Source organism: Podarcis vaucheri, assembly GCF_965113315.1.
Source record: "Podarcis vaucheri genome assembly, chromosome: 5".
Lineage (NCBI taxonomy): Eukaryota > Metazoa > Chordata > Lepidosauria > Squamata > Lacertidae > Podarcis > Podarcis vaucheri.
This window is the reverse complement of record NC_138763.1, coordinates 20731149-20980974: the sequence shown is the minus strand read 5'-3', so window position 1 is coordinate 20980974 and position 249826 is coordinate 20731149. Positions and strand designations below refer to the sequence as shown.

The 249826-nt window shown below is 43.9% G+C and overlaps 3 protein-coding genes and 1 long non-coding RNA gene across 7 annotated transcripts; 2 read left to right on the top strand and 2 right to left on the bottom strand.

The window, feature by feature from the left end:
* Positions 1-8209: 8209 nt before the first annotated feature.
* ARL14 (ARF like GTPase 14) lies at positions 8210-8992 on the bottom strand (the record flags this gene model as incomplete). The annotated part of the gene is made up of 1 exon (XM_082224676.1): positions 8210-8992. One exon carries the CDS (start codon positions 8990-8992, stop codon positions 8420-8422), a length of 573 nt encoding a protein of 190 aa, XP_082080802.1. The 3' UTR covers positions 8210-8419.
* Positions 8993-9124: 132 nt separating this feature from the next.
* Positions 9125-51864, top strand: LOC309533361. Its single transcript, XR_014220167.1, has 2 exons — positions 9125-10980; positions 51619-51864. It is a non-coding gene; the product is annotated as an uncharacterized lncRNA (long non-coding RNA).
* Positions 20328-35005, top strand: B3GALNT1 (beta-1,3-N-acetylgalactosaminyltransferase 1 (Globoside blood group)). 3 transcript variants are annotated; one of them, XM_082224404.1, is made up of 2 exons: positions 20328-20876; positions 31843-35005. In XM_082224404.1, the coding sequence occupies exons 1-2, from the start codon at positions 20446-20448 to the stop codon at positions 32867-32869; spliced, it is 1458 nt and encodes a 485-aa protein (XP_082080530.1). In that variant the 5' UTR covers positions 20328-20445; the 3' UTR covers positions 32870-35005. The 3 variants fall into 3 exon arrangements, with proteins under 3 accessions (XP_082080530.1, XP_082080532.1, XP_082080531.1); XM_082224406.1 differs by having other exon boundaries at positions 20342-20876; positions 31809-35005; XM_082224405.1 differs by lacking the exon at positions 20328-20876 and adding an exon at positions 21335-21377 and having other exon boundaries at positions 31809-35005.
* Positions 46700-216535, bottom strand: PPM1L (protein phosphatase, Mg2+/Mn2+ dependent 1L). Of its 2 annotated transcripts, none has more exons than XM_082224564.1 (5): positions 216452-216535; positions 214281-215036; positions 88140-88310; positions 52076-52237; positions 46700-47061 (listed from the first exon to the last, which is right to left on the bottom strand). In XM_082224564.1, the coding sequence occupies exons 2-5, from the start codon at positions 214681-214683 to the stop codon at positions 46715-46717; spliced, it is 1083 nt and encodes a 360-aa protein (XP_082080690.1). In that variant the 5' UTR covers positions 214684-215036; positions 216452-216535; the 3' UTR covers positions 46700-46714. The 2 variants fall into 2 exon arrangements, with proteins under 2 accessions (XP_082080690.1, XP_082080691.1); XM_082224565.1 differs by lacking the exon at positions 216452-216535 and adding an exon at positions 215674-215831.
* Between the last annotated feature and the right edge of the window lie 33291 nt (positions 216536-249826).

Genomic DNA, 249826 nt, shown 5'->3' with positions numbered 1-249826 from the left:
GCCCTGAGTGCTCACTGGAATGACAGATCGTGAAGCTGAGGCTCCAATACTTTGGCCACCTCATGAGAAGAGAAGACTCCCTGGAAAAGACCCTGATGTTGGGAAAGACTGACGGCACAAGGAGAAGGGGACGACAGAGGGCGAGATGGTTGGACAGTGTTGTTGAAGCTACTAACATGAGTTTGAAAAAACTGTGAGAGGCAGTGGAAGACAGGAGTGCCTGGCGTGCTCTGGTCAATGGGGTCACGAAGAGTCGGACCGGACTAAACAACAACACACGGATCACTCCAAATTCACTCTGCGGACCACATGGTGAATTGTCTGTGTGGCATGAAGGTTGCAGGTGTCACCTAAATAGCTTGGTAGATAGTGCTGGAGAGGAGTCAGTTGTCATGGTGCATGCTGGCACCAATGGCAGATGTGAGGTAATCGGAGCAAAATTTAGGTTGCCAGGTAGAATACTGAAAGCCAGAACCTCCAAGCCAGCGTTCCCTGAAATGCTACCGGTTTCACGCAAAGGGCCAGCTAGACAGGCACAGCTCTGTAGTCTCAATGAGCCAATGTGAGGATGGCTTTGGATTAGTTAAGCTCCACTTAAACTGGCATGAAACCAGACAGTTGGTCCTTAAATTTAGAAGAAGAAAGGTGTCTTAGCAGCTGAGAAGGGTCCAGTTCAGAACAATCCCCATAGGGGACAAAACATTATAGGTCAAACAACAAGCTGTTCTGAGAGTCTTTTTGGCTAAAGGGCTGGGTATAAAACGCTGTAAGTAAATACGTGACAGCCCTCAAATAATTGAATCAGAATTGGAATCTATGATTATCTACATATATTTAAAATTGAAGATTTAAGTGGTATGTATCCATGCTACATAGGAAGAAAATGCAAAATGTTCAAACTAGAACCTACAAAAAGGCTTTCCTAAATAACCAATGAACTTTGCTGTTTGTTTTGAAAGAATCAAGCCTGTCTGGATTAATAGAGACAATTTCTCAGTGTTTGTTTTGCAAGATCCTAGCTAAATCTTAATTTTACATGAAGTTACAGCATTTCACACTGGCTCCTTCTGTACTTCTAATTGCAATGAGTGTAACAAACCAACAGATGGCTCACTTTTGAAAAGCTCTTATCGAAAGGTCGGCGGTTCGAATCCCCGTGGCGGGGTGCGCTCCCGCTGCTCGGTCCCAGCGCCTGCCAACCTAGCAGTTCGAAAGCACCCCCGGGGGCAAGTAGATAAATAGGTACCGCTTACCAGCGGGAAGGTAAACGGCGTTCCGTGTGCGGCTCTGGCTCGCCAGAGCAGCGTTGTCACGCTGGCCACGTGACCCGGAAGTGTCTCCGGACAGCGCTGGCCCCCGGCCAATAAATGTGAGATGGGCGCACAAACCCCAGAGTCTGGCAAGACTGGCCCGTTTGGGCAGGGGTACCTTTACCTTTACCTTTACAGGTACAACAGAGTGCCTCCTTGTGGTATCCTATGCTAATAAGGAACTCATTCCTTGAATGAGGATCCTTGTGTAGCCAAAATGGCACCATCCATGCCCAAGAGGAAGGCGTAAGCAGGTTTGGGAAAACCGCAAGGTTTGCAGTACATAAAAATCTTCAGGAACATAAATATTAAAGGGTGCTGGGGGTGGGGAGTGGAGACAGACCCAAAAGAGCCTAGTAAGGGTTATGCATGATCAGCTGGCCTGGGAATTCTGACTGCTGGGTGGGCGGGGAGGAAATGGAATGGAGTTCCTAGAAAAGGGCAAGGCTGGTTGAAACACTCTCTACTGGAATATTTTGTTGCCGGTCCCACTTGTGTCAGCTTTTTTCTAATGCAGCTTTGCAATGCCTGTTTCTTTGGAGTCAGGTGAGGATCCCAAGGAGGTGATGGTGCCTTACTTAACTTGAGAGAAGGCCACCTTCCCCCACGGATTTTGATTTTTTTAAAGGATGGACCTTTTGAATTGACTTTCTCTTTTCCACTTTCAGTTACAGTGCCGATTGCACTGTCTAGTTCCTAATTGCGCCACTTCTGTCTAAGTCTCAGGAGCACTTATGCCTATTCACAAGGATCACAGACTGACATTACCTGAAGTCATTTGTATGATCAGGCGCTTCCACACAGCATTTTATCAGCAACTGCCCCAGTTCCCATTCTGGCCATGACATTTTTTGAAAGGTCCTGCATAAAGATGGTCCCTGCAGAGGTGCCGATTCATACAACCTGCTTCCATGAAGTCCTGGCCAGGTTGTGAAGCTGGCGATAATAGCTCTGTGTGCTCCCAGATACAATTATACAGTGCCTACTACATGCAGGAACCCCTCAAGCCCTATGTGATATCTTAAGCTTTTACTGTACATTTTCAGTCATTTTTAATAAAAAAAATCAGGAAGCTAGATGATATGTATATGTCCATGCTATTTTTTATTTTATTTTTTAGGAGATAACACATATAGGATTAAGCAACCAGGTATCTATGAGTCATTTGCAGCCCACGATTTTGATTTCAGTACTGTACTGGACCTGTGCTCGTATTCCCTTTCATAGGAAGATCTACTCCAGGTTTTCCTCAAAGCTACCTGTGCTGGTCCCGGGGGGTTACAGTGCGGCGAGGTCCGAGTCCAGTCCGAGGTCGAGGGTGCGGTATGGAGGCTGTCCGTCGAAGCTGAAGCGGGGACCAAGACAGGGAGTCAGGCGAGGTCAGGAACTCTGACAGAAGAGCAGGACAGGGTACAGACAGGTACCAGTTATCAACAGGGCAGGCTGACTTTTATCTGCCCCGAGGCATAGGGCGGTCCCAGTCCACAGGTGACTTGCCTCTCCTAGCCTGGAGGCGAGCACTCCTCCTGCGAGAACTTAGTTTCCTCCACCTCTCTGCCCTGAGCCTCTGCAGCTCAGGAGAGGCTGGAGGGTTACCAGACCCAGAGGCAACCTCACCTTCCCCTGACGGGGCTAAGAGTGGAGCACCTGCAGGCAATGGGTCCTCCATCACCTCAGGAGTCAGAGCAGACTCAGCTGGTGTCTGCTCCTGAGGATCCAGCACAGGTGAGGACCCTTTCAGGCTCAAGCCCCAGCCCCGGCTCAGCTGGTCCTGGAGGCAGGGACTCCTGTGCAGGCTAGGATTCCTCAGGTTCAGCCTCTGAATCTGATTTCCAGGCCATCACACTACCTTTGTTTCAGCAGTGTAACGTAGGATGTAAAAAGTATTTTAGCTGTCACGATTAAACAACGAAGAGTTAGAAACCTTTGCTGATTTACTGTGTATCACCCAGAGACCTGCCAGCGTATCAAGCTCTACCATCGGTTATGGTTGGGGATGATGGGAGTTGCAGTCTTAATGTCGAATGAAGAGCACCATATTGACCATCCCTAGGCAGTGGCGCTGGAGATGGGAGTGTTCAGTACCCTTTTATGTGCTCCTTTTCCTAGGATGTGCATGAACTGCTCAGCAAACATTGGCATTGTATTCCAGAGCTTGCTGCTACAGGACAGATGTGACTCATTCCACAAAGATGTTTCCAAGCAAGCCACTGTGTTACTGTGCACCAGTTGGAGCGACAGGGCAGGGCGGAGGTACCTAGGTTTTGGGAATCAAGGAACAATGGCCTTTTAACTTCAACAACAGTATAGAGATGTTGTCTTTAATAAGCTATGGACAAAATGAATGTAACAAAGGAAGTTGGTTTTGTTTTGTTTCGATGAAACGAAATGAAGTTTTGTGCTAAAATGCGAGGTCCTCCTTGCTTCAACAGAACTCTGCCATTGCCCTCTCTGGGCAGGGTTTTTTGTTTCAGGGTTGGGGAGGTGCTGTGTGTGGTAGGAATTTTGAGGTCTTAGATATATGTTAAATGCTCATAAGTGTACCAACCAAGCACGTACATAGATCAGCACAGGAAGACCGATCTGAAACCATTTTTGATTCCCAAACTGATCAAATGTTTTCTCTGCAAGGTCAAAGGAAAATGGAAAACCCTCCTCATTGTCTTTTCCTTAAGGGCACATTTAAGATATGAATAGGGTGTGAGCCTGTGACCTGGCTCAGGAAGGAAGTATTTATCATTACAAAAGACTGGCCAGGCTCCCCAGGCAATTCAATCAAGTGACCATTAAACAGGTAACCTGTCAGAAGAGATAAACATTCAAATTTCTGTTTTAGACCACCTTTTCTGTGATGTAGGTATGATGTATGGAGGGGTGGTCTTGAGCTCCAGGGCAGGGAATTTATTTATTTATTTATTTATTTATCTTTTTGAGGGGAAAGCACGAACGCAGTCCCCCACTACCACAAATTATGCAGTCGAGTTTCCCGCATTTGGGGAAATCGCAGGGGTCAGCACACCCGCAGTGCAATGGATGAGCCTCACCCTGGGAAAACCTCCTTCATGATCAAGGTGTGTCCCCTGCCAGGTAAGTATGAGGGGGCAGGGAATTTAAAATGTCTATATAAGGGCAGGCACACCTTGGTTCTGGGTTCCTCCTCCCTCCTGCATGTGGTGAGTGAGGACCCTATTGCAACAGATCAATAAAGATCAGGCTAGTAAGCTGCTTTGCTTCTCAATATTCTTTGGTTGGCCTCTGTTATTTTCTCCTACCAATAGAGAACCTATGTAAGGACACTATATGGGCTCTTGGATACCCCATAAGGGAAGAAAGGGCAGATTTTTGTTTACAACATGTGTCACATCAGAATTCCTTTCACCCCTCTGCCTTGGCTTCCCACCAAGAGTTAAAATTCCTGAGCTCTCAGTTAATCTCTTCCTCCTAGCATCTGCTGGCAGCTTTCCCGGTCCAGTATGAGAAGAGAGGGATTGGCCCCCTTGAATGAGGAATTCCAACTCTGCCTCTCTCTGGGCCCAACCTTCTGTGTACTTCCCAGATTTATTCTCTTGGCGGGAGTGTGGGGCAGGCGGCCAGGTTGAAGAGAAGAAACGTGGGCCTCTTTTTGCCCTGTGGGGAACCTTCTGTGTAAGAATACCAAATCTACGGCGGACTGGATTGAGCCCAGTGTGATTAACTCAAGGACCTGAAACAAAAGCTTCCAACAAACCATTTCATGACTCTCCAAGTAATAAAACTGTTCTAATGGGATGTGCAAATATTCCCAATCCATTTAAGAGAACAAACATATATACATGATGCAAATTACACAAGAGTTTGAAAATCGACTCTCAAAATCTAGTTTCTGTGGACTGCTTTCTTAAGCAAGAAATGTTTTTCCCCCAGTCTTCGAAAGTCTGCTTCTTGGAATGGATCCCTTCTTCTAAATATGGATGCAGCAGATTCGCCAGTTTGGAAGAGGGTTCAGTTGCAAACAAGCAGGATTTATCCCAGCCAAGGGAACTGATAATCCGTGAAATGGCCTGTTTATTCACCCTCATTTGTTTGCACAAAGTTTGTGTGGAGATTATAAGATGTTGACTTTTTACTTGGCATCATTTCAGATTTGTTTCTTAACACAATTCTAATTTGGGGCTAGAGGGCAGGGAAATGGGTTTGTTGCACAACAGTGCTGAAATTGCATTAATTGTGCACGCTTGAATCCCACCCACAAACTTGCGGCAGTCTGGAAGTGCCTGCGGCTAAAAGTGAGCTCCTCTTTAATAAATAATAATAATAATAATAATAATAATAATAATAATAATAATAATAATAATAATACATTTTTATTTATACCCTGCCCTTCCCGGTTCAAAAACCGGGCTCAGGGCGGCTAACAACAAATTTAAAACACTTTAAAACAATTATAAAATTTAACAAGCCACTTACATTGCATGGAACAAAACTGAAAGTGGAGCAAGCTGCTAGATGTCATTGGTTTGGCCATGTTAGCTGCCCCCTTTTTCTGCAGAATATTGTCGTACAACTATAAAATCACAGGGTTTAAGGGGACCCCCCCCTCAAATAATTTAGTCTAACCCCAAACCATTATAGAAATATAATTCAGCTAGAAATATAATTCAGCTCCTTTTGCCCACTTGTCAAATCTTTGTTTCCAATCAGATGCCACAAAATGTAAACTCATAGTGAAAGACCAACTCACAGCCAAATTCACAGCAATAATTGTAATTCAGTTTTTATGAGCTTGTGATAAAAAGCCCATGATTGTATGTTTTCAAAGAGCAAGCAAAAAAACCAATTAAATTGTTTTCATCAGAAGCCGTTTATTTTATAGCTTCAGGAAGGCTTCAGTTACTCTTAATTGTGCTCCAAATCAGAAAATGACTAAAGTTAAGTCTTGCTTAATTGCTTTGTTCATTTGGGGATTTAGGCCTCAGTGGTGTTTTTTTTTTAATGTTTATTATGTGCATGTTGTCTCAAAGGATGGCAATCAACAAAGGATGAAATCAATAGGCGTACATGCACAGAATATGTCTATAAATATGTAGGTAATCTAGAATCCAATTTAAAATTAAGTAAATGGGGGAATTTCTATAGTTCTAGGCAATGCGTATTGCTTTCTCAACCTGTCTCGATAACATTTATTTTTTTTTAAATCTGTTGTGATTTACCTTCACCCATCCAGCATCCTTGCTTTTGTTATATTCATCCATAATGCCTTAAAACGTGGCTGTATTCCATAATCTTAGAGGGGGAAATATGAAGCAGCGAGTTAAGATTTCAACCTTAAAGGCACAGCCTAGAACCGTTGACATCAGTGGGAAACTTGAAATACAGATTGTTAATAAGATGCATTGAAGCCATACATATGTTTCATAAAGATAAATATAATTTTAAGACAGAGCAGGCTTTTTTCCAGCGATACAAATCAAGGAGCATGAGTAATTAATATACTTCAATATTTCTCTCCACCTCTAATAACAGGTGAATGGGGCATTCTTACAACTGTCAATGAGGCAACGTTTTTGTAAGCCCTTTTGAACATTATCTAGATTCATATATGAGGTGGGATGGGAAAGGCGGAGGCTGCTAGAGACCCAAATCTATTGTCCTTCACTCCCAGTTCACTGTGACTGGGAGTGATAGGTCTAGTAGGCAAATAATGTATACAGTGGTACCTTGGGTTAAGAACTTAATTTGTTCTGGAGGTCCGTTCTTAACCTGAAACTGTTCTTAACCTGAGGTACCACTTTAGCTAATGAGGCCTCCCGCTGCCGTCGTGTGATTTCTGTTCTCAACCCGAGGTACTATTTCTGGGTTAGCGGAGTAAGGCAACACACAACATATTTAAATTATAATTATAACAACTGATAAATTGTCACAAGAAAGAAATTTATTTTAAAAATAGGCATTAAGTAACAAGTCTCAAATGTTTATAAATTTATATTGACTCCTCAAACATCTTAAGAGGATAAGTCACCATCTTCGTCTCCACTGGTAACAGAGCTTTCAGTTTCACACTGATCATCTGTCAATCTCTGGAAAATGGCACCTTGTACTATTTAATGGCACTGCAAAAAACAGTTACTGGCACTAAATAAAAATACAGAAACATCAACTGTTTAAATCAAGGCTACCTCACATGCTGTTACACATAATTGTATAGGCCTAGGTACTTTAAGTATACAAAGCATTAAAACTACTTTCTGTATTAAAAAAAAAATCACACTGTATGGCCAAGGGTATAAAATTGCTAAGAATAAGGTCACACTAAATTAGAAAAAGGCTATTACATATAGCTGAAATACATATGACTTCAAATGTTCATCAAATTAAATGAATGGTGGTTTTAAAACTATATTAAAAAAATGTTTTCTGTAGCTCACATTTCAGAACTGCCAATGGTGAATGACACAATACCCAGTAATTTAACTAGATTTTAAAAAATCATTACTCATTACACTGGCAGTATCACAGCTTGACTTATTATTTACTAGATTTTTTTAAAATGTGGGTTGTAAAACTGGTTCTTACATTAGAATTTAGTTTGTGGAGAATATTCTCTGGAGAATATTCTCACCTCACATCACTACTCTTCATCCACCCTTCACACTTGAAGGCTATCCCTTCCCAATATAACCCTTTCATATATATGAAAGTGAATATATTAAGGATTTATTTAAGAGAAGAGTTTGACTGGGAAGCAGACTAGGTTAACTATATACACTTTGAAACAAGGCTAAAAACATGCGGGTACAGGAACTCGGACCGCATTCAAACTTTCTCCAGTCAACTGTTGCATAGTTTTCTTTGGCAGTTATACCACTTTTGTTATGGGTACCAAATATTTAAAATTTCAAGAACATTCCAGTCCACTTTTATGCAGTTTCGTAAGCAATGAAGTTGGGAATTGCATTTATTCATTAAAATGCAGCAAAACAGTATCTCTGAAAACAGTAAACTGGCTTGGGATAAATCTGTTCTGTCTTAGAAAAGTCCGAAAAGCAGCACCAGATATTCCATTAAATAACTGACTTTCTGTCCCAGTCAGCTTTGCATGGCTGTTCTCTCTCGCATCACAATAGAGTATGTTAATCTTGCTTGAAAAGAGCAAAAGCTTCTTGTTTAGATTTCATGCAGGATTTTGCAAAGGACGTCACTTTTCGAAACCCTTCTGATAAGCCCTCACCTGTAATTGCACAACAGGGTTGTACGTACCAGTTTCGGTCGTGGCAGTGCTTTTTCATGTTCAGCCTCCTGGTTATTTCCTCAGCACTTAGAGCTCCAGGAAGATCCTGTTTGTTTGCTAGCACAACCACAGGCACGTTCTTAATCCTCTCATTCCTCAAAAGAAGCTCCAATTCTTTCTTTGACTCTTCCAACCGCTGGTTGTCTGTGCTGTCCACAACATAGACCAGGCTATCCACGTTCTCCAAGTAGTTGCTCCAAGAAGGCCTCATTTGGTGTTGGCCCCCAACATCCCAGATGGTTAAGGCAATGTCTTTCCCTGTTTCAAGCATCTCCACGTTGAAACCGATGGTTGGCAAAGTTTGGAAGACATCATTAAATTTCAGCTTATACAAGAGGGTGGATTTCCCTGCTGAATCAAGCCCAAGCATTAGAACCTGGGCTTGTTTAAACTGCTTGGAGTTTGCAAGGCCCATTCTCTCTACAGTACCTTGTTGCTTCTTCTTTCTCAAAAGTTGTTTCGTTCAGTTGACGATTATCATTTTTGCCGCGTCTGCCTTTCTTCGTTTCTCCAGAGAGCAAAGGAAGAAGAAACAGAAGGCCAGGCTTGCGCTATGTGAAAAGAATAAGAGCATTTATGCATTGGTTCTCCGACTTTATCGCTGTTTCCACTGTGCAAACAGAATGTGATTAAAATATAACCTAGGCTGCCTAGCTGGAGGGTGGAGTTTAATTGAACAGTCACATAAGCCAAAGGTTGACCAGTGTCACAACTCAGGTGCACATAATGACCACATTCTTGTGTTCTGGGGTATTCGTCTCTCTTACTGTGTAGGTGGGTGTAGTTTTGTAATGCATGCTCTTAATCAGCCACTAACCCTGTAACTTTCTTAGACTTTGCTCATGCCACTCAAACCAGGGATGGTGAACCTTAGGCCCGGAGGCCAAAGGTTCTCGCTTTGGGACAGAGGTAACTTGGCTGCTGTATTCCATTCACTGGTAACCTCCAGACTGGATTATTGCGATGTGCTCTACACGTGGGATGTGATGGAAAAGTTTGGTTTTGCTGGGCAGGTTGAGTCCCCAAGTGTTTTCCTTTTCCCTGCCAGCAAATGGTTAATGTAATAATAATATTATTATAATAATTTATTATTTATACCCCACCCATCTGGCTGGGTTTCCCCAGCCATTCTGGGCGGCTTCCAACCAAATTAAAAAAGAACATAGTGTCAGACATTAAAAACTTCCCTAAACAGTTGTCTTTTAAAACTAAAATAATTCTTCATTGCCTTGACATCTGCTGGGAGGGCGTTCCACAGGGCAGGTGCCACTACCGAGAATTGGCCAAGGTTCCAGAGGAGGGTGGGGTTTAAAAAGGAGAGGATTTGGAGAGACAGTTAGATTTGGAGAGACAGAGAGGAGAGAGAGAGTTGGTTCTGGGTCGAAACATCCACTATGAGGAAAATATCACAAGCTAGAGAAAGGAGTCTCTGAGTTTAGTGTGAAGGACAGTGTGTGGTGTCCTGTAAGAGTAATTCGGCCGGGAATTAACTGGGAGGCTGAGGCTGAGCCAGGAGAAGTAGAAGCTGGAAAGAGACAGTCTACTTAGGTCTCATTCCAGTCAGGAGGGGAGAGATTCTGCTACAAAAAGAGAAGACTCCCAAACCAGTTAAGAGGGGTGTGGTGATCCCTTGGGTCTGTTACTTGGAGTACCTCAGGAGTAGGGCTGTCTAAGGGGTGTGTAACTGACAGAAAATACCACTGTGTTTAAGAACCAAAGTATTGTTTAAGAACCAAAGTATTAAGCGGCAACAGCTGTGCAACATCTGAGAAAGCATTGAAGTGAAATAACATCATAATCTGAAGTATCCTGTTTCACCCACTTGTGTCATAAACTTCCTTTGTTAAATAAATTCTTTATTGGTTTTTTTGAACAAATCCTGCCTGAGACTCCAAATTATTAAGTTTTCCCTCACGTAAGTCCCCCAAAAGATAATATGAGGTAGTTTGTGGGAATTCGTGGAGGAGGTGGGTGCACTATATTTCGGTGAAGTAAGGGCCCAATGGCGCCATTGAGTCGTCCCATGGGGCTCCCCTGAAAATGACTCAGAAGGTGCAACTGGTCTGAAACACAGCAGCCAGATTACTGATCTTCCTCAGCACTAACATGTGGCCCCCAGAAGAGAATGTGGCCCTCGAGTTGAAAAAGCCGGACCCCCCCACACCTTAAACAGCTGCAGTTATCAGGCATGTTTAAACAGTTAAACAGAATAACCTATCACTGCCCTTTGCCCCTTGTTCTCCAAGAGATCTGCGAGAGATGAGGACTGATACCCAAGTGGTCATAGGTCAGGAAGCTATCGGAAAGCAGGGTGAAGCAAGACAGCGGCAAATAACCAAAACAAGATAGTTCACTTGGAAGAGCTGGAGGGCTTTGCTGAGGATCTGTCACCTCTATCAAGGGGTAAGCAAACCAAGAGCTTCCTGACTTTTGCAGACCGGCTTAGAATTACCCAGTTTTAAAACTATTCCTACAACATCTGTTTTTAGAGATGTAAGGACTAAAAGCTAAAACTGGCAGACTTCAGCCTGCAGATGCAAAATCTGTAGAAGCAACGCCACCAGGTTTTGCTTAAAGTTACTTATTGTTTCCCAGCTTGAGCTCAAGGTAACCATTCCTGCGAATTTGTAGTTGGTTGTGCACAGCTCTGACTGGCTAGAACCAGTATCGTCATTAAGCCAGCTCCCCAGATGCATTTCCCCACTATTTTAGAATTTGTTATAGTTTACTATCAGTAAGCTAGACTATTATAATAATTGTACACTTAGCCTCTAAAAATACAGGGGATACAGGACAGTGGTTAGAGGGTTGGGCTAGGACCTGGAAGACCAGGGTTCGAATCCCCATTGGGCCATGAAGCTCACTGGGTGACTTTGGGTCAGTCACTCCCTTTCAGCCTCACCTACCTCAAAGGGTTGTTGTGGGGATTAAATGAGGAGGAGAGAGCACCCTGAGCTCCCGGGGGTGAGGATATTAAATAAATACATACATACATATGCACATACTTAGAACACTTGAAGTATGGAGGGAGGGGGGAAACAACTGATTGGTTCTGCATTCAGTTCACTCATTAGTACTTCTGTCACTTGTATTCCAAACTCAGGAGGAAACCATGGTGGGGGTGGAAAGTAGGGATCCATTGTGACTACTTTTCTTGTTCTTCAAATATTTCTATGTGCCCTTAAGAGGCCAGACTGTCTCCACAGTCTCGTTGCTGAGCAACAAAGTGCAGAGCTCAATGGAGTGGGAAGCCAGCCAAACTAGAAGAGTCTTTGAGATCTACTTGCCTGGGTACATCTGAAGTCAGATATAATAATAATAATTTATTATTTATACCCCGCCCATCTGGCTGGGTTTCCCCAGCCACTCTGGGCGGCTTCCAATTTTTTTAAAAAATACTGTAATACATCAAACATTAAAAACTTCCCAAAACAGGGCTGCCTTCAGATGTCTTCTAAAAGTCTGGTAGTTGTTGTTCTCTTTGACATCTGGTGGGAGGGCATTCTACAGGGAGGGCGCCACTACCGAGAAGGCCCTCTGCCTGGTTCCTTGTAACTTGGCTTCTCGCAGTGAGGGAACCGCCAGAAGGCCCTCGGTGCTGGACCGCAGTGTCCGGGTAGAACAATGGGGGTGGAGACGCTCCTTCAGATATACTGGACCGAGGCCGTTTAGGGCTTTAAAGGTCAGCACCAACACTTTAAATTGTGCTCGGAAGCGTACTGGGAGCCAATGTAGGTCTTTCAAGACCGGTGTTATATGGTCTCGGCGGCTGCTCCCAGTCACCAGTCTAGCTGCCGCATTCTGAATTAGTTGTAGTTTCCGGGTCACCTTCAAAGGTAGCCCCACGTAGAGCACATTGCGGTAGTCCAAGCGGGAGATAACCAGAGCATGCACCACTCTGGCGAGGCAGTCCGCAGGCAGATAGGGTCTCAGCCTATGTACCAAATGGAGCTGGTAAACAGCTGCCCTGGACACAGATTTAACCTGTGCCTCCATGGACAGGTGGGAGTCCAAAATGACTCCCAGGCTGCGCACCTGGTCCTTCAGGACCAGGGAATCCTCCACACCTGCCCGCCTCCTGTCCCCCAAAAACAGTACTTCAGTCTTGTCAGGATTCAACCTCAATCTGTTAGCCGCCATCCATCCTCCAACTGCCTCCAGACACTCACACAGGACCTTCACCGCCTTCACTGGTTCTGATTTAAAAGAGAGGTAGAGCTGGGTATCATCCACATACTGATGAACACCCAGCCCAAACCCCCTGATGATCTCTCCCAGCGGCTGCATGTAGATGTTGAAAAGCATGGGGGAGAGGACAGAACCCTGAGGCACCCCACAAGTGAGAGCCCAGGGGTCTGAACACTCATCCCCCCCCCACTTTCTGAACACGGCCCATGAGGAAGGAGCAGAACCACTGTATGACAGTGCCCCCAGCTCCCAGCCCCTCAAGACGGTCCAGAAGGATGTGATGGTTGATGGTATCAAACGCCGCTGAGAGATCCAGCAGAACTAAGTAACAGCTCTCACCTTTGTCCCTAGCCCGCCGGAGATCATCAACCAGTGCAACCAAGGCAGTTTCAGTCGCATGATGAGGCCTGAATCCCGACTGGAAGGGATCCAAATGGTCCGCTTCTTCCAGGCGTGCCTGGAGTTGTTCAGCAACCACTCCCTTAATCACCTTGCCCAAGAATGGAAGATTTGAGACTGGGCAATAGTTGGCCATCGTGGCCACATCTAAAGATGTTTTTTTAAGAAGCGGTTTAATAACCGCCTCTTTCAGCGGGTCTGGGAAGGCTCCCTCATGGAGGGAAGCATTCACCACCCCACGAAGCCCATCGCCCAGCCCTTCCCGGCTAGCTTTTATAAGCCAGGATGGGCAAGGATCAAGGAGACAGGTGGTTGGTTTCACTCGTCCAAGCAGCCTGTCCACATCCTCGGAGGTAACAGATTGGAATTGATCCCACGCAACTTGACTAGACCGGACTCTAGCACTCTCCCACCCCAGCCCTGCTCCCACGGTGGAGTCTACCTCTTCCCGAATCTGAGCGACTTTATCTGCAAAAAACTTTGCAAAATCATTGCAGGAGATCATGTGGCCCGTACTGGGCTCTGATGTAGCAGGTGGTTCCGCTAAATTGCGAACCACCTCAAAAAGTCTCCTGCTGCTGTTTTCTGCAGATGCAATAGAGGCAGTGAAGAAAGTCTTCTTCACCGTCGCTACCGCCACTTGGTAGGCTCGACATTGAGCTCTAACCCGTGTCCGGTCAGCTTCAGAATGAGTTATCCGCCACCGGCGCTCTAGCTGTCTCAATGATTGTTTCATTGCCCTCAGATCCGTGGAAAACCACGGGGCTGTCCTGGGGTTGGGCGAACAGCAATCTGCGTGGTCAGATGGTCCAGGGGGTCAGGGAATCTGATGATCAGGGGGTCAAGACCAGCAGGAAGCAGAAAGGTATGGCCAGGAACTACAAGCGTTGTCACCAGCGTCTGACTGCTGCTAGAAGCTCTGCTTAAGAAGGTTGATGCCGGCTGGTTATCATCAGAGCCTTCTCCTCCGTATCCCTAAAGGCTGATCAGCTGCAGGTGGAGTCACTCCCCCCTCAGGCTGTTGTGCACAGGTGAAGCTGATTCCTGGCCCACAACAAAAACTCTGAATCAACATCTTAGCTGGGCACAGTATTACCCATAACTAAACTGCATGCCTGCATCCATCTAGCTCTAAACCAGACAGGAGATTTGCTGAGGCAGCTTTGAAAATAAGAAAGGAGGACCTAATGGTAGGAGGAGCCATTGCTAAGTTGCTAAGCTCTGGACTAGAAGTTCGGCTATACAGTGGTTTAAGAACATTCTTGTTGAAGAACGATTCAGTTTACAAACCTCACAAAACCGGAAATAGTGTCCCGGTTTGAGAACTTTACCTCGGTCTAAGAACAGAATCTGAATGGTAGAAGGGCACCGCCAGCGGGAGGCCTCATTAGAGAAAGCGCACCTTGGTTTAAGAACAGTTTTGGTTTAAGAACGGACTTCCAGAATGGATTAAGTTCATAAACCAAGGTACAACTGTAATATTATTTCTAAAGTTGGCACGCAGCCATACATACATACAAGTGATTTGTTAAACCAACAATAAAGCGCCTCCATAATCAAATGGAAGAAAGGTAAAACAGCTAGTAAAGAAGAATAGCTGCAAGTAATAGTGCTATTTCTTAACACTGAGGCTCAAGAAGAGTAATAACACTTCCTAATCTCAGTATCCTGTGAGGCCTCAACCAGCATTCCTCTATGGACTGTTCCAGATGACCAGTTTACTGAGCATTCATCCTGATTTGCTTGTACAAATCTATGCAGTGGTTAGACTATGTCTGATCTTGAGAATTTTCCTTCCTGATTTGTTTATGAGGCAATTAAATGACAATGAGCATCGATACCGATCTGTTTCGGTACTCCTCCTAAAAGTCCTATTTCAGATAAAGAAAACTTTATAGGCTGAAGTATTTGTTCAAGGCCATCTTGGCAAGCAAGCTATCAACTGAATCATGTTCTTATGTAGTTTTTCAGTTTCATTGTTCTGCATGGGACAATGACAATAAAGATATTGTATGTCTCTCAGATCAAAGTCCAAAATTACATTTTGTGATCTGTCGCTTACAAACTCTGCTACTTGTATTCTCCTTGAACAAACCTGTGGCACGAGGTGATCTTGTAAAATTATAAATGCAACTTGTCCCATCAGGCCAGAATTATGATGAGACATAGGCCCCCAACAAATGAAAATAAGGCATTAAGATTTAAAATTCGGCTACACAATAATCTAATCAAGTTTGCAACATGCACCGTGCCTGATTTTTAAATATGTGAATGAATACAACTCCCATTAAGTCAATAACCACCGCAGACCTGATAAACATAATTTTTAATACTGTAGCCCACTCTTTGCCCGATAAAGGTTCCCGGAATTTATTATTGTTTTAATTTTATTTTAGACTACCTCTGTACTGCTGAATATACAAAATAAATCTTAAGCAGTGTACAGCAAATTTTAAAAAACAAGTACTACAGAAATATACAAAAAATGAGTAGAAATCAATACAAGGGTAATAAATACAAACTGATTTGATTAAGTTGGCAAAATATTTTGGTGAAAATATCCAACTATCAGCATGGGAAAGATTATGGAATAAAGAATGGAAATTTACGGCCTGTTATACACTAAAAGAAAATCTTTTGAAGGTGTTTTACAGGGGGTATATAACTCCCAGCAAACTATCCAAAATGTATAAAATGAGATGTAATATGTGCTGGAGGTGTAAACAGGCAGAGGGGACACTGTTCATATGTGGTGGGGTTGCAAAAAAATTAAGAACTTTTGGGATGTTATATATGAGGAATTGAAAAAAAAATGTTTAAGCAAACTTTCATAAAGAAACTAGAAGCCCTCCTCCTAGTCATTTTAGATTCAGATATTCCAAATGAAAAAAGAGAATATTCTTATATGCTACAACAGCAGCAAGAATAGTAATTGCCAGAAATTGGAATGGAGAATTAGTACCAACAAAAGAGGAATGGCAGGATAAATTATTTGAATATCTTGAACTGGCAAAAATGATGGAGACAATTAGGAGACAACCAAACCTAAAGTTCAAAAAGGAGCGGGAAATTTATAAATAATATTTAAAAAACAGTGCCCTCAAGTTAAAACCTGGACATGCTTTGATTAATCTTCGCAAACCACAATATGGATAATAAGTATAGTATTCAGATAACAGAATAAATGACGAAATGATTAAAGAAGCAGTTTATTGAACAGATAAGACAGACCCGCTTTGAGGAAGACGGAAGTCTATTGGGGAAGATAAAGAATTGGGAATTAAGAACATGGTGGCATTAAGTTCTTTTGTAAGAACGTATGGATTTATGGATGCATGGATGTTTTTGTTGTTATTATTTTATCATTTTTGTTAATTTCTTCTGTGTGTTTGTTAACTAAGAAAAAGCATATTTTTAAAAAGAACATGAAAAAACACATACATACATACTGATATCAATACCGTAATAGAGTATGGATGCTACTATCTTCTAGCTCCCCTTCCCACTCAATATCTTGCTCATCCTCCTGGCTTTTACTCAGGAATCTACCTAACCATCCTGGCTCCAACACAGGGCTCAAAAGCTCACCCCAAAATATGTCACACTTACAAAATTCAGTAATAAGACAGTCCCTGCCCCATGGCAGACCCAGTACATTTTGTCATTTGAGGCAAAACAATAAACCACACACACCCTGCCACCATCGCCTCCTCCTTCAGAGACCTACCCTTTGTGCTGAAGGAGGAAAGGGAACAAAAAGAGCTCAAATCTGCAGCCAGAGTTGCCTGCCTCACCATGTCTCATAAGCAGGCAGGCCCTGCCATGCCCTTTGACTTACAACCTACAACAGATGATGTACAGGAAAAAGGGATTGAGAGGGAGGAGCACACTGGAATATAACTGGACTTAGAATGTCTGTCCAAGAGCCCGTTTGGATGTTCCCTAAAGGTCTCTTCCCTATTCATAGGTTGTGCTTCTTCTTACACAGTGAGAATACCCTCCAACATTTCGCTCATGAAAACAGGGACATCATATTCAATAATATTAATAATATTATTTATACATTGCACATCTGACTGAGTTGCCCCAGCCACTCTGGGCAGCTTCCGACATATATAAAAACATAATAAAACATTTAAAAAACTTACCTATACAGAGCTGCCTCCAGATGTCTTCTGAAAGTTGCTCAGTTACTTATCTCCTTGGCTTGGGGATTGCATAACTCCATACCCTCCAACATTTCTCTGATGAAACTAGGGAAATTCTAAGGAAAAGATGACACAACTTTGATAATAATAATAATAATAATAATAAGAGTTTGGATTTGATATCCCGCTTTTTACTCCCTTTTAAGGAGTCTCAAAGCAGCTAACATTCTCCTTTCCCTTCCTCCCCCACAACAAACACTCTGGGCGGCTCCCAATAAAGTATTAAAAACAATACAGCGTTAAATATTAAAAACTTCCCTGAACAGGGCTGCCTACAGATGTCTTTTAAAGATAGGAGAGCTACTTATTTCCTTCACATCTTGGCAGAAAGTGAGGAGGAAGTAAAGAACCTCTAAATGAGGGTGAAAGAGGAGAGTGCAAAATATGGTTTGAAGCTCAACATAAAAGAAACACAAACTAAGATCATGGCCACTTGTCCCATCACCTCCTGGCAAATAGAAGGGGAAGAAATGGAGGCAGTGATATATTTTACTTTCTTGGGCTCCATGATCACTGCAGATGGTGACAGCAGTCACGAAATTAAAAGACGCCTGCCTCTTGGGAGAAAAGCAATGACAAACCTAGACAGCATCTTAAAAAGCAGAGACATCACCTTGTCAACAAAGGTCCGTATAGTTAAAGTAGTGATTTATGGAAGTGAGAGCTGGACCATAAAGAAGTCTGATCACTGAAGAACTGATGCTTTTGAATTATGGTGCTGGAGGAGACTCTCGAGAGTCGCATGGACTGCAAGAAGGTCAAACCTATCCATTCTTTAGGAAACCAGCCCTGAGTGCTCACTGGAAGGACAGATCCTGAAGCTGAGGCTCCAATACTTTGGCCACCTCATGAGAAGAGAAGACTCCCTGGAAAAGACCTTGATGTTGGGAAAGATTGAGGGCACAAGGAGAAGGGCACGACAGAGGACGAGATGGTTGGACAATATTCTCGAAGCTACTAACATGAGTTTGACCAAACTGCGGGAGGCAGTGGAAGACAGGAGTCCCTGGCGTGCTCTGGTCCATAGGGTCACGAAGAGTCGGACACGACTAAACAACAACAAGGAAAAGAGGGACATTCCGTGATCACATCAGAAACCGTGACGGTTTGTTCCATGGCCTGATGATTATCAGTGTGTAACAGAGAGGTGGCACCAGTTAGGAGGACAAAACCACAGTTTAGATTTGACTTGCAGCGATGTGGGCCAGAAGTAAAGCAGCAAGTTGGGGAGCGATTACTGACTTCTAATTAAATCCAAGGCTGAGGCTATGGGAGAAACAAGACCCCTTTGGCAGGTCAGTACTGTGAACCCTCTATTGCAGGCTCAGGCTGTATATATGTGTAAATAAACCCTATATCATACAGACACCAGAGACTCTGCTGTGCCTCATTCCAAAAGGAAACATAAACCCCGGGTCTGCGTCTGAAACCCCTGGAATCTTGCACCGCTTGGAGAGGCATGCAACAGTATGTTCTGATTAAAGGATGTTTAAATGTTCCTGTTCAAATTCTTATTGTGTTATCTTATAGCTGCAAATGGCTTAGAAGCCGTTTTGGCACATTAGTGGTACATATCAAAATACTGTATTTTTCGCTCTATAACACGCACCAGACCATAACACGCACGTAGTTTTTAGAGGAGGAAAACAAGAAAAAAAATATTCTAAACGAAATAGTGGATATATGATTTTTGTGGTTCATGCTGTGGCCACAGACATGTGATCTGACAGTGAGTTTGGAGTAGCCCAATGCAAAAATCCTGAGGATCCATGTGGATCCATGCTTTGTAACCATGGAGGAGGGAAGGAAGGGGAACCATGGAACCTCTGCTCACAACTGCAGCAGATCCCCCCCGCCACCCGCAGGCATTCGCTCCATAACACGCACAGACATTTCCCCTTACTTTCTAGGAGGAAAAAAGTGAGTGTTATGGTGCAAAAAATACGGTAAATACAATCTGATAGGGTGCAGCAGAAGGAGAGAAAAAAAAAAACAGCTCCCTGGAAAAAGGGGGGTGGGAAGTCAACAAAAATAAGAGAAAAGACGAAATTGTGTTAATAGGAATGGAGAGTTGGAAGGGACCCAAGGGTCATCTAGTCCAGGCTTCCTCAACCTCGGCCTTTCAGATGTTTTTGGCCTACAACTCCCATGATCCCTAGCTAGCAGGACCACTGGTCAGGGATGATGGGAATTGTAGTCTCAAAACATCTGGAGGGCCGAGTCGAGGAACCTTGATCTAGTCCAACCCCCTGCAATGCAGGAATATCAGTTAAAGCATCCATGGCAGATCGAACCTGGATGTTGTAAATACAGTACAGTGTTTTGGCTGTATATGTTAAAAACGTTGAAACATAATTGAAAAATAAATACATAAAACCTAATATTTAGGAATCAGTTATGTGCTAAACTGTCCTCCTACTCTTACTGAGTTCGTCTTCATCCTATACAGTGGTACCTCAGGTTACATACGCTTCAGATTGCATACACTTCAGGTTACAGACTCCGCTAACCCAGAAATAGTGCTTCAGCTTAAGAACTTTGCTTCAGGATGAGAACAGAAATCGGGCCCCAGCGGCGCGGCAGCAGCAGCAGGAGGCCCCATCAGCTAAAGTGGTGTTTTAGGTTAAGAACAGTTTCAGGTTAAGTACAGACCTCCGGAACGAATTGAGTACTTAACCTGAGGTACCACTGTATTCTGATTCAGTTCTCTGAGTGCTGTTGCTTATGTAGCCACAATGACGCCAGCCAAAGGGAGGCACTGGAGTAACCAACTCGTTAAAGTACAAAAAAAAATCCCAACCCCAACCTAAAAGTTCTAAATAAAACATAACACACCTTGCACTTTCTAACAAGCCTAGATAAGGAATTAGCATCTTCTGTATCCACGCAAAGAATGCTGACAGGGAGAGACCCGTAAATTAAGTGGGAGGGATAAAAAATGGAGGAGCCGGGAGAGAAACACCCAGTTATATAAAAGGCTGCCGGGAAGGACTTTGCTTTCCTTGCTAGCTCAGCTTCTGGCACGACTTGAGCCTCGCCGTTATTTCTCCCCTCCTAGCGCAAGAAGCATTTGATGCGCAATTTTTTAAAGAGTCGCACAGCGATTGCATTTGATTCCGCCACCCCACCCCCACCCCGTCTCCACTTCCCATTGCCTACGAAAGAAAGCACGAGTTTGAACGATCACGAACTTCTCCCTTTCCCCTTTAAAAAACAACCAGAACAAAGAAACTTTCCCCGATTCACTTGCCGAGAAACTTGCGGCTGCTACGCGAAGCAGCGCAAAGCGATCAGGAAATCCGGCCTGCAAGCACAGGGGTCGCTCGCCGGGAACTTGCACATGTCTGACTCGCTTGCGTCTCTTTCTTCTTTCTCCGGGAAGCCATCGCCGGCCGGAAAGGAGGCGCGATTGCCATCTGGGTTTTGCTGCAGACCGGCTGGAGTGAGCGGGATCCGGGCCCGGAAAGCAGAAGCGAGCCGGCGGAACTTTCGGAGAGGTTGGCGGTAAGAAAGGAGACGTGGGTGGGGGAAAGATGGGGGGAGGGCGTTTTATGCTGCTTTCAATCGTCTTTCGGAGTGGGGGTAGGGTAGCTCATGAAATCCGCATTTTTCTGTTATCCCGAGCGATTGGAAACAAGGACAAGGCTCCTTGCCTTTGGCTCCCGCTCTCTGAAACCTAAACAAGCATCGAAACAACAGGGGGAGTCTTGCGGCAGCGCCTTAAAGACATAACGGGATTTTGTGTACGCGCCGTCGGATGCCTGGGTGAGCGGCAGCCTACCAGTCAGATTTATAGACAGGGGAACATCGAGTGGCACTGGGAGGCAAGGCGATGGATTTCCAGAGCATAAGAAGTTCATTAAACAAGCATTTGCAGGAGTGGGTTGGTGATCCGCGGTCACCAAAGCTCAACCACGCCCTACGATCTGCCCTGCGCAGATAAGAGGAAAAATCGGGACAAGGAGAGCCCCCGGAGGATGGACGGGGCTGCGCTGCAGTCTGTGGGTTTGTAGATTTGTAGGGCGACCGTCCAACCACGTGCAATGCAGGATTCTCAACGGACGCCTCCATGACAGATGGCCACGTGGAGATAAGGGATGGCTCATCAGTGGAAGATGGGAAGTGGCTCAAAATGGTTAAGGGTCGGGATGAGTATGCAAATAGAGTTTGAAACTGAAAGTGTGTACAGTATATAGTACTGAGGTCAAGCTGCCTCTTAAAATGGTAAACAAACAAACAAACAGTACAACATCCACACAAAACCTTTGGCAATATTTCACAATATGGGGCTCTCTGAGTGGCAAAATGGATCTTCTCAATAATGGGCCTTCTCTATTTTGCACCCCCTCGGCTCGATTGGCACCCTGTGTGGGAAAACCGCCTACACCAACCTAAATCGGAACAAAACATTCCCCATCTTGGAAAGCATTTGCAGATACTGTACTGTATTAGATTTCAGGATCTGAACTGTGGTGCAATGCTCCAGAGAGTCAAGCTGTGCTGGCTCTATTTCTGCAGGAATAGTGTAGCGCAGGAATGGGGATCTGTTGGCCTCCAGATGGTGGACTGCAACTCTCCTCAGCCCCAGCCAGCACGCCCAAGGGTCAGGGATGATGGGAGTAGTCCAATTACTTCTTGATGAACTCCAATGTCATCAGTCCCATCCAGAAGGAAGTCACTGTGCTGTCTACTTTTTCTTAGTTTGATAAGAAACACCCACCTATTTTAAGGTGTGCTGTCCTGCCTTCAGTTATTTCATGAGTCATTCCAGCACTTTAACTTGGCAGGGATGAAATCTTAGATGGTGTGGTGTGGAAAACAGTGCAAAGCTTTTGCTGCTGTCTAGTTTCCTCCATGCCCAAGGATCACATTTCCTCTCATGCCACGGACAGATAATAGATTCAGATGTCATTCATTATAGTCCTAACAATGCAGTTGGTTCAGGTTCTATAGCCTGTGCTTTGGGGAAAAGCTTAGCGTGACTCATTCTAAATTAACTACCGTATTTTTCGCCCTATAGGACGCACTTTTTCTCCTCCAAAAATGAAGGGGAAATGTGTGTGCGTCCTATGGGGCGAATGCAGGCTTTCGCTGAAGCCTGGAGAGCAAGAGGGGTCGGTGCGCACCGACCCCTCTTGCTCTCCAGGCTTCAGGAGAGCCCCGTCACCAGCCCCGCAAACTCGGGGGACAGCGGGAGGCGCAGCGCGCCTTTCCCACTGTCCCCCGACTTGGCTAGAAGGCTGGCGGGGGGAGAAGCCTGCTCCTCCCCGTCGCCAGCCCCGCAAACTCGGGGGACGGCGGGAGGCACAGCGCGCCTTTCCTGCTGTCCCCTGACTTGGCTAGAAGGCTGACGGGGGGGGGGGAGAAGCCTGCTCCTCCCCTTCGCCAGCCCCGCAAACTTGGGGGACAGCGGGAGGCGCAGCGCGCCTTTCCCACTGTCCCCCGACTTGGCTAGAAGGCTGGCGGGGGGAGAAGCCTGCTCCTCCCCTTCGCCAGCCCCGCAAACTCGGGGGACAGCGGGAGGTGCAGCGCGCCTTTCCCACTGTCCCCCGACTTGGCTAGAAGGCTGGCGGGGGGAGAAGCCTGCTCCTCCCCGTCGCCAGCCCCGCAAACTCGGGGGACAGCGGGAGGCGCAGCACGCCTTTCCTGCTGTCCCCCGACTTGGCTAGAAGGCTGGCGGAGGGCTTTCCCCTCCTCCAGCCCCGCAAGCTCCCAGAGCGATGGCAGAGCTGCACGCAGCTTCGGCATCACTCTGGGTCCCGTTCTGGGGGCTGGGGGAGGGGGAAGCTCCGCTTTCTCCTCCTCCAGCCCCGCAAGCTCCCAGAGCAATGCCAGAGCTGCACGCAGCTTCGGCATCGCTCTGGGTCCTGTTCTGAGGGCTGGGGGAGGGGGAAGCTCCGCTTTCTCCTCCTCCAGCCCTGCAAGCTCCCAGAGCAATGCCGAAACCCAAGCTTCCCCAGCCCCGCACCTGGCGGGGGAATAAATTTTCCCCCTTTATTTCCCCCCAAAAAATCTAGGTGCGTCCTATGGGCTGGTGCGTCCTATAGGGCGAAAAATACGGTACTTTGGATGCATGTGATGAAGATTTGTTGCGGTTCATATCCAAGATTTGCCCCAGCTTGGCTTCACTTGTATCTTCAAGTTAAAACATTATTGCTTTCTGTCCTCCATTATCTGCAGGCATTTCTGCACAGACTTGGAAGAAACTCATCTCTTTCTTTCTCTCAACCAAATTCACCCCACCCCATTTCCTTTAATATCTCCTTCTGTTCAATGCACCAAACAGAATTTTCTGCATATGACATACTTTGGTAGCAAGCATTAGCCCTTTCCCTGTGCTTTTATGAGCATCTTGTTCTTGCAGAGGTTACCAGGTCTTAGGGTTTGTCTGCATGCCACAAACTTGCAGATTTTTGCAGATCAAGTTGCTATTACAGGCACAGGAACAGGCAATGCTGACGTTTCTCTAGACACCTGGTAACCTATTACCTAAATTAATCAATCTCCTTTTATTTGTTTGAGAACAGGAACTCCATGCTCTTCTCTAGCTTACTAACAATGGGCTTCCTGAACCAGAAGTCCTATAATATTCAACTTTTTATGTCATTTATTGCATTTGTATACAGTGGTACCTTGGTTTACAACCATAATCCGCTCCGGAGGTCCGTTTGTAAACCAAAACAGGTTGTAGCCCAAGGCGCGCTTTCGCCAATGGGGCCTCCAAAAGAATTTTGTTTGTAATCCCCAAAAAATGGGTTGTAATCCAAAAAAAGGTTGCAAACCCAGACACGCACTTCCGGGTTTGACGTGTTTGTAATCTAACACGTATGCAAACCAAGACATATGCAAATCAAGGTACCACTGTACTGCCTTTCTGCCAAGGCACCCAAGGCAGTTAACAATTTAAAAATACTAAAACAAATAAATTATATAAAGTATAGAGTGACAGAGTCCTCTCAGACTGGCTGGGGCCAATGGGGCATGCTCCCTGGCCAGGTCTCCCTCACTTCTGAAGGTGGGAAAGGGCTGCTCTGAAAGTTAGCTTAGGATATTGGTTCTTATTAGGAGACAATGTTCTTTGCTTCCTGGCCTGGCCTTCCTGATTCCTCCTCTCCCCCACCTGCACCCCCAATCACAGACTCACTTTGAGGGCAGAACTGGATAGTGAACCTCAAACAACAGCCTTTTCGTGTGTGTGAAAGTTGATCAGGCCTGAAATATACAGGGCAGGATCTATCCTTTGCAAAAGGGAATGCGTAGATACCAGGGTAAAAAACTATGCCACATATGAAAATTAAAAACTTAATTTGCTAAACTAATGTTGCTGCAAGGGCATATTCAACTTAATGAAGAGTCACTTTGGAAATGGGGAGTAGAAATTGGAGTGAAATAATTAGCCTGCCTTGGCAGACTAGTCGTTAATTCACACCCACACACCAAGGACTCAGGCTAAGGATTCTGTAACAAGCACAAATAGAAAAAAAGGTGAGTGCTGGAGACACATGTTGCTTCTTTAGATTTTGCTCTTCTGCCAGTTGAAATCCTTTTTTCAGACTTCAGTGAATCTTCTTGGTCTTCTCTTTGTGGGATAAGCAGCCTCATATAACCTGTTGGTTGGGTCTCATTATTGCATGAAGGGGTTAATACCATAGAGCAGGCATAGGCAAACTCTGGCCCTCCAGATGTTTGGGACTACAATTCCCACCATCCCTAGCTAATAGGACTAGTGGTCAGGGATGATGGGAATTGTAGTCCTAAACATCTGGAGGGCTGGAGTTTGCCTATGCCTGCCGTAGAGTAAGCTGTCCTACCAGGCACTCTCCTTATCTTGGGAGGAAATAGGTAATCAAGCCTATGTTCCCCCGCAGTCTACCTAAGAAGTTCAATGTGTGAAGAGGTTTGAACTGGTTGCTCCAGCTTAGACCACATGGCTCCCGCCAGCCTCTCTTGAGTTCCTATACCAATAATTTAGGAACCTACCCTGATTGTAGCTAAGCCAAGGTTTACTGCCTGTGCAATTTTGTGAAGCACATGAATATGACCTTTGAAGCATTGGTAAGTAAACAATTTTTAAACTTACCAAACGTGTGGTATTTTTCGTATGCTGAGGGAAGAGGGAAACTTTAGAAAGAAACTTACCATATTTTCGAAACTAGGCATCTGCTGTGCATCTTTTTCCAGGGGTTTCATCACTTGAAAAGAAAGCACTGGGTCATTTTCCATTTTGGAAAATGTTCCACTTTACATCACAGCTTGAAAGGGGGTGGGGTGGGGAAGCATTTCTGTGATATTTATTCTGTCCTATCAGTGCGCATCACATGTTCAGAGTAATATAAGAAAAGAAAAAGAGGTCCTATCCCCAGGGAGCTTACAGTCTAACGTCTAACTGTGGGAGACAGCAGGAGAAGGGAATGGAGAGGAAAGAATAAAGGGATGAGTGCAGTTATGCAGATTCAAGTTTTATTAAGGAATGTATATGCTGCCTTTGGGGGGGGAAAGCTCTCTAAAGGCAGCTTTTAAAACATAATGAAAACAATATAAAACAACTTTTTAAAAATGCATATTAAAAAATCAATTAGGAAGCTAAAACAGCTGCAGTTTAAAAACTAGCACAACACTTTTTAGTAAAATGCAAATTGAAACCAAAACAGTTTAAAAAGTCCTTTTTAAGAGCTAGCGAAAGTGGGGGGCCACCATGTACATTTCCTTCAATAGAGCGTTCCAGAGATACGGGGCCAGAACTGAAAAAGTTCTTTCCAGCCTGCTGGAACTTGATGGGAGGCCTCTGAGGGTGCTGCTCCTAAGGCAAATAGATTCAACCAGCAAAGAGAACTACAAACAAGTCTCCAACAATGAGGAGGATAAATAAACAGAAGCAAAAGCTAACATTTTGTTGCCGCCCTCCAGACTTCTTGTCGAAGAAGCACACGAAGAAGGGCCTCAGATGATGATCGCAGGGTCTGGGTCGGTTCATATTCAGCGAGAAATGATCCTTGAGTTATTGCGGTCCTGAGCCATTTAAGGCTTTATAGGGTCAAAACCAGCACTTTGAATTGGGCCCATAAATTAATTGGCAGCCAAGCAGTCAGGCCAAGATTGGCATTATATGCTCAAGGAGCTTCTTGCCCTAGTGAGCAACTTGGCCACTGAATTCTGCACCAGCTGAAGTTTCCAGACTGTCTTCAGAGGCAGCCCCACATGTAATGCATTGTAGTAATCTAACATAGAGATTACCAGAGTGTAGATGATAGAAGTTAGGCTATCCATGTCCAGATAGGGGCGTGGCTGGCTCCCCAGCCAAAGCTGATGGAAGGCATTCTGTGCCACTGAGAACACCTGAGCCTCAGCCAACAGCATTGGATCCAAATGAACCCCCAAGCTGTGTACCCATCAAGGGCAGTGGCGTAGCGTGGGTTGTCAGCACCCGGGGCAAGTAATTTGCGCCCCCTAACCCTAACCCCCAGATGTTGTGCCCAGTGCGGCCGGCTCCCCCTGCACCCCCCACGCTACGCCACTGATCAAGGGCAGGAAGAACTACTGCAAATTTAAAAAATCTGTGATTTCCCCCCCTGCATCAAGAGTGCTCCCACCACTGGTTTGTTAAGCCATCACACACGATATTAGCCACAGTCTACAACTATCCTGTATTTTCTTAAGAAATACTGCTTTTTGAGGTATTTCTCCTCAAAACAGCTTTGCTCTGATTTGAGAACAGAAGCCACATGTGAATTGAAACACAGCGGGGGAGAACTACCTTACCGTGTTTTAAGTTGGTAATGTGTACGCAGCTGTAGTTAAAAACAAGTTGAATCGGCAACAAAATGTTGCAGTGTGGAGTGCTTCACTCCCTGTACTCCATTCCTCCCATATCTAGTTGTGCATTCCCCGCCCCCATACACCTGCAAAAAGCAGTGTTTTGTGACCCTCAGCATGCTCAGTCCTCAGTGGGGCATTTTTTGGGGTTTCCCCTTAAAGGGTTTTTGTTTTGGTCACCCTAACTCTTCTTTGTACAGTGGTACCCCAGGTTACATACACTTCAAGTTACATACGCTTCAGGTTACAGACTCTGCTAACCCGGTAGTACCTTGGGTTAAGAACTTTACCTCAGGATGAGAACAAAAATCCTGCGGTGGCGGCGGGAGGCCCCATTAGCTAAAGTGGTGCTTCAGGTTAAGAACAGTTTCAGGTTAAGAACATACCTCCAGAACGAATTAAGTTCTTAACCCGAGGTACCACTACTCCCCAACCCTTCTTTTGCACCGCCTGACCCTTCTTTTGTACTCCCTAACCCTTCTCCTACAAACCTGCTGTTTCCCTCAGGGGATGTTCATTTGCCTATGTAAGCACTAGCACTGAAAGCCTGAACATCAGGGAAGGAATGGTTGACTCAAGAACCTTGTAAAACAACTCTCTGATTTTAGAACTGCGGCTGCTTCCCTACCGTTTAGTGTAACTTCAGCAGAGGGCAGCAAATTCCTTCTTCTGAAAGTAGGCAGTGCTGGTGGTTGTTTTACTTTCTGAGAGAGGCACAGGATGTGAAGCGTGAACGCCTGCAAACTGATTGCCAAATAATATTCATGCTTTTCAAAAAAGAGAGAGTAGAAAGTGGGGGTTGTAGGTGGTTGATGGAGAACCCTGGGTGAGAGTCAGAGAAACGTCATTCTCCCAGAGTGAGAAGCTGTGAGGAGAAAGGTGAGCGTTGGGATGAGTGACTTTAGTCTGTGGGTGTTAAGGGCTAAGAATTATTTTTTAAGAGAGGACTCCGTATCCTACTTATTCTGTTCGTATTTTTTGTAGCTGCTATTTTATTGTAAAGTGGTACCTCAGGTTACATACGCTTCAGGTTACAGACTCCGCTAACCCAGAAATATTACCTTGGGTTAAGAACTTTGCTTCAGGATGAGAACAGAAATCGTGCTCCGGCGGCGCAGCAGCAGGAGGCCCCATTAGCTAAAGTGGTGCTTCAGGTTAAGAACAGTTTCAGGTTAAAAACGGACCTCCGGAACGAATTAAGTACTTAACCCGAGGTACCACTGTATTCTGAAAAACTTTAATAAAAACCTCATACCTGAAAGAGAGAGAGGTGAAAATTTTGGATTGAGAGCTGAAAATTTTGAATTGGAGTTTGGGGGAGAGACACAAAACATTCCACTAAAACAACTGTAAATTTGCTCTCTGCTTGACTTTGTCCCATCTTTGATTTGTACACCACACTGTGAATTTAAAATGCCACTCTGTATTCATTTACTTCAGATTTCCCCCAGTTAAATGCCTTTAATGCCTGGTATGGAATTCAGTGGGGTTATAACCATTTTAAGATTGTAGATGTGGAAGGTTCCCCCCCCCCCCCGATGAATTTTCATCGCCCATCATTCCCTTGTTCTTCAAGTATGATTGTACATGACTGGAACAAAGGACCAGTGACACATTGATCCCAGCGCAGTATTGCAACCAGCCACAAAGACTGTTCACATGTTCCATTCGCCAGCAGTAGCATCTGTTCACTTTGTAATGTTTGTGTAGTAATCCCACAGCTCTGTAAGGCAGATTATACACAGGAACATAGGAGGCTGCTTTAATGAGAGTCAGGCAGTTTGCCCATCTAGATCAGTGTTTCCCAGACTTGGGTCTTCAGCTGTTTTTGGACTACAGTTCCCATCATCCCTGGTCCTGCTAGCTAGGGGTGTTGGGATTTGTAGTACAAAAAAAGCAGCTGGAGACCCAAGGCTGCTTGCACCAGGGATGAGGAACATGGGACCCTCCAGATGTTGCCATACCACAACTCCTATCCCCCCTGCCATTATTTATTATTATTATTATTATTTATTTATTATTATTATTAATAATAATAATAATAATAATATAACACCCTATACCCGGAGGTCTCAGGGCAGTTCACAGAATAAAATCAAAATATAAAACCACAAAATACACAATCAAAATAAAAACAACAACCCAATACCCCCTCCCAACCCCCACATTTTAAAAGGGCATAGGATGTCAGGAAGAACTTCAGTTTCTTAGGGCAAGACTAGCTTAGTTAGTTAGAGCACGATGCTAATAATGCCAAGGTTGCTGGTTCGGTCCTTGTATGTGACAGCTGCATATTCCTGCATTGCAGGGTTTGGTTTTGTTTTTACTAGCTAATCCTCCCAGTTCTACAAATCTTTGATCCTATGACTATATGTTACGGAGTTGTTGCAGCTCTGTAGTTTTCATCTCTTCCCCTTGTTGTTTCGCATTGCTAGATTACAGCACATTGTGTCATGAAGCCGTACCAACGCTGCCTCCTGTTACTGGCTGCTGGTGGTTGGACAGATAAATACACAGTGTATAATGATGCCATGTTGCGCCTTGTGCATGGAACTAGGCATTCAGAGAAAAGAAGGGAAGAGAGAGATAGTGGAGCTGTAGTCTGTTAAGGCGGTGAGAGTTTTAGGAGACTCCTGTTCCCTTCACACTTCCCTCTTCCCTCTTCCCTCTTCTACACTTTCCCTCTTCTTGGAGCCAAGGCACTAACTCCTTGGTAGAGGTTGAGCAACCAGTGAGTTGCTCAAGACATCCCTAAATATATTGAAATCTTGAATTTGCAAGAAATCCTTTTCATCCCTGCTCCACTGCACATGCTAAGCAGTGAACAACATATTTAGTTCTGCTTTCTGCATTTATTTGTCTCTGTGGTGTACCTCAGCTAATAAGAGTTCCCTCTAGTGGCCAAAGGAGGGGGGCGAGGAATCTTCTTGGTCTCACAGACTTTAGAGCTAATTATCTCACGTAAAAATTGTTTGTGTGTTTTTAGGGAAAAGCATTTGAACTACTGTGGGTTTTTTTAATTTTTCGAAAAAGGAATTCACACTTTTGTCCCAATAAGCATCAGCTCCAATGAGTTAACACTTTTGAAATAGAAAATAAGGCACGCAGACCCAGGCAAAAACCCATATTGTGCAAAATGAGCTGAAGGGGAGCTTTATTTCACAAGGGCTGTCACATTGAAGACAGAACAAGCTTGTTTTCTCCTGCTCTGGAGGGTAGGACTCGAACCAATGACTTCAAGTTACAAGAAAGGAGATTCCGATCAAACATACAGGAAAAAACTTTCTGACAGTAAGAGCTGTTCGACAGTGGGTTGTGGACTCTTCTTCCTTGGAGGTTTTTAAGCAGAGGTTGGGTGGTCATCTATCATGGATGCTTTAGCTGAGATTTCTGCATTGCAGGGGGGTTGGACTAGATGACCCTGGGGTCCCTTCTAACTCTTAAGATTCTATTTTGATCTGCAGGGCAGCAAACATCAAAGTTTTAAAACAATACAATTTAAAATGAAATAAAAGCATATCTCAAACATTTAAAGACAATTAGAAGTGTTTAGCATATCTAAAAACCATCATGCACTCTCACTAATTCCAAGGCTGCTGTGGCCAGTACAATGGTACCTCAGGTTAAGAACTTAATTCGTTCCGGAGGTATGTTCTTAACCTGAAACTGTTCTTAACCTGAGATACACGTTAGCTAATGGGGCCGTCGCACGATTTCTGTTCTCATCCTGAGGTAAAGTTCTTAACCCGAGGTACTACTTCAGGTTAACGGAGTCTGTAACCTGAAGCGTCTGTAACCTTAAGCGTCTGTAACCCGAGGTACCACTGTATATTTCAGCCATCAAAGGCCTGGGTATTTAAATTTTAAAACAGGAATGTTTTAACATTTATCCTGAAAGTCGATAAAGACGGAGACATCATATGCTCAGTCACTGTAGATACATTTATAGTCCCAGAATTTTATTATTGAATCTTGAGATGATGTATGCATTTGTTTTATATGCAGCAGGATAAATGTGCTTATGCCGGGCCTCACCACTTACATGGACCACACTCATCAAAAGACATGTGAACTTGCCCAAGTTGCAATTTTTGTGCATTCCTAATAAGCCATAAGGGACGCGGGTGGTGCTGTGGGCTAAAGCCTCAGCGCCTAGGGCTTGCCGATCGAAAGGTCGGCGGTTCGAATCCCCGCGGCGGGGTGCGCTCCCGCTGCTCGGTCCCAGCGCCTGCCCACCTAGCAGTTCGAAAGCACCCCCGGGGGCAAGTAGATAAATAGGTACCGCTTACCAGCGGGAAGGTAAACGGCGTTCCGTGTGCGGCTCTGGCTCGCCAGAGCAGCGTTGTCACGCTGGCCACGTGACCCGGAAGTGTCTCCGGACAGCGCTGGCCCCCGGCCAATAGATGTGAGATGGGCGCACAAACCCCAGAGTCTGTCAAGACTGGCCCGCTCGGGCAGGGGTACCTTTACCTTTACCTTTACCTAATAAGCCATAAAACAAATGGAGAGCAACTGTTTTCCTTTGATAGCATCACTTCTGGTATGAAGGTTCAGGTATACAGAATGCGAACGCCTGTGTTCTCCACGTAGTAATTTTCTTCTTCACTGGTTTTTCTTTTTCAGCAAAGTGTTTATTGCCCAGCTCTTCTCTCCATAGCTCCACAATCCTTTGGAAACGCAATCAAAAACTCCCGCTTCTCTTTCTTCAGATTCAAGGACCGATGCCTTTGCTATCCTTGAGAAAAGTTTTTTTTGGTCTGTCCCTTGCCTCAGTCATATTCACAGCATGGTACATGGTCGTCCCCTCCAACAATGTGGTGGAATATAACAACTGGATGTATTTCTATGACTACGAACCCATCCATAAGCAGGACTTCCGCTTTACGCTACGCGAGCGATCGAAATGTGAAGACAACAATCCGTTCCTCGTCATCTTGGTGACATCACAGCCTACGGATGTGCGGGTAAGGCAGGCCATTCGAGTAACCTGGGGGTCTCAAAGATCCTGGTGGGGGAACCAGGTGTTGACACTGTTTCTGTTGGGCAAAGGAGCAGAAAGCGACGACTTCGCAAGCTTATCTATAGAAGATGAAAGCATTCTTTATGGTGACATCATCCAACAAGACTTCCTTGACACTTACAACAACCTTTCCTTGAAAACCATCATGGCTTTCAGATGGGTGACTGAGTTTTGTTCCAGTGCTAAATACGTTATGAAGGCAGATTCAGACGTTTTCATCAACACGGGCAACTTAGTGAAATTCCTTCTCAATTTGAATGCCTCGGAAAACTTCATTACCGGCTACCCTTTAGTGAATAGCTTCTCTTACAGAGGATTTTATAAGAAAACCTATATTTCTTACACGGAATATCCCTTTAGGAGGTATCCTCCATACCTCAGTGGACTTGGTTATGTCTTCGACACCAGACTGGCTGCAAAGGTTTATAAAATGATGGGTCATGTTAAGCCTATTAAGTTTGAAGATGTCTATGTTGGGATCTGTTTAAATATACTTGGTGTGAACATCTCCATTGCAGAAGATAAAGAACTCTTCTACTTGTACAAAATTGGCTTTGATGTTTGCAAGTTCAAGCACTTGATTGCCGTACATGATGTATCGCCCCAGGAAATGGTTTTCTTCTGGCAAGAAATAACAAGAGAGACTTCACTTCTGTGCCAGTGATTCCATCCTGTTTTAAAACCCTGTTACTTTAAGCCTGTTTGCTCCCCAGCAGAGCAGGGGTGGGCAGATTTTAGGCTGTGTGTCCCCCCCCCCGAACCAAGAACTACTGTCAAGAGCCAGGAACAAAATCTGTAAGCACCTTCCAAGTCTACAAAATCTCTTTTCCCAAATGTGGTTCTCCAGCTGTTTGTTGGACTACAACTCCCATCATCCCCAGTCACTGGTCCTTGCAAGCTAGGGATGATGGGAGTTGTAGTCCAACAACAGCTGGAGACCCAAGTTTGGGAAACGCTGCTTTTAGAGATTGAGGTGTTTGATGCTCTCGCAGCTTCTGCAGTTTATGCGACATAAATTTGTGAGGACTTTTGTGAAGCTAAGAAATGATTATAAGGAAAGTCTTATCCACCAGTGGACATGCACATATCGGACACTCAGCGGGGCCCATTATAGTTGCAATGTTCTGACCTTCTGCTTCTGCTTCTAGCCACCGTTAGAAGGGGGAGGCAAGACATTTGGGTGATTCAGCAGGAATGTCCTTTGCACAGCCTCTCCCAACCTGGTGCGCTCTAGAGGTTGTTGCGCTCATAGCGCGAACCATCTGTGCCCACCGGCCATGCTGGCTATGGCTGATGGGAATCCATAACATTTGAAGGTCACTTTCAGAAATGTAAATATTAGTTGAGTAGTTGTGCTTAGTGCAATACTGACAGAGGCCTGCTTTGTGCACCACGGTAAGCCAGAGCAGGGCATACCATGACTCCATGAACATTCTGGTTGCCAGTGAGGACGTCGCACTCGTTTTCCTCCTCCCTGGACTTCTTAGCTCACCGCAGGATGTGCTTTGGCTCAGCGTGTCATCCAAACCAGGGATCATGGTTAAGGTCTTTCAGTCGTGACCTGTAACCATAGATGGTTGTTAAGGAGGGAGGAACCTAACCAGGTTCAGGCAACATGCTAAACCAATCCATGGCTCCACTGCCATTTTGTGCTGTCCTAAAAAGCACAGGGAGGAACAAAAATGCCTACGGCCTCCTCCTCACAAGCCATTGTTTTGGTGCTAAACCATGGTTTGAACTGGGCGCGTGGTGTGCAAACGTGGTCAGTGTGATAGCCTGTTACCACATAATGAAAGATACGCTTTCTGCAAATGGGTTTGTGCATTCTGTTCCTCCTTTAAATAAATTTAGGGGAGGTATGTATTACAGCTCCAGAGAAGCGAAAAGCACTGAAATATAACAGTGGCTAGATAGTTATCCACTGCCGGTCATATCTTGACATATCTAAACCTCTTGTTTAGGTTTACTGCAGTACTTTTTTATTTTAATAAGTTTTTACCGGTGGTCTGATAGCTTTCAAATCACGGAACTTCCATCCATGGGAAACTCACTTGATTCCCTCATTAAAGGAAACCTCAGACAATAGGTCAACACTCAGAGGCGTACCTAGGCATTGGAGAGACTGACTCTCACTGGTGAAACTTCCTGTCCTTCTCACATCACAGTACAAATGTGTGCGTCCCCCCCCTTACCCTTATTCCAGATGCTTATTGAGACAAGTAGAATGGAGCGATTTCTAATGTGGCAATTGTGGTAACGTGATTGGGGGCGCATGCCGATACAGCTTCTTGCCAAGGGATCCTAGGAATGCCATTGTCGACGCTTCACTGCTTCAAGGCACATTTGGGATAAGATTCATTTATTTCTATAATTTACACACTGCCTTTCTGCTCTTAATCTGCACAAGCATCTAAAATGCAAAACAGCACAGTAGCCGAACCACTGCCATTCCTTTGAGAGCAGCAGCGATTTAAAAATGCACTGAGAGCCAGAACTAAATAAGTAAATGCCCACTGAACCATTCCGGAATCCTCTGCTCAATCTGGAAAAAGTTGTTCCTCCTGTGTGTTTTGGTAAAACACTTATTGATACCCAACTACGGCGTGGTCCAAAACTCTTCCCAAGCTGCAAACCAGTGGCTTCAAATGTCATATGATAGGTCATTTAGCTGTTGTTCTTAGGGTTATGTTTTGTTTTCTATAGTTCCTATAATGTTGCTGCTGTATTGTTTTTATATTATATCACTACTTTGTGGATTTTGAATAACGGGAAAGTGAAATAAAAATGAATGTTGGCTCTGCCCTTGCCTCCGGTCATGGGGGGTGGGTTGTCTTCAGAACTCCAACTGGTCTTACATTCTCAGGAGATCCCAAATGGGCGGGATCATACACAAAGAGGTAGGTTGATCACCTTTCATTACTGGACTCCAGTCTGTTTTGGTTTTGCATACAATTTTCTCTCCTATCTTTTCTCCCCTCTTACTCTTTCCCAGTCACTTGTCTCCCTGCTCCCCAGTGGCTTCCTCTCGTCTCCCTTTCTATAGATCCCTCCCCTTCCTGCTTTTTCATCTCTCTCCAGCTTTCCTGCTCACTTCTAGGACTAACAGCTCCCGCTCCTGCTATCCCATTGCACCCTTTCTGACACAGCACCCACTCCCTTTGTAGCTTGCTTCATCTCTCGACTTCCATCTCTCTTCTTGCGCCCAAACCATCCCGGTTCCTTTGCCTCCTCTGTGTTATTCCTCTGTCACTCCTGTCCTCCCGCAACCCACCGCCTTGCAAGGACCTGACTCAGACACTTTTAACCACTGCATCCTTTGGCTGCTGGCTGTTCCCACCCTCCAGGATCCCCTCACAATCTGTATTCAAATAAACACATTAATTAAGATGTTCTTGATTTTATTTTTACTTTTGGAGCGATATTTATTAGTGTTAGGACTTGGTATAAACTTATGTGGCTCGTGACCTCTCCTGGAAAGTTTCCCCAGGAAGAATGCAGTCCTTCGAGCTGAAAAAAGTTCCTCATCGTTGCCCCAGCAATTCCACTTACGACTCTTAAAACCAATTGTCTGTCCTTAGCGACATTAGCATAGGCGCCGACTCCATGGGGCCTGAGGGGGCCCGAGCCCCCTCAAAAATTCGTTTGGGGGGGCTTTGCCCCCCCAATAATCTCGGGCGCCCCTCCAGCAGAGCGCTATCGCCGCCCCTCCCCCAGCCCAAAATGCACAGGGTCGGGCTGCATGCCTCCTGCCCTCCCTCCCGAGCAAAAGCTCCACCCAATTTCCTTCGGAGCTGATTAATAGGCGCAGCACGCTCTCCCCTATTCGCTCACGAGGAGGCGGCGCCACTTTATTTGCATATTCATGAGCTTATTTATTATTCATGAGCTTTCATTTATTATTCCTTATTTATTATTCATGGGCTCCCCCAATATTTTTTATAAGTCGGCGCCCCTGGACATTAGCTTAGGATGCTGTTCCTTTTTTTGAAGGGACAGGAAACTCCTCCAACTTAATGTCACTTCAGAAAAAAAGCACATGGCCGTAGCTCATGACTAGTGGGAACTGCAACATACTTGCAGTGGATTAGCTGGAGAACTTGCAGTGGATTAGCTGGAGAAGTTCTCCACCGCACACCCCAAGTTTGTGCATGTGTGTCTCCTTGGACCTTTCCGCCGATTCCCTTGGTTATGTGCTGGCTCATTCGCCAACTGCCTTTTTCTCCTGCGCACCCCATCCTTTGTGTGGGGGCAGTGCATACCAATTGTTGCTTTCCCTATTTCCCTCCTCACCTTCCTGTTTCCCACCATCCCTGGGCGGTGTGAGGATAATCCATACGCACCTTTCAGAGCTGTTACCTAGCTAAGGCTGAGGTAACTTCCCTTCTGTTTTCTGTGTGTGCGTTCATGGGTGTTATTTGTGTGTTTCCTTGCTCTCCCCACCCTCTGAGGCAAATGTGTGTGCTGTGTCTTGTGTTTCTTGGAAGAGATAGCTCATTCCACTTTGTGAAGCCACGTTGTAGAAGTGTATTCTCCATGGGGTGCTCAGTTTTGCTGACAAACTGGAATGGCCAGGGTAGGAGATCAATCCAGTTTGCTGCTGGAGGGAATGACCATTTCTGGTGTGGGCTGTTTGCTTTCCTGATGCAGAACTCAAGCAGGGATCATAATCGTTTATTCCTGCATAGGATGAGGACGTGTGTGTATCAAAAGAAACAGCAAGACACCATAACCCCAAAGAGAAAAGAGGCTTGTTATTTATTTAAATATGCTCCTTTTATAGCCTTTATTTTTTATTTTAACCATACAACCAAAGCCTTCCCCCACCCCCAAATCAGTAGTTTACACTTCCTGTAGACATTAACATAGAATCTGCAGTTGCATGAAACATATATTCCTCACACATTTAAAAGGAAGGGGGGGGGGGAAGCTACTTCTAACGCACACACTGAAAGATACAATGGTTGCCCACATCTTGAAGTGACAGAGCACCGCCACTTTTAGGTTATACTACAGCTAATGTTATATTTACATTTCGTTTGACCGTGTTTCAGATTGTCTCTTAGAGACAGATGTAGATTAAGTACAAAAGAAACCTACTAGTACCAAGAATTATGAGGTTTCACCAGTTCCTTCCTTTCTTGCGCATTATGGTCAAAAGTGCTGGGTTTGGATAGGTTAAAATGAGTTCAAATCATGATTTCAGTGTGCAGTTGTAGATGCCGCACTGGGTTCGTTTTTAAAACCAGCAAGAATTGCTTCCAGAATTCTTTCTGAAGTCTACCTTAAGATGTGCACAAATGTGATGTGACAACAGCATCTATGTGCCGAGAAAGGTGTCTGTTCTCTGGCTTGGCTTACAACTCTTCAGCCTCATCTGGAAGAACCGATGGGCACAGTGTGCTTTCCTACATTAACATCTGCATACATCTCATGATGCAGTTATGCGCTTGTGTTTTTAAAATAACCGATGCCGAAAGATTAGCAAAGTAGAAAGCAGCTCTGTAGCTCTTCCAGATTTGGCTCCCTTATTTCACATTAAAAAGGCCTTGAGCGCCTATTGATTGGCTTTGGCGAAAATGGCATCAGACACCCTTGTGCTCTCAATTCAGCAATGTAAGAAACGTGTTCCGATAGGGTGCCTTGCAGAGAGAGAGAGAGAGAAGCATTGCTGTTAAACCAGAGTAAGTGGTCTCTTAGGTCCTACTGCATGGAGAATGAGTTGGTACACCAGGACTGTAGCTCACTGGTCAAGCATCTACCTTACTTCGGAAGGTCTCAGGTTTGATTCCCAGACTCTCCAAACAGGGCTAGGAAAATACTTTGCTGGAAACCCCGCAGAAGCTGCGGCCAGCCAGTGTAGACAATATGGGCCAATGGCTTGACTCAGTAGAAGGTAGCATCCTATGTTTCTGTGTAGTAGCTGAGACTCTCTCACCCATTCCATTTGCTTCTGAGTCACCTCAGTGGCTCTGAGAATCTAGTGGTGCATTATTCACCAACCCTTTCCTGAGTCCAAGTTAGTGTAGACCCATTATTATTTTTTTCCAGAAGAAGGGAGTAGGGACTGTGACTTAAACTGCAGCCGTAGTAAATAATTTAAGACTGCAGCAGTGCTAGGTTTTATGAAGTGCCAGGGCAAAGAGGTTTACTTTTGGCCTGGGTATCTTTTAAGTATTAATTGTTCTGATTGTGGATAAGTGCCAGACTTTTTGCTGAAAACCTGCCAGAACCTTTTACTTACTTAAAGAGTGACTGGGTCATACGTAACCCTAGGACTACGGAAAGAGGCTTGGCAGCAGCTAATGTTGCTTTTAAACAATACTCTGCAATTAGGGGCAATTTCTTCTGAGAAATTATTTAAGGCAGACACATTTATGGCTGGGAAAATTAAGATATGGCCACAACGTTAAGAGAAACAGCTCCAGCAAAAGCCACTTTCCCCAGCCATGATACTCATTTTTTAATGAAGTGTTGCGTTCTGGAAGCTAAAAACATGTTGGGCTGATGCCCCTGTTTAGTAACACTGAAATTAAAGTGACAGTATTGCTTTACTGAATATTAAGAACAAGTTTAAATTCTAGAAAATCAGCTGTGTGAAGAAATCAAGAGTATGATGTTTTCAACAATTCTACATGATGAATACACCTGTCTACCTTTGCAGATGCCTTTTGTTCTACATGAGAGAACATGCTTCTTCTAAGGTGGTGCCTTGGTGGTGGCTGTTTTTAAAATCACCTTTTGAATCGACTAGAAGGTTTTCAACTGAATAATCTAAAAATTAGCTAAACTTTACAGTCTTGTCCTATCTAGATCCTACTTTCTTGCTGCATTTCTATATTGTCTTAAATGTTCTACTCCACATGTTTATCTCAAATGGAAGAACAATTACTCTACAGCAATTCCTTCCAGTAGCACCTTAAAGACCAACTAAGTTAGTTCTTGGTATGAGCTTTCGTGTGCATGCACACTTCTTCAGATACACTGAAACAGAAGTTGCCAGATCCTTCTATATACACGGCTACCTATCTTCTACAGCAATTGCAATGTCACATTAATAGCAATCTGCTGGGGCAGATGCATATGGACTCTGCTACTTAAAATAAATTATAGGGTGTGTGTAGATATATGCACATATGTATGTTTTTGTGGAATCATTTTCAGTATCTCGTTCCACAATTTAAACACACCTGCCTTTCAAAAGACAAATCCACTTATAGTACCAGAGCAAACGTTTGTCATAAAAAAAAGCATCCACAAAAATGCCTCAGAACCACAAGTTATGGTTAGCTGAGCTTTTAGAACAGGGCATGGTTTACATTCCAGAGCTGCAGCAGGGGTGCCAACATGAATAAAATATTGTGGGGGCCCAGATATGCCCCACCCCACATAAACGATCATATGGTGCGGTGCGCACACACCATTTGAATGGCAATGCCCATCAACTTTGGGAGGGGGGGGTCCTACTCAAATGTTTTACTGCGGGGGCTGAAGCCCCCACAGCCCCTGGGAGTTGGTTCCTATGAACCCCTAAGAATTTTGGTTGGATCATGTAAGTTATGTGAGGGGGACTATGGGAACTCATTAGGTCAGCTTTGCACCCTAAATGTTGGAAGCCCATTGTCCATGCTGAATGTGCATCCATGTGCTCATGTCTAGGGGAATCATAGAATTGGAAGGTACCCCAGGAGTAATCTACTCCAACCCCCTGCAATACCCAGGACTGCGTGGAGTATGCACAGGGTAAACAGGAAGTACACCATGCACTAGTATATGCAATTGCCACAAAGAGAGATCCAAAATTTATAGCCATAATTATATGTACCACTGTACTTTACATCTTGCACTATGCCCTTTCTAGGTGCACACGGAACCAATAACTGAAGCAACTATGTACAGTGGTACCCCGGGTTACAGACGCTTCAGGTTACAGACTCTGCTAACCCAGAAATAGTACCTTGGGTTAAAGATGAGAACAGAAATTGCGCAGTGGCGGCACGGCGGCAGTGGGAGGCCCCATTAGCTAAAGTGGTGCTTCAGGTTAAGAACAGTTTCAGATTAAGAACGGCCCTCCAGAACGAATTAAGTTCTTAACCCGAGGTACCTCTGTACTACCATGTGAGCCACCCTGATTTTAACCTTGTAAATCCCAGCCAAAGTGAACACTTTAATAGCCCATTGATTTCAATAGGAGAAATGAAACATGTTCAACTCTATTAAAATCAATGCGGCTAATAAAAAAAAAGTTTAATTTTGGCTGATCATGACCATAGATTTCAATGGGGCTGAATCACATCTGTGTTTCTATAGGTTGTGCACCCAAAGCATCGTCTTCTACATATTGTGCCACCACTTTTAAGAACATTTCTGGATCTAGATGCTTTCAGTGATTACACAATAAATGCTGATGGACTATCCCTACAATCCAGGGAATGATGTGCACATTGTATATACCATAATGCTCTAAATCAAGGCTGGGGAAACTGTGGTCCTCTAGACGTTGGGACGTCCATCAGTCCCAATCAGCATGGCCAACCGCCTGAGTTGACAGGAGCTGCAGTCCAACATACGGAGGGCCAGAGCTTCCCCACCCATTTTCCAAACCATGTCATTCCCGGGGAAATGCATGCCCAACAGGCTTAGATACACATAGCTGCATTCCTCTTTCCTAATAAACTAGATTGGTTAAATACCTTGCATGATTCCAGTCTACAATTGGATGCACTTCTCTTTACAGAATACTTGTAGTTTCCTAGATCTCACCCCTGTGCAAACCCACTATTTAAATCCATTTTCACATCAAACACATTTATTATTTTCACATCAACTGTAAATGGTCATATTTCCTACCGTTTCTTAATTCAGTATGAAAACATTGTTCGCTTTCTCAGGTCCCACATAGCCATAAAGCTAAACTATATTTGTCCCTACACATTGATTCTTTAACTCCATGGTTAAAGACTGATGAAGAATAAGGAAGTGGAAACATAAACTGAAGAGGATTTACAAGTCATTGTTGGCACTAATCATGGTTATATATTAACACGTGCAGTGGGCATAGCATGGTTAGGCTTGTGTTATACTAATTCCACTAATCTTTCCAAACAAGACCCATTGTTTGGGTCCCAATATGCCTGCTCCCCTAGAAGTCTTTACCATGGTTAAGGCAACTTATTTGCCTCTTCAGCCTTTCTGCTTGCAAGATAACAACAAGGTTATCCTGCCTCCTTAGATCTCATCTTACAACAGAGCTTCATTCAGCAAACTAAATCATGGTTTCACTGTATGATTGTGATCTTCACTATGGTTAAGGCAACGATCTATAGTTGATTATTATGTTTGTACTGCGCTAAAATGGAATTAGAAAATAACTGAGATAGCTCTCAATAAGTCAATGCAGCGAATTCCTGACACATGTAACAGGTATGAGTTGTAAACTTGGGTCTAAAAGCACCATTTAGTAATCTGGTATAACTCTTTGAACTCATGTCCCATTTCCCCTCTTTTCTTTTTTAAAACTAAGAAGGCATTTTTCCTATTATTGAGTGTGTGGCAATGAACTATCTCAAAACGTCTTTGCATATATGATAGGAATTAGTTTCAAATTCTCCAGATGTGGTTATGCAAGTCATGTTTCTGTAGAAGTATTATTTCTCAAGTCAAGCAATTTCTGCTCTTCCATTAAGCCATGCTTGTTGGGTGCTTATTTCCTTATGTAGGAGTCTTTCCTACAAGAAGAAAACTGTAAACAAGTCTATAAATATTCGTTTGAAGCCATTAATTCCTAATATACGGTGTGAGACAATTTTTCTTTATGCCTAGCTGGCTGGGCAAACGAGGCCTTTTTAAACACTTGACTGAATCTAACCTGTGTTCTGTAATTGTTTGCAGACTATTGCCTTTTCACAATGAGCTTTCCCCTCCTTAGATGTTTAAAAAATGGCTTTGAACAGAATGCAAATTAACAAACATGCAGGTTTCCGTGATAACCCAATTATCTTACACACTGATGATAAATCACCATTTCCTCTTGCTCATTTTGATCTATGCTATGTATAATATCTTCTGGACTTGTAACAAAAATTAATACCTGCTAGCTATCAAGTTTTGTAAAGATCCCACATACTTCAATTTTCTGATCAATAATCAAGATGGGGATGAGAAATACATTTCAGTTACAGTGGCGCCTCACAAGACGAAAAGAATCCGTTCTGAGAGTCTCTTCGTCTAGCGGTTTTTTTGTCTTGCGAAGCAAGCCCATTGACAGATTAGCAGATTAGCGCTATTAGCGGCTTTTAGCGGCTTATCGGATCAGCTGATAAGCGGCTTAGCATCTTAGAAAAAGGGGGGGGAGGAAAAAAACCCTGCAGGAACTCGCAAGACATTTTCGTCTTGCGAAGCAAGCCCATAGGAGATTTGTTTTGCGAAGCACCTCCAAAACGGAAAACTCTTTCGTCTAGCGAGTTTTCCGTCTTGCGAGGCATTCGTCTTGCGGGGCACCACTGTATTTCTTCCTCTAATACATTTAATGGTTTGTAAAGCTCGTATCAATGACCTAAATTTCCTACATTTTTAAAATGTCACAGTTCCAAGAATTCAGCTGCACCGAAAGTAGTAAGCTACTGACTAGTTTTGTTTCTTACTAATGTTTTTCCCCACTTTTATTATATATTTTTTCTTGAATTGTACCCCCCTCTCTCCCTACTTTCATTGCACCTTTATCCTGCTTATGAATGGAAGTCTTACTGGACTCACATCAAGGCTGCTGAGCAAATCTGCACCTACTTGGGTTTTCCATAGCAATACACTGCCAGCTGCTTCCACATCACTAAACTGGGCCCCCTCTTCCTATTTCAAAGCAACAAGTGAGTATCACATATCACAGTTTTTACTCACCTTACCTCACACAGCAACTAAGTGAAAACCAGCATTACAGGAGCCTAAAATATTTAAGCGCCTCTTGAAAATAAAACCAAGTAGTGAAATTACCGGGAACCTGGCACAGGGCCTTCTCGGCAGTGGCACCCACCCTGTGGAATGCCTTTCCATCAGACGTCAAGGAGACAAACAACGATACAACTTTTAAAAGGCATCTGAATGTATGATGTTTTATTATGTTTTTATATGTGTTGGAAGCTGACCAGAGTGGCTGGGGCAACCCTATAAGATGTGTGGGGTATAAATAGTAAAAATATTATTATTAGGAAGGCAGGCCTTGGAAAGCTGTTTTCAATGCCATGGTCAGTTGTGCTTGTGAAAAGCAATGGATCACAAAAGCCAATGTGATCTCTAGTTAGGGAAGGGGCAGGTAGGGGATGCCAGCAGATATTGGCAGAGGCAGAGAACACCCATGAAGTATGCCATGCATCAAAGGATTACAACAAAGGAAGAATTGGCCATGGCTGAAAAAGATGCCAAGTGTGACAATGGGAAGGTTAAAAAGGCCATTAAAAGAGTGAGGTTATGGATGGTCCCTCGCCAACATCTATCAATGTTTTACAACAGCATCTCGTTCTTTTGCCACTGCATAGAATAAGGATTAGCCCAAGGTTAAGTGAGATTATTGAAAACAGTTCTTTGCAGGAAGTGAATAGCACTTCTAGTTTTGATTCTGCTCCCACAGAAATGTGAGACCAACCCTTTCAATGACCTCCACTGAATCTGGTTGCTTATATCCTTTATCTACTCTTACAACAAATGTGCCAGCCCAATTAATCCTCCAAAACAATCTGGCCTGATCACCATGTGGGCTGGCACCCCGAACCCAAGCTCAGTGGTAGAGCAACGGCTTTTCACGCAGAACATCAGATCCAATTCCCTGCATCTCCAGGAACAGCAGGGAAAAAAGCCCGGGAGAGCAGCTGCTGATCAGTGCAGACAGTGCTGAGCTACATGGACTGATGGTCTGACTCAAGTCTAAGGCAGCTCCTATGTTCCAATCTAAAAGATCCTGGGCAGAGCTGGTATTCTTGGGCACTGATTTGATGCATGCTGTTAACCTCCAGAGCCCTCCGCCTCTATCTCTTATTGCAAGGAGAATGCATTAAGAATCAATTGTACTTTGCTAAAAGCATTGGAGCCATTCATTAAGTCATTCAGTTAAAGGAGCTATTATTCCACATTAATATAGGAGGGCAGCAAAATAGGGGCAGGGATAAGGACTTTGTTTGTATTTACCTGCCCAAGTGGTCTGACACCGGAGTTCATTTGTTTTGAGAGTGCACACAATATACCATAATTGAAGACAAGGGCAAGAAATAAGAGACCAGAAGGGTGAAATACACACTTTGCGTATCTTAATCCCTTGGTGTGTTATTTGCAAGACACTCCTATGTTTCAGGGACAGTAAAGGACACCTTCCTTGCTGCCACTGAGGGGCATGGGTTATCTGTCCTATGTATACCTCCGGGAGGGATGAGGAGGAACCTATAACCTTCCAGGTGTTACTACTTTCCTGCTCCCATCATCTGGCCAGCATGGTCATGATGGGCATTTGAGTTCAACAACACCTGGACAGCAACAGGCTCTCCAGATCTATAGCAAATGAAGAGAGAGAGAGACTGCGCAAATGGCACTTCCAGAAGTGCTAAAGTCTAGCAATAGCCCACCTACTAATGCACATTCACTAGAACCTAGTGGCCATGCTCTAGTATGTGAATGGAGGCCTTCTGCTTCACTTCCATCAGAAGCAAAATGGCTCCTAACATGGCGTTCTCCACTATATGTACTCAAGTTTCCCTCTTCATAGAAGAGAATGGGAATCCCTTGCATGCATATGGCTTTGAATTATAGCTTGCTAACCAGACCCAGCAGCCCACATGTCTATGGTCCATCCTTCCTTCCTTCCTTCCTTTTTTTTAAGAGGGCAGCAACGCTACACAGGTGAACCAGGGTAGCACCCACCCACCTTTCTTCAGCTCACGGAAACATACAGTTTGCTCTGCACATGCACATCAGAGCCAGCAGAAACAGGCAGGAGTTCATTGACCGCCAAGTGCGTTTAAAGCAGTTCAATGGGTAGCCCGGAATCAGAACCCTGCTGAACAACAACGTGTCTCTTGTTAAGCTATGGCATAAAATTGTGCAGCCTCTGCAAGTGACGTTTATGAAGGCAGCACCGCTCCACTGGGCCACCTGCCCATTTTCTCGACCATGGAGCTATCAGGTGATGAGCATTATGGGGGATTAAGTAGCCAGGTCACACCTACATTATTAATCAATACTGGGATTGGAAAGGTCCGTTTTCTATGGCAAAGCATATGATATTCAGAGGCTCCAAAATACAGTATACATAATCAACACTTTTGATTCCTTAGGCTGGCTTTTGATTATTTACATAATTAAATACCCAGGCCACCAGAATTATTTTACCGTTGTCCATCTTTTTTCTTTCTTTTTTTGGAATTAAGCTTCCATTCTACTGAAAAGCTGCTGGTGATGCGTGTGTGTGCACGTATGTGTGTGAACTAGGCAGCAAGTTCACATTTCAGCTTGTTCGCTTCATCAACAACCCTGCCTTGTATCTGAACACACGTTGATAACAGAATGAAAATAATATTCTGTGCTAAACACTCAGCTGACTTCCACAGGATACCTCCAGCCCTTACAACAATCTGTGAGATATATATATATATATTTCTGCAGGCATAGCCTAGTCCTGTTATCCACCATGTCTAGAAGGAAGAGTCAATGAATGCTGTTTGTGCAATTTTTCCCAAGGAGCATGGACCTCAAAAGCTACCTGCTGGATGGAATTGAAAACAAGGCAAAGCACCATTAAAGGCATGCACACAGACAGTAGAAACAGACAGCTGGAGAAGCTCAAGAGCTTGTCCTTACTTATGTGGCAGGAAGGATGTTTACCTATGAAATGAGGGAGAAGGATGGCCTGTTGTGTGCCCAGCAGGCTCCCTCCTTCACCTCCTCCTATGAAAAGACAGATCAACAGTTACAAATTTGTTTGCTACCCACCCTCCTACTTCTGCAGTTTAGCAGGGCTTGGGGACAGAGAGCAATAGCATTAAAACAGAGCGCATGCCGGGGTGGAGATAGTTACAATGGTGAAAGTCCTGTGTCGCTTCCATCAATTGCTCACAAGCCATTCTTGTCTTGCCCCGGCCGTGCCACTCCCAAGTTGAGCTCCTGGACGGATGACTAAGAAATCACAGCTGTTCAAAATAGCCGAAGCAGGAGTTGATTAGCCTTTGAGAATGGGAGAATTTATCCTTAAAAGAGCTGGAGAAAAGAAAGCAAGCATGAGCTTTTTTTTTTTTTTTTAAACCCCCACACAATGGTTTTAAATGCGTTTGCCACATAGCTCTGCTTTTAAAAAAAGAAAGAAAGAAAAGGAAAAAATGTGATTTCTTTTTCCTCTTTTCTTTTTGGATGTACAGTCTTAATGCTAATATACTTGCTACAGCTGTCTACCATGTTGAAGTGTAAAGGTTTGATGAAGGAGTTCGCTGAGAGAGAGAGAGAGAGGCAGAAAGATAGGAGAATTATTATTATTTTTTTACTGGTCTTCTGTTTTACTGCTACTCTTGAACTTCACCACCATGACTGTGATGTTGTCAGGGCAGCCTCTGTAAAATGACTGCAGGACTATACTCTTGGCTCCAAAGTGTGGCTCATCCAAGCGTTCTTTGATGAACCGTACGGCCTCCTCGTTGCTGAAAGCATCCCACAGCCCATCAGATGCTAAGATCATGAATTCTGGCTGAAGTTTGTCCAGGTCAAAGGTTAGGATATCTGGGTCAGGGATGACAACGTTCAGATTTTTCAGTGGGTAATCTCCAAGGGAGCGGGACATTGCCAGGATCCCCTGAACACGCCAGGAACCATTAAAACTGATGAAGCCACCTGGAGGGAAGAAAAACAAAGAAACAAACACACATATTGTATTAAATTGCTTCTGCATGAGGTTGTTCTCAGATGCTTCTGTGCCTCTGGGCTGTAAAACTAGTTAGAAAACAGAGAAATTGTTTTGCTTTGCATTTCTTATTGCGATTTTTCTTTCCCAAGCACTCCTCACATTTCAATGCCCCCTTCCTTCCTTCCTTCCATTCCCCATAATACACCAGTGTCTCTGCTGCTAAGACGTAAGGAAGGAAAAACTCCTCAGGGAAACCATTTAGGAAACGTGAAGCTAAGAGCGAAGTTTCCTTCTTTGGAGAACCATTCCATTATAACTATACTTCCTGTGCTTCGATTCAATGAAAACTTTAAAGAAAGGAAAACACGCCACCATTGCAAGGTACTATTATAGGATGTGTGTATGTGTGTGTTAGCTTGAATGTGATATTAGAAATCACCCCTAAGCTTGTCGTTTTGTATCCACAAGATGGGATTCTGCTAAAGTGGTAAAGCCAGTCTTTCCGTCAAGCTGTTGGCTGTAGGCTGTTGTGTTATCTCTTTGCATGACTAAAGAGTACAAGTGACTGGTTGCCATAGAAATTAATAGCTGGAGATGTTTTCAGAAGATGGGCTAAAGAGGGCAGGCCTTCTTCCTGTTCCCTGGCTGGTCTTGTCCATCTATGCTGAATGCAAAGTTATGACTTTATCAACCCCAAGAAAGAAAAGAAGGAAGGAAGGAAGGAAGGAAGGAAGGAAGGAAGGAAGGACCCTAATTGTGGGACAAGATTTGTTGGGATGTAAACAGATCCTAACCATCTTACGTTCAGTCTGTATATATGTTTATATAAAAACTTTATATTACAAAGACGCCACAGTCTCTAGTGACTCTCATTCTAAAGAAACCAAATGCACGGTATGTGTTGGCACCCTGAACTGTGCATGTTGGGTGTGCATAACAATGCCTGTAAGGTCGAAATTACAGCTTCCTCCTGATTTGAAGATGCTCTCAGAAATGAAACTCATGAGTTGAAGTTCTCTCTCGCTTCCAGCTCATGATGTCACTATATGGCATTTCTGCTCTTCCTCACTTGATTTCACTGGCTGCTGCTGCTGGCAAGGTAACACACCTGCTGGTGCTGCAAATATTCCTAAATATCAGTAGGAGGGGAAGACAGGGAGGAGGAGGAGAACTTAACATCTGCATCATTGATGCTACCATTGTCTCATGGGTAACACCCCAAGGCTGGACTCCTATGCACATTGTTTCTTAGATCCATTGGATTAGTCCATTAAAAAAGAAAGGAAGATGTACTGTGAGAAGAAAAACATATATATATATATTGAGTAGCATGGTTAACAGAACCTGCATGAATGGACTGTGAAGATGATCTCCTTGGAGTTATTTCCTCCATTTTATGCTATGTATTTTGAAATCCATTTTGCAATACCCAAACATTGCTACAAGGAGTTGGGTTGTGTCAGTATCCAAGCCAATGCTATTGAAATGGTTGTCACATAAATTCCTGGAGGCAAGTACATCCTTACAGGTTTTGTATTTTTTGTTGTTGTTCGCCAAATAGATACGACAAATTGCTGAACAGCAAGAAAATATCAGCCTTTGTTTCTGACGTTTGCCATACAGTGATGTGCTCAGGCAGCCTGTCTCCTAGCTCTAACCAAGCCCTCTTTCTCCCTTCGGTACAATTCAAGAAGAGGTTCGCACTCATTTAAAAAGATTTATGAAGGCGGTGCCACATCAGATACACACTTGTAAAGACCAAAATCTCACCCTGGGGCAAAAAGGAAAGGAAATAACACAAATGAAGTTGATCCTCCTTCTCCTCAAGGGTCCTTGGTGGAGCTGTAATGCAATGATCCAGAAAAGTCTTTTGAAAATAATCACCTCACACTTCGGAGTTCTAGGAAGGAAAAGGGGGGAACGTTCTGGGTACAAACAGCAGGCATCTTCCTTGAAGCAAAGGATATGGCAGGGGAGGGGAGTAGAGGGGAAGGACTCCAGCCATTTGCAAAATTCCATTACCGTATTTTTCGCTCTATAAGACGCACCAGACCACAAGACGCACCTAGTTTTTGGAGGAGGAAAACAAGGGAAAAAAATATTCTGAATCTCAGAAGCCAGAACAGCAAGAGGGATCACTGCGCAGTGAAAGCAGCAATCCCTCTTGCTGTTCTGGTTTCTGGGATAGCTGCGCAGCCTGCATTCGCTCCATAGGACGCACACACATTTCCCCTTACTTTTTAGGAGGGAAAAAGTGAGTCTTCTAGAGCAAAAAATACGGTACATTCTGTGACTGCCTTCAAACAGGATCCGCAGGATTCCCATGGCTCTGCATGTGTTTAAGACAAAACTTTTTTTGTTTGTTAACTTTGCTGCATTAAATGTTGACTCTGTAGCTGGCCTCCTTTTGCAATGTCTTGTTTTGAAATCTTCAGATAATATTTTAGTTTCCTGTTGCTTTGAATTGTATACTTTATATTTGACTTCCTTCTCTAATGTTTTATTCTGGATTGTTTTATTTGACGTTTTAATGTAGGTTGTAAACTGCTTTGAGATTCCGCCCCCCCTTAAAAATTTAAAGCGGAATAGAAATGAAATTAACAACAATGCATGTAGCTCCCTTTGCCCGCAGCAAACAGTTGATATTCATTGGTTTCCCCTCCTCCCTGACCCATCTTTGCAGGATTGCTTTTGCTTTTCCAAGCCTCGACAGCCACCTCTTATGCACGGAAAGTGGCTTTCTGCTGCCTCTGTGAAGCAAAGGCTGAAATCTCAACAAAAAACATGTGGTGTTTGCCTGCGGCTGGATGAGAAGCATTTCCTTTTAGAAAAAAAGTTCAGGTTTCTGCCTTTGAAAGAGCACTTCGAAATCCTCATTACAAAACCAAACATTGTGCACTTCAAGCTTCTGCTTAAGAGGGAGGTTTTTTTAAAAAAATGTTTTTGGCACTGCTGCATGTTGAGCTCACGTCAAAACGACCCGAAAATTCAACATGAATAAAAAGTATATTCATATCAGGAATATTCAGTTTTTGCAAACTGGAGCTCCACACCTCAGCACACCTTTTACAGCTCCATGTGGCCTACGTGCATGGCATCAGTCTACATGGATTCCCAAAGGAAACAAAAAACCAGTTCCCTTGTATATGTGCGATCACAAAGTACGTCAATGAACAAAGCCTACCCCCTATTCTAATTTCATAAAACTTAAATTGGTACAGGAAGCCCTTTGTTCTTCTGGTCCAGCAGAATCCAGTGGCCAAGCTGTGGAAGATGAGCAGCCAAACCTAACAAATGCATATTTTTGCTAGTGAGCATGAGAAGGAGCTAACACCACAGAGCTGCATTGCTATTAAGCAGATACTCAAACCACAGAAATACAATTGATAGAGAGGGCTCTGTGTGATGTCATTTCCCCTCCTTTCCTGGAGAAAGAGCATATAGTACTTCCTGTTCCTCCTTCTCCCTTTGACGGGTGCTGGAGGCAAACATACCTCTGCTTGCCCCAGTTTTAGGCACATGCCTGAAGCTGGTTATACTGTAAATACAGTGGTGCCTCGCAAGACAAAATTAATTCGTTCCGCGAGTTTTTTCGTCTAGCTAATTTTTTGTCTTGCGAAGCACAGTGTCGGAAAAGTTTTGGAAAAGCTTCAAAAATCGCCAAAAACCTCAAAAAAGGCTACCACACCGCGTTCTATGAGTTGCTCCTCGAAGTCAAGTCGCAACTGTATTAAGGGTGTTAAGAAAAAGGAAACAAACTTGCAAAAAACGCAAGACGCTTTCGTCTTGCGAAGCAAGCCCATAGGGAAATTCGTCTTGCGAAGCAGCTCAAAAACCGCAAAACCCTTTCGTCTAGCGAGTTTTTCGTCTTGCGAGGCATTCGTCTTGCGGGGCACCACTGTATAAGAATTTTGCCTGCATAGATTTGCTGCTGTCTTTTCTGTGAACCAATGTAAATAAATCTTGTTTTTAAACTTACTTCACAAGTTGTTAAGCTGGGATAGAAGGGGGAAGCCCACTAACTTCATTAGTTGGACTTGAGCAAAACAAGGTTTTACAGTCTAATTCCTATACCTGTTACTGCTTGCACATACAGGAAGGCACTGCTCAAAGCAGGCAAATAAGCAGTAGCTGTTAAGGAAAAATAAGGGCGGGGCCAAGGGGCACCGTGGATTGACAGTGAGGACCCTGTCAAGGTATTGATCTCAGCAGCTGCCTGGTGATGTCTGGCACCATTGCTGCCTATAAAAATAAATTTAAAAAGGAACAACTCCCTCGCCTACCCCCCACTTCCCAAACAAGGCCAATACAGCATACAGAGAGAAAAATAACATAAAAGTTGCATTTCCAAAGCAGCAGGAGTTCTTTCAGCTGATTATTTAAGTGAAAATTTTAGAATATTCATCTCTTTAATGAAGCCTCCTCTTCTGGATTACAATAATCAGGTTCAAATGTTAATTGCTAATAGGTGCTCTGCTGTTAAAAGACTACTTTGTGCTCTCTCACCAGTGTATGGAATCTACATTTTCTTCTCTTTCCCACAGAGAACTATTGCCTGCTCTAAATGAATCGTTATTGCAGGACATAACGCAGCATTAGCCAGAAGAGGCACTGGTTTTTATCCATTCTGAACTGGAAGCTTCAAGTTGTTTTTCTCTCTCCAATCAAGCTACCAGAGTTATTGTGTGTGCATCTTTCTATGTTGTGTGAATTTCTATGTTGTGTACCACCCTGTGATCTCTGGATGAAGGGCGGTATACAAATTTAATAAAGAATAAAAGAATAAGCAACCTCTGGTCCTGGCTTCTCCAACCTAGACTACAAGTCCTATTAGCTACAGGCCATACTGGCTGGCTCCAGCCTCTCCACTCCCTGAGGAGAAGCTCCAGACAGCCGTATTTCCAAAAATCCAAACAACATCTTCCCGCCGAGTTTATTACAGTATATAAACCCACAGTATATAAGGCCCACAGAAGTAAACACCAAACTTTATAAGCTTACCGGCTCTTTTAATCCTCTTCCTCTCCTTGAGCTGGTAGGGCTTGTGATCGTGCGACAAAGGGATAGCATTGCCATCCTTATCGCACAAGACGCCCCTCGAATCCCCAACGTTGGCCACCGTGAGCTCCTTATCTGACAGCAACGCAATCAAACACGTTGTACCTGAAAGGGGCAGAGGAGCAGGGACGGAGAGAGATGAAGAGAGCATCAAGACAATGGAGCGGAAATCACTACTGCTCACGTCAACACTTTCTCCCCCTCCCCCCAAAAAAACTGTGTTATCTGCATTCAGCAGCCATCAGAAACAGCAGCTGTGCTTGTATCTGAACAAAACATCTAGTACTCCGATGACAGCCTATTTAATGACACTGATCAAATCTGACAGTCAATTTCTTCCCTGCACAATATTTCTAGTATATCTGATTTTGGGTTGGCATTACAGGGGTCAGTCCTCCGGCACAGCACTTCTCACCTGGCTTATCATTCAGGTGTAATTTTAAATGGCAGGAAATCACATTATATATATATATATATACACACACACCTTTTCACGGTATATAAAGACTGCCCCTTGTTTTTGGGGGACACAAATGCATGGGAGACTTGCAAAAACGCGAACGGCACCTTGCTGCGTGTGGTAAAGGACACGAGGAAACAGCCTCTAAATTACGAAAGGCAGAGGGAAATATATTCCCGGTGATAACCTGACAGGTGTCTTCTCTCACTGGGCAAGGAGAGTAATAAGAGAGAAAACTCCTATTGACATATCAGCCTGCTTGTTGCCGTTCATGACTGACAGCGACTTACATTTACAAGATGTAGGAATCAAGTATATCTGGGGCAGCTGCAACCTGCTTGACCCCCCCTGTCAAATTGAGTGCCGTCAGCAAAGGCAACTTCTGGGCATGTGACCACGAGAAGCCTCGTTATCCAGAAAAGGTCGATTTTACATCCTCAGAGCATATGCTGCTGCCTCATACCTGCCCGGACCATCTAGCCCAATTCAGTTGTCCAATGCAACGGCAAACCTGCAATCTCCTACATGCAATGCACTTGCTTTTAGCTGAGGGTTTAGGCGCTGGTCATTCCTCCTGCAAAGACACCATGAATGTGCCCTTCTGGAGGAGGAGGTTTGAGTCGCAAAATCATCTAGCATGAATTGATTCAGAAGAGTTCATCAAGAAAAGCTACCCAGTCTCTTTAAAACCCCGTAGTTGTTTTTTTTTGGGGGGGGGTATGTATGATGCACTTCCTATAAAGTTACAACTTCCTTGTAGAAAACTGAAAACAAGGAGAGCCCTGTGGATCAGGCCAAGGTAAGGCAGGTATAGGTCAAGGACCCCTGGACAGTTAAGTCTTGTCAAAGGTGTCTATGGGGTGCGGTGCTCATCTTGCTTTCAGGCCAAGGGAGCTGGCGTTTGTCCACAGACAGCTTTCCATGTCATGTGGCCAGCATGACTAAACTGCTTCTGGTGCAACGGAACACCGTGACAGAAACCACAGCACACGGAAACACCGTTTACCTTCCCTACTTGCACTGGTGTGCTTTCGAACTGCTAGGTTGGCAGGAGCTGGGACAGAGCAATGGGAGCTCACTCCATCACAGGGATTCAAACCGCCAACCTTCCGACTGGCAAACCCAAGAGGCTCAGTGGTTTAGACCACAGTGCCACCCGCGTCCCTATCAGGTCAAAGGCCCTTCCAGTCCAGCATTCTGGTGGCAAAGCAGATGCCTGTGGGAAGCTTGAAAGAAGAACATGAGTGCAAAATCACCCTTCCCACTTGTGATTCTCAGCAACTGTTATTCAGAGGCGTATGCTTCCTCCAAAAATGGAAGTAGGCCATAGCCACCATATCTAGCAATCTGATTACCGCCATGTGTGGTGATACACACTTAATGTCTCATTTTCTATACGTAGTTGCTACCAAAAAGAGTCCAACAGCGATTGAGTTTCAGCTGTCCTTAACAGGCAAGCCTATCCATATACTGCCGCAGACATCAAAAAGCATGTCCTCCCCCCCACCGTCAAGCAGAACTAAGTCTTTCTGAACAAGATGGGATCTAGTTTTGCACATACTTTTTGTGTGCTAAGACCAGTCCCATGGTTTTGGAACGTTTGACTTAATTGCCAAGAAACGCCTGCATATCTGCCACAGAATCCCTACGCACCATGTGGAATTCTGGATTGTGTTTAGGGAACATGTTTCTTGTGGCACATTGGCCAGGCCTGCTGGGCCTCACCACCACGCTTAAGGGACAGCCTAGAAGAAATGCAACACTCCAGGGTGTTGATCTGCCACTGATGGAAGCTTTCTGCCCTTTGCTGGTCTTCTCACTGAAAAACTAGCTAACAACCATCAGGGGCACGACAGAGCTTCCTAGGCCATTACCTGGATTTTAAAAGGGGTTGAATGCTAAATTCAAGTTCACAAGTATTTTCAGAAAGATTCCTGATGGCTCAAAGGGGGAACAGCATCCATGGAGGGGTTAATTAAGGAACTTAAGAACATACATGTTAAATAAATGATAATGAAATGCAACAGCCGTTTTTTGTCCTTCATCCCTCACTCCCTTCCATCCATCCATTCCAGTATTAAAGGTAAAGGGACCCCTGACCATTAGGTCCAGTTGTGGCCGACTCTGGGGTTGCATGCGCATCTCGCTCTATAGGCTAAGGGAGCCGGCGTTTGTCTGCAGACAGCTTCTGGGTCATGTGGCCAGCATGACTAAGCCGCTTCTGGCGAACCAGAGCAGCGCACGGAAACGCCGTTTACCTTCCCGCCGGAGCGGTACCTATTTATCTACTTGCACTTTGACGTGCTTTTGAACTGCTAGGTTGACAGGAGCTGGGACCGAGCAACGGGAGCTCACCCCATCGTGGGGATTCGAACCGCTGACCTTCTGATCGGCAAGTCCTAGGCTCTGTGGTTTAACCCACAGCGCCACCCATGTCCCTTCCATTCCAGTATTGCATCTGAACAAACTAGATGGGTCTGCACAGTTAGAAATCTTGAAGGACTAGAATCTGTCTTATGCTAACTCTGGGTTTCCTTCATGAAGTTGCAAGGAAAATCAGCTATTAAATATTTCCGGGGTACACACCTGACATTTAACTTGACTTACTTGAAGACTGCTGAAATTAATTTATTTTCGCATCATCACAATTCATGTTCTGGTTTATCATTTACCGGTAAATAAAATTAATTTCATGCTTGCTTTCTTTTTCCTTTTATGTGGGCCAGAGGAGTGCGAGGTGAATTTTCACCTCAGTTAATCTACATCTGATTATTCATAAGACTGAGACATCTGTCTCTGCATATAATGGAGCCCTGGAAGATGGTGTGTGGTTGTGTGGGAATTATCAGCTATGCTGGAGAAGGAGGAAGTTATGAAAACCCATTGTTAATGTATGCATGAGAAGGAAAGAAGCATAAAGCAGCAACATAGGCACACATTTTGGAATCCTGATCCTGAAAAACTGTGATGCTGTTGCAGCCCAGAACACAGAAGTGATGTCGTTACAAGTTGGTGCAACAAGATGATTTCTGTAATGTTGCAACTGTGCTAGTTTTACCCCTTCTAAACAGTCACCTGCTGTTGGCTCAAATCAAAGGACTGGGCTGTGAAGGTTGTGTTGTACCTTCAAACGACTGGTTTACACCAGGTGGATTCAGTAGCTTTATAGGGAAGTTATGCATCACAGTTTCCAGTAATGCAGGAAAGTGGGAAGGGAGCCAGGAATAATGATCCCACCTCCAGTGTCGCTTTTCAGACAGGCTACACCCCCAAACATTTGCATGTTGGGTGGGAAAGGCCTGAAGGAGGAGTCAGTGCATGTGCAGCTGAATACACACACCGTCCTCCATGCAACCCTGTGTAATCTGGGTTCCCAACAGCATGGAAAAGTCTGCACATGTTCAGCTGAATGCACATGGGTTTCCCTTTCAGACTTCCGCTCAATGTACAAAGATCTGAGGATTGAGCCAGCAGGGACTGGGATGTTGGAGTGTGCATGGAGTGTGCATGTCTCATTTGTGTAAAGATCTTGGGCATGACCTCTCCTTTCTACTTTCTCTGGGGGTGGCTAAAGGAGGAAAGGTGAAAAAAATCACACAAACAGAGCATGTGCAGAGCACTGAGGTTGCATCTTACACTGTGCATGCCATGGAACAGATTGTGTATGTCCACTTCTCCATCCTAGAATTGCTGGCTGATTAGACTTCCCACATGTGAGTCAGCCCAAAGAGGTAGATGTAACTCTTTAGTACATTACAGAAAAAGCCATTACGGCATAAGGCGAATGCTGAACAGCTTCACAGTGGTACCTTGGTTCTCAAACGCCTTGATACTCAAACAACTTGGAACCCAAACACTGCAAACCCGGAAGTAAGTGTTTCGGTTTGCAAACCTTTTTCGGAAGCCGAACATGAGTGTTACGCTGACAGTTTGAATGCCACATTTCCGATTTGTTACGCTGACTATCTGAGTGTTACACTGAGGTCTGTCTGTTTTTGCTATTTGTTTTGCGTTTTTGTTTTTGCAACTATTTTTGTTTTGTTTTTGTGACTGCGTGGAACCCAGTTCAGCTACTGATTGATTGTGTGACTGCAGTACATTGTTTATTGCTTTCATTTTATGGATCAATGGTCTCGTTAGATAGTAAAACTCATGTTAAATTGCTGTTTTAGAGGTTGTTTTTAAAAGTCTGGAATGGATTAATCCATTTTGCATTACTTTCTATGGTTTTGGAACAAACTTCCGGAACGGATTAAGTTTGAGAACCAAGGTGCCGCTGTACTCTACCACTGTTCTGATTCTGTTCATTGGCTTTGGCAGACAATCTAGACACAATTGGAGTTTTTAGGACAAAAAGTTATACATCTGAAAACAGCAACTCTTAAGAACACCATCTCAGATACTTGTCTGCAGCACCTGACTTTGACTTGACATTTTCAACTTCTGCACTAATTCCCATGTGACTGGAGAAGGAATAGATGCAAGCAATTGGGGGGATGGGCGGACGGACAGGTAATTGCATTAAATACCAGGCCATTGTCTGTCCCACAGCTTTGGGAATAGGGAGATTTTGATCAGCCGAGCTGTATGGAAGGAGGCAGGATTAAACAATGCTTTCTTGCAGAAAATTCAAGTACTTTACCCCACTGCCTTTAAGTTTGTTTTTAAAAATAAAGATAAAAATTGGGAGATCCAGTTACAGATTGCTTGCATCTCATCTGTTTTGGCCCTGAGAGATGTCAGCTAGTATGTGTCCGTCTCCTGGGTTTATGACAAATGTGATATCTAATCCTGCTTTACTCTCACGATGCTGCAGCAACACTGCAATCCTATCCCTGTTTATTTAGGAGTAAATCCCACTGAGTTAAATGGGGGGCAGTCTAGGGTAACTGTGCACTGGACTGCCGTTTAGCCCTCTTATATGAACTATTTCTCAGCCTCTCTCTCCTTTCTGAAGCGATACATTTGCATGAGCAGCTGCAAGACAATGTCACCGGACAATAGGAAACCATTGTAGGCAATGATGTCTTCAAAACGTATCATGAGAAACATTTAATGTGGTTTTCATTTCATGCTTTATTTTGGGGCAGAATGAGTTTCTTATTGTTTCTAACATGTGTGTGCAAAAGAAGAAGAACCCCCCCTACACGTACGAGGAGCAGGATGATAATTTCCAGTGTGATTTATGAAACCTCACTTTTCATCTTTTGCTGCAAGAGTCAACTGACAGCGGGGTTAGCATTAAGTCCCTGACCCCATGTGGGCAGCCTGCCATCACGGGAGAAGAATTCCTATTTGAACTTTGTTTTCCTTTCCAGCTATTGTTATTTCATTCGTGTAACCTTGCATTGTGTGTGTGTGTGTGTGTGTGTGTGTGTGTGTGTGTGTGTGTGTTGTTGCCGGGGTGAAGGTGCACTTCTCAGGCGCCTCCAAATTTAACGTAATTGCACAGTGGAAAATTCCTAACATAAAAGGCCCAAAATTGAGAACACATGTTGTGTCTTGGTCCCCAGACAGCCCACTGAACACCAACCTGCTGTGCGGTTTGAAAAGAAGTCACCAGAAAACATGAAGGCCCCTGTACGCTAACTGGAAGAGAAAGGCTATGCTTTCCCCCGCATAACCAACAAGCTAGAATCAGAAAATTAAAATGAAACAAGGTAGGGTTTGCCGTATTTTTCGCTCCATAAGGCGCACCGGACCATAAGGCGCACCTAGTTTTTAGAGGGAGAAATCAAGAAAAAAAAAACTTATTCCCCCCCCCAGCCCCAAAGAGCATCTGGGGCTGCCGGGGGAAGCCTGGGTCCCCCCCCCCCAGCCCCAAAGAGCAAAGAAGCCAAGACATGGCCGCGCGCAGCCTCTCCTGGCCAGAGGGGCTGCACGCGGCTATGGCAATACCCCCACAAAAGCCCACAGGAGCCGCACACCCTTTAAGGAGCACGCGGCTCCTGCGGGCTTTTCTACGAGGAGGGAGAAGGGACTGACTGGCCATGTCAGTCCCTTCTCCCTCCTTGGGAAAAGCCCGCAAGAGCCGTGCGGAGCTTGTGTGTGGCTCTTGGGGGCTTTCCCTACCTGCCTGCAGCCTGCATTCGCGCCATAAGACGCACACACATTTCCCCTTACTTTTTAGGAGGGAAAAAGTGCGCCTTATGGAGCGAAAAATGCGGTAGATCTCTTGGAGTTGCACAGATTTACAAAGCACACAACCATACACAAACTTCCTATCCCAACATTAGGGACATTGGAGAATTCTGCTGGAAATGGGAAAGGAAACTGCCACCATCTGCATGTTCTTCTGAGGTCGGATACAGACATCACGCAAGTGTGTAAAAGCAGTATTTGTGGTGATTCTTTTTTGGTCCTCAAATGTTATGTAAATAAGTTAAGTAGTTTTCTGCATTGTTGCAGGCATTTCCCTTCCACTGAAATGCACTGAAATGGATTACGTCGTTGATTGCTTAATTGATTACATTAGTTAAAGCCACAAAGGAAAGAATGTAGTAACGTAAGAAAAGCCTGGTGGATCAGGCCCATCGCCCAACCCAATGCCTGTGGGAAACTGGCAAGCGGGATCTGTGCACAAGAGCAGTTCCCAGCAAATGTATTCAGAAGCATTAAATGCCTCTGACTCTGGAGGCAAAGCATAAGCCATTGTGACTAGCAGCCATTGGTAACCTTGTCCTCCACAAGAGACAAATAATATTGGTTTCAGTGGAAGCCGAACCGTAACAGAAGAGAAACAGTGCTGAATCCAACGATCCCAGTTATAGGATGGAAATCACTGCCTCTTTACATCCCTAGTATCATCTGATGCTCATCCCCACCCCCAAGAGTTGTCATTCACATCCTATCACTTTTTGACCATGATTAGATAGACGGTTACAGACTGCCAAGTTCATTTTTGGCAAGATAGCATGAGAGCGCTAGGAGGTGTCATGTAATTCCTGCGATTAAGCCAAGCCCTCCAGTTTGCAGAGATTACGCTGCTGTTTTTCCCCTGCCTCCCTCCTCTCACTAGACGCTAAATTCACCTTACAAAGGAAAATACTGACACCCTAAAAGCTGTTTTTGGTTGTTATGGCAACTAATGCTCCATAAATTACTATGATCAAGAAAATGCCACTGGCCTTGAATTAAGAGGAGGGTTCTTCCACTGCGGGTTCTATTTTCTATATCACTGCTCTGAACTCTCTTTTAAATTAAGAAGACGAGGAAAGGTGCTGCAGTGTTGCTCAGTAGAAGCGAAGAGAAAAAACAGGGACAAAGAGTTGCCATCAAATGATGGCGTGTGTTCAGCCCAGCATTTGTTTGGGGTTGTTGTTTTGCATCCTGTGCGAGCTGTCCCTGATTCTGAAACCAAATGAGTATGCAAAGCTAGAAGGCATACACAGCCAAAGAGTGTGAGCTTGGAAATGCCACTTTCAAATTTCATCTTAGCTACATATTCTGGGCCTTTTCAGATGCCAGACTAAACTGTGATTTAGTGCTATATCTCTGAGCACCTCAGGCCTATATTCTCCCCACTTCCTCTTCCTCAGATACCAGGAAGACTAAAGAAGTTTCTGCAATGAAGAACTTAGGGACTTCTAGTTAGTTTAAACTAGTGTTGGTTCAAATAAAGCAGGAACAAACCATGGTTTATGTTCCTGACCTGCTCATTAACCAGAGTTCCAGTCAACTTACAGGTTGATGCCAGAAAGGCATGATGACATCATCTAAAATCAGACTCCTGCCCCTTATGCCAACAGAAATGCTCAGACCAACACCAACAGGTAAAGGGGAAAGCAACAAGGAGAAGGGGCCCTTGAAGTAGCTTATCAGCAGTTAGAATATGGACAGCAGGTGGAACAACCTCCCAGGTCATCTGAGCTCAGTCAATCTTGCTATGGTGTAATGCACTGATTTCGAATCATCATAATCATTTCTAAAAATTACATACATATATACATACAACTTAGCATTTGTGAATTTTAAGCCCAACTGTTGTTTGTTGTTGTCTTTTTAGGTATTGTATTTCTCTCTCTTTTTGGCAATACAGAAATAGCCACTCTATCTGTGAGTTCTGGGGTATTTAATATATATAAAAAATCTGCTCTGATAATCGGACTCTGAACAGTCATGCATCATGTGTGTCAAGATCCAAATGTGTTTAAAAGAACAAGCCCTTAGTTCTCCTGGCCTTATTCATTCTGAGATCTGTTTGTTAAATATTATTTTAGATACTACTTTTCTGCTCATATGCCCTTTACTGCCCCTCTTATTCCCGCAGGCTGGGAGAGATAATATGGTAATTACTTTCATTCCATTGGTTGCTAAATGTGAGAATTAATTATATCTGTTAACGATAGCGATACCTCTAGCTATGCTGCCACTTCATATCCTTATACTACAGTGCAGCCAAACACCCAAGGTGATATTTCATAATTCATTCCCCCACCTTCTCATTTGACTACCCCAAAACCCTGCAAATTAGAAGCTAATAAAGAAAAATTAAATCTGTATGGCGCTGCAGGAAGGGAGAATTGCTTGACTTTGTAATTCTGCTCCTTTGAAGATATCATCATGGACATTTTAATATTTGCAGTGGAATGCTAATTGGGCTTGATGTTTCCGGCTCAGAGATGATCAAAAAGGCCAGACTGGAAGCCCTGGCACAGCCTGTAGGTTCTTCCCTGCTGGGCTTGCCACAGGTCACAGTGGATCTCCAGAAGGCAAAGGAATTTGGGTTGAGGCCCATCCAAACAGAAGACAAGAGAGGATTCATCTTGCAATGCTAATCTGAAGATTAGAAAGAGACCATTGGAGATCAAGAGGACAGGGACCCACAGTACAGGTTGTAAGAGCAAAAACATGATGGTTAGCATTCTATTTGGTGGCCTAACCAAGACACATCCTGGGAAGCCATTGTGAAGGAGGGCCTGACAGAGGCAAAGATTCACAAGACCATCAAGGCTAGATGGACGCTTCTGGGCAGCTCACAACCAGGCCATAAAAGCAGTAACCCTTCGCTGTTGTTTATCCCTCAGTAACTAGAATTCAGAAAAATACAGCTTCTGGACCTAGAGATCCCCTTTAGAAATAGCTATCAACATACCTACCCACCCCCTGAATGGGCCTGGACAATCAGGCAGAGACAGACTTTTTAAAAATTGAGGCCCTTGGGTTGTGGGCAGAGAAGCAACTGAACAGAGACGGCAGGGAATTTGTTTGAGGGCAATCCCTGAAACAGAAGACGGGGGAGAGACCCCGCAAAATCTCTAAAGGACTGGTTTAAGAGACTAAACATGGGAATTGCTGTCACTGCTGAGGGTACTAAAAGAGCACACAGAGTAGCAGGCCCACGATCTTGCAATGAAGAAGTGGCTAGAGATATCACTGTGTGCTTTGAACTGTACTGCAAAGAAAGAGCAGGTGTAAAAAGCATTGCAAAACAATGATGAACAAAAAGAGATATTTCAAGACATATACATCCTGAGATGTTAAAGTGATTCTGAGCTTTCAAGCCCTTTACAGCAGCACTCAGAATCTTCTCTGTTAAATTGGTAGTGCAGCACAAGGGGAAATTGCTAAACCCTGGGGATGAAAGGCCAAGCTATTTCTGAAAGATCTCAAAATATCTCCTGTTGAACCTGGCCGAGGAGTGAAGCCAAGATGACCCAAAGTGGTTTGGGATGTCGCCCTATCAGAGCATTTAACACACCACAGGATAGTCAAGGGAATGTTCAAGCAAAATCATTTTGATGTAATATGTTTTCCATTTCTTTGCTTTGTCAACGTGCAACGTTATGGCATGGATATCTCTATACAATAGACTTTTGCATTATTGTAACATTCCTAACTTACCTGCCACTAGACCAAAACTGCTATGATTGTTTATGATTTGTTTTGTATTCTGGGAAATTAATAAAACATTTCTAAAGAAGGGTGAATATAGTGTTTTGATACTTTTAAATTCTATGGTTCCATGATTTCTAGCATTTTTAAATTAAAATATACAATACCTGCCATAATGCAATTAATACATTTTTTTTCTTAACAATATAGCGTGAATAATATCCTTCAAACAATGAGGGTCAATAGTATATTATTTTGCCCCAATTATTAATAAAGTGCTGTTTACTAACTCAACAATTCTGGAATCAAAATGATCTCCTTAAATCCGTTTGAAATATTGTAAAATCTGAACTTGTACATGGCACAAGATCTCTATTAATTTATGAAACTCTTCTTACACAGGCCATGGGCTTGTGCAATATTGGGTAACCCCATGCTTGGCTTTCTCATTTTAAAGCTGGCAATAGATTTGAAGCTGGAAATGGTTTCAGTGCCAGATTAAGCAGCATGGAGAAAAACAGATGCTTACCTGAACAATGAAGAGTGTACCAAGGCAAAGAGATTATTACAACTCATGCAGACTAAACCAGAGATTATTAGAAACTGTGGTGGGAGGTGGGGGAGGAGAGAGGCCTGCTGGCAGACAGTGAGGAAGTTGTTTGTGCAATCACGAAACAATGGAGGCAAAGCAATCTAGGTAGCAAATCTGCTAAAGATGGATTAGGACGAGGGATACAGGAACAAAATGCACACCTGTGCCAGCTCAAATGATGTATTGCTGTGGGGGGAAATGCAGTATGCTTTGGCAAAGACTAGGCTTGCCACCTCCATCAGAAAGAGAGAGGGGGGAAACTCCACAAATACACAGCTGCATACACTTAAATATACGCACATCGGATGGCTGCTTATCGACCAATATATAGAGGGGAAGTGGCAGAGCTATGGGTTGAATGCATACCAGATGTGGAATTGCACTGCAAACAGGTACAACTTTAGTATTATACTAAATATTTCAGTGAGGAATACTCTTATCCAGTTTTTCAATTTGTTGTGTTCTGCTGGCAGGCTATTCCATTACACATTCCTGTTTCCATCCCTCCCCCTTTAAGCAGGGACACGAGAGAGCAGCAATTTCCATTCTGGCCTATATTGATCACAATCAGCCCGTTTCTGTTCTACTGCAGTTCAGCTTCTGCCAAATACTATGTTATTTATCTCGCTTTCTGCTATTTAACTGAAGTTATGTAACTTACATTCATTTCAGTGTAAATACTGAAAGTATGTTCTTTTTTAAAAACAACAACAAATCCTACCACTAATTATTATTCGTAAATGATACAAATAAATACTGACTGCATTCTCTTTTGATCCTTGCCACAGACGAACACACAAACTGCAGCAATTTCTACTTCCTTTTCCATTTTCATTAGAATTTTCTGACATCCATACCTTGGAGCCAGGATTACTTCCCTTAAAACCTGCACATTCTGGAATAGGGCAGTACATTCTGAAAAACTATCATGGCTGCAGGCACCAGCCACATCACTAAGAAACCTGGACATTTACAGGTTACAACTCTAATCGGCATAACTAAAAAACTAGGTTTGATTATTCCATATTCTCCACCCAGTGACGGAACATTTAGAAAGGAACAATGTGGCTTGAGTTACCCTGTTATAGATGCTGCTCCTGACGTATTATGGACCCAGGCAACATCTTTGCACTTTTCTGCACTTTTCTGCAGTTTAGCTCAGTAAGTGTGGTGTAGTAGAGAGACCCAGTTGGGTGTAATGGTTAGAGAGTGTTGATCCCCGCACTTGGCTCCAAAGCTCACCGGGTGACCTTGGGCCAATCACTGCCTCTCAGGCTAACTTACTTTACAGCAGCTGCACCAACTCCTAGGGGCTAAGGAAGCCCCCCCCCCATATTTTCTGAGGGGACCTAGTCCCCTCAATATTCAGGGGGCATTTGCCCCCTGCCATTGGGCATGTGATGTCAGGGCGTTGAGCAGCACCACACACAGGCCCCCTCAATCCCCTTGAGAAGATGGGGCCTCTCGCCTCACAGGGTTGTTATGAAGTTTAAATGATGAGGCTAACCATGTACGTCCCCTTGAGTTCCTTGGAGAGAACGGTGGAATAGAAATTATATATTTCCTCCTATTTCCTCTCAGTTCCAGGTTATTCCAACAAACAACCATTTGCCTTTACAGTTGAATTTTGAAGGCGGTGATTTATTTTGAAGGGTGGTGAATACAGCACAAGATATTATGGGCTGCCCCGTGAATCCACTGGATGCCATTGCGGAAGAACGTAGCCTCAGGTGAGTGAGGAAAATTCTCAGGGATGATTCACACCCTGGCCTACACTTTTTTGATCTCCTGCCCTTGGGCAGAAGATATAGAAGCATGATTAGTCGCACCAACAGGGTAAAGAACAGCTTCTATCCGTGGGCTGCTAGGCTGCTGAATGAAAAGATAACAACAGGGCAACTGACTTTTGGGTTTGGTGTGTGTGTGTGAGTAAACGAGGGGAATTAAGATTAAGAGAGCTGAGTGAGAGGCGCTTGTGTAATCTCACTGTATACAAGTTGTACAAGTGACAATAAAGTATTTCATTTATTTAAGCCATACCTTGCTCACAACTCAGAATGGGAAACTATAACCAGTTTCCATGTCAGGCTTGGAGGTTTGCCCCATGTGGTTGTAATGCAAGCACAGTTTGCTGGAATTAGGAAGTGAGGGAGGGATGACAGTGTACAACAGGAAGCGGAAGTATGTGAGCCTGAGGGCCAAAGTAAAACTCATGTGGCTATTAAGTTCAGCTGAGCCAGAGTACTGGAGCTGGGCCAGGAAGTCCAGGTACAAGTCCCTGATGTGCACAGGTAGGGCAGCCATGGGCAAGTCATGGGACATAGATAATAGGAATTTGCCTTATTATACCAAGCGAGACCACTGGTCCATCTATCTTGGTACTGTATATACTGACTGGAAGCAGGTCTTCCAGATTTCAGAACTTTTCCATGCACAGCAAATGAACTACTACTGAGCCAAGACCCTCTCTCAAATCTCTCTCAGTCAAATCACCCTCAAGAGTTGTTGTGATGATTAGATGCAGAAACATACACTGCAGTCATATGTACTCTTTGAAGTAAGGGTGGGGCACAAATGTAATACTTAAAAAGCAGGCAAAGGCAAGGGCATCTATAATAATACCAACATAAATAAATATGTTACAATGACTAGCCAAAATCCCTTCAGCCAAAATAAAAATGTGTAGCTCGTAATTATGGGAAGGAATATTACCACTACTAAGACTAATAAATACTAATAAATCTGCCTCCATCTCCCCCCTGTTCTCTTGGGTTGTTGTGAATAATTGCATGATCTTTAGACTACTGAAGCTTGCAAATATTGGGTCTTGCTTAATTATGGTGTGAATTCAAGCTTGAACACCAGTATGTGTATATGTGTGTGTGTACGTCAAGTCTGCTTTAATAAAAAACCACCACATCTCACGTTTCCAACTTTAAGTTGCATTTACTCCCTCATGCTATAGTGGGTTTCCATTCTGAAAGGGGCAAGGACTGAAAATGGGGTAAAAATGCAAACCCATGGGTTTATCAGCATGTGATGTCCACTTCTGGAAAAATGGTTTTCGGTTTTTAGCAGGGCTTTTATTTCCTTCCAACAGTGGGCCAGATCTATAGATGAGCTACTACAGAGAATGGGCTATAGCTCAGGGGCAGAGCCCATGCGCGGCATGTGGAAGCTACTGGATTCAGTCCCCCCATTTCCAATTCTTTCTCTACAAAGGAAGTCACTGCTGCTTACTGGGACCATGACGGAATGGGAAGGTCAGTGTGGTGCTAATCTAGGGGTCCTGCTGTTGCGTGGCAATTCCCGCCCCCTCCCACAGATGGAGTAAATAAAGACACCGGACACCAGAATTTAGGTTAATGGGCGAAAAATGGCCACAACTTTATTGATTACAGGTAAGAGCGGTATTGGCTTTAGGCATTGGCCCTAACAGACTATCCAGTCTAACCGGGAAGGGTTAAGCACCAACAGGGGGAGCCCCCGAGATGCACACCCCTAGGCGCTCCCCAAGGGGTTACCGCTCGGGAGCGCACTTTAGGCCCTAGCCTCCGTAGGTTTCGGACAAGGCGACGGCCCCCGGAGTCTTTTAACGAACTACCCTTCAAGATTTGGGGGAGGTGATGGCGTTCCTCCCCCCCCGACTTCATTTGCATAACAATACCCCTGCCAATGCCTAACCGCCAAAACCAAGGAGTTGTGACGTTTTGCTATGAGGTAGGCGAAAAAACCAAGTGGCTTCTAAAATACAGCCAATTAGCCAAATGGAAAAACTCCTACCAGGCCCCTTGCGGCGACCAGCCGAAGCCCATAGCAAAGTCTGAATGCCCACCTAGAGGGCGGGTGGGTGGGAAACCGCAGCTGCTGCAAAGAAGGAAAAGGGGCGAGCTAGGGCTGCCCCGACCTTAAGTGCCCCTTAGTAAGCCCGCCCCTACCGCCAGCCGATTGGCTGTCGCTATAGGTGATGAATATTAATGAGACTGGGAATCCCTGAGTCTTGCGGGGCTGGCGCCAGCCCCGCGAGAATGTAGACGGGGCGTGAGCCCGCAACCCCCCCCTTAGGTCGGGAGTGGCTTTGTGTTTGCACCTCATCAACCTTCCTGCGGTCTGGCCTCGTTTCGCTTTCTAGTGTTCTGGGAATCTTCAGATTATAAAATATATATGTGGGAATCTGTGGCCCTCCAGATTCTCCTGAACTACATATCCCTGGGCATCGGCCATGCTGCCTGAGGCTCATGGGAGTTGTAGTCCCCAGCAGCACCTAGAGAGCCACAAGTTCCCCACCTTGATTAATACGCTGACAGAAAATACTTCAGTAGCTGTGCACTTGGTAAAACAGTTATGGATAGGAGCTCCTTCTTCTCCCTGCCTAACCCAAGACAAGTAGAAAAGAATAGCTGGCGACTAAGAAATCTTTGGGGTGACATTACATTTTATGTATCAAAGCACGGAAAGTTAATCACTGAGAAATGGAACCGCTATTGTGCAGCCTCTCCATCTTCTGGACTGCCTCATGAATATCATGCTGGCCTCTGCACAATAACGGTTGGAGACACAGCACCAACGTCTTCACACAAGACAAAAGGAGGGTGATTAATTACTCTTCCTTTTGCTTTCTTTATTTTTTATTTTTTCAGTAAAAAATAATACAAGAGAGAAACTGTAATCTCAAAGCTGCTGCTCTGTGCACTGCTCATGACACACAGAAAATCTCCCATTAAATACCACATAGATGAGAGCTTTCTAAACTTCGCATGTTGTTGACACACTTTTCAGACATGCATCATTTCACGACACACTAATTCAGTTTTACTTGCAAACCGGCATTCAGGCATTTATTCTAACTGTGGGTGTTTCCTGTTGAGCTTTCGTCTTGATTTGTTTGCAAGGAGATCCCACAAAGTTGGCTATTTAATGAAGGTTCCTTCTGATTTGTTTGAAGGATTAGGTGATGGTGTGTCAAAGCATCTGTGACTCCACAGATTCCTGTGCATTTTCCTGCCACTTTCCTTACTGCAAAAAGCCCGAACTTTTGGGGAAGCAGGACTGTTGCACAAGACCTCCCGCTCTGCTAGAATTGCACAACTTGAATTTGTCAGTACGTGGCTGAATCTCAACCAGACCCCTCCTGCCTGCCTTCTTACTTACAATGAGTCCAACAGGTTGCTCTGGCTGCGAGTTTCCTCCTCATTATTCTCAGTTTTGCCCCTGTAGAACTCAGCAGGGAGGAGGATGGGGAGAACAGTACAATTAGCTGGCTCTGCCTGCCATTGGCACTGACTCCAACTGCTGTTGGGCTCCTTGCCTTCCCAATGGGCACTAGGAACCACTGCTCTCAATCTGTCCCTCACCTACCTAGCATATGGTCCCAGACTCATAAGGAATAGGGAAGATCATGATTCAGTTATTAGGCAATGTCTTCACATCCTACCACCCCCCACCCCCACCCCAGTCATTCTCCCCTATTATTTGAAGAAGCAGAAATGTTGGCCTTGGCCTTGCTTCATTAACCACCTCTAAGAGAAAAGCAGTAGCAAGAGCAGCTTAGGCGTTGGGTGTTGATGGTAAACATATATTGAGGGTGGTCATTTTTTATTCAGTCTGTCCCCCTTAGGTACTTCCTGTCTGCAACAATCTGCACATTGTTTAAATTATTCCAATTAATTTTTTTGCTCCATAATGTTCAAATTATTCCAATTAATTTTGTTTTCAGAATCACCGACTACAAGGATGGCTGCAGGCAATATGGCAAAGTACTGATTGCTTTCCGTACTGCGAATACGCCTCATTTCCGCTTAGAAGTTCATGCTCATAATGATCTGCAGTTGATTGTTACAATAAACCCAGTCTCAAAGAATGGAAAAGTGCTTCCAACTAATTTTATAACTAAGGCGATATTCTGACTTCTGATAAATCAAAAAGCAAACCTTCCATCAGCTGGTAAGCAAGGAGGTTCTTTCCCCGAGGACGTACAATTCTCAACCCAAATTAATTCAGCCAAATTGGGGGAAACTTCTTCACTGTTCCAGTTTCTACTTTTACTCTCATTTGTTTAATTCCCCCCCTCCCCAATTTCTATACAAGCAAATATAAAACAGCAAATTCAGATCTAAAGCCAACAATTTAACTGGGTAAAAATAGCCTAAGAGCAACAATACAAGAATATACTCGGGTGCTAAGCTGCCTCCAGAAGCCAGCTTTATCTTTCTTTCTTTCTTTCTTTCTTTCTTTCTTTCTTTCTTTCTTTCTTTCTTTCTCCATCCATACCCCGCCCATCTGGCTGGGTTTCCCCAGCCACTCTGGGTGGCTTCCAACAGAATATTAAAAATACGATACATCATCAAACATTAAAAACTTCCCTAAACAGCATTGCCTTCAGGTGTGTTCTAAAAGTCAGATAATTGTTTATTTCTTTGACATCTGATGGGAGGATGTTCCACAGGGCGGACGCCACTACCGAGAAGGCCCTCTGCCTGGTTCCCTGTAACCTCACTTCTCGCAGTGAGGGAACCACCAGAAGGCCCTCAGCGCTTGACCCCAGTGTCCACGCTGAACGATGGGGGTGGAGACGCTCCTTCAGGTATACTGGGCTGAGGCCATTTAGGGCTTTAAAGGTCAGCACCAACAATTTGAATTGTGCTTGGAAATGTACTGGGGCAGGGCTGGGCAGCAGAGAAGTTGGGGCTGTGTGATACACTGGTGGCACCAATCTAGCATTCCCACTGGTGCATCTGGGCCCACTGGTGCATCTGACCTTGACAGCACCATGGTCATCTCAGTCAGGTAGCATTGTTGGTGCTGGGAGGATGGCTCTGCCCTACCACACCGGTTTCTACTGGAGGCAAGCATGTTTTCTTGTGGGCTTCCTCCCACATAGCCTTTACGGAAAAGATGATGGGAGCATACTAGTGGGTCAGAGGGCACTTTCATTCAATTGAGGCTAAGACGGGAGTTTGGGCTAGGGTGGGGATGCAAACTGAAGGGCTATCTGTTGCAAGTCCAACTTATAGATAAATAATTTTAAGAAGAGGCTTTGCAACAGCAGACCTCTTGATCAGCAAGAAGAAACTCTGGGCACATCAAGAACAGAGTGTGGGAAACCAATTTTTAGGGAAAATTTAATTTGCCTTAATTTGTGGCTGTCTTGGAAAATGAATAAGAAAGATTTGGCAAAAAAGAAGAGAGAATTCTTCACTCTGATGAGATGTATTGAGAGTAGAATGTTTATTTCTAATTTCACATCTGTAATGTATAAGTAAGTCTATATCTATGTCCCCTCCTGTCCTTTTGTGTGTGGGGTTGGGAATCAGTGGCCTTCCTCCAGATGTTTCTAGGAATCGAACTTCCACCATGAGCCTCAGACAGCACAGCCACTGGTAAGGTATGTTGGGAGTTGTAGTCCGGCAGCACTCAGTGGGCCAGATTCCCCACTCTTGATGAAGGAGTTATAAAAGACGCTGCAATGAGCTGCCTGTTTGTGTTGACATAGAACCATCTCACTGTAATACTGGTTGAAATTAATTGGGCTGGGAATGGCAGCCAACATACTGGGACACCGCTGTAAACCCTGAAAAACACACCAACTTTGCCTTTTAAGGTATCGTACAAACAGATGAATTGAGCAATTGAGAAAACAGGTTCCAGGTTTTCTTAACCACGAAATAATTTGGGATTCTTCAATTACTTAAATGCTGAACAGGAGTCAGGCACTGGAGACTGGCTGAGAAAATTAGGAACATATAATTGGAAAGTTTTGTCTTGGGTAGTTGGCAGCAGGCTTGGGAATAGGGTCCAGGAGTCTGTCACTAGTCCTGTATATAGCAGCAATATGAAATGCTTGCAGAGATAATGGATTAAGGGTGGGATGCGAACCTAAACCAGTAAATCGGCTTACAATAAAATCTGCAGAGTGCCATGCAATTCATGCAAAGCTGTAGAGAGCAAGGAAGCTTGGAAAGAGGGTCTCCATTTAAAGCCTAGCCTTTTATTAGCCATACCACATCGTGTTGCTTTATTAGCCATACCACATTGTGTTGGCATAAGAGTAAGATGACAACAAAAGGGTGAAATTACGTTACAGGTGTATATCAGTTTTAGATCATTTGAACTGTTAGCACCCTCAAAGGATTCTGGGAATTGCAGTCTGAGGGTCCTGAGAATTTTGTTAGAGAACTGGAGACCGTTCACAGAACTGCAGTTTCTAGGATTCCCTGGGATGAGAGAGCAATATTATATGAGTTTAACAAATACTACCAAGACATTCATGGCCAAATGCCTGTTGCAGACCACATCACGTACATATTTCTGCATTTCTGGCCATGTGAACTTGCTCTCAGATGGCCAAATAAGCACCCCATGTACACTGTAGGTTCTTTCCCAAGTTATATTCATTTTCTCCGCCACCCAGGAGGCAAATTTATGTCAAGTTTGTTTTGTTGAGTGGCTAAAGTATTGTACTTGCAGACTTGGCAGGAAAAGGAGATCTAGGCTTAGACTTTTGTATTTCCACTGACACTTTTGCAAGACAGGATTATTATGAATCATAAGAATGATACCATAAAAAGTAACTTTCTGCATTACAATCATGTGCAGAGGAGGTTTCAAAACACAACATCAACATAAAGTATTATTAGTTCATGACAGTGCACCTCCTTAGTCTGTCATATATATTTTTTAAAGTGCGGGAACCGAATTAATATTTATTGTTTTAAAGAACACAAACACGCAGCAAATGAACTCCTCCTTAACTCAGATGTTTCAGTCGTAAACATCAAGCATAAATGCTATGAAGAGTTACAGGTGCTACAAGCAGCATGAGTTGAGTGACAAGATTGATGAACATTTATCACAAATTGTTGTTCCTTGAGCACTTCAGCTTTCGAAGCCAAAATATCCCCAACCATCTAAAGTGACTTATAGCAATGCTTTTCTCTTTTAAAAATCTGATTTAATAAAATCCATATGCCTTGATAACTGTACTTAAAACCAACACCTGTCTAAAAATATGGCTGCAAAGAAATTAATGCAACAATAAATATGAATCATATTTTATATAGGCTTCTATGGATTCAAAGCGAAAGCTCACACCAACCTCCCAAAAACAGAAAGTAGAGATCAACATCTTGTTGCATTATATAGCAGGGATAGACAACATAGCACCCTCTAAATATTGCTGAACTACAACTCCCATCATCCCAAATGGCTATGCTGGGGATGATGGGAGATGTAGTCTGACAACATCTAGAGGATACCATATTACAGACCTCTGGGTTACAGCTTCAAAAAATGCACATTCTCATGTCTGTAACGCAACACACCTATTCTGCAACAAGCTATTCTGTCCTGATATTGTGTTTTTGTTAATTCGACTAAACTCAAAGGCGAGGAGAAATTTAGGTTGTAGTACTATACTCACTGGGGAATGAGTGTATGAGTGCATTCCCAGGATTGTGCTGTTAGTGTCATTATCCTAGTGTCATTATCCTATTTTGCAATCTGAAACATTCTTAAAAATGTATCAGCTGGATTTTAAGTGTCAATAGGATATACCGGTATGTGCTTCTTAGATTATTCATTAAAGCTGCCAGTTTTAAATTTTGCATCCTGATGTTGCATTTCAAGTCCATCAAAACCAGATGTGGAATTGGAATTACAATAGCAATAACTCTTTTCTGCCCAGGGAAAAACTTCCATGATTCAAATAGCACTGATTATGACTGAGAAGAACCTTCTGCCCCCCAAATATGCATTTAAATCCCACAGAAATCACCCACTCAAAATATGAGGAGGAGGAAATGTTCCCGATGTATATACAAATGTTGAAATGTAAGTACCCAACATTTCCATAGAAAGCTCCTATGCACCGTATTGACGATTTGGCACGTGCATTAAGAATTACAAAAATACGGCCTGTGCATCAGATTCACAGCAGCAGTGTGAACAGCTCCTGAAAAAAATGGGTTATTTATACCAACTTGCTAAAGGTGAGTAAAACAAGGGTGAAAGTAAATGGATCTGCCTTTTTAAGTGACTTGCAACCAAATCCCACCTTGCATCTGTAGTTAAAAGGAGAGGTTATCTTTCTTCCAAATTACTTTCCGTCTCCTCTACTACAGAAATAGGATGGTCCAAGTTTTGTGAAAATAAATCAAGTCAACGCACACCACAGCAACAACTCAATGAAGCAACATTAATTTCTACACCAAGTTGCAAAGGTACTGGGCGAATATGGTACATAAAGATGGCAGTTGACCACAAGAGGAAAGGAAAGGCTAGATAGCAAGGCTGGAAGTAATGCTTCATTTATAAATTACAGGAACATAAGAAGCTGACTTGCATACCAAATTAGGCCAATGGTCCATCTAGTTCAGTACTGTTGGCACTGACTGGCAATACCCTCTGCTGTTTTCAGGCAGCAGACATTCCCAGTCTTACCTGGAGATTCTGGAAATGAAACATGAGATCTTCTGCATGAAAAGCAGATGCTCTACCACTGAGATACTATTCATCCCCATATCAGTAAGTTAGTGTGAGAAAAGCATTATCCCCTTTTCCAGTTATGGGCAGTTTTTTTTTTAAAGTGATAGCACAATCCAAATCACTGGTGCAACCCTTGTTAATTCTGATGCACCAAATCAGCCTGCAAATTACTAATAACAATGAGTTAAACTAAGTCATTGTTTCTCAGTAAAAGGTAAAAAGGTAAAGGACCCCTGGACGGCTAAGTCCAGTGAAAGGTAACTATGGGGTTGCGGCACTCATCTCGCTTTCAGGCCGAGGGAGCCGGTGTTTGTCCACAGTCAGCTTTCCAGGTCATGTGGCCAGCATGACCAAACTGCTTCTGGTGCAATGGAATACCATGACAGAAGCCAGCATGCACAGAAATGCTGTTTACCTTCCTGCCACAGTGGTACCTATTTATCTACTGGCACTGGTGTGCTTTCAAACTGCTAGGTTGGCAGGAGTTGGGACAGAGTAACGGGAGCTCACTCCGTCATGGGGATCTGAACTACCGACCCTCCAATTGGCAAGCCCAAGAGACTCAGTGATTTAGACCACAGTGCCATCCGTGTTTCTCAGTAAGTCGGTCCATTCCACAGACCATTTAAGCATTAGGCTAATTGCTACCACTTTTCTGTATAATAACACAGACGCCATCGCATTCATAAGATTCCTGATGAAGAATATTCCAAAAGCAACAGATTAAACTCTTAATATCTTGTGAAATAAAGCAGCCATGCATTATGGTAATCATTAAAGTAAAAAAGTAAATAGATCACAGATTTGGGTAGAAAAATTGAGATTAACTCTCCCGCCCCCAAAAATTCTTCTTAGGAATCTCGGTAGGCAGCCAACTATGGAACCACCCCAGACTTAGAAAAGGAGGACTGCCTGAGGTTATAGTTATCCATTGGAATTTCCATTATCTTACTGTTTTCAGACAAATAACAGATCCCCTAACCCCCAGTGCCAAGAACATTTCAGGGTTTGTATCTACAGTACTCCTTTGCTTTGAAGACGCCAGCAAAACAATCATTTAAAGGAAAACATGTTTGTGTTTCGGCAGCACTAATAAATGCCAGAGATAGAGAACCAACACCTTACTTATTCTGGACACTGATGCAAAGGCCTACGATTTCCAAGGTAGAGGAAAAGGTGGGTTCACAAGAATCTTTGTTACACTATGTGCCTTTCCCCCTTAAAACACGGGGGTTTGATGCCCTCTCTCTTTATGACTATAAGACTAAAGAAGAAATAGTTGACATGGTGCCCTACAGATGTTTTGGGACTTACATTTTTTAGAAAGGGAAGTACCAGACACTCTAGATTTTGGAAACAACACTGAGGACCAAACAACATATTATAAGCGAATCTATGTAACTATAGCCCAACATGTGTTTGTTTGAAAAGATGCTGGTGACTCTCTGTCACTTCTCTGCTCTCAATTACTCTGTCCTAAAGTGACTTTCCAAGCAAAAAGACCAGGAGTCTATGGACCAGAGTTACTTTATTTGATGTGTAAGAAATACTTTGGCCCAGCTGCTTTCTAAAACTAGAGACTATGTGGATCTAACAGCCTCTCCAAAACTACAAAAGTAGACTGACACAAACAAACAGTCTTTGTGTTTCTTGAAGAGCTGTCTTCTCCATGCCACATAGCAAAGCATTTCTTAAACTGGAGGGAATTTCAAAATACAGTGGTACCTTGCAAAACAAATGCCTCGCAAGACGAAAAACTCGCTAGATGAAAGGGTCTTTTGTTTTTTGAGCTGCTTCGCAAGACGATTTTCCCTATGGGCTTGCTTCGCAAGACGGAAACGTCTTGCAAGTTTGTTTCCTTTTTCTTAACACCGTTAATACAGTTGCGACTTGACTTCGAGGAGCAACTCATAGAATGTGGTGTGGTAGCCTTTTTTGAGGTTTTTAAAGACTTTGGTGATTTTTGAAGCTTTTCCAAAACTTTCCCGACACCGTGCTTCGCAAGACAAAAAAAAACGCAAGACGACAAAACTCACGGAACGAATTAATTTCGTCTTGCGAGGCACCACTGTACATTTTGCCACGTGTCATGGGAGAGGACTCAAAAAGACAAACTGGGTTTATGTATGCATCCCAGTGATTCTAAGATCAATCTTTAGAGCCCGGCCTTTATTAATTAAATCCATGTGAGGAATCTATCAGATTGCATTTCAAGATAGCAGCAGAGTTCAATGCGGTTCAGTACAGAAGAGAGAGAAAGGGGGAATTCAAATAAGGTCCTGACATTACTAATAAGAAGTGCATGATAATATCCTTGTTCTGAAGCTCATAGTACCTTATAAGTGGAGACCAATCTCTAACTTTCATGCTTGGTCTCAATTTAATAGAGAAGGTTGTCTTCATTTTGATACTCTTCCTAGTTGTTAATTGAGAGAGTTACGGTTCCTCAACATCAGCTGGCTATGGTTGTGTTTGCAGCAATACTTAGCGAGTCTTTTCCCCCCAGATTGTTTGAAAAGATGTCATCCTGAAGCACTTGGAGATGTGTTCCATAATACAATATACATATAAGTGGAGAAGTTCTTTCCCCCTAGAGAGGGGGAGTGAGAGAGAGAGAGATTTGGGCACACCCACCACCTATTGAAGAGCTCTTAGCATCCTACAGTTTCACCAGCAGATGGTGTCCATACCTGGACAAATTAAGTACCATCTAGCCAGCAATTTACGGCCACGCTGGATCTAATGTAATGTCGGAGTTCCATCACTGGAGCTCTTGGAAATCTTGATAAAGCCAAATTCTTGACTGTGGAAGTGTCTAACAGGCTTTGATTGAATGTGTTAAATATGCCTCCTCTAAACCTTCACACCCAATGCACAAAGGTCTGGAAGAAACACGAAATTTGCACACAGGGGACAGGATACTGGGAGAAGGACTTGTGTGCATCAAGTTGGCATCCCTGATATACACATTGTATTCTCTCAACATAAATTATGTTGCTAATTTGAATGCAGAATGGTTGATTTCCCCCACATTTACAGATGGGAAGGGGAAGCTAAAGCTCAGATATATGAAACAATTTCATATATGGTTGCAGCAAGTTATTTAAGCAAAGTATTGGAGATGGGAAGATTTACAAGAATGTAGGAATATGCTGCAACGGCTGACTTGACTAATTATGTATGTGTAAAGGAAGAAAGGCAGAGAACACATGTATCTGTGGAAAACTGGACCCTCTACTGAAGGTTTTGGAAGAACTGCTTTTAATGTATTCAAGATGTGACAGTGTGTCGGATTCAAAGTAGTGCAAGTGTTTTTTTCCAAAGCACACAAAATGGGCTTCCTTCACATTTTATACAGAGGGAGCCACGCTGTCTAGCCCATGTGAACTGCCCCTTAACCCAGAGATCTGGGGATAAGCTGTGGCTATTCAAGGGTAAGGAAATGGCACCAGCCAAGATTCAGAAGCAGCCGCCTCTGCATTCCTTTGTATATTCCTGGATTAATTCCTGGCACTGAGAAGAGGTCGCAGGCAGAAAGCCACTGAACTCTTGGCTCAATTTTTTTGCTGTAACCAAGTGGAGGGGACAAGATTGAAAAGGGGGGCAGCTCTCCTGAGAATACTGCAGATCCCCTTTCTGAATTCCAGGTCTCTACCTGAATTTGCATGGAATTTTTAGTAGCCCCTTTATTACTACAGGGTATAAAGAAAATCATATATTCCATCTATAAGCCAGCTCTCACCGACCTGCTGAAGATGTTTAGGACTACAGCTGCTACCATCCTCTGCCAGCATGACTTGTGACCTAGTCCAATACCACTGCAATCATGCTGGCCAGAAACTGAATTCTGGCTGTTCTGCAATGATTTCCCACATCCTTATGTCTATTTACCACAATTCTAGCTGTAAAAGGTAAAGGACCCCTGACAGTTAAGTCCAGTTGCAAACGACTCTGGGGTTGCGGTGCTCATCTTGCTTTACTGGCCGAGGGAGCTGATGTTTGTCCGCAGACAGATTTTCCGGGTCATGTGGCCAGCACAAAATACGGAAACGCCATTTACCTTCCCACCGGAGCAGTACCTATTTATCTACTTGCACTTTGCCATGCTTTCAAACTGCTAGGTTGGCATGAGCTGGGACCGAGCAACACTGGGAGCTCACCCCGTCGCGGGGATTTGAACCGCCGACCTTCCGATCGGCAAGCCCTAGGCTAAGTGGTTTAGACCACAGCGCCACCCATGTCCCTATACTCTGGCTGTAGGCTTCCTCAAATTAAGCTCTGCAATGTTTGAAGGAAAACACACAAACACACATGCACACACAAATGTTAGATGGACCAGGACACGGCAAACACATCTTCTCCCCCAGCTTCCAACTAGCATCAGTCTTAAGCAAAGTCCCATCTGGTAAGTTCTTGAGTCACCTCAAGGGATTTAATTAGCAGATCCATCACAAGCGGTATAAATAATGACTAGTTTGTAGATGCTGCAGACATCTCTTGATCGCTTAGTGAGCAGAAGCATTAACAGGGCCCATCTGCTAGAAAAACCCCTTCAGGATTGGATATTGTATTTGACAAATTGTTTCAACCACAGCCATATTATCCCTAGGCTCCAGCAATCAGGTTTTATGAAGGACTAACACACATCAGTAGCAAAGCCATATATCAGATAAGCAGCTAATTTCATCAGGGTAGCCATAAATAACTGTCCACTCTCCTGCTGGCTGCAGGGCACCTCAATATAAAGATTGCTTACATTAAGTCCTTTAACGTGTAGGAGAATACAAGAGGCAGCTTTTTAAAATGTCGCTTTCTGAGCTTCCAAAGTTATGTTTAAGGAGCAAAGGAAAACAATCTGGATTGTGTAATTTAATTTAGAGGAGCAGTAGACCTGGACACAGGTGTCAACGAAAGCAGTGCCACCCCTTTGTGCTTTATATTTTATTCTTAGGCTGTGTCTACACTGGGGATTTTGCTTTGGTTGGTTCAATAATGGTTTTGTGCCACGTCACAACTGGTCAGTGTTCAAATGTTAGTTTTGACCAATAATTGTGATTTTTAACCATGTTTCTGCCTTTTTAATGTACTGTATTTTAACACTGTATTTTAATGTACTCCTACTATTATTTTGACTGGTAAGTAAACAAGACCGTGCATGTAGTGTTCTTCAGGCATCCTATATGTATTGAATAGGGACAGCTCATTAAACTGGAGGAGAAATCAGGCAGGTATTGCCCTACCCAAAAGCCTAATTTCATTGGGTTGTAACCAATGGTGGCTTTGGTTTGAGGGGGAAACCTATTTCACCCCCCAAAATCAGGGTGCTTGAGGTCTGCCAATTCCCATTATGTACTGCAGTTCTCAGTGCTGTAGCCCATTCTGTTTTGGAGAGTCTCCCTACCTCCAGATCAGCTTTCTGTCATGGCCCTGGAGTCAATTTCCCCTTCTTCCAGGGGATGAGGGGAAGGACTTGAGTCAGAAGGAGAACTGCATGAAGGGCCAGCTCAAGACATTTTGCCGCCTGAGGCGAAGGACAAGGCGGTGCCCTCCCCCAAGGCACATACAGAAGCCTATTGGTAGTTGAATCTCTCTCCAATACTGTTGAAAGGACAGCATATTCCACTGCACTTAAGGGCAGCAGGAGAGCACAGAGAGTACAGGGCAGGCCACATGGCACTCACAGCTCTGGCCATTCCCTGCATCTTCAGCACCAGCCACCTGAGGCAGTTGTCTCACTCTGCCTCATCACTGACTGCATGCAAGGCCACACCCAGCAGCACTTCTGCAAGGTGAGACTCTGGTGCCAGTGCCCTAGGACTGCCATATCTCAGACTCAAAGGACCCCATCCCAGAAGCCCCAGAGGCACCTTTCAGTGAAGGTGCAGTTTGCAACTGAGATCCTGCTGCTGCTCCTATACTGGGCTCAACGTTGTCCGTTTCTGAAGCAACAGTGGATCTCTTGCTCTCTGTTGGTATTCAGCCTGAACCCTGCACGGAGCAGCCTAGCTGCAGGTGACCTCTCATGGAGGGCATAAAGGATTAATTGAATTGGTGGGACTGGTGAGAACCAAGTGCCCTAACTTGTGGAAGCAAAAGCGATTCCCGCTAACCACCATTAGATAAGAACTGTTGATTTTGAATTTCTGGATGCTGATCAGCGCAGCTCTGAACAAACAAAGTCACAGTGACATCTTGTGTTTTGACAGTGAAGTAAGACTGTCCAATGCACTCTACGTGTCGCAATCTCACCCTTGGACGTCACTGTCTAATATTAGGCATGTCGATTTGGGTTGGCATAGCTGGGTGCTCTGGCAAACAAAATGTCATGTCAGTGACTCATAACCTCTCCTGAGCTATTATCAAGCATCACTGGCTGCCAAGCGGGGTCAGCACACACCACCAATGAAATTCCACAGGTCGTGACATCACAGTCAGTATGTTCCAACCCAAAAATACTTCCTTTTCCAGGGTAGCAGCTCACAGGATTGAATCACAAGGCTACAGGTTACGGCGTCTATCCTTCAAAGATCAAAACGAACTTGCCGGGAACAAGAGGAACATAATGCAACACAGCTGGTTGTCTTGTGATGTACTTTAACACAAAGGAACAACATTTCACAATGCGATAAGTGTTAGGTGCATTCATTTGTTAGTTTGAAAATCACAAATTAAAGCTGTCATCAGATATGACCCGATTAAAGCAGTCATACTTGATAATATTTTTGCTTCTAATTTCTACATGAATACTTTCATTTTGGGGCTCATCTGCAACTGTTAAATCATCATCTTTTTTGGTCCTGCAAACATACATCATAGAATAATTCCTTTATGAATTATGAAAAATCACATCCATTTTCTCGGGGGGGGGAGGGGGAATTCTTCTGAGAAATTTCAACTCAGGTCTACATCGATTAAGTCATCACAAGGATATATGTATATGTGGCTACAAAGCAGACTTTGTTTTGATGCATGCAAACATTTACTTGTAGTTTCCATCTAGAGAGGAATAGGAACTGGTGGTGAGGTAGCTGACCAGGAGGTAAATTTAGCAGGGATAAATAGCAGCAGAGGGCATCTTTCAGCAGCTGCAATAGTCCAGCAGAAAAAGATCAGGACTTTGAAGAGGGAAATCTGATTTCAATTTTGCACTTACAAAGCCACACAGATAGTGTTCAGCTCAGTTACTATCTAATGGTTTTTTTGTGAGACGAATAACATGAAAATTACATACCTCAAATATGTTCATAAACCTCAACAATTAATTTAAAGTATGCTCATTAAAGAATTATTGAAAGTTGATTATTGATGTACGCATTTCATTACAATGAACCTAAGAACCCCATTGCTAAGTGATGCACAAGCCAATCAGAGTGTGGCTCTGGCTGCAAATACACAAACACCGATGCAAAGCGGACCTATCCAAATCATGGCACAGGCTGAGTGCAGATGCCTTGTGCACCAAACACACAAAAGGTCTGTGGGGACCAAATGACAGGCCAGACGAAGGGCTTGTGTAGTTGCTCTACCGATCCGCACAACTTCTGGAAAGATAGCCAAATGAAAATTTATATGTGATTTATTATCGTGTTTTTCATACCACTGCCACCCTGTTTCAGGTTTCTTCCAGTTTGGGATATTTATTATGGTTGGTTTGCCCAAGTGACATCTCAATGAGCTGGTCTCAACGCAGCTGTTTCAACAAAAGAAAGCCAGATGTACTGCCTCATCCCTTGCTGATAGAAAAAGCTCATTTTCCCTCAGTGACCCCATTCCCAATGTCCCTTCTTGAAAGGGTGAGGGAGGGAGAGAGAGAGAGGGAGGGAGGGAGGGAGGGAGGGAGGGAGGGAGGGAGGGAGGAAGGGGGAAGATGAATTTATTGACCTACAAGGCTGACATTTAATCTTGCTTGTTTTCTTCTCATGTTATTTTAGCCACAGTCTTGTAGTGGCTTCATAAATACCCAAGTCACGTTGCCATCAATCTCTAAGGCTACAGCCAGTAAAATTCTGTCATTCTAAATTTGGGCTTGAAACTGGTTTAGTAGCTGGAGATATGGGTGAAAGAAGGAATCAATTTTTGGAGTATAAAAACCAGAACATCCAACTTGCTTTCCCATTCTCCACAAAAAATAAATGAATATCACTGATGATCTAGAATAGCAATCTGAAGCCTTGCTGGACCTAGAGTCTGATAGCCAGAAACGATAACAAACCTTTCATCTGTTTATGAACTTTGTAGCATAATTACACATTTCTCTTTCTCTCTCTGGGGTGACCACACATAAAAGGGCAAAACAAAAGGATGAGTACAAGTAATTCCCCTGCAAACCCAAAAGATTCCTAAAATAGAGGAATCACCTCAACTGAAAAACACACACAGAATAATTTTAGTGCATTAGGTTATGTTATAAATGCATCTTATGTTTCACAGTGATACAAGAGATACCAGAGATATAAAATGTTGGAAGTGACTTAGTCAGGTAGCTGGTTAAATGAATCAAGTGAGATCATGTGGCTTACAAAATATGTTATGATTGCATAAAACAATTATAAAAAGACAGGGTCTGCATTTATTATTTTAATGAAGGCTTTGGTTGGTCTAATAAAGGTACCAACAATTATATTAGGAAACACTTCCTTTTTTTCTTCAAAACTCGTTTGTCAAATATAAATGGCTGCAGATATAATTGATTAATGAATGAACCAACACCCATTTTCTTTACTTGACTAAGAATTGTTTGCTTGGGTATCAGCCCTAAATAAAAGCATGAAGCTATGTTGTTATGCTGTTAATATATTTTGCATCATTATGCAGTCCACAATTTGATCCATTTGGCTGGCCTGCATGTATGGTCTCTCTCCCCTCCCTCCCACACCAATGGCCCACTCGCCTTTCGGGGGCCCTGTTGTCCGATGTGACTGGAAATGGAAAGATGACTTACAACCTAGTTTATTTGTTTTCTTCCCTTGGGTGAAGAAGGATTTCCCTGACATCTTGTTGAAAATGATTTTTTCCCATTGCTTTGTCCCTGGGGATTGTGCCATCTTTTATCAAGACCAGACAGTTTCTATTTCAACACTTGTTTAAACACCTTTTTTTTCCTTTTGGTCTCTTGTCCTAAACAGCTCTTTGCAACCAGCCAGCCAAGATGCCTTCCATCTTCCAACTGGAAGAGAAGCATTCTTAGTGTACATGTTATGCCAGTTTGGGTATCCCTCCCCCCAGCTCTCTTGGCTGAGCTGACATTTTGCCAGCCTCTGCCGGCAGAGTGGGGCAGAATGATGCAGCTTCCACCTGCCAAACACTGGAGGAAGCCAGCAGAAAGTCCTCAAATGGAATATTCCAAGGGTGGGGAGCGGGCAAGGTTGAGCCAGTCCAAGATCGACTGGATCCCAAGCTAACCTCACTGGGTTCGATTGTTTCTCTCTTCCAGCTTCCACTGTGTCAGCCATGGCCAACACAACCAGGGAAGCTGCAAAGACCCACCAGCGGGGTGGCAGTGAGTATTTGGATTGCACCTCAATCTCCTTCTTGATTGTTACCCTCTCTTCTGACACCACTAAACCAAAATATCCCACGTGCGGCTTACTAAAAAATGCATTGACACATACATACAGGACAGAAAAATAATGTTATGATTACAGAGTCCACCTATTACATTGCGCAGGGCTTCTTTTTGGAATGCTTCCTTAGTTAAAACTTCACTGGAAATCTTGTCAACTCACACGGTTATTTTTAGCTGAGCTCATCTTGTTTGGTGGCTTTGATGTGCTGACTTACTAATGAGAAAGATTTACACACAGAGAGGATATTAAGAATGCAGAGTCCACTGATGACATGGTACAGTTGGAAGGACAGATTAACATATAAAATTGCATCAAAGATGGAGAAACAGAGTACAGTGGTACCTTGGGTTAAGAACTTAATTCGTTCTGGAGGTCTGTTCTTAACCTGAAACTGTACTTAACCTGAAGCACCACTTTAGCTAATGGGGCTTCCTGCTGCCGCCGCGCCGCCGCTGCACGATTTCTGTTCTCATCCTGAAGCAAAGTTCTTAACCCTAGGTAATATTTCTGGGTTAGCAGAGTCTGTAACCTGAAGTGTATGTAACCTGAAGCGTATGTAACCCGAGGTACCACTGTACCTGACTTGAAACTCCTTATTCTGCAAGTTCTAAATTTAAATTAAATTATTTAATTTGGTCTTTTTTATTTCAGTTTTTTTATTTTAATTGGATTATGATTGGATATATTAATTGGATGTTTTGTATTCTGCTTGAAGGTTCCATAAAATGGGCGGAACCTGATATTAAAAATTTGGAACTTGACTATGTGCTATGGGCAGGGAAAGGAGGGGTCAGCCCTATGAGGCAGAGTGAGCAAGATCATGAATGTCATGGGGGGGTGTCATGAGAGGGCAGAAAATGGTTAGGTTACTTAAATTGTTGTTTTTATTGTTCTTTTATTCCCAGAGAGAGACATTTCTGGAGAGTCTCTGTTTCAGATGCCAAAAAAACTTGGCCAGCATTGCACATTTTGCACACTGACTTGTGAGGGAGGAGGAAACCATTTGCCATTTCGCCTCAGGTGGCAAAATGTACTGGGACTGCCCTGTGGAAACAACCCCTCCTCATTATTCTCTGAAACATCTGGACCTTTGGGTCAAAAAAGTTAGTCATACCTTTCTTGCTACTTGAGTATATAAATATACCCTGTAGATAAAAACAACTTGTTGACACTGGCTATCAACCATCTAATTTTGACCTTCTAGAAAATTACAAAAATGAATACCTGTAGGTGAAATAGTATAAATGGTGAGAAAGCCTGATCAATCTTCAATCTAGCCTGATCCACATACACAAAGGTGGTCAGTTGGGCTATTAAAACAATTTAGCAGTCATAGTTTGGCCATAGTTTGAAATCTAAGCTAAGTAAATGGATATCTAGTGAGGGGTGGGTAGTTAATTCCTGCAGATAAACAACCCTTTATGGTGTTTAACGCACATGAAGTCATAAGTATTTTGAGGCATGAGGCAAGTAAAAATAGAGTCTTAAAACTTAAGGCCTTGGTTTTAAATGGCTTACTTTAGGTGCAAGTTGGGCATACCTAGTGGGAATTTTGAGTAGCAGATTCATATGCTATATAATATCTGAAAATCACCTCAGGTTCAAAAGCAGTTTGCCATATGATAGAGGGGGATAACTAAATCCCAAAGCACCTTGAACATACCAATGATTCCTCAGTAAAAATTGGCAATGTGAGGTATGCCAATTTAGATTGCCTCATGATGAGGTTAGCCCTATACTGTCAAAAACCCATGCAACCTTTCCTTAATTAAACTTATTTAAGCAGAAAGGCCACATGACCCGGAAAAACTGTCTGCGGACAAATGTCGGCTCCCTCGGCCAGTAAAGCGAGATGAGCGCTGCAACCCCAGAGTCGTTCACGACCGTAGTGATCAGGTGGGATTGCTATGAGGAATTATAGCAAATATAGACTAAGCCATCTGTGTCAGCAATGAAAGCATTGCGTTGACTGGGTTTAAACTATTTTTATATGATTCTTGATCAATCTACACCCCTGCATCCCCGTTCCATTCCTCTCTTCCCCACATGTCACGTACACAGCAGTTGCTTTGCCAGGCAGGCATCCTGTGCCATAAGGATAGTGGGCAGGTTCTTTGATGTAGTTTCTTATATATAATCTTAGATGTTAATCTTGGAGCCAGGAAACAGATTTCACATTAAGGTGATAATGGTCACTGTCCTCCTGGCCATCCTTCTTATCATGTGTACTGATTTTTTATGACCTCCGGGGTTGCTGTATTCGCCCCTTTGTAGTATTCATTCATTTACCCCAAAAGTATGCATGGATAACTAGTGTTTATAGTTGAACTTTGTCCCCACTTGAGGTTTGTTTGAATGCTCAGAAGAAATCTGATTGGTTCTTACGAACACTCTGTGAAAAGCTTTTTTGTGAATAAAAACGGCCTAGGCCAGGGGGCTGCAGACACGGACAAGCATAAAGAGACACGATTATATGTACCCTTCCCAGAGTCTTGCTGGTTCAAGCCTCTGTGTGTATTCTTATTAATCAGAGTTCAGTCCTTCCTTTACTTTGCAAACGCAACACACGACTGGACTTAACTGTCAGGGGTCCTTTACCTTTACCTTTTTTAAGCAGAAAGGCCACAGCTCAGTGGTAGAGTATTTGGCTTTACTTGCAGAAGCTCTCAGGTTCAATACCCAGTATATCCTGGCATGGCTGGGAACGTCCCCAGTCTGAAACCCTGGAGAGTTTCTGCCAGTCAGTGTAGACAATACTGCACTAGCTGGGCTGGTGGTCTGACTGAGAATAAGTCCACTTCCTATGTTCCTTGTAGTAACACAGACAAGAAGCTGAAGGAAGTGTGAAACGTTTTCAAAAGGCCAAACTTTGCAACCAGGAGGGCTAAACCTTCCTTTGATTTAGAATTAAACTGGCATTTTGAAGTCTTCACCATCGCTCACACATTACGTTTTCTGTTGTGAGCCTAAGAAGTCTTAAGTGTGCATGAATGTGACAACACATGCATCATAGACACAGCTACTGGCCCGTGAGAACTGGGCTGCAGCTCCCCACAGGAACCTGGGTTGCATCACTGAGCCAGCCTCTTTAAGCCATAGTTAAGTTAATTTATGGTTTAATGGTGAAATTGCGGCATGCTTCTGCATAATGCTGAAATCAGAGGTGTTTTCTTCCTGCTGTGCTGCCAGACGTTAAGCTGCGGTTCCCACTTATCACTACGTCTGAACCTGGGCTTGTGATGGTGCAGCAGGGTCAGGGGAGGAGCGAGGTGCCTGCGATTTCAGTGGCATGAACCAGGAAGCCACACCGTGTCACCTTTAAACCATAGTTTAGTTTAACTATGGTTTAAAATGGAATGCCGACATACGACCCAAGGCTACACCAAAGAAGCTTGCAGGCTGAACTCAAGAACTATGTGAACTAGTACAATGCCTAACCCTTCTGCTGTTGCACAATTTCAGCTCAATCGTGAAGCAGGCCCTGCGATCGGCTGTGTCTACGGCAGAAGTTTCAGGATGCCAGATGCCTCAAAGATTTAATTCCACGTTAGATTTCTGACTGGCACTTAGGAGAACTCCAGCTGCTTCTGATTATAGATGTTAAGCACTTGAGAGGCAGCCAGAGGATAAGTTCTGATGCCATCCTGCTGATGTATATGAAGACAGTTATACTTTCACCTGAAGTGCTTATAATTTCCTCACTTTAAAACTACTGCCTCTCTTCTTCCCTTTTGCAAACCCAGCCTCCGCCAGCACTCCACCTATTGCACGCCATGTAGAGCTGAGAAGCAGTTTGACCTTCTCATTAAAATGAAAGAAGTTTGACAAAGCACTGAAGTCTATCGTCGCAGGAGGAAACGTTATGCTTAGAATTGTCATGCAGCTGAAAGGCTGAAGGATTTGGAATTGCGAACATCTGCTTCGAGTATTATTATTTTGTGGGCTTTTCTTTTCCTTTTTTTTCTTCTTCAAAAAAAGGAAAACCACACATATTTCGCAGAGCAGTCATAATCAGGCTTCGCTTCAGAACAGGTAGCACCATTACTCCTCTTGTACCAAACAAGAGACTTGATTAGAATACTAAAGCAGCCTATCTTCCTCATTATGGGCATAAATACAGGACTCATATTTGCAGTGTGTGCCATTCGGAGGGTACATATATTTAAAAAATCGCTTTTCACAAAAGACTTTTATTCCAGACTTGCTTATGCAGCTCTTAAATCTGACATGATTGCCTCATTTCAGCATTAAAAACCCCAATTTAAAAAGGAAAAACAAATGGGGGAGATGCTTCACACTTCTTTCCTATTGTTCAAACATATTTTCCAGTGGGGATAAAAAGTTGTGTTTTCCCTCCCTTTTTAGATGCATTAATTTTCTGCCATCTACTTTTCCTCCCTGTGCCTAAAGTTGAAAAGAGATGGGTGGATCATCTGACGAGCACACAATATAAAAAAACATATATCTTTCTCACTTTACAATCACAAAAAGATATGAAATATAGATGCATCTGAAGTGTTTGCCAAGTCACTGATTTCTGCTTTGCTCTACAGATTATATAAAACTGAATTACTGTCCTTTATTGTGTTGTGTATATAAACCAGATGGGTTTTTTAAAAAGTGGTGATTAAAGGAACAGATGCAGTAGGATTGATGGTAAGAAAAACAACAGGGTTCAGCCATATAAGTCAAGCAAAACAAGAGACAAATTGTGGTATAAAATCTAGAGATTTGTGCAATCAGGGACAGGGATGTTTTAACCCTTACTGTGTGATGTGATGTGGATAGTTATTCATCTTTAAAAATTCTTTGTAGTGGAAAATTTCTTTATTTCATCATTCTGTCTACCAGATGAACAGAACAAGCAATTTTCTTTTCAGATCGTAGTCTGGAGGATGCCAAACAAAAAAGAAATGAAAGATACTGCTGTCCATAGTATGTGTGTAAGAAGTGAGAGTTCTGCAGAAGCGAATGTGCTGTAACAAATCATGTCACTAGGATGGCTGCAGTTTCAAAGATCCTCCACCACGAGAAAGACCACAGGTGGACATTCCACCTGAATTGTCAACATACCTGCTTCATCATAAGAGACCGTCAACTTTTCCAGCATTTCTCGGTCAATGGACAGAATTTGTTGTTCCAGGATGGTCTGGTAAGACAAAACACTATTCTCTTTGTCCTTTTCATAGTCTTGAAGGTGCTGTTTTAAGACTTCAGGTAAACGGGATTTCACATATTCTGCTGCTGACTATAGAAACAAAGAAAGAAAGAAAGAGAAAACCCAGTTAGTTTTGTTTGGGTAAAGCTTAGTTACTTGATTTATCTGTTTTGCCACATTTCTCCTTGTACAGGCATATTTAGACACATGCAAAAATATTAACGTTTTCAAAAAATGCAGTAACATCAGAATTGTGAAATGATAAATAAATAAATAAAAGGATGTACTTCTTCACATGGCACACAGTTAAATTCCAAAATCCATGACCACAGAATGAAGATGTACATCCATTCTAGATGGCTAGAATGGGAGGGCTTTAAAATAGATTTAGACAAATTCATGGAGGATAGGATATCAATGGCAACTAGCCATAATGGCTATATATTGCTTCCAATATCAGAAGGGGTATGTCTCTGAATACCAGCTGCTGGGAACAACAAACGCAGAGAGTGCTATCGTACCCAGGTCCTGCCTGCAGACTTATTGCAAGACATCTGATTAGAACAGGGTGGACTATTATGTTCTTACCCAAGGCCAGTCAAGGTATTTTGGCACCTGAGGCAGAATATTCCACAAGTGCCTCTCCCACTCCCTGGCAGTACAGTGGTGCCCCGCAAGACGAATGCCTCGCAAGACGGAAAACTCGCTAGACGAAAGAGTTTTCCGTTTTGGAGGTGCTTCGCAAAACGAATTTCCTATGGGCTTGCTTCGCAAGACGACAATGTCTTGCGAGTTCCTGCTGCTCTCCCCCCTTTTTCTAAGCCGCTAAGCCGCTTATCAGCTGATCCGATCAGCAGATAAGCCGCTAAAAGCCGCTAATAGCGCTAATCCGTCAATGGGCTTGCTTCGCAAGACGAAAAAACCGCTAGACGAAGAGAATCACAGAACGGATTCTTTTCGTCTTGTGAGGCACCACTGTATAAACACACACACACACAAATAAAAATTAAAGAGGAAAACATTTGCTGCCCTTGATGACTCCCAAAGTCAGCCACTCGGGTGGTTGTCCCCCCATGCCTAATGGGAGGTCTGGCCCTGTTCTTCATATGGTTCTTGATTTCTGAATTAGCTTCCCCTCCCCTTGAAAAATCACGTTGCAGTAATAAGGTGTTGTGAGCATTTGCCTCCCCTGAGACATAACAACGACAACAACAACCACCACTTAGTATTTATCCCCCACCCATCTGGCTGGGTTTCCCCAGCCACTCTGGGCGGCTTCCAACAAAATATTAAAATACAGTTTTAATTTCTGGATTTCTTTGGATCTGGTTATCACAGATCTCTACCTTATTTACTTCTGGTTTCATGGTAACCACGTCTGTGGGCTCCACATCATTTTTAAAAAAGAAATATTATCTTCTAGATGACTACAAGAAACTAGATATGAATCCCCCAATATATCACTGGAGTAATATTTACTGTTGCAATCTTTGTAAAGTGATATCACAAGGGACTAAGTGAGGAATGAACTAACCTTACTTAACACTGTGAGATTCTTAAAACGTATATAAATATGGCTATTGCCTTAGGTACCTCCCCCCCCCCCAGGTACCAACTCACAGAACACTTTGGTTCCTACTATCATTTCAGCTGGTATTCAAGAATGGAGAATACATTCTCTGACGTTACAAAGGAATTAATATACTGAGGAAATCTTTTTTTTTGACAAATCCGCTTATTGCCATCTCAATATTATATGAGACACTGGGCACTTTATGTGGCAGCTATTATTTGCCACTTATATGTGCAAACGTGCTTAACAGAGATGCATGGCTCCAAGCAAACTGTGGACAAAGAGCAGGGAGTTGTGGCCAGTTGTGGCTTTTCTAACATGTCCATGTTTCAAGAAATGCATCTCCTCTCCACTAATATGGTTGCTATATGTCCTCTTTTTCCAGGACATGTCCTCTTTTTCAAGGTTATGTAAAATGAGAATAGTCATAGCGATCCATTGTTAAATATAGAACTTGGAAAATGTGCCCTCTTTTTCACTCTTCAAAAAAAATTAAAATGCAACTGTCACGTAAAATGTGAATTGTTCATCAAGGAAAGCCTGAATTACAGTGAATGAATGGAAGGCGCAACTGGAAGCCCAATGGCTACGATGTAAACAATGGCTGTGGTGTAAACAGTCATATGTTCATTGTTTACATTGCTAGATTCTTGCTGCTGAACAGCCACCACATGCCCAACTTGTTAAAGATGCTTGGCAAATCACCAATATACTGGGCTGACTCAAAGTTTTTCTAGCTGAAGGATCATTTAACGCCTCAGCAGGATGGCTGAAGAGCAATGCTTGCTTTTGGTAATTTAAGAACAGTTCCCTCAATTAGTCATTGTTTGATTAAATTATTCAGAACATTTAGCTATAGCTAAATTTGGCACTCAACCACCAATGAACTGTTGTTAAATAGCACAGATTGCCAATAAACAATATAACACATCATTATTTGAGCCAATGGCCTGGAAGATATCCAAAATATGCAGGGTTGTTCAGCAGGAGAGCAAAGTACACAATGTTGAATTTGCATTTTAAAGAATACACAACATCTTGGCAACATTAAGCCAAATATATGGCAATGCATAAACTGATAGTAGTAAGCTTCTAACCCGAATAGTAAAAGGTAAAAAATGGTTAGCAAAGGTAAACAACAACAATAACCCACCAATAATGAGCTAAGAGACCCTGGATAGTCAACATGGTGCCCTAAAGATGCTGCTAAACTACAATTCCCATCATTCCTGGCTATTGGCTTTGCTGGCTGAGGCTGAATGGTTTTGGAGTCCAACACCTTCTGGAGATTAATGACTTATAAATTATTTTATAAAGAGCATTCTAAGACAAGAAAACAACTCTTGAATTTTGTCCCATTGTAACCAATATAAGATGAAAAGTTTACCAATAATTTGCTACCCTTTTAACCTTTACCCTTTTATGGTACTCAAAAGCTGCTGCCTGAAGCTGCCACCTCACTTTGCCTAATGATAGAGCCAGCTCTGATAATGCCACGGTGCATCAAGGTTGAAGTAAATGTTAACAAGTGGTGCACTTCTTTAATACTGGACAAAACTTATAAACGTTGCCACCTGGAATGTATTCCTGAGATCACTTTTGCTTCTGAACTGAAGAACTACATCCAGGAAATTTTGCCCAGATGTGTGTGTAAATACCGACAATGCAAACTCATTCCCAGATCAACCCAGAATGTCCTTTGACCTCTTGTGACCAAGCACAGTCCACATGGTTGGTGGAAGCTGAAATGGCTCTACTTGAGCACACTTGGGGAGATGCAACCTTGGAAAACATGCGCTGCTGCCCCAGTTGTATGCTAGTCGTGAGCCACAGTGCAGGCAGAACATAACCAACATGGCTGATAGTCTTCTCCTTCATGAACTTGTCTAATCCCAAAGGCTTCCAAGTTGGTGGCTGGGAGCAAGTTCCATAGCTTAAGTACTTTATTTTGCCTGTCCTGAAACTTTCAAAACTTAACTGCATTATCCATGAGTTCGAGAGTTGCGAAAGAGGGATAAAAACTTTTCTCTATCCCCATTCTCTGTCCCATGCATCATTTTTATACACTTCCATTCTTGCTTGCCTTTTCTCTAATGCTCCACATGCCTTTCCTCACAAAGAAGTTGCTTCATCCCCTTGATAACTTTGGTTGCCCTTTTCATAAACTTCCCAGCCTTAGCAATCTGAGTGCAGAGGAAGAAATGGGGGGGGGCAGTCCTGTTTTCATCTACTGAATATATCTAAAGCTTTTTCTATACCGCCCTCCAATTCTATACTTCCCAGGCAGTTCACAATAAACACACAAAAAGGCACTGTTAAAAACCCTAACAATTCTTTGTATCTTCCCTATCCCTATCAAGAAAGCGGTTTGTGTTCCTGAAGCAGAAAAAGTTCATGCATCACTCCATGACCCCCATTTTGGATGTCAGAAACAAGCAGGACTTGATATGCTTTTTGTTCCCTCTGGGAGTTCAAGCATCTGAGTCTGCTCTAAGTCTTAAGGCGGCAAAGGCAGAGCCTGCTGATAAAATATGTTGAGGTTATGTCTAGAGACGCCGCCCTTTCCACTTTTAGGAGGAAGCCTCGCTGAGTCTTTGTGCTGTGATTAAAAATAGGGCAGAGTGACAAGTCACAAAACAATGTAGGGTCTTCCATTTTACTCTCTTTTGGGTGAAGAGATGCAAGATGAAACTTTGTCCACCACTGATTCTGGCTTTCCTGTCTATGACACTAAACTACAAACAGAGAAGGAGGGAAAAAAATCCCTCCGATCTCCTTCTCTTGGCTGCAAACAAAGTACAATCAAAGACGACATGCAATGGGAAAGGACTCAGTGAAACTTTTGTGCTTCCTTTCCAGTTTCCAAGGAAAATGGGCTCCGGCACAGGAAATGCTAGATTCTGCTTGTGAGATTTGGCTATAAATTGTCCCCTGCAATCCAAGTCTCGTTTGTTTCTGCAGGTTTATATTTAGTCTCCCTAACTCTACAGCTAATTGTGTTAGGAAGCCCTCACGTATCACTGAAGTTATATTCAATTTGTCTAGAAGCCTGGCAGTGCAGAACGAATGAAATTATTCCATCAAATGCAAATTAACTTGCAACATGAGCACAAGATATTTAATGCTAGGTTTTAAATAGTCATTTGCTTCCAGCACTAGGAAGCGAAAAGAAGACACGCCATACAGTAATTGTTTTAGTTCATCGGCACACTGGTGTCAAGCTCAGCAAGTGCCTGAGATGTGCATGTGCATTTTTGAATGGCTCACATCGTATAGCATTCTGATCTCAACACATTTGCAACAATGTGGGCTAGAAAATATGTTGCACTTTTCCTGATTTTCAGTTATCACAGCATAGGCAATTAGCCCCTGGGGCCATTGTGGAATTGTGAAAGAGCAGCATAGGAATGCATGAAGCTGCTGTCCTTGCTAACTAGAAGCAGCTGGTCTATTCTGCTACCGTCAAACAGGGATGCAGGACAACTTTAGACAATAGACACCTTCAGACAACTTAAGTTTACACTGACTTGACTCAGGGTGATGCGAAAGTAGTAAATATTTGCAAAGCACTTGGGATTACTTTAGTACGTGCAACAGAAATATGAGTTGGATCCAGATGAGGTTCCAACTCAACTGTTGAAGGAAGAGTCTCTGCGTTCAACCCAGTGTGTGCAATATTTCTTTTCATTGAATCAATGTAATTTGTCTTAATGCTGGACTTCAGAATGTTGCAAAGGGCCTCTGCACATCTGGAAATCTCCAGATGTATCAGTCCTCTTTGTATCAGTTCAGCACAGTTCAAGGATTTGGGGGGCAAATCAGCATTTTCACTAAAGCAAATGGTGGCGCGCGCGCGCGCACGTGCACACACACACACACACACAAAAACGAAGCCGCTGCAACAGGAAACGCTTTTGAAAAATGGAGAAATTAGAAACATCTCAAAGTTGTTCTAAAATGCATCTAAGTATTTCCTACGAGGGAGATTTATGGTGCTCTCATATACTCTCTCTACCTCCTCCAACTTTCCCATTGCATGACGAGATATTACAGAGATTTCATATCCCATCATCCTTTGGGGACAGACAAGGTCCTGCTGCCCTTGAAGGATGCTTAGGCACACATGTATTTGGCAGCAATGATATAAACAGTTTTTGCAGCACACATTTCAACTTTCTTAGGTCTACCTTTAAATTCCTCTTGCTTCCAGTTAACTTCTGGCATCTGGTTTTTTTTTTTTGTGTGAAAAACAACAGCAGAATGGATATACTGACCCAGCAGAGAGGGATGGTAAAGTATTTGAATGTGGAGCATTAAGACTTCTACTAGGCTTGTTGTTTATCATCACTGGGATGAAAAATCTTTTGGGGATTTTTATTATTATTTAATGGGTGTGTGTGTTATTTTATAGTTTAATAACAACATTTTTATAGTCCATATATCTTCAATTTCCATGGTAACCAAAAAATGCTCCAAAAGAAACACGGAATTTTTACAAGCTTTTTCCCTTTTTTTGGCAGAAGGACTTGGTTGACACATGGTGTTTGCGTGTTTGCAACTGGCAATTGAGCCTTATTAAAAGAAAGATAGGCCGTTTTATTTTATTTTTTCTTCTTGGGACTTTTAAAAAGAAACATTTGTGAAATTGATGAGAAACAGAGGGGATATGAATATTGTCTGGAACTCATTGAAATGCCATAATATGGTTCTGCAAACATGCTGAGCTTTAAACAGTGGAAATCAAAGTAACAGGTTAAACTTTTAAAAAGCCATTGACAATATCGAAATACCTCGGAGAGTTATTATCTAGTCACCTTATGCAATCTAACTGTAAATGGCTACATTTTATCACTCCAATCAATAATAATAATAAAAATTTCTGAGTATAATTTCTTTCAGGTAAGGCATGAGTTTATTCTCTAGTTAGAAAGATCTTCTTTAGATTCAGAGGAGAACTGTATGCACTTGAAAATATTCTTTATCCAAAATGGCAGTAAGGGATTAGTCAGGTATTTATGAGATCTAATCTCTACTGAAATATCAGCTTTCCTTAAAAAAAACAAGTAGGAAGATCCAGACCTTCTGATTATTTGGAAAAATGAATCATAACAATGAATCCGTTAATTTAATAGATTAATTGCAAAAATCAAATAGCAATTGTACATAGCTCCATTTGGATGAAGCAGGTGCATAATTTAGATCACAATGCATGTTAGAGGGGAGGGGAAAGTCACGCTGGCTTTTTACATGCATTTTCCAAGTTCAAAATGGTTACGACCATTTGGAACATAATACTGAAACAGGCAAGTGCCTATCAATTCCAGCTGACATTTTAATAGGTTATCTCGAAAGCAATGTGGAAGAAGACAGATTTGCTATCCACAGCTAAAATGGCAATTTTAATTTCTGGAAGAAAAATATTCTTCATCAAGTATCTCAATGATTTTATTGGATATGGGACATAGCATTCTGTGAAAACTCAGGAAGGGCAGGTCAACTGAGAATTGTAATGAAGTTCAGTGATGTTCTGGAACGACACATTCAGCAGCACTGCATGACTGCTCACTCTGTTTGCATTGATTTGACTCAAGACACTCCTTTAAGTTTGCTGTAATTGTTTCCCCATCTCCAACATTATTGGATCTACATTGATGCCTACCTTGTTTCTGAGCTCAATCAGCTTTAAAGGCCTACATGTTTTGAGGTCAGAGTACATAAAGAACCCCTCACTTGCTCCCACATAATCCCTCCCTCCCACTGAGATCTTTGAGGAAATATCTGCTATGTGTCTCACCACTGTTGGAAGTAAGGGCTGGTGGGGACATGGGCATTGGCATAGCGTGGGGGGTGCAGGGGGGGCCGTCCGCACTGGGCGCAACATCTGGGGGGCGCGCGCTCGCACTTGCAGCTCTCTGCCCCCTGCTAAAATCCACGGGTTAGGGGGCGCAAATTACTTGCCTTGCCCCGGGTGCTGACAACCCACGCTACGCCACTGGACATGGGACAGAGACTTCTTGATTGCAGCACCATGGAACTCTTTCTCATCGAAGAGTTGTACAACTCATTGCTAACCTTCAGAAAGCTGGTGAAGAACATCTTGTTCCAATGATGCTTCAGTGGTGACCTGCCGTTCTGATTAGATTCACACCTGTTCTGTAGTTGATGGTGCTTTTCTATTTCTATGGTGCTGCTTTTTTAAAAATTAGGCTGAGTCTGTATGAAATTTTATGGTTGATGTATGCCCCATAAAACATAGGGAAGCCTGCTTGAAACATGGGGTGGGTTTGGAGGGCAAGACCAATGGCTAATCTTGCCATTTGATTTTGAATTGATTTTAGAATATTGATTTTAGAATGCTGTGTTACTTTTATTGCTGTTAGCCGCTCTGAGCCCGGCTTCAGCTGGGGAGGGCAGGATATAAATACAATTATTATTATTATTATTAATCTGCCATGCAAATTGTTACATCTGGAGGAAGTTAAGGCATTTGGCTGGCTACTGTGAGAACCGGCTATGGGACTAGATGAGCCTCTGGTTTGATCCAGCAGGTCTTTTCTTAAGATAGGCTCATATGTCAGGTGAAGAACGTATTGTGACCTCTTTCCAACATTATGTCTGCCATCACCCTCAGTCTCCTCATGTTCTATGTCCTGTACAGTGGTACCTCAGGTTACATACGCATAAGTTTACATACGCTTCAGGTTACAGACTCCGCTAACCCAGAAATATTACCTCGGGTTAAGAACTTTGCTTCAGAATGAGAACAGAAATCGTGCAGCAGCGGCGCATATAACCACATATAAACATTTATCCCTCTTAGGCAAGATCATAATTAACCAAACATTTTGAATTCCCTCAGGCCATTAAATTAATGAGGCCTTACTGTGGATATTTAGAAGTTGAGGCATTCCTTGCCAATCATAGCTAAGAAATAAGAAATAATTCATCAAATATTGTTTCTAGTCGCACCTGTGGTTTATCCTTGAATGAACCTTCCACTCTTTTAAAAATTGTTTTCTTTTAATCTGATTATATGTCCGATTATGTGCCTGTAATTTGTCGAGCAAAGATTTACACCACCTATTACTACAACTGCACTTTTAAACTAGGTGCTATTGCAACAGTAAATGTGTGCATCCCAGAACTCAAATGTGGAGTGACATGGAATATACAATATAATCACTACTTCAAATCCAGTAATTCTGGTTTTTAAAGAGAAATATTTTATGTATCTAATTTGCCTTTGGCCACAGTATCTTCACTAAAAGCAAACACTTCTCTCCTCATCCCGTTTCAATTCACACTACAGTGGTGTCCCGCAAGACAAATGCCTCGCAAGATGCAAAACTCGCTAGACGAAAGAGTTTTCCGTTTTGGAGGTGCTTCGCAAAACGAATCTCCTATGGGCTTGCTTCGCAAGACGACAATGTCTTGTGAGTTCCTGCTGGTTCCCCCCTTCCCCCCCTTTAAAGCCGCTAAGCCGCTTATCAGCTGATCCGATCAGCAGATAAGCCGCTAAAAGCAGCTAAAAGCCACTAATAGCGTTAAGCCGCTTATCAGCTGATCCGATCAGCAGATAAGCCTCTAAAAGCCTCTAATAGCGCTAATCCTTCAATGGGCTTGCTTCGCAAGACGAAAAAAACCGCTAGACGAAGAGAATCACAGAACGGATTCTTTTCGTCTTGCGAGGCACCACTGTATTACAGTTGAGAAATGTAGCAGGTGAAATTATACATGAACAGCAATTTTATACATGGGGGCTCCCTCCAGGTATTCAGTGGTCTGGTTTGCAAATTCTTAACAACAACACTTTGGAACTACGGCTTGTTTAGTTTGTTTGGATGTCTGAAACCAGCCCAGCAGGCTAACCATGGTCTGCTTTTTCAAACAAACTATGAGATGAAGACATAGTTTGTTTGGCCACTCTACCCCAGAAATGCACCAAGTTTCAAAGGCAAGAGCAACTGGAAAACAAGTCAAGCTTTGGAGAAGCAAACCATGGCATGTTTGCTTGCATGGGAGATTACTCATGATTTGTTGAGCAAACCATGGTCAAAATCAAATATGATTGATTCTTATATGCAAACACAGGCAACGAATACATGTGGAGAGGAGCCTGCTCATCTCCCATGTAAATTTGTTGCATATTCTCCCATTAAACACTCCCAATGTGACATCAGATAAGACATGCACAAGGCAAGATAATCTTTTGATCTGAGGGCATGACTTCTCTTTTTTTTTTATAATAATTTTTATTGCATTTTTTCCAAATTACAGAAAGAACAAAAGAATGAACAAAATAGAAAAAAGAAAGGAAAAAAAGAACAGAAAATCACAACCATTTCAGGAACTTATTTCAAATTTCCATTGGACTTCCCCACATCTCCCGCATAATGCATTCTTAATAATAAAGTTGTCAGCAAATTATACCCTTATTTCGTGTGTTTCTTTATATTTTCAATTGCAATTTAAGTTTAAATCTCTTATTCTCCATTTACTCTAAAAATATAACATAATGTCGTTTTTACCCATTTAAACTTTGATTCTTTCATAGATGTTGTCCAATTTCATAGATAATTAAATTTCGTTGCTGGGGCTAACGTTCCAAATCATACGGCATCTTATGATTCATACAACTTATAATACTTTTGCAGATAGTCTTTAAATTTTTTCCAGTCCTCCTCCATTGCCTCTTCTCCCAGGTCTCGGATCCTTGCAGTCATCTCGGCCAGTTCCATGTAGTTCATCAATTGCGTCTGCCAATCCTCCAGTGTGGGCAAATCTTGGGTCTTCCAATGCTTGGCGATAAGAATTCTTGCTGCTGTTGTGGCATACATAAAAAAAGTTCTATCCTGTTTTAACACCTTCTGGCCGACTATGCCCAGAAGGAAGGCCTCTGGTTTCTTGGGAAAGGTGTACTTAAACACCTTTTTTAACTCATTATAGATCATTTCCCAGAAGGCCTTCAATCTTGGACAAGTCCACCAGAGGTGAAAGAATGTCCCCTCAGCTTCCTTACATTTCCAACATTTATTATCGGACAAATGGTATATCTTAGCCAGTTTGACCGGGGTCATGTACCACCTGTATACCATTTTCATAATATTTTCTTTCAGAGCATTACATGCAGTAAATTTCATACCGGTGGTCCATAACCTCTCCCAATTGAGGGCATGACTTCTCAATGGACTAACCACTAGCTTAAAGGTAAAGGTAAAGGTAAAGGGACCCCTGACCATTAGGTCCAGTCGTGACTGACTCTGGGGTTGCAGCGCTCATCTCACTTTACTGGCTGAGGGAGCCGGCGTACAGCTTCCAGGTCATGTGGCCAGCATGACTAAGCGACTTCTGGTGAACCAGAGCAGGACATGGAAACGCCGTTTACCTTCCCGCCGGAGCAGTACCTATTTATCTACTTGCACTTTGACAAGCTTTCGAACTGCTAGGTTGGCAGGGACCGAACAACAGGAGCTCACGGGGATTTGAACCGCCGACCTTCCGATCGGCAATTCCTAGGCTCTGTGCTTTAACCCACAGCGCCACCCGCATCCCTAACCACTAGCTTAAGTGTGCTTTAAAAAATTATTATTAGTAGTAGTAGTTTATTAAATCTGTATACTGTCCTTCATCTGGAGATCTTAGAGAAATTCACAGCATTAAATACAAAATAAAACCACAAAGTACATAATAAAAACATTAACAATAGCAAAACAAACCAATGACCCTGAGCATGAGACTCTTAATCGCAGGATTGTGGGTTCAAGCCCCACGTTGGGCAAAAGATTCCTGCATTGCAGGGGATTGGACAAGAATTACCCCTCTACAGGTTGGGGACCTTCCAACTCTACAGTTCTATGATTCTGGGACTAGATGGATCACTGGTTTAACAATGTAGAAGTCTGGTGGATCAAGCCACTGGCCCATTTAGCGCAGCATCTTCTTCTCACATTGCCCAACCATAGGTTTATGAAGCCCGCAAGCAAGACCTGAGTGCAACAGCCCTCTCCCCCACTATGGTTTCCAGCCAACCAGTATTCAGAAACCTGACAGCCAGGTGGTGAAGTTTGACCCAACAGGGCAAATCTTAGATTTTTATTAAAAACTACCATTAAATATCACCATGGAAAAACCCAAAACTGACCAATACAGATTTCCACATAAATAGATATGTATAGGATGTACATATTTTTCAGAGACATCTTTCTATATACTCTGAGATATGATCTACTGGAATACGTTACTATATTAAGAGCAAAACTGAGGAACTGTTATCTGGAATAGGTTATGTCTTGGGAAATATCTGAGGCATGCGAGACATATAATACTGGGCGTTCTCTGCTCCACTACTGCCTGTAAAACACTGATTTTTCAACTGAAGCTGGAAGCCATTAAGACTTTTATAAATGTGTACAATGAAGTGTGAAGAATGTGGACTTCTCCTTTTTTCATTCCCTTTCCAACTGTACAACGATCCAAGCTGAGCTTTAATGAAGTTCTGGAAAAATTGGAAGCATCGTGGCTTAGACTGATTATCAAAAGAAGCAATTCTGTTCGGCCTTGATGAAACTCACACCCTGCTTTAAGACAGTTCAAGGAAATGTGCCCGTAGCTCAAAAGCTCTCCACCAGCTAGACAAAATGCACTTCGTATTTTGAACACCTAAGTCTTAATTCTTTGGGTTGATCTAATGTTATTCAGACAATTAAGGTTATTGCTTCTGTAAGCCTTATAGACACACTTATGAAGGTCTCACTGCTTGCCATTTGACAACTGAAGAGTTCTAGTAATCTCAATTTGTTCCAGAACAGATGTTCCCAAACTGTGGCTCGTGAACTTCATTCGAGTGCAGTGGTTGAAGAAGGGAGACAGCACATCCATCGCATTAAATACTATTGCTTTTTAATTGCATTTTTAATTTCTTACATTTCTTATTTGCTGTCTATGGAATTTGAAAGGAATTCCTGGAAGGATCAAGTCCATAATGCAGGGATGCTAAACCAAACAGAGGCACCAAGTGGGTGGGAGACTTAGATATGACTCCACTTGGACAAAGACAACCTTGCATCTGTTATACATGCCTTCACAGAATCACAGAGTTGGATCCTGGGAGTAACCCAGTCCAACCCCATGGGATGCAGGAATCTCAGCTAAAGCATCCATGTCAGATGGCCATCCAATCTCTGTATTATGTGTGCCGGCATGGTTGCTCGAGAGCAAACAGGCAAGACCCCCACTAGTCTTTTCAAAGGCTTTATTATTGGTGCAAAACCATTCACAGCACAGAACGTCTCAATTCCATGTCTTGCTCAGTCACTAGCAGAATTTGGGAGTGGGCAGTCCTTAAACTTTCCGCAGCAGAGTACAGTGGTGCCCCGCAAGACGAATGCCTCGCAAGACGGAAAACTTGCTAGACGATAGAGTTTTCCGTTTTGGAGGTGCTTCACAAAATGAATTTCCTATGGGCTTGCTTCGCAAGACGACAATGTCTTGTGAGTTCCTGCTGGTTTTTCCCCCTTCCCCCCTTTTTCTAAGCTGCTAAGCCGCTTATCAGCTGATCCGATCAGCAGATAAGCCGCTAAAAGCTGCTAATAGCGCTAATCCGCTAATCCTTCAATGGGCTTGCTTCGCAAGACGAAAAAACCGCTAGACGAAGAGAATCACAGAACGGATTCTTTTCGTCTTGCGAGGCACCACTGTAGTCTCTTGACCCCCATCCTACTGACTGCGCAGAGAGGGCGTGGGCAAAGGGGGACCTGCTTCCTCCCCGCTTTGTTCATGCTCGGTGCTGTGGCTCTCCCTTGCATCCTCCCAGCCCTGCATCCCTTCCCCATTGGAGGCGTGGCTTCCCTCCTCTGCGGAGGAAGTGCTGCTTCTCACAATCTTTGGAGGCTCCCTGTAATCCAACTGCCCTTCCACCTCTCGCCTCTGAGCTGATGGCAGTTCCCTGACACTCTGCTTCATAGTCTCCTGTCTGGAATAGCACAGTGAATCGTATGCAGTGCCAGAAACGTCAGTTTAGTTCAGAATGTGGCTGCCAGTATGAACACATTATATGCCAGTGATATATAATCTTCCCTGGTTCCCACTCCATTTATGGGACCAATTCAAACGACTGTTTTTTGATATTTAAGGCCCTTCATAGCTTGGGATCCACATATACAAAGACAGTTTCTTTTTACATGTACCTATGCAGACTCTGAGATCTTTTAGAGGCAAATGCCCCTGCCAGGTGAGGTATGACTATCAATAAAAGGGCCTTTTCAGTGGTAGCACCTCAGTTGTAGAATCCACTTCCCAGACCGTGTTGCCTGGCACTTACTCTGCTGACAGGCAAAAGCCTTGTTATTTTCCCAGGCCTCCAAAATCTGTTTTGGTCTATGCTGTTTTATTCTGCTCTCTTGAGTCTTATTTAAGCTTTATACTACATCTTTTGAGGATTTTTAGCCCCATAAAGGTAAAGGTAAAGGTACCCCTGCCCGGACGGGCCAGTCTTGACAGACTCTGGGGTTTGTGCGCCCATCTCACATCTAGAGGCCGGGGGCCAGCGCTGTCCGGAGACACTTCCGGGTCACGTGGCCAGCGTGACAACGCTGCTCTGGCGAGCCAGAGCCGCACACGGAACGCCGTTTACCTTCCCGCTGGTAAGCGGTACCTATTTATCTACTTGCCCCCGGGGGTGCTTTCGAACTGCTAGGTTGGCAGGCGCTGGGACCGAGCAGCGGGAGCGCACCCCGCCGCGGGGATTCGAACCGCCGACCTTTCGATCGGCAAGCCCTAGGCGCTGAGGCTTTAGCCCACAGCGCCACCCGCGTCCCAATTTTAGCCCCATAGTATATGTTAATTAGTTTACCAATGCCACGTTTTCTGTGTGATCAAGAACTCTGGGCAATTACCACAGTTAGTTCATTAAATATCACTGTCTGTCACTTTCTTCATTTCATTTCCCTCTAACCTCACCGTTTACAATCCCCCTCTTCCAAAACACACTCCTGTAACTCAGGATAACACTTTATGCACCTGGTAAAGCAGATGATAGCCCGCACAAGCGCATGCCGTAATAAATGTGTTAGTATTTTCAGTTGCATGTACATGATCCCAACTTGATGCAGGCATAAGGAAACTAGAAAGAAATCGCAATTTAAGATTGTTTTGGTAAGCAAAGTATCTTCCTCTGCTGTTCAGGATCCCCTATATTTCAATCAGCCAAGATAAATAATAAATCCTTGCTGGCTCTAGTGAGAGGCTGAAAAGCTCATGCTATGTAATCTTCCGTTAGTCAAAGAGAGTATTAATGGCTATGGTGAAAGTACCCAGTTGAGCTAACAGATGTCAGTTGCTTCCTCAGGGATGAACAAGGTAAAAAAGAAGCAATGCTCACCAAATTACATATTTCCTCTTAGTCATTTCAAATGAACCTGTTTTAAAAAAACCCCTCACAGGGACAACCTGCAGTATGTGCACTGTGTAACGGCCTCAGTCTGAAAGGTAATTAAGTGTCCTTCAGCTACAGTCTATTTTCCTACATCATGTCTTTTTTGCTTAATGAAAAATCTATAGTCAAACTAAAGGAGTTTTAAAAATCCATACTAATTCATTGCTGAAGACTGCTATGTTCTGCGCAGGGAAAAGCAAAGGCGAGTCTGAAAGCGAATCACACTTCCCCCATAAATCTATTCAAGAAGACTAATGGGGGTGAGGGTTAGTGGCACATCCTTGTTAATGATGTGTGTTTTTGGAGCTTTCAATGTGGGCAGCATGGATTTAAAGAGCAGTATTTTTTTTAAAAAAAAATCAAAAATAAATATTAGTAATAATTTATATAGCCATCAGCATGTGCAAAGTGCTATATGGCCTTTAAGAACACATTAAAAGATTATTAAAAAACCGTGGAGATTTCGCCAGATGATCCAGTGGCTGCATAGCCTATGTAATGCCAAGCTACACACCCAAACGGGCTCACCCAGCCACCATCTTTCTCTTCCTCCTGCCTCCATGGCCAAGAGGCGAACGCTTGCATTCACTTTTCATTTCGCACAGGCTCCTGTCTTAGCATTGCTTACGGTAACACAAACTCTGGTTAGTTAAAGAAGCCAGATTCATAACCCATGATTTGAAGTCAGCTTGTTTAGAAACTGTCAGGGAACTCCCATCGGCTCAGAGGCGAGAAATAGAAGGGCAGTTGTGTTACAGGGAGCCTCTGAAAATCTTGCAAAGCAGTTCCTCTTCCGGGGAGGAGGAAAGCCCCACCTCCAGTGGAGAAGAGGTGCAAGGACCAGAGGATGCCAGAAAGAGCCTTAACACCGAGCCTGAGCATGCCCTTGCCATCGCCCATCCTGCGCAGTAGCCTGAGGCGCAAAGAGGGGAGGAGAAGGTTGGGGGTAACGAAACTTTTATGTTGGGGGAGGTCCAAAAAAAGACCACTCCCGGATTCTGCTAGCGATTGAGCCAGACATGAGCTTTGGGGCTCTTCACTGTAAATAGTTTGCACCAAAACAACGCCTGTAAAACACAGGTTGGAGTCCTGCCTGGTTACTCTCGAGCAACCGCAACAGGCACCTGACAGAAACTGACCAGAGTTTTGTTTTGAGGCACAATCTGACCTGGAAACAGCAGGGTACAAATGGCCACGCTCCGGCTGAACTTTCCTGATGTGTGTTGCATAGAACGCTCAGAGTGCTTCTGACCAGCGTAACACAACCAGTAGTGGAAGAGTGGCTAGAGGTGCACTTATCATTTAAGAGCAAGCACAACACAACACAACACAAAGTTTTTCTTTACTTTTCCCTTTTATGCAACTGAAGAGATTTGCTTACGGGGGACTCTGCATTACCAAAAACGAGTGGAGGGGGTCCCTTGTCAAGGACTCTTAAGGCAACAGTATCATGGCTGGGGCGGGTGTCTTTACATTTTTAACTCTTTCCCACTAGCAGTTTTTTGGGGTGCTACCTTCTTCCTCCACACCCCATACAATCAATGGAGACACCACTGTTTCTTTCCATGGAGGGGCGGGGGGAGAATGAACAGCTGCACCCCCCCAAAAAAAGTGGCTAGGGGTGGAGAAAGCCCACCCCCTCCAAGGAACCCTGTGGCAGCAATGGGGTTCCTTGCTGGGAGGAAAGGGAGTGGCTTTTTAGGACTCGACAGCAGAAGCAGAAAGGGGAGGGGAGGAAACAAAATGTAAATACTGTATAAAATTATTCTCTACAGCAAAACCTTTTGGGGTTTTCATCATGCAAAATGGAAGCGCATCTCCTTTTGCTGATTTTGTTGCCATGAAATGGCTGTTAAGAAAACACCAAAACAAGATTATAGGCATTTTTCAGATATTGGAATTTTGGGAAACACTTGTTTGAAATTACATATGCTCTAATAGAATCTGGCTTGCCTAAAACAACCATTAACTGCACACAATATAGGGATCCATAACACAAAAAACAAACTCATTCTTAATTGCTCCACATTTTTACTGGGTAACAGCAGCAGCTGGTGAGTAACACTGAAGCCTGAAAACTGAAAACTAATGCTAAGTAATTAGAAAGGAGGGAGTGTATCATTAATGTCACCTACAAAAATGTTCTCTGTGTGGTTGAGAAGAATCCCCATCGAAATATCCTGGCTTTCCTCAGATATGAAAAGCAGAAAAAATAGATATGACTGTAAGAAATATTTTATGGGCATACTTCTAAATGGCCTTATTCCCTCCACAACCCCCCCCCCCGCAAAAAATGCATTAAGGCTACATAGAAATAAGCAGGTCTACTAAGACCTTGAAAAATATGCACAGAGTTTTCATTTAAAAAAAAACAACACAGAAGAAAACCTTTATGGTAAGATAAGCATGGTCTTACATAATGCCGCTGAAGAAACTAATTAGCTGGAAGGTAGGTTATCATTTATAAAACAGATTTTCCTGCATCAGAAACTGGCAGTATGAAGGCTCCCTTCCCCACAGCCTTCACCAGAAATTTATGGCCGCTATTGTTAAAGGGGTTTACAACTCACCCTGCCTGCCCAGCAACTGTGTCCCGCTACCAAGTAAATTAATTACACATGGTTAATCCTGTTGCTAAAAATAAATCAGGTTTTCCTGTGCTGAAAGCCACTTTTCCTTCCCATCTGCTTCATTCCCAACCCCCTTTCCCGTCTTTTTTGGAAGATGTTTCTTGCAGTTGATTCCGACACCTGCTCAATAGGACATCAGCCTGCTTCATGACTTGCCTCTTACCTGAGTGAGCCCTTGTTGGAACCACTGCTTGCCTGGAATTGCACCGTGGATTGGCCCTGAATGTTGCTGTTGTCTGTGCCCATAACAGCCTTGGTGGAAGGTTTGCTGCAACCTGGGACCCAGCTAGGGCAAGAAAGTGTGCTCAGGGCCAGTGAAGGAGAAGCCTCGTTTTGCACAGACAGAGCATGTGGCCCAAAGCAGGTATTCCTGAGGGCACAACTCTGGCAACCCTGGCCTTAAAAAAACAAGACTGGCCATTTTTAGAATGTTCACATCTGACCATCCTTGGACTTCTCCCATGTATCACTGGAGTTTGCTTGGTTACGTAACGCACAGTATCTTGGGGTGTTAATAGACCACATGCTTAATATGAGTCAACACTGTGATGCGGTAGCAAAAACACACACACCCTAATGTAGCATCAAGAGAAGATTCATGTCCTGATCAAGGGAAGTAATAGTCTATTCTGCAATGGTCAGACCACACCTGGAGTACTGTGTCCAGTTCTGGGCACCACAATTTAAGAAGGATATCAACAAGCTGGAATGCGTGAAGAGGAAGGCCACCAAGATGATCAAGGGTCTGGAAACGAAGCCTTATGAGGGGGTTGGGTATGCTTAGCCTGGAAAAGAGGAGACCGAGGAGATATGATGGCCATTTTCAAGTATCTCAAGGGCTGTCACATGGAGGATGGAGCAAGCTTATTTTCTCCTGCTCTGGAGGCTAAGACTCAAACCAATGGCTTCAAGTTACAAGAAAGGAGATTCCGACTCAAAATCTGGAAGAACTTTCTGGTGGTAAGAGCTGACAATGGAACAGACTCCCTCAGGAGGTTGTGTAGAGGGTTTTAAACCTTGAAGGGTTTTAAACCGAGGTTGGATGGTCATCTGTCATGGATGATCTAATTGTGATTTCTGCACTGCAGGTGGTTGGACTAGATGACCCTCGGGATCCCTTCCAATTCCACAATTCAATGAATTCCCACTTATGACACACTTAAACCCAGGAAATATCTGAAAAGAAATGTGTCTCAACTTCAGAAATATGTATGCAACTTGAAATGCTTTCTGAGAAAGCTGAACATAAAGATTCGCAGTCAGAATATGTCTTGAGATGTTTAGGGACTCCTTCTGATCCCTCAACAGGAATAAGTCAAGTGATGTTAATGGAATCACACTGGGGCAAACCTCATGTGCATTCAAAAGAATAGCAGCCTCTTGGTAATAATTCTGAAGTCAAAACCTAGAATATTAAAAGCAGCACAGACTGTGGAAGATAATAAGCACGCTTGGGAAGTGCAAGAAACATTTACTCTTCAAAGGAAAGGAATAGGTTTAAAAATAGTTATGGGGGACTCAGAAATAGCACTCCCTTGGTGCAACACATTTTTAGAATATTTGGTACACTGCTACGGTTCAGCAAGAAAGAAGTCATTTCCATGTGGATCTCTTGCATTTTTCTATGAAAGTATCACCATAAACCTGCTGGTTGAGACGTCTTTTCCTACCAATCTCCAGAACTTAAAACAAAAACCAGAACCTATGACCTAGAAGCCAAAGGCGGCAGAAATGATCTCTCCAGATTCTCCAAAGACACAACAACAACAACAACACCACAAAGTCAATGCGACCATTTCTGAAAAACACTGCTTTTGTAGGAGCCAAAAATCACTGCACCCTCAAAGTCCTTTTTCAAATCAGAAATCATATAGCCATGAGAAAATTAATCTGGTAGTTCCAAGGAGATGTGCTAAGTTTGAATTAGTATTCACACTGAAGTGTCAAGGATATATTAAATCCATAATTACAGTAATCCACAGCTGCTTCAGTTGTAGAAAATAATGAATTGCCCAGTGAGAACTGGTGTCCATGAAATGGAAAGAAAAGGCCATCTGCTGTAGGACATGGCTCCAGCTTAATGCTTTGAACACAAGAGGGCTTGATCCTCCTTGACATCATCCATTTATGGATTTATGGCTATTAGTATTTCCAGATAACAGCATGGCAAAATTGAAAGACGGTCGAAATAAAGGAGGAAATGGAGGTTTTCAAATACTTATGGTATGTTCAAAATACACTTGTCAATCTTTTTCCTTTTAATGCTTGTTTGTTTAAAATAAGGGATCTGTATAATTGGGTCTACCAACATTAGCTACTCTGCTTAATGCTATGTGTTAGTTATACAGAAGCCTGTTTAGATAATGAAGTTTATAGCACAGAATGTACATGCTTATTTGTGAGGACAATGTGTGCATCTGCTTCAGGAAGATTAAATAGAACCGGCATTTGAAAATATAACACGAGAAATGTTGAACTGGGCTTCCGACAGCATAATTCATCTGAAGACCTTAGAGTATAGTAATAGAAGACACAAAACCCACACAGAGCAGTTGATATTATTAAAATGATATAACACTTGGCAGAAGGGAAGGGAAGAGATTTAGGAGCCATGCCAAGGTCGCTGCAAATTGGCAGCATGATCAGGTCCTACAATTCTGGTTTGCGTGTTTCAGCATTTATGCTCTGCTTTCCCATTCAACAAATCGCAACATCAACAGTTAAATGAGAAACAAGCACAACAACAAAAACCATAGCAAAGATTGAGCAGAGAAAGTAGATTATTAAAATTCCGAGGTGGAACCATCCAAAATGCACCCACCTCAAATAAAATCCGAGTGATTATTAAATAACAAACAAGATGATAATGGAATATAAATAACGTCACCACTTGCCTCTCAACACTGTCAGTGGACCACTGGCAACTTTTGTTGGTCGCTTCCTGGCATGTACAGCGGTGCCTCGCAAGACGAAATTAATTCGTTCCGCGAATTTTTTCGTCTAGCGAATTTTTCGTCTTGCGAACCACGGTTTCCCATAGGAATACATTGAAAATCAATTAATGCGTTCCTATGGTCAAAAAAAGGCCAAACAAAGCCAAATTTGGTACAACAAGAGTTTATTAAGTGCTCTTTAAAGTCACACATACTGTAAAGAGCATTTCAAAATTCAAACCCAGATTTTTTTTAAAAAAAACAGCAGAGTGGCCCAATGGTCACAGAAAATCATAAAAATGCAGAAAAAAACAAGCTTCCAGATTCTTGCAAACCCCTCCCCAACTGTTCCCCCAGCCACCCAGCACACAGAAATTCAAATCCAGAATTTTTTTTAAAAAAACAGCAGAGTGGCCCAATGGTCACAGAAAATCATAAAAATGCAGGGGGAAAAAACAAGCTTCCAGATTCTTACAAACCCCTTCCCAACACCAAGTCCTTGAATTCCAAACACCCCAACCCAAAATCCAACCCCCCCAAAAAAAAAGTTTTAAAAGCTTAACTTACCAAATGGCTGCAAAAGAAGTTTTGGAAAAGCTTCAAAAATCACCAAAGTCTTTAAAAACCTCAAAAAAGGCTACTATGTACACTGCGTTCTATGAGTTGCTCCTCGAAGTCAAGTCGCAACTGTATTAACAGTGTTAAGAAAAAGGAAACAAACTTGCAAGACGTTTTCATCTTGCGAAGCAAGCCCATAGGGAAATTCGTCTTGCGAAGCAGCTCAAAAACGGAAAAGCCTTTCGTCTAGCGAGTTTTCCGTCTTGCGAGGCATTCGTCTTGCGGGGCACCACTGTAGTTAATTTGCCCCAGGGGCCAGGGCTATTTTTCTAGGAAAAAGAGATGCCAGATCTCACAATGAACACCTCCCTAGTTCTCTTATAATGACAATGGTGCCCACCTGAAAGGCCGACTAGATCTTGCCTCTCCCAATGATCATCTGTTTGTCAAGGGGAAAGGGAGAGAATCCATAAGTTCAATTGTGGAATGTGTCAGGGCATTTAGGATTCATGTATCTGTTTTACCCACACTTCCAGTCTGTTCCCTAATGAAAAACCTTCTCAAAATATTTATTATGTCAGTCTTTTACTTGCAAAATACATTGAGATCAAAATACATTTCTGAGAACAGAGTCACAACATTCAGAAATCTGCAGGTTAAAATATAGAGAAGTTCCAATCCAATCGTGAGTCTGAAAGGTTTCATAATAGTAATTTAAAACACTGGATTCTGCAAGCATCCTTAATTAGAGCTATGGTGTTTTAAGCCTTTAAAAATAAAATAAATTTGTATAAAACTATTTTCATAAGTTGGCAAAAAGGAGCTAAGGAAAGCTCAGCAAGGAGTCACATTTTGTCTCATTCATATACAGTGGTACCTTGGTTTCTGAACAGGATGTGTTGTGAGAGTCTGTTCTGTTCCTGGAACCCTTTGAAAACCAAAGTGCGGCTTCTGATTGGCTGCAGGAGTGTCCTGCAGCCAATCGGAAGCCGCGCCGGATGTTTAGCTTCCGAAAATCATTTGAAAACCAGAACACTCACTTCCGGGTTTCGTTCCTTCGGGAGCCGATTTGTTCGGGAGCCAAGGCATTCAGCTTCCAAGGTGCAACCGTACATGCCTTCTATTAAAATCAAAGCAAATATTCTACTAAAATATTCTATTAAAATCAAAGCAACATTGTTTAGATATTGTGGAGGATGGGGGAACTATAGCTTAAATGTGAGGATCCTAAAGAGTGGGGGCAAATGTTCAAAATAAATTTCACACCCTGGCAAAGAAACACATGTTGGTAATCTGAAGGAGTTTTTCAACACAAGTTTGTTATTGTACTGAAAACAAGTTTTTAAATAAAGAGGGTTGGATAAAAAGTCAAAAAAATAAAAAATAATATATATATATCCCTGAAACATGTTATAATTAGGGTAATAACTGTCTTCCGAATCCCCACACTGGAACTGGGTGTGATATTTTTCCAACTACAAGCCCAACTGAACCATAACTAAAAACAGATGCTACTGAATGGTGATGAAATCAAACTGCTGCCCATTGATATATTTGTTCTACTTTGTTAACATGCGAATACATGCTACTGCAGATTGAGTGGATGAGACCAATAGTGGGTCCAACAGTCAAGAAGAAATCTCTGCATGTGCTGCAGAGGAAAAATAGGGGCAGTTGGGGTTCATCAACCTAGGAAGGTAGCCCATCTGTAGGAGAAGGAAATCTCTGGTCCTAAACCTCTGTTGCCTTGTGGCTATAGTCATCTGTGAGATAGGCTTCAAGAGTAAACCCTGAGGAAAAATCCATACCCAGTGCCTTGTGGAACATCTTTGGGAAAAGAAAAGCCTAAGGAGTAAGTCCTATACAAATTCCTAAGATGGTTGGATGGTGCCTTGTACACCTCCTTCTGGCAACTCCAGCAGCCAAGCTGGTGCCAAATGTATTGTTCTGCTTCCTTTTGGACCACATCAGCAAGAGCAATGCCATATGAGCAGCCCAGGACTTCCATACATAAAGCAACAAAAACAATGCAGAAGGCAGCAGTTACGAGTTACTGGTTTCTGCAGCCACAGCAGGCGCTGTGATTCTCAAGCGGTTTGAGTTCGCCTCCGGAGGTGCCCTCCATTGTCTTTTGAGACATACAGGTGTCAACAACAAACAGGAGATGATGCCATATTATTTTAGTACACTAAAGTAAAATGTGATGCTTCTACAACAGCCCCAAATGCTGTGGCCAACATGAACCACAGGAGGAACTAAAATAGGTCTACATACGGAAAACAGAATCAACTTAAAAACGTTGTAACTTGGGAGATTAGAAGTTTTCACTAAATCTAAGGAAAGCTTACATTTTTATCACTTGGCAATGCAAAGAGCCTATTACTTTAGAAATTGTGACGATAATGCAGTCTCAAGGGCCTAGTATGACTCCCAACTCATTAACGGAAGTGATAAAAAAAAATCTTGTTTGCTGAGTCCCCACAATTTCTTCCGAAAAAGCTTGGTCAGGCAGAAAGAACAGAAAGAAAATTCATGATTGCTCAGTAGCTCACCTGAAGCACAGGTGCTGTGTCCGGCTCCTCCCTTTCTGCCATTACAGTAGTTGGAAGGTCTGCTGCCCTGGGTGGAAAGGAGCCAAGAAGGCACAAACCACCCTATTGCCAACACTCAAAATTGTGATGGGGTTGAAGCTAAAGAAACAGTGCAAAAATCTAATGAGAACTAGGTTTCGTGAACAGGTGGGGGAAGAGAGGGAAAATGTGAAAGCTCAAAGCAATGCCAACTGTTGGAGGGATCAAAAGCAGCCCAAACATCATTGTATATTACTTTTTTAAGTTTAAATCACATTGGAATTGAAATACGGGGTCAAATTCAAACAATTTTTTGTGTGTGCGCAAGCCTCAATGGAAACAAATGGAAGATAATGCCATCAATGGCTATTAGCCAGAATGGCTATGCTCCACCTCTGCTGCCTTAGAATGCCAGTCCCTGGGAATCACAGGCTTCCCATGAGCATCCCATCGAACACCTCAGGTGGTGCAATGGGTCAGTGTGTCTGGCTGTTAACCAGAAGACCGGTGGTGTGAACCCACCCAGTGTCAGGGGGCTGTCAATGATCCAGGTCATCCACAGGGCAGGCACACACACGGAAGGCAGAGAATGCAATTAGCTTTCCATTAGTAGAAAAACAACAAGACAGCAACGTTTCTGGTAAGTCTTAACTCAATGAAGGCGTTGCTGAAATTAAGCTCTAGGCATGCTCTTCCCCTCTAGCCCCTCACTCTAGCCCCTCACTCTGGACGGGGACTGTCTGCGTGTATGCTGCGACTCTCAGCTTCTGATCCTGTCCTGGAAGGCCCTCCGTCTCCTGACACACACACACGATCACCCCCAAGACCCCTTAGCTTCTATGATATATTTGGCCACTCTGGACCAATAGGATGCTGGACTGGACAGACCATGGCCTGCCCCAGCAAGGCTTTTTCTGATGCTCTTGTGTTCTTAAATGGAATGTATGCAAAATGTGTTTGTGTGGACTGTGCGCCACTTAGGAGAGCAGCTGCATGTGGATTTTAGGAAGGGAGAATCAAACAGTACCCACAGTACCCACATTATCACATCCCTGCAAGCCGCATTTTCTCAGGACCTTAGCTCATGCTGGCTTTCTGTTTGTCCACACACAGGCAGGCTATGGCCAATAAATTACAGCATGCTGAAGGGTTTTTATTTAATTACTTTTGTTGCTACCATCCTGCTATTTTCTTCTTTGGCAACACTTCAGCGGCCATATCTATAGCCGATAACTGCAGTGTATATAAAATGAATCATTGTACAAGGTTATCACCTGATACCTTACTATTTCTTCCAGTTTAGTGTATGAGCATCCAACTGTGAGCGCAGAACACACCTAGCGGAAATACTATCGAACGCTCCAAATGTAGAGAAGAGGTACAAAAATGGCAGCATGGGAAAAGGCATCTTAAGTCCGGATTTTTTTTTAAAGCGTCTATAAAAGTTAGCTATGCATTTCCTTTTAGAATTCGTTATTACAGGTATTTTGATGGCTGCTGACATAAGGTGCTTTAAAATGGATTAGATAGATTCATGGAGAACAGCCTATTAGCAGCTTTTAGCTGTAATAGCTCCAAATGAAAATTCCACGTTAAGAGCAGTGCACCTCCAATTATCTGATGCGGAGAACAAACATCAGAGAGAAGCTGTTATACCTCTCTGCTTGCAAGGTTTGTAGGGTCATCCGAATGCTGGACTGGACGGACCTTGGGTTTCAACTAGCATGGCAATTATCAGGTGCTCATGTCGACAGCAAACTTTATAATAGTTGTGCATTGCTACCCTTGCACTTGAGGTCTATTCTAACCCACCCTAACAGAGCCAAATGTTTTCTTTACCTTTTATTTTTGTTAAGCATACAAAACAGAGGGAGAAAGTGGGGGTGGAGGGAGGCTAAAGAAACCAGGCCTGTGACAGAATTGCCATATTTTGCAACCTCTTCAAAAATGGTATCTGGTGTATCTGATATTCTCCTAACGCAGCATATATCAGCAGAGCTCCTTGAACAGCAGATGTTTTTAGCAATTAAGGCTCATTTGGATTTATCCAATATACAGAGGTAGGCACATTTTGGACACTGACACCTTTGCATTTAAAATGAGTGGGGTGGGGGTGGGGATATGTGGCAGCTTAAAAAGAGGAAGCAATACAGATAGGTGACTTTTGATTTTGGTACTTGGTGCAACTTGGTGCAGGGGGAAGAATATTTAGCGTAAGAGGCAAGCAAGCAAGGAAGTTTAACTATCAAACCCACTATGCAATAGCTTTCTCTGTGAGTGCTTTATTAATTTGTTCTTTGGAAGTGTGTCAATTTTCCACCAAAGTCCGCAAGATATTTAGAGGGTATTCTGAGCTATTAAAAAAAAAAGATGTGGGTATTTCATGACCCAATAGCCTGGCTTCTTATTTTAAGACTTATTTTATGGACACATTTTCATTTTTTGTAGTGCTAGTAGAGATAATGTTTAATGCATTCCTCTTATCCCATTTCCCCAGTCGACATCATTTCCCAGAGCTGTTATTGACACAACCTGGTGCTAAATTAAAAAACAACAACTGGTAACTTTGAAGTTTGTTATTTGTTTGGGGGACAAACAGATATGTTCTACTTTTCATAGTAACTTGAAATGTATGGAAATCTATGGTTGAGAGACTACAGTTGTGCCATAATACCAGGCCTGCCCTCTCTACCCATAACCCCTAATACAATCCTAACCTTATATGGAAAACACTGATTGAAGCTAAGTGTTCAAAGCGAGTTGAGGAGTATACCCAGATTGACTAGAGGGGGCTATGATGACGTGCAATGGGGGGTTTCGCAGGACAGACCCTGTGGTTTGCAACGGACGCTTATCACTTGGTGGATTGTGTGTTTGCATTAAAACACCTATCAATAAATAAATTGTGAGATTGCATTGTGCATTACAATAAAAAAGAGAAGAAGCTCAGATGATGATGAATTAAATTTGTATACTACCTTATACCCGCAGGCCTCAGGGCAGTTTACAAAATAAAATCACAATATAAAACCACAAAATACATAATAAAAACAACAACAACAACAACAACAACAACAACCCAATAATCCCTCTCCCTAACACATTTAAAAGGGCATTGAATCAGGTCTGGTTAAAGAGGAACGTTTTTGCCTGGACTTAAAGGTATATAATGAAGGTGTCAGCCGAACCTCCCTGGGTATACATACCTCCACTTTTTTTTTTACACAGACACCAGCAATTGTATCTTGGCTCTATGATCATCTGAGCTGGCCCACTCGTGGCTTTTGCTTTTCTAAACTGCCAGGTGGTTCTTAATTTAAGGCAATGCCTCTCCCTCTAGCGTTGTACAGCTCTGAAACAAAAGCAAATAAATAAAACCCCCAAAGGTGATCTCTGCTTCTGTACTCTTCTTGTTCCCAACACCCAGCCTCTCAGCAATGGGACGTCAGGCAAGGATTCCTGGCTAATCCAAACAACACAACCGCCACCAGACCCACAGAATTGAAAAACAAAGTACTTGAGAAGCTCGTCATAATCCGTCCCTTTCCCGCATCAACTTCTGCAAGCCTGCAATTAAAAAGAAATCCTCTGGATAAAACATTGCAGGATTAAAAGAAAATCTGAGCCAAGGGGGAGGTGTGTTGGCGATGGGGAACCAGCCAGGCCAGCGGAATTTTGGGTGGTTGGCTAACTTAAATCCAATTGGAGCCTCGCAGAATCTGGTAGCTGTGACGAATACTTGCTGAGAACAGTTGAAGGTGAGGGGGAGTTAAAACAAAGGCTCTTTGAAAGGAATTTAGCAGCAGGGCCAGATGACATTTCCCTTTAGCGGTGTACATGTAAATTAAATATTGTGCTGGTAATGACTTTTCTGATTCAGTGCACTCTGCTTAAACGTGATTATGGCTTCTTCTCCGATGCTCATTCTTCACTTCAGATTACTTTTGGGTTGGTTTTTTTAAGGCCAGTACATTGACCTGTGCTATCGGGAAGGGGAAGGCTCATTCAGAAAAAGTGCTGCTTCAGTCTCTTTCTCCAAGGGCACGGGCAAACTGATCATGAACGACAACGTTCAAGCAAAGCATTCACAGCCATCAGCCCTGCCTGTCAGTCACATTCACAGCTAAAGAACTGCCACCCCTCAGCATGGATAATACATAACAGATAGTATAGGCAAGGTGGAACAAAACGTCAGCGGTGCAGGTGCGAGCAACGGCTTCTCTTTGAACAGGAACTGGCTCTTATAATCCCATTTCTTTCACCCCGCAATCATTGCCAAAGAACAAGAAATGAATAGAACCCAATATAGGTTGCTTTGTGTGTCTCTTCCTACAGAACACGAAACCTTTACCTTTTTACAGTAATTAAAGCACTAACCAAAATGCAAATGCATGGGATTCCCATTAGCAAAGCTGGTGAAATCTATACATGGGGAAAGGAAGGGGGGAATTGCCCCAGCAATCTGATTATATTTGTGTAGATACCTCTGAAGTGCCATCAAATTTCTAATTTCCCCCACAACTTTGTGACCGACTGTATCTTGTCTGTTTGTTTTACTGCAAATGCAATAGGGCAACAGAAACTTCAGAAGAACATTCCGGTAACTTTAATACTAATGAAAATCTTACAGGGGTTTTGAATGCTTTTCCGCAGCGACAACATTCAGGCGTTATCTTAGGGATAAAATCAGTATGCCGATCCTATCACCCTTCAAGGCCTCATGCCACAACAGCAACAATCAGTTTTATCTCTCATATATGTGTGTGTGTGTGTGTGTGTGTGTGTGATAATCTGTTAATAATGTCCAGTACAATTTTTAGCACAGGGGAGGAGGATATAGTTCTATGGCCTTGAGTGATGCTTCCACTGAATGGGTGTTCCAAGGGCATTAGAAGAGCCCTGCTGGATCTCGCCAATCAGTGGCCAATCAGGTGTTTATGGGAAACCTGAAAGCAGGACATAATGTGCTCTCCCCACCTGTGATGATAGAGGGAATTGCATGCCCCTGCCTCCACTTCTAGTGGGCTTCCAGTTAGTTTACAGACACAATTCAAAAGGGTTGGTGCTGGCACCTGTATATGGCTTGGGACCAGAATACCTTAAAATGGCTGCCTTCTCCCCCCACGCCTTTGGCCCATCTCAAAATGTACCTACAGAAGGCTACCAGCACTTGGAGAGGTAAGAACCCTTTTTAATTTTTATCTCTTTCTGTGGTTCTTCATTCTTATTCACTTGACTGCTTTCCTTTTTTGGGATTTGGCACACACACACCCTTTGCCATTCCTATTCTCTGCCAACTCCTTTCCTCTTGAAAAACTTTTGAAAGCTCAATTGCCACCTGCAATTTTACCTCTATATTCCCCCACTGGCAAGGAAACGGCAATGTAAAACCTGGACTACACGAAGACTATTCATTTTAACCCAGATTATTCAGTTTATGGAAGGGAGATTGAACCCTATGGAGGTGTACATGTGTTTTTATGGGAGGTTAGTCTCTTGCCTATTTTTGGGTTCAGTATAATCAGTTTGAAACAGATGTTCAGATGGAAAGAATCTTTGATGAACACACATGATTACCATTTTCTTCTTCTCTAAAGAGATGCAAAATGTATTTAAGAGTTTATGGTATAGAAGATGGAAAAGCAACTTACATTTGATTTTCTCTCGTGGGGTTTTGTTATTGTTATTTTTTTTAAAAAAACCAAATACTGTGCATTTTTAGAAAACAATACCGATTTGTGTATGAAATCCCAGAGGTAAAGGATCGCAGTTTAACTGGTGCTGAATTTTGAAAGGCATTTTCTTGCTAAGCCCTGTACTGATGATAAGTGGAGTGACATAGTCAATAATAATCAAGTTTACAAGAACCGTCAAATGGCGGTTGAGTGGCAGTCATGGCCCGGGGCAGCTGTGGACAAGCCTGGGTCCCCTCTTTTGCCCTGTGTGACCATTAGAGGACATCACCCTCCTTTTCCAGTCACATGAGCTTCTAACTGCCTGCCCATTTCCTCAGAAGAAGATGCATGAAGGCAGAGAAGCAGGCCTGAGAAGAGGCCAAAGTACCCTGTGGCGGCGCATGGGCAGAAGGAGGATTGGTGGCCGTGAACGAAAGAGCCCAAAGCGCTTGGGCGGAAAAGCAGCTCAGGGGAGTGTGAGGCTCCTGGTGGTGTGGTGGCATCCAAGCCAAAGCGCAAGGAGGCAGAGGAACTACATGTTGTGGTGAGTTGGGGGAGGTTGGGTTTGGCTCCCTCCCCCTCCCTCCTTTTCAACCTCAATGTCAAGGGAGCAACAAACAAAAGGCACTTTTCAGTGCCCCAGGTGAATCACTACAAGGGCAAACCTAATTGCTAGAAGCGGCTGGAGGAGGGGACCAATTTTGGGGAACTGGCAGCCATCTTGAGGGAGTGGCATGTTACTGTTGAGGGCTGTTCTTTAACACACACCCCTTAAGGGGCACCATGGGTGTGGGCATTGGAAGCACATTTTGAGCAGGGACTATGTAGAGCTGTTCACTCTCTTGCCCCCGGAGGGGACAAACAGGGGACAATAGGAAATGTGATGGTTCTAGGAAAGGGAGAAGGCTCGGGTTGAATGCTCTTTTGAATAGTGGTTGGTGGCTTTTTAAAAATCAATGAAGCATAACCAGAGAGGGGTTGGCCTTTCCCCAGATGCCCAAACGGGGAACTGATAGGCCATAGCACCCTTCCAAATGGTGGCCCTGTCCCAGAATTGATTTGCATCGAAGGCAGACTCTTACACCAGGGTTGACTCAGCCAAAATAAGTTGGTTGGCTCAGTTGGGCCGGTTGATTTGGGATACCTACCCAATGCCCACACCAAAGCCTACTTACACCTGCAATCAATAAACTTGTGGCCTATTAAAATCCAAGACCCTCGTCCTGTCTCTTTATTTGCCTTATTGGGCCCTGCATCCTATTCGTGGGCCTGCAAAAAAGCCTTTGCATGGAGGGGAAAGCACAGCTGCGATGTTCCAGCTTCTCCCTTCTCTAGACTCGTCCAGAGAAATCAGAAACAGCACAGATGGTTTGTTGTCTTTGGAAAAAGCAATCTTGGGAGTGGAAGCACTCTATATGACCCAACAAAACCCATCACTTTCTCAAAAAATGAAAACTTGTAGCATGTTGCAGACTGTGTGACCTCTTCCAAGGTCTATCACAAACTTGCTACGACACTGAGTGCGATAATGGCCACACGCCGCGAACCTTTACAGTGTGAGTTGTAACCACCTCATTCCATAGCTCATATATCTTAGTGTATCTTAACAGCACAATATACAGAGTACTAACCCCTCCACCCGCAATTTCATCTTTATCAAGCTGGCAGCAATAAATGGGCATGACTGGATTTATTTCATGGCAGTGCCAAAGCACTCCGCACAAAATGTGAAACTGCCAAAATATTCCAACCAACACCCTGAGCTTTTGCTTCAATTCAACTACTTCTGAGGCTAGCCATAATGAGCATTTAATGTCCATGATATCTCAACAGAGAACTTCAAAGACACAACGGGAAGTTATTCTGCCTTTTCCGGGGGAACCTTCTTGAAAGAACTCCTGGTCGGACGAGATAACGGCGCCACTTTGATTTCAAGCCTTTTGTATCACTCACTCTGTTTGTATATTTTAAACTGACACAGCCCCAACCTTTCATATTTCACAGCGAGTCTCGAGATTAACGGAACGTGTGTACCTTTATCGGGAACATGTAACAAGGCAACTTGTTGGCGAAGGAGCTTAACGTTTTGGAAAGTTCCCAAAGATATTTTAACTTTCTTCCCTGAAGAAAAATTTAAATAGGGTTGAGCCAGCAGTTCTAAACAATCTGTGGATGTCAGAGTTGCCATGAAACATAAAGCCTGCCTGGTTGAGTGCTTAAGTGGTGCACTTTCCAGTACAGGAACCTTGTACTGCTGTGGAACATTTTCAAGCCATATTGAGTCTGGGCATGCAGATCCCAAAATTAGTTTTACATCTGTTGGGGGGGGGGAGCACATTGTTACTACTAACTAATCAGATGTAGATGTCCTCAAATGGGCTGGAGGACCAAGATGCTCATCAAGCATGTGTCCCAAGGGTCCTGCCCTTTTGTTATTGACACCTGTCAACTTCAATTCTAATTTAATTTGACACCAAGTCATCCATTCCACTTCAGTTAGACATAAACCAGGGGGTGGGTTATAAACTGTTGAACATATGAAGCTGCCTTATGCTGGACTCAAACCAGTGATGTGGCTCCCTCAGCATCCTCTACTCTTATTGACAACATCCCTTCAAAGTCTCAAGCGCCCCTGCTATGCAAAATCCCTTATTTGCTGGTGATGCAAGAGTCTGAATCTGGGATCTTCTACCCGTAAGCCATGAGCTACAGAATGGGGCTATTGGTTTCTGATATAGTCAACATATATGTTATTAAATATGGATTCATCATCATTTCTCTATCTAGATCACTCTGATGAATTAGGGTAAGAGCGCTAAGAGCATGTTAAGGCTCTTGGGATGTACTATTGCATTTTCTTACACCAATCAACATTACACTTCCTACTCAAAGGGCTTATATAGTATATCAAGACAGGTAAGATTGCCTAATCAAGACAGGTAAGATTGCCTAATGTAGCCTTTCTCAACCTGTGGGTCACCAGGTGTTGTTGAACTACAACTGCCATCACCCCTAGCTAGCAAGGCCAGAGCTCAGGGGTGATGGGAGTTGTAGTCCAACAACATCTGGGGACCCACAGGTTGAGAACTGCTGGCCTAATGGAAGTATGGGAATTGAGGGGCTGGAAAATATGGAGCCAAGATATACACAGCGAGTAGGGGATGAAGTGACAATGGAGAAGCTGCCAAGATGGGGCTCAGCTTAATAAATGGCAGGCTGTTCTTAGCAAATGGGATGTGAAGAAGAAAAAGGAAAACAGCTTGACAAATAAGAGGCTCAGACAAGAAGGCTGTTCCAGGGATATAGAACAGAACGGGAGTAGATAAGAAGAGAAGAATGGGAAGGAAAGAGAGGCCTGGCAGATGATGGAGTGCAATCACCATCTCAATAGATAAAAGGCAGAAGCTTTTATCATTATTGAATTACAAATGGAAAAAATCAAAGGAGCTTGCCCTGAATGCACAATGGATGAGCTGAAGTTTCAACCCAGATTTCTTGCAGGCTAGCATTACGACCTTAGGCACAGAATTATACTTCTTCCCAGAATACTGCAAATGGATGCACAGAGGGCATATAGATGGCTTGGTGTGCACCTTGACTCCCGGTGCAAGACAAAAACATCATTGATTTCTCAACTTTGGTTGAAGAGTTGGGGCTCTTGGGCTCTCTCTCTCTCTTCCCCCTAACTTACCATGCAAATTCTTCACTTCATTCCCAGTCCTACCCATGGTTCAATGCAACATCTACATGATTAAAGGCAACATTAAAAAGGAATGCGCGCCAAAGAAGAAAGGAAAGGAGGTGGGGTGAGCTCATGTCCAAGACTGACAATTTTTGTACCTGCAGTTGTCAGGATTAAACCCTACCCAGACCTTTAACCTGAGATCTCCTCAGAGGAGGAGCAGGGGGAGAAGGATACTCCAGCAGATCTCTACACTGCCAGTAACCCTGAAGCGACATTAGATGCAGACATTCCTGTTCCAGAACTAGAGGTCACTGCAGCTGATGCCTCAGTTCCTGTCTGGCTCTTGACTCCACCCCACAAAAGAAGAGAGGATGGCAAGCCAGGCAGGCGAGCTCCACATGAGGCTACTTTGGAGAATGGGGGAGCACATGGAAGACTTGCCCAGAACAGGGCCTGGCTAATACCCAGTAAGGGGCAGAACCTCCAGTTCCTCTATATAAGCTCCAAGTCTGAGCTGTTTCATTGCTGAAGCAACAGCTGCCTTTGAAACTTCAGCCTTCTTGACTTGAGGAAACAAACAACATTGGGCACAACTTCCTCCTCTTAAAAATAAATATTTGGCAGCTGATGATACTTTAAACAAAACGCACGTACCCTTCCATTTCCCACAGTCTATTGGAATCGAGAATAAAATAAACTCTTACCAAGTCCTTCCGGCCAACCGGTGTCCTGGTATTGTCATGCACCCTCTATTTTGAGGGGAATGCATAACCCTGCTCTTCTCGGCATTCTAGCACAGGCGCTCAAGTTGTGGAAGGAGAAACCCTGCCCAGATCCCTACCAAAGGCTTCAGCAAAGTGCAGCAAGAGTCTTTCCTATGAGTCTTATTCATGAAAGTACCAAGTAGTTAAGAATACAGCTTCTTCTGTCTTCTGAAAGCTGACTGAAATCACAATCCCTTGGGTGGATGAATTAATGCGGTTTCTATGATCCTTCTAGCGCAAAACATTTTTTATTTAAATGCTAGCTTGAAAACTCTCAAACATGCAAGGCAATGACAGTTCCTTTTGAAAGAAAGTTTCCCCAGGCTGATTGGCACTCAGTTGTTTTCGCCCTGTTTTTCTGTTCAGCTTAAATAAGAATTCTTATGTTCATACATTTAATCTCCATTGGGACACCCCAGAGGAGCTAACCTCAATTTACATGAACCGAGAAATTGAGGCTTTAGTATATAGCGTTTTATACATTGTATAGTGCTGAAATGCTGTCATTCCACCTGACCATGATAGGGACCTCTTTTTCACCTGAGTAACCAGGAACTTCCCATCCCCCCCCCGAAATAACATTAAAATCACATGGATACAAGGTGAACATGTTTGTTTCTTCACAGGATCATGTCATCCAACCCTCAACCAGTCTAAGAGTAGCACACCCAGCACGTAAAGCATTACTTCTCTAGCATCAACTTCTGTGCCAGTAGATTGAGTAGACTGATCCCTGTGTAAGGGTACCATACTAACTGCAACAACAAAAATGGCAGCGTTCAGTCAGAGTCAGAAGTTGAAACCTATGATCCCCTTGGAGGAACAGCAGCAGGTTTCACTAGAAGCTCTCCAAACAGCCAGGGACCCAGAAGAGCCAAAGGGTTCCAGTCATCCCTGCTCAGAACTGGGGAGCGGGGTTGTCGCTACACCAGCTGCCTGAGTTCTGGGCTGGCTCCCAGACCATCCACATCTCCTCCACAGCCACAGGAGCTGAACAGATGACAACCTACCTTAGTTAAGCTGCGACCAGCAGAAGCCCGACCCACTAGTTGAAGATCAACAATCTTCATAGGCTCAAACATTCCACAAAGACAGGATTAAAACACAAGCGCTATGTAGGATCAGACTGAAGGAAGCTGGCTTAGTTGTCCTTACATGATCAACTAACCTTACATGATCAACCTTACATGATACAACTAGCTCGCTGACTGTAAGGGAGGCATTTTTTGCTTCCAGGGATGTAAAATCTGTCAATGAAGGCTGAACTAAAATGGAGTTAAAATTATGCATTCAGGCTTTGTTTCCTTTTCTTAAAATGTTGTTTTCTGTTTACCTGCCTATGGCACTTTCCTTTGTTTTATTTTATCAGAGTCCTAAACTCAAAATTCTGCTTTACAAAAGCCTGCATTGAAAAAAGGCCTATTACTGTTTGAATTTGGGAGTTGTGACGGATTATGGCACAAGCAATAAAATTTAACAGAAGATGGCCAAGAACAAGGGCCAGGCTATAGCCTGATTTGACAGCAGACAGAGGAAGAGTGACACACTTAAACCTTTCCCTCTATACCGTTTCCCCAATTTAAATATCCAATTCACAAGGTCAATTTAGGGGAAATGGTAAAAGGGTTAACTGCCTCAAGCTCTGCTCCAATTTACACCTTCCTCTCTGTGGCTGCTTTTAAGTAAAAAAAAATAAATAAGACAGAGAGAACTGGCTGTGCATTTTCCATGCAACATGTTAAGGGTGAGTTTATACTGAAAGAAGGGAATACAGGAAAGTGTCAAATCATATGCAGCCATGGGACTGTGGAAAAACGTGGTGGCTCAAAGTGGACCAAGTGCCTAACAGCAGCAGGAATAACAACCCACATATATGCACAGAACAAAGAGGGAGACAGAGTTAAATAAATCACATTAAATAAAGGGGAAACAGCACAACAACAAAAATTATAAAACACTGCACTTGGATAAATGATATTGTGTACAAATAAAATCTGAATTCTATTACCTGTATAGATTTTACAAATTACCGTATTTTTCGCCCTATAGGACGCACAGTCCCATAAGGCGAACCTAGTTTTTTGGGGGGGAAATAAAGGGGAAAAAATATTTTCCCCCCCCAGGCGTGGGGCTGGGGTGGGGGAAGCCCGAGCTTCCCCTGACCCCTGACCCCAGCCCTCAGAACAGGCAACTCTCCGCAAGCCGTGGGAGCCCGGCGCCGGGCTCCCGTGCCTTGCAGAGAGCTGTGCGAAGCCTGGGCGCGCTGAGCTCAGGGCGCCCAGGCTTCAGCATGCAGGCAACTCTCCGCAAGCCGACCCCTCTCGCACCGACCCCTCTCGCTCTCCAGGCTTCAGCAAAAGCCTGCATTCGCCCCATAGGATGCACACACATTTCCCCTTCATTTTTGGAGGGGGAAAAGTGTGTCCTATAGGGCGAAAAATATGGTATTCCAAATATTTTTTCCCAGTGATGGCAATAATGCAGGCTACTGAAGTCTTATATCTAGCCACTAGAAATCTCTTTCAACCAACCTTGAGATTTCAGCAGCACACATTCAAAACTATTTTCTCAGTCATAAGGGCTAGAAACATGCATTCAAAAGAAAAGGAAAGAAAGTTGAGATTATTAGGAAGCTGGATTCTGTGCTTTTTTTGTCTTTTCTGGCATAATTAAATTCTATCTTCCTGTGGAATCATGGCATATGTACAAAGTCCCATCTCAGAGAGAACTATAGGCTGTTGTTCAGTCTTCGCCAGGTGGAACCGAGAACAATCCTAACCAGAAGCCACAAAGTCTGTGTAGTCACATGGAAGACGGTGCAAAGCTTGTTTTCTCCTGCTCTGGAGGGTAGACCTCGAACGAATGGCTTCAAGTTACAATAAAGGAGATTCCGACGAAACATCAGGAAGAATTTTATGATAGTAAGAGCTGTTCAACGGTGGAACAGGCTCCCTTGGAGGTTGTGGACTCTCCTTCTTTGGGAGATTTCTAAACTGAAGTTTGATGGCCATCTGCTATGGATGCTTTAGTGGAGATTCTTGCACGGCAAAAGGCTGGACTAGTCTGTGTATACAATACTGAGCTAGATAGATCAATGTTCCAGTTCGATATAAGATAGCTTCCTATGTCCCGATGTTTAAAGAAAAACAAGAAAAATATACTGGCAGCACAATGTCCTGGAAGTTGGGTTCATTTTTCAGGGCGCTGTGTGGAAAAACATGGTCATTGCAGGCATGGGCGTAGCCAGGATTTTTGTTGGGAGGGGAACAGAACCTCAGTTTGCTATGTATTTCTATTGATTTAGGGGGGCAGCTGATCCTCCCTGCCCCCCCCCGGCTACACCCATGATTGCAGGCAGCAAGGCAATCACCCCATGCACCCTGGAGGGAACAGCCAACCATTACCACAAATGGCCCCACTGGGAAGCACTGAAAAGGGATCCCTCAACCACAGAGCTGACCCTGTTGCCTGCTAATAAGTCAGAAATTACTGACTGGCGAGAAAGGGGTTGAAAAGAAAGCAGATGGTATTTTGAATCTGGGCAAGCACAGAGTTTGCATTTGCAAGTATAGTTGGACAGGAGGCAGCCTAAAGGGCTGCAGGAATCTACGCGGTAATCTGGTGTAGAATCAGCAGTTTTGCTGGCAGCTGAAGTCTTCCTATTTGCCTCCATGGTGCTCTGTTTGCATCTTTCTTAATAGAAAACAAATAGTATGAAAGCGCTGTGAACTCTCCCATGCTCTCTCACTCAAAGGAAACGAAAGCCTCCAGCCCTACCCCTAGACTTTTCATTACTCAGGGGAGTGACTAATCTATCCTCTCCATCTGCAACGAGTCTGAAGATCATGGATCAGTAGCTAATACTGCTAAGAGCGTCATTAACTTCCAAGTGGTTTTCCGCAGGCAAATCCATGGATTTCTGGTATTATTCAGCATCCTGATCCACATTAGGGCACAGCAGAAACCTAAGAGCTTATTGACTCCTTTATAGAAGAGAGATTAACCCATTTATTGGGGGACCCAATTTGTTGGGCAATTGGTTTTTTGTTGGTTATGAGCACTGGCAAAGGGTGATAAACTAGGCTTTTGGAAGTAGCAGCCTGGTACTATCTAACAATGGGAACTAAATTTACAATCACTTATACTTGTTCACAAACATATCAATGCATCTAATGTATGTACAGGGTCAGGTTTTTCCCCTCCCTTTGTCATAATACTAGAACTGGGGGAAATCCAATGGAACAGAATGTTGGAAGATTCAGGACAGCAGAATAAAGTACTTCCAGTGCACAGCCCAACTATCACATGATGTCAGGATGTCCCTGCAACTTGGATAGCTTCAGGAGAAACTTCATGGAGGATGAAGCTGTCAATGACAGCCATGACAGCTAGGTTCTACCACCACCAATATGCCTCAATACCAGTTGCTGGGAATCACAAGTTGGGAGAGTGCTGTTGCACTCTGATACTGTCTATGGGCTTTCCATAGGCATCCGGTTGGCTCCTGTGAAAACAGGATGCTGGACTATGTTGGGCCCTCGGCCTGATCCAAGAAAGTTCTTCTTATGTTAGCTCAGGGCAGCAAATCTAGGTTTGTCTGCTAGCTTTACCCTTTCAACCAAGTCTTCATTTGGATCACTGTAACTTGCGGGTGGCCCTGTGGGTTAAACCACAGAGCCTAGGACTTGCCGATCAGAAGGCCGGCGGTTCGAATCCCCGCAACGGGGTGAGCTCCCGTTGCTTGGTCCCTGCTCCTGCCAACCTAGCGGTTCGAAAGCACATCAAAGTGCAAGTAGATAAATAGGTAAATTCTGGTAGGAAGGTAAAGGGCGTTTCCGTGAGCTGCTCTGGTTTGCCAGAAGCAGCTTAGTCATGCTGGCCACATGACCCAGAAGCTGTACGCCGGCTCCCTCGGCCAATAAAGCGAGATGAGCACCACAACCCCGGAGTCGGTCACGACTGGGCCTAATGGTCAGGGGTCCCTTTGCCTTTTACCTTGCTGTAACTTGTGGACGCAGGTGGCGCTGTGGAGGGACGCAGGTGGCGCTGTGGGTAAAACCTCAGCGCCTAGGACTTGCCGATCGCATGGTCGGCGGTTCAAATCCCCGCGGCGGGGTGCGCTCCCATCGTTCGGTCCCAGCTCCTGCCCACCTAGCAGTTCGAAAGCACCCCCGGGTGCAAGTAGATAAATAGGGACCGCTTACCAGCGGGAAGGTAAACGGCGTTCTGTGTGCTGCGCTGGCTCGCCAGATGCAGCTTGTCACGCTGGCCACGTGACCCGGAAGTGTCTGTGGACAGCGCTGGCTTCCAGCCTATAGAGTGAGATGAGCGCACAACCCTAGAGTCTGGCAAGACTGGCCTGAACGAGCAGGGGTACCTTTACCTTTACCTTTAACCTGTGGCTGCCTTCGGAAAGGGCTCAGAAACTTCCACTAGAGCTGCAGCCAAACTGTTGGCAAAGGCTGGTTACAGAGTGCACATGTCACCCTTGTTACAACAGCTCTACTGTCTACTGGTCTGTTTTCAGACACAATGCTAAGTGCTAGTTATGACCTATAAAGCCCTATATGGCTTAGACTCCAGCCAGATGGGTGGGGTATAAATAATAAAATTATTATTATTATTATTATTATTATTATCTGAAGGACTGTATTCTCCCATACCAACCTACCTGGGCTCTGAGATCTTTGGGGGAGGCACTTTTCTCTATCCAGCCACCCGCACAGGAAAGTTTGTTGGGACAGGGTAGAGGGCCTTTTCGGTTATTTTAACTAATATATGCATTTTCATGCACTTAGTAAATGCACTTTTGCACATGTTTATTGGCTGGAGAAGTGCACTGCAAAATTCCAAGAAGTGTGGGTTCGCAAGGGTGTTTCTGTATTTCCCAGTTGATATAATCTCTCGTCCCTACACACGTGACATCCCACCAGATAAATTACATGATTTTCATCTGCAGAGCTAAAAAAGCATTGAAACAAACAAAAAACAACAACAAAGCAAGACAACAGAGAGAAAATGGAAGAAAATCTTATTAACTAAGAACAAATTAGCGCGACAGACCAAGTTTAATTCAAGCATTGTTTTCCGCCTTTCAAAGGTTTTTTTTTTTTAAAAAAAGCAAAATTTAATTTCATTTCCCATTTAACATGCTCTGCAACATGTCATACAAAACAAATAAGCAGAAAAGCTTGGAAATTTTTTAATCAACTCCCTGCTTCTGAACTTCTGATTTCACTGCATGTAATCTGCAGAGACCACTTTTAACTCGCGGTGATGCAACAACGGAGAACACAGAATTTCTGTAAGCTGAGAAAATCAAATTTACCGAACAGTTGCTGCAGAATGTGTGTGTGTGTGTGTGTGTGTGTCTAACACAGGTTTTGATGGCAGAAACTCATTGCTTTTACAAGAATTTGTATTAGGTTGAAATTGCCTGAACATATGCTATAAATCATAGACAATATTTAAAACGACATAGATTTCCGGGGGCGGAGAGGGGGGGGAGAGAACAATGTAAAAGAGGAAGTGCAAACACGACCACAGATCTAATTTTGCTCTACCAGACAAGATATCATAAACTGTCAAGGCTTCATCGTCTTCTTTTTTTACCTCCCATCAAGGCCAGATTTGTTCCTATAAAAGGGTCATTATTTCCATTGCTTAAAGCTTCACTCCCACTTACAGCTGATAAACCAAGACAGTATCAATTTTCTTGCTACATAAGAATCTTCCTATTTAAACTGTTATCTCTTAACATCATCATTCAACCTTTAGCCTTATTCTTTGGATGAGGGGGTGAGAATTAAATAATAATAATAATAATAATAATAATAATAATAATAATAATAATAATCCAGAGAGACCTGAAAGATTATGAGGAAGGCAGAGTATATAGTTTGGTGTGGGAGGGGGTGAATAAAGCATTTCATGCCAAAAAATCAGTATTTTTTGATTCACAGACTGATACCAGCAAAGCTGATACAGACTGTATCTGGTTTTCCATTAGGGGGCAGGTTCCTCTAACAGCTCCTCTTTCGGGACTAAACAGAAACACTGGAAATGGGGGGAAAAGCAAGTTTCCAAACACAGGACTACAGACAATAGACTAACACACAAGAAAAAGATCCAAAAAACCAATTGGTAGTATACCTATCTAACAGAAGCCATTAAGTGCAAACTTAAAGAGTATTAGAAAAAGGACCATCCATCATTTGTGCCAATAATAATAATAATAATAATAATTTTTAGCCCACGCATCTGACTGTGTTACTCATGAGTAGGCAAACTAAGCCTCGGGGGCCAGATGCGGCCCAATTGCCTTCTAAATCCGGCCCATGGATAGCCCGGGAATCAGCGTGTTTTTACATGAGTAGAATGTGTCCTTTTATTTAATAATAATAATAATAATAAATTTTATTTATATCCCGCCCTCCCCAGCCGAAGCCGGGCTCAGGGCGGCTAACAACAATAAAACAGTACAAAGGTACAACATAAACAACATTCTAAAATCATTCATTATAAAAATTAATTAATTCAAGCCACTAGCAACCATTGGGCCAGAGCTCTGCGAAGATTGCCGAGGGAGGGAGTCAGGCTGTGCCCTGGCCAAAGGCCTGGTGGAACAGCTCTGTCTTGCAGGCCCTGCGGAAAGATGTCAAGTCCCGCAGGGCCCTGGTCTCTTGTGACAGAGTGTTCCACCAGATCGGAGCCACAGCCGAAAAAGCCCTGGCTCTAGTTGAGGCCAGCCTAACTTCTCTGTGGCCTGGGACCTTCAAGATGTTTTTATTTGAAGACCGTAGGTTTATTTAAAATGCATCTCTGGGTTATTTGTGGGGCATAGGAATTCATTCATTCATTCCCCCCCAAAAAAAATATCGTCCGGCCCCCCACAAGGTCTGAGGGACAATGGACTGGCCCCCTGCTGAAAAAGGTTGCTGACCCCTGGCTGTTACCCCAGCCACCCTGGCTGGCTATACACAATTCATACAACTCTATGGCTGAATTACAATCTCTGCTTACAAAGAGAAAAATTGCAGCTTCTTTTTTAAAAGGGGAAAGTGTGCGAACTCCAAAACAGATCTGTGTTATTTGAACCTAAATCCACATGTGATTCATTTGCAACACTCCCCCACCCGCAAGATTCAGGACTTTGAGGACCTAGTCAGAAAACGTAACAAAATCCAAGATTACTATATGAACCTCATGACTGAACAGAGATTTGAACCTAGGGCTCCCCAGTTCAAGTTCGACATATTTTTCCATTTTGCCACACTGGTTCCCTGTTGCACCAGTACAACCACCATGTTTTGAATGGGATGATGTGTTGAGGAAGAAAGGACTATCTTGCAACTCTTTCCAAGTTGTTGTTGTTTTAAAAAACAACATTCAGTAATAATCCTTGGAGGGGGAAATACAGCAATTCACATTTCTAACATCCACCAATTAATTTTTTATTATTATCCGTAGCAGTAGTATCATCATAATCTTCTTCTTCATCTTCTAACAAGTATGTTCATAGGTAAAGGGACCCCTGACCATTAGGTCCAGTCGTGGGCAACTGTGGGGTTGCGGCACTCATCTCGCTTTATTGGCCGAGGGAGCCGGTGTACAGCTTCCAGGTCATGTGGCCAGCATGACTAAGCCCCTTCTGGCGAACCAGAGCAGCACACGGAAACGCCGTTTACCTTCCCGCAAGAGCGGTACCTATTTATCTACTTGCACTTTGACGTGCTTTCGAACTGCTAGGTTGGCAGGAGCTGGGACTGAGCAACGGGAGCTCACCCCGTCACGGGGATTTGAACCGCCGACCTTCTGATCAGCAAGTCCTAGGCTCTGTGGTTTAACCCACAGCGCCACCTGCATCCCTATATACGCGTATGTGCATAGTTTTATACAAATAAGAGGAATGATATGTCCCCACCCCAAGTGGACTACAATCTAAAGTAGATGGACAGGACAGAGTAAAGGAAATTGGGACAGAGGAATGAAAACATGGGGAGAATATGTGATTATTTCAATTACACTAAATAATAGTTTAGTTGCTTCCCCAACCTGCTGCCCTCCAGGCAATATAGCAGGCTGTTCTTATCTCCCATCAACAACAGACAGCATGGGCAAAGTCAAAAACCTCTAGAGGACACCAGATTGGGGAAGACTGCAATAAGATATTAAGGGCAAATGGGATGACTCAAAAGACACCTACAGATTGCAGACCTCACCAATCAACTTTGTCCAAAGAGAAAATTGCTAATTAATATATGCAGAAACTCTTCCAGGCGGGACAAGGTATTCCAGAGCTGGAGAACAACACTAAAGACTCTCGGATATAATGAATAGAAATAGTAGTACTGAATGAATCAACCCTTAGGAATTATAATGAGACGCTTTCCTCCTGACTCCAGGCAGCAAGAACTAAATAATTCTACCACTATTAGAACAATGAAAAAAAATTCTATAATTTGATTTATAGAAGCAAAGTTGTATACCAAGTAGGTGATTAGTCTGCAGTATTGACTTGCCATTTAATTAAAAAGCAATCCTGAGCTGTTTGATCCCCCCCCCCCCGAAAGGACAAGCAAAGGTCTAACTATTCAGAGTTGTTTCTAACTACTGGTGCGGTTGTCTTTATGGGGTCCCTCATGGCTCATTCTTCTCAGCAAAAAGAGAGAGCCTGGAAAAGTCTTCAGCATGGAGACCTGGAACAGTGAAAGGAAATTTGCTATTTGCCTCACTTGACATGCAGCTCAATTTTTCCTAGCCAGATATAAGACTGAAAAGAATATTCATGTGTCAGGGGTGGAGGAAAAATAAATGTTTAAGCAAAGAGCTTTCCATTTATTCCACAGCAGAACTTAAGTCATACAAGTAAGATACATTTGTGGCCAGAGAAAAACAATGCAGATCCACCATCAAAATCTGACTGGCTATACCCTATGATCCTATCGGTATCCTATTACGAAGTTGATGCCTTATTGCAACACTTGCCGGGCTCTGGTCCATTTGTTTGAAAGTTCTTTCTTTCACAGATGTGCAAAAAAAAACCCAAACCAAACCAAAATTGGAACTCCTACTCAATGAATACCCAGTCCCTCTGCCAAAGGGCCTCCTGACCCCTGGCAGTGCCTGAGGAGAGTCAAAGGAGGTGGCACTGTTAAATCCAGAAAGTTTCCTGGCATTGTGTACGTCTCTTGGTCACTGGGGACTTCCATTATGATGAGATGAAAATCAAGCTCAAAATCTCAGGAGGCACGGGATCTCAAAGCCTGTCAAGATTTGAGGGTGAGATTTGGGAGAGGCCTATATAAACCCTCATCTCTTGTGTTACATCAGGCTATAGTTGGTCACACGATTGGGGACCAAGCAATATTCTTTTCACCATATCTTCCAGATTGGCCAAGGATGTGCATTTTTCCTTCTTTGTTGAGAAGAAACAAAGGTCAGGGAGAGCCAACCAGCTATCCTACAGATGCTGTTGGACTACAACTCCCATTATCCCTTAAAAAAACACCTCACAGTGATGAGGGGTGTCTTCCCAGGGCTGAGAAGGCACAATAAGCAACAGCAGGTTGGGGACCGCCCAACAGACTTTGAGCATCTGCTAGAAATGGGACCAGCTGTCAGCTAAATTGCATGCCCAAACATAGGGTTTCACCACTGGAAGTCTGAGCAGACCACCTGAGTGGAACTGAGTGGGATGGGAGAGGAATCAATGAGGTATTTTCTCTTTTTAATTTGAGAATGAGGGATAGAACAGAGCCGCCCAAGTTAATCTGATAACATCTCAGTTCCCAAACTTTGAGTTCTACAGTTGAAGCCTTCAGCTCCTTTCCCACGAAAGGATATCTTCCTTATCCCGGGACTCAATCTGGGCAAACTGCTTGCTTTTTAATGAATTTGTACCAAATGTTACTGTGTCTCAGTAACACTGCATACGAATTGGTAACAGAAAGTTTTGATTTAAAAAATATACAGGGTACTTCACCCTCAATAATATCAATTATCTTTCCAAAGGACAGCATAAATATTTAAAGCAACATCTGGCTGTAGAAGGGAGTCAGGATCACTAAAAGAAAAGTGTAAGTGTGTGTGTTGTTGTTCTGACTGTGATTTAGGAAGCTCTCATTAGGATGAAAAATCAGCCTATCGTATTGGTTAGTTACAGGCTTGCTGCTGATGGAGAAAAATTAGCACTAACGAAGACAGACCTAGGATAAATGCACATTAATAGTGTTCACCAAAGACCACTTCATTACTGCATGGCCCAAAGGGCAAGAAATAAATAATGGTTCAGAGGAAAAGTCTCATTTGGAAGACTAGTGAGACCAAACATAGCACTTTGCAATTCAAGGAGCATATATTTGGCTACCTCATCTATTTAAGGGATGCCACAAAAAATGGAATCAATTTCAAGCTTACTACATAAATAAGACATTTACAGTCCAAACCTTTGCATGCTTTACTCAGAAGGAAGTGGGACTTCTATTACATTTACTCCCAAGTAAATAGGCATAGGGATTGCGACTTTAATGTGATTGGTTTTTTTATTATTATAAAAAAATAACTTTTGGTATTTAAAGCCAGATGCCATTTCATTTACAATGAAAGATCTGATTAAATTCAGACTGTCAGGCTTACTAATGTCATATGTTCTGGAAATGGTATGTTATATTTTAAGAAACCAGGTCAGGAGTCTGCACAATTTGCCTGCTCAGAAGCAGGCAAACTCTTAAGTGCACCTGTTATGTTCGCTTTGCCAACACTGCAATATGGGGTTTATATATAAAAATTGAGCTAGAATCCAATTATTTACAGTGAAAGCACCAGATCATACTATCTGAAAAACAGTAGGGATACTCAAGTGATCTTCTTCACTACCATTGTTGAAAAATGTGCATGGTTCAACAGTCAACAAGTTTTACTCATATTTCTGTTTTAATGCTTGTGCATTGGAGTTGCCAGGAGTGGGTGGACTACAGTTCCCCTGATTATTGGCCATGATGGTTGATGGAGTTGCAATCCAGTAACATCTGGAGGCACTACACTGGCTGCTCCTAAATCAGGAGTGATGAACTGGATCCAACTGGCACCACCTCCCGATCAGACTTGTTTGAAATCCATTTGCAAATGCAGTTTGGATTTAATCTTTATGCAAACGGTCATGTTTCCTTTGCAGACCATCAAGCTTTATGTAGAGGAAAAACGTCTGTTTGCAGGCATGGTCTGAATCCAGCCCCGTCTGCAAATGGACAAAGTAGGGCATGCAATGAACCCCTTTGTAGGCGCACAGTCAGTACCAATAAGCTGATCAGACTCTCAGGCAGAGAGTCCCCACCCGCACCCCTAGGTCTTTCCAAGTATCTCATTTTGCATTTTAAGCATCTCTTAAACAACCCCTCAAATCAGGAATCATCCTCTAGCAGCAGGAATCTTTCTTCTGAACTTTTAATCAAGGGACCAGTCTATTTACAGCACAGTTTCAGCCTGTGGTATTTGGACCGTCAATGATGACTAAATAACAAAACCAGCAAGAGCCTTTCAGAGCACACAGTAGTTGAGCTGGCTCAAATATATTAGTAAATACTCAAATAAACTGACAACGGAAGAGCATTCAGGGTCACAGATCTGTTTCTTCATTCACAAAGCACAACGCTGCTGACATAATCTTCGTCACAGTGCTTTTGTAGGAATAGGACAGGGCCAACAGAAATTATTTATGTTTCTGTTGAAGCTGAAGTCAGATCCACACTTACCAGGGAGCAATTCCCACTGAATTAAGCGGGGCTTACTTCTGAGTAGACACGCACAGGCTTGCTGTGAAGACCATAAGCTAAAAGGGGAGAGGGAGGAGATAGAGGCTTGTTTACAACATCAGTACAGACCCACTGCGGATAAGAAAATGTTCTAACAGTGGACATCCTGTGATGAAAAGAGATTAAAGGAAAGGGGGGAAATAATAAGAGAGCATTTATAATTCATGGTCAGCCGGCATTGCAACACCACTCATGGAAACTAGAAAAGAGGCACTTCCTGTATTTCAGTAGGATTTAAAATATCTATTGGCAGCCTTTTAAAACAAACACTCCTGGACAGTAGACCTCTGAAGGGAAATTCTGAGTCCCTTCCAAGACAATGTTCATAGAGCCTCCAACATTTAAGATTGATCTTCCATGAGAGCCTTTCTAGCCTATTAGCAATATTACAGCAAACCATTTCTATTACACAAAGTGGTTTCTCTCCTTGCTCGATGCCAGAAAATGGGCCATTAGATTGTCCCAAAGATCTGCAAGGATAGTTATACCTACTATGTGATTCATCGTGGGAGAGCTGGAAGCAGTTTGGTTTGGCCTGGCATAAACAGGTTTTGGGACGTCGATATTGCTTTGAGACTAGTATAGCCTGCTCGAATGATTGCTTCCACAACCTTGCAATACCTGCTCAAACTGTGTATTTGAAAGGAGAGAGAGAGAGTCAGAGACTCTCTAGGTCTCCAGTCCTTGCTTTCTCCCCAAACTGCTCAGACGTGAGTTTCCATTGCTTGCATAATATGCAACAACCCATGTAGCTTTAATTTCATTTCTGTGTTCATTTCCATGATCTGAACTTTGACTTAATCAAAGTATTTTATTATCATGCACCTCTTATTACAGCACTTCAGCCTCTACTCATTAAATGCAATTTCTGCAACTCAGGAGCTTCATTTCCTCTTTTGTCCCTGGATAAAAAAAATGCAATAAAGAGCTCCTTCTAATAAAGTTAATATATACAAGTTAGTTTCATGCCAAATTTTCGAAAAAGTGCTTGGCTTATGCCTGACAGTCATGTGCTTTATCACAGGTTAAACCTTTTCACAACTGTGTTATCATCACTCACCAATCCCAGGAAGTGTGTATTTTTCTTTACAGTGGCTAGCTTCAGATGTCATGGTAGACTATTGCTTATCATGATGGAAAAAACTTTTGTTTCCATATTTGATTAACCACAGCTTGACGTTTTGCCCAAACCTGTCAAACTGTGATTAATCTTAAATATTGCTACTGTTTAATTGTTTGACAGTTTACTGTTTGAGCCCAACACTAAACTGGATAATCAAAATAAAAGTGAGAGTTGACCACCTTCTCAGAGGGATAAGAGGAAAGGGGAGAGTGTGCCTGAGCCACAGGTTTATTATGTCTTCCTAACACAGCCAATCCCCCTTTAGACGAAGGAAACCAGTTCGATTTTTAAGCACCATTCCAGGTTATCTTTTTCATCGTAACTCAATTTTCAGAGATATGCTTTCCAACCTGCCCAGAATCTTTTAAGTATCAAGAACTGTGGTGCACATAGAATCCGTTTGTTTAAAAGATTAGCGAAACTAGACACTCCTTAACAACCCGCTATCTCTGTCCTGTCTGTGCTGAGACCTAGGCCTCTCTCACCTGCAAAGATTCTTCTGCAAAGATCCCTGGTTGTTCTTGACCTTTGTGGCTCAGTGTTTCATGAGAATTGCTTAAGTGGTGTTAGAATTTGGAGACTCTTTCAACCTTACTTAGTTACCAATAGAAAAGTATTTACCGTATTTTTTGCTCTATAACAGTGTTCCCCAACCTTGGGTCTCCAGCTGTTTTTGGAGTACAACTCCCATCATCCCTCGCTAGCCAGACCAGTGGTCAAGGATGATGGGAATTGTAGTCCAAAAATAGCTGGCGACCCAAGGTTGGGGAACACTGCTCTATAAGATTCACTTTTCCCCTCCCTAAAAAGTAAGGGGAAATGTGTATGCATCTTATGGAGCGAATGCAGGCTACACAGCTATCCCAGAAGCCAGAACAGCAAGAGGGATTGCTGCTTTCACTGCACAGCGATCCCTCTTGCTATTCTGGCTTCTGAGATTCTGGCTTCTGAGATTCTGATTTTCTTGTTTTCCTCCTCCAAAAACTAGGTGCGTCTTGTGGTCTGGTGCATCTTATAGAGTGAAAAAATACGGTATTATGTTTTCTTCCTAACCGCCCCCCCCCCAGTTATTTTTTGCCATTGGTCACATATGTAAGCATTTGACAATATGTAAAACAGATGATCCAATCACAGGTCTTCAACCTTTCATCTAGTTTGGTCCTGTATCACTTGCTTCTGTCTTTCTGCAGGATGCTCCTCCCTCCCCCCCCCAGGTGTCTGCTACTTATTCCTGCTGACAACCATCAGGTACCACCATCTGTTGCCACCTGTCACCTGAATTCCTGCCCAGGCAAGCCTTGGTGGAGCAAATCCAGGACCCACAGCCAAAACAAGACACTAACAGTGCAATCTTAGGTTTGGCTATTCAAAAGTAAGTCCCATGATGCCGCCAATGAAACCTGCTTCCTAGCAAATGTATATAGGCTAGCAGTCAAAGCAATTTTTATTCATCTTGGCCTTAGGAGAGAACTGGGAATTCAGGATCCAAGAGCCAAACTGTAGATGCCCAAATTATCTTACCATGCCTTAAGAAGGGACTCCTACAGTATACCAATGTCTGAATTAAAACCAGCCATTTCCCCCCCCAAGTAAGCTTTAGCTCCACCGTTATTTTCAAACGCAGATTCAAGAACATGAGTTTGACAGACTAGAAGCGCATTGGTGCTTATAGCGATACAAAATGGCAGCCTGTTCCACAGCTGACGCAAGGGGTGTACAAGACAACTTCAAGACAGCATTCAAAACGGTGAAAACATCCAGTTTCGCTTAGGGAAAGTTGGAAACCTAACATTACAGAAAGCACCGGACAGGAAAACTGGCGGCTTCTATGCTAAAATTGTGAAAATATGTTCTGCGGCATTTAAATTTTATGTATCTATATGTCAGAGAACATAAAAATGCAACTGAGGTGGAGCCACAACTGTTCGTTCCAGATGATCCAATTAAAAATTAAGTGGCTTTACTGTACTCGGAATCTGCTCAGAATATTAGCCAACAATTTGTGATTAGCTTCCATATGCTGAAAAACTCGTTTTGACAGAAATCCCAAGTGGCTAGTAGGACTGCCTAAAGTGTCAGGATTACATATTAAAAACAGCCAGAAATCTAACCAGCCACTGTGCCTCCCCCCCCCCCATTCATCTTTCCAAAAGTTGCAGGAGTTTTGGAGGTGGTGTGATGGGACACCGTGAAGTGCCAGAGCACACAGAAATGCCATTTACCTTCCCCCGACAGTGGCACCTATTTATCTACTTGCACTGGACCCTTTTGAACTCCTATGTTGGCAGGAAACTGGGACAGAGCAATGGGAGCTCACCCCGTTGCGGGGATTCGAACCGCTGACTTCCGATCAACAAACCCAAGATGCTCAGTGGTTCAGACCACAGCGCCACCCACTCCCTCATATAGCTAATGGTCAAGGGTGACAGTAGTTGTGGTCCAACAATATGTGGAGAGCCATAGTTTCTCTGGCCTTGGCCTATAAAGGATGCAGGCTATTCCTGTTCCTGTTTGCAGCATGCTATGCAGACATTAGAAGAATGTCTTCTTTCTATATCTCCACCTTATCATAAACTAGGTCAGTACAGAAGTACAGTCTATTTGGGTATCTGAATTTAAAGGCTTGCTAACAAATGGCCTGATTGTATCTTGAACTTGGCAGAGGAGGTTATTTCATGCTGACGAGCCTCCATAAAAGGAAATATACGGTAATGCTGTTGTTTGGGTGACAACAGTACAGATCTTGTTTATGAGACTGTAATCACTGTGTCTCTATTGGAGCTCCAAAATTGAACACAGGCTTTTCTATATCATTTTTGGGGGGCCGCTGTCAAGGACAAGCATTGTTATGAAGTTGACTGCAAAGAGGCCTTTCTCGGGAAAAACAATGGGAGGAAAGAAAACCCAAAATGATTGTTGCAGGCACTTAATTTCCAAGCAACTGCCGGAAGAAAACATAGACCTCTTTCGTAGAACAAAGCTCTACTGCATACAGGCTTAACTCATCATGTGAGTAAGAGATGAGGGAAAAGACTATCTGGTGCCTATTCCCCACCAGGGGACCAAAAGCTTCTGGAACATTCTACTCCACCAATGCACACATACACGAATTAGAATAGCAGCAGCCTCTGGTGATCAGAAGGCCAGCAACAACTTGGAGACAAGCTACCTTCTCCTTCTAGGAATAACTGTTTCCGAAATGATGAAGGACAAGATGGTCAGCCAGATGAAAAAAAGGTGATGGGAGGTTCACACACCATCCCTCCAAACAGCAGTTGCAACTTGCTCCCATCCCATATTTACTGAGGGCAATAGCTCTTTTGGACAAGTTCACCAAATTTTGAAGAAAAGTCTCTCTCCTTCTTTGTTTTATAAAAATAAACACACACACACACACACACAAAACCCTGCAATAAAAATAGAACGAGAACACAACCATGATAATAAATTGTGCAAAAATGTGGTATATACTACCACAGATGCAAATAAAATCGAGGCCTATTACTATTCCAGCAAAACTCAGTAGTGTTGTTATAAATCAGAGAGAGAGAGAGAGAGAGAATCATCAGGGTATTCACTTTATACCAATTTTCCTTTAGAGTGGGAGCTAAAGCAAGGGAACATCAAAGAACTTCATCATGGAAGGTATTTCATGGATCCTCAATCATCACAACTTGCAAATCCTCCATGCATTTGTAGTTCAGCAGCTCTGTATCAAATATTGTTCCCTTTCTAATAGAAAGCTTCCAATATTTGTGTAAACTGACTTTGAAACAGAGTAGGCTTTAAACCAAATCTCAAAGCATCAAGAGAAAAGAAGGAAACCTGACGGCAATAAACCATATTAGTCATCTGAGAATATCCTTTGTCCTAAATCTGGGCCCTGGCATCCTCAGGCAGTTGTCAGCTGGTCCCTACTGCTGGCGTTTACCATGGGCACTCCTTTAAAATGATTTTTCTTCAGGCCAAATACGTTGGATAGCATTGGACAGCCTACCTGCAATTTTTGTGCCCGGGGTGGCACAGCTGTGGCAGAACACCAGTCATTACAACCATAAACGCTCTTTTATTCCAACCCAGTCATACCCTTAGAATGTCATCTAGTAAATTCTAAGAGGGCCTGGTCTTTAAAGTCATAGGACAGATCATTCCTTTCCTGGTCCCTAAAAGCTATTCTTGGGGAGGGTGCTGAGCCACAAGGGATCCTGAGTCAGTCTTATGGGCTCCTTTCCAATCTGCTCTGTTGCTATTTCTGCAGTCAACATATACCCCCATCAGAAGGGATCTTTATATAGCATTCGGAACAGTGCCCTTGATGAGTGAAAAAGGTGCATTGGCCACTTTTCCCCAAGGCTTGGGAAATTAGGTTCCAGAATTGCTCTGGTTTAGAACAGTGTTTTGGTTCAGAGTATTGCTTCCCATGGGCGACGTCTGTACCAATACTGCCAATTTAGGTACCGTATTTTTCGCTCTATAGGACGCAGGAAATGTGTATAGGAAATGTGTGTGCTTCCTACAGAGCGAATGCAGGCTCCTTGGCTTCAGCGATAGCAACGCGAAGCCTCCGAAGCGCAGAGGGAGAGCGAGAGGGGTTGGTGCCCATCAAAAGTCTTACCTCTCACTGTCATGAAATCTAAGAACACTCCCCACATGGATCGCAGCATTGCAAATTTCCTCACCTCTGTCATTGGCTGTTGCTAGCAAGTACCTACTGGAAATATCACAAAATGAGATGGCCCATGTGGAGAGTTATGGCTCAGAGAGGGATGATTTGTCATGTGGACGCCAATTGCAACAGTACACCTGTCACAAACATGGCATATATTCTGGCTCAGTGAAAGACTATAATCTTTAGTCATCTTGATTAATAGCCATTAACGGCTCAGCTAGTAGCCAATATTTTCTTCCCATGATTTTTCTGGAACAACGTTTCCGTTTTTTGGTTCCATTCGTCTTCATTTTTATCCAGTTTCCCTTCACAATATGCCCACAATATTCAGGTTATTTACTGTTTAATAGTTGCATGTGAACCATAGGCCTTTGGGTGCTGGGATACAGCCTTTGCCATGAAACAGGAATGTTTGCTTAAACCGGAATGGCATGAACCCATCTTAAATCAAAATACGTCCTATCTGAAATGGGATTTCAGCAATGAAATGCAGTTAGCTTCCAGCTGTGTGATAGGTCTGTGTTTGCTTTTGTCTACTGGAGTCCCATCTGTAGGGAGCAACAAGGAGATATCCGAGAAACGTACAAGGAATGTGCTAAAGCCTCTTGATTTGTGTCCTTGGGAAGACTTGCACTGGCTAGCTTACTATATATTTCAGAGCTCAGGCCCCTCATTGTCCTGCTGTCTGGCCTTTCAGAAGCCATCAATTCCTTTAGATTACATGTCAAGAGAGAGTCTGTTTTACAAGTAACAAATAGGCCCAGCAGGAAAAGGAATGAGTAGTAGATACTGCCCCTGCCTGGTATCACTGGAGGCCTTACATACACAAGGGGAAACACTGATAGTTAAAGAACGACGCAACAAACAATGTTGATTCAGTGTTGAATCCACAGGTATCCCCTTCCTTAGTGCTATGGAAGTTACTACAGACTCACCAAAAGCAAACACCACAGATATTTTTCTATCTACACCACAGTCTAAAACTCCTTTACATCAATTCTCTTCCCATTGAGGTAATAACTGAGAATCTTCACTATTTTCTTCATACTGTAAATTAATTGTGAACTCATTCCTCAAGTGTGGATCCTTGTGTAGTCAGAAATACAGCATCCACACATACAAGGAAGAAGCAGGCTCTCTCTCTCTCTCTCTCTTTAAGTGATATATCCATATACCCTTCCAATGCTACAATTCTAAAGGTAAGGTAAAAGGTAAAGGATTCCTGGATTGTTAAGTCCAGTCCAAGGTGACTATGGGGTTGTGGCACTCATCTTGCTTTTAGGCTAAGGGAGCCGGCGTTTGCCCACAGACAGCTTTCCAGGTCATGTGGCCAGCATGACTAAAACCACTTCTGGCGCAATGAGACACCGTAACAGAAACCAGAGCGCACAGAAATGCCGTTTACCTTCCCGTCACAGCAGTACCTATTTATCTACTTGACCTGGTGTGCTTTCGAATTGCTAGGTTAGCAGGAGCTGGAACAGAGCGACGGAGGCTCACTCTGTTGCGGAGATTTGAACCGCTGACCTTCTGATTGGCAAGTCCAAGAGGCTTAGTGGTTTAGATCACAGTGCAACCCACATCAATTCTACGATCCCTTGTGAACTACACAAAAAAAGCCTGGTTCTGTCAAGTCATTTCTGGAAGAGTATGATTACATCTTACTAAGATTAAATCACTGAAGAAGACCTGAATTGTCAAAACACACTTGGCAAGCTGACATTTTCAGCCCATGTTGTTTATACTTTTGGACACTAAGGTGTTGCATGTTTGCTAGTGAAATAATTTGTTAAGCTTTGGAACTTTTGTCCTAGGCTGGACTGTTTTATGACTAATAGTTGCTTTGACTAGGATTTAAAAATACCTTTTCCATTATATATGCAGGTGTTTTTTTAAGCCGGAACTCGCTGGAAATCCATTCTGGCACCTCTCAGGTGGGCACCATTGCTATGATAAGAGAACAAGGGAGGCATTCGTGGTGAGTTCCAGCACCTCTTTTCTAGATTGATTATATGATTTGAATAAATCTTTATATTATTTATGCTTATGCATTGATCATTTATTGCATTTTAGTTTTCTGTTGGAAGCCGCCCAGAGTGGCTGGGGAAACCCAGTCAGATGGGCGGGGTATAAATTACAGTGGTACCTCGGGTTAAGTACTTAATTCGTTCCGGAGGTCTGTTCTTAACCTGAAACTGTTCTTAACCTGAAGCACCACTTTAGCTAATGGGACCTCCTGCTGCCGCTGCGCCGCCGGAGCACAATTTCTGTTCTCATCCTGAAGCAAAGTTCTTAACCTGAAGCACTATTTCTGGGTTAGCGGAGTCTGTAACTTGAAGCGTATGTAACATGAAGCATATGTAAACTGAGGTACCACTGTATTATTATTATTATTATTATTATTATTATTATTATTATTATTATTTGGTGGTTAGGCCAAATGTCAGTTTTCCACTTGTAGCTACCCTGATTCTCAGAAGTACTAGGTATCACTGGGGATATTTTTCACAAATTGCAAACATACCTCTAACATAAACAGAACAAAATTTACACAACCTGCATCTTAATAATTCTGCTTGTTAACCCCTTGCACAAACATATACTGAACCTTTTTTCTTTATCTTTGTCTCATAACGAGACTGCTACCTGAGAAAAAATAGGAATATAATTTATTTAGAGTTCATGCACCATCAATAAAAAGTTGCAAAAGGAGAAGTATAAATGATTCTTAATGGAGGGCAGTATCAGAAAGCAATCATAGTCTAAGGATCACTGAAACATTTAAAAATTTTGCAACTTGCCTAGTACTTTAAAAAAATTGATCCCTCCAATAAAACACATCAGGAGAAACTCTAAAGAGCATCTCGGGAAAAATTGCATCGTGGAATATATTTCTCTAGCCCAGTGTTTCCCAAACTTTTTTGGGCAACGGCACACCTGTTTACTGAAAAAAATCTCGCGGCACACCACCATTACAGCCCCGTGACGTCAGCGCGCAGCGTCACGCCGGGAGGGACACACGAAAGTGAAAGTTTTTTCCCTCCCCCTTGCCGGGGAACCTCCAAGCTTTGGGGGTGGGAGGAGGCAGCAGAGCGAGGGACTGAGGGACGGCGGCAACTGAGGCGGCGGCGGCTGTTGTGGTGGTGGCGGCGATAGCGGGCGGAGGAGGGGGCGGCGGCGGGGCTTGAGGAGCCGTCGCCGGGAGTTGCTGCTGCTCTTGTTGCTGCTGCTGCCCAGACATGCCGGCCTCCTCCTCCTCCGCTGTCTCGCGCTCCTCCCTTTTGCACGCGCTGCCCCGCCGCTCGGCACCACCACCGCGGAGCCGCCCCCGGCTCGATGCGGATCCTCGCCGCCGCCGCCTCTCACCACCCGACTCGCCCGCCTCCCTCCCACGGCACACCAGCCAATGTCTCACGGCACAGTAGTGTGCCGCGGAACACCGGTTGGGAAACACTGCTCTAGCCTCTTGATAAAAACTGCATTTAAAAAGAAACATCAACTTCTTCTTTTTATTATTATGAGGACACTATTTGTTATTTACAGGAAGTGTGTTAGATCTGCCCTCTACGACGCCCGCTCCCAGGAAAACCTAGACTGTCCTCTCATTAAATTACTTTTTGTATCATTCTACTGCACTGAAGGTTTTAATTTTATTAATGATGCAATTATCCTCAGACTGGAATAATAATAATAATAATAATAATAATAATAATAATAATAATAATAATAATAATTTATTATTTGTACCCCGCCCATCTGGCTGGGTTTCCCCAGCCACTCTGGGCGGCTTCCATAAAAACCAAAAAACACTAAAATATCATACATTAAAAACTTCCCTGAACAGGGCTGCCTTAAGATGTCTTCTGAATGTCAGGTAGTTGTTTATCGTTTTGACATCTGATGGGAGGGCGTTCCACAGGGCGGGTGCCACTACCAAAAAGGCCCTCTGCCTGGTTCCCTGTAGCTTTGCTTCTCACAATGAGGGAACCGCCAGAAGGCCCTCGGTGCTGGACCTCAGCGTCCGGGCAGAACAATGGGGGTAGAGACGCTCCTTCAGGTATACTGGGTCCAAGGCCAAATATGATGGAACTGTCATCATATTAGGCGGCTGCTGAAAGAATTGCACTGGCTGCTGTCTTGAGCCATGTGGTGACAGTCTTGGCAGAGTTATTATTTTTTATTATTTATTAAATTTGTACACTGCCCTTGATCCGTAGATCTCAGGGCTGGTCTGAGGGGGAAGAGGAATGGGATGAGATTGTGGAACTCGATCTTCCGTAGCCTGGGAGGTGCTGATCTGAACACTCGGGAGGGACCAAGCAGGTTGTCAAGAGAAAACCTGACCTCACTGAGAGCAGATGTTCTGAATGAGGAGAAGGAGGGGTCTGGTTTGGCCTTGGACCCACCTCTTGTTAGCAAAGTAATACCCAATGCCAATGAGGCACTTAAGCCTAGGTCAGATAGTGAGCTGGCCATATCAAATCTGCAGGATGCAATTGGGTAAGCAGGGGATGAGGAGGTCTTTTCTGTCATCCATCTCTAGCCATTAAGACGGACTAAGCTATGGCTATGACTCAAAGAGTCCCTGTGAATTCTAGAGTCACATTTGTAGAGTTGGAAGGGATCCCAAGGGAATATCTAAGTCCAACTCCCTACAATGAAGGAATCTCAACTAAAGCATTCAACAACTTCTTGTTCTGCATTGGGTCATGTTTTGGAAGCAACTCCAAGGCTGCGGACAAGTTCTGAAGCTCTCTGGATTAGGATCTATAAACCTGAATTAACTAACAGCTGAAAATATTAAACTGGATAAACCATTGACTGATTTCTGATTCCGTGCCTAAGTGTTTCTAAGCAATCCACAGGGCATTTAATTCAGAGTAATCCCACAGGCTTCCAATCCGTAGATTTTCAGCGAGACAACTCTGGAATAAAGGGTTTATAGTTTTATGCCATTTAGAAGTAACACTTTTGCAATCACGGGCTCCCTCTGGAATATGACATTTAACGACTTCCCCAGTGAATTTGGAGCACAAGTCATAATTAAGATTCCCTTGCATATCTGGGTAATGTTAACCATGAGGGGGCAATTTTGGGTGGGAAATAGCAAAGATCTCAGTAAATGGCAAGCAATGATAACAACACGGATATAAAGAGAGACACAAAAATTTAGTGTTGCAACCCTATCACAATAGCTTGTCAGTATGCATTTCCTTTCACATGCTTATTAAAAGTCATATATTGCTTGTCACTGCAGGGACATCAGAAAAATAATTACAGAAAATGAAAAATGGAAGGCATTGCACCCAACACACACCCATACGTTAAAAAACAACCGCTTATTTGTGTCTAACATTATTTTTAAAAAACAACAACCAGGAAGGTTAGAAGTTAATCCAATAAGCACACAAGAATTTGCAAGCTTTAGAAACCATGCAACATTTCCCTTAAATAAACTGCAAGCCCACATCATCTACAGAGAAATGTAATTTATATTAATGAAGGGGGCAAGCACGCCCGGGGCTTTTCAAGAGATTGCTCTGGTACCAATTTTAATGATCTGGCTTGCATGAAGAGGATTTTGAACATTTTAGTGGTTCAGGATGCTTAAATGAAATAGCTTTTTAATTGTAAAGAATCAACTTAGAATCATACAGTAGATTTACATCTTAAAGCCAGAATGCAGCTTGTTCTGGAGCTTATAAGTAGGACTCTACTACAGATGCTTCAACACAAACAGTAATCTCTCAGGCTGCATAGACACTGCATATGTCTGAGGCACATTATCCCCCTTAAAGAATTCTGTTTGTTTGTTAAAGGTAGCTGGGAACTGTAACTCTGTGATGTGACCTACAGTACCCAGAATTCTTTGCAGGGGCAAATGTGCTTTGAATGTGTTTTAAAGGTAAAAAGTGGGTACGCAGCTTCACTGTGTCATCTGATGATATTTTGACTCAAAAAGGTGTCCTACCAACTCCCCCTCCAAGCCTAGTAGGAAATAGGCACAGTTCCACCTAAGAACCACCACACCCCAGTCTTTCCCTTTATTGCTGGCACACACAAAATGGCTGACAACTGAAAGCGATTTTGAATGGTGTCGCTCTCCATGGTGACTGTCTCTATGCCGCAAGCTTGCTAGTTTACAGCACCTTAACATGTGACTTGGGGCTTTTCTCCAAACTATCACCACCTTTCACAATTTGTATGGAATTAAATAAGCCTGACAGCGGCAATTTCATGTGTGCCCCCTTCCGAACGAGACCTAAGTTATAGAAAAAGTTTTTGCTTCTATGAAAGTCTGTTCTGTGTGATCTTTTTCTTGTCTTTAAAAATGAACCCATTTGGTTCAGGATTTAGTAGGACCTTTCAGATAAATTTCATTATATGCTGTTCTGGAGTCCTGATACTAGCCTTTAGGCCAGAATTCAAATTCCACCTCCACCATGAACATGCTACATTGGCAAATTATGTTTAAGACTCTTGCATATCTTGGCTTATTAAGACCAAATATGTAGGTATATTCAAACGGGGCTACCAAACTGTGATCCCAGACGTTCATGGTTCAAAACACACGTCTGCCAAAAAGGTAAGAGAGATCTTTTTATACGCCATGATCGCAGCAAGAGTTCTCATTGCGGCAAATTGGAAGAATGACAAAGTTCCATCAAGATCAGAATGGATTAAAAACTGGTTGAATATGAGGAACTAGATACCATGTCAGAAAAAATAAAAAATAAATCAAAACAGGTATTTATTTCAAAATGGGAAGTCTTTTAAATCTATTTGAAAAATAACAATTGTAGTTTAAGGTCAGTTGCAGGATTTGAATAATTTCAGCAGCAGTCTCAAGTACGATGTAAAGTCTAAGATAGATCAAAGGTTATTAAACTCTAACAAAGCTTGTTATGTTAAGGGAGTGAACAAATAATGAGAATATGAAGCAAGGAGTAGATGGGAAGTCTGGTTGACAGAAAAAGACCATTTTTATTTCAAGGTTTGGAGATTACTAGTTGATGTATCACTTCTTTTTTGCTTTGTGGCGATGGATATTTGTTTTCTTTTTCTGTTTTGTGTGTTGAAGTGAATGATAACAAACAACAACAACAACAACCACACTTCTGCCATCAATTCAGTATGCAACTTACTTTTATCTCATCCCATCTGCAATATGGGGGTGTTAATAAAGAATGAAAGGTACTTTGAACACTCCAAAACACTACAGCCTATGCAGTGGGTTCCTGTTTATCTGTTGACGTACACAGGGACTCAGGAGGGCTCTGTAGAGGCCGTGTAACCAGTGACTCTTGAGTATGTTGAATGAACGCTCAAAGATCTGGCAAGAACCCTCAGTGTGGAAGAATTCTAAAATCAATGTGTACTGGTTGGCCAGATCAACGTAAGAACAGATAGAAGCCATGAGATAATGAGGATGTTTGAGGAACTGGATCTTTGCAAATTCTGGTAAAAACTGACTGCAACTCCTGCACTAACACGTGGGTTGGTACTTGAGTTATGCAGCAGTTTCTGCTGTTCCCAAACATTTCAAGCAAGTTATTGGCTCAGAATGGAAGACATGAAAATATATGTTTCTAAAGGTTTTTTCCTCTTATTCAAGATATGCCTTTTAAAATGTATTTTTACAGAGAACTCATTTAGAAATCATATTTTTTCACGGGAATTAAAAGAAAAAGAAACTGCAGGTTAAAATCAGACAGAATGAACGCATGTGAAAGTTACGTGAAAACAGATTGCTTGTTCAACCCGACTCCAACGTGCTAAATTTCTCTTCTTTAAGAGAAACAAACAGCAGCAAAAAAAAAACACAAACCCATCATCAAATATAAATCCTAAAAACTGCAGATGATTAAAAGAAACACTTAACAAACGCTTCACCATTGACTGATCCAATGCAACAGCGATAAGTAAATAAAACATCACCTCCCAAGCAATTACCCTGGATTCAAAATCCATTAATTTCCTGTCCTTCTCCCCTTATGGCAAAATACACTTCACTGACATTTACACAGTGCTAGAGGAAATAAACCTGGTATATGCCACACACTTTCCCTTCTTTATTTTTTGCAAGCACTCAATAAGGGCCATGTATTTAAAATCCCTGTCATGCATCCTGCAGAGAACTTAAAGCCAACACCCTGCTCTGTATATTTTAGAAGGCACAAAATCAGATGACCTTGAATATACAAAAAAGCAAAGCGTAGAGGAGAGAGAGAGAAATGGAAGCTCAAAAAGGTAATTCAAGGTAACACAAATACTGCAGGCAGCTGCCTTAATGCTTCACTTTAAGGGTTTGTGCTGTAGTTGTGGATGGTTTCCAAAAACGTCCTGTGTATTATTTGGCAATATCTTCTCTGAAACAGGAAGCTTAGCCTGAATAACAACATGCACCAGAGGTGCGTGGCCATCAAAATATTTAGCCCACAACATGTATGCAGCTGAGTTTTTTGTTGGGGAAAAAAAAAAAGAAATTAAAAACCATTTGCTTCTGCTTTTGAAATTCTTCATGCCAAAGAATTCCAATTACTTCACAATCACAAGGTCACCCTTTGTTAGTTCCAGTTAAATTGATTTCAACATCAGAGTAGAGGGTAAAATTGTGGGTTAGCTCTTCGAAGCTCATTTTAGAAAGGTTTCAAGTACAGCAAGTACGTATCCTCACAAATGCATATTGGATCTGGAAATAAAAATAGTCAGAGGTGTGTGTGCATATGAATGGCGACCACAGTGCGACTTGCAAGTCACAGATGTTCACCGAACTGAGATGGTCTCCTATCAGCATCCACCCATATCCCTTACTCCCATAAGCTGAAGAAATGCTCACCCCATGTCATTATGCCATCTGGTTGTGAGAATGCTATTCTAGGCTGCGCCGACAGACGTCTAATGTCCAGATCAAGGGAAGTAATAATCCCACTCTATTATGCCCTGACCAGAGCACACCTGAAGTACAGTGGTACCTCTGGTTGCGAACGGGATCTGTTCCGGAGGCCCATTTGCAACATGAAAAGAACACAACTCGCATCTGTACACGCGCGGGTTGCGATTCGACGCTTCTGCGCATGCACGTGACGTCATTTTGCGCGTCTGCGCATGCGCGAGCGGCAAACCCTTTCCGGTACTTCCGGGTCACCGCGGGACGTATCCTGAAAGAATGTTAGCATGAAGTGGACGTAACATGAGGAATGACTGTACTGGGTCCAATTCTGGGCATCAAAATTTAAGGAAGATATTGACACGCTGGAAGGTGTGCAGAGGAGGGTAACCAAGATGATCAAGGGTCTAGAAACCAAGCCTTATGAGGTAGTTGTGTATGCTTAACCTGGAAAAGTGGATAGCCATCTTCATGTTACTGGACATCTCAATTCGGCTTCCTAAGGATCTGTGCTTTGGGGCGGGGGAATCCTTTTCCTTCCCAGTCTAGTGTGCCTTAGCACAATGCCTGGTGAAGAAGCTTTACTGGAGCAAATGTCCAACTCTCCTTTATCTTAGCTGCATTCCCATAGAATACAAGCTTGGGTTTTGGGGTTTTTGCTACGGTTCTTAAAAGGAATAACCACGAGAAGGAAGCTTGCACAATGTGTATTTCTGGCCACAGCACGATTCTTTCAATTAGAGAGTTTCTACATTGCATAGAAGGTCTCCACGTCAGTGGGTAAATGCCACATGGTCACTGGAGCTAAATGTTAACAGAGGTGAAGGGAAAAACAATATAAGATAGCTATTTCTAGCTTGTTTCCCTATGATAAAGGTTGGCCCTAAATCTCTAGCTGTGAAAAAAGGGCTGGCATTAGCACATGGCATCCTTAGGCAGCTGCCAGCACCTGGGCAGAGCCCACTATTGATGGCTACCTGGGATCCTTAATCCGCCCCCCTTCAGGTCCAGCATTCTGAGCATCGGCCAGGCAACATGATCTAGCCATCCTTTTCATTTTCCGCACTGCCTCTGACTTAACATTGATCTGAGGCACTGTGGGAACCTAGCAGTTTGAAAGCACACCAGTGCAAGTAGATAAATAGGTACCACTGCGGTGGGAAGGTAAACGGCATTTCTGTGCGCTCTGGCACTTGTCACTGTGTCCCGTTGCAGCAGAAGCAGTTTATTCATGCTGGCCACATGACCCAGAAAGCTGTCTGTGGACAAATGCTGGCTCCCTTGGCCTGAAAAGCAAGATGAGCGCCACATAGTCGCCTTTGACTGGACTTAACTGTACAGGGGTCCTTTACCTTTTATTTTTTTTTACCTTTACTGTTAGAAATTTTAAGGGTGGCTACTGCAGATTGTGACAGCAGTCACGAAATTAAAAGATGCCTGCTTCTTGGGAGAAAAGCAATGACAAATCTAGACAGCATCTTAAAAAGCAGAGACATCACCTTGCCAACAAAGGTCCGTATAGTTAAAGCTATGGTTTTCCCAGTAGTGATGTATGGAAGTGAGAGCTGGACCATCAAGAAGGCTGATCGCCGAAGAATTGATGCTTTTGAATTATGGTGCTGGAGGAGACTCTCGAGAGTCGCATAGACTGCAAGAAGATCAAACCTATCCATTCTTAAGGAAACCAGCCCTGAGTGCTCACTGAAAGGACAGATCCTGAAGTTGAGGCTCCAATACTTTGGCCACCTCATGAGAACTGAAGACTCCCTGGAAAAGACCCTGATGTTGGGAAAGATGGAGCCCACAAGGAGAAGGGGACAACAGAGGACGAGATGGTTGGATAGTGTTCTCGAAGCTACCAGCATGAGTTTGACCAAACTGCGGGAGGCAGTGGAAGACAGGAGTGCCTGGCGTGCTCTGGTCCATGGGGTCACGATGAGTCGGACATGACTAAACAACAAGACATAGCTGCCCAGTGCTGCCATGCCAGCCAAGTAAGCCTGCCAGATACAGTGCTACTTCACAGAGGGCATCTGAAGAGCTGTCATAGAGCAGTCCTGTGTTTGATGGCATCCTCTGTTTGAAGGGCTATCTACTCGGTTGAAAAAATAAAGAGCCATTAGAAGAGAGAACAGGGGGTCTTGAATTTAGCACCTGGTCAGCACTAGAACCTAGAAACCCATTTTATACAGAGTCAAACCATTGGCCCATCTAGCTCGGCACTGTCTCTACACTGATTGGCAACAGTTGTCTGGGACGGATCCGTATCATACATTTGAATCACACAACTTTCCCAAACTAATCACAGGAAGTGTAGTTTTCCCATCGGGGAGGTTCAATTCCCAGCACCCATAAGAAACTACAGTTCCCAGAATTCTTGGGGTGTGTCATGTGCTTTAAACTGTGCATCTGATGTGCTGTCAATGTTTGATGTGGTTCTGACCAGGGTGTCTCCCAACCCTGAAGCCCTACATAGCCAGACTATGAATCCCTGGTCTTAGTTTGCCTTCTTGGTAGTGGCACCCGCCCTGTGGAACTTCCTCCCATCAGATGTCAAGGAAATAAACAACTATCTGACTTTTACAAGACATCTGAAGGCAACCCTGTTTAGGGAAGTTTTTAATGTCTAATGTTTTATTGTATTTTTAATATTTTGTTGGAAGCCACCCAGAGTGGCTGGGGAAACCCAGCCAGATGGCCGGGGTATACATAATAAACTACTACTACTACTACTACTACTACTACTACTACTACTACTACAGTGAGGTGCAATATATTTCTATTAACTTACCATAATGATGTGCATATATACATATCAATCAACACATGCAAATTTGCACCTGTTTTTTGGGAGGCTATGTATTTCCTAATTTGGGGGGATATGTAGCACATTGATCCCAATGACGGAGACAGAGACCTCACCCCCCCAAAAAAAAGGACACTTTGTCCATGTCCCCCGAATCTGGAACAAGCTCCAAAGGATGTGGAGCAAAGCTGCTGGAAACCTTGAGCTTTGGGGGCTGAATCCAGGTGACCACACTGGTCAGATAAGAAGGAGTGAGGAGTAGGAGTCCTGTTTGTTGTTCACTTAACTGAGGATGAAAACATGAAAGCAGAAGTGTGGTGGGTGTGTGGGTGTTTTCCCAGCAGGAAAGGCTGGCAAAGTTCTTCTTCAGTCATGCATTTCATGGATTAGAGATGAAGGCATTTTTTAGCCATCAAAAGACCACCAGGCCTTAAAAGGACAGCCTGCAACTCTTGCATTTCTGCTGAACTGCTAAATGCTATTTTTATGCTGTTGCTTTTTGTTACTTGATGGGTGTCACCTGAAGGTGAAATGCACATCTCTTCTGCGAAGCTAGAAGGAGAGAGTGCAGGATGATAAGCAAAAAGGCAGGGGTTGCGCGGTAGGCCTACAGTAAGACTGTTCTACAGAGACGTTGCCCCAACCCCTTCAGGGTGGGTTGCTGGGAATTCTGGGTAAAATGATAGCAACCTGAATTTCCAGTGTTCCTTCTTATATAGAGTACATCTATGGTATTATTTTTCCCATGCTCCCCAAAATGGAACTCTATCCAGAGTTGGCTCAGCACGAGGCTCCAAAATTTACTTCAAGGGATTTAATTTCTAAAATGTGAAGTAAACGATGCAGTCATCAAACAATTTTCTGGGATTGTTTGTGAAAATTATTGATACACATGCAGAAAATCTAATTACCACTGAACATGCAATTGGCAACCAGTATTTCCAGTTCCAGATATTATTATTATTATTATTATTATTATTATTATTATTATTATTATTATTATTATTATTATTATCTTTCTTCCCCAAAGGGTGTCCAGGGCGACTCACAGTAATAACATCGCATAAAAACAATTTTAAACAGCACTGAAGCATATAAACTAACAGTGGCTCTTATGACTATAAATACATTTTCAAACTTGTGATTGTGGTGGCATTTATACTTAACTTTTTAGGTATGAACCTAAAACGTAACATGAAAGGAGGTTCCAAATATAATCTGCTACAGTATTAGTTTTGCCAAGCTGCATTTATGTCATGCAGTTCTCTCTGGTTCTCCCTCCTGAAATGTCCTTTGGGGAATTACCTGTGATTAATATATAAAATTAAAATATGGCCGCAACATGCATTTGGTGGTTATAAATTCCCTTACTTCTGAGTGCCTGGTCGGTCAACATAGCACTGTGAAACCTTTAAGTCATTCCTGAAGTAGTCCTATGGGCTTCTGTGAAGTGACTGCAGAGTAAGTAGTTGGAGAACAGCACCTCAGTTATCTTGAGAATGACAGCATTCATTTGCTGGACCCAAATTTTGCATATAATGAAAGGGAGAAGGAGGGTTGAATTTCAGGAAAAGCAAAAGACTTTTGAAGAAACATTAAATTGCTTTTTCTTGCTTCTTGTGCTTTTCAAAATGTGGAATAAATAAAATTAGCAAACTAAACACAGTGGTGGGGTAGGGAGTCCAGATGTTTTGCATTTCATGTGCTGGTTGGGGCTGATAGAAGCTGACATGTAGTGGGCCTCAGTTTAGCAAAGGCTGGCCTAAGGGATACAATCTTAAACACAATTACTAGGGAACTTAATGCAGTGTGTAAACGTGGACAGAAGGAACTATTGATGGAGTGTGTCCAACACTTTTAGGGCCACGATCCTATGCATAATTCACCTAAGGGGAAACGTCCTGTAACAAAACAGAAACTTCCTTCAAGTAAACATGCATAGAATTGTGCTGTAAGCTATTCAAGATACATTTTATAGTTGATCTTTAAAACAAAGGAAGATTTAATTTCTTCTTCTTTCTTCTGTCTTTGACTTTATGAGAATGGAGCAAAAAAACCCAGTGTTGGGTGGGAAATTAAAATAGGGAGCAATATTTTGCAGGTTGCCCTGAGGACATAATCTTTGCTTTAAAAAACACTGAAATATTATCCAGCAAGCTTTGCTCAACAACGCCATTCCCTCATATACCAATGTCACCTGTAACACCACATTATGTTGATCAACAGAGGTTCAACATGACATTTCTTCAAGATGCTCCTTGCAATTTTATTAAGGGACCAATTTATGGGGGGAAAGCCTTACAACCAACTGTTATGGGGCAGAAATGGGGCAGAGCTACTATGATAGCTTTCCCAGAGATGGGTTGCTATTGCTTACAGGGAGGAAGAAGGATGAGGTGGCAGAAAGGTTGGCATGGTAAAATGCATCAGTCTGACGCTTCTGTTGACGTGTCTGCAGCCTGCCAACCTCAGCTCCCTTCACACCTCACCTGCTGAGAAGGTAGAGTAGCATCTCTGCCCCACCCAGCAACCAGCTACCACAGATGGAAGCAATCTGAAAGCATGGACCAGTTTTGAGAAGCACTCGTGAATATCAGATCTGGCTTGAGAAACCTCTTGAAACCTTGCACCTCAGCTATAAAACTCATGCTTTCTGCCATGAACACTTTAACTGATTTGGTAAATGACTGCTAGAAACTCACAGACACAGGATTTTCTTTCAGACTTGTGATTTGGCCCAGGAGGATGCTAAAGACAAAACGGAAAATAACTCAGGTGTGCAACAGAACCTGGAAGCTGCCTTATACCACTTCAGACTTCTGGTCTATGTAAGCTCGGTACTGTCTACACAGCTCTCCAGAGTTTCAGACTGGTGATGTTCCCATTGCTTTCTGGAGATTCCAGGGATTTAATCTGCGGGCTTCTGTATGCAAAGGAGATGCTATAGCACTGAGCTACGAACTTGATTGTGCAGACAAGATCATGGCCAGCATTTACCTACAATTTCTACTGTTCTATTCTCTCAAGCTTGCTCAGTCATTCTCTATATTCTCAAAGATTCATTTTTAGCACCATGACTTTCAGTGTTAATTCTGTGCGTAAGACTCGCTTATTTTGAATGGGGAAAACTTTCAGGTAAGCATGCACAGAGCCGCAGCCTTTATGCTTCCTCTTCAGCCAAATGTGCATTATTAAGTTTGCAGAAGGAGCAAAGACTTGACATGACACCTTGGAGCAAGGGAAGAAACATCTGCAGCTCAATAAATTTTCCATTATGCACATATAAATATTTTATCATTCATTCAGTGCTAATTGTGTACACGCACATTTGCATGTGGTCATATTTATCTTAGGTGCAAATATTTTTATGATGTTTAAATTAAAACACACAAAGTGTCTATCTCCCCAGGCCACACCTCCAGCTCTCCTTGAATGTTTTTGCCTGGCTGAAATGGGTCCTTGAACTCTTTTAGTTCTTCTTGGCTGCTTACATGAAGGATAGAGAGGCATGTATGTTTGTGTATGTAGAAACTATTCCACTGCAAAAACCATAGAAAGCTGAGGTGAAGTTGGATAGCTGAGGCCTGAACAGTAAGCTATTCTTCCCTTGTGTGGGAACTATATGTTGTTGGTAAAGATCAGAAGAAGGAAGCAGAGGCGACTCTGTGTAAATATATTTCCAGAAGAAGGTGACACCAACAGGCCAGAGCAGTCAGAGGTACCGCAGAAGAAACCTGGCTGTCAAGAGGCAGATTGTGACCAGTGACTGGACCTGTATTGTAGGTAAATTTGGCTGGGGTGGAGGTATAGGTCATTTTGCTTGAGGCAAAAGCTTTTTAGCCTTTAAAAACTGCTGTTAACCAAATTTAAAACATCAAAATAAATATTAGTGTTTGCTTATGTACAAAATACCTTTTTAATAAACTTTACAATTTAATAGTTCATTTGGGGGGGCACATTCATTGCTTTGCCCACTTCCACCTACAGCCCTGCCCACTGCTAGCATTACCACTGACCTCTGACCCTGCCCATCGCTCACTTAATGCATTTTGGGCAAACCTGTGCTAGGAGACACAAGTCTGCTGCCATTGTGACTAGTATGGACCTCTGCCCCCCCCCCATTTTAAGTCTACCTGGCTCCAACTCTCCCAGGTAGACCTCTCCTCCTTTCTTAAGGATTTAGTACTCTAACAGCTCTGAAGTTGTTTTATCCTATATGGAATCTTTGAATGTTCTAGTCATTCAAGGGTAACTATAGCCAGGTCAGTAAAATGGAAGGCTGAGTGAAGCCGCTGCAATTTGATTTACAAAAGTGGCACATCTCAGGAGTCCTATATCACACTGTTTGCTAGGGCTCCCCAAAGATTGCAGGTTAATGCTCCTTACAGCAAAGGTTCACTGCAGAAGGACTCGAGAGAAGTATGCACCATACCTATAAATAACAAGTTCAACAAGGCATGAAACTTGGGTCAATCCAGACTTCAAAGTTGATGAGTTTTCCTAGGCTGCTGTATGCAGTGAAAATTGATATATATACCTGTACAGTAATGTGTGAATACAATAACGTCTTTCATACCAGGCCAGACTATTTGTCTATTTAGCCCAGCTCATCAGGGTCTGAGAAAAAGACCCAGGGTTGCATCCAATGTAAATTAAGTTTTTTTGCCAGGGGAATGATGCTGGTAACTTTGTTGTACCATAGATTGTGTAATCTGTTGGACAACAAATTCCAACTAGCACAACTGTTGTGCTGGATTTCACCCTTGCCGTAGATGACAGCAAACGTCGGCTACAGCCCCAAATCAACAAAATGTAAAAACAAGCATTACATGACTGGATTATGACTAGATTATCAAAATCCCTGCCCTTTTAGTTTCTAAACCTGCAATCCTATACCCATCTCTACTGAATTCAGTGGGAGTTGCTTCTAAGCAGACATGCACTGTAAGATTCCCTAAATGTTCATTCTTATGGAAAATATAGCAGAAATATAGTAGAAATATAAAAGGCATACCACTTGGGAAAACATTTTGGTTGAATCCACACAGTTATTTCAGAATCAGCTCTAATGGAACAAAAATTCAGGTAAAGGATTATTATAAAGGAAAAGTGAATCATGGTGAAACATGTTTAGTTATGCATCGTAGGCATTCTAATTGTCTATGTGCCTAATTTTGGATGTGAGATGCAAGCATGAATACATCCACATTAATTATTTCTGCATCACTGTAGAAAGGTTAACCAGGCCAGTAGAGATGGCAGCTTTTCTAGCCTCTTCAATGCTCAATATTTCAGCCATTAGCAAGGAACTTAAGGATCATCTTATGAAATATTAAAGATGGCTAGATGTTTATGAAACAGACGCAATTTTTTAAGAGAAAGAGACTCTAACCATAATTTAGCTACTCTGTAATTTAGACTGGAATAATGACAGTCTTGAAATCTTGCTTTTCCTTTGTTCATGCCCAGTTCCTGAAAGCCACAAACACGCAACCATCTACCACCCCTATTTGTTCGAGAAAAGCTTAAAATGTTGCTTATCAAGTCAGGCAAATTAAAACAGATGTGCTTTTGCAAAGAAGAAGAAGAAGAAGAAGAAGAAGAAGAAGAGGAAGAAGAACTGTAGTCTTGTGCAATTTAGTAAATGGGAGAGAAGACATGAGATTAAACCCAAAACTGAACAACAGCTCAAATTTTTGTGTTTCTCCCATATCCCATTTTATTGTTTTTTCCTGTTTGGTATGATTTCATATTTGGTAAGCCTAATATTCAGCGTTTCCACGCATTCAGCCATGTGTGAAAGCTGCTTATTTATTTTCATGGCTACTTCCACTTTATTTCTTAACAACACTGGAAAAGCAGATAAATAATTTTTGTGAATTATTATTGCAGGTGTGCTGTTATCCCCAAAGCTGCATATCAAGATTTTCATTTAAAAGAACTGATAGTAATTCAGGTTAGTATCATGGTGGCTCATAGCTACAGCAACCAGCTTAAGAGAGGGGCGGCTTGAGCAATATTGCTAGTCTATACATGTCTACTAAAAAGTAAGATCCATTGAGTTCAATGGGATTTAAGGCTAAGACTGCAATCCTATCCTCTTACTTGGCAATTAAGTACTATTGAACTCAACAGGGTTTGCTTCTGAGCAGATATAGTTATACTGCTAGTCATGATTTCCCCCCCACAGAACCTAGGACTTGCCAATCAGAAGGTCGGCAGTTCGAATCCCCGTGACGGGGTGAGTTCCTGTTGCTCAGTCCCAGCTCCTGCCAACCTAGCAGTTCAAAAGCACGTCAAAGTGCAAGTAGATAAATAGGTACCGCTCTGGCGGGAAGGTAAACAGCATTTCCATGCACTGTTCTGGTTCGCCAGAAGCGGCTTAGTCATGCTGGCTCCCTCAGCCAATAAAGTGAGATGAGCGCCGCAACCCCCGAGTCGTCCGTGACTGGACCTAATAGTCAGGGGTCCCTTTACTTTTACTTCACTTGGGGAACAGGAAAAAAGGAGATAATTATGTTTTTCCTGCATCAGGAACTGATAAGTAACGTTCAAGAGGAATCCCATCAATCTTATTCATTTAGTTAATGTAAAAGAATGCCATGCTACTTTCTACATTAGCTACTGCAATTATTCCCCTTGCCCCAAGATGGAAAGAGTTTGAGCCCAGGAAAACGCCAATGCAGTTGTTATCACATCAATGCCACCTGCTGCTTTTCCTTGCCAGTAAATGCAGCGAGGGAAAGCATAGGCAGTCATTGCACCTCAGTGAGCACTCAGTCCTGGAATCAGAAGCTGCTCTGGAGACCTTATTGCAACCCTCTCTATTAGCTCTTCATGGCTGGATATTGTCCTTACCCATCATCATCATCTATAGAATACCTACATTTCTCTAAGCACTGTACAAGGATTAAAAACAAGGCAGTCATAAGAACAAGACACAAGCAAAGCCTGCTCAGTACTGTAGCATCACCAGTTCCCTAACCTTTGGGAACAAAAAACTAGATGGGGAAAATACGGCACAATTTATTGAGCTTTTAGGGCAACTTGCATTAAAACAAAACTAAGCAAAATCTATTTCAATTCAGTTTCTGCAGAAAAGCCAAAGCCAACTGAAATGCACTTTATTAGATCTAAACGGTGTAATTATGATGCCAAAGATTTCTCTCTCTCTCTCAGCACTCTAGTTGCAATATTTGCTATATGAATAACAGAATCATATAACTGTAGAGTTGGAAGGGACCCCTGAGGGTCATCTAGTCCAACCCGTTGCAATGTAAGAATCTTTTGTCCAATCTGGGGCTCGGACCTACAGCTCTGAGATTGAGAGTCTCATGCTCTACCAACTGAGCTGATAGGCAAGAGATCGATATGACTAAGAGGGACATTGGGCACAGCAATGTAGAGTAGACTAGGTCCTTTGCATTCACACAGGCCTCTCTCTCCTCCATTCCGGTCAGCAAAGCAGCATTGCACATCTTCAAGGCCACGTTCTAGTGAAGCAAAAGTGCTCCAGGATTAAAGTGAGGGGTGTGAGACCAGGGGCTAGAGAGAAGGTTGCACCTGGCCCTTGAACTAAAAATTCCAGGCTCATGGTCTAACATTGATCCAAAAGGAAGCACGCCTCCAAAATGTTTCTACAGTGGTACCTTGAGCTACAAACGCTTCAGGTTACAGACTCCGCTAACCCAGAAATAGTACCTCGGGTTAAGAACTTTGCTTCAGGATGAGAACAGAAATCGCGTGGTGGCCGTGCGGCAGGCCCCATTAGCTAAAGTGGTGCTTCAGGTTAAGAACAGTTTCAGGTTAAGAACGGACCTCCGGAACGAATTCAGTTCTTAACGAATTAAGTTCTTAAGGTACCACTGTATTTGACAGCAGATTTTCATTTATGTGGTGCAAACTTGTATATACAGTGGTACCTCGGGTTACATACGCTTCAGATTACAGACCTTCAGATTAGTGGTACCTTCGGGTTACATACGCTTCAGATTACAGACTCCGCTAACCCAGAAATAGTGCTTCAGGTTAAGAACTATGCTTCAGGATGAGAACAGAAATTGTGCTCTGGCAGCGCAGCGGCAGCAGGAGGCCCCATTAGATAAGTGGTGCTTCAGGTTAAGAACAGTTTCAGGTTAAGAACAGACCTCCGGAACGAATTAAGTACTTAACCCGAGGTACCACTGTATATACTTTTTTCATTACCCTTCCTCTGGGGAACTGGAGAGCTGTTTTCATATTAAGCCTGAGGTGGTCTCCCACCCAACAAATAAGCCAGACCAGTTTCAGCTTCATCAGCGGAGCTGCACTATACACCTTAAGAGCATTCACTGGGCCGTTTCTTTTGCAGCTCGAGATACAATCTGGGGTCAAAAATAGAAAGAAAATGGCTTACATCCACTTGAGCCCTCTTGCAATCAATCAATCTAAACAAGTTTAATCCAAATACTTCATCTCCACTAGGCTGTGGACTGGGCTGTTCGCTTTAAATAATGTTGGGAGATTGTGAAGCTGAATTCTTCCCTCGGATTACATTTTTATTTATAGCCTGTGTTTAGCAACGGACAAGTGTTCCCGTTAAATATCCCAGCACTTTCAAGTTCAAGTTGTTTTGCAAGCATAATGACCACTCCTCCCAGTGCTCCAAGGCAATATGTCAAGACCATAAAGTGAATTCCTGTCTCAGCCCAGGCATTACTGGGTTATTTGGAGGAATGAGATGATGACCTCGGAGGAACCACATTTCACAGAAAGCACAAATTTCTCAAATAAAACTTTTATTCCCTTTTAAATCAGGAGCGTACATGCAAGAGCAATCCTCCCCGAGGAAGGCTGGCTCGCAGTTTTACATCGTGTTTAAATCTGAAAGTCCGACCTTACAATTGAACAGCTGACCTGGTAACTTCAGCCAGGCAGGAAAGAACTCCAGGCAGGCAAATGAGCTGGTAGAAGGAGGGCTGATTTTTCCATCCCTGCTCTGCCATTCCAATTGGTAGAAAGTATATATAGACTTTTAACAATTCTGCTACGATATGAATATTCCCCTCTTCTGCGCCAGCATGGAAACACAGAGAGATTTCCAACATCTACATGCAGCCGCTGGGAGAGATCATCAGGGGGTTTGGGCTGGGTGTTCATCAGTATGCGGATGATACCCAGCTCTACCTCTCTTTCAAATCGGAACCAGTGAAGGTGATGAAGGTCCTGTGTGAGTGTCTGGTTGGAGGATGGATGGCGGCCAACAGATTGAGGTTGAATCCTGACAAGACGAAGTACTGTTTTTGGGGGACAGGAGGCGGGCAGGTGTGGAGGACTTCCTGGTCCTGAATGGGGTAACTGTGCCCCTGAAGGACCAGGTGCGCAGCCTGGGAGTCATTCTGGACTCACAGCTGTCCATGGAGGCACAGGTCAATTCTGTGTCCAGGGCAGCTGTTTATCAGCTCCATTTGGCACACAGGCTGAGACCCTACCTGCCCGCAGGCTGCCTCGCCAGAGTGGTGCATGCTCTGGTTATCTCTCGCTTGGACTACTGCAATGCGCTCTATGTGGGGCTACCTTTGAAGGTGACCAGGAAACTACAACTAATCCAGAATGCGGCAGCTAGACTGGTGACTGGGAGTGTCTCCACCTCCATCGTTCTGCCCGGACACTGCGGTCCAGCGCCGAGGGCCTTCTGGCGGTTCCCTCGCTGCGAGAAGCCAAGTTACAGGGAACCAGGCAGAGGGCCTTCTCGGTAGTGGCACCCGCCCTGTGGAACACCCTCCCACCGTCAAAGAGAAAAATAACTACCAAACTTTTAGAAGACATCTAAAGGCAGCCCTGTTTAGGGAACCTTTTAATGTTTAATAGGTTATTGTATTTTAGTGTTTTCTTGGAAGTCGCCCAGAGTGGCTGGGGAAACCCAGCCAGATGGGCGGGGTATAAATAAATTATTATTATTATTATTAGCCTCCTAGAAGGCTAGAAAAATAAAACACTGCAGACAAGAAACATTGTCCACTTCTATATAATAATTCTGCATCCATTAGAAAATACTTTCAAATGAAGAACAGAAGATGAACCCTGCTGGATCAGGCCCATCTAGACCATCATCCTGTTCTCACAGTAGCCAACCAGAGGACTATGGGATGCCCATGAGCATGGCCTGAGCTTAGCAGCTCTCTCCCCTCCTGCTGTTTCCAACAACTAGTTCTCCTTGCCTCCAGCAACACTGATGGAACGCAGCCCAGGGTTAGTTTCTAAACTAAAGGAAGTTATGAGCATTTACATCAATTGCCTGTTCCGTTAAACTCTGAATACTGTAAACATTTTATTATATCTTTGGAAGCAAGCCACAGGGTTTTTGGTAGAACTTCCAAATACATGTGTGCCTACGTTTGTTATTAGATCTTCAGAGAACCAAAAAAGAAAAGAAAAATGTTATCTTGATGAGGAATCTCACCAGAAAAGGACAATAAACACAACATTCCCACCCTGACTTCTTTTCCGCAAAAGCTTGGAACAAAAGGCTGCCCACTGGTGGAATCAATTCGCAAGTCTCTTTCTTAACAGGCAGTTCTCCGTTAAACCATATTTATCCATCCACTTCTGAAACCCCATTGTTTCAGTAGAGTAAAGCAAGTTCTCAAACCTTTCCCATTAAAATAAATGGAACTTTAAAATGCTTGCCCCTGGCCCATAATCAAATTAAGGAGTATGTGCTGGCCTTTCGGCCAATTCAAGTATACCATCAATTGCCCTCAACTCATTTTCAAGCTCCTTTGCAATGTCTCTATCACCAGTGATGACCCAACTCAGGATTCCATTCCCGTGTGTGTGTACGTATATGTATATGTATATGTATATGTATATGTATATGTATATGTATATGTATATGTATATGTATATGTATAAAGAAAGAAGCAGAGGCCAGAATCCATCACTTACTACTACAGAACTATACTTAAGTCTAAGTTAGTTTAGACTAATCTATTTCTATTCAACCACTTTAGGGATTTGGACCTAGAACTGGTAGCAATACCCCTAGAAAAGCCCCCATGCTCTCACTTTGAACCAAGGTCTACAATTGTTGTGCATGTCAGAAAACTGGGGCTGATGGGAGTTGGAGACCAACCATACCCAGAGGTTTTGCACCACTAACATAGATCACCAGGAGGTGCCTTTCTCTGCAGCCTGCCACCACCCAAGCCCCTCATTTCTCCTTCTTTACTATGAAATCTGTCACATTCCTTATTTGGCTTAAACAACAACAACAACAACCACCACCAGCTATGGTTTTTTTTAAAAAAAGCTGTAAGGTAAAAGGTAAGGGACCCCTGGACGGTTAAGTCCAGTCCAAGGCGACTATGGGGTTGTGGCGCTCATCTCGCTTTCAGGCCGAGAGAGCCGGCAGTTGTCCACAGACAGATTTCCGGGTCATTTGGCCAGCATGACTAAACCGCTTCTGATGCAATGGAACAACATGACGGAAACCAGAGCGCACAGAAACACTGTTTACCTTCCCGCCGCAGCGGCACCTATTTATCTACTTGCACTGGCATGCTTCCGAACTGCTAGGTTGGCAAGAGTTGGGACAGAGCAATGGGAGCTCACCCCGTTGCGGGGATTCAAACTGCCAACCTTCTGATCAGCAAGTCCAAGAAGCTCAGTGGTTTAGAGTACAGCGCCACCCAGAAGGTGTAATCTGCTTTGGATAGCTCACATGAGCTAAAAAACCAAGTTATACAGATCATAGATGGGGAACCTGTGACCTTACAAGATGTTGTTAGACTCCAAAATGCCATCAGCTCCAATCTGTAAGGCAAAGGGTCTGGGGCAATGGGATTAGAAGTCTCAAAAAGCCTGGAGGCCACAGCTTGCCCATTCCTAGTGGCAGGCCTTTAAAAGGATGACTAAATGGATGGCTGGATGAAGATGAAGAAGGGCAGGAGCTGACCAAAGATGCATGAGGCACAACCTTCCTTTGCCCTGGTGGGAAACATCTCAAATGCATTATGGAAGCATGCACAGTGCATTTATCAATTCTTTCAGTTTATGTATTCATAGAGGTGCATAAAGCAACCGAAACATTTCAGATGCAGGGACCGATCTATATTAAATATGAATCAACTGTAGCGAAGAAGATAAGAGTGAAACCTTTGGAAATGAATTCAGAGGGATTCGGGGGACACAGGAAGTGCTGCAGTATTTTGAGAAGTATTAACTTCTGAAAATTGCTTGAGGAGGAAATGAAAGCAACACTTACAATAGTTGTAATGGGGGGGAATAGAGAGAGAACATACATTATTACTCAGAAGGATCCCCCCCACCCCGCCTCTTTGTAATCCCTCATTGTCAGAGGCTGAAGTATTTTACAAGAAATAAGCTTGGCAATGTTTTTTTCCATCAGGAAAACGCCCATTAAGGAAGCATGGATTTCAAAAGGACTGCTAAACCATACTAGAACTCTGCATCCATGGATAGGGAGGTACACAAGACCCACTCCCAATATGTCCATGCACATTGCCCTGCACACTGAGCCTCTGACCTTCGCAGTGTTAAGTGGGGAAGATCTGCAAGTGAGGTAGTTATTTGCATTTACAGTGGTACCTCAGGTTACATACGCTTCAGGTTAAAGACTCCGCCAACCCAGAAATAGTGCTTCAGGTTAAGAACTTTGCTTCAGGATGAGAACAGAAATCGTGCTCTGGCGGTGCGGCGGCAGCAGGAGGCCCCATTAGCTAAAGTGGTGCTTCAGGTTAAGAACAGTTTCAGGTTAAGTACGGACCTCCGGAACGAATTAAGTACTTAACCCGAGGTACCACTTTATTTGAACACAAAGTTGACTTCCTGCATGATTGTGGACCTTAATCAAGTGAATGAAATTAAAAGTTGCATGAAGAACTTTCCTGTGCTAAATAGGGAAGGCCAAGCATGCATACGGAAGTGAGCACTTGAAAGGCACTCTCTTGTAGTGATGCTGCGTTGACCAGAAACGTAGGAAACTGCCTCATACCAAGTTGGACCATTGGTCCATCCATCTCAGTAGTGTCTACACCAGGGGTACCCAAACTTTTTTCAAAGAGGGCCAGATTTGATGACGTGAACATGCATGAGGGCCGACCAAAGTTGTTGCAGTTATTTAGCTTTTTTAAAGTTTTCACCCCAGAGTTGTTGAGTTTTTTTTTAGGACTGAATAACTTGGCTGGATAAAACCGGCCAGATTAGACTTTGGACATGCCTGGTCTACAGTGATCGGCAGCAGTTCCCCAAGGTTTTGCGTCAGAGCCCTTCCCAGCCATACTGGGAGATATGGAAGACTGAATCTGGGACCTTCTGCATGCAAAGTTTGAGCTACAGCTCTTCCCCAAAGCTTGACCCTCATGCCTCCACAGTACCAAGATATGTTTTCTATCCAGTACATTTAGGTTTTTGTTTTTTGCTTTAAGTTAAAGGCTGATTTAAATACAATCACAGTGAAGTAAGGTAAAATGCAGGCATCTTGTGAAGACAAATTGCTACAAAGTGCTAAGCATATAACAGACAATCATCCTGCCATTTTTTAATATGAGGATGTTAAGTTTAACTTCTTTCTAACTCCCACTGTTTCATTCGCGGCCCACACACCTCCCTTAAGGGCCCAGTACTGTTTTCTGCTGAATTGTCTGATTGTTCCAGGGAAGGAGCGTCCTCCGAGCCACTAGGAAGTCAGAACAAATTAATTTCACTCGAACCTTGCGTGCCGCAATTGAAGCCAAGTTTGCAAAGGTGCAAATCAAGAGTGCACATCAGCCTTTTTTCAGCAACAAAGGACTTGTGCCTTCAAATTTGTGTTCCCATTAATTTTCATTATATTCTAAATACATTGATTTTTCTAAAATGCATGACAGAAAAGCAAGCAGGAGTGGGGAACAAAACGAGGCAGGGGAAGTAACAAGCTGTTATCAAGCTGGCAAGCATTCAGGTCTCCCAAGATATTTTCATGCTCACTGAAGGAAAAGCAGTAGGCACTGAAAGTGGATTTCTGCTCTTTTTACAGCAAATGTAACATGACTTGTATATCCAAAGGGCTACTGAACCAACGGGGGCAAAGAAATCTCATTCTCTTCTCTCTTTAAACACATGCACACCAGATTTCCTTTGGTAATTTTTTGCAGTAGCTCAGGGTGAAGCCTTATTCTTTTAAAAGTTGTTTACGACATTTAAGATAGCTCATGGCAACTTGTTCTCTTGACATTTTTGTAAAAAAAGCTTGATGCATAAACACAGAGAAAAGGGATGGTTTGCACCCAAATGCAGATGTTTTACGTTACAGCTTGTGCCTTCCAACACTCTACTCTTACTCATAACTAATTTCAGAATTATTTTTTTGAATTTTTGCATCAGAAATACAGTTAGGCCTTCAAAAGGTCAAAGGCAGCACTTTGAATGGTGCCTGGAAATGAACTGGGAGCCAACCAGGAACTCTTCCTTATCTAAATACAAATTTCTAATTCTAAGCAGGCATCGGCCAACAACCCAGTTGTCGTATATAGAATGGGTAATCAAGTCTTCTTCTTGTTGTTTAGTCGTTTAGTCATGTCCGACTCTTCGTGACCCCATGGACCAGAGCACGCCAGGCACTTCTGTCTTCCACTGCCTCCCGCAGTTTGGTCAGTCTAGGTGTTACCAAAGCATGAGAAAGTATGGCAGAGGAGAAGATTCACATCCCACGATCTGCACCATGCACCTAAAGCACTTTGATGCTCCTTTAAACAGCCATGGCTTCTCATGAAAATCTTTGTTTAGGGTGTTGTTCCCTATTCCCTTTGAAGCTATGACTCCCAGAGTGGTTTAGTAATCAATCCCTCTTCCAAGGGAACTCTGGGAATTGTAGCTCTTTTGAGGGTCTCCTAATAGCTCTCAGCACCCTTATCATACTGCAGCTCCCAGGATTCTTTGGGGGGAAGCCATGACTGTTTAAAGTGGTATAAAACTGCTTTAAATGTACAGTGAAGAGGTGGGCAAAAGGTGATTCAAGCTATAGGTGGCACTTAAGCATTCAATGCTGGATCCAAGGGTACCTCCAAGCTGCAAACTTGTTATTTAAAAGGGAGTGTAGCCCAACTCTACCACTGGTTAAATACTGCCTTCACAGTCAGGACAACAGTACCTCCATCTTAACTGTTTCAGCTTCAATTTATTACTCCCCCCCCCATCCCATTACTGACACCACACATCTGTTCCGAGCACCATAAATATTTGCATAGTTGGCTGCTGCCCAATCCCTGTTACTTATCACAGAGTAAAGTCTGCTGAGGGGCTGGCTGAATGCAGAGGAATCAGGTCAGAGCCAAAGGTCACTTTACCTAAAAAGGTAAAGGTAAAGGACCCCTGACAGTTAAGTCCAGTCGCAGACGACTCTGGGGTTGTGGCGCTCATCTTGCTTTACATGCCGAGGAAGCCGGCGTTTGTCCACAGAAAGCTTTTTTGGGTCATGCGGCCTGGCGCAACAGAACACCGAAACCAGAGCAGCGCACGGAAACGCCATTTACCTTCCCACTGGAACGGTACCTATTTATCTACTTGCACTTTTGGCGTGCTTTCGAACTGCTAGGTTGCCAGGAGCAAGCAACGGGAGCTCACCCCGTCGCAGGGATTCGAACCGCCGACCTTCTGATTGGCAAACTCAGGAGGCTCAGTGGTTTAGACCACAGTGCCACCCACGTCCCCTCACTTTCCCTAGGGGTGCTTAAATCATTTTTTGAAACTTCCCTAACAGCTCTCTAACATTGCACAACTCGTATTCTGCATGTTCACATCCTGCCCATCTGGTTTCTTTTTTTAAAAAAAAAAGATATGGAAGGTCACAGCTCCAGGAGGAGAGATTAGGTGCTCGATCAACAGATCAATGCACAGCCTTATTTAAGTCAATCTGTGTTTGCCTCCAGACCCTGTGAACATCCTGCTTATTCCTCCTGTTTCAAATTTCTCCTTTCTCACTCTCCTCTAAACTTTTGGAAGGTGGAATCAGGGCAGGGTTCAAATATAGCACCATGAGTCAGGCTAGGTAGATCTGGTACACGGTAGAAACGAAGAAATTAGATTGCGTTGTGTGGCTAGATAAATTTAGAAATTTTAAATCTGGCCCATGTTTTCCAACATTTTGGCAAGGCAAGTTCCAAAACACTAACTTTTAATTTTGAAAACTAATGGTTTGTCATACTCTAGAAGAAACAGTGGGAAACCAAAGCACGTAGTGATATGAAGTGTATTACAAACCAATCTAGGTGGCCAAAAGCAAAGACACAGATGGAGGGAATGCCATTCCTAGGTGTTGAGTAAATAAGAGGAAAGGCTTAAGTGGCAATGCACAGGACTGCAAACAAGCTAGGTTCTGGGATAATAAAGACACAGAGCAGCAGAACAGAGTTGAGAGTCACTGTCCCCTGCAGCTGATCTGCTTATTTTACCACTCATTTTTGTGGGCTGCTAGCAGGTTCTGGCCCATCAGGGCTGCTAAGCCTATGAAGGGAGAGATGCTTCTTTCCACATTTACAATGACTGCATCTATCATTTTGTCAGAATAATATAGAAATATATATACTGGATGGGTGGGGCCCATTATCCAGCATTAATTCATGGGCACAATGCGTCTCAGGATTCTAGAACCATTTCTTGCATGCAGGCTTATCCATTCCAGAGCTGTCAAGAGAAGCAGCATAAATATAGCCCAGAGCTAGGCAACTTGTGTTGTGCATATCCTTCCATGTGTTGGGAACATAGAAGATCCAAGAGCAATTCCATACATACAGTTAATCTGCTAGCCAGATTCATGATTATCCAAAAGGTCTCAAGAGGGTAGAGGCAATACCATAACAATTTGGCCTAGTTGGTGCACAGTCTTACTTTGTATGGTCCAATAATGTTGATTACTGTATTTTTTGCTCTATAAGACTCACTTTTTCCCTCCGAAAAAGTAAGGGGAAATGTGTGTGCGTCTTATGGAGCGAATGCAGGCTGTGCAGCTATCCCAGAAGCCAAAACAGCAAGAGGGATCACTGCTTTCGCTGCGCAGCACTCTTCTGGCTCTCAAAAACTTTCCGAACGTCTTGCACACAAGCTTGAATACCAAACATGCAAGAGCACAGATCAAAGTGGCTGTAAGTGCTGCTGAAGATGAGCTCCCTCAACATTTGGTGGTGAGACAACAGGAGCAGGAAGGGGTACCGGGGAAATTCCACTCCTTGGTACAGGCGGCAACCGTTTTAGGTACGTCCAATTGATGCATGACCACCAACGCACAGGTCATTTTGGATGTGGGAGAGGGAGGAATGGGGGCAGAATTGAGGGTGGAACTCTGCCATGGCATGCTTTGACCTGGAATACAACCCCCAAGGAAACAGGAAGTTGCCTGTACTATACAGTGGTACCTCAGGTTACAGACGCTTCAGGTTACATACGCTTCAGGTTACAGACTCTGCTAACCCAGAAATATTACCTCGGGTTAAGAACTTTGCTTTATGGTGAGAACAGAAATCGGGCTCCGGCGGTGCAGCGACAGCAGGAGGCCCCATTAGCTAAAGTGGTGCTTCAGGTAAAGAACAGTTTCAGGTTAAGAACAGACCTCCGGAACAAATTAAGTAGTTAACCTGAGGTACCACTGTAGTTCTGTGTGGATTTCTGGTCACCTCATCTCAAAAGAGGATACTGTTGAGTTAGAAAAGGTTCAGAAAAGAGCAACCAATACGATTAATGGGGTGGAACGACCCTCCTATGAAGATAGGTTGCAATGTTTAAGACTTTTTACTTTAGAGAAAAGGCGAGGAAGAGGCAACATGATAGAAGTGTGTGAAATTATGCAAGGTGAGTAAAGTTTCCCTCCCTTTTTTGTAACATGAGAACTTGGCATCAAAATGAAGCTGAATGTTGGAACATTCAGGACAGACAAAAGAAAGCTCTTCACATGTTGTGTGCTCCCAAACTACACTGGTGCAATGTTGTTGTTGTTGTTTAGTTGTTTAGTCATGTCCGACTCTTCATGACCCTATGGACCAGAGCACGCCAGGCACTCCTGTCTTCCACTGCCTCCCGCAGTTTGGTCAAACTCATGCTGGTAGCTTCGAGAACACTGTCCAACCATCTCGTCCTCTGTCATCCCCTTCTCCTTGTGCCCTCCATCTTTCCCAACATCAGGATCTTTTCCAGGGAGTCTTCTCTTCTCATGAGGTGACCAAGCTGTCTCCAACATACCTAAAAGACCACGTTCTGCCATGGTCACTTGGAAGCCAAGGAATGCCCCCTGTCGTTTGCTACCTATGGATCATCAAGACTGCAGGAGTGTAAAGAGGCATTCTGGGTGGCAGACACCCCTCCCTGCCTCTCGGCAACATGAAAAATCCCAAAAATTTGAATTGTTTTTATCCATGTTGGTTTTGGGTAGCCACAAATAGGAAGAGATGAAGTTGGGTGACTATGTAATTGGGATTTTGTTAGTTTACCAGGCTAGAACCCTTGAGATGGAGCAGGCTATAAATTAGCTATTTTCCGCGGTTCCCAAAATCCCTAGATGATGGGGCAAACATGCGTAGCAGTGCCTAGGGCCAAGCTCCTGCTGAAGCTCCTGTGTATGTATGTGCATGGATGAGTAAGAGAGGCAGAATAAGTCACATGCTCTTTAGAATTAAAAACCAAGGTCGAGAGAGTGTTCCTCTAACAAAAAAAGCATCTGTGAAAACAAGAATAATTGCGTGCCCTTTATACAGAAGCTTACAAAATGGGCATCACCATTCTACAAAAGAATGTCGATGAGAGGGAAAAATTCCTGAACGGAACAATTGCCTTCTGCAGTGGAAGCCTTGCTAAGTGGGTTGATTTAAATTTTTCTGTTGCTGGACTGTACACAAAATCCATCATTGTTGCTTTAGGGTTCTCTTCTCTCCCACTACCCACAACTCTTGTCTCCAGAGTTTAGAAAAGCAGAAGGAGGCTAGTCCTGCTTTTGGGAACAGTGATGCATTTGTTCAATTATCTACATACCTACAACCTCTTCATCAAATTAGCAGATCTCTATTTATAGCTGATTATACTGTAGGGGTGATCTAATGAGAAACCCACAGAGTGATAAAGCACTGTCAGGGTCTTTCTACTTTCTTCCCTCTGAGGATTTGCTGCGCATTAAAGCAGCTATGCGCCTGGTACAAGGGGTGCATGCATAGTGTTCAGTTTAACAGGCTGTAAACAAGGAATTTTTAAGAAAGGCAAGCCATTCAGCATTGCAGCTGACAAATTTAACTACACCTCCCCTTCCAAGGACTGCGTTGTGCATTTGCATTGCTTAAGTGATGAAGCAATACTATAAATCTAATTAGGCACTGAGTAATTACTCCAGCGGAAAAGAAATAAATCAGGAGTTGATAAGCAGTGTCATGTAAAGGGCGTTGCTATAGTTGTGTGTTGATTTTATGCAAATGTAGGCAGAGAATTCAGGGCGCTTGGAAATATTTTTTGATGTAGGTTGGGAGGGTTGCTGTTTTTTAAAAGCACCTGCCAGGAACTGGCTTCATCTATCGTGCTTTTGCAATTGATGAACTGAGAGGCTTATAATAGCCAAATTCTGTCTCTCTGTGGCACCATAACCTCCCCCACAGTTCTGTAGGTTTGAATAATGCACACTTCCTTTCAAAGGCAGCTGCACGATAGCCATATTAAAGAGTTCTCATGAACATGTGCTTAGAAAAATATGCAATGTCGTTTAATAACTTTCCTGTTTTCAGTGCAAAAAAAATTTTTTTTAAACTAAGCAAAGTACACACTCCTGCCCCTGAAACTATTTACTTCAGTCCGGCCTGGCCCCTCATTTCCCCGAACAGCTACTGCAAGGAGGGAAATGCATCTTCAAGTATAAGCCAAGATTCAGGTAATGAAAGATGAAAATGATTTGCCTAGGGCAGGTTTAGGCAATTAACAGAGCATTCCTAAACACATTCCTATTCCACACTCAGTTCAAGGAGCTGGGCTGGCAGAGAGCAAACAAGCCTTTAAAGTAGAGTTTGAGTTACTGCACCCTTTTTTGCTGACGTTCTACGATGGGGTTGCCAGGTCACATAACTGAGCTGCAAGAGGTTTGGACTAGGTCCCCACCAACAATTTCCTCCAGAATGACTCTCTTATCAAGCGACTTTTGTAAATTTGAATGGCGAGGGCACGAAACCTCATAAGAATGTGTTAAACTAGCAGTGGCAGGTTTAGATGCCAGCAGAAGATCTCTGCGTTCCACTGGAGATCACATGGAAAAGTCCCTCCTTTCAAAGAGTGGGAAACCATTAACAGTTCCTGGGGATAGGTACCCAAATGCAGGAGTCACAGAGATGAGCAACACTGTGCTCTCCTGACGTCATTGGGCTTGAACTCCCATCACCCCTGACCTGACCATTAACCAAACTGACCAGAGCTGATGGGAGTTGGGACCCCGAATAACATCTGGAGGCACCAAGTTGACTTCTGCCATATTGCTTTCAATATAGCAAGCATTCAGAAGCCCAGCCCGGCTCAAGTAGGGCCGGATCAGGGCCAACACATGAAGTATGGCATTAAAAAAGATTTTATTTTCTGGCAAACAAGTGTAAGATAGAGGTACTTTCCTCTTCTGGAATTGGAATGTAGCCTAAAGCAATCATTTTTACTGGCACAACAGTGCATCGTATTGTATTTTTACTGGTAGTGCTTTTCAGTTAAACTGTTCAAATAGTTTGGAACTTCTTACAAAGGCAGACAAGGCTTGCTGCAACATAGACTCTATTTAAGCATCCATTAAAAATAGATGATGTAAAAGGGCAGATTAGTTTTCCAGCAATCACAGCTAACACAGGAAACAGTCATCGGCTATGAAAAAGGAAAGCCCAGTATTAACATCAAAACTGTTTCATGACTTAAAAGATGGAAATATTTTATCAGCTAATAGATTTTTTAAAAAAAGAAAAAACAGGCCCCACGGGGGAGGGAAGCATTTATGAAATTAGCGTGTCATTATCTCACCGGTTATACCATCTATATAATTTTATATGCATACTGAGAAATGAGCTGACCCAGATAAAACTATAACTAACAGCATATTTATCTGAAAAAGCTATCTTATTAAGAGTGTTTTAACATTTCAAAACTCAGGTGGCGCTGTGGGTTAAACCACAGAGCCTAGGACTTGCGGATCAGAAGGTCGACGGTTCGAATCCCTGCGACGGGGTGAGCTCCCGTTGCTCAGTCCCTGATCCTGCCAACCTAGCAGTTCGAAAGCACGTCAAAGTGCAAGTAGATAAATAGGTGCCGCTCTGGCAGGAAGGTAAACAGCGTTTCTGTGTGCTGCTCTGGTTAGTCATGCTGGCCACATGACCCGGAAGATGTACGCTGGCTCCCTCGGCCAATAAAGCGAGATGAGTGCCGCAACCCCAGAGTCGGTCACAACTGGACCTAATGGTCAGGGGTCCCTTTACCCTTTACCTAACATTTCAAAGCAGTTTTCTGTTCATGAAAGACATCTATCTGTGTTCCCAAACTAACAAGCGAAGCCCATCTGGGAACTTCTCAGTTTGTTATGTGAGGGGTAGCCAATGTGATCTCTCCAAATGTTGTTGGCCTGCAGCTCTCATTGTCCCCCATCATTGCCCAAGCAATGCTGCAGATGGGCTGAGAGGAACATAGACATTACAGTGGTACCTCGGGTTAAGAACTTAATTCATTCTGGAGGTCTGTTCTTAACCTGAAACTGTTCTTAACCTGAAGCCCCGCCGCCGCTGCATGATTTCTGTTCTCATCCTGAAGCAAAGTTCTTAACCCGAGGTGATATTTCTGGGTTAGCGGAGTCTGTAACCTGAAGCGTATGTAACCTGAGGTACCACTGTACAAGTAACTGGGCCCAATTCAGGGGTACTGTTGGGTATTTAAAGGATTCCGGGCACAGACCCATGACCCAAATGTGCAAATGCTAATTTGTATGTATAGATGTAAAGTTTGGGTCTCTGGACGAAATAAAAGGCAAGTAGCTGCAGCCTCACCGACACTGTATTGCCTCTCGATAGCAGTTGAGGGATTCACAAGTGGGAAGTGTGGTCTGCAGTCTGCAGGCTTCCCATAAGCTTCTGGTCGGCCACTGTGAGAACAGAAAGCTGGGCTTTGGCCCATCCAGCAGAGTTCTTCTTAAGGTTTTATGCAGCATGTCTGAAGTTTTGCAAATGGGGGAAAGGAACAGATCTGATGTTGAGAGCGCATGTCAGGGGCTCAGACACCCTTAACAACATCCCTGGCCCAATTTATGCATCTTTAAACTCGATGGAAAGACAGTGGACACAAAATGTTGCAGTCCACTGATCCAAGACTCACTGACAACTGTTCATGCCCAGTGAAGGACAAATATTTATTTTCTCTTGCTTAAATTAATCAATTATTTGCTAGGAGGGGCTGCAACCTTATCGAATCTGGAAGACTGCTGCCTGACCCTAGCTGCTTGCCGATTCAGTATACAAACTACATGGTAACATTTATATTTTATTTTAAAAAGGTTTTTAAAGACACCACTAGGCTACAAAATGTTATGTGGTCCTCCCAGGCTGTGTGTTCCAAGGAGGAAGCTGAAAGCAGCATATTAATTATGCCATCTGTTCATTCACTTAGAAGATTCTTAACTTGTCAAGATTACGTCTCAGAGCTGTTTAAACGGCCTTCAAGCCTTAACTCCCTCTCTCTTTCTTAAAAGTGCAGCACCATTTTAAAGCTGAAACCAATTTGTTTCCAATCCGCAAGTTTTTAAAATTAAATTGTCAGGTTCGATGACATGACTTTGCTTATCTCCCTGCCTAGATTTCTGTGAGGGTAGGCTGGACTCATCCATGCATTTAATATAAAATGAGCCCTGCTTGACTGGACCAAAAAAAAAAACCCCAGGTACATCTAGTAGGGAACTTTTTTCAGCCTGAGAGAGAGGCCAGAGGCTGACATGGATGGGATATTATGCTTGCCTCTTGCCCTTGTACAGTGAAATTCAGAGGTTTCTACACACAGCCACAATCCTCTCACCACACATCTCTTGATTCTGGATAGCTTAGATGGTTAGAGCAAGGTGCTGGCAATGCCAAGGTTGCAGGTTTGATCCCCATATGGGACAACTGCAAATTTCTGCATTTCAAGGGGTTGGATCAGATGATCCTCAGGGTCTCTTCCAACTCTACAGCTCTACGATCGTCCATCCATGGCAAGCAAGAGGCCTTATTGCAGTTCAAGGACACATTCCAGCCAGGTGAAAAATGCCTAGGGAAGGTGCAGGGTCATTGAAGGGTACGGCCTGGGAAAGAGGGTGTGAACTGCAAAATCCAAAGGGCCATGTTGCCAGCGGTCCCTGGCCTGAGATTTCCCAGTACAATATTCTGTTCCCCTCCCCCCAGTGGCCAAGCAGGTATCTCACAGAAGCCCCCAAGCAGGGATTTAATCATGACTTGGAATAAGCGCTGTAGCAAATGTGCACTGCCACTGTTCACAAGTCCTGCTTTATCTCCTATTTAGGTATCATCACACATAGCGCAGGAGAGGGGCCTCTGAGATGCTCAGCCATAGTGCTCTGCATCAGCATCTGAAGCCAATCCCATGATTTCACCTCCATGGCATTTTGTCGGTTTGGATTTACAGTGCTACCTCGGGTTAAGAACTTAATTCGTTCTGGAGGTCCGTTCTTAACCTGACACTGTTCTTAACCTGAAGCACCACTTTAGCTAATGGAGCCTCCTGCTGCTGCCACACCACCGGAGCACGATTTCTGTTCTCATCCTGAAGCAAAGTTCTTAAGCCTGTGTGGTGTAGTGGTTAAGAGCGGTGGACTCGTAATCTGGGGAACCAGGTTTGCGTCTCCGCTCCTCCACATGCAGCTGCTGGGTGACCTTGGGCCAGTCACACTTCTCTGAAGTCTCTCAGCCCCACTTACCTCACAGAGTGTTTGTTGTGGGGGAGGAAGGGAAAAGGAGATTGTTAGCTGCTTTGAGACTCCTTAGGGTAGTGATAAAGCGGGATATCAAATCCAAACTCTTCTTCTTCTTAACCTGAGGTGCTATTTCTGGGTTAGTGGAATCTGTAACGTGAAGCGTCTGTAACCTGAAGCGTATGTAACCCGAGGTACCACTGTACTGGGTACATCAGTGCTCGTGAAGACACAAGGCCCTTTTAAACAAAGCACAGCCAACATGTACACATCTGGAGTTTGGGAACATAGGAGGGAGGAAGACTCAGCCAGAAAATTAGGGAGTTTCGATAGAGGTTTTCATGGGCACTGAAGAAAACAAGCTGATGATTTGCTGTCACTGCATGCACTTTTGGGGGGGTTGGGGGGTATGTATTGCAGAGGTGGGGAACCTGTGTCTCTTCAGGTGTGGCTGCACTACAGCTGCAGTCCAGCAAAATCTGGGAGGCTACGGACTTTACATCCCAAGTATAAAAGACACCCTCAAGATAGCCAAAGACTTGAATAACAGGAGTGCTGTTATGGCTACAGTTCAGCCTTTTTAATAGGCTAACTTTGCAAAAGTTTCTCTCCTCATCCCATCCAGTCCTGCTCAGCAAATCAGAAATGTTACGGTGGAACTCAGTGTTCTGGAGAAAAACCTGCGACAGCAATAATCTTCTGACTTCTAACAAATTGCACCCATTAATAGTGACCCAACAGCCACTGACCATGCAGAGTGGAGAGGTTAAAACGTACTGTATTTTTCGCTCTATAACACGCACCCGACCATAACACGCACGTAGTTTTTAGAGGAGGAAAATCCGTAGGCATGCCACCCGTAGGCATTCCCTCCATAACACGCACAGACATTTCCCCCTACTTTTTAGGAGGAAAAAAGTGAGTGTTCTGGTGCAAAAAATACGGTATTTTTAAAGGGACACTGTCAGACACAGACAACCCCTACAAGAAGAAAGAAGATGTAGGGGGGAAATATGGAGCTGCAGGTAGAAAACCTGTCACAGAAATGGCAAGAGGATCGAGATCTGCCCACTGTGAATCCACTTTTCCTGCCTGGTCATCAGTTGACAATTATTGATTTTAAAAGCTAATATGCAGGAGGAATCTGGAGATGCCTTTCCATGTTCCACCATATGTATACAAGCCACAGGGAAGAGGCTCAAAAGGGTTTCAAGCGACATACATGAAATTGCTTCAACGATACACAACTTAAACCTGCAATTCTCACAGCATTATCCCCACCCAGGGCTGTTTTCAAACAGCACTAATGGTGCCCAAGGATCAACCTTTTTCTTTTATTAAAAATTAGCCAGAAGGGTGAAATAGGGCAATCTGGATCAGAACTGCACAGTGCACAAAGTAGTGTTAACTCTTCCCTTGCTAGTTTCCTGCTCTAAGTTATCCCCTCCCTGCAGCTGCTTTTTGCTCCTAGTGGTTTCAAAACAAAACAAAACCTTACATCCGTGATGGTCCTACTCCCCACTCAATGACTAAGATTACTGGCAAATCTCATCCCATTGCATGAGCTCAGTCTCACAGGGTTTAGAGAGGGGTAGGAAGCTGCACACCAGAGCTTTCCAAACTTTTCATGTTGGTGACACACTTTTTGGACAAGCATCATTTCGCGACACAGTGATTCAGTTTTACTAGCAAGCCAGAGGTTCAACTAACCCCCTTCCAGCCCCAAGAAGAGCGCGGGAAGCATTTGAATGAGACACAGCCACACTGCAGCCGACACACTAATGTGCCGCAACACACAGCTTGGAAAGCTCTGCCGTGCACAATGCCAAACTCCTTAAGAGAAAGGACAGATATACCAATTGGTAATTTAAGATTCCCAGCCAACAACGTGGTTTTTTTATGAAATTGGATTGGTTCCACTGAGCATCTACTTTAAAAGCATAGGGTTGTAACCAGTGCTAACCCTAGGCAGAGTAGACCCGCTAGAAATAATGGACATGGTTAACTTAAGTTACAGATAGGTAGCCGTGTTGGTCTGCCATAGTCAAAATAAAAAAAATCCTTCCAGTAGCACCTTAAAGACCAACTAAGTTAGTTCTTGGTATGAGCTTTCGTGTGCATGCACACAGTGTATCTGAAGAAGTGTGCATGCACACGAAAGCTCATACCAAGAACTAACTTAGTTGGTCTTTAAGGTGCTACTGGAAGGATTTTTTTTATTATGGTTAACTTAAGTTCACTAATTGCAATGGGTCTACTCTAACTTAGCTGGATTCGACCAACAACAGGCACCACCTCATCAACTTCCGCACATGGTTCATTATTTAGTTCATTTCGAGAAGGCAGCCCATTCCAGGGTCACATGTGAGTGAAGTTCATGTGCACTCCTGAATGAGCAGGCTTCCTGATCAAGCTGAATAAATCGAATTGGCACAGGTGCTATGCTCGCGTCAAAGCTGCAAAACCAGTCATTTGCCTTTAAGCATGTGCTGTGATGAAATCTCTAACGACAACATGAAAAACTTCCTTTGAAAGAAAGTTGGGTTTCTCCTCCAGGTTAACAGGTGATTAGATAATTAACTTGCTACCAGCACTATGCAATAGCTATAAAAGTGTCAGGGAATATAAAGAGCCAAAGAATTATGTAGCAAGAGACTAGACGGATGAAGGTTGTCTAATCATCTGGAAAAACCTGAGGACTGAGCCAAAGAGCTATTGTCCCACTTAAGAAAGGGAATTGTACCAACTGGCACTGTCCACATTCATTCATCCTTTACTACATTAAAAAAGAGAACAAAAATAAACGATAGAGGTATTTTAAATGACTGCTCAGAAATATACACAAGTGAAACCTCCAACCCAATGTACTATAGTCGCACGCAGAAAAGAATAGAAGGGCACCTGAATTTCCCAACAGTCAAAAATTGGGGTTTGTGCATTAGGGCTCCAATAAATATGAAAATTAACCTAATCCTTTGCTCAGAATGAAATAGGCAGTGTTTTGTTTTCCAAACAGACAAAGGTTTGTGGGGGGTGGGATTCCCCCTCCAACTAGTAAAATGCCTTATTGCCATTTCCATGGTTAGGAAGAGACAGGCACTAGCTGCACCAAAATGACCTCCTCGGGGTGCAAGCTTGGGCAGTGTGGTATGGGGGTCCTGGGCTGCCCAGATGACAAGACCCCCCCCTTGGCCTTGCTGATGTGGTCCAAAGGAAAGAAGAGCAATACGTTTTGCACCAGCTTGGCTGCCGGAGCTGCTGGAAGGAGGCGCATAAAGTATCGTGCAACTTTTAAAACTAAGGTAGAAAATTTAGAAAGGAAGGCTAGAATATTCTTGATAAGCTCTCTCTCTCTCTCTCTCTCCATCTCACTACTCATCATGGCTATAGCCCTCTCGAGTCCACATTTAAACAACAAATAGTGTACATGCATTAGAACCACACAAGACAATATATTTGGCACCCTCCGAAAAGGATACACAATTCACACAGGTCTTGCTAGGTTTATTTGGGTGGGTGTGTTTGTTTTCAACGTGGTAGTCACCACTTATTTGAGGGGCTTCAGCCACAACCCTGAGGTAATACGAGTCTTGCGCACTTGCCTAGTGTGTTTCCTGGTGTGTTGGGAAACAGCAGAAGGAGAGGGGAGCACCGAGATAGATGGGCTCGTGACCAATAAAAGGCAGCTTCCTGTGTTTCCATGATAATCTAGCTGGCTGCTAGGGAAACAGAATACTACACTGCGTGAGGCTTTGGTGTGATCCAGCAGGGTTCTTCTTATGTATTGCTGAGCCCACTTGCTTGCTCCTCGACAGCCTCTTCCAGGTGATCATTTTGGGGGAAAAAACATTCATGGAGAGAGAGAGAGAGAGAGAGAGAGAGAGAGAGAGAGAGAATTTGCCACACACTGTGCTAAGAAATACCAGCAAGCACAAGTGTTCTGCAGACTTTCTGTCCTCCTGTATTTTGCTCTCTCACGTCTAAAACAGAATCTGGAGATGCTTCAGCTGATCCGGCATCACAAAAATCTGCAGCCGCTTGGCTCCCAGCCCATTCCTCCAAAGCCACCCAGTCATTCATATCCCAAACTTTACCGCTAGCCATAGCATCCTCCTAGTTTGCTTATCTAGATCGGTCATGGGAAGCATGCTTTTCAAGGAGGTCCAGTCTTTTTGGAAGAATGGTTGTAAAAGGTGATGCTGGAGCATTTCTGTTGTGCCCATTAGCAACGAGCCTGTGGCAAGGTTGGGAACCTCTGGCCCAGGGGCCCTTCAGATCTTTCTACCTGGCCTTCAGAACTCTCCCCAGGCCACACACTTTGCACCCAGAGTCTTTTTGCCTAGGTGGAACATGTCCTTGAATTCTGATAATGCCTCTTGTCTGTCTGGATGGAGGAGAGATGGTGTAGAAACTGACCTATTCTACAAAGATTTTGTCCCCACCCTCATGCTGCAAAGGTCAGCAGCTGCAGAATCAGACAATGGACCTTTAAGAAACAGACAGGTGCAAGCCCGCCAGCCTTAACCTAGACAGCTGCTGTGACAACCATCTCTTAATGGATGAGGAGTACCATCCAGCACCTGCCATAGTGACCTGTCCATGGTCCTGACAGACCCCTCTCTACACTCTGCTCTATTGGATCAGACTCTGCTCTTCTGGTTGTGGTTATTCCCTTCCAATGTGTGCCACTGATTTAACCCAGCCTGCCCTGGGAGGTTTAAGCCAAGCAAGGACAGGACACTATCCCCCAGAAAGACCAAAGGCAAAGTTGAGGGACTTTGCACCTCAACTGGGGGAGCTCAGGCAGTGGCAGCCAGGCAGGTCTCTCTTGCCTTAGTTTTCCATGCCCAGACAGGACCACTGCAAAGCACTCTTTATAGGGCTGCCATCAAAGATGGTTCAGAAGGTTCCACTGATCTAGAACGAGGCCATCCAAGTTGTGTTGGGAGCTGGACTTGATGCCATTACTGTACCAGCTACACTGGCTATCTGGATTTCCAAGTGCTGGTTATGATATTTGAAGTATTCAATGATTTGATTGATGTGACTGTTCCACCATATTTTATTTGTTTATTGCATTTCTATCCCACCTTTTTCTCCAAGGAGCTCAAGATGGCATCCATGGTTCTGCCCCTCCTCATTTAATCGCCATGACAACCCTGTGATGTAGGTTAGGTTGAGGCAGTGATGGCTGAGGGAGGATTGGAGCCTTGGCTTCCCAGGTATTAGTCTGATACTCTAAGCACTTTTTTAAAAAAAGTATTTATATGCAGTAACTGTGTTTTATTGTGCACTGGCTTGAGGATTGCCCTCAAGGGCAGGAGATATTTTTAAAATAATAATTAAAAAGCCCCTTCTGATACTGCACATTCATGCAACACACCATTTGCTTGAAAACTAGAATGAACACTGCACTGTTACACTCAAAGTAGGATGCAAAGGTCTTTCAGTTTGGGGAGGCTGGGCTTGCCCTTCATCTTCATCCAAAAGATTTTTCATTCCCTCTTGTGCAACACCTCCCAGCAACCTCTATTCCTCTCTCTATTAAATTCCTCCTTATTACTCTCAGACCACTTTTCCAATCCATCAAAGTCACCCAGATTTCCAATCCTATCCTCCAACCCTTCCTATCACCTCAGAGAGCTGCAGGTCTTACATTTTTTAAGGTGAAGAAATGTGTTATCACAGGTCTTTTTTTTATATAATTACTGGTGTTGAGATAGCCCTGTCTGAAGTTATGGCATGTTTACAGTATCATCAAACACATTCGTAGCACCGGTGTGCTAGACTTCACATTACAAATAATAAAACACACTGGAAACCTGTGCTAAGGTTTGGTATTTTCATAGTGAAAAAAAGTGGGGTCTGGACTGTACCAGGTCTCCAAAAGCGGCAAAAGATTAAGAACTCGCAAAAGTTGACTGAAGGAACCTGACAAACGGATTTCTGTTAAAATTAGTGAACATTTAATCAGTGCATCTGGTTAGAATCTCTTTCCTTGCCTTGGTCTATAGTTCTAACTTACAGGTCCAATTTTAGGAATGAAAATACCATTGCTTCTGGCACATTTAATTTACAGCAAAACGAGCTGGGATGGAAATATTTGTGCCTATTAGTGGTGAAAGAATTGGACATTTTCAAAGGTGTGTGTGGGGGGGAAACAAGCCCTTTTATCCAGGCAGACGGAAAGTCTTGAAATTAGATTTTTCTCCCCACAGATTATACCATTTTGAGGGCACACAAACATGTGTCAAAGGAGACAAAAATATTTTTCATGATTTTACAACCAATGCAATTATAGAACTGAAAACAAGCAACTTGCCTTTTCTTGATTGAAAAGCAATTGCAGTGAGGGACACTTTTAACCTCAGCAGTATAAACAATAAGATCACAATAACATCTCTGAAGAGGCTCCTTTCCTATAACGTCTCACTATAAAGTTGCCTCAAGATAATAGTCTGAGCAAAGGAAGTTCGTCCCTAAACATAAACAGGAATGGACTGCCGGGGAAGAGGGGGAGGTGGGATCTGTGAAAAAACATTAACAGCGAGTCAGTGGGTATAACCTCATAAATTGTATTTATCTTTTGAAGCACTGTAGGGTAAAATACTTTGTGCTGCAGGTGGCTAGGATCCAAACAGCTCAATGTGCCAGCGGAAGGAACAACCAGTCATTCTAAAGGTGCTGTTCCTTATTTCTACCCAATCGCTCCTCCAGTTACAGTTCATCCTCCCCCCCCCTTGTAACCAGCACCATTCTAGAGGGTTCCTTGAAACATGAAAATAGGCCTCTGTGGCAAAAATCTAAAGATGCCCCTATGGTGGTGAAAAAGAAAGAAGGAAGGAAAGAAAGAAAGAATAAATACAGTGGTACCTCTGGATGTGAATGGGATCCGTTCTGGAGCCCCGTTCGCATCCTAAAGTGAACGCAACCCGCGTCTGCGTGTGCACGGGTCGCGACTCGCCACTTCCGTGCAAGCACATGACATCATTTTGAGCGGCAAAACCCGGATGTAATGCGCTCCGTTACTTCTGGGTCGCTGCGGAGCGCAACCTGAAAATACTCATCCTGAAGCTACTTCAACCCGAGGTAGGACTGTAGTAGTAAATAGCACTCTCTCTCTATCTATATATATAGTGCGCTCTCTCTCTCTCTCTCTCTCTCTCTGTGTGTGTGTGTGTATAATGTTCTGCTTTCATGGCACCCCCAAATTTACACAAAGCCCCCCCCCCAATCCTAGAGTCAGCTCTTGGTTAACATCAAATAAAAGAGAGTTGGGCTCTGGTCAGGGTCTCTGGGTGGATCCTACAGAGAGGCCTTGCACCTAAACAACCTGATTCACAGGGAAACAAGAAAAAAGGAAGACTGGGCTCCCTAGTAATATAAATGAAATTAAAACTATTGTGGAGCTTTGTGATAGCAGAAAGCACTTCTACTCACACAAGGTGAGGTACCCAATTTTGGCCAAATCTCCCTTACCTACTGCAACCCTCCAGGGTTTTTTTTGGGGGGGCAGCAGCTGCAGTGGGAGGGGAGGGGAAGATTTGCAAAAAAGCAAGTGCCCTACCTCGCAGAAACAGAAGTGGTCTCGGTTAGCACAAAAGCCCCTGTTAGAATCCACCTGTTAATATCTGGCAAAGAGAAAACTGGAAAAGTATAAATCCCTCAGTTCGCTTTGCGCTACTCTGCAAACTGCAGGCAGCTCCCCCCATCCTGCCAGCCTTTCGGCCAAACTCCTTCCCTAGAGCCAAGGTTATCAGTAACCCAAATGCTTCACAACCGTAACACCATCTTTAATCCAATTTTTCTCTTGCCAAGGTTTGCGAAGAATCTCGGCTTTCCTCCCTTGTCCCTTGAGGTCAGCAGCAGCCATTCTCTAATAAAATCCAAAGTGGAAGCGGATTGCAGGGAAGCTGTTGCGGCAGAAGGGCTGCCTGTGACAGCCCCTCTGCTTCTCAATGCCAGCCGTTTCGTTCAAAAGGCAGCGCAAGGAATATATGGCTCCAAGGGGAGCTGCAAGGATCCAGGTAAAAGGGGGAGGGGGCTGTGACAGGGCCGTCTTTACCTGGGGGTGCAAGGGGTGTGGGGCACCGAGGCGCCGATTTCTGGGGGGCGCCAGGCGCCTGTCGCTGAAGCCACCTAAGCTCTTAACTATCTACCTGTTATGAAATAATAAATAATTTTGATCAAGCTAGAAAAACAAAATACATATATATCTAGGTGTTACCAAAATGTATACCTACTGGACTTTCGACTTTGTGCGCTCATTTAACAAAGATGCGCTGCGCCAACAAAGATGTCATTCACAACGGGGTCGCTGGACAGATCTTTGCACCCTGGCGGTGCATATGCTAAAGACAGTGCTGGGCTATGATTCCTCCCACCCCAAAACGAAGTATTTTTCATCTCTTCCCTCAAGATGAATTGCTCAGCTAAAATGCTTCTGCGTGCTTGCCTGAGGTTCATAATGGTTCTTCCTGTAAAGTACACAGTTAAAACATATCCCAAACAAGCTAAAGGAGAAAATGGCCAGGTGCAATTTATTTCTGCACACTGAATATTTGTTGATGGGCTTTCATTTTTAGGATGCCGAGATTGGGGGGGGGGGAGGTTCCCCAATTAATGATGTATATTTAATCTTGATTAAGGTCATGCACTGACACAAGACCCAAAATAAGGAGGGTATCTCACTATCACTTCCACGTGTCGAATGATTAACTCCCCGCAAATTTTCGGTGTGTTGCCAGGATCTTGCCAATGCTTCTACACATGTCCAGATGACAACTGCCTCTCGAAAACGTGCAGAAATGAGATGAAATCTGAATATGCCCTGACATTCATAAGCCTCCTTGGAAGTGCCAACTGGTCACCGAATGCATTTAAGAAATAAGTAAGATTGATTCGTTGCACTCCAGCAGCTCAGTGTACGTTGACAACATTGGCACCCCCCCCCCATGCTTATATAGATAAAGCACTTACAACCTACTTGGGTAACTGAATATATGAACAATCTGGAGGAAATAATTGTAACGGAGTGGAAAATAATCTCAGCTGTCATAAGTGGGGGAATCGAAGTTGTCTCCTTGAGAGATTTACTCACCAACAATATCCATATGATCACCAGCTTTATTTACTTGTTTTGCCGTTTGACGTAGAGCAAAAGCCGTTTCTCATCTGCATTACATTTAAAGTGGTAAGCTTCGTGGCCAAAAGGATGAACCAGGGGCTTCCATGTCTCTAAACACACAGGGTGACTTCAAGCAAGTGTATCTCTTATCTCTCCAACCAAGTCTCTTGTAGCATGAAGGCAACAACACCTACAGAATTGCTGTAGGATTACCAAGATAACATATGTGACATGCTGTGAACACAGAAATAATCTAGGCACTATGAGGTTTCACTGGAGGACTAAGTAGGAGGAATCTGCCTCTCTGTGTGTGGATGTTTACAGGGGCTCTATGGGCTAGTTCCTCCACCTGATGGTGCCCAGCACCCACATTTTCAGCAAGCATGAAAAGCCCCTACACCCGGAGTGGAGGGAAATCAACCCAAAAATTATGGTTCAAAAATTGGTTATGATGTTATTTTCTTTTTGTTATTTTTGGAAAATTAAAAAAATGTTATCAAAAAGAAGAAGCCCCTACACACAAAGTGTCAGGGTCTCAACCCATGGTTTCTGCAAGTGGGATCCACACACCTTACTCTGTGTACCAACAGGTCAAAAGAGGGATCTGATGGATTCTTTTCCAACGTGCCAGAGTGCCACCACTGCGGGCAGCGAAAGGTGGCAGTGGAGCTGGCAACTCAGCAGGAATCAGGCGGCCCAAGAAGATCCACCAGGTTCCATGTGGTCCTTTAAAGCTACTGGCTTTAACTGTTCTCTTCACTGTGTGGCTCACCACTCAGCTACAAACATTTTTGGACCATCTATTGCAACAAGGTAGAGGGGACTATCCACTGTCCAGATATAACCCTGCTCCAACAGTGGGCATTTCCAGACATATTCTGTGCAGCTAAGAACAGAAGGTGTGTGTGTGTATTCACAAGGGACTTGAAGCCAAATGTCGGCTTCTGTTCACATTCCAGCCATGCACTGCTGCCTGCCGCGAACTTGATAAACCCCTGGGTTTTCCGAGGATTGCTTAGAGCCATAAAAACAGGAGGGTAATCAAGTAGTTGGCAGGATGCAACACACGGCTGGCAAACTGGGTATGGCCACCAGCCACATGCTTGATAGGTTAACAGATTCTGAATGATTAGAATGGCAGAGAGCTTTTGACAGAAGGGGGGACGGGACAGGAGCCTGCATTCAGAACACATAAAAAAATAAAATAAAAAGGTCTACAACTATTTCCCAAGGCTCTCTCAACCATCCCAGAAGCCTCTCAGGGTATTAACAAGTTCCTGCACCATTGATCCAAGGTTGCTCATGTAGGATGCTCAAGCAAAGACACAGAACACAAGCCACAGGTCATACAAGCTATAAGTAAACTGCAATCTGCATTACGTTCCAAATCAGGTTAGATCTCAGGTTTCACAACACTGCTCTACTGCAAGCCTTACAATTCAGACACAGGCGACAATTTCTCCAAATAGTAGGAATCATTTCCATTAAGGGGGGGGGGGTAATAACCTCTGCCTTGCAATACACTGCAATTGGAATTCTAATTCCCAGCAAACCCTGATTTGAAAGTTGGAGTCAGTCCATACTGGGCTCATGCGTGAAGTCCCCCATCCTTTACCAGAGATTAGTAACAGATAGGTAGCCGTGTTGGTCTGCCATAATCAAAATTAAAAAATTCCTTCCAGTAGCACCTTAAAGACCAACTAAGTTAGCTCTTGGTATGAGCTTTCGTGTGCATGCACACTTCTTCAGATACACTGAAACAGAAGTTGCCAGATCCTTCTATATAGTGAGAAGGTGGGGAGGGGTATTACTCAGAAGGGTGGTGGGAATGGGAGATTGGCAGATAGCTGAGATGACCCAGAGATTACTAGTACATCAGCACCAAACACATATCATGGTTAGCGTTTGCCGGGATTCCCATCTTGACCACCATTTTGGGCCAGCTCAGATGAAACTGATCCGATCTCATCTTCAGTCAACAGCACCTTTGCCAACCATACGGCGATGGCCTGTCTAAATGCAGCCTCCACGGGTAAAATCCTATGTGCAGGTATTAAAATTACATAGTGATTTCCCCTGTTCTTATCTAGCAGTTAATCATGGGAGACTGGTATAAGTTCATGGACTGCATTTAGAAAGGCCGTTTTCCAGATGGATGAGACAGGACTTCTTTGCTGGCTCCAGATATGCGATGGACCTGATCAGACCATTTGAGTATCATCCAAACCATCCTACTGAGATGGCCCCAAAGAGCTTTGGCAAACCTGGATTAGTTTAGTGTTAACCACAGTGAGCACTGGCGCAAATGTAATCCTAAACCATGGTTAAGGAAAATGTAATAGGAGCCCTGCTGAATCAGAACAGAGGCCCATCTAGCATTCAGTACACACAGTGGCAATCAGATGCCTATGAGAAGCCCACAGCAAGACATGAATTCAGGCACACTCACGCTACTTAAGGGAGTGGGAATAAAGTGGAAGAAGGGTACAATTGTGTGCACTCCCAAGGCTACTTCCATACCACCAGCTCCGACCACCAGCACTGAGAACATACAGCCCCAAACTTAGAAACCTTTTAGTAAAACCAAAGCAAAAAGGGTTGTGCTGGGTTTTTGAACTGCTGCTATTTTGAGTTCATTCTGCATGCATTTAAAATTGGTTTTTAATAGTATTTTAGTTATGCTTACACGTGTCCTTGGGAGGTCTTTCCTCTGAAACGGTAGTATACATAAATGAACAAACAATGCTTCTCTAGAAAAATCTTCCTTGGGAATTCCAGGGTTATATCTGCACCAGGCCAAAAGCATGCATGTCTATTTTTGCTATGTGTATCTTGGGAGTGGACTCATCGCCAGTTACAGCTTCCCACTGGGCAAACAGAAATGTGTACAACAACCAGGGAGAAGAGTCGGTGGAAGAAGATTGGAAGAAATTTAAAGACTATTTACAGAAATATTGCAAAATTAATGAATGTTAGAATGATGTCAGAATGAAGTTAAGTGGTTTAAGCAGCAATGTTATAAAGGTGTATGTAAAAATGGATTGTTAACAGGTGAGAATCTAAAGTTATAATATATTATGTTAAAGGACTAAGATAAAAACAAGGAGGGAAAGAAATTGCTGAATTAACTAACTGAATTGGAATACAAAAAAGGGAGGCGTGAGGAGGTCAGGGAAACAAGGAAATGAATGTAAGGTATGGAAAGACTGATGGTTTTTTAAAAAGTGTTTTTTATCTTTTTTGTATTCTGTATTTTTTCTTCTATTTTTCTTTTTCTTTTTTTTCTTTTTTTAATTCATGTAATTCTTTTCTTTGAAACCTTAATAAATATCATTTAAAAACAAACAAACAGAAACGTGTACAATGATGGCCATATACAGAGAAGTAATGTCTGTGCATGAAATTACCTTGCGGGAAATATCACTCAGATAAGTCTAAAGTCAAAACTGTAAAACTATAGCAGGCTTTAAATGGGGGGGGGGATTACACATATTATTCAAACAGTGATATAAATATGTGGATTTGTTTTTCAGAGCAGAGGAGGTTTAAAATATGTATAAGTTGCACTTCAGAGGGCAGCTCTAAGCACCTTTCCTAGCATGGGATCAAGAGATTATTCCAATGCTGCGTCAGTATTTCTCTCTTTGTCAAGGAAAATCTATACAGATGAGGGAAAATGAATTTTAGATTACTTCTAAAAGTCTAAGTATAGTGCATTGACTATACAGAAATGAATGATGCTGCACTTCCATTGATTTAATACCAGACTGTAAGCAATAGCAAAGCTGATGCCACACACACAGACATCTAGGTTAATCTTCAATGAAATATTTAGTAAATATACTTCTAGATATAAAACATACTTATAGGTTATGAGTTTGTCTTGCGGCAAAACCATCCATTATTTCTACATCTTGGATTCACATCATTTATATGTATGTATCTCAGAGCACCATTTACCCCTAATTTAATACAAAGCAGGTGCAAGTTCAAAAGGACCAGAGGACAAATCTGTCCACTTCTCTTTCTTTCAGTTCTCATTTTTCCAACGATAAATTTAGTTTGAATTTAAAATAAAGGCCTCGTGGAAATTCAGCGTTTTAGTGTGCATCTCTTCTAATATACGTGTGTACATACCATTTGCCTAGCATACACATTTTTGCAAAGCAATTTGCCCTAACGTAACACATTTTTGCATGCTACTGTCACTACTATATGCATTTTTATTGCAGCATCGTTTTTGTACACGTTACTCATCTGGAGAACTGCATTTCAAAATTCAGAGAAGTTCAAATTTCAAAGGATGGTTGTGGTTCAGTTCCCGTACTTGTTTCACACAAGTGCAAATCAGACCGGCTCATGAAATGAATTTCTTTCCGTCCCTAAACCTAAGTGATATTGGCTCACATGTCCTTTCATTCTTTTTGGGCATTGATTCTGAGCACCCAATTGGCTCAAGAATGGGACCTTGGCTCCTGGGCAGTGCAGGTGTTTCTAGTCCACATCAAGCAATATCCGAGCTTCTTAACATCCATTCTGAAATAATATGATGACCATACTATCAGCAAGAGATGGGGAAAGTCAATGATCCACGAGGCCAGCTCAGTGTTACAGGCATAGAATGCTGAAATTTGAAATGAAAGAAATATCACTTAAACAAAATGTACCAAATACAGCCGATGCCATGGACTGGCTGGACACCAAGGAGTGGTGGGAGGCAAGAGCTGGGGAACCCCCAAGGGAAAGAAGGATCAGCCAGGGGATACTGCACCACAGTGTGGTACGCTGGTTTGCCATCAACCGATAGGGTGGTGAATACAGCACAAGATATTACGAGCGGTCCTGTGAATCCGCTGGATGACATCGCGGAAGAACGTTGCCTCAGGAGAGTGAGGAAAATTCTCAGAGATGATTCACACCCTGGCCAGCACTTTCTTGATCTCCTGCCCTCGGGCAGAAGATATAGAAGCATGATTAGTCGCACCAACAGGGTAAAGAACAGCTTCTATCTGTGGGCTGTTAGGCTGCTGAATGAAAAGATAACAACAGGGCAACTGACTTTTGGGTTTGGTGTGTGTGTGTGTCAGTAAACGAGGGGAATTAAGACTAAGAGAGCTGAGTGGGGGGTGCTTGTGTAATCTCACTGTATACAAGTTGTACAAGTGACAATAAAGTATTTCAATTTCAATTATTGTTGGTGGGACAACAATGAATGCTCAGAGGGAGCAGACTGGGAAAGAGATGTGTAGGGTTTAGTAAGTAGGAAGAGGCTGGGGCAGAATCAGAGGCAGAAGGGAAGGCTGGAGAAGAAAGGAGGTTAAAAGGCACCACAGCCCCTCTAGACAGCAACAAAGTGGTAGCATTGGGGAAGCATCGCGGAACAAACAAAGCAGAATAAATCCACCAGTAACATCAGGAACATGCAGAAGTATGCACACACAATAAAACACCAGTCTTGCAGAGCTCTTGCCGAGGTATAAACATGCCATACCCATCTTGAAGCCAGAGCACTCCTCTGGCGCTACTTTCAAGGAGGAATTTAGAATGACGCACATCTACTGCTGCACTGTTGCCATTACTCCAAGTGGTTTAGAGAGGGCTCTCGGTTCCCTTGTGGTTTTATGCTTGGAAATGCAAACATTTTTTCATCAGATAATGCCACACTGGACAAACAGAACTTCTCTGTTTAGAATGGAACATAGCAGGCCATCTGGGATCAAGGGCCTTAGATGAGCGCTTGTGGTACCTGGCACTTAAACCCTAATTTAATTTGAATTAATAAAACCTAGTATGTTTAAAACAAAGATGTGTTTAGAGTTTGTCGTTTCTTATGGATTTACGACCACCTTCCAGCACACACCTCGTTACAAAATCTTGGGCCAAAGGCCAACCTTCTTGCAAAAAAAAACCCTGTGGTGTGGGGCTTCCAGAAAATCCTCCTATGCAAAAATTAGGTTATTTTGAACTAGAAACATATAAAGTCTATGTTTTGCATTGGAATTTTTTTCTGATGGCCTAGAGCAGAGATTGCCCTTCAGCCCTAGCCAGTAAGAACCATGGTCAGGAATAACGGTCAAGGGTGATGGGGAGGTTGAGATTCACAACATCCGGAGGGCATCCTGTCCTAGAGAGCAATCTAATCTCGCTAGCAGGCTTATCTTACTTGTATTTAGCAAACAAAGGTCAAAACACTGACCTGCCAAACTTGCCTAATATTTTATTTGCAACTGGCATTGTTACTCAATGCACATACGAAACACGACACCTATCCCTGGAAAAATAAAATGCAGAAAAATCTTCCATTTGGGGGAAATTTCCCCAGAAAAGTTCTGGCCCGCATCACAGCCAGTGACGCTCCGCAACGAAGTTTGACGGTTGCTGATGTGAGGGGACACCAGTGGCTCTCCCTCTACTCTGTCCCTAATACAGTGGTACCTCTGGTTAAGAACTTAATTTGTTCCGTTCTTAACCTGAAACTGTTCTTAACATGAAGCACCACTTTAGCTAATGGGGCCTCCCGCTGCCGCTGCGCCGCCAGAGCACGATTTCTGTTCTCATCTTGAAGCAAAGTTCTTAACCCGAGGTACTATTTCTGGATTAGCAGGGTCTGTAACCTGAAGCGTCTGTGACCTGAAGCGTATGTAACCCGAGGTACCACTGTACCTCATTAAAGCAAAGGGTAAACTACTAACAGAACAATAGGAATGCGGGTGGTGCTGTGGTCTAAACCACTGAGCTTCTTGGGTTTGCCGATCAGAAGGTCGGCAGTTCGAATCCCCATGACGGGGTGAGCTCCCATTGCTCTATCCCAGCTCCTGCCAGCCTAGCAGTTAGAAAGCACATCAAAATGCAAGTAGATAAATAGGTAGGTGATGGTTTCTCGTGTGGTACAGAGGACAAAGCTTTGTGCACTCCAATTCTAGGTGCTCCAGAACTAGATCACTAAATGTTGGGATAAGTCATAAGGATGAAGTCGTAAACACCGTTGTTGAAATAAGTGGGGTTGATTCCAGATAAAATTATTTCAGGCTAAGGCACAAACTGTTCCTTAGAAATGACCTATTGAAGAGGCAGGGAAGATTCCAGGGTTGCAGTTGTATTAATCAGCAGCACACACAGAATGATGCCGTGGCACCTCGGGGACCAATTTGATTGCAGCACCAAGCTTTCATTGGACCGAGAAAGGCCTAAACAAACATTGGGTTTGAAGGTCTCTGGGGGCAAAATAAGTGAGCGGTCTATGGGGAGGTTGGGAAATGCATTAAAATCAAGATCCTGGGCAAACTGAAGTAACAAACTGTCCAACAAACAAATAAACAAAGGGGGGGGATTAATTTGAGAGCACTACAGGGAGAAAGATAAATAGATGAGTAAAGGTTAGCAATAAGCCCTGAAAAACTCCACTCAGCTTTTCAACAATGCAGACTTCCACAAATAAGAAGAATGTGATCTCCTAAAAAGTTAATTGGAATAGAGAGAGGGGGGCGGGGAGTGCTAGCAGTTTTTGCTACTCTCTAGATCAGGGCAGAGCCCGCATGGCACAATGGTTAGAGTGTTGGGCTATGACCTGGGAGACCAGGGTTCGAATCCCCTCTCAACCATGAAGCTCACTGGGTGATCTTGGGCCAGTCATAATCTCTCAGTCTAACCCACTTCACAGGGTTGTTGTGAGGGTGAAATGGGGGGGAGGAGCTTGAGCTCCTTGGAAGAAAAAGGTGGTATATATATGACATGAATGAAATGAATGAATGAATGAATTTCCAGCCCAAGGGCCACATTCTCTTCTGGGCATCTTTACGAGGGCCATATGGCAGTGGTGGGGCGGAGCCAGAGAAAAAAAGTGGTGGGGCAATGGCTTCAAATTATATCTTTGTATAGTGGGCTAGTTGCTACATGCACCCCTCTCTGTATCCTCCGTCCATGCAAACAAGGGGCATTGTTAAGAGTTCAAAGTTCACATTCAAAGTTCAAAGACACATTCAAGTCAGTGAATGTTCATGGCTTGCAAAGCAGGGTCAGTGAAAGGTACAGCATGGGGAGAGTCTTGAGGGCCACTCCAAAAGGACTTGAGGGCCACATTTGACACCCAGGCCTGAGATTCCCCACTCCTGCTCAAGATACAGAATTCTTTTCTTTTTTTTATTATTTATTCGATTTATATACTGCCCTTTATTCAAAGTCCCCAGGGAGATGTACGACATTAAAAACATATTTTACACAGCATTCTAATAAAAGACACTGAAACAATCACAGAAAAATAATAACAGTCCCTCCCCCATTTAAAAGGTCAAAGATTGTTTAATGGCTGGTTGCCTGGATAAAGAGGAATGTTTTTGCCTTGTGCCTAAAGACATGTAGTGATGGCACCTGGCAAGCCTCTCTGGGGAGAGCATTCCACAAATGGGGAGCCACTACAGAAAAGGCCCTTTTAAAAGTTGCTGTTGTTAAGGCATCTCTTCCTCCACAGAAAAGATGCGAACACTGTTCAAAGGGAACTTTCCCCTCTCATGCCGACTACATCCCAAAACGACTGGCAAAAATGGCACCCTATAGTCTCTAACACCTGTAGCCAAAAGCATGCCTGCCCTGTCAGCTAATCTGCAAGAAACGAGAGTAAGGGATGATGAATCTGCAGAGGATCTGGAATAATGGCCAGGCTTGGGAAGATGCAAGATCCAAGCCATGAGGCTAAGCAACAGAAGCAAGATGAGAGATTAAGCAAGGTTAACAGAGCTGCAGACAGCCAAGATCCAGCCTGTTGCACAGGCAACCAGCCAAGATTTCATCTGATCAAGAAATAAATAGAATGACTTGTTGAAGCTCAGGTTGTATTTGGCCGGCCACCGCTGTTAAACAGGGTCACAGGAGGCCATATTATCTAGCAAGCCAAGGCACAATCATGTCTCCCTGGAGTCTAGAGCACCCTGTACCAAGCTTGTGAGGGCAGTGTGACACACACATTCCTCGCCACCGAGCCTCAGAGAGCTGAAGCTTCAGTAATGGAGAAACCTTCCTCAATCAAAGTCAGACTGTAAGTCCGTTTAGCTCTACACTGAAACCTTGGAGAGATGCCGAGAATCAGACATGAGAGCGTTTCCCAGGAAAACTCAGGGATTGAATCCTGGAATCTCTTGCATGCAAAGCATGCACCCTACCACCGAGTGACATCCGTTCCATCAATCGCTGGAGAGCCGTGACCCTTCTTCACTCACAAGGTTGAACTTTTACAGCACGCGAGAATAAGAACCAGCTAGCCTCAGGATGAGTCCACCCTTCCTTTCTGCATGTTGCTAATCTGGATGCAGGCCGCCTGACTGAAAAGACTGAAGCCCAGAAAAGTGACTCATGCACAACAGGCAAGTTCTTCAGAGGATGGTGTATTTCTTTCATGTCTTTGCAGCAGGAGCAAATGAATGACCATGGGAGAACGAGCTGTAGACTTCCCGAGTGCAGATGGCCAAGGGGCATCCTGTAGCATTCAGCCAAGCAGGATCCAATGCCCTTCTGGTGTTGGCCTGGCTTCTCCACCTAAGCCAGATGGCTAGGAACTGACGACCGCCAGACTGAACCTCTACCAAGCCACACACTTGCTTGCCTCCAAAGTGCCAGCCCTGACAACGTGTGCTTCCTCAACCAGATACCTCCAGATATTTTGCAATACAACCCCATCACCACTGACCACCAGCCGTGCTGGCTGGGGCTGAGAGGAGATACAGGCCACAACATCTAAAGGGCACCTGGTTGAGGAAGACTCTAATCTAATATCGCTTAGGACCTCAAGGCCTTAAGGATCACCTCTCCCTGTATGAATCAACCCGGACCCTGCACTTGTCATCGGAGAGCCTTCTCTATGCCCCCCATCCAGGAGAGGTTTGGAGGCTGGCAACACAAGAATGGGCCTTTTCTGTGGTGGCTCCCAGATTGTGGAATGCTCTCCCCAGAGAGACTCACTTGGCACCGTCACATGTCTTTAGACACCAGGCAAAAGCATTCCTCTTTACCTAGGCCTATTGCTATGAAAGTGCAGGGAGGTATGCTGTTATTAAGATGATTATTTTACTATGAAGGCCATTCTGTCATTTATTTATTTTTTAACTCACTGATGCTCTGCGATGTGTTTTTAATGTTGTACTCTGCCCTCGCATCTTCTGATAAAAGGGCAGAACAAACACTGAATGCATAAATAAATGAAAATGCAACTAACATTTGCAGTCTTCACTACTGGTTTCTTCCAGGGAAGGACTGAACATTATTGGCCATTATTGGCCAGGGAGAACATAATCAGGTGCAACTAGATGTCATCTGCATCCCACACTGAGAATTGTAGAGGAAGGGAATCTTTTTCAGACAGGGGACCACGTTCCCTTCTGGGTAACCTCCTGAATACCATATGCCAGTGGTGGGAGGAGCCAGAAGCAAAAGTGGGTGGGTTAAATTTTGTCTTTGTTCAGTAGGCTAGTTTCCACACACAGAGAGACGCAGAGGATTTTCTATCCTCCATCCAGACAAGCAAGAGTCATTATCAGGCAAATGTGTCCATTAAGGGTGTGTTGTAGGGTCAGCAAGGGCTGTGACCTGGGGCAAATCTCAAGGGCTGAATAGGAGGGCTACACTTGACCCCTAGGCATGAGGTTCTCCATCCATGTTGCACTGCTTGGTCCAGTGCAATGCTCTAAAGCTCACAGACACCTTCTGCCTTTTGTTTCAAGCCATACCCTAAAGCACCCTCCCGCAACTGTTTTGAGGACAACGTCTTTTGTCATTTCCTTAAGTGGAACATGCTTATGCATTCAGCAAGCATCCCGGTCGCCCCACGATAACCATTTCATTATGTAAATGTGCCCAGAGGCTCAGGCAAAAGGTTGCAAGCTTTTTTTTCAATAAATAAAAGTAATAGGTGCATTACTTGATTACCATTCTCTCGGAAGAGGCACACTTGTGGCAGGTATAAATTATAACAAAAAGGATCGGAAAAGTGAAAGTCGGGGAGGGCAGAAATTGCTCAGGGGTCCAGTGATACAGGTTTGGGGGGAGTATATATTGATTGTCTTTAAAAAGAGACCCCTTGCATGCATTAGAGGAAGCAAGAGAGCAACAGATCCACAATGTGTGAATTTATAACAGCAAACCTATGGAAATGTGATCAGGACCACAAACAAAACGGTTAGCAAGCCACAAGAGGTAGCATTACATCAAAACCTGAACATTTCTTTGCTTTTCAAAGCACATGCCTCCTTTGATTTCTCTCATTGTTGTATGATAGTGACATTACAAATCCATTTGGAATCACTGGCAGCCATCTCCTGCAGACATAGCAATCGCAGACTTTGCTTATCCTTCTCTCAACAGTGATGGGGCTTCAGATGATCACAGCAGACGCTTGAACCCAACATATCTTTCATTTCCACTAGTGCAAAGGTATCTGCTAGTTTGTGGGTGGCGAGCTATCATCGTTAAATTAAAAGGTTGTATGCTGTTGCTAGCAACTACGAAAAATGTGTCGACAGAAGAACTGGCGTGCTGCTAAACCCTATTCTGGCGTTCAAAAGAATACACAAGGTTGAAAACTGCATAGGGGCAGTGTGTACCACCCCCAGCTTAACTGATCCCATGTGCACTACCCTGTCTGTACTGAGGATTCTATATGCATTAAGCCGAGGGCCCTTAGAATTCCTGATCCCATGGGATTCCCTGTAGCAGGGAAGATTGGAATATCCCTTTGGTCCGACCAGCTCAATTTGGCAAGGTCAGAGGTGAGGCAGATAAGACCACCTCAGCACATCAAAGTTAGAAGTGGGAAGGGGTAGGGCCAGCACACAGACTCCTGGTCCCATCTGAAACTGTGTTTCCTGGGTTGTTTTGACACCTCTATAGGATTTCAGTTAAGAGGGTCCAAGATCCCACACTATCAGATTTCTGTTCTGCATATTACGCAGACTTAATATGCTAATGCTAACATCTCATCAGTGGTTTACTGAACACTGATTTTTGTGCTCGGGTATGAGAATGGGGAAAAGCTACCCTTCCAAATGATGACATGTACACACCATATTCTTATGGGATTTCCTCTCGGATGATCTTTCTCTCTCTCCTATACTAGGAGTAGGTCAAAGCTACTCCTTGGCACATTCATTTTTACCTTAGAGCAGAAGTGAGCAAAACCATGCCCTCCACATGTTGATGAACTACAGCTCCCATCGTCTCTGACCATTAGCCATAGCAGCTGAGGCTGATGGGAGATGGAGTCCAACATCTGGAGGGCACACCATGTTGACTACCCCTGACTTACACGTTTGCTTCGCTACCCAAGGGTAATATTATGTAATGCACGCACAAATCCTCAGCTAGCTGTGGAATGTTGGCTACATAGATCTTTCTTTATAACTTAACTCTTATGCCATTACAAGGATGTAATGGAAAAAAGCAGCTAACTTCCCAAGCCTTCGAAACCTGACCCTATTGTGCAAAGATTTGTTCTTGTAAGACCTACTTAAGTAAATGGTAGCCAATAGCCATTTAAGCTTCAAGGTTCTATACAAAGCAGTCATCTCATGATTAAGTATTCATACAGTAGAAAGCGGTTGGGCTCTCTCCCAACATTAAATGCACTATCAATGTCAAGGTGAATTGCAATTAGCATGCAACTGATTCGGTGCCGATAAAAGTTTTATATTATTGAAACTGGGATACACTTCATGACAACACTAATTAACACTGTCCGGCTCCAGTCTGGATTTTTGCTACTTACCTGATGGCTCTAAAACTGTATCTGATTACATAACGGAGAATGATGCACCATGAGACATTTGCAAGAGCCCAAAACACATGCTGGTGGCAAGAGAGTTAGCCTGTGATCTTACTGACTTCTCACTAACAGGCTGCAAAATACTGACAATTACATAACTAGCTTGACATTCAGCAGCGGTTCATAGGCAATTGACCGAAGGAATCTGAAAACCTTGCGGAAGCCTATGCATTCGTTGATCTAAGGCACCACATTCCAGACATTTTTAGCAATGACTACTTCTACTGATAAATTGTGGATATGCAAAAACACTTACACCTGAACCATCCTTGCGTGACCATCCTTAGCTTCCAAGCAAGGCGGAGCGCTTTTAAGCTCCCAGACCTGCTTACTGAGCTCTAGGAGCTTCTCGTGAGATCTCGTGGAGTTCCTGTGAGAGCATCCCAGAAGCCAGTGAGCAAGTCTGAAAGCGAAAAAGATCTTCCCACACTGGGAAAACCCAGTTCGAAAAGAGCTTTTAAGACCTTGCGTGCAAGTGGTCCAAGCTAGTTCAACTCCCCGAAACAGATGCTCAAGCAACCATCTAACTACTAGTATTTCTTTGCACACAAGTTGCCTTCCCCAACCTGGTGTTTTGGAGTACAATTTTCATCCTCCCTGATCATTGGTCATGCAGCATGGGGCTAATGGGAGTCATAGATCCAACATCATTTGTTTGGCCCCAGGTTGGGGAAAGGCTGATTTAAGGCATTACACTGGAGCCTTCACTTCTGTTTTGGCACCGGAGATCTCAGCTTGCTTTGGTTTTGTGATACTTACCGTATTGGCCCGAATATAAGCCCCAAATTCTGACAGTGAAAAGTTAAAGTGTGGTTTGTATTCGTGACCTTATGCCACCGGCAAAGTGGTGTCGCTCCCCCCCCTCCCCAGGAAGCAGCCCGAAGCACGGGGCAGTGGTGCGCAGCCTGCCCACCACTCCCAAGCCTCCCCCGGCACCAGCTTGGGGAGGCAGTGCTAGGAGTGCCGGGAGGCGGTATTGTCAGGAGGAGGGTGCGCAGTGCGCTCAGAACCGAGCACCAGCTGCCTCCGCCCCCCTTTCAGGGTGGTGGTGCCAGGAGGCAGGCCACACACACACAAATAATTTTAAAGGTGTGGCTTATTTGCAGGTGCGTCTTATATTCGGGCCAATACGGTACTTCTCTGTTTCCCCTTTCTTTGGGAAAATTTCCCTGTCCTCTGCTGGGATGATCACAGCAAGCTCTCCCACGTCCCTGAACAGGGATGTCACATAAGCCTGCAACCTGAGCCACTGAAACCGAGGGCAACTATACCAATTAGATTGTCTAAGGATCATTAGCTCCTCTTGGCCACTCACTTAGCAAGGGGAAGAGCACACAGCTCAGATTACAGCTTTTGGTGACATTTCAGATTTAGGCTCATCAGAAAGAGAAACCATATTTCTGCTAGACCTATCATTCAGTTTATAAAAGAGAATTAGAATCAACCTCCCAATGCTTTAATCACAAAGGAACTAAAAGCGTCCTGTCTCTCTCTCTCTCTCTCTCTCTCTCTCTCTCTCTCTCTCTCACACACACACACACACACACACACACACACTTATTTTCCAACTGATAGAATACTTCTGGTAGCAAGTGGCTGTAGGTTGTGCTGAATTTTTCAGCTTTCATATTCCAAAAACGAGGAGTGCTAAAAAGTTCTAACATGACTTGGGAATTCAAAAGATAATTGTGAATATCTTTGTTGATTTCTTTCTTGCCAATTGTTACACAACTCAGTACTTAAACAAACATTAAAAAAGACAAGCCTCTGGAACAGAATTCTGGTGACCACAGTCCTCTGCTACTACCGGTAAGGGCTCTCAAAGCCTCTCTTGGTTTTAAGTAAGGCTGAGGGCTGTTTTTTTAGTTTGCCAAGATCCTAGAATCATAGAATCATAGAATCATAGAGTTGGAAGAGACCACAAGGGCCATCGAGTCCAACCCCCTGCCAAGCAGGAAACACCATCAGAGCACTCCTGACATATGGTTGTCAAGCCTCTGCTTAAAGACCTCCAAAGTAGGAGACTCCACCACACTCCTTGGCAGCAAATTCCACTGTCGAACAGCTCTTACTGTCAGGAAGTTCTTCCTAATGTTTAGGTGGAATCTTCTTTCTTGTAGTTTGGATCCATTGCTCCGTGTCCGCTTCTCTGGAGCAGCAGAAAACAACCTTTCTCCCTCCTCTATGTGACATCCTTTTATATATTTGAACATGGCTATCATATCACCCCTTAACCTCCTCTTCTCCAGGCTAAACATGCCCAGCTCCCTTAGCCGTTCCTCATAAGGCATCATTTCCAGGCCTTTGACCATTTTGGTTGCCCTCCTCTGGACACGTTCCAGTTTGTCAGTGTCCTTCTTGAACTGTGGTGCCCAGAACTGGACACAGTACTCCAGGTGAGGTCTGACCAGAGCAGAATACAGTGGCACTATTACTTCCCTTGATCTAGATGCTATACTCCTATTGATGCAGCCCAGAATTGCATTGGCTTTTTTAGCTGCCGCGTCACACTGTTGGCTCATGTCAAGTTTGTGGTCAACCAAGACTCCTAGATCCTTTTCACATGTACTGCTCTCAAGCCAGGTGTCCCCCATCTTGTATTTGTGCCTCTCATTTTTTTTGCCCAAGTGCAATACTTTACATTTCTCCCTGTTAAAATTCATCTTGTTTGTTTTTGCCCAGTTCTCTAATCTGTCAAGGTCGTTTTGAAGTGTGATCCTGTCCTCTGGGGTGTTAGCCACCCCTCCCAGTTTGGTGTCATCTGCAAATTTGATCAGGATGCCCTTGAGTCCATCATCCAAGTCGTTGATAAAGATGTTGAATAAGACCGGGCCCAAGACAGAACCCTGTGGCACCCCACTAGTCACTCTTCTCCAGGATGAAGAGGAACCATTGATGAGCACCCTTTGGGTTCGGTCAGTCAGCCAGTTACAAATCCACTGAGTGGTAGCATAGTCAAGACCGCATTTTACCAGCTTCTTTACAAGAATATCATGGGGCACCTTGTCAAATGCCTTGCTGAAATCAAGGTAGGCTACATCCACTGTGTTCCCTTCATCTACCAGGCTTGTAATTCTGTCAAAAAACGAGATCAGGTTAGTCTGACATGACTTATTTTTCAGAAATCCATGCTGACTATTGGTGATCACAGCATTCCTTTCTAGGTGCTCACAGACTGTTTGCTTAATGATCTGCTCCAGAATCTTCCCTGGTATTGATGTCAGACTGATTGGGCAGTAATTATTTGGGTCCTCTCTTTCCCCCTTTTTGAAAATAGGGACAACATTTGCCCTCCTCCAGTCTTCCTAAAACAAAGCGAATGGGAAACGGCCAAGGTGTCCTGGGAAAGTACTGCAGCTCAACAGGGGAGCACCTGCTTTGAATGCAGAAAGCCCTGGGTTCAACTCCTGGTGTCTCCAGGTAGGGAGGGCTCTTTGCAGGAGCTATGGAACCAGAAGCCAGCAAAGCAGGGAGGAGGGAGGGGGAGACAGAGTCCCCAAACACTACAAGACGGATCATATCTTAGCAACGCAGCATATATAGATGGCCCTGCTTGCTGGCTTCCCAGAGGCATCTGGCTGGCCCCTGTGAAAAACATGACGCCAAACTGGATGGAGCCTTCAGTCTGACTCTGCAGGGCTATTCTTATGTTCTTATCCAAGGCCGGTCAACTCATTTTGGCACATGAGGCAGAAAATTCCGCAAGTGCCTCTCCTACTTGCAAAGCTTCTGTTCTTACACCCCATATTTAATCCATGGGCCTCTCTAATTAAAGGATCTTAGGTAACCAGGGTGGAAAAATATCTCTCTCCCCCATGGCAATGCACCTTATCAGGAGCTGGAGGGCCTAGAGGCAGAAACATTTGATTCTGTGTGTAGCTGTGGCATGGAAATGGAGGCATGGAAAATCTTCCACCTGCCAGGATTGCCACAGGGTCCTCCTGGACGGGACAAGCTGTAAGAGGCCTCCTCTGTTTGGGCAGGCTGTAGCTTTGCCTGAGCAACAAGATCTTCCTGGCTCTCGTGTGCGTTTCTGAGTGTTCCTCATCTCCGGTTCCTGGCTTGGTCTCTTGGCTCTGACTCCCTGGCTCACCTCTGACAGCCGCCTGTACCTCAACCTCAACACAGTGCCAGCCAAGAGGAGAAAACCCTGAGCTAGGGTAGACTAACGGCCTGGCCCCAGGCAAACCCTCATAAGCTTAAAAGCAGGCCTGTGTTAGCTTACAAAAGACAAAGCGATTGCTTGCCCAGAGCACTGGCCCAGCGGAAGAGGCAGATGGACAACCAACAAACACGAAACAATAGAGCCAAACTCCTAGTCGAGATGTGCACAGGCCCATGCCAGCAGCCCCGTCCGTCAGCTGCACGGAGCAACTGTGAAATCCTTCAAATTAGGCAGCTCTTGGGGGGAAGCTGGAGAAGGTACTCCAAAGTTCCCTTCAAGGCAGAAGCTGCACAGAGAGATTGGCAGCAGAAATACTGCAAGTGGAGAGGCAGGCCTGGTAAGGGAGAAAACTTGCCCCTCTCTTATAAGCAATGGAAGGTTATTTAACAAGGAGGAGCAAGGCACTAATAAGTTCTACAGAATATATTTTACATTAAAATAAAAAATAAAAAGGGCAGAATGAGCTAAGCTGTATTCCCGACAGTTTTAAGGAACTTAAAGGTTCCTTAGCCCTCAAATAGCCCCTTTTAAGCGCAAATTTCAACGTAAGCCTAGAAACAAAGAAGAAAATGGTAAGATTTGTAGAGGTCATTTTTCAAGCTTGTCTCAGGGCAGAGATTGCCCCTCAGCGCCCTGTGAACCTTACTATGCACATTCAGGAATGCAACTTTTGGCCTAAGGGAGTTCCAGGATGCAGTTCAGTTTGTTATGGCAAAAACAAGGACTATGTACATCATCCTACCCAGAAAATCTCCACAGAAGTGCCTGTAGCCATCAAGATTAGACAGACAAGCCAATCCATGAGTTCAGCCACTTTCTTCAAGAACTTTGGCCCATTCAGAGGTGTCTCTCTGTACAAACGGGGTGGGGAACCAAAGGTAGGGGTGGGGACAGGGAATGTGGCCTTCCAGGCCTATCTATCTGGGCCTCAGAACTCTCCCTAGGCCACAGCCCTCATCGGTATGGATCACACCCCAAGTGTTTTTGCCTAGCTGGAAGGTGTCCTTGAACTCTGACAATGCCTCTTGCTTGTTTCGATGGGGGGTGGATGACAGAGAGGGATGAGTGCATGTAGCAATTTGCCGATTGTGCAAAGGTGAAGTTTTAATTCGTTGCTCTGCTCACTTTTGCTTGTGGCCATGCCCACATCTGGGATGTGGCCCTCACAGGTTTTCCCAGAAGGCAATGCAGCCCTTACACTAACGAACTGCCTCTGGTGTAGTGCCTTTTTCAGCCATTCTGGGAACATGACTTGAGGGGTGAGGTAAAAATACCTTAAATAAGCAAATACAGGAGCCAATTCCCATATTTGGGGCCTGACACAGAACATCCTTTCACTCGTCACACAAAGGTAAATTTGGCTCTGCCACATTGTGTACATTCAGCAGGGAGCTTCACCCAACTGCATATCCCCAACAAGTGAAGCTTTGTGAAACGCATTTGGAAACACAAGTCTGCTGCATCCAACCTTAAGATGTTTAGGTTTGTGGCATGTGAAAGAGACTCATTTGCCTCTAACCCATGCTCAGTTTATCTGTGGCTGAAGACACTTCTTTTAGGATCAGGCTTTTGCCACCAATACACAGAAGCCTTTGTTAATGTTTTAAGACCAAGCCACTACCTCTGGAAAGTATTGGTGGTGGTGGGGACAGGAAACATATTTCAGATTCAAATTATCTAGCTGGACGACCTGCACATGGCAAAATACTCATTTTAAAGGTTTATCTTCTCCCCCTTAACGCAAGAGCTGCAGCGGTCCTGAGAAATATGTTGTAAGGTTTGCACTTCCCCTTATCAGAAGAAATGCTAGGTGCCCTGGAGCACTTTTATAAATACCAGGGAATGGGAAAAGTAAAGATTTACTAGAGGATATTTTATTGGCTGAAAGAACCCAGTCTCCACGCCAGTCCCCGCTATTAAAAATGGAAGCATAATATAATTAATGTTTACCCCCAAAGGCGATTGCCGAAAAAGGGTGGGGAGAGTGGGGTAGGGAAGAAAGGATTTGCCAATATTTGTGATGACTCAAAAATGTGCAAAGGATGAGGGGCGGGGGGGGGGGAGAACCCTGCAAGGCTGGAATAAATGAAAATAAATGTGCATTTCTCCCAGGGAGCCTTGAGGTTTCCTGTATGATGTGCAGAGGATAATTGTGCTGTGGCTTAGCAGTTAAAACACGTAGTTTGATTGTCTGGTTGAAGATCGTCAGCTGCTCACACAGCTGTGAATCAGACAAGGTCGGAGATGATGAGAGCCAGCAATGTTTCAGCATCATAATCAATTTGTAGCATCAGCGGCCTGATGGGTGCTCTATGCTGCCACCCACTTCTCTTCCCAAAGTTCATTAAAAGTTCCCACCAAGAAGAGTGATGCACCCTGCTCCTCTCTTCCCCTCCCCATCTTATCTCATCATCCAATCAGCCTTGAGTCCCACTACTCAAAAGTTGACAGCTTTGTCCCACCTCGCCACTCTCCATATCCTTGAGCTGTCTTTCTTGGAATGAATTTTCAGTGAAACAATGCATTTACAATTAGAGTATTTTATGGCTTGTATAACAGTCCAGGCCCTAAGCGCCCATTACTAAAATCTGCTGGGCTGGCCTGTGCATGAAAAGAAAAGGGAAGAAACTCATCCAGTGACTATGCATTCTTTTTGCCAGGTGACCAAGATGCTTATTAGAATCATGAGAAGCATCTTGTTCTAAAATATGCAAGAATTACTTTAGTCCTCCCACAGAACTGCTTTATACCAAGTCTAGTCCATTCAGAAGATCCCCTGAATGATCAGACCAAGCATCGATCTAGTCTGGCATCCCATTTCCCACGCCAGCCAACAAGAAACCTCTAGGAAGCCCACAAATAGGGCATGAAAAATCAGTAATCTGAAACCGGAGATTGCATATAACCATAATGGCTAATCATCGCTGATATTTTCCTCCAGTAATTTACCTAATTTGCAGTTTTGCAAAGCAATTTCCCCTAATGTAGTGCACAACTACATCCTATGACAGCAGATTCTATCAATTACGTGCACGTGCTCTCTCTCTCTCTCTCTCTCTCTGTGTATGTATATGGTGCTTCCTGTTGCTTGTCCTGAATCTCCTGACAATCAGTTTCATTAGATGGTCCCAGGATTTAATTTTACAAGACTATTTTGATGGAAGCGCTAATCTCAGCAGAGGTGAGGCAAGATGAAGGTACCTTGGACAGCTCCAATCAGGCATCAGGTTGAATACTGTACTGCAGGGGTTGGCAAGGTTTACCTCGCCTGGGGCGGTTCACTCCCGCGGGGATCGCTTCATGGGCTGGATCACGTCTGCGCAGACCCTATTTCTGGCTTTGGCGTCTGTGCAGACGCAATTTCCGGCGTCTGCACGTGTGCAGACACGATTTCCGGCATCACGGAAGCGTGTCCCAGCTTAGCACAGCGTGCGGGGCGTTGCCGAGCAGGCAGCTCGGTTCGGGGGGCATTTAAACGACCCCCGTGGGCCGCTTGTGGCCCATGGGCTGCAGGTTGCCAACCCCTGCTGTACTGCATGAGAACAGAGCTCAGATGTTGCTTTAGCAGGAGTTAACTATTGGACTGAGTGTCATATAGGAAGCTGCAGCTCTGCCTTACTAGCAAGCTATACTCTGCCTTTATGGTTGGAGGCGGCATTATTTCTGAAGACCAGCTGCTGGAAACCACAGGAGGAGAGAGATCACTGCTGTACTCAGGCTTCCCACTGGCATCTGGTTGGCCACAGTGAGAACAGGATGTTGGACTAGATAAGCCACAGGACTGATCCAATAGGCTCTTCTTATGTTCCTATCTATGTGCAGGACTAGTCTTCAAAGTCCCTAAATTATACCTGGTCTGATTTACACTGTGCAGGGGATAGAGAATGTACACTCAAATTCTCATTTGTAATTCAACCTTTAAACATTTGGTTCATCAATTAAAATGACCCATGTTTGCTTTTCAGCCCCTAGCGTAGATGTCAGCAACTGAGACAGATATTCTTTTTTTATAAAAGCATGATATTAACAGCATAAATATTTACTCCAGTCCTAATGCAAATGCAAGCATTTCCCATCAAGGCTGGAGGAAAGTTCTATAAATGGGAAACATCACTAACGTCCATGAAATCTTGTTTGAATTTGAGGTTTGGCTGTTTATTTTAAAGGTTATCAGGCAAAAACAAAGCCTTTCACTATTTCAGTGCAGTACATAGCAAACTCCTTCCTCCAGCCACAACTTATTCTGCCTGAAACCTACTGTCAGTCCGTCTAGCTCAGTATTGTCTGTTCTGACTGCCAGGCAGGAGAAATTCCCAATTCAACCTAGGCTGTGTACACAATATACCTTCAAAGCACATTTGAAGCACACTCATATGAAGTTAGACCAAGGGCCACACTTACGCATCCCTGATTTATGGCAACCACACACAGTAGAATATACCTTTTCAACAGGTATGTAGAAGGGATGAGAAAGGTAGAATGGGGGGGGGTTGATGGGTGCAGCAGTCATTGGAACATGTTAACACCAAAGCACTGGAGAAGATAACAATAATTTTATTATTTGCATGCCACCCATCTGACTGGGTTGCCCCAGGTTATGTTGGAGGCTTCCTACATAACAAAAACAAAGCAAACATCAAACATTAAAAACCTTCTCAATACAGGGATGCCTTCAGAGGTCTTTGGAAAGTTGTGTAGTTGTTTATATGATTTTCATCTGACAGGAGGGCATTCCACCGGGGGGGGGGAGAAACAACTGCTGGGAAGGCCCTCCACCTGGTTCCCTGTAACTTTACTTCTCACAATGAGGCTCTTGGAGCTTCATACTGCGCCAAGGGCCATCTGGCAGTTCCCTCACTGCGAGAAGCAAAGTTACAGGGAACCAGGCAGAGGGCCTTCTTGGTAGTGGCGCCTGCCCTGTGGAACGCCCTCCCACCAGATGTCAAAGGGAAAAACAACTACCAGACTTTTAGAAGACATCTGAAGGCAGCCCTGTTTAGGGAAGCTTTTAATATCTGAAGGACTACTGTATTTTAATAATTTGTTGGAAGCCGCCCAAGGGGCAGGGTATAAATAATAAATTATTATTAAAAAGGTATAAAGGTAAAGGACCCCTGACAGTTAAGTCCAGTTGCATACGACTCTGGGGTCGCGGTGCTCATCTTGCTTTACAGGCCGAGGGAGCCAGCGTTTGTCCGCAGACAGTTTTTTCCGGGTCATGTGGCCAGCATGACTAAGCCGCTTCTGGTGCAACAGAACATCGAAACCACAGCAGCACATGGAAACGCTGTTTACCTTCCCGCCAGAGTGGTACCTATTTCTCTACTTGCATTTTGATGTGCTTTCAAACTGCTAGGTTGGCAGGAACTGGGACCAAGCAAGGGGAGCTCACCCCGTTGCGGGGATTCAAACCACCGACCTTCTGATCTGCAAGCCCAAGAGGCTCAGTGGTTTAGACCACAGCGCCACCCGGGTCCCTAAATTATTATTATTATATAATTCTTGGAGCTGCATCTCAGAGTCCAGGCTGAGCGACGGGGGTAGAGACGTTCCTTTATGTATACAGGGCTCAGGTCATTTAGGGCTTTGAAACACTCTGAATTGTGCTTGGAAACATACTGGGAGCCAATGTTAATCTTTTAGGACTGGTGTTATATGGTTCCGGCAGCCGCTCCCAGTCACCGTTCTACCAGCCACATTCTGGATTAGTTGTAGTTTCCGGGTCACCTTAAATGTAGCCCCATGTAGAGCGCATTGCAGTAGTCCAAGTGGGAGATAACCAGAGCATGAGCCACTCTGGCGAGGCACTGCACAGACAGGTAGGGTCTCAGACAGCATATCAGATGGAGCTGGCAGACAGCTGCTCTGGACACAGAATTAACCTGGCCCCAGGCTGAGCACCTAGACCTTTAGGGGAACAGTTACCCCATTCAGGACCGACAACTCAATGCAGAAATTGCTGATCTAGATGGACCAAAGTTCTAACTATGTGTAAGACCGGTTCCTATGTTCCATCTCCCCACCAATACTATATTTAACATTGAGTACCAGCAAGTACTCTTAATTGGTTGGTAACTTTCTGTCCTGGGGGCCTAAAACTGAACAAGCTGGGCTAATCAGCAAGGCAGACGTGATCAAGGCACTTCCAGCATCAAAGAACTCCCCCCCCACACAAGCGCAAATTTGTCTTTCCAAACAAATCTTTACACAAGTAAATCAGAGACCCACACTGTCATTACTTGTCCTTTGAAGTCAAGGAAAAACTAGCAAGAGTAGCCACTTACAAGGACCTAAGAAAATACAGTTCTGAGTGTATATTAAGCTATGCTACTTGAATAGTTATTAAGTCCCATTTCATGCATTTTTCTATTCAGGCATTCAGAAGGTACACAAAAATGCCATTGGAAAAAAAAATGAGGGAAAAGACAACTAAAAATATTCCCTCTTTTGTAAAAGAATCCATTATGCTGTTTCTTTCCCAGACCATTCGAATAAAGAAAGCTTGTGTTGATAAAAGTAACTCTCACACAAATTGAACGATTAAAAATGTCAGTCGCATGTAGCAGGTACATCCTGCTCCAATAACACCACTTATTTGCTTTTATGCAAAATTTGTTTCCTTTGTGGGTGGGAACCCAAGACAGGAAAACCACTTACGTCTACCTCACTTACAAAGAAGAGCAGACACTTTGTTCGTATAAGAATGATGAGCTATTTAACTTTTTTTTTATATTTGAAAAGAGGAACTCTAGTTACGTATTTAGCAAAATTACTTTAAAAGAGACCGAGAGGGGCTTCACAGACGGCTCCGGAAATAAAAAACTTTTGTTATCAAAATCCTACTTTACTGTGTAATAAAATGGTTTTAGAAGGTAGCAGATTAAAAAAACAACAACAGAAAGAGGATACAATATAAATATATAGTTCATCCCCTTGTTATAGGAATTCTGAGGTCTCGCATATATATACATCATATGTTCATAAAGCTACAAGGCAAACGGTGTTCTGGAAGCTACCAGCATGAGTTTGACCAAACTGTGGGAGGCAGGGGAAGACCGGAGTGCCTGGTGTGCTCTGGTCCATGGGGTCATGAAGAGTCGGACACAACTAAACAACTAAACAACAAAGAGCACAGGACAGAGCCAAATGGCATTTACTGCTACTATACTGTTAAAGGCAAAACTGAAAGGGTCCCAAAAAGGTTTGACAACCATCTGCTGGGTGTACACTTTGTTATTTATTTATTTATTTATTTATTTAAGCATTTAGATCCCACCTTTTCCTCCAAGGAGCTCAAAGTGGTGTACAAAGTTTACCTTCCTCCAATTTTATCCTCACAACAATGCTTTGAGGTGAGCTAGGCTGAAAAATGGCAAGGGGCCCGAGGTGAGCTGTGAGCTTCATGGCTGAATGGGATTTGAACCCTGGGCTCCCGGGGTCATAGTCCAACACTCTAACCACTATACCAAGCTGGCTTTATCTCAATTTCCTGCATCAGGCACAATGTGGTACACCTAAAAAGCCCCTGCTACAATTCTGTGCTTCGTTCAAATCGGCATGCAGCAAAAGTTTTTAACACAGCAACAAGCCTGTGTACACATAGCAGAAAAAATGCAAAGACCAGAACACCTTTTCTAACCCTTTTTTAACAACAACAACAACAACAACAACAACAACAACAACAACAACAAATTATTTATACCCCGCCCATCTGGCTGGGTTCCCCAGCCACTCTGGGCGGCTTCCAACAAAATATTAAAATACAATAGTGTGTCAAACATTAAAAGTTTCCCTAAACAGGGCTACCTTCAGATGTCTTCTAAAAGTCAGGTAGTTGTTTTTCTCTTTGACATCTGGTGGGAGGGCATTCCACAGGGCGGGTGCCACAACCGAGAAGGCCCTCTGCCTAGTTCCCTGTAACTTGGCTTCTCACAGTGAGGGAACCGCCAGAAGGCCCTCGGCGCTGGACCTCAGTGTCCGGGCTGAACGATGGGGGTGGAGACGCTCCTTCAGGTATACAGGACCAAGGCCGTTTAGGGCTTTAAAGGTCAGCACCAACACTTTGAATTGTGCTCGGAAACATACTGGGAGCTGCTTTTTTTAATGGCTGCTTCAAATGTTATGACCCTCACAGTGAGGCGGCCAAAATTTTGCACGGTAGTGATATGCACACTGGCTGTAAACAGCGAGTTAGGAAGTGGAATATCACCACCTGGCCACTTGTCTGTGATGAAATCAAGAGCAAATGGTTACCACACTTTTTTAAAAAACAAAACCCCACAGCTGCCCCCTAGCTCAGCCATCCTATCAACTATTTATTTCCCCAGGTCCACCCATAAAAACACACATTTAACACTGTCATTTTCAATGAGGCCTGTTAACAACAAGTGTGCAATACTATACAGAGGAAGAAGGCGAGGACAAACAAAGGACTGGGGGTGCTAAAAGATCGCAGAGAGCTTAAATGCATTCTGAGCAGATAACCAGCTGCTACAGAGTAACATCATCCACTCCTAACACTTCGCTGATTAAAAGGCAACTGTAACCTATCTTTCAACCAAGTTTCCAATGCAGCTAACAAGGCATATTAGACACAATATAAATTAATACAAAAACATACTAGAAATGCAGAAGTATGGAACAGAGCAGCAGAATGAAGAACAGGAGCTAATCAAGGCAACCCCCCAAAAAAGCCCCCCCTGAAGAGGACTGCTTTGGTTTCCTGCTGAAAAACCATGGAGGAAGCAAAATGGAACTTCCTTAGGGAGTTCCACAGCTATGATGCCATCACAGAATTCCACCAAATAGTTCCTCTGCAGATTAACTGTTATTACTGCAGTGGTACCTCGGGTTAAGTACTTAATTTGTTCCGGAGGTCCGTACATAACCTGAAACTGTTCTTAACCTGAAGCACCACTTTAGCTAATGGGGCCTCCTGCTGCCACCGCACCGCCGGAGCACGATTTCTGTTCTCATCCTGAAGGAAAGTTCTTAACCTGAAGCACTATTTCTGGGTTAGCGGAGTCTGTAACCTGAAGCCTATGTAACCTGAAACGTATGTAACCCGAGGTACCACTGTATTACCTAAAGACCCAGTGCTCCTCCAATTCTGGATATTTCATTTGCAAAACATTCTGCCTTATATCCGGGGGAATTGTTCATAGGTACCAACATTTTTGGCCATTTCATCTTTAGAGGGGCAGATTTGTGTAATGTGCACTGACATCTAGAATACAGGAACCCAATACCTGATTGCATGAGCCAATCTCTCCATTTAGCCAGAATAAATTCAGACTGCCTGTTTTCCAGCTCTGTTACCTCCCCACTACATCACAGACAGTCAGCTGAAATACTCCCCAACATCTTCCCAGTCTTGACCCACAAGGAGCTTACAGGTAACCCATTTCAAGAAATTCCAGTTCCGTGATTGCATCCTTTGACTAACAACTAAGCTCAAGCACTCCAGATTAGGAGACAATACGCTTTTGTCCAAAAGTACGTGTTAAAAGGATGGAAACTTCCATATGCTTTTTTGCTCTTGATTCCAAGTAGAATGGAGGAGTTAAGAAGCAGCAAAAGAACGTTAAGGAGAGTCTGGCTGGATCACAACAAAAAGTCTATCTAATGCAGTACCCTGTGTCCCACAATGGCTAAACAGATACCTATAGGTAACTCCCACCCCCAATGCAAGAGATAGCCCTCTCCTGCTGTGGTTCTCCAGCAACTGGTCTTCAGAGACAAGATGCCTCAGCTCCTGGAGGTGGTACAGCCATCAGAGGTAGCAGTCCCTGGTCCTCCACACTGTGTGACCTATAAGGGCAAAAAAGGGTTTTGTTCCGTATAATCAGCTTCCTGCAATAACAAACAAGGACTATGCACGACCCATATATTTTAACATCACTGCTCTTCATGCAGTCACAAACACCTAAATTTTAAAATAATGGCATCTGAGGTCAAATATACTAATGCAATTTACTCCTATAAGTGAAATACCATCTGATACAACAAAAGAAGACTCATTATTACACACTGAGCAAAAAGTTCAATGCTAGCATTCTGTTTTAAAAGCATGATGGAAAGCCTACTGTAAACAGAACTCAGTGCACCAGACAGCGCTTAGCTAGAATTTTTTTTGCCGGGGTGGTGGTGGAGAGAAATAATATTCTAAACTGGTTAGGAAGAAAGGTTTTGCTAAGCTATATTTCTGCCACAAATCTGGATTTAACTAACGTACATAAAGCTACCAAATTTCAACACAAGGGGCTTCTGGGGGGATGAGTTGGGATAGAGAAGAGATGGTTTTCAAAGGGCTCTGGGCTATAAAAGTTTATACTTAGCTTGAAATGTTTCTACTTTTTAAAGAGTGACACAATCCACCAGGCATTTCTCCTGAGAAAAGAACCCATCAAAATGAGTGGGGAGCCACAGAAAAATGCTACCGTGTTCTTGCACAGCTCCTGATTTTTGTAAGGCGGCCTGTAGAAAAGAATTTGGGACTCCAGGCAGCATACAATCACACAAACACACAAGCATTTGCTTCCCTTCTTTGAACAACAAAATAAAAATGTTTATCTTAACCAAACATCAACATCCGTTACAAGGTATCAGTAATAAAAGACTTCAACAAATCTGAAATTTAGTTGATTCTTAAACCCACAATGGTTGTTCCTAAAACAAAGTCCCAGTCATAGGGATAGTCTGCATCCTGCTATCCCTGGAGATTTGGGCTGCAGATCTATGCCCACTTACTGGGTGCAAATGAGCCTTACTTCCGAGTAAGAACATAAGCTTAGGCTGGGGCTGTTAGAGCCCCCCCTCCCCCAGTGTGGTGAGTGCACAGAAGGAGCGCAAGAGGTGCAGCCTATCAGGAGTTATGAGAACAGCTGCTACCCTTGGGGGCCTCGATTTGTGCCAGATCGCTGTCACAGCTTTCCCGGCAAGTCTGACTTGCCAGAACAGCTGTAGGAAACCCGGAGACCCTCAGATCATAGCAGAACAGAGGCAGAATAAAAACAAACACAAGCAAAGCACTTCAGGTGGTGCACGAGTATTTCATTTAACACACCAGCAAGATTCCTCCCCCAGCACCCTGTCACTTTCCCCCAGCCACTCTTAGCATACAAGCAAAAGAAAAGGGAGGAAAACCTCCTTGTATTTCATCGCTGATTAACCCGACACAGATAATAGGTCTGCAGCTAGGGTGTCACTAGCCGATTCTGCCACTCCCCAAGCCCACCCGCGCACCCTGCAATGTAAAAAAGCTACAGCAACCTTTCCAGGCATCCCTTGCAAAGAGGAAGGGAGCGACACATGGTATTTGCACTGCTGTCCAAGACAAAACAGCCTGTCTCGGCAAGTAGAAAGGCTACAGAACGCAGTGTAAACAAAGAACAAACTTCTATGGCCAGAAATAATAATAATAATAATAATAATAATAATAATAATAATAAAGGCAGTGGCACGAGGTTAATTCCTTGGGTCGGCTAGAAGAAAGAAAGTTTTTCAGTTCTGTTCCCCAACTGGGGACATTAGGGATCTCCTGCTAGCTCCTTTCTTTCCTACAATAAAAAACACCCCCTCTTTCAATAAACTTTCCCTTTAAACCAACCATTACAGCATCTGCTGACTTTACTCAGCTGGCAGCAGCATGTGAAGCCTCATAGCTTGGTTAGAAGAGCTTTAACAGAGCAAGTTTGTGATCACAGTCATTACTGCCAAGATGCTCAAACTGCAAGGTATTTTTAAAAAGGAAAGAATGGAAGACTAGGCTTTTGTCCTGCTGTACCCTTTAAATGGCTTCTACCCAAACCAGAGGTGCGAATGACCGTAAAACAACAACTTTGCTACTTGTTTAAGTCAAACAAGGGCAATAAATAGGAAATGGCAGCAATTCCCGAACCCCCAAAATGAACAGCCCGAGACTTGCCTCGCCTCCGTGCCCATCAAATATCCCAAATATGGAAGGATGAGTCTTGTTCACCAGGTCAGTGATTACTTCGAACCTGTCCTCCATGTGGTCTCTCCGGCCTTGGATGGAGTAAACGGCCACGTTGTGGTTCTTAAACTCCCAGGTCTTGGAGAACTCGGCATCCAGCACATCCAATCCGCCGAGCCGGTCATTCTGCATGATCTCCGCCACTTTGCCCTTCACCATCTTCACGGCATCCCTGCTGGACTTGACGATGGTTTTCACTTCATCCGTATGGAAGAAGTAGCTCCACAGTGCCAGGCTGATACATAGCAGGAACAGGGTCTCTGGTCTCAGCAAGAAGTAACGCATGATCCGACCCAGCAGAGAGAGCAAAGTCATTGTATCCTCTATCATTTATTACGGAGACAGTGGATTTCCCCCTCCCTCCTTCCTGAGCATGCACCGCACACCCGCACAAGCCCTGGCGATTGGGATGGGTCTAAAGACAAGGCAGCAAATCAGTGCATGCTCCGGTAATACAAACCCACTGAGGGCAGGGTTATCATCGGCTACTAAAGCTGCCTCCTCCTCCTCCTCTCCCTGTACCACTGCTTCAGGCAGCTCGAGTCACAGATGGCTGGGAGTAGCTCTGGTGTCAAGTAGTACGAAATCAGCACACCACTTCTGTGCAACCAAGGGCAGGCTGATCTGCCTCCTCTTCTGGCTCCTGCTGTTTCCAACCAGCACGGGGCTCTGGAGAAGGTGAACTGCAAGAAAACAAGCATCCGCACATGAGCAAAAAGGGGGAAGGGGGATGGAGAAATGAGCACTTAAAAAAAAAAAAAAACAGCAGCAAGAAAGAGAGATCTGTCAGCCTCTGTGTGCTATTGCAAAGAACTCTTCCAGCCAGGATGGAGGAGAGGAGGAAACAGCCTATGTTCGAGGGAGGACACAAAAGGACCCCTTCTGCCTTCTCCCGCCTGCTCCTCCTCTTGCTGCTGTTTCCCGGGCGCTCGCTCCCAGCTGCCCAGAGATGCCTCCGAAGTAGGACAGTAAATCAATTCATGCTTTTGCCGTCTGCAAACTCCAGGCAGAGCACACTTTTATCCAGAGGCAGCCCGGAACAGTTGCTAGCAGAGGCTCCAGGGGAGCATAGAGAGAGAAAGAGAGAGATTAGAAGGTAACGAAGGAAAACAACAACAACCACAAAACGCCACAAGGAGAATGCGCATGGAAAAACCAGGAACAATGAAAAGAAAAAAATAACAAAGGGCCACGTGGGCTTTAGGAGGTGAGGACTGCATTGGAAAGCAAGACAGGATTACAGGGCAACAGCATAGAGGAGCAGTAGTAGAAATCAAAAGGGAATGAATTATTATACTATACTATTAATATTATTATCACCTTCAGTGGGTAGAGCTGGGTCCTATTAAAAAGAAGCAGGGGTGGTGTTTTGTTGTGTTTCTTGTAAAATAAACAAAACAAGGCAGAATGTCACAATCAGGAGGGCCCTTAAGGCGAGCCCCCAGAACTGCAGGGTCCTAAAAATAAGGAGCAGGGCTTTAAAACAAGGCCCGCTTGGTCACTCCTGGTAAGATAATGCTGCTCCCCAGGAAATCCCCAGCACATACAGCCTTTTCCTTTGCAAGACCCAAAAGGCATCGACCACCCGCATCATGCGCTCTCTTTGCAGCCCGTCTGATGATGGTGAACTTCTGGGGGTGGTGTCTTGTTTTTGTGGAGGGGTTATTTCTGCTTCTGGCACGGGCTCCAGTTTGCAGGCCACGAGGGCGAAGGGGTGCATGCCTGGGGAAGCGCGGACTCCCAAGGAGGAGAAGGAGGGAGAGAGGGAGGGACGCGCTTCCTTTCCCCCAGCCCTTACACCCACCGACTGTACCATCCCGGAGCTGCTGCAGAGATTTGCATGCTCAGGCGGCCGACCTCGCCGAGGGAGAAAGGCGGCGGCGGCAGCAGCAGCCCGCCTCGCGCCTCTCCGCCCGCTTTGCTGCAAGAAGAGGGGAGCGAGGCGCCGGCTCCAATCCCCGGGCCGGCCAGCCAACCAACCCAGCAGGCAGCCAAGCGGCCGGCTCGCCCCTCGCCTCCCTCGGGCCTCCGCTGCGCTCCCGGATACCACTCGCCCCTCGCCTCGCTGCCCCGCCGCCCCTTCCCCGGCCGCCGTCACCTGCAGGGCCGCCCGCGAGACACCTGGCTCAGCTTCGCCGCCTCCGCCGCCGGTCCCTCCCACTGGGCTGGGCTAGTGGCCGCCGCTGCCTACGGATCCCAGGAGCCTTCGCGCAGGAGCGCTCTCGTACGATTGGCGGGAGGCCGCGCCGCGGGATTCTGGGGTTTGTAGTCCTCGAGGGCGGGCGGGCTCTCTTGCGCCCTCTACCAATGAAGTCATCATCATTATTTATTTATACACCTCTTGCCTACAAAAAAAGCAGCAGCAGCAACAACTAGTACTACTACCAGTAGTGGTTTACAGGAAGATAAAATAATAAAACGGAGGGGGGGGGGAATACAACCCTACTTTAATACCTATATTAGTCTTCCTAGCTAGGACTGATGGGAACTGTAGTTCCACCACTGTGGTTCTCAACCTGTGGAGCCCCAGATGTTGGACTACAACTCCCATCATCCCTGAGCTCTAGCTAGGGGTGATGGGAGTTGTAGTCCAACATCATCTGGGGACTAGCAGCGCCCTGTTGGTTACCCACTGCTTTATACAGTTATAGATTTTTTGGGGGGGGTTCCCCAAACCCTAGAAATTAATGTGAGGGTTTTGATCAATTGGGATATGGATTAAAGTTCAGAACTGTGCCAAACAGGGAATTCCTGGGTTGGCTTATGCAACCCTGGCTCGCTGGGGGAAGAGCAAACCCATGAACATGACCACAGGTGTTGATGGGCCATTGGGGAGTGAGACGTTACCAAGGTGGCGGGGTGTATGTTTGAGGGCACGGGAAAAGGGTTTCTGAGAAGAAGAAGCAGGAGGAAGGGGGGAGATCCGTCTTGGGCAGGGAGGCGGAAGGTTGCCTGCACTGCTGTGGGCCATGCAGTAAGAACTGGGCTCCCTCCACGCAGACTGAAGGTGTAAGTAGGCGAATAGACCATATTTCTTAAAGCCACAACAGTCTCCACCATGTCTTCCGTTCTCCAAAGGAACCAGGCAAGGAGAGGGGCAGGCACCCGATTTTTGTAACAATACTATAAAGAAGAGAGCCACTGTTGTGGTCAGAGCGTTGGACTTTGGAAGTCCCTCCCTGGAGAAGTTAGACTGTCTCCCTCCTTGTTGTCTTTCTGCCGGCAGATGAAGACTTTCTTGTTTCAACAGGCTTTGGGGAATTGACTGCTTTTAATGAAAAGACTGCTGTCATATTGTTTTTAACTGGAATTATGGATATGTTTTAACCAGATGTTATATATGTAAAAGTAAGGTAAAGGACCCCTGGATGGTTAAGTCCAGTCGAATTTGACTATGGGGTGCAGCACTCATCTCACTGTCAGGCTAAGGGAGCTGCCGTTTGTCCGCAGACAGCTTTTCTGGGTCATGTGGCCAGCATGACTAAAACGTTTCTGACCAAAACACAACGGGACACCGTGACGGAAGCCAGAGCACATGGAAATGCCGTTTTCCTTCCTGCCGCAACAGTACCTATTTATCCACTCATGCTGGTATGCTTTCGAACTGCTAGGTTGGCAGGAGCTTGGACAAAGCAACGGGAGCTCACTCAGTCGTGCAGATTTGAACTGCCAATCATATAACCAACAAGCCCAAGAGGCTAAGTGGTTTAGACCACAGCACCACCCTTGTCCCGTTATATGTGTATATAATTTTAATTCTAGTAATGTTCAATTGTGTTTAAATTATTGTTTTTTCTTTGTTTTTAGCAGTTCTTGTTTTTATCTATAAGCTGCCATGTGTCCCATAAGGGAAGAAGCCACAGTATAAATAAATGCAAAAATAATAATAATGGAGTTTGCTGATGCATCCGAGGCAATCAGCCAGGTTGCTGCCCACCCTCTCTCACTGGCAACCCACATGATCTAAATATAGGCTTCCCTCAGTCTCGCCTGTTCAGCCAATTTAATGGTCTTGATCCTATTTAACTTTGACCGGATCATGCCCTGTGTATACGGCAAGTAATATGAAGGAACTTCAAATTCATGTATACCCGACAGGAGAGTGCGGTAACTTCTCACGGTTTCCTGAACACTGCTTTTAAAAAACAAACAAACACATCCAACTCTTTAGAGGGAAATGTCACGGATGATGACAGATTCGAGCAAACAACAGATATATAAAAATAACAACACTATTTTAAGGATACTTGGAAGTTCACTGGTTCAGATAATTATCTTCTGCTCAGTACTTCTCCCATCGTAATGTATCTCTTTTATTTGAGCAGGTCAGTCGGAGCAACACCATTATGTAGAGAAACCGACTCTGTTAACTGCACAGACGTTTTGTTTATGAGCAGGTCAGCTTCAGAAAGAGAATTTACTGTATTATTTTTAAAACAGAGCGTGCTCTTTGATCGTGTCAAAGAAATAATTATGCCATGGTACTTTTTCTAATATCCTTTTTAAAAAAATCATTTATATATGAGCAGGGCCAGTCTTACCATTCTACTTCGGCTGCTTACACATTATACCTTTAAAACACATAATTTCCCTCAAAGAAGAAGAAGAAGAAGAAGAAGAAGAGTTTGGATTTGATATCCCGCTTTATCACTACCCAAAGGAGTCTCAAAGCGGCTAACATTCTCCTTTCCCTTCCTCCCCCACAACAAACACTCTGTGAGGTGAGTGGGGCTGAGAGACTTCAGAGAAGTGTGACTAGCCCAAGGTCACCCAGCAGCTGCATGTGGAGGAGCGGGGAAGCGAACCCGGTTCACCAGATTACGAGACTACTGCTCTTAACCATTACAGCACACTGGCAGTATCCTGTTAAAAACTAAGAGGTAGGTTGGATCTTCCTCACCCTTGGTGTAGAGTGTTGGACTAGCACCAGCAAGATTCAAATTCATATCCTCCCGAGATGTTAAGCTCATTGGGTGACCTTACTCCTTCTCCTGACCAACCTCATAGGCTTGTTGTGAGAATTAAATGGTGGCGGTGAACCATGTATACCACGTTCCTTGGAGAAACATGTAATAAATATATAAATGAACCACAATAAAATGTAAATTAAAGGATGAACATGGAATAGATCATACTGAACAATAAGAAATAATCATCTTTCCCGGGAACATCTGATTAAAAACTGGGATTGTATTGTATTAAAAGAAAGGAGAAAAGTTCAATCCTGGGAACAAAACAGCTCATTGCCTCTCCTTTGTTTTGTGGTGGATATTCTGTAGAGTAAATCTTATTTTAATTGTTTATTGCATTATTGCCCTATTTACTCATTATGAGTTAAGACTCACGCAAAGATGCCTGCATCTGCTCTGGCAAGATTTGCTCCAGAATGATTGTGTTTGGGGCTTTTTAAATAACTGCTGCATTTGCGGCTTCTCCTGGCAATATATAATTGAGTTAAATTCTATGTTTAATGAAAGCTTTAATAAAATACCTTCCAAAATGTGGAGCGTAATGTTCACGATGGCCAAGGAATTCATTGCTCGCATTATCTGCCTTGCAATGAAATATAAATGCATATGGTACCCTGAGGATGTCTCCCGCTTGTAGGAAAGTTTCGTTCATATTTTTCTCGATTCTAATTCATGTGGCACATCAGCCTGCAAAACACAGAGACAGCAGCATCCTCGCTTCAAACCTTTCTGCCCAAAACATGGGAAGTGTGCCGCATGGGCCACGCCAGGATTTTTTTTTGGGGGGGGGCAGGCTTTATGTTGATCAGTTAGTTAAGTATTTTTATTTATTTACTTGAGCTGCCCCCCTCTGTATCGCCAGCTACGCCCATTGGGTTGGGTGGCACTGAGGACATGAAGTCAGTGATTCTGAGAGCCAAAGTAAAGTCACTTCCAGATTACCAGTTTATCATGCATTCATCCTGTTTTGCTTGCAGGTAGACTAGACCACAGCAGTTTGTTTCAGCATTCATTCAAATTTGTATGTGGGGGGAATATATGACATTGCAAGTGTCCTTCCATACTTCCCAGTGCATTGTCGTGCATGGGTGTAGCCAGGAGGGTTTGGGGGGCAGCTCCCCCCCCCCCAAATCAAGTAAATAAATAGAAATACTTAACTGACCAATTGCATTGCACATATCTCAGTTCTGCCCCACTCCAACATAAAGCCTTCCCCCCCTAAAATAAATCCTGGCTATGCCCATGTTTTCACGCCACTTTCCATACTGCAAGAAGTCTGGTTTTGTGGCAGGTTTGTGGTATAAGAGCTCTCCACTCGACTTCAGTTGCACATCCTGAATTTGCCAGCAAGTATTTGGATACCATCACCTCCTGGCAAATAGAAGGGGAAGAAATGGAGGCAGTGAGAGATTTTACTTTCTTGGGCTCCATGATCACTGCAGATGGTGACAGCAGTCATGAAATTAAAAGACGCCTGCCTCGTGGGAGAAAAGCAATGACAAACATAGACAGCATCTTAAAAAGCAGAGACATCACCTTGCCAACAAAGGTCCATATATTTAAAGCTATAGTTTTCCCAGTAGTGAGGTATAGAAGTGAGAGCTGGGCCATCAAGAAGGCTGGTGACCAAAGAATTGATGCTTTTGAATTATGGTGCTGGAGGAGACTCTTGAGAGTCCCATGGACTGCAAGAAGATCCAACCTATCCATTCTTAAGGAAATCAGCCCTGAGTGCTCACTGGAAGGACAGATCCTGAAGCTGAAGCTCCAATACTTTGGCCACCTCATGAGAAGAGAAGACTCCCTGGAAAAGACCTTGATGTTGGGAAAGATTGAGGGCACAAGGAGAAGGGGATGACAGAGGATGAGATGGTTGGACAGTGTTCTCGAAGCTACTAACATGAGTTTGACCAAACTGCAGGAGGCAGTGGAAGACAGGAGTGCCTGGCGTGCTCTAGTCCATGGGGTCACAAAGAGTCGGACACGACTAAACAACTAAACAACAACAACAATTTGGATCCCAACTGAAAATAGCGAAAGTCTGGAAGTGCCCTAAAGGTGATGTGAGAAATTCAGGAACAGGATTCTTCTACCTATTTTAAAATAATAATAGGTGAACTTATTTGGATTGGGGCCATGGCACCAATTGTGGAGGTAAAAACAAAAAACAAACCTTTCCTCCAGTGCTGCTGTCTCAATGAAAACCAAGCCTTCCCCACTGCCATTTGATCCACAGTACAAAATATACAGGTGCCATATTGGTATTTACTTCACTCCTTCTATTTAGTCCCATGCCACTAGAGAAGGCCTAGGGGTGAAATGCGGCGCTGCAGACCTTTTTACCTGACCCTCAGAACTCTCACCAGGCCATTCCTATCATTGATCCTCCAAATATTTTTGCCTGGTGTTCTTGAACTCTGACCATGACTCGTTTGCCAGGATGAAGGATACAGATGTGTGCACACACCTTTGTACTGCCCACTGTACAAAGGAAACTATTCTTCTTCTTCTTAATTATTCAACTTATACACTGCCCTTGTTGTTCCGCCCACTTTTGCCTCTGGCCCCTCCCACCACTGGCATGTGGCCCTCAGAAGGTTGCCCAGAAGAAAATGTCGGCCCTTGGATGGAAAAGGTTTCCCCACCTCTGCACTAAAGTGTGACTATGCAATGCATAGTGCTCACCGCTGTAAGTTTAAGTGGGATTAAATTCTGAAATGTTCATAGCAAAATGATTGCAAGCCAGAGATAAATTCTCATTCAATTTCCTGTTCTGATAAAAAGAAGGAAAAATGGGTTAGAAAAAAAAGTTAGGCTGCATATTATGAGGAAGAATGCTATGCCTCCGCTTGATTTCAACCAAAAAATCAGCAAGACTCGCCATTCAGGCAGGTACTTTATTGCAATACTGTTTCTTCAACCCAGTGAAGATCGACTGGAGAAAAGAGAGTGTCAAAGGAATAGCAGGTGATTATCATCTAAAATTAGCTAATAGCTCTGCAATCCCCCCCCCCACAGGTCAGTGCTGTCTGTTCTATAATGTTGTGAAACATTAGGCAAATATTTCTCACGCAAAAGCCCCTCCTACTGATTATATGCACAGAAAGCACTGAAGTTGTGGTTTCAATTAATTGTAGGTATTAATTTTTAACAGCAAACTGGGCATCATTATAAATTAGACATTCAGGTATTGCAGTGACTCATTAGGACGAAATCAACAAGTACAATATTTATTTCACAATGGGGGGGGGATTGAGCTAAAACCTCTTTGGAAGATTTCACCTTTTATTTTTAACACATTTTGATTCCAGATAATTATCATTCACTGTTGACTTTGATGATCATTGGAATCTAATGACTGCCCTAAAAAACTATTTGGGGGGGGATTTACATTATTATTAAACACACAACCAGCTATGTTCTCCTTTCCTATATGTTCTGCTGAGACATGGATTTCAGTTTCCTGAATACAAATTAAAATGCATGTGAAGCTAATTTAAATAATCAACATAATAAAAATGCAATTTCATTTCATTTACTCTGGGTATTCGTTGAGGATATCATTACTTCACCCTGGGGAAAGCTTGTAAAAGTGGAATCTATAATCTTTGTAAATTACAGTACAGCATTCAAGAGTGATGAAAATAATTTGGCAAGAGCCCGAGGGAAATTTTGGCTTATATGCAATTGTCATGACACCCTCTCTTCAAAGGGTGAAACCAGGGATTAATAGTGAGATAGGGAATTGTCCTTGGAGCCAACCCCAGGTGGACCAACTAATTCAAAACACTGGTATCCCAGGTGTGCCAGTACCTCTCCAGCCCAAAAAGGTTATGTTGCCCACCTCTGACTCAGGCTTATTCATCCTTCCCCTTGTGCCTCTGATTTCCACCAGGGGAAACAACTCTTTAGAGCTCAATTGGAGCAAATAGCAATTAGGTTTTCCACAGACTGCTCTTTGTTCCAGTTTAGCGCTAAAGAGCAGGTTTTCCCTTGGAAGGGAGTGGGACAAGAGGGAAACTGCCTAGCAAACACGGGTCCAGCAGAAAACCATTTGGCCCCTTGCTTTCCAGGCACGGAACAAGCGGAAGTGTGGACATGCATGCCGGGTCCTTTTAAATGAGAGGCTTCTCCCACTAAAGGCGGAACTTGCTCCTCAAACAAAAAGCTACAACTCTCATTTAAGTCTCAGTCTGAGGTTGATTGGTGCTGAGCCCCCATCCATTTTTTGGAATTGCAATGGGTTCTCTTTTTTTGTACTGTTTTAAACTGTATTTTAACTTGTTGTAACCCACCCTGAGACCTTATGATGAAGGGTGGGTAATTAACAATAATTAATAGTAATTATTAATAGTAATTAAGAGCTGGCTAGGGTGCCCCGGAAAGCCAAGCCTAGCCTGAACCTAGACCTTGCCCTACTTTACTCTACTTGCTTGAATATGATTGTTTTCCTCGGGTCAAACTCTCCCCCCATACATACGAGGCCATTGCTGAAACAGAAATTGCAGTTATGCCAGCGCAGTTAATTATAAAGACAAGCCCCTGATGCAGATGGACAGGGTTGAAATGGGAATTGTGATTTAACTCAGGAAATATTTCTTTCGGCCAACAAGATAAAAGCAAAGGATAGTGAGGCTGCCACTGGTTGCGATGGAAGGGAAAACCACTCTACTGTTGCCAGATGTTCTCATCTACACATTAACAGCATTACGTACATATACTTGTGTATGACTTTTATTTTATGCTTATTTCATAATGTGGCCCCAACACTCTCCAATAGGGATCCTCCCACCATGCTTCTCAACCAAGCAATGACAGATCAGCCATGTTCGAATGTTTTAAGGATTTATCCCTTCTTTGCAGGTTTTTAAGCAGAGGTTGGATGTTTTAGCTGACATTCCTGCATTTCAGGGAGTTGAGACTAGATGACCGTTGGGGTACCTTCCAACTCTACGATTCCATGATTCTGTGAAATAGCAGACAAAAGACCAAATAACACATGAAAAGGTTATCACTTGTCTTAAGACCAGAACCTCATTGCTTCTCTCCTGCTCTTACTCAGTTCTTTCATTTCAGATCTCACTCATCTGTCTACTACTCCAACCATAATCTTATCTCCTTTCCCTATCTCCATCCAGCTTGGGGCGTCTCTTTCTGATTGCTTCTTCAGACAGAGCTACTGTCTGCTCAATTGGTGAGAGCCTCTCACCCAGATCCAGCCCAATCAATAAATCTATAGACCATGTAAAAGGTAAAGGTAAAGGACCCCTGGGCGGTTAAGTCCAGTCAAAGGCGACAATGGGGTTGTGGCGCTCATCTCGCTTTCAGGCAGAGGGAGCCGGCGTTTGTCCACAGACAGCTTTCCAAATCATGTGGCCAGCATGGCAAAACTGCTTCTGGTGCAACGGAACACCATGACAGAAACAGAGCACACAGAAACACCGTTTACCTTCCTGCAGCAGTGGTACCTATTTATCTACTTGCACTGGCATGCTTTCAAACTGGTAGGTTGGCAGGAGCTGGGACAGAGCAACGAGAGCTCACCCCGCTACACGGATTTGGACCGCTGACCTTCTGATCAGCAAGCCCAAGAGGCGTAGTGGTTTAGACCACAGCACCACCCGCGTCCTACTGTACACCATGTACTGAACACAGCGAACCATTTGTACATATCCTGCTCTTGGATTGCTCGTTTTGACACTTGTCATCCTAACCTTTCCAAAAACCTCATATTCATCAACTTTCAACTTGTCCTAAGTTGCCTAAGCCTGCTCAAGGAGACTTGCTTTAGTTTTGCTTATGCTGTAAATTCCATGTCCCCATAATCTCCAGTGCCTCTCGATGAATCAGAACATGGTATATCTTACTGTAGAATAAAAATGTGAGTGTCATCATGCTGCAGTTCACTTGGCAACTGACAGGTGCCGCTATGAACTTCAGTGTGACAAAAGGCAGTGCAGGCAAGCCACAGTGGGACAGCTATAACAACTTAAGGCACCAACACCACCCCCAGCTTTACCTGCCAGTCTCAGGTCCCCTGCTCACAGGAGTTAGTCAGAGCCTAGCCAGAGAAGCCACAATCCTCCTCCACAGCTGGCCTCAGAATCTTCTGCTACTGCTGACCAGCATGGAAAACAGGAGGAACAGTGCAGGGAGGAAGAAACAGCAGAGCTCCCGGTGTGCTGTTTTTGGCATAGGAAGTTTCTGTGCTTGCAGACTTCCCCACTCACTTCAGTGGAGGAGAGAACTCTCCACAAATAACATTAGTACACTAAGCTGCCTTTTATCATTTTCCTTTTAAGGGAATTAGAGAGTCGTTATGGACAGGAAAGATGAGGGCATGTAAAGGCTCTTGCGAGCAATCTCAAGCTGGAACAGAAGACATTGGGTAGTAGCCAGCTAAGTCCTACTCAGAGTAGATACGCTGGAATGAATGGACTTAAGTTAGGACACTTCCAGAGGGTTGCGATTTTCACATGGGAGTCCATCACATACTAGCAAATTCAGATTGTGTAATTATACTCGGTCGGGAGACATCTTGCATGACAAACCCACTTCTCAGGTTTTTTAGCAATATGGTCTGCAATGGGAAAATCCTCTGTAAGGTAACACATGATGTGATGCAACTTTGTCTAACCTCCCCCGAATGAATGCTCATTAAATATCCAACATGGTCCAAACTCTCCAGAAACAAATCAGGAAGAGCACTCAATAACCAGGTTGCCTAAAAGCTCATCTGAATTTCTGCTTGTCCTGCCACTTTCCCCTGGGAAAACACACTCTTTACCGCTGAATCGGAGCAAACATCAATCAGGTTTTCTGTGGATTGGTGTTTGCTGCGATTCAACAGTAAAGAGCGTATTTTCCCTGGGAAAGCAAGGGAGAAAACTGCTTGGACCCATGCCCAGAAAGCAAGAGGCAAGCAGAAAACCACTCAGACCCATGCTTTCTAGCACTGGGACAAACGAAATGTGGACAAGCCCTTCCTTAACGTTCTTCTGATTCTCATCTCAGCCTGAACTAATGCTGCCCTCTCTTTCAGTCTGAGAGGTGGTTCTAGCTGTCAAAGTACTGAAAGATTAAATCTGGTCCCAAATGTTGTTGTAACAAGTTAATTACTAGAAGCTGGCTTTGCTCCCACACGGTAGCAATTTGTTTTCTCTCACACAGATAAAAAATAAAAGGGTCTTATCACAGGAATGTAATATTAGAAAACATCTGAGAGCACTCAGGCCGTTCTCTGGCCATGATGAAATGGATTTGGGGTGGGGGTGGGGGACTGAAACACACCAAAATATAAAATTGTCTTTCCCAACAGGGAACCCAAGCCCTGGGGGTGATTATCAGTATATTCTATCTTCTCTTATGGCCTCTGATTAAAAATCATTGAAGCTTTTATACTTTTCCTCTTCAATAGATATCAGTTTTTAATCTTATAGCCAACCCCAGGTATCTCATGCCAAAGGGTCTTTTGTACAAAATTAAATCCTTTCACAGCTTCAAAATGAAAAGTTAGCCTTCTGGCTAAAGAGGTCAGTATGATATACCCACTTCATACCTACTTTCCATTGGGGAGAAGAGGGGGAAAACTGGAATAACACTGCACAGTATATACTGTTGTGAGTTTGGAGAGTTGAATAGGTTGTATGCCTGTAAAGGTAAAGGGACCCCTGACCATTAGGTCCAGTCGTGGCCGACTCTGGGGTTGCAGCGCTCATCTCGCTTTATTGGCCAAGGGAGCCAGCGTACAGCTTCCGGGTTATGTGGCCAGCATGACTAAGCCGCTTCTGGCGAACCAGAGCAGCACACAGAAACGCCGTTTACCTTCCCGCTGGAGGGGTACCTATTTATCTACTTGCACTTTGACGTGCTTTCGAACTGCTAGGTTGGCAGGAGCAGGGACCGGATTTATATTTTAAGTGTTGTAGATTTATTAGTAGGGAATGAATGTTGCGTGATTGGTTCAATGGCACAAGACACATCATATGGGTGAGGCAAAATGGCGGGCGCAACGGCAGCGAGCAGCTCCTGAGGCCAGCCAGAGCCAACTGTGCTACCAGCCTGGCTCAGGGCTGCTGAGACAGCCGCTGCCGCTGCCACTACTGAGGGGGAACTGGGGATGCCCGGCGCGTCAACTGGGGGAAGCGCTGACACACACACCCCTGTGACCCAAATCGAGCCAGGAGTGAGAGTGCCTAGCCACCCAGCCAACTGCCCAGTGGCGCTCCAGGGCCAGGAAAACCCTGGAGCCGACACAGGGAGAAAGGGGAGAGGAGAAGGAGAAGGAAGAGAGAGAAACAGGGAAGAGAAAAAAGAGGGGAGCCCCGACCTTGTCATGCTGCTACTGCTGCCACCGCTGAGGAGAAGAGGTAGGAGAGCACCAGGAGGGCAAGGATACATGGCCAAGCCCGGGCTTGACCCGAGCCTAATCCATGGTGGCTAGCACTCCAAGAGAGCAGGCCGGGACCCAGAAGAAGGCCGTGCGACAAAGGAGACCACAGAAGAGAAGATATTGCTTCTTCTACTACTACTACTACTTCCTTTTCTTCTTAAAAAGAACTTTAAAAAAATATAACTGTTTTTTCCTTTTTTTAAAAAAAAAGTGTTCCCGGATTCTTTGGAAAAAAAATCTGGTAACCTTAGCTTAACTGTGTATGTGTTGCCCCTGATTCGACAATAATTCGATTTTGAGAAAAACACATATAATGTGGGCGGGCTTTTTGTTTTCAATGCTCATATAGTTATTTCAAATTACATGTGTGCAATCATTTGAGAATGGCTTTATGAGGATGCCCTTTCCCATGGGAAAATCTGCAGAAAGGACAGATCTGGCCACCTTTTCTCAATGTGGCAATACTTTGATGGCTATGGTGTACAAATGGACCTTTTTATGAGAGCTTGGAACACTTCAATTAGACAAGTTTTGAAATGGCATCCAGTGATTCAGCCAACAAGAGAAGCATAGCGCTTATGCAGTGCAATCTGTTTCCCTACCATCCCAGAGTACACTCCCTCCACCTACATGATGCTATTGATTTTCCAGTTGGCTTGCAAGATCAAGCTCTCCACACAGTCATTAATATTTCAGTGCTGCAAGACTACCTGAAATTTATTTCCAGCTACTTATTCACTGGGAGTACAACCAAGACTGAACTATCATTAAGAAAAACTACTGGGTCAGTAATGGAATTGTGTTAATGGGTTCTGGTATACTTAAATACAAGGAGATTCTGGGCAGATTCGTAGTTCATGCAGTTGATGTTAAATGATTATATCAGGCTAACCCAAGTTTCAAGGTTTTCCCAACCAGCAGAGGAATGGGACTGGAGCTGAAGATCAACAGAAGGTGTGGATTTGCTACATGCAGAACTAAAGGCTCCCACCTTCAGCTCCTGAAGCTGGCTGGACAGCCTGTTTGCAGGTGAGACACAAGCCCCCTTCATGCGTTAATTGAGGATGTTTATCATATGAAGGGACGCGGGTGGCGCTGTGGGTTAAACCACAGAGCCTAGGACTTGCTGATCAGAAGAAGGTCGGCGGTTCGAATCCCCATGACGGGGTGAGCTCCCGTTGTTTGGTCCCTGCTCCTGCCAACCTAGCAGTTCGAAAGCACCTCAAAGTGCAAGTAGCTAAATAGGTACTGCTCCAGTGGGAAGGTAAATGGCATTTCCATGCCCTGCTCTGGTTCGCCAGAAGCAGCTTAGTCATGCTGGCCACATGACCCGGAAGCTGTACACCGGCTCCCTTGGCCAATAAAGCGAGATGAGTGCCGCAACCCCAGAGTCAGTCACGATGGGACCTAATGGTCAGGGGTCCCGTAACCCGTAAATCATATGAAGTCACTTCGTGCACATCTAAAGGAGGCTACAGGCATGCTGAGAATCTGGTCCATATGTATCAAGGTGGTGAACCTGCTTGGATCCAGGGGCCATAGGCTAACTTTGGGAGGTGGGCTGTCCCACCTCCCTGTCAAAATCCCTTGTGCAGGGTCCTCAAGTACCCAATAGCCAGTGGAAGAAGTCCCACTTGCCACTCATGTTTGCAAAAGGTAGCTGTCCTCCCCCACCACCAAGAAAGAAGCCTGCATTGGTAGGGCCAGCCCTATCATTAGGTGGTGGGGAGCCTGTTGTCCTCAGTTGGGGTTGGACTTCCAACCCCCAGTAGCCCCAAACAGCATGGCCAATAGCCAGGAATGTTGGGAGCTAGAGTCAAACAACATCGGAAGAATCACAGGCTGCCCAGAGGAGGGCAACCAAAATGGTCAAAGGCCTGGAAACGATGCCTTATGAGGAACGGCTAAGGGAGCTGGACATGTTTAGCCTGGAGAAGAGGAGGTTAAGGGGTGATATGATAGCCATGTTCAAATATATAAATGGATGTCATATAGAGGAGGGAGAAAGGTTGTTTTCTGCTGCTCCAGAGAAGCGGACACGGAGCAATGGATCCAAACTACAAGAAAGAAGATTCCACCTAAACATTAGGAAGAACTTCCTGACAGTAAGAGCTGTTCGACAGTGGAATTTGCTGCCAAGGAGTGTGGTGGAGTCTCCTGCTTTGGAGGTCTTTAAGCAGAGGCTTGACAACCATATGTCAGGAGTGCTCTGATGGTGTTTCCTGCTTGGCAGGGGGTTGGACTCGATGGCCCTTGTGGTCTATTCCAACTCTATGATTCTAGGCCCCCCCCCCCCCTGCATTCAACAGACAGAGGAAGCCACTTCAAGTAGCTGTTTTACTTCATTATTGAATTAAATATATTCTAGTCTGGTACACTCTGCTCCGACAATTTATTATTTCAGTGCACTACCTCATTAAATACTTATGCCCCAGGACACTGGGTACAAATATTTGGGAAGAGATAAAAACAGTATGGGGTGGATTAACATATGAAATATGGCCCAATAACAGGAGGAAAGTAATCAAAGCGTAATGCAAAAGAAAGGAAGGAAATTGATTTACAAGCACTTTGGGTTGGCCACAAAACAGACAACTCTCTCATTAAGCACAAAAGTATCTGAAAACAAGGAATCTTAATTTTCTTGTTCATTAAGTTTTATACGGCACAACATTATTTGTGTGTGCACATGTGTGCGCATTGGGTTGTGAGACTTTTAAATTAGCACCATACCAGGTGTGCAACTTTGATTCTTTATCTCCTTTCATGGATTACATGAAGTACATCGAGTTGCTGTTGAATTGACACACTAAAGAAGGCACACTCATATATCAGAAATGCATGTGTGGTCATCAAGCAATGTTTGTGAACGTGATTGCCACATCCATAGTGAAGCAAATTTTAGATTAGGTAGCAATACGAGAACAATGTTACTGGGTCAGATCAACGATCTTGATCCATCTAACACAGGATGCAAGTGCACGAGGAAATCTATGTGCAGCAAGAAATCTATGCCTGGATCTCCTCCATTTGGGTGGCCAGTGCATGGTAGATGGGTCTTGCAAAGCTTCTAGTGGTATTACTACCATCCAGCAGTATAAAAAATGGATAAAATAAAAATGGTGCATGTGTCAGTTGTTCAAAGGGGGGCGGGAATTCCAAAGTTCCACTGGGCCAATTAAGTCTGCTTACAGACTCTTGCCCAAATTTGTACTTCAGAGGGCTTATGCTTCACAAATATTGTACAGGCCAAGGGGAGAAGGATGAGAAGCTTGAAACCGACAATACAGGAGCAGTCCTATCAATATCTGAGTGAGTTAGCAGCCAGGCAATCTCTAGGTGATCTTAATTCCTCAACTGGAGGTGCACCAGCTTATCACCTGCATCCTGACTTAGGGCTTAGCCACCAGGGCCGTCTTACCCATAGGCACTAGGGGTGCGAGGCACCCAGGAGCCGGGCTCTCAGGGGTGCCAGGCCGAGAGTCCAGGGCCGAGATTTGGAGTCTGGAGATTGGGAAGAGCCGACAGCCACTGGCAAGCGGAGCAAAGCCCATCGGAGCGCTGCAGCTTTTCTGCTGCAGGTGAGAGAGGCGCTGAGGCAGCTGGCTGGCTCCTTCCTCCTGTATGCCTGGGATGGGCAGGCCGCTCAGTTGCTGTCCTAAAAAAAGGTCAACAACTTTGGGGTCCCCCCCTAAAACAGATCAACAACTCAAGGCAACCGGGGGGGGTGCTGGGTGGATCTTTGCACCCTGGCACTGCATATGCTTAAGACAGCACTGTTAGTCACACTTACTTTTCCTCCAGTCTTTCCAGTCTGCAAGTTAAAGTTCCATGGCCAAGCAGCCCTCTTTTTGCTCCAGAGCTCTCCCATTGAAACCCCATTCCTTAAAGCTTAACTGACACAAACATCAATCCGTTGAAAACCTGCTTTGATGTTTGTTCCAATTCAGCCTTAGAAAGTGGGTTTTGTGCGGAAACGTTCAGGGGAAGGAAGGATACTGCTCTGACACAGAGTGTTGAAAGTATGGACCTGGGGAGAGAGGTGCAAAAGGAAAGTGTGGATAAGCCCTTAGCCACGACCCAGCTGACCAGTGGATCCTTAGCTGCCATAAGCTCTGGAAAAGGGTCATTTTGTAGTCACCCCATGCACCACTGCCAAGATGAGAGAGGGAAGAAATTTGGTTCCTTGCTCAGTATTCCAAGCATGGGTCACACTGCAGATTTGTAGAAAGTCATTTCAGTGGTACCTCAGGTTACAGTAGCTTCAGATTACAGACTCCACTAACCCAGAAATAGTACCTCGGGTTAAGAACTTTGCTTCAGAATGAGAACAGAAATCGCGTGGCGGCAGCAGCAGGCCCCATTAGCTAAAGTGGTACCTCAGGTTAAGAAGAGTTTCAGGTTAAGAACGGACCTCCGGAACGAATTAAGTTCTTAACCCGAGGTACCACTATATGATATTGGCAGCTTTGTTTTCCATTCCTTTCCTAATGGAGGAGCAGAAAAGCTCAAAGGGAGGGCATGATATAACTGGGAGGAGAAACGGAAAGCTTTTAAAGTAATGCCTGGAAAGTTTAAGTCAATGCAGAACATAAATGGAGTCAGTTTAAGGATATAACCAGAGGCCGACCTGCTCATAGCAACAGAAGAGGCACAGCTTGCAATGTGGCAGCATACAAAACTTTGGAGGCAGAGCGCAGTCATCATGGCTAGTAGTCGCTGACAACTTTTCTCTTCCCTGACTTTGCCCAATCCTCTTTTATAGCGCTGCAATTTCCCCACTGTCAGCTCTTGCAGTTTGAGTGCTCCGAAAGTGCTTCTCTTGCTGTGTTTAACTCGGAATACATTAGAATTTCTTTCATTGGATTCATTGGCATTCATTTTTCATCCTGTCACAAAAAAGGAGTGGCAACTGCATTTATTGCTGAAAACCCAGTATGATCAATCATCTGGAAGAAGACACTCTCATTCATCCAGAGGGGCTTGTGTCCTGTCCTTTGAACCATATGTGTGTTCTGTCAACGCACAGCTCTTCCCACTGTGAAAACTAATGAAACACGACAAAAAGCAAGCAAGAAAAACCACACCGATACACAGAGGTCACCTATGTACCAGAGAGAGCCAATACTTCACAGGCTGCTGTCAAATCTGATATTATCTCCTTCCACCAATCCACACTATGTCTTTCCAAACTGGATAGTCTTGAAACTTCCACTTGCCCTGGAACTTTTTCCTCTTTCCCAGCACTGAGCAGAACTGCTCGACAGAGACACAAATCCTGTTAATGTGGTCATATTTATTTATCGCCTTAGAAAAAATCTAAATGACACTCGTACAGGAAATGAGTCTCTTTGCTGGATGGAGGCTATGACTCTGTTCGCACGCAAATAAATAGAAACATAGGGACAATTCAACTAACTGATGCCACTAGCAGAAGCCCATGCAAGGACATCATGGGGCTCCTTCCCCTCCATACATTCCCTGTACCCCCAAATTGGCTTAGAATCATAGAGTTGGAAGGTACCCCCAAGGGTCATGAAGTCCAACCCCCTGCAATGCTGGAATCTCAACTAAAACATCCATGACAGATGGCCATCCAACCTCCGCTTAAAAACTCCCCAAGGAAGGAGAGTCCACCACCTCTAGTGGGAGTCTGTTCCACAGTTGAATAGCTCTTGCTGTCAGAAATTTCTTCCTGATGTCCAGTCTGAATCTCCTTTCTTGTAACTTGAAACCATTGGTTTGAGTTCTACCTTCCAGAGCAGGAGAAAACAAGCTTGCTCCATCTTCCATGTGACAGCCCTTGAGACAGCTGAAGATGGCTTGCTTTCATATCTCCTCTCAGTCTCCTCTTTTCCAGGCTTGCGTGTGTGTTTGTGTGTCAGGAGAAACTCCACATCAGCGAATGGCAGGTGGTGGGGAGAGAGGGTGATCATTATATTGGACAGGATGAAATAACTGCACTGGTGGAACGTTTGGAAAAGTACAACATTGAATTCCCTAGCAGCTGACTTGTAGAGCATCAAAACCACCGGTCCAGGTCCACCTAACTCAATATTGCCTGCACTGACTGGCAGTGGCTTTCTGGGGTTCTGGACTTCCCGAGCCCTACCTAGATAACCTGGCAGCTTCTGTGCATGGAAGCAGGTGCTTGATCACTGAGCTATGCCCCTTCCTGCTCTGGTGGGGTGATTAGACATGCATGGTCCCACCTCCTACATTCTGGTTCAAGCTGCTCTCGTTCTTCGGCCTCTAATCTGCTTTGCATGATATTGAAACAAGAGGATATTTCTGTTTCCCTGCAGTATTCCAGGTGGATCTGAATGTGACAGCCCAGATTTATTATGTGGAACGACCCCACTACTTGAGCCACCTGTACAGTAATAAGCACGTTCCGGGTTTTAGACAATGCTGTGCGTTGTCTTGGCAATCTGGATGATATGAGGCAACTATCGGCGTTTAGAAATCATTTGGAAGGATCAGCTGGCACAGAGAGCAGCGGTCAAATTGCTAGCTAGATAGCTAGCTGGCTAGAAGCAGACATTCACAAACAGCCTGGGGTGCTTTCATACCATTGTTTTTTGCAGGTGTGGTTCAATTGCACACCAGCAAATTCAGGTTGCACATTCAAAGCAGACTTGGCAACCCACCCACCTCCAAAAACCACCTGGACTTTATGCAGGAAAGGAAAATGATGGGGGAAAGCACCAGAATCATAGAACTGTAAAGACCCCGAGAGTCATCTAGTCCAATCCCCTGCAATGTGTCAAGAAAGTGTGCATAAACAATTGCTTGAACTGCTATTGTATAATCTCCCTGCAAACAAATTGGATCATGTTCATTCACATTTCACACCCGCACCATACATCTAAAGCACTCTTATACCACTTTAAATAGCCATGACTTCCCCTAAAGAATCCTGTTTGTTAAGGGTGCTGGGAACTGTAGCTCTGTGAAGGGTCTTCTAACCATTCTCAGCACTAAGTAAGAGGGTTAGGACAGCAGACAGGGAGAGAAACTGAGGGCTCATCCCCCGGGAAAACCTGCTCTTTTAGCCTTGAATCGTCAGGCCCAAGAGTTTTGTAAGCTCACCTTGTCCTGACTTTAAAAGCTTGGAAGGGGGCTGTCCCAGTTCTTTGAAACAACTCAGTTGCTTCTATGACAGGCATAGGCAAACTCGGCCCTCCAGATGTTTTGGGACTACAACTCCCATCATCCCTAGCTAACAGGACCAGTGGTCAGGGATGATGTAGTCCCAACTGTAGTCCCAAAACATCTGGAGGACCGAGTTTGCCTATGCCTATTCTATGGAATTCCTAACTCCATGTCCTGATCTTGCACTCCTTAAACTTGGGCCAGCTGGCCTTTCCTTTCCTTTCCAAAAGGCCTCGGTCCAGTATATCTGAAGGAGCGTCTCCACCCCCATCGTTCTACCCGGACACTGAGGTCCAGCACTGAGGGCCTTCTGGCAATTCCCTCACTGCGAGAAGCCAAGTTACAGGGAACCAGGCAGAGGGCCTTCTCGGTAGTGGCGCCCTCCCTGTGGAATGTCCTCCCACCAGATGTCAAAGAGAACAACATCTACCAGACCTTTAGAAGAAATCTGAAGGCAGCCCTGTTTAGGGAAGCTTTTAATGTTTGATGTATTACAGTATTTTAATATTTTTTTGGAAGCCGCCCAGAGTGGCTGGGGAAGCCCAGCCAGATGGGCAGGGTATAAATAAATTATTATTCCTATGTCGTCTGAGTGTAGCAGCTGATGTGACTCATAACTCAACCTGTAAGTCTTCTTTGCTTCAATAAATATCTTCCTTACCGCTGCAGGTTAAGAGTCTCTGAGCTCGTACACACTTCTGCTTGTCCTGTGCCTAAAAAGCACGGGGCAGAGCAGTTTTCCATTTGCCCCACCACTTTCCCCGGGAAAACTCACTCCTTAGCACTGAATCAGAACAAACATCAGTGCATGAAAAACCCAGTTGATATTTGTTCCGATCCAGTGGTAAAGATCAGGTTTACCCAGGGGAAAGCAGTGGGGGCAAGCAGAAATCTGGATGAACCCTCTGTCTTCATGGTCTGGGAGGTAGCCAGGACAGTAGGTATATTCCAGTCACACATGCCATATTTTTTCCCCTCTACTCATGTCTAGCAAAGGTTGCCAGGCTTTAGGCCAGAGGTGGTTCCTTCTTGTTGTTGTGGATTTCAACTCCCAGGATGGCCAATGGTCAGAGAGGATGAGAGTTTCAGTCGACAAAATGTCCACTTCACCCAAACTCTGGAGTAGAACCCTTTCCCCTCTCTCTCTCAAAAATAAAAAAGCCACAGAAATAGAGACTGGGGGCAAGGAAAAGATGCTCCTCTAAAATGGCACTCCACTGTGGATTTAATACTGTTTCATGGGAAGAGCTGCTTGGATTTTATTTAGAGTTAACCTTTACAATTTGGTGAAGCGGGAGCATTTCTCAGCGAATACTCGCAGCACAACCTCAAGCCTCATGAATTTACGAGCCACTGTTCAATTAACTTTGAAATTCTTTTCCTCCATTCATTGCTCCATCATTTGTCAGCCTACCAAATGATCATAAAAGTGTTCTGGACGCAGACACTCCAAAGAGACCGATTGATTCAGGTGTGCAGCAGGCACAGCATTACAGCTCATTTCATGTTTCATAAATTTTTAGATCAAACATTTGTCCCTGACATGCCTTCCAATGTGATTGACATACTAGACCTTCTTTCAAAGATGAACGGAATCTCCTTACAGAGCTACACGTTGTTAATCAAGTAAAATGTTGCTCTAGGAAGTCTCCCTTCGTGCGACGCTTTCTGAAGGTGAATGGGGTTGTGTTCACACCTCTCTCTTTAAAGGAGAGCTGTTTCTGCCCACATTAATGTCTGCAATAAACTGCTCCACTTCTTCCTTGCTTGTACAATGACTCCACTGGGGATTAAACTACCGCTTATCCTTCTCTGCTTTGTCTCCATGCTGAGAAACTGGGAGGGAGGTTTGAGGCTATTCTACATTCCCATGCACTGAGCAGTGGCGTAGCGTGGGGGGTGCAGGGGGGCCAGCCGCACCGGGCGCAACATCTGGGGGGGGGCGCTCACACTCACAGCTCTCTGCCCCTACCTGGCTCACTCACTCTCTCTCACTGCAGTGCTGGCTGTGCGAATCCGATCCGAGCTGCCGGGTTGCCGCCCACTGTGGAGGGGGAGGGTGCCAGGCGTGTGTTGCGGTGCGGAGTGGAGAGAGAGCGAGGGAGGGACTATCTGGGGGAGGGACAGTGCAGCGGCCGCCCAGCGCAGCGCTGAGCGCGGGAGAGAACCACACCAGACCAGACCAGGCAGCAGCAAGAAGAAGCTGGCAGCGGCGGCAGGTTAGGGGTTAGGGGGCGCAAATTACTTGCCTTGCCCCGGGTTAGGGGGCGCAAATTACTTGCCTTGCCCCGGGTGCTGACAACCCACGCTACGCCACTGGCACTGAGCTAGGGAATATAGAAGGGACTCAGGCACCCTCCATTGATTTTAACCCTTGCTGGATCCAGAAACTAGAAGGGACTCAGCCTACCCCCAAAAAACAACAACACTGCAACACTATGTTACTACAAAGGCACAGATAAGTTCACCTGCCCTTTGGGGCAGAAATAGAACATGCAGCATCCTTGCTATTGTTGCATTGCTGTGCTGCAGTTCTTGTATTGATAAAGCAACATCACCTGAGGAACTAGGGCCCCTCCATACTCTTCCTATGGAGGTGAAGCAGCAACTGACCGCACACTGTGTTTCTGGTTCCCAGCTGGAGAACAGATTTCAAACTGGTAGCTGGGGCTTGAACCTGGGACCTTTGACTTTCTCCTTGCAGCCATGGAGTCACCTTTGAATGCCTAGCATTTTAAAACTTTGCTTTTTAAAGAAACATCTAGGAAAAGATCCACAGCATTACACCTAACATATTCAAAACGTGGTGTGTGTGTTTGCAATCAATGCCTGATGGCAGGGAGCTTGAAAGTTAGCATGCTCTTTTGCAACACCGGGCTAAAAACAAAATATGCATTTTGGAACATGACATATACAGTAGTTTGGTCCTCAGCCTTCATCAAAGTTATGCAATAAATAAAAATATGAAATGCACTTGTCATTTAAAATGCTTCTCTTACTATTTAACCTCCCCACCTTGCCACATCTTGCCTTGGCAAAGAGGCCTGAAGGTAAAATTATTATCAGATGTAAGTTCAAACAATAGCCTAAAAACACAGAAAGCAGCTTGGGTTTGAAGCTTTGCAACTTTTGCATCTTGACTGCAAACTTTAATTAATAATCAGTTGTCTCAGGCTTTTACTTGTCAAGTTTTAAAAGTTTGGTTCATTCTGTTTTCAAATTAAAATGCGATCTATATCTATATATACATCTCTCTCTATATATAACACAGTGCTGGTATTTCCATTCTAAAGCCTCAGAGAAATAGGACAATGTAAAAGATGCAGCTGGATATGAGGGTTGGGCTATTGTAGAAATGGGGGGTGGGAGCTGCTAATTAATACCAGCTGAGATGAATGGGCTTAGGATCCAGCCTAGTCCCCCCTCTTTGTTCCTGCTCCAACCATGTCCTCAGAAGAAACACCCCTTTGGGGGGACTTAAACTGGCCTCTCGGCTAGCTAGCTTTGGCTCATCTGGCTGAGCCCTGGCTGAATTGGGCAGTGCAAGGTAAAAGTAAAGACTGGACCATTAGGTCTAGTCGTGACCGACTCTGGGGTTGTGGCGCTCAGCTCGCTTTATTGGCCGAGGGAGCCGGCGTACAGATCATGTGGCCAGCATGACTAAGCCACTTCTGGCGAACCAAAGCAGCGCACAGAAATGCCGTTTACCTTCCCGCCAGAGTGGTACCTATTTATCTACTTGCACTTTGAGGTGCTTTCAAACTGCTAGGTTGGCAGGAGCAGGGACCAAACAATGGGAGCTCACCCCGTCGTGGAGATTTGAACCACCAACCTTCTGATTGGCAAGTCCTAGGCTCTGTGGTTTAACCCACAGCGCCACCCGCGTCCCTAGTGCAAGGCTACACCAGTGTAATTTTGGCTGAGCCAGAGATGGGGAATTAATGCTGAGCTGGAGATCCACTTCATCCCAGGCTGGTCACCCCAGTGGTTCTTGCCATAGGATTGCCCCCTAATACTTGACCTGAATCAGAAAAACATGCTGATTCTCAAAGCTATTTGGAAATGGAACGCACATACTAGTACCCTTCCATTCAGGATTGGCAGCAGCCCCCCCCCACCCTAGTCAGTTTATTCCAGAGGAGAACACTTTGCAGTTTCAAAAAAATGTTTTTATGGGATTGTGTTTATTTACAGATTTACAAATTAAAAAGGAATGGAAGGGCAGCAACAGCCAGCACAAGGCATTAGGGGGCGGAAATAAATCAACGTTCATTGAATAGCAATGAATGCACTTCAAACAGAGCATGTACCATAAGATTGGGTTTTGTGCATGGGGATAATCAGGGTCTCTGCTACCATTAGATACAAATTATGGGGATTTCATAACAGCTGATGCTGGTTCAAACTCTGAATAAATGAAGCTGCTTATTCACCAAGTAATGAGAATTTTCACTAGCAAGGGTTTTAACGCAGAACAATTCCTGTCAGACTGGCTGTTCCATCCTAACAACAACCACCTCACACATCCCCACAGGACTATTTAAATATGTGTATTCTCAGTGGCGTAGCGTGGGTTGTCAGCACCCGGGGCAAGGCAAGTAATTTGCGCCCCCTAACCCATGGATTTGCGCCCCCTAACCCTAACCCCCAGATGTTGCGCCCAGTGTGGCCAGCCCCCCCTGCACCCCCCACGCTACGCCACTGTGTATTCTGATAAATATTTTTATATTGATGATTGTTCAATTGACACAGTCTTTTGGGTGAAAAATATCCAGTGTGGCTAACAATAAAATCTAAAATTGAAGCAACCACAGCCAGGTCCAGATAAAATAACACGGAACACAACAATAAGATAATATAACAATTCTATAAAAACAGATATTAAAAAATAAAAGGCTGTTAGAAAAAAACCCCAATGGTTAGTAATGTTCTGGTGGGATCACCTCATTTGATCTGTATTATGTGCAGAAAGAGAACTTCCCTTCATCCCTGAACCCAGGATCGACCCTGAAGGAGAAATAAATCAGCTTATGGATTGGTTGATTCAGGATATGTACCCAGTGCCTAGGCCAAAGCCTACTTACATCTGCAATCAGTAAAGGTATGGCCATTTTTAATTCCATATTGTTGGCTTGTCATAATTTCTGCTACTACAAGTCACCCACCAGCTCACCTGCACTTGCAATGAACTTTGCTCTGGTTAACATTAAAGCATGTGTGTAACAAAAAATGGGGGCGAGGGTAGTGTTTGCTTGCTTTTTATGCTGCTCTGGCCATAAGAACAAAGTCATGCAAAAATGTTCCAACACATGTAACTACAGACTGCCAATAAGGCAAAACAACTGCTAGACAAGCTGGTTTCAAACGTAAATTTAGTAACTTGCTGGAATATTCTTGTAACTTTTGCAATCTCCCAGTATATTTTCACAAGTCATGTTACCCAATCACACATGTGCTTGTTGTGTGTCAACTAGTGCACCTATATTTTGCACTTTGTACAATGGTCTGAGCACCAATGGCACTGATGGGCAAGCATATCAGAAAAAAGTGTTGCCACTTGCAAAGGTTTCAAACAATTATCTGAATCCCACAGCACCTAGAAAAGCACAGTGTTTAAGAGGCTTCCCTGACTCTTGGCTCTTTGGAAATCCATGTCAGCTGTTTTTGAAGCTACAGCTTACAAATGTATCTTGAATGTGCACAACCATTTGCATTTTGATATTTCAATCTCACAGGCACCTATTACAATGTAGTTTGCATTTTTTTTCCTTTGCAATTTGGGGGGGTGAGGTGAGGTGAGCAGGTGCACATATCAAAGAGGGAAGTGGATAATCACCATGTTGTGATGATCTTTTCTTGTGTCTTCTGTTCCTCCCAACATAATGACATTTCATTGGGTTGCTTATTGCTGCTGTTTCAAGATGAAACGCAGTGTTGAGCCCTGAATAAATATATCAGATTTCATGAGGATTTCCTTATGATACAGAGATATCATGCAGTAAATAAATAATCTGATGCCTGGAGGGCTTGGCTAATTAGTTCCAGTTTAATTGAGGCATTTGAGGGCATCCATAGTGGTCTGTGTTGGGCTCATGAAATGGGGTTTGTGAGCTTTGCCTGTAAGAAAGTCTTTAGATGATGACATGTAGGACTTCCGCTTGAGGCGCCACGGAAGATGGCTGAAAATTCCATCGCTCTGGCTCCCACGGGGTAATTAGAGGCTGAGATGGGAGTAATCAGCCTCCCAAAATCTTCCCAGGGTACGGGAAGACACAGTCTCATTCGCGGATGCCCAAAAACCAGCCCCACTTTCGTAAGGAAGGAGGGGCTGGGGGCACTGGATGGAAAGCCCCCAAGAGAGTCCGGCTCTCCTGGATGCTGTCTCATCTGATCTAATCCAATGAGCCTGACATGAACCTGGATACAGCAGTACCTTGGTTTTCAAACTTAATCTTTTTCGGAATTCTGTTCCAAAACCAAAGTGTTCCAAAACCAAGGCGCGCTTTCCCATAGAAAGTAACGCATAATGGATTAATCCATTCCAGACTTTTAAAAACAACCCCCAAAACAGCAATTTAACATGAGTTTTGCTATCTAACGAGACCATTGATCCATAAATTGAAAGCAATAATCAAAGTGCTGTACTATAAAATAAATAAAACAGTATTGTAGATGATAAAAATTAAAATTATTATTTTTTCTTACCTGCATTGATGATAGTCATTATTTGGATGGGGGGGGGTATCCATTTCCGCAGTCACACAATCAATCAATCAATCAATCAATCAATCAGTAGCTGAACTGGGATCCACACAGTCACAAAAACAAATTAACAGGAAAAAGCCTCAAAACAAAAAACGCAAAATAAATAGCAAAAACAAAAGCACCAAATGTAAGCTCCAAATGTCACCTCAGAACACTGCAATCAGAAACAGAAGGCTTGAATTACAATGGGGGGTGCAAATTAGCAGCGCAACAGGAAACACAGGGGGACTAAAAACGGAGCACGTTCGGCTTCTGGAAAAAAGTTTGAAAACCGGAACACTTACTTCCGGTTTTGCAGCATTCGCGTTCCAAGTTGTTCATGAACTAAGCTGTTCGAAAACCGAGTTACCACTGTATTAACAAAATGTCTGTCACTCTGCTGATTCTGTTTTATTTCTGTTTATTGGATGTTACTTCACGGGATAATTATAAACCACCGAGCGTGCCTGCTAAGTAGAAACAAATGAGTAGGTCGTTGCTGCTTAGGCTGCAACATTTAAATTATGAATCTATGCATTCTAATATTTTTCAGTAATTTTGCTGTCTTGTTCCCACCTGCCAGCAGCAGATGCCTTGAAGCACCTTTCCAGATTAAAGAAGTAGGGAAAAGAAAGAGAGAGCCTCCCTTACACAAATTTACTTAATGCAGAACATCAAAGTCACCAAAATGGGTGAAGCTCCCCTAATGCAAAAACAACATCCTGAATGAGTAAAGAGGTTCCACACCTTTCTTACGCTTCAGTGGCCACATCTATTTAAATCACCCTTATACCATTTTAAATAGTCATGGTTTCCCCCAGAGAATCTTGGTAATTGCAGCTCGTTGTGGGTGCTGAGTATTGCTGAGGAGACCCTTCACAGAGTGACAATTCCCAGCATCCTCAAGTTATTCCCAGGATGCTTTGGTGGTGGTGGAGAAGCCATGACGGTTAAAGTGATATAAGGATGTCCCATTGGGCCTATCTGTGGCCATGGTGGACCTTGAAGGGCCTCACCGCAGCCATGATGGGCCCCACTGGGTGTATCTGCAGTCCACAGGTCCTCCTGCAGCTATGATGGGCTCTGGCAGGTCTTCCCATGGTTTCAACGGGCCCCATTGGGCCTACCTGCAGCTACAGTGGGCCCCGTCAGGCCTTCCCATGGCTATGACGGGCCCTGCTGAGCTTCCTCCTGCCATGTGATGTCACACGTGTACACTGGGCCTCCCAAATTTGGGTGGAACTTGTCGCCTGTTTCTGACACACTAAAAAACTTGGGCGCACTGATACAAGCGTTCAGATACAGGAGATGTGTTCTTTCATATATCGGGGCCCCAAGTAACTTAGGTAAACACCAGCAACTAGAATTCTTCCAGTAAGCAAATCAGCAAGCAATTTAGTTCTTTCAGGATCAGTGTTACACAGCCAGAGGCGTACCTATGCTCCTGTTGGCAAGGAGCTCTCTCCTGTCCCTTGCCCCCTTGCCAGAGGAGCTGAGTCCGAGTGGAGAGGCATGGTTTTTGTAACCCCCTGGGCCTGCACCCTTGGTGGGAGCCAACTTTGCCAACCCTAGGTACGCCCCTGTGCACAATACCTGCTAGCAGATTCAGTCCTCATTTTGATAGCTGCATTCTGCTTGGCACAACTTTAATGCAGGTGAGCCACAGCTATAAAAACTGTAGGCTGAGTGAGAAGCAATGGTAACGAAACACCTTAGCTCTTATGGGAACACTCACATGGGCCAAATACCTGTAGTGTCTTCTTATTGCCTCCAGTGCCTAAAGGAAAATAACTAGCTGTTCTTTTTAAACGACATCTTAAGTTTCAAAACGAAGCTATCCATTTAATTGATGGACAGCAGTCAACGCTGGCCAAAAAGGAACTACAGTGGTACCTCAGATTACATATGCTTCAGGTTACATATGCTTCAGGTTACACACTCCGCTAACCCAGAAATAGTGCTTCAGGTTAAGAACTTTGCTTCAGGATAAGAACAGAAATCGGGCTCTGGTGGCGCGGCTAAAGTGGTGCTTCAGGTTAAGAACAGTTTCAGGTTAAGAACGGACCTCCGGAACGAATTAAGTACTTAACCCGAGGTACCACTGTACAACTTTTAAGCTGTGCATCTTAAGTGATGTTTGGCCAAGTTGTTGCACTCCGTTGTGTTGTTTGTTGCACCATGAGCTTGAGAATTACAAAAAACATTGAAGGCTTCTCACTATTTTAAGCAGGATGCAGTTGTGCGGAAATGTCACAGGGGTGCCAATGGGGGCAGCATTCTGAAATTGCAGGTAGTTTTAGCTTCATACTGCAAATTTTGCAAAAAGAGAAATCAGCTGTCACTCGGTTAAATTACAATTAGAAATAGCAACATTTCACAATGGGTAATGTTACCAGGGAGCAGTGAAATGGATTGGTTTTTACCCACTGACGAGAAAACCAAAAACCAAACTCCCTCCCACAAAGAAAAGTGGAACACTAGAAGACTGACCATTGCTGCGTTGTCATAAGCCAAGTCTCTTTCGAATTACCTGTTTACTGAGTGTTCAGTCTGGTTTATTTGTACCAAGTCTGCAAGGAGGTTGGAGGATGACAGCTATTTGTCAGGCAGCCATTATTATTAGTTTGTGGAAAGCTTATATATGATGTTGCATCAAGCAAGTGTTAATTCCGCACTTTCCAATGCAAGTTCCCCTATCATTTTCCTTATAGCAAGAATTCAGTGTTTGGAGGGAAATGGGTTTGTTGTGCAAGAGCACCAAATCAATTTATATTGTGCAACCTGAATTTGCTTGTATGTGATTGAATCCCATCCCAAAAGAGCTGTGTCATCTTATATTAAGAAGCTGCCTTAGGGCTCAAGAGATGTATTTTATATGCTGCTGCATCATTAATTATTGTAGGAAATGATCGCTTATAGTCAGTAGTGGCTGTTGCCCAATGGCTTGGGTTGGCCAGCGATAAGAGAGTTTGAAACTAGATGGAGCTAAAGCCAAGAATAGTGGAGCCAGCTCTAATTGCAATGTGTTCCAGTACTACTGAATAATACACAGGTAACGCCAAGGAAGAAGAAGCTTGCAATCAGTGTCACTCCTTGGACTGGCTGTAAATAAAGAAGGCAGAATTCAAATATATAAAAGGATGTCACATAGAGGAGGGAGAAAGGTTGTTTTCTGCTGCTCCGGAGAAGCGGACACGGAGCAATGGTTCCAAACTACAAGAAAGAAGATTCCACCTAAACATTAGGAAGAACTTCCTGACAGTAAGAGCTGTTCGACAGTGGAATTTGCTGCCAAGGAGTGTGGTGGAGTCTCCTGCTTTGGAGGTCTTTAAGCAGAGGCTTGACAACCATATGTCAGGAGTGCTCTGATGGTGTTTCCTGCTTGGCAGGGGGTTGGACTCGATGGCCCTTGTGGTCTCTTCCAACTCTATGATTCTATGACTTCTATTCTATGAGAATTGGGATTCAAGATGACCGTAATTATTATTATTATTATTATTATTATTATTATTATTATTATTATTATTATTATTTAGGAGAAGGAAAACTCTGATTCCTAAACCTCTGCTGCCTTGCACATCTGCAAGGCCAAGAAGGAGGGAGTGTCTTTTCACCTGGGCAGTTCAAAACCTCCATACACACTGCCCAGGCTAGTGCCCCGGACAGGTCACTTTGGTGGCGCCAACACTGTGGTTTGACTTCACCCCTGGGGAGGCACACTCCATTGTCTCTTAAGATAGACAAATGCCAACAACCTGATCCTTTTAAGGATGGAGGGACTGAATTTTCTGGATTACATCCAGCTAGGTCATATTCAGGCAGACCCATTGAAATCAATGGGCACGACTAACTTAAGTCCATTGATTTCAGTGGAACTGCTCTGAGTATCACTTAGTTTGAGACCACCAATTGTATGCAGAGCATATGCTCCGCTAGTCGGGTATGAGCTCGAACCTTGCTGTTTGGGTAGGTGTTTAAAAGTGAGCTCTTTATTGCCTTTGCAACGTAATTCATTGGCTATCACATTGTGAATGGTGAAACACCAAAGAGGTGGAGCCTCTGCAAAGCAAACTATATTAAACGTGCAGGATGAGGGCTAAAAGCTCTCAGTGCAAGTAAGAAGCTAAACCAGCTGATCAGCACCAAGGTAGGAACAATAATAACTGCTTACCTAGGCAGACATGCAGAAAGAGAAGCGAGGGCTTTTGGATACTGGATGGAGCATATGCAGCCTTTTCCAATGCAGTCTGGACTTTTTATGTTTTTCTTTTCAATGCCAAATTAATGCGTGTTTTAAAAACGTTTTTATTGTAAGGTGCAATGAATGAATAGTACCAAAGGTGATGTTATAGAATGCATTTTTTGAAGAAAAAACGAAAATAAGCAGGGCAAGCTTATGCATGTCTGCTCAGAAGTTACTATTCAGTTAAGTGGGGATTGGGGCCAATTAAGTTCACATTCAGGGCATTTGAAATACTGTATTTTTCGCTCTATAGGATGCACTGGACCATAGGACGCACCAGACCATAGGAGGGGGAGAACAGGAAAAAAAATTTTTTTTCTTGTTCTCTCCCTCTAAAACAAGGTGCGTTCTGTGCGTTGAAGGTGCGTTCACCCAAAGCCTCCGGAGCCCAGCGGGAGTTCCCACTGGGCTCCGGAGGCTTTGGGTTCCTTTCAACCTGCTCTTTGGGGCTGGCGGGGGGAAGCGCTGCTTTCACCCACTGCCAGTCCCAAAGACCAGGTCGAGGAGCAGCGCAAAGGCGGTGGGCTGCCTTTCCGCTGCCCACCGAGCTTGTGGGGCTGGCGGTGGAGGGAGGCGTTGCAGCCTTTCCCCCACCTTCGTACAGCCTTCGTAGCCTCCGCAGGGCAGTGGGGTGAAGGCACCCTGCTGCCCTGCGGAGGCTTTGCGCAGCCGTCCGCAAGCTAGAACAGCTAGACGGAGTGCTCCGCAGTGCTCCGTCTCGCTGCTCTGGCTGCGGGGACTGACTTTGTAGCCTCCGCAGGGCAGCGAGATGAAGGCACAAAGAAGGCTTTGCGCAGCTAACCCCAAGCAAGCACAGCCAGATGGAGCGCTGCGCTGCGCAGCGCTCCGTCTCCCTGTTCTGGCTTTGGGCTTAGCCGCGCAGCCTGCATTCGCTCTATTGGATGCACACACATTTCCCCTTAAATTTTGGAGGTGGAAATAAAATAAAATAAATGACGATTATTATCAATGCCACCAACAAATGACTGAACAGAAAAGGTTTAGCTCTCCTTATGCTCTTAATGTGCTCAAGACATGCTTTGGATTGGTCATTTTGGGATCTGCCAGTGTCATCCATAGCAGTTTTGGTTTGGCATGGCAGGATAACTGTGCTTGGTAAGTATGCACAGTATATAAGGAAGACGTGAAAGGTAGATAAGGAAGAATCTTAATGCAGAAAATTGGGAAGAGCCAGGGAAGAGCATCTGCAAACCCAGCTTTCTTACCCTTAAGTGATCTTTTCCCCCAAAGATGTGGCAGGCGTGTCTAACTGATGTTTATATGCTACATTAGTGGTATGTTTGGAACCACCTATCATGTTGTTTGCCTTTAAGGTATAAAAATGAGAAAGAAGCAAGTACAGGTCTCCTCCTGTACTGCCACTTTGCCAGTGGAAGCAGAGTGAGGCAAAAGAAGGTGCCAAATGGTTTTAAGTTTCTGTTGCTGCCCGAGATTCCTCTTCAAGTAGGGCAATTGCTGCAGACACTCAACAAAGACCAGTTCACAAAAGAAAGCTCCTTGCAGTTGCTCCAAGAAAGCCTCTCTTCACTTGGCAGAGAAACCGTGGCATAAACTTAACATTTGCAAAGATATGCAGGAAATGTTCCGGCCAAGCTGTTCTCCTTTTATTCCCATTAGTTTAGTTTTCCTTCTTTGTTTAGGCTGGAAAAAGCATAAGGGCTGATTGAGAAGTTGATTCACAAACTGTTTACTCTGAAGGAACATCTCACTTACCACTGTTTTATCTGTTTTAGTCTTACTGTATGTCTAGTTGCATTTCTTTGGCACTGAAGATAGTTCCACACTTTTTGCGGCGAATGCAACTGCTGGTTTGGGTTTGTTGTGCTTATGTCCATATAATAGCATCTCTTGATCATAGTGGCTCTGTTTTAACACACGTTTGAATAAATAAAATCTATAGAAAGCTGGACAAAACTGTCTCAGACCTGAATAAAAAGAAGCATGGAGAATGCTGAACATCACCTCATGCTTTTGAGGAGGAACGTGAGATGCTAGCAGCTCCCGTTTGCTGTAAGGTACAGCTAGGCTTCTCCTCTGGCTCCTCTAACACAGAAGAAGCTGTCTACCCAACCTTTCTTCCTCCATGGAATCTGAGACAGTGTACATGTGGGTCCCAGGCAGTCATCTACCCATGTACTGACCAGACTCAGGTTGGCTCAGCCATCAGTAAGGTTGGGACCTGAATTGAAAACCTGTGCTCTGACATTCAGTGTTGTAATGCTTTCCCCACAAAACAGGCAGTTGTTTGGGGAAGGGTTGCAGATCAGTCGCAGAACCACTGCTTTAGATGCAGAAAAGGTCCCAGGTTCAACACCCAGTGTGTTCAGGGAGGGCTTGGGGGGGGGACTTGAGCAGGAAATCCTGGGGAGAACCACTGCCAGTCAGTTTAGACATCATGTCCCACAAATGTCCTGGAAAAACCGGGACATCCTGGGTTTTTTTCTTGCGAGAAGACGGCAACCATTTTGGGTGTGATCTTGCGCAATTTCCTCCCTGGAAAAGTGCCTTTGGGGGGGCTGTGATCTCGCACGGCACCTCAAAACACATATTTTTTGGTGCTGTGTTCAGAAAAGGTGTTTTTTGGGGGGAGAAAGATGGTGTCCCAGTTTTTGTCTTCAATGTGCTGGAAGATATGAGACAGGACTGAGCTTAGATGGGCCCAAGCGTCTTAACTGTATAAAGTAGTTTTCATGTACCCAGCTGAACTTCCAACAGCACCTGGAGGAAACAAGCTTCCCACATTCCTGATTTCCACTCAATTCACCTTTTTAATAATAATAATAATTATACTTCCTTATTTATATGCCGCCCATCTGACTGGGTTGCCCCCAGTCACTCTGGGCTGCTTTCAACAAATTAAAACATCAAACGCGGTAAAACATCAAACATTAAAAACGTCCCTATACACTCCCTATGTTCCAAGGCCTGCACCTTCCACCAGAAGTATTGCCTCTCAACTGCCCCAGTGAACTCATTGCCCCTCATTATCCTCTACTCCCTCGTCTACTCCCACACTAGGGCGTACTTTCAAATCCCCAAAATTAGGGGTGCTCAAAAGTTGCAACGTGCCCTGGGGATTCAAGAGATATTTGGGTTAAATGAGTATAATTTAGTTTTGCTTGGTAAGTAAAGCGTGTGCAAAATTGCACATAGAAATAATTAAAAAAGGGATTGCCAAGTACTTGCAGTTAGATTATATGTTATTTCTCTTCCTTCTCCTTCCTCTTCTTTAGCATGACCAGACCTTATCGGAAGCTAAAATTCAAAACCCTTTGGTTTCCTGAAAGTACTGAATGTGCTTCTTCTTCGAACGTAGACATCTCGAGCTGCCAAATCACAAAAAACACACAACAGATTTGAATTCATCACGCCTGAAAAACATATATTTAAGGCTCCTCACTGAATAACCTTGCAAAAAATTAAGTCCCCCATGCCCAACCTCCAGGGCTGGATTTAGGTTTGATGAGGCCCTAAGCTACTGAAGGTAATGGGGCCCTTTATATGTCCAGCTGCCCTTTGTCAACAACAAATTGTCACTGGTTTTTGTGTTGAATATATGCTATATGGTACCGTATTTTTTGCTCCATAAGACGCACCTTTTCCCTCCTAAAAAGTAAGGGGAAATGTGTGTGCGTCTTATGGAGCGAATGCAGGGGGGAGGCAGGCGGGGAAAGCCCCCAAGAGCCGCACACAAGCTCAGTGCGGCTCTTGCGGGCTTTTCCCCAGGAGGGAGAAGGGACTGACTGGCCGCACAAAAGCCGCACGCTCTTTAAAGGGCGTGCGGCTTCTGCTGGCTTTTCTACGAGGTGGGGGAATTCCGTCAGTGATGACCTGCCCTTCTCCCTCCTCGGGGAAAAGCCCCCAAGAGCCACACACACACTCCACGCTGCTCGTGAAAGGGAGCGCTGAGCAGAGGCTGGGATGCATACAGGCTCTGCTCAGCGCTCC

Excerpts from the sequence above, each read along its gene's own strand:
- B3GALNT1 (XM_082224404.1), top strand. The coding sequence starts at position 20,446 with ATGCGCAATTTTTTAAAGAGTCGCACAGCGATTGCATTTGATTCCGCC. Across the intron at positions 20,877-31,842 it reads AACTTTCGGAGAGGTTGGCG|CTCCACAATCCTTTGGAAAC; the intron begins GTAAGAAAGGAG and ends TTCTCTCCATAG.
- PPM1L (XM_082224564.1), bottom strand. The coding sequence starts at position 214,683 with ATGATAGAGGATACAATGACTTTGCTCTCTCTGCTGGGTCGGATCATG. Across the intron at positions 52,238-88,139 it reads GGTCTCTTATGATGAAGCAG|GTACAACGTGTTTGATTGCG; the intron begins GTATGTTGACAA and ends TGCCCCTTTCAG. Across the intron at positions 47,062-52,075 it reads GAAGAGGATTAAAAGAGCCG|GTGGCTTCATCAGTTTTAAT; the intron begins GTAAGCTTATAA and ends TCTTCCCTCCAG.